At 37.5% G+C, this 278,426-nt stretch overlaps 36 protein-coding genes, 2 long non-coding RNA genes and 2 other non-coding genes across 51 annotated transcripts in view; 18 read left to right on the top strand and 22 right to left on the bottom strand.

Moving 5' to 3' along the window:
• Positions 1 to 1,177: 1,177 nt before the first annotated feature.
• Positions 1,178 to 6,139, bottom strand: LOC131770893 (N-acetylated-alpha-linked acidic dipeptidase 2-like). The gene is made up of 5 exons (XM_059086612.2): positions 5,904 to 6,139; positions 5,163 to 5,373; positions 4,012 to 4,209; positions 2,865 to 3,159; positions 1,178 to 2,451 (listed from the first exon to the last, which is right to left on the bottom strand). The coding sequence occupies exons 1-5, from the start codon at positions 6,137 to 6,139 to the stop codon at positions 1,178 to 1,180; spliced, it is 2,214 nt and encodes a 737-aa protein (XP_058942595.2).
• Positions 6,140 to 7,448: 1,309 nt separating this feature from the next.
• Positions 7,449 to 15,858, bottom strand: LOC131770897 (uncharacterized). Its single transcript, XM_059086617.2, has 8 exons — positions 14,794 to 15,858; positions 14,059 to 14,278; positions 12,967 to 13,440; positions 12,166 to 12,402; positions 10,926 to 11,066; positions 10,358 to 10,592; positions 9,476 to 9,725; positions 7,449 to 9,029 (listed from the first exon to the last, which is right to left on the bottom strand). Exons 1-8 carry the CDS (start codon positions 15,796 to 15,798, stop codon positions 8,805 to 8,807), a joined length of 2,787 nt encoding a protein of 928 aa, XP_058942600.2. The 5' UTR covers positions 15,799 to 15,858; the 3' UTR covers positions 7,449 to 8,804.
• Positions 15,859 to 15,982: 124 nt separating this feature from the next.
• LOC131770894 (A-kinase-interacting protein 1) lies at positions 15,983 to 22,790 on the top strand. The gene is made up of 5 exons (XM_059086613.2): positions 15,983 to 16,249; positions 18,413 to 18,541; positions 19,641 to 19,721; positions 21,191 to 21,295; positions 22,009 to 22,790. Exons 1-5 carry the CDS (start codon positions 16,238 to 16,240, stop codon positions 22,150 to 22,152), a joined length of 471 nt encoding a protein of 156 aa, XP_058942596.2. The 5' UTR covers positions 15,983 to 16,237; the 3' UTR covers positions 22,153 to 22,790.
• Positions 22,791 to 43,347: 20,557 nt separating this feature from the next.
• On the top strand, positions 43,348 to 52,712 carry LOC131770895 (copine-1). 2 transcript variants are annotated; one of them, XM_059086615.2, is made up of 9 exons: positions 43,348 to 43,667; positions 44,698 to 44,983; positions 46,817 to 47,223; positions 48,347 to 48,493; positions 49,138 to 49,366; positions 50,274 to 50,444; positions 50,982 to 51,242; positions 51,458 to 51,583; positions 52,080 to 52,712. In XM_059086615.2, the coding sequence occupies exons 2-9, from the start codon at positions 44,699 to 44,701 to the stop codon at positions 52,323 to 52,325; spliced, it is 1,872 nt and encodes a 623-aa protein (XP_058942598.2). In that variant the 5' UTR covers positions 43,348 to 43,667; position 44,698; the 3' UTR covers positions 52,326 to 52,712. The 2 variants fall into 2 exon arrangements, with proteins under 2 accessions (XP_058942598.2, XP_066028448.1); XM_066172351.1 differs by lacking the exon at positions 43,348 to 43,667 and adding an exon at positions 44,462 to 44,495.
• A 1,977-nt stretch (positions 52,713 to 54,689) lies between these two features.
• Positions 54,690 to 60,524, bottom strand: LOC131796764 (sodium/hydrogen exchanger 9B2). Its single transcript, XM_059114362.2, has 8 exons — positions 59,962 to 60,524; positions 58,972 to 59,147; positions 58,712 to 58,818; positions 58,155 to 58,307; positions 57,348 to 57,456; positions 56,121 to 56,257; positions 55,918 to 55,998; positions 54,690 to 55,613 (listed from the first exon to the last, which is right to left on the bottom strand). The coding sequence occupies exons 1-8, from the start codon at positions 60,522 to 60,524 to the stop codon at positions 55,428 to 55,430; spliced, it is 1,512 nt and encodes a 503-aa protein (XP_058970345.2). The 3' UTR covers positions 54,690 to 55,427.
• Positions 60,525 to 60,620: 96 nt separating this feature from the next.
• LOC131796668 (CDGSH iron-sulfur domain-containing protein 2 homolog A) lies at positions 60,621 to 62,102 on the top strand. Its single transcript, XM_059114269.2, has 2 exons — positions 60,621 to 60,992; positions 61,720 to 62,102. The coding sequence occupies exons 1-2, from the start codon at positions 60,681 to 60,683 to the stop codon at positions 61,813 to 61,815; spliced, it is 408 nt and encodes a 135-aa protein (XP_058970252.1). The 5' UTR covers positions 60,621 to 60,680; the 3' UTR covers positions 61,816 to 62,102.
• A 1,500-nt stretch (positions 62,103 to 63,602) lies between these two features.
• Positions 63,603 to 65,230, top strand: LOC131796665 (CDGSH iron-sulfur domain-containing protein 2A). Its single transcript, XM_059114267.2, has 2 exons — positions 63,603 to 63,954; positions 64,799 to 65,230. Exons 1-2 carry the CDS (start codon positions 63,616 to 63,618, stop codon positions 64,916 to 64,918), a joined length of 459 nt encoding a protein of 152 aa, XP_058970250.2. The 5' UTR covers positions 63,603 to 63,615; the 3' UTR covers positions 64,919 to 65,230.
• A 919-nt stretch (positions 65,231 to 66,149) lies between these two features.
• LOC131796663 (A disintegrin and metalloproteinase with thrombospondin motifs 2) lies at positions 66,150 to 96,624 on the bottom strand. Of its 4 annotated transcripts, none has more exons than XM_059114264.2 (36): positions 96,433 to 96,624; positions 96,255 to 96,291; positions 92,053 to 92,204; positions 91,371 to 91,565; positions 90,412 to 90,607; positions 87,315 to 87,400; positions 86,417 to 86,624; positions 85,587 to 85,672; positions 84,736 to 84,940; positions 84,182 to 84,330; positions 83,631 to 83,714; positions 82,476 to 82,603; positions 82,030 to 82,049; positions 81,470 to 81,575; positions 81,112 to 81,255; positions 80,736 to 80,868; positions 79,953 to 80,075; positions 79,246 to 79,424; positions 78,577 to 78,640; positions 78,275 to 78,392; positions 77,440 to 77,580; positions 76,545 to 76,711; positions 75,992 to 76,081; positions 74,547 to 74,664; positions 73,762 to 73,907; positions 73,294 to 73,414; positions 72,832 to 72,906; positions 72,236 to 72,399; positions 71,228 to 71,354; positions 70,778 to 70,904; positions 69,944 to 70,145; positions 69,610 to 69,751; positions 69,203 to 69,361; positions 68,578 to 68,834; positions 68,083 to 68,189; positions 66,150 to 67,466 (listed from the first exon to the last, which is right to left on the bottom strand). In XM_059114264.2, exons 1-36 carry the CDS (start codon positions 96,517 to 96,519, stop codon positions 67,445 to 67,447), a joined length of 4,665 nt encoding a protein of 1,554 aa, XP_058970247.2. In that variant the 5' UTR covers positions 96,520 to 96,624; the 3' UTR covers positions 66,150 to 67,444. The 4 variants fall into 4 exon arrangements, with proteins under 4 accessions (XP_058970247.2, XP_058970246.2, XP_058970248.2 ...); XM_059114263.2 differs by having other exon boundaries at positions 68,087 to 68,189; positions 96,433 to 96,623; XM_059114265.2 differs by lacking the exons at positions 86,417 to 86,624; positions 87,315 to 87,400 and having other exon boundaries at positions 68,087 to 68,189; positions 96,433 to 96,623.
• A 1,876-nt stretch (positions 96,625 to 98,500) lies between these two features.
• LOC131796666 (ubiquitin-conjugating enzyme E2-17 kDa) lies at positions 98,501 to 103,500 on the top strand. Its single transcript, XM_059114268.2, has 6 exons — positions 98,501 to 98,635; positions 98,877 to 98,940; positions 99,135 to 99,166; positions 99,290 to 99,367; positions 101,413 to 101,518; positions 102,629 to 103,500. Exons 1-6 carry the CDS (start codon positions 98,612 to 98,614, stop codon positions 102,766 to 102,768), a joined length of 444 nt encoding a protein of 147 aa, XP_058970251.1. The 5' UTR covers positions 98,501 to 98,611; the 3' UTR covers positions 102,769 to 103,500.
• Positions 103,501 to 104,886: 1,386 nt separating this feature from the next.
• On the top strand, positions 104,887 to 110,007 carry LOC131796848 (ubiquitin-conjugating enzyme E2-17 kDa-like). Its single transcript, XM_059114455.2, has 6 exons — positions 104,887 to 105,030; positions 105,258 to 105,321; positions 105,530 to 105,561; positions 105,676 to 105,753; positions 107,793 to 107,898; positions 108,483 to 110,007. Exons 1-6 carry the CDS (start codon positions 105,007 to 105,009, stop codon positions 108,620 to 108,622), a joined length of 444 nt encoding a protein of 147 aa, XP_058970438.1. The 5' UTR covers positions 104,887 to 105,006; the 3' UTR covers positions 108,623 to 110,007.
• A 619-nt stretch (positions 110,008 to 110,626) lies between these two features.
• On the top strand, positions 110,627 to 121,046 carry LOC131796751 (NAD-dependent protein deacetylase sirtuin-1). Its single transcript, XM_059114349.2, has 12 exons — positions 110,627 to 111,118; positions 111,930 to 112,015; positions 112,541 to 112,696; positions 113,249 to 113,401; positions 114,334 to 114,481; positions 115,143 to 115,222; positions 116,134 to 116,194; positions 116,807 to 116,874; positions 117,202 to 117,262; positions 117,686 to 117,948; positions 118,688 to 118,898; positions 119,088 to 121,046. Exons 1-12 carry the CDS (start codon positions 110,803 to 110,805, stop codon positions 119,801 to 119,803), a joined length of 2,319 nt encoding a protein of 772 aa, XP_058970332.2. The 5' UTR covers positions 110,627 to 110,802; the 3' UTR covers positions 119,804 to 121,046.
• A 73-nt stretch (positions 121,047 to 121,119) lies between these two features.
• On the bottom strand, positions 121,120 to 136,361 carry LOC131796697 (uncharacterized). Of its 2 annotated transcripts, XR_010716260.1 has the most exons (9): positions 135,682 to 136,361; positions 134,687 to 134,740; positions 128,595 to 128,987; positions 127,878 to 128,135; positions 126,491 to 126,652; positions 126,168 to 126,239; positions 125,499 to 125,621; positions 123,099 to 124,520; positions 121,120 to 121,369 (listed from the first exon to the last, which is right to left on the bottom strand). XR_010716260.1 is itself a non-coding variant. In XM_066161703.1 (8 exons), exons 1-8 carry the CDS (start codon positions 136,259 to 136,261, stop codon positions 123,496 to 123,498), a joined length of 2,667 nt encoding a protein of 888 aa, XP_066017800.1. In that variant the 5' UTR covers positions 136,262 to 136,361; the 3' UTR covers positions 122,134 to 123,495. The 2 variants fall into 2 exon arrangements, 1 of the variants encoding a protein (XP_066017800.1); XM_066161703.1 differs by lacking the exon at positions 121,120 to 121,369 and having other exon boundaries at positions 122,134 to 124,520.
• A 3,073-nt stretch (positions 136,362 to 139,434) lies between these two features.
• Positions 139,435 to 142,344, bottom strand: LOC131796813 (oligosaccharyltransferase complex subunit OSTC). The gene is made up of 4 exons (XM_059114417.2): positions 142,186 to 142,344; positions 141,600 to 141,673; positions 140,822 to 141,039; positions 139,435 to 139,561 (listed from the first exon to the last, which is right to left on the bottom strand). The coding sequence occupies exons 1-4, from the start codon at positions 142,322 to 142,324 to the stop codon at positions 139,540 to 139,542; spliced, it is 453 nt and encodes a 150-aa protein (XP_058970400.1). The 5' UTR covers positions 142,325 to 142,344; the 3' UTR covers positions 139,435 to 139,539.
• Positions 142,345 to 142,513: 169 nt separating this feature from the next.
• LOC131796669 (cyclin-dependent kinase 1) lies at positions 142,514 to 148,382 on the top strand. Of its 2 annotated transcripts, none has more exons than XM_059114270.2 (7): positions 142,514 to 142,568; positions 143,453 to 143,558; positions 143,931 to 144,208; positions 144,803 to 144,973; positions 146,030 to 146,193; positions 146,651 to 146,792; positions 147,394 to 148,382. In XM_059114270.2, exons 2-7 carry the CDS (start codon positions 143,495 to 143,497, stop codon positions 147,523 to 147,525), a joined length of 951 nt encoding a protein of 316 aa, XP_058970253.1. In that variant the 5' UTR covers positions 142,514 to 142,568; positions 143,453 to 143,494; the 3' UTR covers positions 147,526 to 148,382. The 2 variants fall into 2 exon arrangements, with proteins under 2 accessions (XP_058970253.1, XP_058970254.1); XM_059114271.2 differs by having other exon boundaries at positions 142,516 to 142,568; positions 143,457 to 143,558.
• A 2,935-nt stretch (positions 148,383 to 151,317) lies between these two features.
• Positions 151,318 to 158,822, top strand: LOC131796688 (uncharacterized). Its single transcript, XM_059114298.2, has 7 exons — positions 151,318 to 151,576; positions 154,644 to 154,762; positions 155,099 to 155,168; positions 155,853 to 155,969; positions 156,536 to 156,724; positions 157,290 to 157,403; positions 157,815 to 158,822. The coding sequence occupies exons 1-7, from the start codon at positions 151,412 to 151,414 to the stop codon at positions 157,995 to 157,997; spliced, it is 957 nt and encodes a 318-aa protein (XP_058970281.1). The 5' UTR covers positions 151,318 to 151,411; the 3' UTR covers positions 157,998 to 158,822.
• Positions 158,823 to 158,969: 147 nt separating this feature from the next.
• Positions 158,970 to 163,864, top strand: LOC131796687 (uncharacterized). Of its 2 annotated transcripts, none has more exons than XM_059114297.2 (7): positions 158,970 to 159,714; positions 160,287 to 160,405; positions 160,752 to 160,821; positions 161,068 to 161,181; positions 161,557 to 161,745; positions 162,098 to 162,214; positions 162,894 to 163,864. In XM_059114297.2, the coding sequence occupies exons 1-7, from the start codon at positions 159,487 to 159,489 to the stop codon at positions 163,074 to 163,076; spliced, it is 1,020 nt and encodes a 339-aa protein (XP_058970280.2). In that variant the 5' UTR covers positions 158,970 to 159,486; the 3' UTR covers positions 163,077 to 163,864. The 2 variants fall into 2 exon arrangements, with proteins under 2 accessions (XP_058970280.2, XP_066025121.1); XM_066169024.1 differs by lacking the exon at positions 158,970 to 159,714 and adding an exon at positions 159,737 to 159,790.
• A 3,323-nt stretch (positions 163,865 to 167,187) lies between these two features.
• On the top strand, positions 167,188 to 173,985 carry LOC131796801 (uncharacterized). 2 transcript variants are annotated; one of them, XM_059114405.2, is made up of 8 exons: positions 167,188 to 167,878; positions 168,332 to 168,543; positions 169,654 to 169,787; positions 169,891 to 169,960; positions 170,683 to 170,796; positions 170,954 to 171,142; positions 172,075 to 172,185; positions 172,714 to 173,985. In XM_059114405.2, the coding sequence occupies exons 2-8, from the start codon at positions 168,367 to 168,369 to the stop codon at positions 172,903 to 172,905; spliced, it is 987 nt and encodes a 328-aa protein (XP_058970388.2). In that variant the 5' UTR covers positions 167,188 to 167,878; positions 168,332 to 168,366; the 3' UTR covers positions 172,906 to 173,985. The 2 variants fall into 2 exon arrangements, with proteins under 2 accessions (XP_058970388.2, XP_066027600.1); XM_066171503.1 differs by lacking the exon at positions 167,188 to 167,878 and having other exon boundaries at positions 168,012 to 168,543.
• Positions 173,986 to 175,890: 1,905 nt separating this feature from the next.
• On the top strand, positions 175,891 to 178,256 carry LOC131796698 (beta-2 adrenergic receptor-like). Its single transcript, XM_059114306.2, has one exon. The coding sequence runs from the start codon at positions 176,170 to 176,172 to the stop codon at positions 177,115 to 177,117; it is 948 nt and encodes a 315-aa protein (XP_058970289.1). The 5' UTR covers positions 175,891 to 176,169; the 3' UTR covers positions 177,118 to 178,256.
• Positions 177,583 to 178,437, bottom strand: LOC131796699 (adenosine receptor A2a-like). The gene has a single exon (XM_059114307.2). The coding sequence runs from the start codon at positions 178,435 to 178,437 to the stop codon at positions 177,583 to 177,585; it is 855 nt and encodes a 284-aa protein (XP_058970290.2).
• A 782-nt stretch (positions 178,438 to 179,219) lies between these two features.
• On the bottom strand, positions 179,220 to 180,098 carry LOC131796700 (histamine H2 receptor-like). Its single transcript, XM_059114308.2, has one exon. It carries the CDS (start codon positions 180,096 to 180,098, stop codon positions 179,220 to 179,222), a length of 879 nt encoding a protein of 292 aa, XP_058970291.2.
• Positions 180,099 to 182,002: 1,904 nt separating this feature from the next.
• Trnas-cga (transfer RNA serine (anticodon CGA)) lies at positions 182,003 to 182,084 on the bottom strand. The gene has a single exon. It is a non-coding gene; the product is annotated as a tRNA-Ser (tRNA).
• A 1,857-nt stretch (positions 182,085 to 183,941) lies between these two features.
• On the top strand, positions 183,942 to 184,023 carry Trnas-uga (transfer RNA serine (anticodon UGA)). The gene has a single exon. It is a non-coding gene; the product is annotated as a tRNA-Ser (tRNA).
• Positions 184,024 to 186,634: 2,611 nt separating this feature from the next.
• On the bottom strand, positions 186,635 to 187,517 carry LOC131796701 (adenosine receptor A2a-like). Its single transcript, XM_059114309.2, has one exon. It carries the CDS (start codon positions 187,515 to 187,517, stop codon positions 186,636 to 186,638), a length of 882 nt encoding a protein of 293 aa, XP_058970292.2. The 3' UTR covers position 186,635.
• Positions 187,518 to 188,540: 1,023 nt separating this feature from the next.
• Positions 188,541 to 190,578, bottom strand: LOC131796829 (melanocyte-stimulating hormone receptor-like). The gene has a single exon (XM_059114434.2). It carries the CDS (start codon positions 190,564 to 190,566, stop codon positions 189,688 to 189,690), a length of 879 nt encoding a protein of 292 aa, XP_058970417.2. The 5' UTR covers positions 190,567 to 190,578; the 3' UTR covers positions 188,541 to 189,687.
• Positions 190,579 to 192,246: 1,668 nt separating this feature from the next.
• On the bottom strand, positions 192,247 to 193,372 carry LOC131796864 (melanocortin receptor 4-like). Its single transcript, XM_059114474.2, has one exon. The coding sequence runs from the start codon at positions 193,370 to 193,372 to the stop codon at positions 192,488 to 192,490; it is 885 nt and encodes a 294-aa protein (XP_058970457.2). The 3' UTR covers positions 192,247 to 192,487.
• A 4,947-nt stretch (positions 193,373 to 198,319) lies between these two features.
• On the bottom strand, positions 198,320 to 199,162 carry LOC131796660 (octopamine receptor beta-2R-like). Its single transcript, XM_059114260.2, has one exon. The coding sequence runs from the start codon at positions 199,160 to 199,162 to the stop codon at positions 198,320 to 198,322; it is 843 nt and encodes a 280-aa protein (XP_058970243.1).
• A 3,310-nt stretch (positions 199,163 to 202,472) lies between these two features.
• LOC131796702 (5-hydroxytryptamine receptor 6-like) lies at positions 202,473 to 204,529 on the top strand. The gene is made up of 2 exons (XM_066162043.1): positions 202,473 to 202,561; positions 203,452 to 204,529. Exon 2 carries the CDS (start codon positions 203,476 to 203,478, stop codon positions 204,475 to 204,477), a length of 1,002 nt encoding a protein of 333 aa, XP_066018140.1. The 5' UTR covers positions 202,473 to 202,561; positions 203,452 to 203,475; the 3' UTR covers positions 204,478 to 204,529.
• A 1,361-nt stretch (positions 204,530 to 205,890) lies between these two features.
• LOC131796863 (uncharacterized) lies at positions 205,891 to 207,320 on the top strand. Its single transcript, XM_059114472.2, has 2 exons — positions 205,891 to 206,009; positions 207,002 to 207,320. The coding sequence occupies exons 1-2, from the start codon at positions 205,958 to 205,960 to the stop codon at positions 207,250 to 207,252; spliced, it is 303 nt and encodes a 100-aa protein (XP_058970455.2). The 5' UTR covers positions 205,891 to 205,957; the 3' UTR covers positions 207,253 to 207,320.
• A 4,127-nt stretch (positions 207,321 to 211,447) lies between these two features.
• LOC131796704 (uncharacterized) lies at positions 211,448 to 216,886 on the bottom strand. The gene is made up of 3 exons (XM_059114311.2): positions 216,795 to 216,886; positions 215,562 to 216,491; positions 211,448 to 213,743 (listed from the first exon to the last, which is right to left on the bottom strand). The coding sequence occupies exons 2-3, from the start codon at positions 216,458 to 216,460 to the stop codon at positions 212,594 to 212,596; spliced, it is 2,049 nt and encodes a 682-aa protein (XP_058970294.2). The 5' UTR covers positions 216,461 to 216,491; positions 216,795 to 216,886; the 3' UTR covers positions 211,448 to 212,593.
• A 4,187-nt stretch (positions 216,887 to 221,073) lies between these two features.
• On the bottom strand, positions 221,074 to 222,096 carry LOC131796705 (octopamine receptor beta-2R-like). Its single transcript, XM_059114312.2, has one exon. The coding sequence runs from the start codon at positions 222,094 to 222,096 to the stop codon at positions 221,074 to 221,076; it is 1,023 nt and encodes a 340-aa protein (XP_058970295.2).
• A 3,335-nt stretch (positions 222,097 to 225,431) lies between these two features.
• Positions 225,432 to 226,427, top strand: LOC131796706 (octopamine receptor beta-1R-like). The gene has a single exon (XM_059114313.2). The coding sequence runs from the start codon at positions 225,432 to 225,434 to the stop codon at positions 226,425 to 226,427; it is 996 nt and encodes a 331-aa protein (XP_058970296.2).
• A 755-nt stretch (positions 226,428 to 227,182) lies between these two features.
• Positions 227,183 to 231,433, bottom strand: LOC131796796 (protein Wnt-7b). The gene is made up of 4 exons (XM_059114399.2): positions 231,257 to 231,433; positions 229,887 to 230,110; positions 228,625 to 228,896; positions 227,183 to 228,106 (listed from the first exon to the last, which is right to left on the bottom strand). The coding sequence occupies exons 1-4, from the start codon at positions 231,301 to 231,303 to the stop codon at positions 227,627 to 227,629; spliced, it is 1,023 nt and encodes a 340-aa protein (XP_058970382.1). The 5' UTR covers positions 231,304 to 231,433; the 3' UTR covers positions 227,183 to 227,626.
• A 2,635-nt stretch (positions 231,434 to 234,068) lies between these two features.
• LOC131796852 (octopamine receptor beta-2R-like) lies at positions 234,069 to 236,918 on the bottom strand. The gene is made up of 2 exons (XM_059114459.2): positions 236,872 to 236,918; positions 234,069 to 235,462 (listed from the first exon to the last, which is right to left on the bottom strand). The coding sequence occupies exon 2, from the start codon at positions 235,223 to 235,225 to the stop codon at positions 234,260 to 234,262; it is 966 nt and encodes a 321-aa protein (XP_058970442.2). The 5' UTR covers positions 235,226 to 235,462; positions 236,872 to 236,918; the 3' UTR covers positions 234,069 to 234,259.
• A 1,678-nt stretch (positions 236,919 to 238,596) lies between these two features.
• Positions 238,597 to 239,637, top strand: LOC131796707 (histamine H2 receptor-like). Its single transcript, XM_059114315.2, has one exon. The coding sequence runs from the start codon at positions 238,597 to 238,599 to the stop codon at positions 239,635 to 239,637; it is 1,041 nt and encodes a 346-aa protein (XP_058970298.2).
• A 6,438-nt stretch (positions 239,638 to 246,075) lies between these two features.
• Positions 246,076 to 258,498, bottom strand: LOC131796757 (uncharacterized). Of its 4 annotated transcripts, none has more exons than XR_010716252.1 (6): positions 258,283 to 258,498; positions 255,387 to 255,542; positions 254,561 to 254,625; positions 253,760 to 253,926; positions 253,036 to 253,125; positions 246,076 to 249,552 (listed from the first exon to the last, which is right to left on the bottom strand). It is a non-coding gene; the product is annotated as an uncharacterized lncRNA (long non-coding RNA). The 4 variants fall into 4 exon arrangements; XR_010716250.1 differs by having other exon boundaries at positions 255,235 to 255,542; XR_010716249.1 differs by having other exon boundaries at positions 254,561 to 255,542.
• Positions 258,499 to 260,091: 1,593 nt separating this feature from the next.
• On the bottom strand, positions 260,092 to 262,239 carry LOC131796781 (adenosine receptor A3-like). Its single transcript, XM_059114380.2, has one exon. The coding sequence runs from the start codon at positions 261,669 to 261,671 to the stop codon at positions 260,712 to 260,714; it is 960 nt and encodes a 319-aa protein (XP_058970363.2). The 5' UTR covers positions 261,672 to 262,239; the 3' UTR covers positions 260,092 to 260,711.
• LOC131796708 (adenosine receptor A2b-like) lies at positions 261,809 to 265,789 on the bottom strand. Its single transcript, XM_059114316.2, has 2 exons — positions 264,596 to 265,789; positions 261,809 to 261,944 (listed from the first exon to the last, which is right to left on the bottom strand). Exons 1-2 carry the CDS (start codon positions 265,584 to 265,586, stop codon positions 261,934 to 261,936), a joined length of 1,002 nt encoding a protein of 333 aa, XP_058970299.1. The 5' UTR covers positions 265,587 to 265,789; the 3' UTR covers positions 261,809 to 261,933.
• Positions 265,790 to 269,400: 3,611 nt separating this feature from the next.
• Positions 269,401 to 274,660, bottom strand: LOC131796806 (furin-like protease 2). Its single transcript, XM_059114413.2, has 8 exons — positions 274,524 to 274,660; positions 273,022 to 273,201; positions 272,398 to 272,565; positions 272,154 to 272,294; positions 271,718 to 271,879; positions 270,760 to 270,906; positions 270,351 to 270,509; positions 269,401 to 269,707 (listed from the first exon to the last, which is right to left on the bottom strand). The coding sequence occupies exons 1-8, from the start codon at positions 274,654 to 274,656 to the stop codon at positions 269,679 to 269,681; spliced, it is 1,119 nt and encodes a 372-aa protein (XP_058970396.2). The 5' UTR covers positions 274,657 to 274,660; the 3' UTR covers positions 269,401 to 269,678.
• Positions 274,645 to 278,426, top strand: part of LOC131796807 (uncharacterized) — a 5,496-nt gene continuing 1,714 nt past the window's right edge. The window contains exons 1-2 of the long non-coding RNA XR_009341166.2: positions 274,645 to 274,783; positions 277,125 to 277,175. This is a non-coding gene — a long non-coding RNA (uncharacterized lncRNA). The remainder of the gene's footprint in view (positions 274,784 to 277,124; positions 277,176 to 278,426) is intronic.
• The window catches only part of LOC131796805 (proprotein convertase subtilisin/kexin type 5-like), an 8,106-nt gene continuing 7,124 nt past the window's right edge, over positions 277,445 to 278,426 (bottom strand). The window contains exon 8 of the mRNA XM_059114412.2: positions 277,445 to 278,426. This exon is cut by the window's right edge and continues 503 nt beyond it. The gene's annotated coding sequence lies outside the window, so the exon portion shown is untranslated.

The raw sequence follows: 278,426 nt of genomic DNA on the forward strand, positions 1-278,426 counted from the left end.
ACATTCACTGCAGGCTATAATTTGATTAAATAAAAGTCCTTCGACTTTTAGCTTTCGGCCATCTTAACACTGTTCACAAGAACAAATGTGCAGATAAAAGGTCAAGCTAAATTGATGATTGTTTAAGACGCGATTTCGTTAAACAACGGCTAAACTTTGTTTTAATAACCGGTCCTTAGTGTCTCCTCTGTACAACCTCAACCTTAGTGTCTCCTCTGTACAACTTCGCTTCCCGCAAAGAGCAGGCACGTAGCTCCTAGTGTTGTGGTCTGGCCTTGTTATTTTTTATACATGCAGGCCCCAATTTAAAGTAGCTTTAAAGCTGAACTGAGCCAGTCTGTCAAAATATCGTAAATAAATAAATAGCTGGGAGCTAGCTGGCCGAGCTACACTAGCTGTTGATATGAGTGTCTCAGTTACAAGGATCTTGTGTAGAGTTGACACAAGTAAATAAGGTTCAGGCTTCTTTTCGATCGCTAGAAGCTAACGAATTAGGCGTTTCCTCGGCTCTCTTCTCTTTTAGTATCATTACCGAGGTCATTCATTTCTAGTTCATGGACTATGAATACTTAATTGAGCTCTTCTTTAACAACTTACCCCCACTGAGCATTAATGCATTGGGACTTCAACTTGATTATTTTATCTAACGGTAGAAGAACTGTCCCACTCGAACGGGCAACCATGCTTTCTCCATCATGAAGTTGCCTTCATGGCCAAAATGGAATACTTAACTAGGTACAGGAGAAAAACTAAAAACCAGGAGTAAATCCAAACAAACAAACGTCGGCAAACAAACAAAGCACCTGTAGATTGTGAAACAGCCTGGTTTGCACAGCTTGAGAGTTCATCCCGATTTCGGAATCATAGTGCGACGGAGCCTAACCTCTAGCTTTTTGTCAGGGCCTCCCTTACAGTTCGTTTGTGCTATGAATTTTTTTCTCCCGGGTATTGGTTGCGTAGTAAGAGTAAAGTTTCTTTCCGGGCTTTGATCTTGACTCGATCCTGGACCGCTCTAGTTTGAAGCCTTAATCAACAGGCTAGCACACACATGTTACATTTTGGCCATAGGACTAATAAAGATTGTGTTTTCTCAAGCTGGAAACTGTCATATTCAGGGTATTAAAATATAACGAAGGAAACCAATTTTTCAAATAAAAGTTCAAAAATATCTTCGTCTTTATATGGGTTTCAGAACATTTGCAGCAGAAGTAATGGCATATGTCAGCAAAGATATCTCTTTTTCCACCAATTTCCAATCTCCTGTTTTTTCCGCCTTGATCATGGCATAATGTACACGCGGAAAATACAAGTTATCGTACAGATCATCGATGTTGAGGCCATGTATTACATGTCTGGAAAGTTTCCAGTCGTTTTCTTCTACAGTTTGTATAAAAGCTTTTTCCACTTGCATCATTTGATCGTTCAGGATGCGGTAGTTCTCTGGTTTCTCATTTAACTTGCCTCTTTCAAACTGACGCGAAACTTTTGCAAATCTCCTCACTGCGCGAGAAAAAGAAACCGTGCTGATGTTATGCGCCCTTAGAGTAGCATTCTTTTCCAAGGAAACTGCTTTTGATTTTAAGAATTCTCCGTAACTGGTTGTGTTGAGAGGTAACAGTTCAGAGTCGGAAAGTTTGAGAAGAAATGCCCCTGCAAATTTTGTCACGGCCAGATGAGTTTGAAATTCAGGATCAACAAAAGTTTTCATCCAGTAAAACGTGTCGTGCACGGAGTGATAAACGGGATACGCTCTCCTGATGTTGTATCGTCCTCCAAAGATATAAGACCAATCTGCGCAGGGAATCCCAAGGAAGTGGTAAAACGCTCCATAATCACTACCAAATGACAAATCGTTACACACTGCGCGGCCATTAACATGTTTAGTTAAATCTCTCTCCAACATGACTTCGTACATACTTTTGCAAGTATCTGGAACTGTTGGATCACAAATTTCCTGCGTCAACTGTAATGCCAAATGTTTGAGTAAAGGACTGGCATCGACATTAAGACTGAAATTACCATTAACAGCCTGGTCTATGTTAAGGTAAGCAACAGCGCGATTTTGAAGAATTTGAGTATTTTCCTCGACCCATTCCGTTGATCCAACAGCACCAATTTCTTCTGCATCCCAGCTGCACAGCATTATTGTCCGGCGTGGCCTCCATCCTTTTTTAATCAACTCTCCTAAACCACGTGATAGTTCCATCAACACAGCCGTACCACTAACAGGATCGGCAGCACCAAATACCCAGGCGTCTCGATGATTTCCCAGGAGTACATAACGGTCGGGTTCTTCTGCGCCCCTAATCTGGCCGATCACATTGTAAATGGTTTTGAATTCCAAGCTGCTGTTGACATCCACACGCAAAGTGAGGCTTTTGTCTTTAAATCCAGGTCCGATATAGTAAGTTAACTGCAAACCTCCTTGCCAACTCTTTGGTGCTTTAAGACCTATCAAATTAAATAGAAACTTCCTTTATACCCTGTAGACATATAAAGTTTTGGGAAAGATCACTTTCTTTTTAGGCGTTACCTACTCTTCAAACATTTGAAAAGACAACGGATGTGCGTGGTACTAAATCAAAAGAGAAAATTAGCAAGGCAACACAAAGCATGCAAGACAAAACTTCGTCAATTGATCGAACTAATAAATTTTCTAAAAATTTCCAGATGCAGTTACTCTCCATAAAAACGCACAGACGGACTTTCGATTTAATGAATTATCGTAACAGTTTAGCCAGAAAGGTTTTCTTGCTACACAGGGTAGGAAATTTCAGTTTTTTCTTTCCCTTCTTTGAAAAAACCTGGTAGGGCCTCAGGCCCTTAGTAACACCTTCCTCTTCCTGTGCTTGAAGCGTACTAACCTTTCATGCGACGCAGTATCTCCTGCGCATCCCCGTAGGATAGCACAATGGCAGGGATTGGCGAAGAACCATTGTTATTAAGTACCTCTCGGTAAATACCATCCACAGAGGGAAAACCTGGGGTGAGTGGGTCACCAAGCCCCGTTGCGTTTCTTGCTGCTCCACGCTGGGCCCCAGAGTCAGGAAGCCACCAAGAGTGAGGGAAAGTGTTGTTGCCGGTTCCCTCCGGTGCATACTCTGCAGGATCGTTATAGATGATGGCCGCAGATGCACCATGTGAAGCAGCATTGAGAACCTTTAGAAAATGATTTTAGTCTTTGGATTAATTCAAAGTAAGATCCTTTGTTGTTAAGTGCAAGACTCGATCGAGAGCCTGCAGTGTAACTATATTGATGAAAGGGAAAAAGGGAGGGGGGGAAGGGGTCATTATTTATTGCTGTGGGGGGGGGAGGTTGGAAGATTTTGGTTGTGTCACAATAAATTATCCTCTCATAAGGCTTTGTATAATATGTAACATTCTTCTGACCCCACTAACCCTCCATTGGCAGCTAACTGGGAGTCAATATTTTATAGTCCTCCTTTACATTTTCTTGGCGATAATAACCCTTGGTCTCCAAAGCTTAACTGATACTCAGTCGCTACAGGATGAAAACCGTGCGGCGTTAGGAACACGAACTGGCAGAGTGGTCAGGAAGTAAATTAAGGAGCTGATTGCACTCAGTAGTCAAATTATTTCGAAAACTAAGATTCTTGGGAAAGAGAGCATGTGTTTGTGTAACAGTGGTGCTCCTCTATCAGTGGTTGAATGTAAAAGGTTTTCTATGACGAGATGCGCATCAGCAGAGATTCCAACAACTCTATTACTACATGATAACTGATCTAACCCTGAAGAGGATACATTCTAGTCTAGATATATAGCGTGGGCGAAAGACGTTATGGAAAGTTTCACAGGCTCTCCTGGGACAGTTTCGGAGGATTTTGGTTGTTCCATGATAAAATTAACCCAATACCCCTAAAGCTCTGTAATGTGACTCTGTTCCCCCTTTCATAGGCACCTAACTGGTAGTCAATTTTCTAGACTCTCCACCCCCCCCCCCCCAGACCATTAATGACGAATGGTCTCTTAAGTCAGTTACAAAATACATACCTTGTTTCCTCTATACATCTTGCCAATTCGCATAAGGACAATTCTATTTTTCACGGACACGCCCACGGCTTGCAAATGTAAGAAACTCTCTTTATTGCCATAGTCAGCGTACACAACTTCTCCTTCTACCACCCCGTTAGGGGACTGAGCCAGGAAAATTGGGGTATCTTTACCTTTCTTTTCATCTTCACGTAAAATCTGTTGGTAAAATATTGAGCGTTTGGAATGTTATTAATGGGCGATAGGTGTTGAAAGTAACGATTTTGTTTAAATTAGTCTGTCAAGCGATAACGAAAAGTTAAAGTGGACAAGCGGCCAAAAAACAGTTGCCCTAAAACTGGAGATGAGCCTTTTCCTTTGGCCAATTTCCTTTCATCCACTCAACTTAGTCGTTAAGAATAAGAATGGACGACTCGAGAACTAGTTTCTGGTGACCTGAACTCTTAAGGTATGTTGACATTAGGGGCGGGGGCTCTCGGGTTACCTAGGTTAGACACTTGTTATACGCATCTCATTTCACCTAGGAGGGATTTTCGATCGTCACGCGCGTTTTAATCTAGAGTAAATTTTTGTGAAGATTGGTTTCGAAGTCCACTTTGCTGATAAATTCGCATTAATTCGAAACAAAAGTGGTTTCCTTTCCTCCGTCTAACCTTGTCATTTACTGCCGACTTTCTGAGCCGCCCAACAACTCCACTAATTTTTCCCGTCTTTTCCTGACAGGGCGAAAATGATCGGATCCTAATGTATTTATTCCACAAGAAGAGAGTTATTATTTATTTAAAGGGGAGAAAAAAATAACGGTAGGTCTCTGCACCTTTCTCTCTCTGGTTGCTCCCATCATAAACGAAAAGCTACCAGTTACTATTGACGTTGCATTACTCACGCGTGAAATAATTCTAATTAGTTATTAACACGTTAACCCATAAGAATAACCAGCAACTCATTTCTTCTCACAGTGTTATTCCTGCATCAAATATTAAGATCATGAGAATAAAAGATATGAAAGATATGACAATTTAGAAGAAGCTCGGATTCTTCTTGCCAGTACCGCAGAAAATGTACGAAGAACAGTGTCGAAAATATGCATACTGATGTTATGGCTGATGGGTTAAGGGTGCATGGTACAAATAAAAAGAAGCTTGTCAAACCTTTTCTACGGACTTCGATTTAAAGATTACACGATCATTACGATGAATTTCCACTTTGCTCTCCCAGACTTTTCGTGGGGAATTCATGAGCACATTATACTTTGGCATTTTAACGTCATCAAAGCCATACTTCTGCCATTTCTCAGCTATGTAGCGCGCTAAATCGTTGTTGCGTTTTGAACCAGCAAAATGTGGCTCGCTGGAAAAATACCTGTATACAAAATAGAACAATGTTATGGTCCTGCTTAATTCAAAAGCAGTCCTTTTTCAATTTAGTAAACCGTGTCTTCTCGATTAAAGGCTGGACCACAGTTAAACAGCGGCCTCATGTAGAAACAAGGGCAAAATTTAGTTGTAAACGTCGAGGGCGATTAATCAACGCCTACGGAGTTTGATTGGGTTCCCTACTTTTAATTTCGGTCAAATTACCACTTTCTATTAAATAGTATTGCTGTGACCTACTGCTGCTTTAATTTGATGATTTTATCCATGAAAATGTTTAATGGAGAAATAACAATTCTGGAGAAGACCCAACGACAGTTTGTTGCAGCTGAACGGAATGAAAAATCTTGCTGCCTCGACTAATTACCCGCAGTCATAAGAGGATGTGTACTAAACAAAATAAGCTTAACATATGACAGAAAGTTGCGTTACGTTGGTAAACGCCAGGTCCTGGTTAAAACCCGGCTTGGTAGAAACGCTAGCTTCGTGGGGCTAAAAGAGTAATCTTGAGTTACTCACCTTGAATTTTTTTCGAGATTTTCCGCCTTAAATGAACGTAAAAGTTCTTTTTGAACGTCGTAGGCACTCCGCTGCTCATTTGAATTGATTTTTATTTCCGTTTCCAAGGATTTTGATAAAGAAGTTGAGTTTATGAAATATCCACCAAGGAAGGAAAGAAGAATCGCCACTATGACAAAAGAAAGCTTCAGTAACGGGTGTTTGAAGATAGTATTTTGGGATGTATTTCTTCCCATGATCTTCGTCTTTCATCTCTTGTCAACTGAACAGTTGTACAGTAGAACCCGCAAAAATGAAATATTTCCTCGTACTTAGTACAGTAAAACCCGTAATTTTCACACCTTTCTATTTAGATTCAGGAAGCTGAATACAGTGAAACAGCTCCACTGTCTCCGTCATTGTTGTATTAGACAACAGGAATCTTGTTGACATCATTGTATACATTTTTATTCCTTAGCGTATATGTTCTCATGCAAAAGAAGTCGAAGTTATAGATTAAAATACAAACATGAAAGGGATTGTTTGTCAAATTTGACCGAGAGGCAAAGCCTCAAGAGAAGACTTGACACTTAGAGGACAATCCCGGTCCACCATGGACATTATCAGCGGACATACCAGCAAGCCTGAAAGGGGTTTATTTATTTAAGAACCCTTCCATTAATTTTCAGCTCGCGCGTAAACCACTCCGTGTTGGTCTAATGGTGCATGCATATTTACGACCAGCTTTTTCATGTCACCATTACTGGACTTTACAAAACGAGTGCGTTTTTCCTCTGTACTAAATAATGGCGATTAAAAGATGAGACTCTTGCGCTGGCATTCTTTAGCTGGCTTTGTTTCTTTCCGATGGAAATAACCGCTGGACGTAGAAAGGACTTAATGCGTGACAGTGAGTGTCCAATGATTTTACACCTCGTAATGTAAAGTAGCCAATTTATTTGCGCGAAAATGAATGGGTGGGTTATAATGTCCAATATCCCTCAAGAACAAATCCCACGTTGAAGTTTTATTTAATACCAGAAAGTGCAAAGGATCACAAAAATAGCAGAACAATCCGATCACGCCTTGATAGTAGTTACGATGTATAACGTTGACTTCAACTGGTGCCTCTCGGCTTCACTGCCCAAAGTGAATTGCAATCATTAACTGCAGTGAGTGGGTTTTTCTGAGCTGACATGCTGTAGCGGGAGATTGACAAGAGTTCGTGAATTAACTTGAGTATGATGCAGCATCGGTATTGAGGGAGCTTTCCGACACAGGGTTAATATTATTCGAACTCCACGACCGGCAGAAGCGAATAGCAGGTCACAAACTGAAAGCGACACTGCATCGGGAATATCACCATTTGCAAGTACACTTCAGTAAAACTTTTTTCTTTTAAGTAAGATATTATCTATTGTTTTTGAACTGTAAACTACTGCTTGCTTGAGGCCGATGAACTCATCAACTCATCAAAGCATCGCCTTCCTCTTGAAACCTCACTAAAACATTTTTGACCCTGATGAATACCTCCACAAGCGAATAAAGTGACATTTGACATGGCAATCGAGTTCAAAATAACATATATTTCGCCTCACCAGTAATGTTTTCACTAACGGCAGTCAATAAGCGCAAAATATACCATGTGTAACAACGCTGCCCTTGATACTGGGGACGAACCGACATCGATCCGGACATACATCGCAAATTCTCGTTTGAGACGCAATTGGTATTTGTAATTTTAATCTGTTCTCGAATGAACATTTCGTCTCACGATTCCATTTTTCTACTTTTCCTCAGTCGTTGGCGTAAGATATCCGAAGATTTCTTTTTTTGTGTTGAAAACACTATGATCTTCCTTTTAAGACTAATAGCAGCCGTCTCTATTTTAGTTTCTTACTTAAATTACTATTTACTTCTCTAACGCTTCTTTTTTCAGAAATGAACTCTTTTCGTTCAATGTAGGCGCAGTATTGCTTTGCATTTCCTTTCCTTATTCTCTAAGACAATTTCTGTACCGTATGTTAGCAAATTTAGAAACATGTACCTTAAATAGACACGCAGAAACTGTCCTTAGAGTCTTAAAGTGATTGTAGTGACCACAATAAAAAAGGAAAACGTTCTAAAATAGACTTTTTTTTGTTCCCTTCATTGACCGCTTCAGAGAGGTTATCTGCACTGATGCATTCAGCTGTGCAGCGCAATATATCGTTGCAACTTGAAAAAAGGGAAGAAAGATTTTCTTGCCTCAACACTTGAGCTAACACAAGCTTAAGAATGCCAGCTCTTCAATACACGAAATTATAAGATAAATGATTCACTTTTTAGAATTTCTTTTTGATTTAAATGGGTATAAGCGATAACACTATTGATCAATTAACTGTTTAGGTCTAATTCCTTGAAAAAGACCAAAGATCACTGCAATTATCTTGTAGGGACGCAAATGTTTCAATAGCAAATGCTACAAGACAAACATACTTAATTGCCGAGTTAAAGTCCATTGCTTAAGATGGCTTTCCTCATTGTTGGGCGAAAACTGTGCCGCTAAAAGTCTATCTCACTGCCAGTTTGTCAGCGCGTCACTAAAATCTGGTAACTTGTTGACATACGTAATCGATATTTCATGACGGAATAATCAACAAGATCTTCTCGCTAACGGCAAGAACAACTTTTTTCGCCGTTTGTAAATGAAAGTAAGATCTTTTTTGTTTCTATTTGAAGTTGACAGAAGTTCAATCAGATACGCATAGTTGTCTGAGGAATCTGTGCCTAGAATTGTCCTCTGACGTGGTCAATTGTTAGGCTTCGAACAAAGCACTTTCAATAGTTGTGATACCCGAACCGTTCTCCGGTGGTTGACTATCGCTTGATTTCTTCTCGTTGACAACTAACACCCAGTCCTTCTGCAATTTCTCTCTGTGATTAGGGGAGAATGCTGGCTCGGTATCTCTGTTCATTTTGTTGTTTCACGTGAATTCTCATCTCTTTTCTCCGTTCAGCTTCCCCCTTTATCCTTTGTATTCTCGTTTGTCGATCCAGCTCCCGATGTTTCAGCTGGTCTTCTCGGTCTATTCCCATTCTCCTCTCAGTCTCCAATCGATTGTGATGCGCTTCTACTCTCTTCTGTTCTCTGTCCTTCAGTCCACTCTGCACAAAAACGATGGAGACGTATTATTAAAGTGAGTTAATGTTACAAGTTGGCGATCTATTACTCGACCTGTCATGTATGATCTAGAGTTAAAGTGGTCGGTGAGGGGAGGGGGCGGGCAAAGGCGAGAATTTCTTTTGCTCAAACTTCTCCACTCTCGTTCCTCTTAACTGTCGTTCACAAGTTTCATTTTCGCTGTCGTAAAAAATCAAAGATGGCAGCTTAAAATTTTTACAAAGAAAATACTGAGCACTCGTTCGCCAAAATTACGCCTACTCTGTAGGCTATACTAATCGGCCGAATTCGAGGTCCGTAGCTTTTAGTAAGGACCGATAAGGAGACTTAGGTAAGAAATCTTTTCTATCTCTAATATATTTGCAACGAGTTTGAGAAATATATACCTCTACGAATTTTTTCTCACAAATTAATAATTTCCTACACTTACCAGTCTTTGCGACTCTTGCTCTTGCGCTGCTCTTTCGTAACTGTTCTCCATTTCTTCATGTTGGGTTCTGCGTTCTTTCATGGCTTCTATCCTGGAGTGTTTCCATGTCTCGGCTTTTTCTTGTCTCTCTTGCTCCTTTTTGCAAACCTTTTCAGTTGACTGTTTCTTGTGCTCCATTCTCTGGCTTTCTTGGCGTGCTTTTTCTGCAGATTGCTCCGAAATTTGACGAGTTCGTTCGTCGACCTTTTTTCTGCAGTAGAATATGAGAAATTCAATAATTGTTTTATAAACTGAAGACAATTTACCTCTCAGTATCATTCAGTGTTGCTTTACAGCGCTCTGTAATAGGAAACTGCGCGCAACCCACTCAAACAATCAGAAAACAAAACTACGAGCGACCGAAATTGGTGCACTCGCGTTTTACCGTTTGCTCATTCTTACCTAGGGTTTTTCTGAGGGTCATTGTAATATCATCCTTTTTCTGAGTGGCAATTATTTCTAATTTGATTTTAAATTCATGACACAGAATCGAAATCCGCTCATTCCCGTATATTTTAGCACTGAATGCTGTATGCGCCCGGTAGAAGTAATTTACTTTGTTCAAGTGGCATTTGAATCGATGGAAATGCTTTCTTAATTTCGTATTAAGCAATTTGAAAAAATAGACCGCTATAGTTTTTATCATTATCATTATTATACAAATAATATCTTAAACACGACCAAAAATCGTAATTACTAGGATTTAGTCTGTCAAAGTTTGTCATCTGCATTTCTTCAATTTACCCATCATCTAAAGACCTCTACAAAAACCAAACACTTATATCAGTCACTTGAAACAACAAAAAACTTATAGAGGAGTGGCATATAAGTGAAGACTCTAACCTGTGATATTCTTGTCTGGCCATTTCTTTCTGTTGTTTATCCACGGACTCTCTTGCTATTTGTGCGTGGTATCTCTCCTTGGCGTCTCTTTTGGTCTCCAGTCTTCTTCTCTCCTTTCTATTTTTCTCGATGTCTCCATGTCCCAAGCCATCCTCCCAATTAGAAGACCGCTGAACTGAGGAACTATTGTCTTCTGGTCGCCAATTTTCATCGGAGCCGGTGTTGAACTTGTTGTCTTGGAGATAAGAAATAACAAGATAAAGTCAGATCAAAGTGCAGATCGTGAGGCGTGAGAAGACGTGATCAGAATTGAGGACGCTTGTTTTCAAAAATTCGTATATTTAATCTCGTGCTTGGTCTTCCTTTCATACACAAAACTGCGTTTTTATTTAAATGAAAATGGAACTTGAGAAAAGTGTAACCACTGACTATTTGGTTCAGAGTAATCGACCGAAAAGGAAGCTTTCCTCAAACAGTCAAGCAACCTCTGAAGTTATAGCAGGTTCACGTCGTTCACGCATGCCCTACCATTCATCATGGGCCATGTTGTCTTTTCAACCCAAGTTACCTGTTGCCGATGGGAAAGGCACTCCTTTGGATGTCTGGTATTCGTGATGCTTGAGCAGTGGTGGACCGGATCTTACCAGGGCCTTACTGGTGTTTTTCCACTGATGGTGGGGATGCCACTCTCCATCTTGGAATTTTTTATCTGTAAAATAAATAGCAATAACTAATTAATAATCAATTGCAATGACCATAATTAGTTGGTGCGCATGAACGATTTACCATACACTACGTTGCTTCTGCATGCGCGAAGCGATTCCTAGGTTGTAGGTACGCTATATGCTTTTAACGCAAAATGATGTAAACGTAAATGCTCACCAGCAGCAAATAACCACTGTAAAGAAAACAAAGGAGTCATGTGCAAAATTGAACCCGCGAAAATTTGTATTATCGTCTCGAAAGTCGCGAAATTGGATCTAAAAATTTCTCAAACGCTATTGAAAGTTCCGGAACTCGAATTGATCCTGAAGTTTTCGAGAAGCTAGTATCGAGAGATTATCGACTTATATTTGACCGGTACTGTAAGGGATTATATTTCCAATCAGAACTGAGCCGTCGAACTTTTAGTTGCGGAAAATCGAAGAGAACAGTGGATACAAAGTAAAGAATTGACTGAACTAGCCGGGAAGTTTTGATTAATTACTAAATTCTCTGTGTGGCCAGTCAGTTATGACTCGTAGTGAGCCCACATAAGAACGTGGACAAGCCTCTCCTTTCGTAACAAACAATCACCATTGACTAAATGGACGATTCGATTGATGCCTTGAGCTTCTGTATTTCTGACGATGCCGTAGATCTGCGAAAGCTCAGAATAAATAAAAATAGAGAAGCTCAAGGCCTCATTCGAATCGTCCATTTAACGACATGCTACTGAAGGACAACTTCAAACAGTGACAGAATCACCAATGAGTTCCACATACTATGCCTACATATTTTCCAGCGTTAGATTGTTAGTTCGAGATTTTTATAGCGTAGTAGTCAATGAAGGGTAAGCCTGAATCTATCAACGCGCAGAGAAAACGAGACCGAAGCATTGAATGTATTTGGCAAAAATCTACATGAACTCATCGCATGGGCTTCAGACTTGCGGATAATCACACTGTCTACAGGGCGAGTGGTGTAGCCGATAAGATTGACTCATTTGCGATAGCATGCTGGTAGATTTGTAGCATTAGTTATGGGCAACCACCACAATTACATCCTCGTCATGACTTCAACCTGAAAAAGTCACTACTGAACGTTACCTGTGCCGGGAGGGAAGGGGACACCTGCTACAGTCTGGTACTCCTGGTATATAGGACGCTGATTTTTATCATCCCGTACCTCGGGGGGCTTTGCCAGTGCTGTCTCTCGGAATCTTGGGGGTCGAGGAGGTACCCCAGAACTCCACCAACGCCAGCGTTTCTTAGTCTCTGGCTTTCCACCAGCTTTTGCTAGAGGAGTTCCCACAGGTATTACTGGATCTACATATCTTTTAAAATCTGTCGAATCAAAGAGTTGATGATTGGGTTAAAACATATCAAATTATAACGCCAAAAGTCTCACTCCGTTAGAGTTTGGGCTTGTCAAGCAATAATCGGCACGCTTCACGCAGGAGGCTTTTAGTATCAGTAAAGCTGGTAACTTAAGCCATTCCTCGTAGTAGAGCGTATTTGTGCTGTGAGTTCTCTTTGGTTCCATAAAAAGTTTACTTTTGTCCTGCTCGTGATTGGCCCTAACTTCTTTAAAGACTTTCTTTTTTCCCTCTATATCAACTTCCAGAGCGGAAGGGAAAATACGAACGTGAACACTCTGCAGTCTCTAGAGCGCGTGCTTTTATTTAAAAAAAAAAACGATCGATTAGTTGCTGTGACTATTGCTCTAGCTTTTTTCTCGACAACATTCGATTACAGAGCGCTCTATCTGTGTAATTAATCTTTCTTCGCTATTTTCAATTTTGAGGATCAAAATGTTTACCTCTTTTAATAAGACTAGTTTCAGTTGTTGTAACTGATATAAGCCTCGACAACAATGTCTTTCAGTAAACATAACAAATGAACTTTCACCTATATCTTCAGTTCCAACACAAACATCAAATGTTTCCGCATTTTTCAAAGTATCTTCTCTATCGTCATCTTCCACATTAGCTTCTTCTGCATCTGCATCAGACAGATTCCCGTCATCCTTTCCCTCCTCCTCGAACTTCACCCTTTCCAAAAGATGCCTGTTTCTCTCAAGCTGTGATTTTATTTTCTCACTGAGAGCGTCTTTTGAATCATGTTCAGACCAGGTCTGTTTTTGGTGCCGAGGGGGGCTGAATGGCCGCTGCCATGTGGTGTGAACTGGTGGGGGTCTTCCTTGGTACGGTGGGGTTGAGGTGTCAGCAGCAAGTCGTATTTTCCGCCGCTGGGACTCTGGAAGCTGAAGCTCAGTCACGATACGATCAAACACAGCTAGTGGTATTCGTACAGCCACACCTGGGGATAACTGCACTGTTTGGCCATTGTAAAAGGCTACAAGAATGTTACCTCCTTCATAACCTAGACAAGACAAAAAAAGGAGGAAAATGAAAGAGGCAATTAATAGTGGTTTAAGACATGCAAAGAGCTAACAAAAGTCATAAGGATGCTTGCGATTAAGAGCCGTTCTTGTTTTCATAAAGTATGCTCTACACTTGAAAATGATCTGGAAAGGGACACCCTCACTAAGGAGAATCTTAAAGTCTGTCGTGATGTTCTTTGTAAATAATACAAAAATAATTTTGAACTTAACCTAGAGATACCTTTTTAAAAAAGAATTTTACCTGCTCCTTATGACATCTTCTTAGAGAGGCAGGAGTGTGAGAGTACATGGAAAAGGTGGGTTTGACTTCAGCTTGCCAGAGTTATCAGAGCTAAATTTGTTTCTTATTTATATGCAGTAACATTCATGATCATCTATTAAATCGTTATTATCAACAGCTAGATAGAGCAATATGAATGCAAGTAGTAGTTCAAAATCAGAACATCTTTCTTTAAGTTTGATAACCATTCAGTCCTCATTAAATTAGTTCATGCTTTAACCATTAAACTGACTGAAAGTTAGGCCCATTTCCTGTTCAGATTTACAGTCACTGGGAATATGACGAGGCAAAAAGGATGTGATGTTCTTTTTAATACCTTGTGGTTGAAGATCCCTTCGATCCACTCCATCAAGAACAGTACCTGGTCCATATCGTCCATCATCCTGCCATGGAGCTAACACTTTATCTCCAATACACACATGGTGTCGTATGGCATCTTTATAAGCTATCATGTCATACAGAGCTGTCTCCTGAAGGTGTGACTTGCGAAGGGCAGGACACTTCTCAAACTCAACTACAAATGTGTTGTTTTCCCCCTTAATTGAATAGTAAAATTTCGTTTATTTTGTGATTCTATTAGTTATAATTACATGATTATAGATTGAAAAACTTAATCTGGAGTAATCAGTACTTTGATATTATTTTCTGTATGAAATTTTTCGCACCCCTGCATGGAGAGAAACACTCTTAAGAACAACAGCAATCTCATCCTCTCTTACAATGTATAACTCAGATCTGAACACTTGATTTGAATTTATGTTCCGTATCAGGCTTTGTGTATGGTAGATACCATACACAAAGGTTGACTTAATTGTTACCTGGCTCTTATACGTCAACATAGAATTGTCAACTTCACTGCAGAAGCACATAATTTATTATTAATGCTAGAGGGCTGAGGACCTCTTCCTTGGAAACAGAAAAGGAGTAGGGCTTAATGCCTTGATTTGTAACCAATACATCTTTATATCACAACTACAAAGTTGGATGTACTCCCATAACAGAAAATATCTTTATCAGGCTACAATTAAACCTGAAGGTGGCCTTCATTTACCTTTTCTTTGACAGATGCCATGTAGAAAAGACCATCTGAATCTTTCCTCGCCAATACCTTCATTCCCTTCATTACACTGGCAGCTACTGGTACACTAGTGTTACCAATAGATTTATCACTGTCTTTTGACAGCCCTCGTGATGCCAGCACTGCATCAGCATACTGCAGGACTTGTGATGTCCCTCTGTCCTGATCATACTTACTCCAAGAGACATATGGGATAGGGACACTTCCATGAGGTGCCTTGAGGAGAGTGACTGGAGTTCCTGGATCATATATCCTGGGAACAAACCCTGATGCAGGGGGTGCTGAGGTAGGACGGTGTGGGGTAGTGTTGGTACCTAACACTGAAGTGAGGTTGGGGGACAAGAATTCACCATCATAATGCCTCATGAATTCAGTCCTCTGATTGAAGATCGGTGTGACTCTCTGTATCCTACCATAAAGAGTGAGGCTTATGCAGTGAAAGGAACCCTTGGTGATTTTAGCCAGCTCTTCAAGGAATTCCTTTGCCGCTGGATCAGAGTGTGTTCCAGTAAGATATATCGCGTGTATTGGCCGACCTTTGTACAGGCGACGGACGTTTTCTATTATAACTGGAGGACTCTGATCGGGTAGGCCATCAGTGACTAAATAGATAGCATCCATTCCATCATCTTCATAAGCTTCGATCAAAGCTTCCATGGTGTTTGTTGATGTTCCGCATTTCAGTTCGTGGATCCATTCACTAACGACACTCACAGTCCTCGGAGTACATGTCACTAATCTGTCCGCCCATTTGCTCACCTCTTCGTTAAATTCAATGATGTTGAACATGGTATCTCTGTCAGAAATCGCCCGCGCGAACAGAACTTCGAGCAAGTGTTCTTTGACAACGTCGAGACTATGGTACATGGAACCAGATGTGTCGAGAAGAAACACAACATTCTTTTCGTATACATTACCGAATATCGTTGGCCTTCCACGAAGAGGGGCAACTAGTTGGCCATAAGAAGGGCTTACCATTTTGTAAAGGAACGTTTGATCGCAATGTACAGTATCACACTCGAATACACTTATACATTTCAGCGCGTGCCAAGCATGTTATGTTGCCATGCAGTCGCCAAGGGACTAACGCAGATACCGCTGACATTCGCATCAAGACAAATTCCTACCAAGTGGGAGGTGTTGCTTACGATTGAACTACAATGTTGCCTTGAGTCGTGATTCAATCGCTTTTTAGATAAATTAGAAACTACTCATAAAACCAAAAATTCAAACCGAAACACCGAAGTTCACTGGATAGATATGTTTTTGAAGGCTGAGGACTTGATACTGCATGTTGTTGATACTATCCCTACCCCCTAAGGTGCCTAATGGTTCGCGCGTCCTTGGCGCGTTGCACGACTGCATTTGACAACAACGGTTAAAAGCGGAGGCGACGATAGAAGAAGGATTGGACATCATGCCCTTGAAGGTAATACTTAAACTTGATAAATCCTTGCTAAAATAGAATATAGAATACTTATATTTTTAGAATACTTATTTTACACTTATCTCGGTCCAAATTTTGAATGTCACCTCTGTGGACTTTCTTACCTTCAACATCAACGTCGAAGGAATTTTATTGCAGAGGCAACAAACCACAACACACCAGTCGCCTTGAATTTAATTGAACTTCATTAAGATATTCATATCGAGAAGCGTACAAATATGCATCACTCAGTGCTTGAGCCATAAATGTCCACGAGTTCTATGGCCAAATATTTTCCATCGATCCTCGAGAGGAATCTCTGTGTTTATAACTTAGTTTTATCGTAAACACGTTAGGTGTAGGTTAGCTCGCTTAAATTTTCACATTTGTAAGGTTTTGAAGTGGAACGATTTCACTTTAGGACATGTTCACGTGGATGGATAATAGATACGCGTTCTATACGAGTTTAACGCGCATATTTTGTTCCCCTTATCTTAACTTTGAGCTGCACTTATAGGTCCACAACACGTGTGGGACACAGTTACTTGTAATGGTGATAGAACTGATTGGAACCAATTCACAACGATAATAGAACTGTGTGGCGTCCAATTCGGTTTGTAATCATACAAGTGATTAACAAAATTAGACGACTGCTAAGGGAGAGTCCGATTTGTTAATCACGAGTATGATTACAGACCGTATTGGACAACACAAAGTCCTGTTACCAATTAATCAAAACTATGACAAAATCTGAGAAAAAAACTAGACATTGGGTATATGCTTTAATGAAAAAAATAAGCAACAGTTAACTTGGCAAAATGTGAGAAACAGCACACACACATGATGCATTCAGTCCACTTACACAGGCATGACATGTCAACTGTCCCTTAAACTTTTCTATTACACTGTCCAAGTATGATGTGTACACTCTCCTATTAGTGCTCAAATCAGGCTGGTGATAACTAATTGCATTAGAAAATTTTGTCATAGTTTTGATTAAGTCTGTAATCATATGGGTAATGAACAAAATAAATCAACCACTAAACAGAAGTCTGATTTGTTTATCATGATTATGATTACTGACAAAATTGGATGACACAAAATTGTTACCAATAAATCAAAGCTATAGCAATATGTAAGAAACAAACTGGTTACATGTTTTCATAACACTAAGAAACTAGCTACATGATTTCATAACACTAAGAAACTATTAATTCAGTGATATGCTCAAAACAGTCACGTACACAATTAACAGTTAACACGTCATGCCTGTGTAAAAGGAAAGAAGGCATCATTTTTGTGCACAGTTGTCTCATATTTTGCTGAGTTAATTGTTTTTTTTTTATGGAAACATATAATCGATGTCTGGTTTCTTTCTCAAATTTGTCATAGTTTTGATTAATTGGTAACAGGACTTCATGTTGTCCAATTCTGTCTGTAATCATACAATCATACTTGTGATTAACACATTGGATTCCCACTTTGTGGTTGTAAGCATGATACATACACTGACCCAGTAGTGCTTAAATTAGGCTAGTGATAACCAGTCTTGTTCAAAAATTTTGTTATAGAATTGATTAAAAGGTGTATGTTAGGGTTAAATAACACAAATCTGGGATGATTCAGTGAGACAGCCCAGTAAGTTGAACAATTTCATGTCCAGAGAGAGCTTTAACCCTTTAACTCCCAGATCAAATTTGTAAATTCTCCTAAATATCAACCATACGATTCTTATAATGTTAGTTCAGAGAAGTTAGTACTGGATCAACTTATTATCTCCAAATTGATATTTTTCTTTATTCTTATCACTTATCTGGTTAACTTTGTATTGATATTGTAAGGAGAAATTCTGTCTTGGTTAAGGTTTGCCTGATTTTAATTTTGCCGACAATGGCAAACTTGGCTAATGTGATTTGTGTTAAATTCAATACAAATCAGCACATGCATTAATTACATTCTTAAAGTTGCCTTAATTATTACAAAATAAAGTTAAAATGACTAACTAGGGTAATTTTTGCAGATATGTTTGCTAAAATAAGTGACACATTTGTCAGTTGTGGATTTGAAACTTGCTTATCAAGCTGCAAGTTTCAAGTTAAGTTTCAAGGGCTCAAAGCTTATTTGCCTCACCCAGTAACATGGCATTTGCATTAATTTTCCTTGCAGAATGAAGACAGCTGGCTTCACTGTACCATGTGTCGATCAGGGAGGCAAGGTGTATCCACTCTTAATAAAGCTTTGCAAAGAAAGGTGGAGTGGCCAAGTCAAACAAACACCTCATTTCACTCCTCACAGGTAGCCTAAAAAACAAATTTATGTACCATGTTTATTTGAATAAGTCCCCTTGGTGCCTCTTTAAGTTTTAGCCCTCAAGAGTGAATGCTTAATATGTGAGGTGGGTGCTTATTAGGGGCTGGGTGCTTATTCAATTTTCACCATTTTCAGCAAGTGTATGTCAGTAAGTACATGTTGTTACAGTAGTTAGAGTATTTTGCCACAAAACAATGAATAGTAACAAAATGGGAAGATGCACCATAATATAGACAGTGAAATTAGATATTGTAAGCCAGTAAAGAAGTAGTAATCAATACTCATCTTGTGCACTTCAGTTTTTTTGAGAGGGGAGGGTTGGGAGCTTATTCAAGGTGGGCACTTGTTTGAAGTTGGCCACTTTATTGAATGAGTACAATATACAAATATGAAGATACCTTTTTGCTTTTGAATACTAAATCACTCAGATGTATATTTCTATGTTTGCTGATTTTATTTTGGGCTCATACATTCATTCCCACATGCAAAAAGATTCTTTCCCCTTAGGTTATTCCTTGAAAAAAGAGACAATAGTTTAGTTTTTTTTTTAATTTCTCCATAGTTTGACTTTTTCCTTCTTGGTTAGAATCACAGTTTTGAGTGGTACATGATTATGATTTGCAGACAATGCTTGCTATAATGAATTGATCTAGTCAACCTTTTTAAGAGAAAAAATTCTGAAATTATTTCTTTTACATAATGATAGTAAATACTAAGTTGAACTCTCTGACAAATGCTTTGATCAATTCAAAGCTTTATCATCCCCCCTCCATGCAACCACCCCTGGCATCTGAAATTTTGAAGATTTCTCTTTTTAAATTCCTACCCTGTGGGGCCAAAATTTTGTTTCAATGTCCTGCCCAAGTGCTGGATTTGATGGTCAATTTTTCTATAAAAGGGGAGATCAGCAACTGTGACTTTCTGCACATTGACCAGCAATTTATTTGAGTATTCAAGCTTTGAAACTAAGATCTTGTAGACCTTTCATTCTAAGTTATCCACCTGCGGAAGAGAACTCTTGACCTTTGAACACCTTAAGGTATACCTAATGTTATTGCGACTAACCATTTAACTATTATGGTAGGAACCCATGGTGCACACCACAATAGAAGATGCATTTGACACAGTGCTGCAGTACATGAATGTAACAAGCAGACAGTGCAAGGTAAGCCATTGGAAGCTGTGCTTGGTACAAAAATTACCAGTACCTATCCTTCTCTTTGCTATAAAAAGGTAGCCTCAAGGCTTTTGCATTGCACCATATATCACATAGTTCACGCAGAGGTGTTTAGAACATTCTTATACTTAGTCAGGGTTAGACAGCTCTTTCTCTTTCCTCTTTACTTGAATGGAGCCCCATATGTCAATAGCCCTAAAATATGTTGACCAGCTCGCTGTAAGCAGTTTTTTTTTTTCAGAGACTATTGAAAACTTTTCTTATTAAAGCTTGGAAAATAAATCCACCAAATATACACTGTATGCTTCTATTCACGAGTAACTTACATAAAGTTTAACTTCCAATTCAAAATTGGTCGTTACCTCCTTTCAAACAACTGGCCCCATGGTCCTGCCCATGAGCTTGCCATTGGTTGAACATTTTTTTGCAAGACACTTCAATTATTCTCCACCCACTGAAACCTCAAATGTTGGTGAATCTCTTTTTAGTAATATGTATGTAATCCAAACAGTGCATTCTGATAGCCTTCAAACAGGCCCTGGTCTTAATGTTTCAGGGCGTGCGTTTCTCTGCCCGCGAGAAGATTTGGAACAAGTCGGGGAGAGGTTAGCTGGGGTTTGGCACTAACTATCAGTGCCAGATTCCATGCAGACCTCCCTTGCATTACTCAAGGCCTCATATTTCCCTGCAGGTATCGAAGCGCTGATAACGAGATGATACCTGCAGGTAGCCTACGTGTAGCCGTACCCTCCCCTCTTCCGTTTCATCTTAGCGGGGGGAGGGTACGGCTATACTTAAACTAACTTGCAATGGTACGCTTTGTCATACATTATTATCACAGACCTCTCGCCTGCTTGCGTTGCTCAAGGTCTCATACTTTCCCGCGGGTGTAGAAACGCTCGTGTAGAAGCGCTGATAACCAGGGCCTGCTCGCTGGCTATGCATTCTGATTGGCTCTCTCGTTTGCTGCATGTTTTACCGTGCATCATGGATGGAAAGGAAAAAATGTATAACACAGGAGATTATAATCTATTGATAACATTCATACTAATACCGTATTTGGTGATGATTAACAGCACCAAGATAGGCTTATATTTGAATTGGATTGGTCTTAACATTCACTTAAGGTGCTTTTTGACATTAGTGTTTCCAACTTCATTTGAAAATCGCCAAAGTCGAGTAGACTATTTATAAAACGAGGATAAAAAAATTATTTGAATGCTTGATCTCGATTTATTGTAGCATAGGAAATGAAAGGCTTAAGAAATCTCAAGTTTTCCCTTCAAACATGACATACTACAAATACGGAAGCTTGTGACCAAAAAAGATTCATCCAAATGATCTTTACAATATAACGTTAAAGTTAACTCTGCTTTGAAATTGCTCAAACGAGAGAGAAAACGAGTGTGTGGGCTGAGATAAGCCATCATTATATGTATTGTGTTTGTTTTTCCTAGCGGTATTTCCGCTGTAGATCAACGGAAGACTGCAATGCTCAGGATGTAAATCACTGCAACAGATTTCATCAACCAGGTTACAACCTAGTCACACGACCACACCCCGTAAGTAAATACTTTGTAACTCTAACGTTTAAGGGTGTTGTGTTAACTAGTATTCTATTTTAGATTTCCTCAATTTTTTCTAAGATATTTATTATTCTTAAGTTACCAATAAACCCATAAGAAGACTACAACTAGGAATTTTAGTCGCCAAGTTTCGCCCTCGTGAGAATGACAAGCAAAATGTCGAATATAAATGTCCTTGTGCGTTATGTCTATGGAATTTCATTGGCGAAACCAACAGATCATCTGGCACTAGAAGAAAAGTTAATACCAAAGGTTTGAACGTAACAAAATATGCATGGACTCTGAACTTCATATTTACTGGTAACTCAGACAATGCCACAATCACAGACAAACAAATCAATTGCATTAGAAAGACAATGGAGTGACTCCAATTTTTGCTTGCTCCTAAGTCAATGATATTCTCTCTCTTTTTAACAAACGGAAGCTTTAGCACTTTTGGTATATTATTCAGCATTCCTTTCCGGAAGGCAATTTGTTACTCTTAATTTTGTTTTTTTTATTTTACCCTCCCCGTTCAATTTTTCTTCACACTCATTGATCATATATTTTTACCCGTCGAATAAAGTAGAATGACTGTTGAAAGCATACAAGTTCGTGGCATCTTTCAATCAAATAGCATTTTGTCTGTTATGCATTGTGGTAGCGTATATTCGATGTATATACCTTTTCTTAATTCTCTTCACCTCAAGCTCCAACGAATGGAAGACGTCCAGGTAGAAGTAGCACCTGGCAGTTATGCAGTTTCCGCTGGCCGCTACGGTGCACCCAGGCAACACACCCATATCGTCCGTTTGGAACCAGGACAGACGGTTGATCTTGGGTTCTCGTTATAGTCCTATATTGGCTTGAAGATGATGTAGTTTATTCACTTTTTTGACAACATAGTTACAACAGGGCTTAAATTACACTGAGCAGGAAAAGATGGCAAAAGGAACCTACAGTGTAGACAAGAGTCGTCTTCATCATAGTTGGGATCGTAGAAATCGTGTTTTCACATTTACTGCGACAAACTCAGTCATCCTTTTAAAGCTATTTATACAGATGTAATTATGAAAACTAGTATATTGTAATGGATGGAATATCAACGCTCGTCTGCTCAATAGAAATTAGTATTCTACTAAATATGATATATTCAAGAGAAGATCTTAACAAAATTAGTTTACTATTGTAGATTTCGAATTCACAACATTGGAAACCTGATGTGAAGTTACTTTCTGCTGAGATAACATTAACAATAAAGCATACCGTAGCATGGTCAACTTTGGTGAACGTTTGGTTTTCTCTCCATAGACGTAATTCGCAGTGCTACGATTGAACATCAGAGAACTTTCCCATTGTTTGATCTGAGTATATTTAAATATATCCTTAGTATTATTATTTTTTTGTTTATTTGTTTAAGTAGTTTGTTTTATAGTGCAAGTAACTAATGATTGAAAAAAGTTTTTTTACCCAATAAAGACAAATGATTCTACGATTTGTTTACTTGAAAGGGGTCAATTAAGAACCAAGTTTACGTCCCGCGTGCCTCCCACCCCCCCTAATTAAAGATATAGTGTAACAGAGATACCAAATGAGCGGTAACCGGTCGTTTCGCCTACGAGTCGTTTCGCTAACGACCAGTTCGCAAACGTATCAGGGCAGTTTCCTATCATCTGTTAGTGATTCCATCGGCAGAACTTGATATACTTCCAATCGACTAAATAATCGTTGGGGAGTTTTGTCGTTTCGACACAAACTGAAAGTCGATTCGATGCAATTCGATTCAAGACAAACTGAAGTCGATTCGATACATCGTCAAAGTCAATTTAATACCCTTAGAAATTCGATTTAATACGACTCAAGTCATTTCTGTGCATAGAAAAGGATAAGTTTGGAGGTTTTCACTGATTCGTTGGTGCAACAAACCAAAGTATGAAGCGCCGAAAATGAGCGAATCTCACACGCATGCGACTCGCGTAACACAGGATCGGGGAAAAATAATAATAGCCTTTTCTGAATCATGTAACTTCAGTTTGTCATGAAGTGTAGTCGATCATGAACGTGTACTAGCCTTTATTCAATGTACCAGGGTAGGTTGATCTCGAACTCGCTGCGACTTTTACAGTCCATTCTAGGCCGAGTTTTTACTCGTATGTTTACAACATTTCATTTGTCGTTACTTCGAAGAAAAAAACTAAAAGTCAGTGAAATAACCGGAAACGTTATTGAAGTGACCCATGAGATGTTTGCGAACTGACCTAAGACGTTGGCGAACTGAAAGCTAGCGAATCGAATTGTGGGCGAAAAGATTGCAATTCAATGATTGAGTTAAATGTTATATTACAGCTATTCACCTCATCTATTTCCTTTCAAAATTTAATGAAAGTTAACGATGTGTCCTCCGACGATTTTCGGTCGGAAAGCTGATTTAAATTACAAATAAATTTCGAAACATCAGTATTCATATTTGAGACCAGTCGAGCACGTGGAAAGACCTCACGAGCTACAAGAAATGTCAGCGTCTTTTACAGTTTCTCTGGGGCCAGGAAATACTTCTATATTTCGTTCCAATCCAAACACCTTGGATACCGTCTGTTCTTCCAAGGCGGGACAGTGTTTCTTCGAGGTCGCTGACGGTTTGAATTGGACAAAGAAGAAGGACGGATGGATGTCATTTTGTCACGGCTCTTTCAAGGTAAATAACTTACACATGCATTCATTTTGGATGGAAATATCGTGTTCGTGTTTCTCGTTGTTGCTCCCGTGAAATTAATTCTTAGACCTAAGAGTTAAAAGGAAGAGCATGTCATTCACAGTTCAGAGTGAGACAAATCTTCGGTAGTAGCCGCCATGACACTTCTTGATGAACCACGTGACTTTTGGAGCAGGAGCGAGAAATGTGAGGATGTATTGATCGCTTAATGACCCATTTATTTTTAATTCTTTACTTATTATTCGTACAAAGGTTATTTTACTGTAGTATTTTAACGTCAAATTTGTTTAAACACTCCAGTTATTTTATCTACCGCCAGAAAAAAAAGGTTGAGTTGCTTATATTTTTTTTAATTAGAATCCATTATCTGTATCGATGAATCAATGACTCAATTGATTTGTAAACGTCATGACGTGGAATGAGATTGCCCTTACATCCGAGCCAGAGGCTCATTTGTAAAATGCACGACAACACCAGTATGGATATCAGATCATGTGACCTTGATTACGATACCTGACTCTCTCAGTGGCTCTCTCCTCCCGAGAGTGCGACTTTCTACCGGTGACTTGTCAGAAATAACTGATAAAATACTTGCGGATAGCATATTATGAACCAGTATGCCTTGATTACGATACTTGACTCTCTCAGTGGCTCTCTCCTCCCGGGAGTGCGACTTGCTACCGGTGACTTGTCAGAAATAACTGATAAAATACTTGCGGGTAGCATATTATGAACCAGTATCCCATATAGAAATTTTGAACGTGCTTGCATATCATTGTTATAATCTGGTAGTTTTTATGGGCAGCTCTGTGAAGAGTTTTCCCAGAAAAATATCTTCCTCCTGTTGACACCCATTGTCGATATCAGATAAAGGGGATCCGACTAAGTTTTTCTTTCAAACATTCCTTTTACTTTTAGAGAGCACTTACCTTGGGATGGGTGTGCATATATTCTTATGGCATTTCTCTTTATACTCCTTAGGACAGCGTCATGGGATGGAAAAAAAATCTTGCAATCAAGTACTGTAAGGAAGGAAAGAGAAAAGAATGATTTCCAACAAGGTTAGCTATTTCAGTAGTTTTTCGCTGATTTAACTTAGCCAGGCTTCTAACATGTAAGTCTGGCTGTAACCAATTTTGTAATCTGAAGCTAACCAAGGTCAAAAATTATAGAAACTACAAAGAAAGCAGTAAAAATATTTCTTCAGTCAGTGACTTCCTCGATCTCTGTCTGCTATGGTTTACAGCTCTATTTCTTTGATGAAGCAATGAAACCTATCTCTCTTGACAATAGTATCATATAAACACACACAGTCTCACCAAATTACCATGGCAACGATTTAGCCACCCAAATACCCAACTGTTTTTAAGGTTGAGTGTCAAGAGTCAAAGTGAGCCTGGAGATCCTTGTTTATTTATTGTAAAGGAGTATTTACCGAGAAATTTGAAATTTCCTGTAATACCATCGTTCAATTTATCAGGGACGATTGATTGTCAATCGAAAAGATGATGGATCTGACGAGTCTTGTGATCCCAAGAATGATCCTCATCATTCATGCTGAATGAAAAGTATTTATAATGGTAATAGGATCGAGTGGAGTCCGTCTGTAATCATACGAGTGATCAACAAAATTGGACGACCACGAAGCGGGATTCTGATTTGTCAATCAGGAGTATGATTACAGACAGAATTAGACGGCACAAAGTTCTGTTACCAATTAATCATACCTGTTATAATTTACGAAAACAGTAAATACATTTAGGACAAATATGTGCAGTGGAAACAACGTCTAAGTAAAATATTCCTTAACTTTGAAAAATTCTACAATTTTTTAGGAGAAGTGGTTGTTGCTATGGTTATTGTGATCAATTCTGTGATTGGTGGATTTGACTGAAAGAACCAAGTATGATTGGCTGCTTCAACTGTCCGATTACAGGTGTCCGATTACAGCTAACTGTCGAATTACATTTTCCAATAACGACTCTACAGACTAATAAGTGAAAATTAAAGCAGCTAATGTACCAATCACATTTGAGGAAACTGTAATGGTTATGATTAACCCTGAAATAGGTGTGCACATTTTCACAATATAAATTTCACTAACTTCTCTCATCAGCACAGCGTCAGGCGTAGAATGGGGTTATCACTAACTCGAGGAATTCAAGAGAGGAAAGGAGTACATGAAAACCTTTAAGACGGTAAGTTATTACTTTTTGTTTGTTTATAAAAATTAGCTCTTGGCACTTGTGAGTGTGGTCTGCTGATCTGTAATGAACGCTTCAACCTGGATGTGACGAATTTTTGCTATTCAAAATTCAGTTTTCAGAGTTAAAAATGTAGGAATGCTCTAAACAAAGAAATGTTTTGTTTTCTTCAACGTTTTATTTCCGTTGAATCTCTCCTTGATTATGACGATTTTCAGTCGTTTACAGCACTGTTAGGTTGATGAATCAATACTACCACGTTGTTTCTGTTGAACGTAAAACAATGGAGTATGATATTTATGATAATATTTTGTTTTTGTTGGGCAAACGATCGTCATGCGAGGCCTAATTATCAAATGTCTCACCTCTTGATGTTCAAACTGAATTGAATACGTTTCAAAGTCGACGTTGTTTTAAACATTTGTCTAGAATTATTTTTAAATCCTTGAAAAGTTTGATGGTGTTATGATTTCTCTTTCAAAATTAAATCTTGTGCACTTCATCCAGTAAAAACCTTGCGGCCTAATTGTCTAATGTCTTGAAGCTATTATCAAATTCAAGCTCCAAAAAGTGTTATTTCTCAATCTTTTTCTTGAATTCTTCTTCAAACCTCTGATAATTTTAGTAGCTAGGTAAAGTTTTTTTGACAAAATTAGAATATTCTCTCCTTATTCAATAAAACTTTTAGAGCCCAACTGACAAATTTTTTTGCTGTTGAAGCTAAAGACCAAATTTATGTAGCACACCCCCAAAAAAGATGGCTTTTTTCTCGAATAGCTACGAAATTTAATCAGTAACTGATGTTGACCTTGATATACTGAAAAGATCTTGAAGGTTAATGGTTTACTGTCTCAGCCCTTGAGACTAAAACTAACTTCAAAGAGTACTCGCAAAAGATGTCTTATGAGACGTTTTGGTGTGTAGTATTACTAGGTATTTTTACCAGTTGTGCAGTATTTGAGCGTAAAGGGCAAGTCAAAATACAAACAATGAGTAAAAATGCTCAGTGATACTACACACCAAAACGTCTAAAAATTTATTTGTTATCGACTTCTTTATTTCATGCGCGTTTTTAAAAAATTGGGAAAAACGAAGTGTACCGCGCGCAGCCGACCGGTCAAACAGGTTTTTTTTCCTTACACGATGTACGGAATAACCAACTGAACAATATCGCAGGATATTTGTACTCGATTCGTGCGTTCTTTGTAATCTACTGAGGGCAGGTGCATCATAAAAAATATACAGTACTTTTCTATAAAATACTTTTTGAGCTTATCATTAAGCGGTAGAGAATTTTTCTGTATACTTAAATTGAAATTTTGAAGCCCAATTGTTAAATGTCTTGGCTCTAGATGCTAACACCAAATTTAAAGCTTGTGCCTCAAAAATTAAGCATTCTTAAACAATTCAAAGATTTCATTTTATAAATCTAAGAGACGATTTTGATTTTCAGTTGAGAACATTATTGCAACGTAGTTAGTTCTTCTGGCAAACACCAAAATACAACAACGGATGTTTCTATTGATATAGGCGTGGCTGGGTGCCGAGTTCTGTCGCTCTTGTTATTTTCTTTAATAAATCTTATAAGGCCGCATTTTTATATTTGAAATATGAAGAAGAACACGGTTGTTTGTGGCTTGAAGGATTTATACAGAAGAAGCAAGCGATAGGAAAATAGAGTAATAAATTGTGGTTTAAACTCCGTTCCTATAATCGTTGTTTACATTCTGGCATGGTGATCTCAAAGGAATTGCTGGCAAACATTTAGATTTTTTGCTTGTTGTTACTTGAATACAAAATAATGACCCGTTTACTAAAATATAAATAACAATAACTAAACGCAAGTAGAAGGAAGGCAACAATGGATTTTAATTTCTATAATTTACGAGAACATCCATCGCTTATCATGTTAAATTTATCGTTAAATTCAGGTTGCGTTCACGTTATTTTTTAGAGCGACTCGACTCTGCAAGATTTAAAAACTAATTTATACTTATTTTAAACCGCGAAATAGTTTTAACGTTGGGGTTTCTAATACTGAGAAACCCACACTCGATCATTACGACTTCATCATTTCTTTTCATTTTCTTGCAGATTGATTGAAACACGAAGGTAAAAGACAGGATCTATTCAGAGGTTTAAATAGATGCAGCACATTTCTCTGAAGAATACAGTGAGTCAGAACCAAGAGACATTCACTAAAATCGACAACTTAATTGAAGCCAATCGTAAGCAAATGTGATTTCGCGATTTTGTTGGACTATGAATTTTTTTGTCAGTCATGTCGGTCATGGTATGGGCTGTTTAAACATTTTAAATTTTCCCGCCAAAAAACTTAGAAAAAATACGGGCTCTTAATACACATGCGTCGTTATTTAGTCTGTAAATAAAATCTGTTTAACTGTGGCGAATTTCCCGCCAAAAAACTTAGAAAAACACGGCGCCCAAAATACGCATGCGCCAATTTTTTTTTTTAAGTAGTAGTTTGCTAATAAAGTTCATCTTTATTCCCATGTTGTATTGTTATCGTCTGCTCTTGGTAAACATTTCAATAAAAATAAAGAGTACACTTTTATTTCTTTGTTGTCTCTCACTCAATAAGCCACAAAAGTTTCACTTTTAACAAAGAATATATTTCCTTTACATTCTCTTTAATTAAGTAAGTAATTTCGATTAAACCAATTAAAAAGGGGTCAATAAACTTTTTTCGTATATATATTAAGACTTTTGGCGGGAAAATTTGGACCAATTTGCACAGAGTTTCCCCTGGCAACAATTTCGGCAAAAATTCTAACAAATCTTCCTTTTGAATTTTCCGCCAAAAAATAATCAAACAACATCTCGTGCAAAACGAAATTGAAGCGAACGCCAATTTATCTTCTCTTGGAAAAAATCAAAACAGTTTAGAAAATTCCGTTCCGTTTCTGTCTTTTTTCTTTAACTTTGACTCAATGATGTCTTCCCTTGATTTTTTTTAACTGCAATTCTTTGCACGAGATGTGTGGAAGATGTAAACGAAGAAACATCTTGGCAAGCTATAGAGAGCCTAATCAGAAACTCGAAGAATTAAATATTCTGTTTAAAAAAAACAATTTCTTTTAAGCCTATAGCTTGCCATGATGTTTTTTCAGAGAAAAAGATCCATCTCTTTAGCGGACAGTTTTCAAATGCACCACAGGAAACAAGTTGGAAGGCATAGGAAAAATTTATCCAATATTTTAAACTAAATTCGTGAATGAATGTGACAAACAAAATTTTCAAGTTTTAGGACAATCTCTTTGAATTTAATTTTAGCCGTGAAGGCTCAGAACTCTTACAATTAGGGTTCCCAAATTCTTAATCCAAATTCGCGTAGTAATTTGAGAAATAAAATAGTTTCTAGTGCTGGAGCAAACTCTTTGAATTTGATTTAGCCATGGAGGCTTAGACAACTTACAATTAGGCTCCAGGATTCTTAAACCAAATTCGCGAAGTACTTTGATTAAAATAGTTTCTGGCGCTGGAGCAAACTTTTGATTCTATTTTAGCCACAAGAGCCGAGACAAATAACAATTGAGCTCCACGTTTAGTACGATTGCAGCAAATGTTTCTACATTTTTTGTTTGTTTTACTGTGATCGTAAGATGAAACTACAAATGTTTGGTAATGTTTTTTTTCCCTTGTATTCCTGTGTTACACCGAGTCACTGCCCATAGGATCTTACTTTCACTTATAATAAGGAGTAAATGAATTCATAGTTAACTATTTTAAAACCAAATGCCTGGCCTGAAGAGCAAAAAGTGATTCCCTTTTTCGAGTTCAACTTAATTCAAAAGGTTAAGTGGACTACCAAGAAGTTCGTCTTGAAACAACAACTATATATAAACCAGCAAAAAGTCAACCATTGTGATATACGAATTAAAAAGGTACTAACTGTTTCACGCAAGGATACAAAACTTCACCTTGAATTTGGATATAACTACTTTACATTTCAGTGTGATATAATCAACGAGCTTTCTACACAAATATCGATATTTTTGTTAGGATTTCTACGTTCATATGTTTCAAATTTCTTAAATCAGTTTCTTTGTTGTTCTTCATCATTAAAGAAAACAGGACACAACTCACTTGGTTCGGCAAATCGTCGAATTAGACAATTTTGTGTAATTTGCATCTCTGATCGTCAGAGAATGATTCGCACTTTCGTCCGGTAAAAATTAACGTGCTTTGTCAAAATTTCAAAATTTCAAATGGTCTAAAAGCAAATAAAAGTAAAGTTTCTTCAATTCTCTTGTTCGTCTGAGAATACTAAGATGGGACTATTATATTCCGTCATAACATCTAAGGTTGATGAGATTTACGTTTAAGCCCGTTTGTCAATTATATCTACAATTATTTGATAAAATAAAACAATAGGGAAATTTAGTATTATCAACTGAGTTGATAACGGAAATTGGCCACTGGAAAGAGTTTTAAAGCTGACGTTTCGAGTATTAGCCCTTCGTCAGAGCGAAAGAGAAGAATACAAGAGTATACCTTTGGGAGAGTCTCAAACGAAAACCACTAGCTTAATATTGAAATCTACATTTCATAATTAATCCATGCCGGTCTGTATGACTGACAGCATATTTCTATTTAATCAGTTTCTGGAAAAGCTCTTCATCAGGCATTTGAGTTTCAACCGTTACTTCTACATTAAGACCGACCTCAGTTGATTCACAATAAGGTGACTTAAGTTTAAAGATGGCACTGCAATTGTTTTTATCCCTTCATCTGTAAAATAAATTTTTTATACAAAATCAAAATTCGTTTTGATGAAGTTCCAATTAGATCAATTTATTTTTGACCAACGTTTACACTTGGTAGCGTAGCGCAGAACAATCATGCGCGAGGTTGGATCCTAAAAGGTCGCTGTCGAAAGAATTGCTAGTTGTTTAGCAGAATTTGTTATCCGAGTCGACTGTAGAGTTGTTGGAGCAACTTCAGAATACCCCGCAACTGACACGCGCTCTTTAAATCTACAGGTCCGCGGATGAATAAATATTAAACTAAGTGCTACCGTGGTCCGCAGTGTTTTACTGAAGTGCTACCGCGGTCCGCAGTCCCGTAGTGGATGAATAAGTTATGGGGTAAGTGTATAATTTAAGTGCTACCGCGGTCCGCAGTCCCGTAATGAACAAAGCAAAAAGCGGTATATTTCGTGAGGTTTATACATAGATAGTATTTAAATTATATCGACTGCGGGACTGCTACATGTACGCCGACCCGAAGTGAATGAATAAGTATTAAACTAAGTGCTACCAACAAGGTGAACAAAGCAAAAAGCGGTATATTTCGTGAGGTTTATATATAGATAGTATGTAAATTATGTCGACTGCGGGACTGCGGTAGCAGGATTTGAAAGGGCGTGTCAGTTGCGGGGTATTCTGAAGTTTAGCCGAGTTGTTATGCAGCAAGGTAAAAGCCTGTCTGACTTGTTTGGCGTTCGTCCGTTGATCAGTAGCTAAGTTAGTTTTCTTTTTGTTTGATCCGTTGGTATTCCTCTTGGCTTTTAAGTCGTGTGTAAGGTGCTGGTGGTTGTTGTAATCCGTTGAGAGCAGTCTCTTTTCTTAGCAAGTTAAAAAGCTTTTCAAATTCAGTTGCTTTAAATAGTTGTTGGTTGAACATCGAGCAACCGGAACCAGTCATAAATGTGGTTTGTAAGTCGGCGCTTTCAGAAATGCGAGTTTTGAAATAGTTTAGAAACAAGAAAGAAAATTTAAACTCTTTGAAAAATTTTGAATTTTAATCAGTCTTTGTTCGAGGTCTTTTGTTGGAGTGCCATCTTAACAAATATCACCTTATTGCTACGACAGCTGAGGTATATCCGTGATACAAACTGTTAAGCAAACGATATAATGAGTGATTAAAACTTTGAAATTAACAATTTCAGTTGCAACTTTTTTTGGCCAAGTTTTAAACCAATTTCCCGATGTTACTTTGGTTATTTCGATGGAATGAGACAATCTCAGATAAATTGTACCAAATTAACGCTAATAGTTTAAACGAATCAGTCCATCACTCAAGGTCTGCTGAACAAACGTATCACAACAAACTATTCCAAAAATGGTGGCTAATTTAAAACTATTCACTGACCAGGTAACAAGGTTTATCCATTCTAAGACTCTCAGTGAAAGAATGAAGACCTCATATAATAATAAGATATTAACAGCCACCATTTTTGCTACTGTTACTCAATTATTTCAAAATTCTTATCTTCGCAGAATCCACTAACAATGCAGTCATTCCAGTGTATCCTCTTGACCAATGACTCTTCGTCCTCCCATTCTTCTAACAACTTCGCTTCTCCTGAAAATTTAATTTATGAATGTGATCAGCGAACGCGTATTGTCTCAGAACGTCGACACACAATCTTGGCACCTTAAAATTTAAGTTCTACTTAATTTCTTCGCACTAGAGCACAATTATACAAGAATGGGAAAACAAAAACCTTACGAAATGTAGTGTTCAATGAAGCAAAGACCACTGAGTTATTTGAAGAAGAGCTCGAGTTGTCACACTTCCACGTGGCTATTTTCAACTACAAAATGTCCTCCTTGAAATCTTCATTTCAATGATTCAGCGAAAGATAGCTATGAATTTCTCTTAAAATATTTTATAATCATAGGTTCTGTAGTCCTCGAAGCCACAACCCTAATTAAAGCTAAGTTCGAGTTGAAAAGCCGCTTAGACAAGCAACCGACTCGCGTTTCATCGTTTAAGTTTAACAAGTTGAACTCTCTGAAGGAAATTTAAACAATATTTTCTTGAAAAAAAACTCACTTTGTGTTGTTACTGACACCGGATTGCTTTTAGTACTGGCTCTTTTGTAATGGTCCAACGTCGTCTTCTTTCCGGAGTGTAACTTTACTTTCAGTCTTTCGGAAGGCACGTCTTCACTCTTCGACAAACGGCGTGTTTTTCTGAAAATTCTACAATTCCTGATGAATATGGATTAACAGCTGCAGCCAATGATTGACTGATACGTTACTGATTAGTTGCGAAGCTTTGTTTGCACGCTTAGGAGCCAATCGAGAATCAAGGGGAATGAGAAACATTGTTTGAGATGAATTGACATATGAGACAATGTAAAGAATCAGCGTCAACTGCATTGTATAGACTATTTTGTAACCAAGAAAAGATCTCTGAGATTAAAAAATCTTTGAATAAATTCACTAGTAAGCGTTTCTCTCACATTTTTTGAGCAATACTGTTGGCTCCTCACAACAAATTATGTCCGTCGACAAATTTGCGATCTTATTTTAGCACCAGATCCTTAAGATGAAAAAAAAAAAACGCAAAAAAAATGGAATTTTTTATAGACGAAAAGCAAATGAAAAATGTTCCTTTCGTGTATCAGCACAGCCACGTACATTACAAGTCTCAGCTGATTAATCTAACAAATGGAGTTCAACAAACGCCGCGTCTGATGAAAAGTTAACGTAAAGTAAAAGAAATCTATGTATAATAAATGCATCCACTGAGGTAAAAATGCGTGATACCTGCAGTGTAACATTGTCCCGATGCACACTCTTGATATCTGAGCCCGGGCAAACGAGGCCGTCCGCCATAACGACATACGCTAATATTCCTCGTTTCGATCGGTTTTATCAGTCCTTTGTGTGATATTATATGACCGGAAACGCTCGATTGCACTCTTAGTCAGACAAACTTCCCAACCCTCCCCCCCCAACCCGGTATTTCAAAACTCTCTACACCGACAATTTATGCTAATATAATATGCAATTTCGGGATGGTCGAGTGGTAATCGTGGGCGCGCAACGAATGTAACAGAGATCATCAAGGTCGCGGGTTCGAATCACGCTATAGGAGTTATTCTTAATCTGGCTTGGGGGCCGAATAACTTCTCCCCGAGTATGATTTGGAGCTGGCGGACAAGGAGAAACTCTCGAACTGGCTTGGGGGCCGAGTAACTCCTCCCCACGAAATTCGCATTTTGTTTTTGCTTTCTAATTTTCTCCCCTTATTATAATCATTTATCTTATTTTTTCCTTTTTCTATTTTGTTCTAAGCAGTTCTCTTTTTGGGTCTCTGTGGTAATTTTCCCGATACGGTTTCGGTATGTGTAAGTTGCTTTTATTTTTCCAATCCGATGAACAACAGTCTAAAGATATGAGCAATCTAGTAGTGTAACACTCTCATCGACAACAATCAAAACAAGTGCAAGATACTACGGTAATGATCGCATCAACAACAGTCAAAATTTGAGTAAGATACCAATGGATAGAATCAATGGGGTTAACCGTTAGAGGCAAACGGAAAAACAATTAGCCGTTAAGCGTAACAATTGAACATTTCTTCAACCGTTAGTCGTAAAAAGAGGTAATTGAAAAAGTTTTTTCATTTCAAAAAAATGGAAAGAAACGAAACGTTAGCCGTAAAATGGTACAATCAGATCGACTAAAATCAAACTACGCGCGAAATATTAAGATTACAATCTGATCAACTACATTCAAAAGAAACTAACGTAATGGAAAGAAACGAAACGTTAGCCGTAAAATGGTACAATCGGATCGACTACGATCAAACTACGGGCGAAATACTTAGATTACAATCTGATCAACAAAATTCAAACAAAACTAATCCCATCGAAAGAAAAAAACACAAGATGCGCGAGATACTAACGTAACAATACAATTAACAACAATCAAATTAGGGGGAGATAAATAGGTACAAACTTGATAAACTACAGTTTACACAGCGCGGAACACTAATGCTACAATCTTATCAATTACAACCAAAAGACGCTCGAGATACTGACGTAACAATCTCATCAATTACAATTAAAAGATGCTCGAGATACTAACGTAACAATCTGATCAATTACTATCTAAAGACGCACGAGATACTAACGTAACAAACTGATCAGTTGTTATCTAAAGATGAAAGAAATACTAAAAATCTGATCAATTACAAACAAAAGATGCTCTAGACATAATCTGATCAACTACTATCTAACAATGTGCGAGATATTAACGTAAGAATCTGATCAACTACAACCAAAAGATGCGCAAGATACTGACGTACCAATTTCATTGATTTCAATGTAAGGATGCAAGATGTATTAACGTAAGAATCTGATCCATTATAATCTAAAGATGTGCGAGATACTAACCATGCAATACAATCAACAATAATCAAAAGATAAGCATGCTACAAATGTAACAATCGGATCGAACAATCTGATGAACTATCATCTAACGATGTGCGAGATACTAACGTAACAATCTGATCAACTACAACCAAAAGATGCGCAAGATACTAACGTAAGAATCTGATTAACTACAATCAAAAGATGCGCGAGATACTAACGTAACAATCTGATTAACTACAATCAAAAGATGCGCGAGATACTAACGTAACAATCTGATCAACTACAATCAAGAGATGCGCAAGATACTAACGTAACAATCTGATCAACTACAATCAAGAGATGCGCAAGATACTAACGTAACAATCTGATTAACTACAATCAAAAGATGCGCGAGATACTAATGTAAGAATCTGATTAACTACAATCAAAAGATGCGCGAGATACTAACGTAACAATCTGATTAACTACAATCAAAAGATGCGCGAGATACTAACGTAACAATCTGATTAACTACAATCAAAAGATGCGCGAGATACTAACGTAACAATCTGATTAACTACAATCAAAAGATGCGCGAGATACTAACGTAACAATCTGATCAACTACAATCAAAAGATGCGCGAGATACTAACGTAACAATCTGATCAACTACAATCAAAAGATGCGCGAGATACTAACGTAACAATCTGATCAACTACAATCAAAAGATGCGCGAGATACTAACGTAACAATCTGATTAACTACAATCAAAAGATGCGCGAGATACTAACGTAACAATCTGATCAACTACAATCAAAAGATGCGCAAGATACTAACGTAACAATCTGATCAACTACAATCAAAAGATGCGCGAGATACTAACGTAACAATCTGATCAACTACAATCAAAAGATGCGCGAGATACTAACGTAACAATCTGATCAACTACAATCAAAAGATGCGCGAGATACTAACGTAACAATCTGATCAACTACAATCAAGAGATGCGCAAGATACTAACGTAACAATCTGATCAACTACAATCAAGAGATGCGCAAGATACTAACGTAACAATCTGATTAACTACAATCAAAAGATGCGCGAGATACTAACGTAACAATCTGATTAACTACAATCAAAAGATGCGCGAGATACTAACGTAACAATCTGATCAACTACAATCAAGAGATGCGCAAGATACTAACGTAACAATCTGATCAACTACAATCAAGAGATGCGCAAGATACTAACGTAACAATCTGATTAACTACAATCAAAAGATGCGCGAGATACTAACGTAACAATCTGATTAACTACAATCAAAAGATGCGCGAGATACTAACGTAACAATCTGATTAACTACAATCAAAAGATGCGCGAGATACTAACGTAACAATCTGATCAACTACAATCAAAAGATGCGCAAGATACTAACGTAAGAATCTGATCAACTACAATCAAAAGATGCGCGAGATACTAACGTAACAATCTGATTAACTACAATCAAAAGATGCGCGAGATACTAACGTAACAATCTGATTAACTACAATCAAAAGATGTGCGAGATACTAACGTAACAATCTGATTAACTACAATCAAAAGATGTGCGAGATACTAACGTAACAATCTGATTAACTACAATCAAAAGATGCGCGAGATACTAACGTAAGAATCTGATCAACTACAATCAAAAGATGCGCGAGATACTAACGTAACAATCTGATTAACTACAATCAAAAGATGCGCGAGATACTAACGTAACAATCTGATCAACTACAATCAAAAGATGCGCAAGATACTAACGTAAGAATCTGATCAACTACAATCAAAAGATGCGCGAGATACTAACGTAACAATCTGATTAACTACAATCAAAAGATGCGCGAGATACTAACGTAACAATCTGATAAACTACAATCAAAAGATGCGCAAGATACTAACGTAAGAATCTGATCAACTACAATCAAAAGATGCGCGAGATACTAACGTAACAATCTGATTAACTACAATCAAAAGATGCGCGAGATACTAACGTAACAATCTGATTAACTACAATCAAAAGATGCGCGAGATACTAACGTAACAATCTGATTAACTACAATCAAAAGATGCGCGAGATACTAACGTAACAATCTGATTAACTACAATCAAAAGATGCGCGAGATACTAACGTAACAATCTGATTAACTACAATCAAAAGATGCGCGAGATACTAACGTAACAATCTGATCAACTACAATCAAAAGATGCGCGAGATACTAACGTAACAATCTGATCAACTACAATCAAAAGATGCGCGAGATACTAACGTAACAATCTAATCAACTACAATCAAAAGATGTGCGAGATACTAACGTTACAATTTGATCAATTTCAATCAAAAGATGCGTAAGGTACAAACGTAACAATCTGATCCTGAACTACAATCAAAAGATGCGCAAGATACTAACGTAACAATCTGATCAACTACAATCAAAAGATGCGCAAGGTGGATACTAACGTATGTTAAACGATAAAAATACAATTATATTTAATCTGAAATATCGTAAGGGTTTCCTTATATTGGTGTTGGGGAAAGGAATGGAAATATTATATTACTTTAAACCATTCCTGCAAAAAAAATTATAAAAAGGCAGGTTGATTACTTCTTATTCCTTTTTGAAAGTCTTATCTTAAATGTAGAGTTTGGTCACGTTTTCCTCGTTATGATCGTGAAGTTGACATGGAAATAGTTGTTCAGTTTCTACGGTAATTAGAACTCGTGATAGTGTCTTGGGAAAGCTATGTAATTAATAAAGTAAATTTGTTAATCCAGGAAGAGTGAATCTCTCTGGTAAAAGGTCACGATCGACACCTCTCGTTCTTAAAGGTGTAAACATGTGATACCCTTCATGTTTCGCAATTAGATAGTTATTTTGACTAGCAACTTGAGGGCGGTACTTGTGAACACCCCTTCTTCTCCAACTTTGGTAATCATCTGGGCATGATACTATCGTAATAATCTGATCGACTGCAATCGAAAGATGTCCGATATACTAACCTAAATATCTGGCCACAGTAAAATCAAAAGATGCGCAGGATACTAACGTAACAATCTGATCTACAACAATCTAATAGGTGGGATATTCTAGAGTAACAATCTGTTCAATTACAATCAAAAGTTGCGTAAGATACTAACGATTTCACCGATGGCATTGTAACGATGCGCGAGATACTAACGTTAGATTCTAATCAATTATGATCCAAAGATGCGTGAGATACTAACGTAACAGTTTAATCAACTACCCTCACAAGATGTGCGAGATACTCGCAAAAGGATCCGATTAATTACACAGTGATCAGTCTAAAGACGAGCGAGATACTATGGTAACAATCTGATCAATTACAATCATTGGATGCGCGAGATACCAACAAAATAATCTGCTGATCAGCTAAAAGATGCGCAAGGCACTAACCTTGCAACACAATAAAAAACAATCAAAAGATAAACGATGTAACAATCGGATCAACAACAATCAAAGAATGAGTGCGATACAAACGTTACAATCCGATCAACGACAATCAAAGGATACTCGAGATATTAAAGTTACAATTCTATCAACAACGATAAAGGGATGTGCAAGATAGCAACAAAACAATCTGATCAACCAAAATCTAATTGTGTGCGGGATACTAACGTTGCAATTATATCAATTATAATCTATCTATATGCAAGAGATACTTACGTAACAATCAGATCAATTTCAATAAAAAACTGCGAAAGATACTAACATAAAACTCTGATCAATTACAATCAAAAGATGCACGAAATACTAACGTAACAATCTGATCAAGTACAATCTAAAGATGCGTGATATACTTACATAAAGATGTGATCAGTAACTATCTTAATATGCCCAAGATACTAACGTAACAAACTGATCAATTACAATCAAAAGGTGAGGAAGTTATCAACGTAAAAATCTGATCAACTACAAACAAAAGATGTCTGATATACCAACGTAGATACCTGATCGCAGTAAAATCAAGAGATGCACAGGATACTAACGAAATAATCCGATCTACAAGAGTAAAAGGGACATTCTAAACTGACTAACAATTTGTTCAACTACAATCAAAAGTTGCGTAAGATACTAACGTATCATCTGAACAACAACAATCAAAAGATGCTCCAGACACGTAATAATCTGATTAACGATTATCTAACGATGTGCACGATACTAACGTAACAATCTGATCAACTACAACCAAAAATTTCATTAGATATTAACGTTACAATTTCATTGATTGCAATGTGAAGATGCGCGACATACTATCAATTATAATCTAAAGATGCGTGTGATAATAACGCAACAATCTGATCAACTACAATCAAAAGATACGCAATATACTACCGAAAGAATCTGATCCACTACAATCTAAAGATGCGCGAGATACTAACGTAACAATATGATCAACTATAATCCAAAGATGCGCGAGATACAAACGTAACAATCTGATCAACTACAATCAAGAGATGCGCGAGGTACTAACGTAACAAACTGATCAACTTCAATCTAAAGATGCGCAAGATACTAACGCAACAATCTGACCAATAACACAATTAATCAAAACTATAACAAAATTCTCGAACTTGATTGGTTATCACCAGCTCGATTTGAGCACTAATAGGACAGTGTACGAGTCATGCTTGTAATTGGACAGTGTTATAGGACAGTTAAAGGGACAGTTAACACGTCATACCTATGTAAGTGGACAGAACGCGTCATGAGCGCGCGCTGTTGTCTCGCATTTCGCCGAGTTAAATGTTGATGTTTTTATGAAAACGTATACCCGATGTCTAGTTTCTTTCTCAAATTTTATTATAGTTTTGATTAATTAGTAACAGGACTTCGTGTTGTCCAATTCTGTTTGTAATCATACTCTTGATTAACAAATTGACTCCACTCGGTCCTATTACCATTATTAATCATAACCATTACGATTTCCTCAAATGTGATTGGTGGATCAGCTGCTTTATATTTCATTAATCACTCTGTACAGTTGTAATAGAACAGTGTAATTGGACACCTGAAATCGGAAAGTCGAAGCAGCCGATCATACTAAGTCCACTTAGCTAAATCCACCAATCACAGAATTGTTCATAATAACCATAGCAGCAACCACTTAACTCGGAAAAAAATCTAGGAAATTTCCAAATTATTTGCTTTAGACATTGTCCCTACTGGAGATGTTTGTCCTGAATGTATTTTTTCCGGAAATTATAATGGTCATGATTAATTGGTAACAGGACTTCGTGTCGTCTAATTCTATCTGAAATCATACAAGTGACTGACAAATCGGACTCCCGCTTCGCGGTCGTCCGATTTTATCAATCACTCGTATGATTTCAAACCGGACTCCTTGGACTGCACTCGGTCCTATTACCATCATTAAACAAAACTGTAACAGAATTCTCGAATGTGATTGGCTATCACTAGCCCGATTCGAGCACTAATAGGCGGACAGTTTGTGTGTCATGTTCGTAGTTGGACTATGTAATAGGACAGTTGAAGGGAAAGTTAACACGTCATGCCTATGTAAGTGGACAGAACGCGTCATGAGTGCACGCTGTTGTCTCGCATTTCGCCGAGTTAACTGTTGATTTCAAGTTATGAAAATGTACAACCGATGTCTAGTTTCTTTCTCAAATTTTGTCATAGTTTTGATTAATTCGTAACAGTACTTCGTGTCGCCAAATTGGGTCTGTAGTCATACTCGTGATTAACAAATCGGACTCCCGCTTCACGGTCGTCCGATTTTGTTAATCACTCGTACGATTACGCCGAATTGTACCCCACTCGGCCCTATTACCATCATTAATCAAGACTATTACAAAATTCTGGAAAGTGATTGGTAATCACCACCCCGATTTGAGTACTGATAGGATAATGTACGCGTCATGCATGTAATTGGACAGTGTTATAGGACAGTTAAAGGGACGGTTAACACTTCATGACTGTGCAAGTTGACAGAACGCGTCCTGTGCGTGCACCGTTGTCTCAAATTTCCCCGAGTTACCTGTTTTTTTTTTTTTTTCTGAAAACGTATAACCTATGTCTAGTTTTTATCTCAAATTATGTCATAGTTTTTATTAATGGTAACAGGACTTCGTGTCCTCCAATTCTGTTGGTAATCATACTCCTAATTAACAAATAGGACACCTGCTTCGCGGTCGTCTGATTTTGTTAATCACTCGTTTGATTACGAACCGATCAACCACAATCAAAAGATGTGCGAGATACTAAGTTAAACGTAACAATCTGATCAATCATTATCTAAAGATGCGCGAGATACTAATGAAAGAATCCTATCAATCATTATCTAAAGTTGCGCGAGATACCAAGGTAACAATCTGACCAACTAATATCAAAAGATGCGCGAGATATTAATGTAACAATCAACTACAATCTAAAGATTCGCGAGATACTAACGTAACAATCTGATCAACTACAATCAAAAGATGCTCGAGATACTAACTAAGGAATCTGATCAACTATGATCAAAGATACACGAGATACTAACGTAACAATTTGATCAACTGCTATCAAAAGCAACAATATAGAGCATTGCTTCTAAGAGGAAAACTACCGGCCGGAAATTCAAGCAGCCACTTAATATATAAAAACCAGTGCTTCTGCTACTAGTAATTCCAGGAAAAGCATCCACTCCTATGGAATTTGTCCCTAGGACCCTAAATACACACTGGCTGTCCACGTAAATTATGCTGATATATGCCTTGACTGAGCCTCTCTGCTTTTGGTGCCTCACTTGGCCCGGGGAGAAGGGGAGTCCAACTTCCCTTCGAAGGGTGGGAGGGGGGGGGGCCAGAACAAGCAGTCGATGAGTAGTAAACTAGATTACTAACCCACCCTATTCCCCTAAATATTTTCAGGGAACCCCACACTGACTGATAGCTTTGTCCCTGTAAAATCTAGCGATCGTTACCAAGACGAATCCCCTCCATCAAAAACATTTTGCTAGCTGGGGGTGTTCTCCATCGCACGGGTAAACCAGGTACTTGGGTCTATCAGTAGTGTGCTGAGGGCACAAGCGTAGTGGGAGAAATTTTTGTTTATTTTGTGAAACAGAGCCTTTCAAGCAGATAACCTGTGTACAGCCTTTCCCCTACGATTTCCTTTTGGAGGATGGGGGGGCAGCTGTACACAGGCTATCAAGCAGAACGTCGTTAAAATATTTAATATTTACGCGGCAATCAAACGGTGAGGAAAGAAGATTTGTACCTCGGGATGCTGTGTGACGATCAGAATTCAGGATACTCAGAATACAACTATTATGACTCTCAAGTTTACATTTAAGCTGTATCTCTAGGTCTAAAGTACTGCTCAATTTATATATCCATGTGATTGGCACTTGGTAGTAAAAAAATATTTTGCTGTTTTTCACTGCGCCCACGATTGACAAATTGAAAATTTAGCGGCGACAGATTTGCCGAGATTCTTGGTGGATCAAAACAAATTTTGTCAGCCTAGTGCGCCTGGGACCTATGTGTACTGTAAAGTTCTTGTGACCTAAAATAGTTGTTTTTTCCAATATTTAAACAGCTAGAAAACATTCAACAACATTCCACATTCAAATAAAATGTACCGAGGACACTCGACCAGTCCTTTTTTTAATCTCTGGTCTCTGATACAAAAAATTCGCTTCCCTCTTAAACCATCCTGACTCTGACTGACTGATCGACTATGATCGATTCTTACTCTGAGTATCTTTGATCGAGTGACCGCGAACTTTACGGTACACGTTAATTTATTCACTATTTGAAGCATGAATGGTTATGCCGGCCAACTTAACTCAGGGGATTAAATATTTGTTGTCAGAACAATAACGAACAAATGTCCACAAGAATATCACATATGAACAACAACGTACTTAATGCTGCCGATCAAATGATCCTGCATCTTTGACTGCCAAAACCATCACACGGACTTAAAGTGTAGGTCCATGGCAAAGTCAATACACTAACAAACACGTCCACTGATCGAAGTTGGACAACACAGTCATTAAGGAACTGATCGTGATAAACTCGCTGAAACGTTTCAATCAGGAAACCGACATTCAAGGCCTCTGGGACATCAACAAGTACGTCACGTAATGAACTTTGGGACATAATTATGTCCTTAACGACCGCAGTGTTTGTCACGCAACACCAAAGCACAATTGGAAAGAGCGTCATGTGAAGACAGCAGAGCAGAGGTTAGCGGGTTCATTTTGACATTTATCGGCCATGAACTGGAATTGGAAAGAAGATGAGTTCCTTGCTCTAATTTTCTAACAGGGGTAGGTGTTTTTCCTTTAAACACGCCGAGTTTCAGTCATTCGAACTGTTGTCATAAGTTAGAGGGCCATCGAACTTAGCTTGGTTGACGCTAAAATACGACAAAAACGACTGCAATTTCATCATTTCTTGATTTCTCGGGTGCTTTGAAGAAGCCCTCACTGTGGAAAATGCTAAGTTAACATTATATTCTTCGGGATGTTTGGTAATAAGTAGAAGACTAGCAAGCATACCTCACAGTCTTTTGAACCGTTGATAATTCACAAGAGGAGGGAAGACAGAGTGATGTGTCGTGATTTATTTACACAGACTGAAGGGTAATCTCGATTCATGCGAGGTGCTAATGATCAATACCTCGTAGGAAAGTTTCATCGAAATTTGCATTTTGTACGATTGATTTTAGGCCGTGTAACAAACAATGAGAACCAATGAGGTTTAAGTTGCTCGAGTTAAAATTGTTCATTGTTTTCCTTTTTCTTATCAAATAATTACTTTCGCCAAGAGTTTATTATGACGGCGACAAAGTCATGAAGCATGAAAAAAAAAATGGTGAACAAAGACCATTTGCATTGCGGTGAAAGAAAAAGTAAATTTATTTATTTTGCGACTTTAAAATGAACAGAAACTGAAGTCAACGAATTGACATTTTATTGTTTTTCGAGTTGAAGGCCGGAGATTCATTTCAAAGAGAGTTTGACTCAACAAGAGATCAATTAATCAGTTTGGAGTCCGTACTGACATTTAAAAAAATTTGGAGGAAATTGTTGATTCATTTGTTCTGGCTGAATAACGCGGAGGCTAGTCAAATTGCTAGCAGGTACCTCCAACAGGTAAGATATCACATTAACGACTGTTATCTAAAAGCTCTTTGAATATATTTCCAAAATTATGATTCAAAGGCCAACATTGACGATCGATGACTCAGTGTTTAGTGTCTGCTTTTTCAGTTGTTAGATTTTGGATCTAATTTGCAAAAAAGTTAAGCGGTCTTCCTATCAAGACTTATGGTGATAGAAACTCTTTCTTTTACAGAATGGCGGAGAGAAAAGCAATGCCGTCCTTTAGGAACAAAATCGCTTCTGAAGATAATATCCGTAGCAGTTTACAATCCAAACTTGTACAGAATGGCCACGTTACGCTGCAGACGAACGCTTTTCAAAACAAGCGCAAAGTGGAGTTATTTATTGAGTGTACAGACCTCGTACAACTGGACACCTTCTCGAGAACAGACCCCATGTGTGTGCTGTATGCGAAAAGACTCGGGCAATGGATGGAATACGGACGGACAGAATCCATACCAAACATGTCTCATCCAAAGGTATACGGTCCGCAATATGATATTAATTATCGAGTTATCAATTTGCAGCACTTCGTTAGCATGCTCAGGGCGAAGAAGAAAAAAATCTGTTTGACTTTTATTTACCTTTATGCTTCTATTTTGTCTTAAGGGGGCGATAAGTGACTGAATAACATGCTAAGTTAGTGAGAGGTTGAATAAGACATCAAAAAAGAAAAAGAACCTGCCACCAATATATTTATATAAGAAGCGAAAACAAAAAAGCCCCTTGCGCGCATGATAAGAAACAGTTTTTTTTTTCGTCATCATATTCATTTTTAGATGTTTGTTATTTTCATCCCGATCACATCGAATAACGATATGAATTTTCGAGCAAGTTAACCTTCTACAGTTATTATGCGGTCGCAGTGGTTTTCCAAGAAAAATGTGAGATTTATCATCCAGTTAATTAGCGTAGATCGGCTCTCAAGAAAAGATGATTACTGAATATCAAAAGAACTCACCTTTATCCCTCTAGTTAATTAAAAACTCTGCTCCTTTTGATCGCCAAAATGTACTTTTTTAATTTTTAAAAAATAACGCAAAAAGAAAAGCGAACTGTGAGATGTAGTCATGTAGTTTAAATTCTCTTTTATTCATTACTTTTTACGCAGTTAAACGCGTTTATTTGATACCTATCGCTCTCCACTCAGGATTAAACACCGCCAAGAGTAGGAATCCTTTCATTTTGAATGTTAAACTGTCGGCGCTCTTAGATTTTCATCAATGCATGCGATTGGGAGAGGATAATCCTCCCTTTGAAGCCATATTTTGAGGTCTTCATTTCGAAGTTATTAATGTATACTGTATTATGTAAATAGCTCTCAGGTGGAGGTAATTATAAGTTGCTTTGTCCAAACTGTTGGCAGACCATGACTTGCATTTAGGTTCCGAGTTTTTTAGGTTTATTTTACATATCTACGATGTTCTCTCTAAATCTAAGTCATTATTTTAACTGTTAAATAATGGTAAGCTGGGCAAAATATCTTTCGTTCCGTTCTAGAGAAAACCCACCAATAGTTGTTTCCGCTCTGTCATCCATATCGTTCGACATTAGTAAACTCTCCGACAATGTAAAGCCGTATTCAAATAAGCAACATTTCCTTGGAAACTTCACTCTTAAAGGAAAAATTCAAGTCTAATACACTTGCCAAGAAACTGATTTGCTGGAGAAGATTTTTCCGTTTAAGTTTCCTTGTCGACTTATTTTTTCAAGTCATTCAAGCAAGCAAATTTCGTCTGCGACAATTTTTTACTGAACACGGGAGTTTGACAGGCTAAAGCAGTTTTTATCCTCACCACCAAACACAACTTTTAAGGGGAAATCTTGTCAAACAAAATTGACTCGATAATTTGACTATTAAGAAAACTTGCGGATACGAATTCACTCCGTTTTGCCAATACGTATACCCTCTATCATTCCTTTGTCCCCCCCTTTCTTGGATATTGCTCTCTAAAGTTTTAAACGGGTGTACTTCAATCTCAATACCACAATAATCCGGCCGAGATCTGTCCTCTTCCACCGTCAGGAGTGTAAAAACAAAAAAAAACAAAAACAAAAACCAAAAAAAAAATACAAATAACGGACGAGATCAAAGAACGTGAAATTGGACAAACCGAACTAAGTCTTAAAAAACGATGTTCTTTCACCTGAAAACCGTTTGCATGAAGAGATAACAATAAATGACGTTTTATTTATTATATTTCTTTTGTTTCAAGTTTTGTATCTTTATTAATTGATCGCAAGATCTTCGAAGATTGTATTTTTTATCTCATTTGTAGCATGTTTTATTATTATCTCTATTTTTCTTGTAGTTTGTAGAAACATTTATCATTGAGGCCAATTCTACGGTTTATCCAAGGTTAAGGTTTTCAGTGTTCGACTTGGCCAACTTTACATCCAAAGATCTCCGTAAACACGATTTTGTGGGCTCGATTGAAATCGAGCTCGACACATTGTTAGAATCAAGTTGTGGTACGTTGATAAGAACACTGAGAGTGCCAGGAGACGTCAAGTCACGTGGTTATATTCACATTTACGTGGACGATGTGAGAGATGATAAAACAAATGTTAGACTTCATTTTGGCGCCACAAATCTGGAGAAGAAAGGCCTTTTAGGAAAATGTGATTCGTTTTTTGAGGTTAATCGACTTCTTCCAAGGAGTAATCATCATCACCCAGTTTATAGATCTGAAGTGGTTACAAGGACAGCGTGTCCCAAGTAAGTAGATTCATGGTGCATTTTTTTCGTGAATTCATCTCATTCCTTCCTGCGTACTTGCATCGTTGACCCAAAGCTCACTCATTGTCGAAGGAACCCGAAAGCTGATTGGGGGCTGGGTATGAGCGATGAACTTCATTCCAGGAGCAGAGAGTATACTCCTAGTTGCTCTATGCTAAGTTATGAAACCTTCGTCTGCTAAACGAGAATCATTTGTGCTACCCGACCTCGTGTATGGCAATTACAAAGAAAATCCACCATCAAAGATAAGTGGCGTTTCTCTATGGGTGGGAAGTGAGGCCCAGAGCTGTGATCTTCATTCTTCAAGTAAAGACAAAATTATCTTAGAAAACTGATATAAAGGTGGCCACACTAATGGCCTTTTTATGGAAGCCCGGGCTTATTTCGTAGCTCGGAATCGCCGCAAAGAGAGCCAAATATGAACACTTTAAACAAGTGTGGTTGGTCATAATCTGGTGCACATGCAGTTTGTTTACCTAGAGACTGAACCAGGTCGGTCTCTCTGACGATGAAAACCAATGATAATGGCTTGTAAGGTGGTGAAGAAATCTAGCTAAAAACGGAATGGTGAAGTGAAAACATAAAACAAAACAGAAAAAATTAAAAACGAAAACAAAACAAAAGATGTAGCAAGCATGGTTGTGCGAGTAAAAGTACTGACCCAAGTTAGCGTTTGGGCGAGAATTAATCCATATGTCGGCCTGGGTTACGACAAGGGTTACCTGCTAAGGGCTGGGGGGGGGGGGGGGGTCGTGTTAATAGGACCCGGCTTCTCCGCTTTCGCGGTTATTTTAGAAGAGTTAAACAGCAATCTGAAGTGTGAAAAAGGGCGCTGTTATTGGGTTACTAACAACATTCTGCAGCGAGGTTTTTTTTTGTTATAACTTAATCTAAAAAGCATCAATCCTACCGTTGAAATTCATTGTAGATGGACGGGTAACTTGGTAATTAAGAGACAAATTATTGTAGGCGTTTATCACGACATTGTTAATCACTTCGTTGTTGTTTCAAATTTTCTTTTGCGCCCAAGAAACTTTCTTAACGTCTACTCTGGTTTACTCTCTACGTGCACATGATCAGTATTGACCACTATTTTTTTCAGGTGGGCGCCGTTGGATATTAGTTTACAGAAGTTGTGTAATGAAAACATTGATGGACAGCTTGTGCTAACGTGTTGGCATTTCTCTAACACTGGTAACCACACCCTGGTGGGGGAAGCCAAGTTACCATTGAATTTACTTCTTAAGAGGTAGGGTATGAAATAATGTGCGAATGTTAAAAGAAAAACAAAATACAAAAGTAAGTGCTCAATACCTGGCTGGTAAACCCACTCCTTAGCTGAACTAACACTGTCCCCCACCACCAATAGCACTTCTACCCTCTCTCAGCTTCAAAGAAGCTTCACTCGGTCAAGGGTAGAGATACGACAGACTTATGGGTTACTTATGCAATCGTTGACTCTGGTTTGAGATCGTTGACAGTTGCTCTCTCCTCGGGATAGTTTATCTTCGCAGTATTTCATAAACATATGTCAGTTAGTTTCAGTAAACAAACAGTGTTTAGAACAAGTATCCCGTAACAAAAATTGAAGCTTATGTCAAATTAGTGCACAAACTAAGTTTTGCTTCAAAAGGTACCGGTTGTTAAGGTTATGTGGAATTTTTTCAGCGTAAAGGACTTATTAGCAATATGTGGAGATAAAGCTGTATTCAAGAAATGATAACGCAATCGTTTATCCTCTAAGAAAACTATTTCAGTTTGATTTTTGTTGATATTGCTGAGGAGCGTTACAAGAGGAACTACGCGCGTAAAGAACGCGACTCCACGCGCGTCTTCCCCGCAAGGGTTAACATCATTAAAATTGACATTTCCATTATTTGGTTCTCTCCACAGAGCAGTCAAACAAGTGGATATAGTGAATCCAAAGAAGCAGATTAAAAATAAACGCTATTCAAACTCTGGGATTCTTCGTATTCTACACTGCTACGTGGATAAACAATTTAGTCTTATTGATTACGTCAGAGGAAATTGCGTCATCAGAATGGTATGCGCCATTGATTTCACCATTTCCAACGGTCCGCCTTTGACCCAGGATTCCCTGCATACGATGGACGAGGAGAAGGTGAGAAGATGACGCTTGTAAGGGGATTCATAGTAACTCCTAAGTTAAGGATTGTGCATCAAAGGTAGATGCTTTTTTTTGGTGACGAACAGAACGTAAAGTGTTACGAATGGTATTGTTTGTCTTCCTATCAAAATAATGTCACTTTGGGTTTATGCAACATGCATACAGTGTTTATGTCTTTCTTGCCGAGAAAGTGAGAGTTCTCGATATTTACCGAATCTTATCAAACATCTTTTTCCATGATCGAGAGAATAGACATGATTTCCCAAGAAGGAAGTCCTATACTTGAATCTTAAGAACATGCCACGTTGTTGTTGCTATCGTGCGTAATCACTTTTTTTCCTGATAGTGATTGAAATGTGCCCTTTGCCTTCCTATTCCACTTAGCTATTGCTTTAATTACTTATCCCGGATATTTTTTAAATGAGTAATCAGTCCCTGCTGTGGCTCCAAAGATTCCCATAATAAAGCCACTCTGTGCTGTGTAAAAGTACTCTGTGGTACTTTTCCATGGTTTCTTTGCCGCCCATACCTTAGAGAAAAACTTCTCCGGGTTCTCTTACGAGTAAAAAATGGCACACTACCACTGAGTGTCTATCGTTAGCCTGTGTGGCTCTTTTGAATCAGACTTACAGTTTTGTGTGCCCTAAGTGAAAAGTGGCTAGAGCAGGAGAGGAGAGAAACCACTGGCAGTCTTTATAAATCTTTCTTCTGTCCCAAGTCTCACGTGCGTTAGCTGCTCATTATTGCTTTAGTGCGCACAAACCCGCCAGCCACGCAAGCCAGTCTCTTGCCCTCTTTTTCGCTCGTCTCCACTGACTAAGGGTGGGGACCTTTGCCCAAATGAGGATGGATCAATAAATATTTCGTAATGACATAAGATTTCAATCTGTGTTTCATTTAGAATGAGTATTCTCAGACCTTGAAGTCAATAGGGAAGGTTTTATCAAGCTTCGAGAAAGATAAGAAAATTGCAGCGTATGGATTTGGAGCCCAGGCCTGCTCAACAGGAGCACTACCTTATATGTTTGCTCTTGATAGTGAAACAGGAAAACCTGAGCTGGAGAATGTAGAGGTACTAATATGAATTTTTACTGTTCGGTTTCTCATCATACTCGTTACAGCCTCATTCATTCAGTCAGTCAGCTAGTTAATTACTCAGTCATTACGTCCGTCCATCAGTCTTTCAGTTAATTTACTCCTTAATTCGTGTGTGATGTCTAGTCAGTCAGTTACTCTGTCGTTCACTTAGTCAATCTGGCAGTCGGACGGTCAGACCATCAGTCATTCATTCAGTCAGCCATCAGTCAGTCATTGAGTCCGCCAGTCAATCAGTCAGCCAATCAATCAGTGCAGTCAAGGCGGCCAGTCAGTTTACCGGTAACCAGGAAGGTGAGTGAGTCAGTCAATTGGTCACTGACTGATCAGCCAGTCAACAGTCAGTCATTCCCTCGCCCAAAACGTCAGTCAATAAATGTGTCAGTGAGAGAATCATTTAGCTTATCAGCTCAGTCATCCAACCAGTCAGTCAGCCAGATAGGATTTCAGATTGTACCTGTGCCAATATCAACATACACATTAATCACGGAGTTATCTCTCTTCCTTGTGTCAGGCTGTTGTTGACGCCTACTGGAAAAGACTGGAAGACGTCAAGTTGGGCGGACCCACCCATCTTGCGCCCATCATCCAAGGGATAGCGGCATACGCCGAGAAAGAAGTATCCCAGTGTTCTCAGCATTACACAATAGGACTTGTTATTGTTGACGGCATCGTCAATGACGTAGACCATTTGATAGACGTGTTAGTTGATGTGGAACGCTCGCCTCTCTCTATAGTTGTTGTAGGCGTTGGGCCCGCAGACTTTAGATTAATGGTAAGAATTTCTACCAGATTATTCTTTCATCTTGTAAGAGTTTTCTTGGGAAAAATTTTGAATACTGCTTATAGGAGTGTGACTAGCTTCATTCAAAGAGATGAACTGCTAAAGAGAGCAAAAAGAAGGCGTTCAGAATGAGGTCAATGAGAAGTATGGTTGGAAGTTTGTCTTTACTGTTGATGACTCTTCTATATTCTTCCTTTTATCATTAGAATGAACTTTTTTCAAGAAATAGAAGACAGCTAAGATCTAAAGGAGGAAAGACAGCGAGTCGCATAAACACGGACTTTTTGTCTCTAAGAAGACACGCTGCAAATCCAGGAGTCAATGATTCAATGGTAAGACCTCTTTCATTTGAAGGGTTTGCGATGTTTTAGCACAACGCACTATAGCTATATCGAAAAAGTGAGTGTCTAAGGTAAAGAGAGCGACATCAAAAATCAAGTAATGGATTGCTTAGAAAGAGTCTGAAGATAAGAGAGTAATGAAAAGAAATCATTAGCTCTGGTTGGTCTGATGTTTCAAAAGGCTGCTCGAGTTCTTATTTGATCTAACTTAAACGGAAAACAGTTGTCTACAATTAAAGAGGTGCAGTCTTTCGTAAACGTCACTTTGGTTCAAGATGTTAAAGTAAAAAGCAAAGATGAATCGAAACGCCAACTTTGAAGGACATGAAGGTAAAAATTAAGTGCGCATTAAGTGTGCGTAAATTTCGAGTAAGGGGAAGAAAATTATTTGAAAAATCAGTTCCAGTGATTTTATCTCTATTATGATGGGTTTATCAAGAAAAATCATTTTTTGCTTTTGATATCGTCTCTGAATTTCGTTTTTCAGGCGCGAGATGTATTTGCAAACATTTCACAACAAATTGTAACATTTTTCAAGTCCAAAGGGATAGCTCCCAACCTTCCAACGAAAATGAACGTTATGGAACCATTTGACGACTGTAATAATTTATCCGACGCGTCATCAAGACCTTCCTCACCACGCGTGCGTAAGATTTCATCACACATCGCTGCCAGATGTCCGACTTGTGGCTCTGTGATTGACCGCGACCCATTCAACATGCTCTCACTGTAGTAAATTTTGACGATCTTAAAGGCTTTTCAAAGATGCCCCTGAAGAACTGAAGACGTTTAATAAGACACGCTTAAAACCTTGATTTCCTTCACGATCTTTGTTCATGGCGTTGTTAAGTGATCATTTCCTTTTCGTGGTACTCTACTCTGTCAAAAGGCCAGATCCGCTCTATTCAAGGCTCTTTTCATTTTTCAATCATTGTTCTTGCTTTAATTTAATCCAATTAATAGGTTTTCATCTTCTGTTTTTTAGAAATTTCTTGTGCAAAAAAAATTATCTTTTATTTTTAAAGTCGATTTAAAAGCAATAAAATTTAATTTATTTATTAATTTAATTCGCAATAGCCTGATATACTAAATTTTAAATGAATTATCAGTTACTTTCACTGCGGAACGAGATCAGACTTGGGGCGAGTTGTTCAAAGGGAGGATAGCGCTATCCAACGAATAAACAGCCATCCAGCGGATAAGAGTTATTAAAACGTACTAGATAGATGGAGATTTATCAGGTGAATAGCGTTATCCATCCTTCGCACAGCCGGAGCCAGCTGCTTTTGACACCTAAAGGAAAAGTGACGGTAATAGCATCGTCGTCATCATCAAAATAAAAACAATAGCGTGCCGCACTTTACTCACTAAAACTTTAGGTTAAAAAAAACAACAACAACAACAATAACAAAGTTTTATAACGTCTACTGGTAATTCCATACGTACTTGAATATCAATTGACTTCTGGTAAAAAAAGTTCAAAACTTGCTGAAAAACTGTGTTACTACGATTGTTTTAAGATTTCCCATCAGAAATAGAAAACGGCAAATTACACACTCGTGAACATGCTATCAGTTTCTAAAATACTCTGGATTGGACCAATGCCTAACGAGTGTTAGAGATATACTTAATTGTCCTCTCTGTCGGAGTTTAGTGCTGTTGAGCGCTCCGAGCACAGGGAAGTTGTACCCAATAGTCACCTCAAGACACAAGGGTATCCTTTTTTCTTAGTGATTCATGAAATGAATTTCGAATACCAGGACTTCTGGTCGGATAATTCGATTGACTAACGTATAGATAACACCTACTACCTTGCACCGAATTGTAGTTAATCAACAGAGGTGGTACACAGGATGCGTGCTCGCCGAGCCTGCATAATAAACGGTTTCTGTTAGATTACGTATTGTGTTTGAAATAACTACGAAGCCAACACTCAGGTGACGCCGAAATCTGTTTAAGAAATAAGAACGAAAAAGTACACCAAACTCTCTCAAAGAAGAAACCTTTCCAGATATCGCGAGACGATATCATGTGACGTTCTCGCGTGCGATTTCTTCGGCGGTTATGCGTAACTCGCAGTTGCCCAATGTTTACACTTTGTCTTACAGTGTAAACATTACAGTTAAACATGTTCAAGAGGAAGTTATAATCGAGGATGAAGTTTAGGGAGAAATAGCGTCAAGCGTGACTATAAAGGACAAAAAAAAATGATCAATATTCTGTGACATATTTTTGGTAGAGCAAAGGAATATTGCACAGGAATCACATTGAACGGTCAACCACTACCTAGCAGCACTTGGTGTGTCCAAGGGCCTCCACACTGGTATGAGTCAGCCTACCAGTTCGGGTACCAGAGGTTCAATCAAGTATGGCAGTCAGTAATGTCACCGAGGCTGTTACAGTTACAGACTCTAACCATTATAGAGTACAGCTCTTCAGTTCTAATGGAAAATTAATCAAAGAGTATGACTTTGAAAAACATAACGACAAACCCACTTCAGTAACTTTTACAGTGTTCAACAATGACGGTGATTTCTTCTACGATATTGGCTCTAAAAGATCCAGCGATGAGCAAACTAAAAAACTCTACTGATCTTGCTATTGACAAGTACAACAACCTAACAGTTTGCGACAACGGCGAAAAAAAAAAGGTTTTCACTTTGGATGGAGGATTTCTCAATTTGGTAGGGTAAGATAATAATAGACCCCCATCATCAGTTGCTACATCTTGTAATGGTCTTTAATTGTCTCAAAGGACAATGTCGAAGTCTTTACACGTAGGCTACCTGGCTAGGGGGAATGGGAAGACATAAAGAAGTCAAATTTGAGGACTTTCGGGATTCAGTTGTTGCCCAACTGAGAACACTTTACAAATATATCAAACTCCCTTTCCTCCCCCTCTGAGGAGGGAAAGTTTCAATGGGGGTTGCACTGAATCTAGGTCAAGAACCAATCTCGGAAATTACATGGTGCCCTATATTATGTAAAAGAAAACAGTTTTAACGTTTTCTTCCATGACAATCCTCCTGCAATCAATGAGTGCTGTGATAATAAAAGAACTCTGATGTGGAAGGTGATGGTTAAAGAAATCGCACTATTCTTGGAGGTAGAATTAAGAACTTAAAAGCTTCAAGATTTATTATTCATGAGCAGATTTGAATCAAGGGGACTGCAGAGAAAAACAATAAGAATGAACGGCATTCTTGTTCTGAATGCAGACTTCATGTTCAAGTTTTGTGACATCTCTTGTAAACCATGTAGATATCTTTATACAACAATGGAACTTTAAATATATGATGAATAAATACTAAAAATAAAGATTTCATAAGGGTCAGTCACTCTCTCAATTTCTAACCACCATTAAAATAACTGGAGATAAGGTGTTTTTAAGGAAGGGAAGGAGGGTGGGGGGGGGGGGTGTGGGGCAAATAAATGTCATTTCTTGGTCAAAATATTGCACAAATTCCATTTCCAAGTCTTTTTTTGTCCACATCCCAATAACAATTTTTTCTTTTAATAAGAGATTGCCAGTGATACCAATCTGTCCTTCTCAGTCCCAGTCCCATGTATTGCATCAGGCCCTTGGGATAAGCTGTCACAATGATGCCAGACTCTCTTTGATCAAAATTATCAAACAATTGATACAGACCAAGGATTGACATAGTCATAAATACCCAACCTTTCCTTTTTTTTCTTTGAGTAGAAGGACCAGACCACAATGTGGCAAAAAAACAGCCCTTTTCCTCTCTCTCTCTCCCATTGTTTGTTTCTCTCTTCCATTACTAATTGTTTCTTAGCTCTTTTTTTTCTCCGTACTGATCAATGTAAAGCCACATTACACATTAGTATTAATTTCTTCAAACCCTGCACCCTGTCCCTCAAGAATTGGTTCCACTTCTCTTTTGCTCCCAATCTCTTGTGTTTCTACCGCACTGTGTAACAATCGAGGGCCAGAAATGGCAATTCCCACTGCGCCAGTTGGAGCAGTGAGGAGAATGGACAGCACAGCTATGGTTAAGATCTACAGAGCAGTTAAAAAAAGCTGCTAAGGATAAAGTACACTTGACCAGTTTAAATTCTGTTGTAATGAAGATTTACAAAACTAGACCATGCAATTTTGCCCAATCACTTAGTTTTTCTCTTGACCGTGAAAGAGAAAGTATGAGCCATGGATTAACAATTCTGCCAAAGCAGGTAAAAGGGAGAGAAAAAGCCTCATTATATTGATTGGTATGAAGAGGAAAGATGAAGGCTAGGTTATAATACTGACAACTTCAATTAGGTTCGCTATTGTTACCCAGTACTGGAAAATAACCAAAATTTACCTGAATTCCAAGTTCCTCTTGATGCAATCCTGTGAAACCTCGTTCCCTAGCAATATCCAGTGATACTGAGCCAATGGCAGCCTTGAAAGAAGACATGTCAAGGAATTCTGTCACTGGTGCATGTTAAAGAGCTGGTGTTAAATTTGACTCTAGGAAGAACAAATTACTTTTTACAAATTATTCCCTTAAAGTTTACAATGTACCTGCACAGTTGCTTTTGGAGACCAAGCTATAGCAACAAAAATCTTGTCCCTTATGCTGAGATTGTTTCCAGATACAACAAAGAATGTTACAATCAGTCTAACTATCATTGCTATGGTGAGTAAACCAAATGCTTTTCCTGAAACAAACATCAAACAAGAAGACAACTAAGGAAAATTGTTCACAATTCATGATCAAATGTTAGGGATGTGAGACCAAGAGGTTGCAGAGAGACTGCTTATTAAAGCACACCTCCCGTGTAATAAACATTTGAAGAAGACTTTGATTATGTAATCACCTTTGTTTTGATTTAAAGTAGAAATTTTCTGTTTTGTTTTCTTGTCAAGTCTTTGCTTTGATTTAAAGTAAAAGAAGTTCTGCTTTGTTTTCTTGTCAAGTTTATGCCCCTATTTTCTAGATACAGTATACTATTGTTCACAGTTTGAATTAATTACTTGGCTAGCATTCCTGATAAACCAGTTTACAATTGTACACCTGAATTATACCTTTATAATGGTACACCCATTAATTATCAAGGTAGTTGGAGTAAGGAGATCAATGGAGTTAGATCAGACTTTCTTTTTACATAAGATTAAGTTCCAGCTACATAACGTTGCAGTTTCTCTAAGCCCTTAAAGACAGGATCAGACATAAGTTCCAGCCTATTGTATTTAATCTTAGCTAATTTTCTTTTCAATTTCACTTATTTTGTGATTAGCCTCTGCCAATTTTTTAATCTTGTACATTGCAGTTTCCCCTTTTAATTTCATGCATGTGTACGATATTCAGGTGATAGCATTATATCTTGTTGAATCAACTTGTGTTGTTGATTCCTACACTGTGGTTGACACTCCGAGAACTCCAGTGCACAACAACCCATGTCTGCTGCACTGGGTGCATGACACCCCACACTATAAATTCTTACTGAAAAACTGTCATGAGTTACAAACTATTAATCTTACACTCTTTGCATGGCCACATTGTCAGAGTGCCAATTCCAACTAGTGCTAAAAGGTACCACCATAACAATCACTACAGTGTGGAGTTAAATTACCATGATAAAGGGGAACAAAGACCTACAAAATCAAATCTGATATGCTTCTAGAGAATTTCTCTGACTGATTGTGGAAGAAGCAGAGAAAAGAAGTGCAATGTTGGATGGTGGCATCAGACAGTGAGTATTATTAAAATTTGGGCATTATTCACAAAATCATGTTCCCAAGACCTACCAATAAGTGTGCTATCCATGTATTCAATTCTGACTTCTGCACCAATTAAACCAAACAGCAGAGGTTGAAAGAATTCCCAAACTACAGCCATAGCATCAGCAATTGGAGCCTGGAAAAACAGTTTGCTGTTTTAATAAATGCTTTTTACCTTCCAAAACACACAAATTAATCCTTAAAACTTATATACAGACAGGTGAGGCTATCATCATTCAGAGCAAGCAATTAGCACAATTGCCAACCGATAGTTACATACATGTATACTTCTTAGTTCTATATTCAAATGAGTGCAACTGTTTATAATATTATTACACCCTGTACACTGCTTGATTCATTTTAATACCCATTGGCAGATGCAATTTGGTTGAGCCCACAAAATTTTGCACTTAAGACTGAAACTATTTGTACTTTGAGCATGAGAAAGCACCAAACTGTATTAAATAAAATTAAGATTTGTGAGCTAGAGAGAACTGAATTAAACACAATGCTATGTGACAATAAAATAGTCCATTTTACAGTTGTGTGCTTGGTTGCCAAGCCTTTGAACAGGAATGAGGCTAAGGGTGACCTTGTTATGATACAAACCTTGCTGTTTTTCAAATGCAAATTACTTTGTTATCATGCTAACTAGATACTGGTCTCTATCACAACAAGGTCACCTTCAGCCTCACTCCAACTCAAAGGCTTGGCAACTAAGTACACAACTGTAAAATGACCTATTAAGATAACAGACCAGAATGATAGTGTACATGTATGTTGCCATGGTTGATTTCAAATCTAACAAAAGCTTGATGTGTACTGTTCACTAACCTTCTCAATGTCTCCCCAACCATGTGATGCTACTGTAGCTAGAACAAGAACACCGAGGGCTCCTGCTCCTGAAAACTGAGCCATATTACTACCAAACACTGAGAACATGGCACAGCCAAGGAGAATCACAAATCTGTTACGTGATCTGTCTTGCTGACAGTAGAAAAAAAGGGTGCACAGACATGTAAATGACAATAATGCAAATATTTCTTAGGAGCCATTGGTTGGTATAATTAAACACACAACAAGATTGCGTGTGTAACACATAGGTGGGTAAATGGTGACATATAAACTGCAATTCAATCATCATCTTCTTAAAGTTTGAATAAAGCTATAATTTTCTCTTTGTTAATTGAAAAATGACCCATTGCCTGAAAAATGAAGTTACCAAGTATTATAACCATGATGATAGTTTGAGAATATCACGCTGAATCCAGCATCATGAGCACTCGATAAAAAAACACTTCTGGTATATCAACAGTGGGGAGAAAGCTACAGGTGACCAGTAAAAACTGGCTTCATTTCTCTATCATTTTGTTGGTGTGTAAATACTTTACCTCATATTTGTTTGGTAAGAACCAGCACAAAATTCCAACCAAGCTTCCAAATACAGCACCCATTAACAGCTCAATAGGACCTCTGAAGATGTTGAACACTATGTTTCCTAACCACAGTGTAAAACCACACACATCAGCTACAGAAATATTAATTATCAAAACACACACCATTAGAGGTATGTGTCAATAACTTATTAATGAGGACAAATTCAACAAAGATGACACTTTTCCAAATCACATGTAGGAATACTATAACTAACCTTCTGAAAATGCAATTCCAAGAAAAACTCCAAACAAACTTATAGCAATGACATCATCAAATGATGATGCAGCCATAACTAAAGTGGGGATTCCTTGTTCAACACCAAAACCTCTCTGCTGCAAAGTGAGAAGCTGGGGAACTACAACAGCTGGTGTGACAGCACCAAGAACAAACCTGAAAAGGAAAGGAATTCATAATCAGCAAACAATAAACCTACATGAAATACCTTAACATGAGCTTAGTGGCCATCCTTCTGAAGTTTATCTAATTTTCTGTTGAGAGACCAGACCACAAACTAGGTGTGTTGTCATTAAATTGCACCCAAACCATTTCTGCACCAATTGTGTAGTTAACCCTTTAACTTCCAGAGGTGATCAACAAGTAACTTCTCCCTATAATATCTTTACATCATCCAGCAAACAGGTAGTGAGAATACTCACACTTATCAGGTAGAAGTTGTTATCTTGATCAATCACCTAATTCTTGTAACCAAGTAACAAGGGGAGAAAAAGGTAAGATCTTGGGAGTTAAAGGTCTATGTGATGTAACTGTCTGCACAATGCCTGGAAGATGGAAAGGGCTTTTCCTCTGGAGAGAGGTTCTCCAATTATGATACTTTATTTGAAGAGCACAATTCCCTCTGATATCCAATTGGGTTTTACAAAATTGTACAGGAAATTAATTTAATTTAATTATAGAACACTGAGGAAAAATTTAATTTTAAAGCTTGAGGAAATTTTCTGAGGTAAAATCTCTTATTGTAGTAAAATGTTTAACTCTATCAAACAAACTGCTCCTAGAATAATTTTAAACATTGAAATATGTTTCTCATGGTGTACATATTCTAATTGATCATATGCCCCTTTATCCTGGATAGCACCGCACTCATTTCAATCAATGTTTGATATAAAAAAAACCCTGTTAGTCTTAAAAGCGGCATTTGCAGCGGCTCGTCTAGCGCTTGCGGTCGGATATCGCTGACACTTACCCAAGTTGAAACCCCCAAAGCCAAGGCATGTTTAATAACAGTTTACCAACAACAGCCACCGTGATGGCCTCTCCAATACATGGGCAAAAAGCCAAGCGAATTACAGTGAATTTAAGCCGCCGCAAAGCTCCTGGGTCCAGTTCCAAACCTGATCGCGTAAGAATTACAACAAGCGCCATACTGCGCAAAGTTGCTGACCATTTCTTGTCAATATGGCGCGCTACATTGATCCCTGGCACATTACGTAAAATGAATCCAACAACAAGCATTCCTAGTAGCGAAGGCAAGGTGCCTTTAGAGATTTTTCTGGTCATAAAGCCACCTAAAGCGGCAAGCACTATCACGTTGAAAATTCCGAAGATGTTGCCTCCTGGTAGAAGTTCAGCACCAAGAATGGACCATAAAACTGCCCAGCTGAGGATGACAATCACAGCACGAGTCAAAGTTTGTCCAAAAAACCCTGAAGGAGGAATAAAAAGTCCAACAAATTGTAAAACTCTGGCTCTTTTGCTAGTTACAGCAGCTTCTTGGTTTCGAATTTGCAAGTTGTTTTCGTCCGCCATGATGAAAATCTGCTTTTAAACATCGTCAAACATGACGTATTAGACGTTACTTTCAGAAGCTGCTGACTAGCCGCTAACGATGCGAAGAAACAAAGAGTACAAAAGAACAACAAAACAATCACCCGGTACGTCGTTCACGTGATTCTTGAAACCGAAATGGACGCCGTGTCTCGCGGAGTTAAAGTGCAGCTCCCCAATTATTTGAGATCCCTGCCAATCCCTTCCACATTTGGCGGATTTCTAAAGCTTTCTGGCAGTGAATGGGTGCAGCTTGTACCATTGGTGGTGACAACCTCTGTGGCTGTGTACCTCGTAGTTTCAGCTCTGATTCCATCGAAGCCAAAAAAAAAAGAACATGAGTGGGTGAACAAGACAGTAGAGAAGGAGAAGGAAAAAGTTGCTGATACATTTCAAATTGAAGACCTAGGAGACAAAATGGTTTGTTGCCGTTGCTGGAAATCGAAGAAGGTTAGTGCTTCTACCAGAACCAGAGGTAAAAATGGCAGTGAGGTCTGACGCGAAACCTTTTGATCTATAGGGCCCCTCCCTCGGACATGGAAACCGGTGGGGGCGGGGGGTAAATCAGCTTTCAAAATTGTTTGACATACCAAATCAAGGCTTCCAATGCAGCGTTTAGTCAAGGACAGTGTTGATTTCAAAATCACATTTTGAAAATCACAAACAAAATTTACATTACTAATCAGTGAATATTATATGTAATATGTTTTTGCTTGGATGGAATTCTGATTGCGTGGTTTTAAAAAAACTGGGGATGACAAACTTATTTAGTTGTGCTGTACTTATAAGTTACACCAATAATACCCAAATAACAACTGCATTCTTCTGATTGAGGATTTCAGTATTATTTTACTGGAGAGTGTCTTTTATTAGTAATTTTGCTTCCATCACTGGTGTTCAATGAAGGGTAGCATTTATCAGAGGGTGGCATTTAATCAAGTAATGTTGTAAGTTACTTACAAAAAGTGATTTCTCCTTGAGTATATGAATTTTTGAGATCTTTGCCATGTTCTGAGCAGGCATCCTGATTTTTCTCGATTTTTTTCTTACAAAATATATTATCATTTTCATGGTATTTCTCACAGATGTTTTAGGATATTATTATTTTTTCACCATGTTATACTTTTATATCAAAGTCAACAATCAGTTCACTCTGTTTGTCTTCTTATTTTTTCAGTTCCCTTACTGTGATGGTAGCCACAATGAACACAACAAGGAAACTGGGGACAATGTGGGTCCTATTATTGTCAAGAGAGCAAACCCTTCCTCTTGAAAGAGATTCCTCTGTGCCTTGCAAAATGTAATCTTTTGTGCTCAGCCAGCAAGTAGTCTTAAGTAGACAGTCTAAAGTAAATGTAAAATTTTGTAGATATTCCAGTTTTAGTGTGCAGGTTGCATGGATTGATTCCCTTGGCTAGGTGTTGGGTTTTTTCAAAATTTCTCTGTTTTTTCAAAGATCACAGTGAATGTATTTTAGATACAGATATTTTGCATATGACAAACACTTTCCATTGTGAAGCTACTACTTATTTTGTCAACTGAATAAAACTGATGTAGACACTTCTTTGTTTACTTATTGTTCCATCTGGGGGTTGTTTTAAGAAGTAATATGAACATAGATACAAGCTTGTTAGTTAGGCTTTCATTGTTTGTGGGGCAGTGACTATTGTTACTATATGGTATGGATTCTGAATTTATGATTCAATTTGGAATGGGTATCTTGAGGCCAGTGATTAGGGATTTTATGAGTTAACTTTTGTAAAGTTTTAGCCACCATGGTATTAATCCAAACTCCAAATTCATCATAACAAAGGGGGTAAGTTTCTAAAGAAACTTTGGTGCTGCATCAGTGGAAGAGTATAACAGGGTAACTTAGTATTATCAACTGAGTTGATAACATGATTGGCCACTGTAAAGAGTTTCAAAGCTGACCTTTGAGTGTTCGCCCTTTGTCAGAGCGATCGGAGGATTTGTGGGTTGTGTGTGTGTTTATATTCAGAAAGTGGAGCTATGCTATTGGTGGGGATATGGTGATGAGAAAACAAGAATAAATTAGAGAAAGATGTCTTTTTCATCTTGTCACAAGTGTGGGACAAAGAAAAAATTCTGAGTCCTCATGAGGAATTAAACCTCAATAATAAATTAGTTGAATGGAAAGTGCCTATTGATGGCATGGGGATCGATGATGCCAGTTTGATAGATAATTTTTTGTTCTACAGTTTTGTGCCACAAACGGTTGTGCCACGGTTTTCCAAACTGTCCAGATGTGAGGAAAGTTCACAAACTGCCATATGCTGTTTAGAATGTTTAGGGAGATTAAAGTGTCTAGTGACTGGTTTGGATGCGTCCTTGTCATTTCTCTCTACTTGGCGAAGGAGTTCTTGAAATTGGTCACCTAGTTGTCTTCCTGTTCCACCAATGTATAACATTTTGCAATAAGTGCAAGTTATGCAGTAGATGACATTAGTGGAGGTACATGTGATCCTAATGATCTCATGGGTTCCAACATTTTCTCTACATTGTGAATGAAAGGACAAGTTTCACTCTGACAAAGGGCTAATGCTCAAAACGTAATCTTTAAAAATAAAAAATTTTTAGTCTCTCCTTTTCCAAAAGAGGTGTCCAGGTAAACTAGGAGCTAAGAGAAGATGATATTTTTGGTAAAAATATTATTTGGAAGGACATTGGATCAGACTTCATTGAAAATTTTGTCAAGTTTATCCCCACCCAGCTTGTAGAGCATTTTAAGTCTAAGGGAAGACCAGGTGAGCCTCGACAAAGAGTTAAAAAGTGGGCATATAAAGAAACATCAAGCCATCAACTTCTGATAAATATCATGACAAATTTTTTTAAACTGTGTCAAGTTTTAAGTTATCACAGTATAACTTATCATCACTAATTGTTTAGCTTCATTAATCTGCCTTGCAAAAACTGATCTATTGACGCACATTTGTGCAAGTATGTCAGTGCACAAGTGGAAACAGTGGGCAACAGGCATTTTAAACATTCTTAAGGACGCAGAAGAACTAATATATTCAAATTAATAGGTCACGTGATAGAAGCGCGTTCTAAGATGGAAGCCGTTTCGCGTGTAATCAAAGTGCAGCTCCCAAACTATCTTCGATCTCTGCCGGTTCCTTCTACTTTCGGCGGATTTTTAAAGCTCTCGGTAAAGGAATGGCGGCAGCTTGCACCGCTTTTACTCACTCTATCGTTGTTCATTTATCTCGTAATTAAGCGGCTTACTCGGCGGTCAGCATCGAAGCCCACCGGGAAGAAGACCCCAGATCAAGACTGGGTCAACAAAACACAGCAAAAGGACAAGGAGAAAGTTGCTGATACAATTCAGATTGAAGATTTAGCAGAGAAGGCAGCTTATCATGCTTTCTGTCGTTGTTGGAAATCGAAAAAGGTAAAATCAGCCAACAGGCTTTAAACAAAACAAGTTGAGTATGTAAATTAGGCTTCAGAAATTGATTTGACCGTGCAGACTCTTTTGGTATTAATGTGGCATTCGTTAGGGAGATTGCAAGCTTTTTTATATTGATTTGCTGTCATCAACAGCATTTTTCCTTCTGCGGTGGGTTCGGTAACGACACTATATCAAAAAGTTGGAGACAGAGTATTACATAATACCCAGTGTGAATCAACAAAGGGAGGGTGCTATCCACTAGTTAGCGCATTATACTCGCTTCGGACGAATTTTTTTTCTCTCAGTGTGTCATACTCAACGAATCCATGGAGGAGTCTGATGTTTAAGTTACTGAAATGAGAGATTGGAGGCAAACCAATCCCTGAAAAATTGAGCCCCATTTTAAGTTTGTTTCCTACATTTGTGGATCATACAGTATGGTTATCATAGTAAGGGTTATCTGTTGAGGAACTGCTGTCAGTGGAAGGGATTGACATATTGAAAACCTGATAGAAGATCATCTTAATAGCCCTGGAAGACTGCCAATCAGGTTGTCCAAATGTAACTCACTTTATGTGGCAACAGTTATTCTCAAGACTACCCTTACTCAGATGATCTAAACATACAATCATTAGTTACTCTTTTTTCCCATAATGTTCTGTATTTGTGAGCTGGTCACTCAAGAATGGTACACCAGTAGAGATGCTGACTTATAGTTGGTGATGTGCAACCAAGCTATTATTGAGACTATAGAGTATGTAGTGTGCAAGGTCTGTGTCAGAAATTTTGTTTTTCATCTGAGAATGAATCCAACCTAACTCTTACACTTTTTTCTAATCTTAAGTTCCCAAGGTGTGATGGCTCACATACCAAGCACAACAAAGAAACAGGAGACAATGTGGGACCACTTGTGCTGAAGAGAAAGAAGCCTCAACCTGCTGCAGCAACCACACCTTCATCTTAACAGGCTTCTTGAAATTTTGCACCTACAGCTGTACACCCCTGCACATCTATAAACAAACACAAATTTATACTGAGTGTATTTTTGGCACATGTAGATGTTGCACTAAGAACATGATGCACTTTTTGTAGGGGTTGAACCTTTCAGAAACTGTTAAGATCTACAGTTTTCAATAAATATTACAACCAGATATTATGGTTGAAGAAACGAAAATAATTATTTTGGCAAAGGAAAGGTGTGAAATAGATTGTAGGTCAACTTCAACTCCTCACTTTGTGAAAAAGGTGCATAATAAACACCTTCTTATAACATTCAGTTGAGAACTAAATATGATGCACTGGAATGTTGTAGTTAGGCTATTTGTAGTTGCAATTCTTTATTGATGGAGTGAGTTTACATGATTCCAATAGGGTTATTTATTAAGGTCACAAGAATGAAGAAAATGATCACCAATTAAAGAGGATTATGATTGTCAAACAAATTCTCCTTGTCAGCAACATAAGAAATGTGTAGAGGACAGTCTGGAGAATATGCATACTGATGTTAGAGTGTAAAGTGTTACACAAGGAGAATCCTTCTATGATTTTAAGGGGTCTGTTATTTGGTGAGGAAAGTGGATAAGTATCTCTTCCTCTTCAATACCTTGACCACTAAACTCACTTGTGTAAATCAATTTATGGAAAAGTAGAAACTACTTTTAATACTTGCTTCCATAAGCCCTGTTCAACACCTGGACCTTGTAGTATTGATACAGTCCTTATGAACTACTTAAGAGAATAGAGAAAGGTGTTTTTCATCATGTTACAAGCATGGGACAAAGGTACAATTCTGAATCCCCACGAGGAGTCAAACCTCAGACCTTTGGATTCTGCACTCTAATGCTCAACCACTTAGCCACAGAGAGTCTATGGTGAGCAAGGCCTGTTATGAGATTCGTATGTGACAAGTTAGGATCAGTGATGTGGATAGCATCATGTTAGTAAGTAAAATAAGACAGATGGTGAGTTTTGAGCTCAGTAATGAAATAGAGTGGGAATGTAAAGGTCCGAGGTTCAATTCTGCATGGGGACTTGTAATGTTGTCTTTCTCCCATGGCTTGAGACCAGATGAAAAACATCTTTCTCTGTTTCTTTACTGAGCTCAAAACGTACCATCTCTCTTCTACTATTTACTCAAGAGCATGTGGTGTTCCATCTTGATTGAATGCCGCAGTTGATACTTTTTCCTCCACAGGGACATAGCAGGAGGATGAGAGGGGTTGTTATGCGCCTCACTCTCCTTGGTGAGATGTTTTGTTTCAAAACCACACAAACAGAATAATTCAGATGGAGAAAAAGTCAAATTGTAATATATACACAGCTTTACACTTCTAACAAAACGTTACTTTAAGAAAAACATAGTGTGGATATCAACATGACAGTCATTTTGTCACCTTGGAAGTGACATACCGGTAGTTTGAATCCCCTTTGTAAAATCTCAGCTATACCCCTAATTCTTGTCACCTTTTTGCTGGATAGTGTGTGGAAATTGTGAAGAGAAATTCATTGTGAATGACTTTCATGAGTCAAAGTGATCGGCATTGTGTGGTTAGTGCCATTAAATGTGAGGTAGGGTGCAAGAACTGCCACAAGCCTCTCTGAGAGGGAAAAAGAATGGGAAAATGGAAAAAGGAGCAATCAATTTATGTCTACATTCTTTTGGCAACTACATCTATATTTTGCCCATTTTTTTTAATATCACTTTTAAAAACCACAGTCTATACAATGTTGATGTACATAATTTTCCTCCACCTTGAGCTCTAAATGGTATACAAGTTCTACAGTTAGGTAACATGTCCTTTTTCTGTACATTTGATGCTAGGCTTCATGAGTGAGCATTGCTTGCTCCATAAGTGGATGCTCTAAGGGGTGAATTGAAGCCTATCTAGCTGTGGACACTTAACACTATCCTTTGATACAACAACACCCCCTTATAGTGCATCTTAAAAGGGAGGCTAAGGCATTAATAACTTTCATTTTCTGCAGCAATTACAAAAATCTACCTATTTGTACATCTGCATATGAACTGAACCATGCAGTTATTCAAGATAGAAAGATTTTCCAACCAGGACACTTCCATGTCAGTAAACTCAATTTGATAAATTCCCACAAAAATGGTTTGTTAATAGAAAATCGTTTATAGGATATAATTGTATAATTCAGTAATTTCGTTTGAATTTTGCCTTTAGAATGCCTACAATTTGATTTGGACAAATATCCTTAACGGCCTTTCATATAATTGTTTTCAGTTTATACTGTACAGATATTCGTTTTCAACATGTGCAAATCTTGCATTCTACATCTGTAATACGTAATGCATATGTAATAAACACAAAACAGGCAATTGCTCGAATGATGCTGTATCGTGGTGTGAGGAGATCATTTCGATCCGCTCTGTGCATACAGTTCGCAAGTCTTACAGCAAATTGGCCCCCATTTCCTCGAAGAACACCAGTTAAGACGCAGTGCAGTTTTGCAGTATTTGGACCGGTCACCGATACACCGATTTTGAGCTGAAATGGGAAATACGTATAGACAACGTTAAGTAACTGAAGAAAGTTATAACCTCTACTTGCGTTACGTTCTTGAAACTAGTCACGCTAGTGCGAATCACGCAACTGCGTTGATTTGATTAGAGACGTTTTAGAAAGAGTGACCAGTTGAAATTTCATTTATCTATTGACAATCCGAGACTTGACTGCTCCTAGAAGTTAAGTTGACCGGCGAAAAAGAGACTTTGTGTAACTGAAAAAGAGTACTCTTCATATTTTAAAAATAGGGAAAATGAAAATTAAAAAAAGGAAAAAATTTAGGTAGAGAAAGAAATTTGTGAATATTACGTTATGCGTGTGGGGAAGCCGAAATAATGAATGAAGCCAGGCGAGTGAGTGCCCCAGACATAAAACGGTTCAAGCTAATTCTTCAAAAATTACTTAAGGATAATAGGAAAAGTGAATCAACTCAGAGTAAATTTCTTTGTTATGTCGTAAACAATGCATGTCACATCCATCCAAAGCTTATTTAATTAGATGCAATTAATTTATGTAATTAGAGCTTAATCTGAAAGCTATGATGATCTGCGCAAGAGAGCGCAATAGCAACGACTTTGTAACAGATCATTGTACAAACCCACGTGTTTTGGTATTTTTGGAAGGACAGCTACCGCTCGACACTTTAATATCGTCTAGTGCTACGTCACTGGAAAATCCTCTACCTCGAACTGCCTCAAATATAATCTAAGAATAAAAACAAAGAATATGTCAATGCAACGGTATGTCACCTTATCAATGACCAGGTACTACAGTAGACTTGGTGTTTACGCCCAAATCGTGTTAGTGTTTACGCTCTTTCTGGTAGTAAAGAGAATCATGTGTCATTTACTAGCCAGAAGAATAAGAGAGAGATTATAAGAATCCCAACTAAAGGAAATTCCTTTGTGATTGACTAGGCACGATAGTTAGTTTTTTTTTTTCTGCACAGCAGAATTTTAAAGAACTGGTCAGAACTGTTCGTCTTGCTACGGTGGCACCTTAATTTTTGTAAATAAGCGTCTAGAAAGAGCTTACTATTCTCCTCACGAAAACTCTTAAACTCACATGAGCCACACAAGGCATTGCATTTTACCTGATAAGGCAAGTAAGATGAGACGAGAAGTCGCTCATTATGCCATTCATTGAGTTGGTTTTTCGACTTATACCATAATCGCCGTTCTCTTCTGGATTTTGGGTCCCTGTGGATAACCCGGAGCGAGCCCATATTTGCCCCGTACATATGATACCAGAAGTCAATACACACTCTTTTAGCCTTCACCAGTGGACTTGCTAACCTGGCGCGATAATTTCGTTTCTGTGGATCTGATGCCTCTATGTAAACGTAAAAACCTGCAGAAATCAATCAAGTAGTCAGTCAGTCAGTCAGTCAGTCAACTAGCCAGCCTCAGAGCTGCTTAATTATTCATCAGGTAGCCTGTCAGCTGGCATGGTCTGTCTAACTCTGTCTGTCTCAATGTTATTGAGAGCGCGTTGCAGTATCCGAAAGGAGGAAACTGGAAGACGTGAGTTTAGCCTACAGTCGTAGCTGAACTTCTTTCAAAGCTTTTTCCAGACCTCACAACATTACTGGTGTAGTTGCATGATAAAACATATCTCCGAAATCGTTACTAAATTCCTCAGAAAGTTCATTACCAAAAGTCGCTTACAGAATACTAAAGATACATCTAAAATACAGTGCCAAGAGTTGAGGGACTCGCCTTTGGATGTCCCATGAGTGTGATCTACGGAGGGGCCTGTCTTCCTACTTGGTGTACTGCTGTTCCACAGAGTCCAGTCAAATTGATCTAGACTAGATCCACGTACATTCTCCCAACCGCAAAGACCTTGCTCGAAAGTACATGAAATGTTGACAAAATCTGAAAGAAATGAGGGCAAAAAAACATAGCATATTAGTACAGCGTATACGGTTGCTCCTAGCAGTATTTTCCGCTCCTTTGAAGAAGTTAGTCAGTTTTGCCAGCGAGGCACAAATTAGGGAAGAATATTCTTAACTGAAATGGAACGAGTATAGAACAGCCATATGTTGAACTCGAAATATCTAAGTTCAATTTTTAGAGATGCTCTAACTCCTCTAAGATGCGTGACATGCACCCTGAATACTCACCTTCACCTGCACATGGCTCTTTCCTACATCTCCTAATAATGCCTTCTTTTGTTTCCCTTGGACAATTCAAAGACAAGGCCCCCAGTATATCGCGGCACTCTACTGAGCGAGACTGGTAACTGCTCCCACACGTTCGTGAACACTTTGGACCGAAAAAAAAATCAAATCACTTAGTACTAGAATGAACAGTTAGTCTATTCAAGCACCAAAATACGTATCCTCTGGGGCAGTTTTCAATACAGTGTAGCTTTCCGAAAAAGAAGTTGTCACTGACTGAACATCTGAGGCAGCATCTTTCATAATTGTTAACTATGTAACAAACGTAATCACCCACCTCTGACCAGTTTCCCGTAACCCACTTTGCAGGACACGAATCATCGTTACATATTTGTTCGATTTCAGGTTTATCCGCTGTACAAAGTGAGGAGTTAACCAGCATTTTACCCAAGACACCTTTGCATTCTACAGTACGGTTTTGCTTTCCACGATCACATGGCTTTGAACAGTCGCTCCACTCAGAGACCCTCCATTCATACCTGAATCACACAAGTTAATTGTAGAGCTGATTCTCAACTACAGAAGTGATCATACCCATCTAATTTCTCCTTCAAGTATTACAGATGAATCAAACGTGAAGGTAATGAGAATAGGGAATATGATCGGTAATTGAAGAAGCTCTTGATCGTGACCAAGCGACAGTACCAAAGAAAATGTTAAGAGGACAGTATGGAGGATATGCATACTGATGGTCAGGCCTAAAGGGTTCCTGGACTTACAAGACAGCTTGTACATCGCAAAATCTTGGCCAAGATCTTGTAACTAAGTTATTACCAATACATGTCAATATTTAACATCAGTTATTATCATAGACCTTTATAATTTATTCCTGCCTCTTTGATGTTTGCTGACCATAGCAAAATATCATTTCAAGACTTTATGATACCACAACGCGAATCACTTCGGCGGATTTTTATGCGTACGGCTTAAAGGCAGAATAGCCTTTGTTTCACAAGAACTGAAAAATCTTTCCGCAAAAAGTTCACTTCTATCAGTACAGTTTTGATAAATTTGTGTTGCAGTGGTTACAGATATAGGACATGGAAAAACATTAACATTAACCTTAATTAGAAAATGAATCCTGAGGCAAGATAAATAGCTGCTTTCATACCTCTCACATGCTGTTAAATTACAAGGTCTGGTCAAAGGTTCGGGTTTATTGACGGAAAAGCAGTTTTTTTCTGAAACTTCATTGTCGTCTTCTCTTTTGAGGCATCTGTATATGCGTATTTGTATTCCTTAAAAATAGAGGAGATATTGATTTTTGAGTTAGAGCAGAAAAGGTAGGTAATTTGAATTGGCAAGTGCAGCTCGACTAACCGATCGATGCGCGCTTAAGTGTTACACTTTTACCAAACTGAAGAGTCATCATTTTCACAAGCAAGGAAATGCACTAACTCCTGCCTCTATTTAGCAAAAAACAGATTTCGTTGTCAACTCTCAGCTCACGTTTAAAATTCTCTTAAATTCTTTGCATTTGCTAAAATTAACAACCTAAATAGCATTCTCTTTCCTTGAAGTGGAACCCGGAAAATTAATTTATTATTGTTTATTTACAAACCTTCTCCGCAGGTTCTGGAACATTCAGACCATTTGAGATGAGACCAATAGAAATCACTTTCATTGCTGTTTGGTTTGTTAAGCGAATAACGCAGAGTTACAGGCGCTGGTGACTCACTAATCTTTACCTGCAACAACAGAGCATTTCTTTCTGAATGAATTTAATTGAACAGTTGTAGCCGGGGAAAGAACGAGTACTAATTTGAACAACTTAGGAAACTCTCCTGGGTAACTGCACGGTAAATGGATATTTGAATATCATCTTACATACTAAGAATTATCAAGTTCTCGCTACAGTAGGATCCTCTGTAAGGTGGATACCCTTGGGACTAGAGAAAGTGTTCCCTGCACAGATGTGTTCCTTGAGTGTGGATTATAGGTAAAGGAGTTACAGGAACATTATTCTTGCTGGGACAGAAGTTAACATCCCTTGTTAAGAGACGTTCCAAAAGAAAGGTTCCATGTCATCCTGAGGCTTGTGAATTTATTACTTTGATACGTTACATCACAGGTGGAGGGTAAACTATAAGCGTTGTATTTGATTAAGAGTATATGTATAAAGTAACCACACACTTCTTGTTCGTGAGCTATAAGTGGAGGGTCTTAATAGGGTGATGGTTAACCGTTTAAATTTTGGCCATTCTACGGCTGACGGTTCATTTTTTTTCTGTAATCATCGTCATAATTTCATGTAATCACGAAGTTGATGTTTGTTACGTTAAACAAAAGTGACGAGATCTCGTCAAAACCTGGCAAAACTAGGCCAACCCGGCTCATGTAATCAGGCCCACAATATCATTTAAAATCAGACAAATTTTCGGACACCCCTCTTAGAAACTACGTAACTCCATTTTCACTTCTTCCACAGATACTAACTTTATTTTTGTATTCACTAATTGGTGCCTGTGGGATGCGTCTAAATAATAACCAATGTTGACATGGTTGAGCAATTCAAACGTATTTTGTCACGTTCAAATGTTTTGATACCTGTTTGAATTTATAGACTAACCTTCACTTTGATCCTATCCGTGAGAGGCCCCAGCGCATTGAGACTCTCTTTGTTTCCATGTCGTGTATAAATAAACTTCGCGCCAGCAAATTTGTACACTGAGGAGACGGATTTCACCTCGGCCCCATTCAAATACTGTTTCTCTGCACCCATAGCTTCTAGAACTGTTGATCAATCAATCATGCTGTGATAGTTTGTTGCAATTCTTTTCAACGTTTTACACGAAAAATACCCCTCACCATCGTTACGAAATGCAACCAATATAAGCGAAAAAATCATAAGGACGCCCACTACTTTGTACCGAGCTTCCTGACAGAGGTGGGTTTTCATACAAAAGACTCAATCTACATGTTATCCTTCCTTTTACGTGTGTACCTAACGCTTCGAGAATCAACTCTCTTTTAATGAGTCACTTGTATGGACATGCGAAGATTACCTTAAATACAGAAAGTTTTCTTTTACGGTAAAGTGTTGGGTTTATAAGATCGTGGAACTTTTATTTATGACTGCTTTGAAATTGGAGGATTAACCATAAGCCGTTATTTATTTAGAGATAATGTTTGCCTAATATGAACCACAACATGCAAAATACTAACCTAAGAAATTGGGGGATGTGTCCTCCAACATAATGTTGGTTGACCCCACCGGACACTCGAGTAATGTCTGAAGATCTGAGATGTTAAAAACAAAACAGTTTCAATAGAAGACACACGTGATAACTTTTAGAAGACATAACACGCAGAAATAGGTAACAACTGGGTGCGTAAGTTGAAATGAAGGTAACCAAAACCAGCCTTTGTGGATGACCAAAAGTCCTTCTTTTCTGAAGAAACTGCGTTGCTGTGTCCTCGGACTAGTGGCATGCAAGTAAAGCTATCGGTTGATTGATGATCACTAAACCAGAGAATCATAACAAAGCTAACATTTCGAGTGTTACTCTACGTCGCAATTAAATTACTCTTGTCAACCTCTATTGAACAACAGTTCACATCATTACCGCAAGATTTCCTTACTCTTTAAAGAACGAAAGGTCCTCATTCGATTGCAAGATAGAATACCTTCTTTAGGTAACAAAGAGATGGATCCTTCACTTGGTGTGCATAAGTGACCGTCGCCGCCACAAACGCCACAATTGTCCAGAGTTTTATTTGATCCAACGATGCCATCACATCCGACTTTCTGTGGATCGGGAAGAGTTTTATCCGCAATTAGTTCAATTCGCTTATCATTGGGCGACTGTATCTCCCAAAAAGGATAAATAAGAGAATGACGAAGTTATTTACCGTAACCCTTTCAATCCTATGATCTAAATAGTAATTCTCCTCATTTTCTGCCAAACAATTCCTATGATATTATTTCTAATAATTTGGCATTGCATCACCTAACAACCCCCTGATTGATATTTTTTTTCGTTCTCATCGCTTGTCTGCTTGATATTGTTGTGATAATGTAAGGAGAAATTCTGTGTTGATCACTCACGGGAATTAAAGGTTAACAGCGCTTACGCTGATCGAAACGGTACTTACCTGACATTTACTCTGAATACAGACATCAAACGATGTCAGATCGTCGTTACATTTGGTTCCGTTTTCGACGTCCAGTGGTACGATATCAACCCTTTTGCCGTTCTCAGTTGCCTCACAGAACTGTTGACAAGGATTGAGGTCGAGTCCTGTAGAGAAAACAAGACTAATCTTAACTCAAAGTCGAACCTTCTTACAACGGACACCTTAAGAAAAGAAAAAAAAAGTGCTGTCAGAGAAAGGTGATAAAAAATAGATCTTATGTTGTCGTGAGTCTTTTCAGTAATAGATCATAGATGGCTTCAACATGTGGTAAGAGCAAAAAGGTGGCACTTAAGGCGCAGCCGAGTGAGTCACTGATGTTTTTACCACGTACAAACGTCAAGAGTGAGTGAGTCGTCGCACGTTTCGCCTGACTGTCGGTTACTAATTGACTGTTATATTCTGGTAATTCGCAGCTGGAATGCGCCTAAAGGCCTATGTCTTTCTCGAGAGGTAGCCGTCGTAGAGAGGTGTGTATGTATGGACCTTCGGCCGGGACAATAAATGTAGCTATTGTAGTGAGGTGGTATTTGTAGAGATGTGGTCGTTAGCAAATGATGTACTGTGTGGTCGAAACACCCTTAATATCAGTCTATCTACAAATGTCAGACGAATAAAAAGAGAAAAGTTTTACTGAGACTGTTACCATACAACATTTCATAGTCACCCAATTCAGTTAAAAGTGAAACGATTAGATTTACTTCTAATGTTATTTAGAGGGTGGATTTTACTGAAGAGGAACATACTGTTGTTAATTGTTGTGAATCTCATCATTCCCAGGCCACATGGGTTGTTTTCAAGTGAGATGTCATCCAAAGCGAAATCACTGAGGTATCCGTCACCTCTCACTCCTTGGAATACGATCTGCAACAATGAAATGATGGGTAAAATGATGAGGCTTGATGAGCTCGAAAATCTATCATCTTCATGTCTGACAAGCAACTGCCGAGTCTGCGCACCTAACTTCTTCTCAGGAAAAGAGGGCGTTGGATGTGACGAGGCTGAACATGTGTAGAGCGATGCGAAAGAGACTATGCACTAATCAAGAAAGGGAGTAGTTTCTAAAAGATACTGTTTTGCTACTTCAGTGGGGATATTACAAGATAATTTGGGTTTATCAAATGTGTGAATAATGTAAGTTAACCACCGTAAAGAGTTTTTAAAGCTGCCGTTTCGAGCGTTAGCCCTTTGCCAGAGCGAATTGAGGAATTGTGGGTTGTGTGTGTTTTATATGCAGAAAAATGGAGCCACTCTATTGATGGAAACTTGGTAACATAAAAACAAGAACGAATTAGTAGAATGAAAAACGTTTGTAGATACTACAGGGATTAAGAAGACCGGTTTGAAAGATAATTTTTTTTGAGAGATAAGTCGTTTATTGAAATAATATCTGGCAGTCGTGAGGCTGAATTACATGTTTAAAAAAAATAATGGATAATCTATATATATACGGCAAATATAATAATGAAATTTGGACTATCAAGTGGCCCTGACTGCATTGCGCATAATAAATGAGTTCTTAAATCTGTTAGTCTTGATTAATGGCAGCGAGTAAACTCTTTTATGCCTCCGTTCATGATTACATGGTCCACGCTTAGCTAATAATAGGTTCCGAAGTTCTCTCGTTGACATCTGTCGTTTTTTTTCTAGAGCCTTGCGATTGTCCGAATTGCTTAGGTGCTGAGATAAGCCGAAGACTGCCATGCGTTGCTAATATTGATTTGGGAAATTAAAGAGACCGGCTTATGGTTTGGATGCATCTTTGTCACTCCTTTCTACGTCGCTTTCGTTCTTGGGAACGAAAGGCGCAAAAGAATAAGAAAAACATAGCATGGTTGCCTGTGATCAGACGTGAAAAGTTACCTTCAAAGTCAGTTGAAGAAAAGGAAGTTGATATTTAATTAAAAATTGAAGGTATGACCTCATTCCTAATCATAGTCTGCTTTAACCCTTTAAGCCCTAAGAGTGACCAGCATCTAATTTCTCCCTACAATGTCAGCCCTGAATCACACACTAAGGTCATGAGAATAAAGGAAATAATCACCAACGAAAGAAGCTTTTGATCGGTAAACAAATTCTCCATGTCAGCAACTTAGGAAATGTATAAAGAAAATATGGAGAATACACATACTGATGTTTGGATGTTTGAGGGTTAAACCTCTCAGACTGCACAACCTATAGCACTACTTACCCTATATGGCCTCTTGCTGAATATCGTGACGTGCCTCCATACCCAATTGTCTCCTCTATTCCTGTTAACCGCCCAGACAACTTTTTCGCCCTGCAAAATGAAGAAATGCTTGAGTAAAAGTTTATCGTAGAATATCAAGAAAAGAACCGCACAGTATGTCAAAAATTTTGCTTCTTTTGGCACCGGATCTCTTTCTGAAAAGAGTCAGAGAAGAAAAACATGAAAAGAACAGACTGAAAAAAAAAAAGCAGCCACATGTCATGTTTCTAGGCTCGAGACTAAATAAGAAACCTATGAACGGTACACGAGTTTTTTTTTTCTTTCGCTTGACTACCCTAACCTGACATTGGTTCGGATCGGGTTGAGGAACTTTTCTTCCTTGACGACAAGTTGCTGTTACATTATTTACACACACCTTCTGAACTCAAACTGGTCATAAGAGTTCGGAAATAAAAAAAACATTAAGGACTTCAAATTGACGCGATTTAACTGCAAGGATTATTTGATTACATCACCACATGTAAGTCATTTTTGCATTCAGAATTATACTCACTGTATCGCTTTTGATGATAAGTTGAAGCTCTCCCATATGTGCATTGTCACCAAACGAATGATACCAGAACTTTAGACATGCAACCTTAAGTCCTATATACGGACTGATCAAACGGGCCTTGTCTTGAGGGTTAAGTGGCCGAGAGGTCTCCAAAAATACGTAATGGCCTACACACAAAGTACGAAGAAACATATGTTAACAGTCACATAACCCTGTTGATGAGAAAACTGCTCAGTGTTCTTGTTCTTATTTGATTCCGATTTTACTCCAGGCAAATTTACGCCATATTTTAAAAAAATATACCTCAATTAAAAAAAAAAAAATCATATCTATGACATAAAAATCAAGAGCTGTCCAAGTTTGTGATCGTTCCCTTGATTCTCATAAGCCTTTATGTTGGATTCAGTAATGATACCTTAGTGAGAAATAAGATTCTAGTCACCCTGAGGGATTAAAGAGTTAATGAAAACGGAGCTAATATTGGATGCAGAAGAACAACCAACTTCTAGGAGCCAAAATTGTCTTCATTTCAACCAGCTTGCAGAACTTAACACTACACAATAACAATGAAGGGGTAAGTTTCTAAAGAAACTGTACTGCTGCGTCGGTGGGAGAGTATAACACAGTAATTTGGTATTATCAACTGAATTGATAACGTAAATTGGCCACCGTAGAGAGTTTCAAAGCTAACGTTTAGAGCGTTGGCCCTTCGTTATTCCCTCTGAGAGGGGCTAATGCTCGAAACGTCCGCTTTGAAACTCTTTACGGTGGCCAATTTACGTTATCAACTCAGTTGATGATACCAAATTACCTTACTACCAAATAGCAATGAATAGAAAATGGAAAGAAGTAAGGATTACAGTAATAACCAAATGCTGGGTTTTTCCTTCCTCACCATCTCTTCCTTTAGTGTGATCTGCGGAGGGTCCTGTACCAGCGGTCGGGGTGCGACCCTTGTTGTGCTTCCAGTCATAATTATCATGAGCATCATTTGTCCAGCCACACAGACCAGTCTCAAAGTCACAGTCGATGCTCGCTAAGTGATTTTAAGAGAAATGAAAAAGCAGCATTAGCCAGGAAAGATAAGGTTTGATGAATTTACTCTTTAATTCGACAGCGTGAGGCATCAGGGAAATGGAGTCCTTATCATTGAGCAAATTTCTGATAGAAGAATTAAACGCAACCAAAACTATGGTACTCGGTAAGAAGCGCTGAAAATTACAAGAGTATTCATCCTTTTTTCCGTGGCCGTGGCTGTTTAATCATAGAGCAGGTCATACCAAGACTAATACATTTTTCCCGCGATATATATTATCATTCCCTATTAGAATAATCTTGGAAACATTTCGTTCTCCGAGGACCAAGCTCAGCCTTGAAATTTATTTACTCCATCTCCACGCAGGAAGCCTTCAGCATTTTGATCCTAGCGACAGACACAACACTTCTTTACGGAAAAGTCATATCGATCGTTTTTCTTTGATTCACGCTTGTACCACATGTCTTCCACCTTTTTGTTTCCGAAATTGTTTAGAATACGAGTTAAAAACATAAAAAGATACTTCCAAAGGGTCTTGATATCAGCAGGCAAGTCAGGAATTTAAAGATAAAATTTAACTTCTTGAAGAATGAACTCCGCAAGAAAAGAACAAAAACAAGGAAAACAGAAAGCAAGCATGCAGGAAAACTTATGACAACAACAATAACAAAACCTGAACAAAGTGAGATCTAACCTTTAAAGATATCATGTGCTGCCCAGTTGCCGGCAATTTCTGGTAAAATCAAAGGTGCGCGTCTCTTGCACTGTTCATTTCTTGACGCCTCGAACGTTAACAGCTGACCAGGGCAGTCCTGGTGAAAAAGATAAACAAGCCATTATGGTAGAGTTTAAAAGTCCTCAAGTTCGTAGATGTAAGTCACTTGCATACGTTGGCTCTTATTCATGCTGCTATCTTTAGCCGGTAAGCAGTCATTGGTTGGTTATTATAGCATTTACGATGCTATTGATGACGCAACAGACGTTATTAAAACGTACCTCAATGTTACAAAGTTCAAATTTAGCATCTTCCCCCTCACAAGGTCTCCCGAGGTTTTGAGGCCTACAAGCAAAATAAATTAATTTTCTACATCATTATTCTTCTTCTGAGTAAAAGGCTACAATACAATAGTTACATTGTAAATACTAATACAATCAAAAATTAAATTTATGATACAAAGTTATAGAAAAACACACTAAAGGAGTCATACCAAATGGAGATTTAATTTTGAAATTACGAGCATTATTTCAGACCAAATTGCACTTAGTTCAATTACCGCTATTAATTCTGTTCAGAAAACTGGCAGAATTGCATCAGGCCGAACTTACCACGCCCTTCAAGTATGGCCGTTACGTACTTAACCTCCAAAATTGAAAGCTAACGATAAAGGCAAACTCGAAACCCACACTCATAACCACATAATACACCAGCAAAAGCTTATATTCTGTTTAAAGGTTAGAGATATTCAAAATAACAGCCAATCTTGACCGTTGGCTGGTTTTGTTCCAGAGAACAACGACACTCTCTAGAAATTCAGAATGTAGGGTACGTAAAAGACATATCGTGCACATTCACCTTAACTGTGTGAATGAAATCCGTTACATCCTCTCAATCTAACATACGGTGCTAAATATTGACTCGATTCTTTAAACTGTGACAACACTTACACTGGATTATTGCACTTCCTTGTTTGGTAACGGATCCCTACACCGCACGGTTTTGAACATTCACTGAGTCCACTCCATTCACTCCAGCCACCATGAACCGGTTTAACTTTTGGTCGAGGCAGAGGAATGCTGATATCTTCATCATCATCCACCGGGACGCATTCTCCCAATCGACACCACTGGGGAATAGAAACATTCAGTTGTTCTTCAGACAGTCGCTATTTAAATGACATATAGAAACAGAGTCCTGTCTTGGGTTGACTTAGATATGTACCAAATCATCGCCTTCTAATTGAGACAACGTAAGAGCGGTTGAAAGAACGCTGAGTTCGTTGGAAATGCATGTGACATTTATGCTTTAGAATAAAATTTTAACATCAACCGGACCTTTCTTTGGCGTAGAAGAAAACCGTTACAACAGTAAGTATCATGAAGGATTATACGCGCACAACTGGTAGAGTAAAAGCATTACGTCGAGACATGATAAGGTCTTATTTATCGGCAAAACGCAGTCTGACAATTTGATCAATCTTCCGTATAGGTTCTTGTAACTGCTAAAGGGCTTATTAGAGACTGATAAAGCAGGAATTTTTCTTGAATGTGTGTCAAGAGTCCTCCCTATTTCAAGTGCAGCTAATGGCCGGTATAATTTTTGCTGTATATAGTATATATCAGAATCAAGTAGAAAAACTTAATTCATATCTCACTTTATCAACTCCGCATTTTGTTCCTTCCAAGGCCGCTGTACGTCTTGTTTGACAAAAGCGGTTGTTATAAGTTGAAAAGGACAAACGGCTGCACCACAACTCTTTACACGGATCGCGCTTCATCTGCCAAGTTGAAGCGAAAAAAAATCCAAATTACAATTTGCGAAGGAGAGCAACTACAGGACTATAACCGAGCAACATCACCGTAACTTCAGTCGTTTCTGAAATGTAAACTAGCATAAAAAGTGTCAGAGCAATAGTTCTGTGCAAAGACACCCAATTTGCAAGAATAAAGTAGAAGGGAACAAGTATAGAGCAGTTTTCACTGAGTTTACAAAAACCAAAACCAATGTAACCTCAATCAGTCTGAGCGAAGGTCTTGATTAGTCAATTAGAGCACCAAGAAATAACGGGAATACGGCATGAAAGGCAGGAAAACAAGAGATTGTTCAAATCAGGATTGATTTTAGTTTTGAATTTGATTGATCGAGAGGGTGGCCTCAGTTTTCTAGACAATCGTCTGGTGAAGTTGAGCAAAACCAAAGTTATCATGGATTACTTTCGACGCTCAATTGAAAACAGCTGTAAAAAAAAGACGAAGAAGAAAAAACGTGGCAGGGATCGTACATAAAAACAACTCAAATATACGCCTATTTTCAAGATGCACGAACTAAACAACCATCACCTCACATAAGACACTCATTAAGACCCAAGAGAGTTTTATCATGGACCTACGGTTCCTTCGATATCTTCTATCGCACAAAATGAACTAGTTGAACTAACCCCGCTACAGAATCTGGTATTTTTACCAAATTCACGCTGACATTGTTCATCAATAGAGTAAATCTGGCCTGGAAGCTTCTTCAAGTATGGTATTTCATTTCTAAATGGTACGTCATCTATACACCAAAGAGCTCTACGAAAAAAAAAACCACAAAGAAAAAAAAGTGAAAAAAATTTTAAGGTGACTAAGAATGATAAAAACACAATCTAATTTTCTTTATGAGGAGGAGAACTAAGATAAAATAATGTAAAACGCTAACGGGTAATTTGATGCGAGGTAAGATGATAAGGCATAAAATATTTTCATTTTTGGGAATAATCGACAAATCAACCGACCAGTTAATCATAAATGGCATTACATAATCCTGTGACGTACCTGAGTTTCGTAATCAGATCCCGCCGACTACAGGAAGACCAGTAGAAGCGGTCAAACCGGGAACGCACCAGAGGCGCCATGATACTGCCTTTGATGACGTCATTAGAACAGTTGTTCTTCACTCCATCATGTTCCATTCCTAGCCTGTTTATAATAAGAAAGTATCGTGTTTTTGTTTGGTTTATGTAACTAGAAAAGTAGGTTTATGGGATCTGAAACTTCACGTGCAATATATATATATATACGCAAACACCAAGCTCTTTAAACTGTATAACATGCGCAACGCTTAATGCGTAACGAAGATTCAGCGCATGTTGCAAAATGCACAATAATCTATGCGCTATGAGCTACAACTTACGTATGTCCTGTCTCATGAGCGATGATAAATGATGAAGTGAATCCGTCTTCTTCGTTCAGAGTGCAGCTTCGTACTCGATAACACATGCCGTGAACTGGGGCGTAACCTGGAGATCGGCAATTCAATTGGTTTAAAACTCGTACTTATTGTAACGTTTGGATATGGAATGATTTAAACACTGGTAGAGAACAATAATAAATGCTTTGCATGCGTCAGACCCTTTACACTACCGAGCAGCGGCAATGACAGACTTGAAACCGGCACACCTGGAGACTTTATGAACATCTTTCCAGTTTTCCCTCATCGTTTACGATTCTCGTAATAATATTCTCGTCAACATAGCAAAATCAAATGATTAATTTCAATTGACAGGAAAACCTCAGACTGATACAAGCCTTCCGAATAAAAAAAAATAGATCAAAGATGAAAATTGGTTTAATTAGCTCGAATTCAGTTTTCAATGACGAAAGACAATGAAAGGTATACTGATGAATGTACATTCACGTTCGCATCCCTCAACAGACCAGTCGAAAAGAAACTGCTTCGATTAAGTCTAGTACCTGAAGGTCCAAAGTCTTTTCTGTGAAAAGATAAAAGATACAAAACAAAAGCACATTAGTTAAGCGATATACCCGATAAGCAATTAAGAGCTCCTGCTAAAGATACGGTTCGCATCCAATAATAAGATACATATTCGATCAGGTACAAAGCAGTTACGATAATAAGTGACACTTTCCGAAGTGTTCGGAAAGCCTCGACGATCTTGTAAGAATAAATGAAAATATCCGCCAGAAGTCCTCCAAAGAGAGTTGTCCCTTCAATGGTGACACAAATGTGACAGTAACGTATATGTATTTTATTCAAGTGGGATCGGAGTTTGCTTCTTTGTAGGCGGCGCCCCTGACTACCGATGCCCTTAAAGACAGACGCAAGTAAAATTTCGCAGATTACGTTCACTCAGATTACCCAATATGCATATGATATGGTACAAGTGAAAGACTGTTACCTTGTAAGAAACACGGTCTGATCGTAAAAATCTTTGTCGACTTTGTCAAAGCCTTTCCTCGTCTTATGGCCCCAGTAACAAACACTTGATAAGCTTGCCATCGGTTTGCCGGTAATTTTGATTTCTCTCTAAGATACAACAAACAATTGCAATATGTTTTAACTTTACACAGCCCACGCTGCAAACTCGATCAAAACGTCTCAGTAGAGACTTAAACAAACCACGATGGCGACGGCAACGAGAAAGTGGCAAAACAGAATATTTTATAAGCACACAACGGCACGTGCGTTTTAAAATTTTGTACATTTCCTAGCCGTCCTCTGCAGAACAACAACGTGAAATCACCAAAAGTTGCGCGGCTCTGACGGCTAATTATTATGTTTCCATTTAGAACTGAACGTTGCTCACAAATCTTATGCTGAAGATGAGGTCTGACGCCGTTTAAGACGGTAATCGCATCCACTCATTCTAGACATTCTTAGAAGAAAAAGACAGATTAATTTTTTTAATCGACGTTTTCCTAAGCGTTACCGTCCTGATTGCTTAACCCTTTAGCCCCCAAGAGTGATTAGTATCTTGTTTCTCCTTACTTAATCACCCCTGAATCAAACATGAAAGTTATGAGAAGAGATGATTATCAACTAAAGAAGCTCTTGACTGTTACACAAATTCTCCCTGTCAGCCTCTTTGGAAATGTATAGAGAACAGTATGGAGAATATGCATACTGATGTTGGTGGGTAAAGGGTTAAACTACGGTCCCTTCTTTGCACATCGGACGTGCAGAATACGAGCGTATGAAAATCAGCTGGAACCGTTATTTCTAGGGTGAGATTTGAACCTTTGAGCAAAAAACACTCTTGCCCTAATCCTGATGTTCTGTTCATTCTCATGGCAGCTTACTACGTATTTACCATATGAATCGCGTCGTCCATATCCGGATATGCACGAATACTTTCCTTCATTCGCAATACTGAATGATGAAATTATTGAAGGGGCAGCACTGGAAACAATTTACAAACAAACGTGAAAACGTGATTCAACGATTAGAGCGGGAAAGTTAAGCAAAATCAAGCTTTTTTCCGTGCCATCCTGTCCAAGTGAACGTAATTTAAGAAAACTTCACACTCTATAAATTATTAGGAATCGTGTCTTACCGGGTCTCTTTCCAGAAGAACAAGTTTAACGACCACAAAATAGATAGGAGCACCAATTGACTTGTGCTGAAATATTCTGGAGACCTGTGACAAAGGAAACATTGAAAAAGGACAGTTACAGGCTAGTTATATCACTATGGAGATATTCTTTTACATCCACCTCCCTGATGCAAAAAGAGAGTCCCCACAAAAGGACCAGCTTAATTAGCTTCACTTGATCGTGATGGGTGTCTTTGGGTGAGAGCAGTTCTGAAATGGGCTTTTGTCGGCAACTGACGTTCGACATCCTGAGCGGGAGTTATCATCAGTCAAGGTACTCTAGTCAAGTCAAGTCTTGACTCTCTGATAGTGACTTCCTCTAAGTTTGTAGAAATGGTAGTCACTACTGTCGGTAACAGTCCTCCTTTGGTTTAAGGGGATCAGTTTTTAAAGAAACTTCGGTGCTCTATCTGTGGGGTATAGCAACATAATTTTGTCTTATCAACTAAGTTGATAATATAAATTTGCCGCCGTAAAAAGGTAATAGAAAAGATATGAAGGAATTTACTTACTATGTTCATCAAAGTTAAGACATATTTCTCTGCTTTCTCTTTGCCATGAAACTTCACCACAGAACTATCAGCGGCTGCCATTACTTCTATGTATTTTGGTTGGGTTTTGACCATTTCAGGGAACTTCATATCAGGCAGGGAGATTGTACCTGTGAAACCAATGGAGATCGTTTACCAATGAAAACCGCAATTTATTTACTTGACAAAGCAGTAGGGTCAGTAAGCATGTACGTACGCTGAAAATATTTGATATTCTCTTAACATGAGAGCACTAAGTTGTGAGTACAGTCCGTGCTTCTTAGAGCTGGCTTTCTGGTGTAAGTGTATAACGCTTAGATGAAAGTGAGAGGCACTTTCAAAAAATCTCGAAAAAATCTTAATATTTTAGGGAAACGTAATGAAGCAGCTGCTCATCATCATCATCATCAACAGCAGCAGCAGCAGTATCGTTATCATCATCAGCATCAATATCCTCATCATTGTTATTATCATCAACTACAACTTTGGGTCACTTAAAACATAATAAATTTTTTTACGGCAAAAATATCACGAACTTGGCACGGTAATGGCAACATGTATCCGACGATCAATATGCGATTCCCGCGGGATGTACTGTTTTTCTCCGTTCACAAGGAAAGATTTGCCTGTATCCAGGTCCTTGGCAAACCACCGGTGAGAGGTGAAAGTATTCACATGCATTTCCTCTGCAGGAGAAAGATTGCTAAAAAATCTCGTCTCGCCATCCTCGATGTAGTAAATCTTCGAGAGACGGAAAGGAAAGAAAATTAGGCAAGGTCAAGAGACTCTTCCGCGAGGATTACTTATCATGCAGCGGTCACGATCAAACAAAAGGCACAAGTACAGGCAGCCTCCATCGCTACGTACATTACAGAGGAAAATCATATATAAGAAAAATGTCTGAGATCTTGCAGAACTTGCGCATAACATAAGGGAAACCGAAAACAAACAGATTCAAAGAAATGAATGAAGAAACAGTGTAGTGCACCACAGGGCAGAATTTTGCATTCTTTTTGGTTTGGGAGCAAAAAGAAGAACCTCCAATGAATATTCCTGGTTCTTCGATGGTCAACTATGGAAACCTGAATACTGATGGTCAAAATTTTCGAACGAGTTCTTAGCCAATTATTAGAGGATTTAACACTAAACGCTTCAAACGCTGTCTGTTCTCGAGCCTGCTTATTATGCTTCCAGTAAAGCAGAAGCTTGGCTCAAGATTAGATGACAACATAAGACACCCCTCAGTTGTTTATCTACTTTATTCTCATAACTCACTTACCTGTTTCACAATGCGTTATTTTTTCTTAGGAGAACTGACTGAATATAAGGAAAATATACTCCTGTTCCTTTAATTTATAATATCGACAAGACGCAAAGGACGCCTCACCTTCACAAAGCGATTTGATTTGTTGATGAATGTTATGTGGCTGTTTGGCTGAGCGGGACCCAAGGGGTCGGGAAGCTTAAGTCCAGCTAAAAAATAACAAAATGCTTGCGTCATGAGGAAAGAATGACAGGTGTGTAGATTCCATCGATGGACTTGGATGGGTTCACAGCAAGGATTTAAACGTTAATGGAGGATCAAGGGCTAAATACCAGCCCTAAGAGGCTAATCCTCCTATTTTTATAGACTAAAATTCATTTTAGAACAACACCTACATGTGTTCCTCTGTGAAAACAAGGATAATCTGGACGGGCAGAAATGGGCCAATGATTTCTCACGACTTATCTTATATCTCTTAAACAATAAATCTAGCAAAGCGAATAAATCCAACCCCTTTAGATGAACACAACGGTCAAACATTTGAAAATGTACGAACATTGTACCGACTGGGTGGCGTGCTTTCATGCAGTCGAAATCACGCTGTCTCACAAAAGTTGCAAACAACCACACAAGCCAGTAAATCACGGTGTTTGAGAAGTTTCTAACTCTTTTGGTGAGGTTCAAAACAGAACGGTAAATTAACCTGATGCGCTTACTTGAATAAGTTTTGTGTTCAATAAGTCTCGAGTTTTCCTTCTCCCTATTTTCTTTGCTTTTCCAGATTTCTAACTCTTGTTTTGCGATCTTTATATCTTTTCCTTGGAAATTTCGCGCGGGAAATTGGCGAGCAGGCGCGCAAAACTGATACCCTCGAGCTCGTGCATGCCCTACGTTTGACTGCTGTGTTCCACATATGTCGTTGTCGAGACAGATAAACTTGGTGTGTAACTCACGTGGTATAGTGACGTAAACATTGGCTGGTTTTTTAGCATTGGTGCCTGTTGGTGGTGTGTAAGTCTTTTGCCTATTGAGAAAGAGCGCTTTGCCGGTGTCGTAGTCTTTAGCTATCCATTTATGAACCGTATAAGTATCTATTTCCAGTGTTGCTCCTTTTGTTAAGATTCGAAAGTATTTTTCTTTTCCCTCGAAGACATAATACATCTGTCATCAATGAAAATATACCATATTTTAAAAAATGCCCCGTCAACCGTTGTTTATTTGGTCACGGCCGATTGCTTACTTCCTTGATCGATTGACATATAAGTGAACTAAATATGTTAAATTTCTACAAAAACTGTGGTGCTGCGTCGGTGAGAGTTATTACAAGACAATTTGGTTTTTATAAACAGAGTTGATAATGTAAAATGGCCACTTAAAAGAGTTTCTAAAGCTGAAGTTTCGAAAGTTACCCCTTCGTCAGAGCGAAGGATAAGTAAATTAACTGACCATTAAACAATAGTTATTGGAGTGAGCGTTACAAGGGGAACGTCAAATGAAACATTAAGCGAGCCCCCTTATGAAAATGTGAAGAATATAAAGAGGTTACATATACCGAGTAAAATCATGGGTGACGACAATTTACATTTGATATCAGAGGCGTTTACCATTTTCCGGTATAGACCTACCAGACCGGTAAATGCACAAAGGATTAATTATCTTTTGATGGTTTTACCCTTTTTTCTTTTTCATTCTTTTAGATTATAGGAGACGATTTCAGAATTGATCGATCTAGGTGGAAATCTTATTGATAATGGAGTACTCTTCATGAATGGAGTGGTCTCATAAGCCACTTTTAACTAAAGGCAGCCTTCTCAACCATTTTCAAGAATGACGAATGTATATCAAGATCACCTTGATCGCTCGGCCTGAGCGGTTTATTATTTGAAGGTAAGCGCTTAAAGAGCGAGCTGCTTGGGCTTCATTCGGTTCTCCGTCCGCTACAAGGAAAATGTTGTAATATGTGTGGAGGTCATCAATGAAACATCCCTGAATGAATTGCCCTGTTAATTATGCTCCAGTGGAGTTTGACATAATTAGTTTAATCACTAGAAAGTGAAGCTGTAAAGCACTAAACACTTGTTTAATTCAAGTGACGCAATCACCAAAGCAAAATAAAACAAGTGAAAAAAAAATGGAATTTTTGTTGCGCATTCACTGTCTCCACTTCAAATCAGATTATAGAGTCGATTTTTATGGTGGTAAAAAACTCGTTAACCCAGGAAAGAACCTTTCGAACAACTGAAAACAAGGATTAAGAACAGACTCGACCCCCGTTTGAAAGAAAGGTTTAGGTGGGGGGGGGGGGGAGGGGAGAACGGCGGAGAGGGTGAGGGAGGAATGCTGTTATTACTGCACAAACATGCCATAGCAACAATCTTCAGCACACAACAACAGCATATCTGCAATTAATACATGAGGAAAATACGTAACAAAAGAAATGTCCTAAAACTAGACTAGCCAAAGCTATTTTTTTAAAGAGACTAGTTATTTTGTCCAGTCTAGACTGCTAGACAAAAGATACTAGAGTTTAAATTTAAATCGTTAATCACTCGGCCCAAAGTTGATGATGATGATGATGATGATGATTTTAATGCTTTTGATTCGGGGAGGCGGGGTGGGGAATTCATAGGCTTACGGCGAGGCGGCTCAACAAGCCAACCATTGATTAACAAACTGCACTAAACATGTATTTACAACTCAGTAATGAATGGTCTGTTCTTTTTCAAAGGAAAACCATCTACGTGAGGACATTTCACAGGGCATTGTTTTGATTTCATAGCTTCTCCCCAAAAGTTAGCAAATACCACAATAGAAACTGACCTATTTCAAATTCACGGCAACTTCCGAATTTTACAACTTACACGTACAATATGGAACAAGAACTGGCGAAATGGTCAAAGTCAAACTCGCGTAAATACATACATACATATATATATATATATATATATATATATATATTCAATTTGCGTCGGAAACATTCACTCTCCGTTTATCTAATTGAATTGTTTTCAAACTGGTGGCGTCCAGAGTCGAATTTTGCGCATTTGAATACAATAACCCTCGAGCATTTCAGAACACAGAAACAAGTAAATTTCTGTACATGTTTTTAATAGTGAAGATGAAGAACCAAGTAGTGTCTAGCAGGCGCAGGTTAGCATCCCATCGCCGCCTAGTTTTCTTTTCCGAATGCTTCTTTAATTTTCTACCATTACTGCAATTGCAGTTTACCTACAACGATTCTTTCTTTATTTGGACGTCATCGGTGGGTCAAAATAGAATTTATTTGATTTAACTATGAAAAAATTACCCAGACTTCGAAGCTTATTCCTCCTTTAAGAGGATTATAATTCCTATACTAATGGCTCGTTCTATGATGAACATAGCGACGGTAAAGAGAGTGCCGATCATTTCTATTTGAAAGCTTTGTGATAAACGTACCGCATCAACATTTCTGCCTACTTATCGGAAATATCGGAAATAATGCTTGTGTGATATGTTAAGATTTAGATAATTAATGGCTAGTCATCAGTCTGATGAGGAGTTTATCCGGATCTGTCGGCAAGACGGTAACACCCTGTGAATTGACGACAAACTAAAGTTCCTCGACAAATCGAATTGGAAGCGGATTATACTTCACTTGCCGTCTAAAACCCGTGTTTATAATGCAAGCTATGACTGAAAGCAAAAGTTCAACTTTTTGTCGTCGGGTGATTGACTCAAACGAATTATCTCGAATTATCCGCCGACCATAATACGGACAATTTGACTTTGGTTAAATAGCTTTACATATGTAGATCAAATAAAGAAAAAACAATCAACATATGTTGTCCTTTCTAAAAAGTTCTGTTCTATCTTTTCTGGTCTATTAGCGGGCCAGCATACTTTAGACTGCATCGACTTCAGCACACCGGAATATCTGCGCTAGTTTACGGAAATGATTCTGTCATGATTCTGTCATGCGTATCATCCAGCCTGCTTTGCTTTAGGAGAAAGTGTAAATTTTTTAACAACTGGGGCACTCCACAACTCAACGAAGTCGATTATTCAATTAAGAGAATTATCATCTCCTCAATAGTCTCCTTTTGAAATGTGATGAAAAAAAATTTTTTTTCCTTCTTTGAAAAGTCGTAATCTGGGATAATCGCCATTCGTTTGTTTGTTTTTTATCTTTATTTATTTTTATCACTCCCCTTTTTTACGTTGGAATGTTAAATACACGTCGTCTGGGCGCCAAAAACGATTAGCAAGAATAGTTCTGACCAAAACAACAGCTGCTCTTATTTCAAGAAATGGTTACATAAAGATTTTGGGGACGTGGACCACGAAGAAACTGTCGTGTTTAACCTATCGGTCCTAAATGGAGTAACTTTTGATGGATATTTTGCTGCTGAGGCGCTCAGATAACCCAGTATGTGGAATGCGAGTTGTAGAGACGCACTATAGCGCGCCACTCCTCACCTGAGACTTTTTTTTAAATACTCACGCTAACGCCCCTGCACTGACATAACATTTGTCCGATTATCTGATTATCTGCTTCAAAGGCTATATCTGTTTAAGAATCCAGAGAGCAATTTCTAATTTTCTTCCTCAGTACGCGCCGTGATCGGTCTGGAAAACTCACGTTAAATCACACCAATGACGACTTGATCTATACCTCTTTACCGAGCTTCAAACAATTGAATGTTTTTGCTTTGAATTCTCAATGGTTCCTTGAAATATTTTGCTTTGTTGTGATTTCTAGTTCTCAAAAGTATGATTTTCGTTTCACAAAGTTCACTCAAAAAAGCTTCTGCAAAGAACTCTTTGTATAGGTTCGATGCAATAGTTCTATTATTCTTTTATATGCTAGTCAAAAAAATAAGACTAGTGTTTACAGCTTATTTGTCAAGAGGAATTAATTTATTTATTATTCAAAAATATAGAATGGGGCATTTATCTGTCGACAAACCTTTCAGTCCTGTAGGGTAGTCCTCCGTTTGAAACTCGTCAAACTCCAAGTTGTGTGGATCTTCTTCTTCTAAGACAGCTTTTCTATACATCAGATGAGGTCTTCCTGGTCTGGTCCAGCCTCGATGCGTCACCAGGCTTTTGTTAAGCACAGGCTCGATATAAATTGTGTCATTTCCGAGATCTATGATTCCTGCCTGGAAAAGAGAGAGAAATTTTCCTTTTTTTAACTAGAGGGTTATAATCTCGAAAGCTATTTACTGACGATTCATGAAGTGATTCTTATTACAAGAAGTTCTAGTTGATGAAGCTTTTAAAAAGAGTTAAGTCAAACATCCAAAAGCGGTCCCCCTTAGCCACGGCCTTACAGTTCCTAATTCCCAAAGGAAGCTCATACTGTCCCAATCTTACTGTCATGTTAATATTTCTAGAACGAAAACGGCCACTAAAGCGCGTTCCACCCGTCAAAATAACTCCTTAACATCGTCGGCCAGTAAATCAACGGCTGGTAAAAAGCAGAAACAAAGCTTCATTTTTTCACGGCAAAAAGATTGGAAATAACGTTTTTTTTTCTGACCAACAGTTTTTTTATTCTTCTTTATTTCATAATTTGGATTGTGTCACCTTGAGTACTCCAAGCTAACATTTCTTTTTTTTTTTAAATAGTAATGATATGCCCTTTCAGATAAGCAAGGCTTATCACACTCCCTTCCTCCCTAGGATGGCTACCTCATTACTTATACATTACCTACTAATGTTCCATTTTGAAAAAACATCAGAACTTTTTTTCACACACTGTGCTATTTCAAAAGAGAGAAAGCACCTTTCCCTGATAAGCGCCCTCTCTTGAAGTACCCTAAGTAAATAAGCGCTCCGGGTGCTAAATCGAATCATTACAATAAGAGCGAACGAGTTGTAATTATCGGATCAAGCGTAGATCCTTGAGAGTACAATACGTACCAGTCCATCACAATCACTTATAGCCACGCTACTGTAAAATGATTCTGTTTCGCCGACAAGATAGCAGTGAAGGTCTGAGGATTTGGTTCTTTCAATAGTGCCGTCTTCTTTATATCGCTCGGTAGTGAAATCTGATCCGAAAAGCAACGTGTTTATTCGTAGGTTTAATTTAATAGTCTTTCCTTTAAACTGGACCTGCAGAAACAAAACAGAAAAAAGAAAACAAAATCTAAATGATCAATAGATAGACGGGTAGACAAATCAACGAATCCAGGTTGAAAACCAAGCCGTACGCCTTCTCTGGTAAGCCTCTAACACTTTCAAGCATAGGTTCATTCTGAGTGCAAGTATGTAAGTAGTCTTTAACAAACAAAACCCTTACTAACGTCATGTCACAGTTTTTTATTCTTGGGTTTATAGGTATTTAATCCGTTTTAATTTCAGTCCTCTCCATTCATTCCCATCCTCGTTCCTTTTAAGTTTTTTCTTCTCATCATAACATACCTCTACCTTACCAAACTAATATACCACGCCTTCCTTCATGCTCAAGGCAGATTTGCACGTTTATCCCAATATAATAAGTTATGCTTGAAGTTTTGAAAGTTACAACGTGCGAGTCACATGAGTATTCTGACAATTCCTACTTAAGGTGGAGCAACTGTTGGAAAGGGTCTAATGATACCTGATAGATGATGGGCCCAGCTTCTTCTGTCAGGCTCCTCCGGCGACGTCGATGGCTGGAAAGGGTTGTCACATGATCGATCACCTCATCACGGTGATCTAACTCTGTTGGGTAAGTGATGTCAAACTCTCCCAATGTTTTGATCAAGAAATCTATTAAAAATGATTCAGCAGATCAGTCAACGAATTAATCAATGACACACAAGAGCCAACTTATTGAAAAGTCTTTCTCGCGTTTTCTGACAATACGTAAGGCCTTTTCTCTTGTATAAAAGACAGATGGAAAAGCTATCTCTAGATGGAGGGGTCCAATTTCCTGAAGCAATCTGCTAAGCACATCAGAAAGGTTTAGCGATATTGGAGGCATTTGTTCAAGACTTCGCGCGTTAAGATCAACTTTGCGATGTTTAAAACTCCTTCAAATCAATAAAGCCATCGATGGCCATGGCTAGATATGCTTTATAAATTCAACGACTTTGCGGAGATCTTTCAAAAGGCTCAAAGGGGCTCACTTTATCCGTAGGTATAAATCATGAGTACAATCCGGTTTATATGGTTATGATATTGTCCTCAGATCAGTACAAGTTTACATTTTTCGTTCAGGTGGAACTGGTTTTGAGAAGTTTTCGGCGGCTACACAGCAAAGGAGAGTTTGCATCTGATGATAAATAACGATCTCCGCTAAAAAGATTGCTCTTGGAATTTCAGAGACAGTCTTGGCAATGATCAAACCGCTCATTTCATTGAGCTCCTGCAAGTTCGCCAGAACAGTTTGCATGCTCTCGTCCGTCCGTTAACCATTCGTTAGCTTTTACCCGTTTAACGGAAAAACGCTAAAGTAAGTTTTTCTTATGCATGGTCACAAAGGAGTAGACGTGAGGATGATGGGACGGAGAGGCGTGAATGAGCGTCGGCAAAGGATTGTGCAGTATGGGACAAAAGCATGCCAGAAATATTTTTTCAAAAAAGATATTTTGGCTGTGAGTGAAATATTTACTGGCGTTTTGATGACCTCTTTTGTCTAATGCGGAAATTGGAAATCAGAGAAAAACTTGTAATAGCAGGTCATTATGGCACTGTAGCCAGCACTTTAAGGCGTGGTCTTCATGAACCTTCGACTTATGAACTCCAGTTATTTGGCCGTCTAAACTCTAATTATCCATCTTTGAAACAGCAGTTGTTTGTCCATTCCACTTACTTCCGTTTGGTATAGCTTGTTCAGGAAATAATTCATACATATAATCCAATAAATTACTCGGAAATGATGATGCATTTAAAAATGAATCAACTAGGAGGACATTACACATAAACCTGCCTCTCATTGACAAAAGATAGACATAGGCGACAATAATCTTCTGAAACATGTCCGAACATCATGTTTAACCTGTCATTGTAGATAGTGTCAGGTGAAATATATGGATTGTGTACGCTGGTTTAAACATTAGCGCTGGTTTGAACATTATACATTAAGTGTACCGCAAAAAATTTGTCTGATTCGCCCTTTCCTCTGATGAAATGCACCGTGCACTTGTAACGTCAGACTTTTATAAGATTTGCTGCAGCAGTTAAGTCATTCTCATCTTTCAATACCAATAAGCAAATCAGAGGACTGAACGCCAGCTCCGATACTGGTAGAAATGGAGCATGAAAGCATAAAAGTTATGATCTATGGTCTTCATTTTAACCCTCTAATTTATCCATTTATAACATTGAATCTGTTGTATACCCCATACCAAAACAAATTACGCAACTTCGCGAAGATAAGAGCACTACTACATTCTAAGATTGTGCTGCCGCCTCTTCTCACTAGAAACAATGGCACTTCCATATCTTTTGAATATCTTGATGCTCTGGTATGAGTGGTTTGGCATAACATGCTCTAAGGAGGAATTTCGTTAAAGCAAACTTAATGTGCGTAAACGTTTTAATTTAAACACTAACAGCTAACCACAGACTCAAAAGAGTTGTGGTTAGTGGAATTCACGGGGACTGGAAATGACGATATTCTGTAATTGTTTTTTACTTTCGCATTTGGTAAGCTTTTACTTCTGACAAATTCTGGTGTTAATCGTTTTGAAATTTCTGCTTTTGAAAGAAAATAACTGAAAACCGCGCTATGCCCTTAAAAAATTCAAAAAATTAAAAAAAAAAAAAAAAAAAAAAAAAAAAGGGTACGTAGCGGCGACGTCAAGGAACACGTCGATTAATAAATTAGTCCACATGTCTACATATAATTTTAAGAATGACCGGATGCTTTTACCGTCTCTTACAGCACCTTACATGAACTTTAGCTTGACGTATGCGAGCAGCTTTTAGTTCCAAACTGAATGAAACTGCAATGATTGGCCTTCGGAGTTTCAGCTCTCGGACCACGCGAATTTTGGTGATTTGACGTTTTTGTTTGGCAGAGGAAGGCAAAGAGACGTGACAAGTCGTAAAAACGCACGTGTGGAGCTATTGTTTTACTCATTAAATTGACCTCTTTGCTTTACCGTCGCCGTTGTGGTTTGCTTAAGGTACCTAATTATTTGGGGAAACACTCGAGTGTGAGAAAACACGAATTAGAATTGACACGCAACATAACTGATTCGAATAAAACGACCGTTTGTTAATCTACGTTATGAGTTTCAAATTTTTTATGTTGCGGATTCGTCTTCAACCAGTTCATATGCGAGATCATCAACTACACTACTTGTTTGAATCATCGTAAGCCGGCTTTCTGAGGAAGACGTTTAGCATTCTTGTGCATAAGTAGTTGGGACCGCGTCCGTTTTAGTTTTGTCTTATTCAGTTGCAAGACGTAAGGCATTTCTGTTGCCAGTATGCAGGTCGCAATCAGTTTTTTGCAACTTGTATTACTAGAGAGAAAAAGCTTGCGCAATATATTTAATGATTAAATCATATAACGCACATCTTTTTGGGAACTTCCTATTACATGATTTAATCAAATAACGTACACATGTTTGGGAACTTCCTATGACGTGATTCAATCATCAAATAACGCATTGCGTTTTAGGACCTGAATACTACACTGCGCTGATATGAACTTCCATTTCCAAGCAGTAACTTGCGTCATTTCATTGTTTTCAAGAAACCGTAACTACTACCGAAAGGGTTAAATTACAATGTACAATTTAAAGGTCACTTGCAGTGGGTGTTATTCGAAAGAAACTTAAATACACATGGAGTAAAGCCAAGAACCCCCAAATAGGCTTGAATGTTTTTTTTTTAAACCGAGTTCTTTTGACCGAATAAAAAATCGTTTAGTCAAAGAAACACCCTCTAGCGTTGTTCTTCCCTTTACTGGAGTAAACATAGTGCACTGGGATCACTAGCTTTCACGTTTATCCCGTCACTCAATTTGCGTGTTGAAAAATTTTCCGGTATTTAGCTTTCAACGCGTGTTTCAAGAGGACCTCAGTTAATTATATAACCTCTGTCGGTAATGTGCCGCCACGGACAGCCCACAGAGTACTCGATAAATAAAATAAAAAAATCCAAGGAAGCAGGACTATTTAAGCATAGCGCGCGCTACTCAAAGCTAGTATTGCGTGGTGAAGAAACCAAATGGTTCTTTACACTTGGCGACTATCTTCGTTTGCACGTGAAAAAAGACACAAAATAGTCCCCTATGACATTTGGTTGACCTTAAGCTTCAAAACTTTTAGAAAATGAGCGACAGAATGTATTGATTCCTTTGTTTATCATTGCACTGAGGTCGTACTATCTGCCGATAAAACTTAATGTTTAACCACTTAGCGTAAGTGCATGTAGCGTAAGGAAATCCACCAATAAACAGTTCCCCTTTGTGTCTGGTGAGGCAAGGATTGGAAAATTTTTTGCATGTGCGGGATTGTGCTAGAAAGAAAAGAAAAAGGATCTTGTCATGCTAGCCGGCCAGATGTCTAAATGATAACTCTTTCGACCAAAGCCACCCATACAACTCCTTACGTTAGGGTGAGGTTTTCTCAGTGCGTGAGACAAATGACAAAGGTAAATTGGCGGAATCTTCTGCGCACGGGTTGCTGACAAGCTGGGCAGCAAGATCTCTTTATTTTTTGTGTTCCTCGCAAATGCGGGGATATATTTTTAATAGGATATAAGCACTAATCGGATTCAATGTAGACTGCAGTCTTCAGACCAACGTGAATCCGATCACTTGTTGGTAAGAATTTTGTGATTTACTCGCTTTGATCGACTTACCTTGCTTTTCTTCTGCGCTGCGATGACTTTCTTTTACCTGGAAAAACAGGAATAGATCGACATGCTATAAATTTGCCGTATCAAAGTTTGAATAAAGGACAGAAGAATTTATTCCGAATGCACGCATTTTGGTGAACTGAGATATGTCTATTACAAGATGGGATGGATTAATAATTACCGTCTTCGAGTATCTTGCTTCAATCCAAACAGCTAAACAGAGCAGTAACCAAACCACGAACAGGCTGATCACCCTCCCACTTTTCATCGCGACTTAAGCTCCGCACTTCGAACACCACACAACCAGTCTTAACGAAGGGTTTGGCAAATTGTCGCACATTCGTTTTACAACTTAGCCGTCGGTGCGTCAAATCTGTATTTAAATAGTGTCCAAGGCCGATGGATGACGTCACATCCGCCGTTCTCCATCCTCGGGCACGTAATTGGTTAACGTGTCTCGATGAAATGATATGATGGCGGTATGTTTATCTGGCAACCCAACAGCTGGAGAAAATGAATGACATAAGCGAATGAGAGGGTCTGTGCGAAATAATCGCCTCTCAACCCTAGAACTTGAACTGATTGTAACACATGTACAGTTCTTGAACATTATACGGTCACGTTCCACTGAAACAAAACTGTTTGCAAGAAATAGAATATACCTCTCTAGTGTAGGAAGAGTTTTATGGGCGTGTTTTGAAGGTTTACATCGCGGTTTATTTTTCTGAGTGGTTTTATCAATACCCTGACCTTGTGCATAAGACTGAAAGCACTATTACTAAAAAAGGTAAAATCCTTGTCTTCCGCACGGAAGCGTTATCTGGAAAAAAAGCTAAAACTCAATGAGCGTGGTCTCGCGCCAGCCACGCGATGCGCACCATCGGGTATCAGCCAGTTGGCTGACGGCAAAAAAGGCTGAAGTAGAGAGCTCAATGAAAACTTACCAAGAAAGGCAAAGCCAACTTCCTCATCCCGGAGGTCTGATTTATGCTATCTAACACCTGACCACTAACAGCCAAACTCACAAATCGGGCGTGACTCAGAGTCCCGCTTGCACAAGCAACGTGACGCGAGGCGCCTGGAAGCACTATCCTTAGGATGAGTGCAAGAGGTTTCAATTAACATGGTGATTAATTGTCACAACTGGGTACCGTTCTTGATTTTAGAATGAAATCAAGTGTCTAAGCATTCGTTCTTAGTGATGCATATCTTCTCTTTTGTATTTTTAACGCTAACGCATTTTATTGGTATCCATATCACTCCAAGGTCACTCAACGTTTAATTATCACAGACACGTTTCAACCTCGTTGGGTGGTGACAAGAAACACTGAACAGTTACTTCTAGTTACTTCGCGTCATTTCATCGATATTCTGGCTCTTTTACGTTGACGATCGCGGCCCGCACTCTTTGTGCGCTTTGCTTTCCTATTAACTCCCTACTCCCTCCATGTATACCCCAGGCAAGCGAATAAATCAAGTATGGAAAAAAAATATTGACGAAATAATCTCCCTTGTTATAAACTTCCGGTGTGTTTTGCTTCATGCTAAAATGTTGCTGTTGCTGATGATGTTGCTGGTACTCCGGCAATCGCGACTCTTTAATTGTTCCTACTTCACCAGATATTCATTTTTTGACTCTACACTGTTCGAGTTAAAGTTGTGGTACCAAAAAGAGAGACAATAGACCCATCCTCGGCAACATGTAGAAATAGGAACTTCATTTTCATTCATACCAGAAAAAATAAACACTCTTTCATTTCCTTTTTACTTCACCCGTGATCGCTGCTTCAGCTGAGAGCTTGTTATGTTACGGAGTTTGTATGCTACTCTTTCCCCTAGACAAAAGCAAGTGTATATTAGTCGGCGTAGATGACGTTTGTGAGTGCGCTTTGAAGACTTGGAAAGGGAAATAGTGAGAGAAACCACTGGACCATAAGCTTCTCGAGTTCGATCCTCCGCCGCTTTATTTCATGGTCCCACCCCTCCCCCCCATTCCACCCCTCCCCCCTCCCATTCCACCCCTCTCCCCCATTCCCCTTGCAGGTGGAAATATATATCGCGTATTGCCCTCCCGTGCCGTTCTGTAATGAGGAATGATACTTTTAAATTAATAGGCGGGGTGCACCAAAGGTTGAAATCTTCTCTGGTTGCGTCACTCCACAGGAGAATGGAACTACGGAACTAAAGGTCCTGCGCAGGTGAAGATTTGATCATGTGACAGCCACTAACCAATAAACTGTGACATTTTTTCCTTCGCAGCTATCGTCGCCATTTTACAGGAAGTTTCCCGATTCTTCATCGCAGTACACGACGTTTGCCTGTTCCCATTCTATTTTACATCGTAATAGTTATTCGGGGGAATGGCACTAAAGAGGATCAACAAAGTAAGCTCTGGCTTCGTTTATATGACCTATGATGTGATACGAGGGATTACAAATACAGTTAATTTTGATAAAATATGGCAGAATCGATGGCGGTGCAAAAGCGATATGAAAATGTACACACAGCACTTTTGCCTTTTTATGTTCATATGATGGCCATCAGTGCATTTTGTTTACACTCTACGTAACACCCGGACATCGAAATATAAAAGTTATATCGTACCCTTTTTTTCTGTCAATTCAGGAACTGCAAGATCTTGGACGTGATCCACCATCACAGTGCTCTGCTGGGCCGGTTGGAGATGACTGTAAGCGGAATATGTCGCCGTATTTTATCACTTAAAAAGCAAACTTTTTACCACACACCATTCTTAATTATATAATTACCTTACTTAGTATCTCAGTGGTTCAACTTTGTGTTCTATGTCTGAACGCTAGTCCTCAAAGTTCAAATATTATTTTTCTCTTTCATTGAAATCTGTGTCATCGCGTGATCATAAAGTGTTTCATTGGCAAGCGACTATAATGGGTCCGGTAAGGAATTCTAATACCTATGAAGCCTTTGGTGTTTTTGAAATATTTTCACTGATCGATCTTTACAAAATATCGTTGAATTGTAATACTAAGCAGTGTTGTTTGCTGTTTCTTTTCGAACAGCCTGATAGCCCATACCAAGGTGGAGTGTTTTTCCTTACAATACATTTCCCAACAGATTATCCTTTTAAACCTCCAAAGGTAGGTGACTTGGTTATTGTATTATAAAAAAAGTTAATCTGTTTTAAACAGCTCTCAAAGAACCTGAGGAATTGTATTTTTTGTACTGTTCGTGATGAATTCAAGGTTATATTTGTAGAAGGCCACAGTAACGTTGGTAGGCACATTGTACTGGCTTGCTAGCGAATCAAGTTTTGTGTCTTATATATTGATTCATTAATATTCCTCGAGCCGAAGTGTATTTTTTTTAAGAATAGAACGGCTATGATCAGATACGTAAAACTTTAGTATAACGATCTTAGATTGCTCAACATTTCACGCATAAAGTTGCTTACAACATACCGTAAATGAACGACTGTAATTTAGGAGTTCATTCAAGTTTAGCGTTTTGTAAGCGAGCATCATTCAGTTCTTGGGATTTATATTGTTACTGTTGAAGTCAAACTTTTGACCACATTAGAAACTAGGTTATGTTTTCCTTATTAATTTATCCTGCGCTGATCTTAAGTCGGGATATTTTTAAAACCACCCTCTATATGAGTCATATATAGTTTTAAGCTTCTCATGGAATACTGTCAAGATTTTCTTTTCTTGTTATGGTTGTATTCTTTGAAATGACTGTTGAAACAACTTAATTATCCCCCTACAGTATTCATTTATGTAAAGCTTGCCTATGCTAAGCTCTCTATTCAGAAGAGTATTGATTTGCCCTTTTACTCTTTCAAGTCTAGAAACTGATGAGATTAACAAGAATAATTCCAAGTTCCATATAGGAAAGTTAACTAAAACCAAATTTAGCAGTGTTAGAGGAAGCATGCTTCAACCTTAAATTATTGTCCTAACTAAATACCTGACAAAGATTCAACATATCCCTGTTTCTAGGATTTTCTGCTGTTTCCAATTGTTTGATTGTCCAATATATGTTTGAGGGCATTTTCCATTTGTCATGTATGACTTGTCTGTGCAAGTTCTCAATAAGAATGTTGAAAACTTTATATGGAAATTTTAACTGTGGCAATGCACATGGAATTTAAGAATTAAAGTCTTCTGATACTGTCTTACATTGCTAATTCATAAGACCCATTTTCTTGTTGTATGTGAAGAATTATTTCAATAAATTATAGAGCTGGATTAATTTATTTTTTAAACTTTTCTTGCTTAAAATTTGCAATTTCTATGCTGTCTAATTTAGTTGCTGTGGAAAGTTCCTTTACTTAAAAAAGAAATAAATAGTTTTGAAAACATATCAATCAAAAACAAAGAATCACAACATCTGGGCCAGGTTGTTCGGAGCTGGGTTAAGATAACCCAGGGTTAATGGGAAATTGGATTTCAGATCTGAAAGCCTTAAAATTAAATTCAATGCAATTTTTATGCTACAAGTTGATGAATGAATGCTCTAAAAAGACTAGAGAAATTTATCTTAAGAGGGCTTTGAACAAAGGAATTAAGAACCCATATAAAAATTTAACCTTGTGCTAGTGCCAATTTGCCTTTGAACAATGGATTTTGAATTGCAGAAGTCAGTTATAAGTGTAAATTGCTTTACATCAGTTAATATTTAGTATTTGTGCAGTCTTGTAACTTTGATTTGTCACATGGTTTTATGTTTTATATGTTATGCATAATCAACTTTTTGACAATTCAAATGGACTTGTCTGCTGTTCCCATGGAAGTTGGAAAGATGTCTATATATGTATGGAATAGATGGTTGTATTTTCTCTGCAATTTAAATTAGTTTAAGTCTCCTTTTTGTTTCAGTTTCATAAATTATCCTTTCAATTTGAATGAGTAGTCGAACAGACAATGATAAAAGGAAAGAAAAATGTGAAAAAAGGATATGGGGTAGTTTTGACTAGATGGGTTTTCAGTACTAAGAAGAGAAATGCACAGTGTGGATAACAGCAGGCTCAGGATAAAACAATTTATGTGGATAAGTTTGCTCAAAGTATACTTCAAATATCATTGAATGCTGGGTAATTTATCTCATAGTGAGTGTTATCCTCCTTTTAAATGAGCAGGGCCTGTTGTATTAATACTGTGATTAATTGATTTTTATTTTGCAGGTATCATTTACTACAAAAATATATCATCCTAACATAAACAGTAATGGCAGTATTTGTCTTGATATCTTACGATCCCAGTGGAGTCCAGCACTTACCATTTCTAAAGGTGAGATCATTTTCCTCAGTTACTCATTGACTTTAACACGTGCACTGTATTCTGATGAAACAGGTATGAGGAGGTAAAGAACAGGAAATGGCAACATTTTGAGTAGTTAATAAGGGGGACTACAATTATACTTCAGGGCCTGGTTGTTCAAAAATTTGATTAGAGTTAACCCAGGGTTAAATTTTTATCCAGGTTTTTTTAATGCTTTTTTAAAGCCTTTTCAGTTAATTTTCTCTATTATTTTTAGGGTATCCAATCATCCAATTGTAAACAAATGGAATGGTACTCAATTTTCTCTTAATGCTTTTAATCCTAAATTAGATTTCACAATAACCCTGGGTTATCTTAACCCTGGTTTGAATGACCTGGCCCAGGTGTTGAAAAAAATCAGTTGTGATGGATAAGTTTAAAAAAAAAAAAAAAAATGGATAAATAAGAGGCTGCTTGTACCCTGAGACTTGCAGTTCTATCTTATTTTTGTCCTGTATGTGTTAACAACATGCTACTTAAAAAGTGTGGAAATATTTTACCTTTGGTGTACACTTTTGGACAATTTAATTCAGTCGTTGTCAATTTAACAAATAACTTCCATCTTGCTATGCATCTCTTCAGTTATAGATCACAAATGATGCTGAAATGATCACAGATGATGTTAAAATATGTAAATAACTAAAAAAAGGACATGCAAGTCTCATCTGAGTGTGTCACTGATGCTCTTACCACATTTTGAGGTCTTCTGTGATCTGTTACTGTACACACCCATGGTAACATGGGATTTATTTGTTTTATGTAGTAGAAAAAGAAAAAATACTGTTAATGTTATGTCATCTACACGTAAGTGTCTGTCCTCCAAAAGATCATCATTGAAAAGCAATCAAACTGCTTGTACGATTTTGCCTATCGTATAAACTCAATTTTATGTTACAATTGAATTATTTTCCATGATTTATTATGAAATACATGTATACTCTGTGGAGTATATTTCACTCTAAGTCAGGTCATGTATTAAGCCTTTAAGTATGCTGTATTTTTCCAGGTTTTAATCACCGCACAGTCATTTGGTCAGTGAAATGTCAACTGATATGCTTAATTACTTCTTTTTCTTTTTAGTACTTCTGTCAATTTGTTCTTTGCTTACTGATCCAAATCCTGATGATCCCTTGGTGCCAGAAATAGCACGTATCTATAAAACAAACAAACCAAAATATAATGAAACAGCAAAAGAATGGACAAGGAAGTTTGCCCAATGATGACTTCATTGAGACACTGCTGTTGCATTGTCTGTGGCAAAGTCGTATTGTTGTGATGTGCAATATATGTTATGTCCTACAGTACTTTCTTTAGAATTGTTGAATGATTTACTAGCTATTTGTCTTTGTCGTGTAAGGTATATACTGTCAGTCATATGATGAAATAAATGTAGAGAATGCCATAAACAGGAGTTTGCAAGTATATATGTATATTTCTAAATCAAGTTAATGTTTTGTGTAGCAGATTCAGATTTTAATAAATTACATTGTTCTGAATAAGTGCAGCAACTGTTTTTGTACGTTTTGTGTGTGTGTTACTTGTTTCATTGTATATACAAATTGTTGTGAGCACTTTCTGCCCAACTTTAAGCAGGTACGTTAACCACAGTTGACTCTATATTTGTGCTTTGTTTTCCCAAGAGTTGGAATTATAAGTATTCTCTGTACACCTGTATTGGTGAGGTCAAATTACTTCTTGGTATATTATTGTTTTGTATTACTACTGAAACTCCAGTTTCCACCTGGTCTTAGTTGGCAGTGACATTGTTTAGGTGTTAGTAATTTAATTGCAAACCGCCTCCAGGAAAAACCTTCAACACTTATCCTATGGTCGTAGTTTAAGTTACAGCTAATGATTTTAATTAGGGCTTCTGCAACACCTTCAAACTTTGACATTTGTTGTCTCTTTGTTCCTTTTGGAAGTGGTAAATAAACAGACAATTTAGTGATTGACTTTTGAATGTGATTTGCTTTAGTTTCTTACATCCTCTTCAGTTCTCCAAAATGTTAATAGTATTAAACAAAGGAAACAAATATCTTAACCAATATATGTTAATAGATACATTATTTTTAAAAAGGGAGACTAGCTTAAATTAACCTCAATGCAATTAATTTCATTAGTCTTTGAAATTTTTCGTTTTCTTTAAGAACCAAGTTTAAACTAACCCTTACGGTCCCAAAAGTGATTTAAAGTAATTTCTCTTTCTATCCATCTCATTACAGTGTTTTCATATGCCAAAAAAAAAGGGAAAAAACCAAGGGGAATAGGGAAAGTTATCATTTAAATCCCAAATTTGAATTACTAATGAAATGAATAGTTGGTGGGAGAGGATTAAAATATGTTACAATCAGATTTGAATTTTGGGTTAGAATAGCCTTTTACAGAGATGTACTTTCATTTGAGCTAAAGATGTGAGTGTAATTTGAAACGAAATACAAATCAAGCTCTACTATGGTTTGAAATATTTTAAGGTCATTTTGTATTACACAGTATAAATATAGCTATTCTTTCTCACTGCTTGCTTCTTCCTATGATCTACTATTGATCAGGAAACAGAGGTCAAGAAAAAGTGGGGGGGGGGGGTGGGGAATATTTTCATGTTGTAATTGTTATTCCTCTTTCTGGGGAAGACTAGGTTTAGGCCTTGCCAAAGAAGAGAGAGGGTGGTAATTTCAACAGGGAATACTGCTCTTAAACTGAGGGTGGAGTAGGAAAAAGAAGTAAAATGCCTCACGTATGCAATCCTTCCCTCTACTTTGGTCCTAACATCAGAAACATTTGAGCCAGAGCAAGTCGCGCGTGAATGCGTCAATATTTACCTTCTTCTTAAACACCCTTTCCAACGCATATCCATAGGTGACCCCATGCAAACTAATGCTACCCGGATGTCTAATGGCTGATAAGTCATCCATTCTGCTGTTTTCCCCTTCTCCATAGCAGCAGATTAAGCCCACAAGTGGACATCAAATCTCCTCCTTTCATACATCTCCTAAACCTAGTCTCGCGATTGTCTCATCACACCCCAAACGCTCAGCCTTTAGTCGGACTTCCTAATTGAAATACAGGTGAGCTGAGTGACTCATTAGTGGCAGTTAATACCGCCAGCTATTCTAACCTGAGAATCTATGGAAAAACGTCCTAAAAGCTACTCAGATCATTTACAATGCACATTAGAATTTGAGTGTTTCCTACACAATACTGCAAAGTAGTCATCAGTTGGGGACCTGGCGGTGGACAGAAAATCTCGTGCTCCTCTCGAGAAACAACACCCATTAGGGAACTGGAACTAGGCCGGTTCTTCTCTGTGAACGTGACTGTCTTTCGGCCAATGGGTGAAGAGGAAAACAGCTCACACGTTTCTTGTTGGCCTCCATTAACAGGAAGTTTGCGATCTCTAACGCATTAGTAAAATTTATATTTTCCTCGAGACTTCAACAGAATAATAGGGTTTATAGAAAATGGCGTTAAAAAGGATAAACAAAGTAAGTGTTGATGTTTTTGTATCGGCGTTTTCTGGCGAATGAAGAGTTGAAAGTAAATGTTAACTCCCATGGCTACGGTGTACCCTTTCGGTCGTGCATGAAAATTGTATGGGCGATCCACATTGGTTGTTTAGAGTGTTTTGAAAAGTTTTGATTAAGCGGTGTCCGGCCCATCTAGTTGTTTGGATGAGTTGGAATTTTTGTTGAGTTTCATCGTTATTTCTCAGGAATTGCAGGATTTAGGACGTGACCCGCCAGCACAATGTTCCGCAGGACCAGTCGGAGATGATTGTAAGTGAAATATGTTTCACATGACAAGATTTGGTATGTTTCGCGGACTTCGTAGAAATTTCTGGCTCACAGACTATTTGATTCTCTAAAGCTAGCATTTCAAAGATTATGCGTGTTGTTAAGCTCACTGTATTTCAATTGCGTCAATCTGTAAATGTTAACATTGTTTTCTCCTCGTATATTTTTGACTTGGTATGTACGAATGAAGTATTTCACTGGCAGGCGACAATAATGGGACCGGTAAGGAAATTTTATATATTTGAATCTTTGCTGTCATATAAGTAGATTCGATGGAAAACATTCCTAAAGGCCTTTGTTAAGTTGTAGCTCTATTTGTTGTTTCTATGTGAACAGCCTGATAGTCCATACCAAGGTGGAGTGTTCTTCCTTACCATACATTTTCCAACAGATTATCCCTTCAAACCACCAAAGGTAGGTAAAATTGAAGTATTTAATATAAACTCCTCAGCTTATTTGTTTATAACATATCTTTTGATTGAAACTAATCAAATATATCGGAAAGAGAAGTGGAGTTTGTTTTGTCGTGCTGAAGGAACACTTACGTAGTAAGCTTTTCGATCGATTTGCAGTGAAAGTGCCCTTTTCCACCTCTCTTCCGGTGAATTTCATTGTTAGGTATTTTGTGGTTGTTTGAGTTAGCTCCTTTAGTATTTTAAAATGCTTTAGCTTGACGGTCAGAATTTGTCTCAGCTTTGATGTAGTCGGGTAATGGACTTCAATTCTAGTACTGTCATGACATGCGAGTCGATCGCATGCAAGTTTCACTCAGACAAGCTTTTCCTTGAAATTAACCCTAATTTATTTTTAAAAAATGGCGCCTTGTGTGCAGATTGTTTCTTTACATCAGTGAATTCGATCGATCGTTTTGCAAAAGCAGACAGCTATTCTGTAAATTTCCAAATCTCTACATCAGTAGTCTGTCTTAGGTCCATACCTCATTTAATCAAAACTACAACAAGATTCTTGAACGTGATTGGTTATCACCAGCCCCATTTGAGCACTAATAGGACAGTGAAGGCATCATGCTTGTAACTGGACAGTTAAAGGGACAGTTAATATGTCATGCCTGTCAGAGTGGACCAAATGCTTCATGTGTGCACACTGTTTTCTTGCATTTTGCAGAGTTAACTGTTGTTGTTGTTATTTTTTATGAAAATGTACAATCAATATCTAGCTTCTTTCTCAAATTTTGTCATAGCTTTGATTAATAGGCAACAGTACTTTGTGTCATCCAATTCTGTCTGCAATTACGCTCATGATTAACAAATTGGACACCACTTTGCGATCATCTGATTTTGTTTATCACTCCTATGATTACAGACCAAATTGGACTTGACTCAGTACTATTACCATTATTAATTGACATGACTGTACAACACCATGATTTTAATATTGCATTAGGGACTGAATAAACTATGGGTATGGGTATGGCCCAGTAGGTTATGATTTGAGGATCTGCAATGAAACTTGAATAAACAGTAGAGGGGCCACCTTGTATTAAGCAGACAACAACCCAAATTTTTTCCCAAATTTTTGGTCTCAGTAAAATAAACCTCAGTTCAGTATATACCTCTAACAGGTGGCTGCAGAGGCCAGGGGTATGTGGTGTTCTTTTTTTTTTGTTAGGAAGACATTACTTGATGAAAGATTTTTTATTATTATTTCTATTGAATTTAGTAAAAGATAAAGCTGGGTACCTTTTAAATGGTTATTCTCATAATTACATTATTTCTGTCTTCATGAAACAATCAGATACATTACTGACTTTCCACAATTTTTTTTTCTTCTTTTTTTTTTTGTTTTTTTTTTTTGGGGGGGGGGGGGGTTTACAGCTACTGTTACAGTATAATTTGCTTGACCTGTATTAAGTTGACATACGGTATTTAGGTGAGTCTAGCAAGTGTCCCTTGGTTGCTAGCTAAATTCAGGTCCCTCCATGCTTCTTTTAACCTCCTTTTGACCTTTCAGTCACTGATCAGTTTTTATTACTGAGTTCCCTCCTTTTAACTTACATTCAGAAGTTTTGTCATACTCAGGGGACAAGAGAGACTGGTTTAAGATCAAAATTGCATGACATAAAGTTCATTGACCACTTACATGTAATTATATCCATTTTGAAATCAATCAATATGATCACCTAATTTCATTTGTCAAACATTTTATTGAAATGAAAGAAAATGAAAAATTTTTAATTAATTTAACAGCTGAAGTCTGAAGTCTGATTGGTTGTTTTAGTGTGGAGCTCTATGTTAAAATTGCTTGGCAGAGGAAAAGGTGCAGTTGAGAGCAAAACTTAGTGTAACTTGTGTTTAGATTGTTCTGTTGATGATCAATTTGATGGTTAGGATAACAAGTGATTTCAAAATGGATGTACTTTGTAGAGTAATGAGAGGTACTCAGTTGTGAAGTCTTAGTAAACTGTTTTCTTGTGTATCTTTCATTGTTTTCAGGTATCATTTACAACAAAAATATATCACCCTAACATAAACAGCAATGGTAATATTTGTCTTGATATATTACGATCGCAGTGGAGTCCAGCACTAACAATTTCTAAGGGTAAGAGTGCTGAAAGGCCTATTGAAAAAACATTAGCCTGAGTTATGCAGAATTGTGATAGTCTTGTTGGATAGTGTGACAATATTTATTTTTTTCTCTCAGACATGCAAATTTTTCTCAAAGTTGCCTTTTGGCAACCTTGAACCAAAGTAACAGGTAGATTATTGGTCAGTCATGGAAATAAACTCTTTTCACTAAAATGTATGATTGGTTAAACTGTTGACTACACAATGAAACTTTGTCTTTGAAATAACTAAAATGGTCCTTTAACTGTCACCCTCAAATTGGGGACACACATGTCAAATCAAGCCTTAATTCTCAGACAACTAATGATGTCAACTGAATTAGAGGTTGTAGATTTAAGTCATGGGTGTATGCTTCTCTTGTGTAGAAGGAAGGCTAAAAGTGCTGACTGGCCGCAGCTTGGTATTTGTCACATGATCACAGGTTGCCAAATTCAGGACCTTAAATTTGTAGTTATTTTAGTGACCAAACTGATTGATGCTTGATGAATTAATGCTCTGAGAGAGAAATGCATCATTTTCCAAAGTTATTTGACCTATGATATTTCTTTTTTGTTGCAGTTCTTTTGTCAATATGTTCACTGCTTACAGATCCAAATCCAGATGATCCATTAGTGCCAGATATAGCACGTCTATACAAATCAGACAAGGGTAAATATGAAACTGAAGCTAAGGAGTGGACTCGGAAGTACGCCATGTGAAGTTTGGTGGATTCTTGTTTCTGTCTCTCCTTCTGTATTGTGCTAGTAGTAAAGTCTTGCTTTTGTCTTAAAACTGTCTATCCTTATCTCTACAGATGTTCCTCATTAATCTGTAAGTTATTGTTAGTACTTTGTATGTACTATACCATTTGTACAGTTATCTGACGTCATGGGTAATGTCGCTATTTCATCAAAACTTGAATGGGGCATCCTCAAATAATTTATGGTAGCATCAACCTGTGATTACCGTAAAGCTTTAACCAAAAAAAAAATTAAAAAGGTATTAATTACAGCAGCGAAGTCTTTTAGAATGCATTAGGTAGACATTTATACAGAGGCAGTACCAGAGTTTGAATTGTGTGCATCAAGTAAATATTGTAGGAGATGTTTAAAAGATATGCAATTGTGAATTGTAAACTCATGTTTACTATGTCTTGGTCAGTTGCAGGAGAATTTTTTTCTAATACATGCGCGGTTGTTTTTGGTTGTATTTTTTCAAAATTTTAAGCTTGGTTGCCAGTGTTATTAATGGCTTTCAGAGGCTATTTATGACTCAGTCTTCAAAGCTTGTTGCCATATGCACAAATAATGAATTAGCACCCATTTGATTGTTTACTGGACCTTGCACAAAGCCTCACCTACTGAATTTCTGCAAAGTGGTTTGGCCATCATGCTGGATCATGTAACTGCCAACTTAGGTTATGTGGCAAGAGCAAGAACAAAATACTCTCAGTGGTGATGAGGGTTTGAGACTAGCCCCATTTTGTTTTGATAGCAGCCTTCCTTCCCCCTCCACCCTCATCCTGTGGAAGTATAAAAAATTTTGTCTCAAGACAGGACAACTTTACTTGTGATCCTTCCTCACACAATTACCTTGGTTGGTGGCTCCTTGATCACACTTTTTAATCCAGTGATTTGGTGGAGAAAGTAAAGATCTTTTGTACTGGAGTCAGTCAAAGTGTGCATTATCTGTTTGCCTTCGTGTTAATTTTTTTGAAAACAGCCTCAAATGTCAATATGCTGCTCTGAATATTGATTTTCGAAATTACATCTTTTATTGGAAGTGAATTTTTTTTGTGACTTAAGTCTTTTCCATTTGTACATAATTTACACTTTCAGAATTTTCATGTAAACTGTATTCAACACCTGAATTCTCCTCAGAAAATGGACTTACAAGCCACTTGGTACCTAGTATAATATAACAAGTTGTGAATACACATTTTTGTGATTACCAGTACTAAGGAGAAATTAGGTGCTTTTCTGTTGTACTGAAAATATCATCACCCACTTTTTTTACTATTGAAGTTTTGTACTGTAAATCCTCTTTGTATCAGTATAAATTGGCAGAATTGTAGTGTATAACTGTTAATAAATATTATGATGTATCTCCTGTTATGTTTATTTTAATAATAAAGCTCTCTGCAGTTGCAATACCTACATGTAATGTTATGCAATTACTGGACTGTATTTTTGTCACCTACACATATCAATGAATTGTCGGTAGCTAGCAGATGATATAGCAATACCTTTTTGGTCTGCAATGAACCTTAGTGAACCACATATCAGAAATCCTATCCCTTTCAATGTGATGATATTATTCCATTTTTCTTACATTATATCTGTTTTGGGATCACAACTTGCAAGCAGTCCATCCATGGTGGTTTGCTCTCAGCCTTTCAGTTTTTTCTTGTACTTATTTCTTTGTTGTTTATGTTGTTTTTGTTTTAATTTTCATTTTTGTGCAAGTTAACCCCACCATATTGGATCCATGAACACTGTGTAAATTGTGGCTTTCTTTTTTCTCACTTTGTGCATATTGATTTAGGAGAAAAAGGAAAGTTTGTGGAGAGGCTAATTCCCAGCATTTTTTTCATGAACAGAGTAGTGAATAGTACACAGGTTATGTTTTCAGTAGGTTAGGCTTAAAGGGAAGGACCCTTTCTAAAGTGACCTTCTGATCTTTTGATTTTCAGTCATCTTATCTACCGATTCTACCCCTTAGCTAATGGTGTTGCTCAAAGCCGTCATTGTTGACCTTTGTTGACTGTATAGATTACTTCAGGTGAATCATGTGATTTCCCGCTTCTTTTCTTGTTGGGACGTAAAGCACTGGGTCGAGTAGTCAAAAATATTGAAAGCATGAGTGGTATGCAAGAGCCTGAAACTAGCTAGAATCCAAGATGGCGGATCGAGACGAAATGGACGAATACACCAACACAAAGCGGGTTCGTTTGTCATCTGACGCTTCTCTCGCTCAAAATATTAGCTATAGTGATGATAAAGATAAATTTGAACCAGAAAAAGATTTCAGATTGCAGTTCACGGCAACTGGAGAAGGTGATAATTCGAAAAAGCCGTCGTCTGAGTCTACGTCACGTGAACAACATGTCGGCCACGGAGGACAAGAAAGACGTCAAATTGACGACTTTCCGACTTGTTTCAGCGTAGAAGAAGGCTTAGATGATATTGATGAACATCATTATCAGCCTGTTGCCGGTAATTATAATTTATTTGCTCTTGAATACCCGCAAATTATTACATCAACACGGTTTTTGTATCCGCCATTTTGTTTTTGTTCGTCGGTTTCAAATGGTCGCTTTGAAATTTCACTTCTCAAATCAAAACTTGCTTTTCCTCGAAAAAGCATGCTACTCTGGGCGCTATTGGGAAACCGAAACCCTTGATTGTGGTAGTTAATAAATTTTCTTCACCCTCTGTCCCCTCCATAATGAATACAGCAAATTTGCACAAATTTGTAAGGTCTTTAGAAAGGATTCGCACTTATAGTTATATTGATCTTTGACAAAGAGTTGTGTCTGATCACAAACAAGAACAAAGAATTTCATTGTTATCAATTTCATGGTGAAGCCTGGTTACCAACTCAATATACATACCTAAGCTTCTTAACCTATTTTTGTATTTATTAACTTGTTTAAAAAGTACTATTCTTAAAAACACATCTTAGTTACATTTTAGTGTCAACAGATCCTACTGTATTTAATTAGGCAGGTCCACATCAGCCTTTCACTGACTTTTATTGACCTGTGTTGACAAAAAATGTTTTGTGTATGTATTGAAATCACTTTTGTGACTTGGAATGGTGTTAGAACTTATCCATGACAATCCATGACATTTAATTTCCCATTTCAATGAAAACAGATAACAAAATTATACTTACGGCAATATACCTCGCTTGTGTAACAGATTCGAGACTGACTTTGAGACTTGAGGTTTCTACCTGTGGGTGTATTAAGATTCAAATTTGGTCTTTCCTAACGATTATCATTCCTGGTATTTGCTATATTAGGTCCCATGGGATGGATTGAACAGCAGATGAGTCATGATGTTAATCCAGAGGATATTCTTACCTACATGATACCCCATGCTCAATTGGTAAAACTATTTTGCTTATACTTAACAACTTTTTGGCATGAATTTCCCATGGGATGTGTATGTTTCATTAACTGCTCAAAAATTAAAAAAAAAAAACCCCACTTAAACTTGCACCAACATTCCTATCCTTCTTCTTACAGTTATAAGTCTTTTCAGCTTGTATCTTCAGTGAAAATTAAGATAGTAATTTAAAAAAAACTTTTTTGAGACCTTGTTATGAATTTATTGGCATTTCAGTGGTTTTTATACAGGTATGTGGTGAATCAACATAGATAGTAGAGATGGAAAATGAATACCACTGTGCTGGTGGTAAGAGGCAAGATGATGAGATTTGGTCTTGTGGTTTTCTCTCAGCTATTTTGCAGGTTTTTTTTATAACAGACTATTTGAGGTGACTGGTCAGATACAGCTCTATATACTTGTAGCACAAAATTGGTCTAAAAAATTGAATTGAATATGAAATGTCCTTCATTGTCTCTGGTTGAGTGGTCTTTATTGTTTTCAATGATATTTTCTTCATTTAAGCCTCCCAACCTCGATAAAACAACTTTATGGAAGATTATCATTGACATTCTTACTGAGCCTTCTCCAAGACAAAAGCTTGACCATTTTAATACTCTTGATGATGTTGTGGAACTTCTCAAAGGATCAAAGAACATAGTTGTTTTAACTGGAGCTGGGGTATGTAGCTTTTCTCTCTAGTAAGAGTACATTACTCTTACTAGTATTATATATTTGTTTCAATTCTTATACCTATGTGCAACAACGATATTCAGTCAATAATTGTATATAGTTAGAGGTGAAATATGATGAAAAATAACTGACCAGTTGAGCTCTCATGCATGCCAACTTGGAAGCTGTTTGCAGAATAGCCATATAGTGCTTCTTTATGATGAAATATGCAAATTTACCCTCTCAAGAGAATCACAAGGTTAAACCATTTACTGTATCTGTATGTTTATTTTTGTGCCACAAAACCCACGGATATTGTTTGCAAAATAACTTAAACTGGTTAAGGTGACTTCACACTCTCACTGATTCATTCCCTTTTGTACTAACACTTCAAAAATCAATCATTGAATCCTCATTGGTTGCATAGTTTGAAGTTCATTTGTTTTTACTTTGGTTTGGGATTTAATTGACGTAGAATCCAGTAACTTTTTGCGCAAATTATCAGATTTACTGTCTGCATTGTTTATGATAAACTAGATATGTTGTATGATTACATTGCAGGTATCAGTGTCCTGTGGTATTCCAGACTTTCGCTCTCGAGATGGTATCTATGCTAAATTAAGTGTTGAATACCCTGACCTTCCAGACCCTCAGGCAATGTTTGACATTTCATACTTCTGTCAGAATCCACGACCATTTTACAAGTTTGCAAAAGTAAGTTGCTCGTTGTAAATGTACTTTGTAATGAACAGTATAAGAACAGTCCATTAATTCATTAAATTAGATGAGAGTTTGTCCCAGTTTCTGTAATCTAATGACTCATACAGGTAGGCATGGATGGATGTAATCAGGAGTCTGTCATCTTCCCTTTACACAGTGTACAAATGTACTATATACCATTTAATCCAAACACTTATAATACAGTGTAACAGTTCCAACAGTAAATCCATCTTTGCTTGTTATGAATCAAGGCAAATGAAAGTTTCTGTTTGGAAAGTTGGCTCATTGTTTAGGACCTGATTGGACGAGAAAATTGTCAATTTCACTAGGCCTAGCTATTTTCAATATTGTGACAGCAAACATTTAATGAGGATGACAGTTTCTTGCTCCACCTTATTTCTTTTGTTTATTTAACTTACTTCTTGTAGTGAGAATCGCTCACAATTCCCTTCTTACCCCTTTAACTCCCAGGAGTGATTAACATGTAACTTCTCCATATGGTATCTATACATAATCCTGCAAATGGGTAAAGAGAATACTCAAACTTATCAGGTAGTAGTTGTTATCAGACCTGGGAATTAAAGGGTTAAGAATGAATTAAAAGATACAAAACTTGTGCTCTCTGTTTCAAACAAAGACGGCATTGTCTTAAACATCATGATCCTCCACCTTTTAAGAAACAGGAACTGCTTTCATTGCAGGATGATATACTTATCATTTCCCACTTGTGTTTTATAACAACCACCACCCACTTTTCTGAAATTAGATTGCAAGTTATTTGGGGAATACATGATGGACTTTCATTTAAGTTCAAATTTTGAATAATACATAATTTGTGGAGGAGTGTGTGTTATTGCAAACCACCACAAATGCTATATATTTTTTTTGTTTGCTTGTTAACTTTTGATGCATTATTTTTACCCTAGGAAATATATCCAGGAAAATTTAAACCTTCCCGTAGTCACAGATTTATCAGGCAGCTAGAATTGAATGGCCAACTTTTGAAGAATTATACCCAGAATATCGACACTCTGGAACAGATTGCTGGCATATCAAGAGTCATACAATGTCATGGTTAGCTATGTGATTGTGATTGGGTGAAACATTTGGAGATTAGATGAGAAAAAATCAAAAGTAACATATGTCCCAATTTTCTAGTCCCTAAGTAACCCTTTTAACATCAAATTTACTCACAGGCTAGATTTTTCTTCCAATTTGAAGTCTTTTTAACTTGAGGTTTTCTAGAAATTGTCAAGTATTTTTGAAAGAAGCAAATGCTGGACAGGGCCTATTTCTACACGACAACATATAATTTGTAGTGTGTAAATGGTTAATTTACTGTGTAGAACAAGAAGATGCAAATAGATCTGCACATGCAACTAAATAACATGGCTGTCCAAGCTTTTCCTTTGCATAAAGTGATTAGGGGTGGAATGACATTCTTTCAAAAAACAATGCCTCAGTAATTTGTGGGGTCTCACTGACAATTTGCTCACACCCTGTACACTCATTGTTGACAAAATATGAATTAAGTGAATTTTTTTGTCCACTACAACAACTCAGTTACTTTTCTGTGGCCTAAAGATGTTGTGCCTTTCTGCTGTCCAGCAGGCATATCATAACTATCTGTAAGCTCTACCACTTGTATACACACAGGCAGAGAACTGAAATTTTCTGTTATTAATACTTCAGTGATTTTTGGAACATAATATGATAAATTACACTGTAACCACAGGGTCATTTTCTACTGCATCATGTACAAACTGCAAGTACCAGGTTTCTTGTGAGGCCATAAGAGATGATATTTTTAACCAGGTTTGTTTATTTTTATTGTTTTGTTGAAAGAAATTCTCATAGTAATTTTGTTGTAAATGGACAGCATTTTCTAATACATGACACACAATTCAAAAGGAGAAAAATAATTTTTTTACATGGCTTTTTCTGAAACTTGGTTTGCCCCAACTGAAGCCTATTTGAAGGCATTTTTTGTACAGTGTTAGACTATGGGCAGTCCTTCCTTTTCAGCTATGTCCGAAACTGATTTTAACATTCTACAGGGAGCTCTTGTTGTGATGCCAATGTGTCCCTGAAGCTCTATAGGCGAGGGACTCAAAACTGACTCATGGAGCTCCCATGGTGCATTGATGACATCTAAGAGCTCCTCTCAATTTTTTTTCCTCTGATTTTTCTTTTGACTCAGCAACGGACTTGGCCAAAATGGAGGGACTGCTTGTAGTCCAGTACAATGTACTGGATGATTCAAACCCTGCTTGTGCTTTGCTAATAATTATGAATTAATAGGTGACGCTCTCTCAGAAAGCTTTTCTCAACCTGCTCAGTTACTTGGATGTAACAGAAGGCAGCTTGTAGTTCTTCCAATGTGGACTCCTACATGTATCACTCCAAACTGCAAGAATGTACTAAAAAAGCAGCAGTCTGAATTTGAAATTCAACAGAGACTAATGTTGCACAAACTCAGCTCAAATGAAACCAGTCCATATTTGTCTGTTTTGCACTCATCATTTGATGGACTGGATCTAAAAATGTTAGGACCTTTTGCTTAAATTTTTTGATAGGATTGATTTTCTTTGTTTTGTTGTAACCCTTGATTCCCGGCTTTGAAAGATGGTATAATGTCGTTGGTTATACCACTTGTTTTTGATGTTTTTTTGTCACCTCTAGGCATATTCATGATGATAGAGTTTTAATGTCAGTGATTTTTTCAGGTCATTCCTCTCTGCCCAAAGTGCCCTCAAGATGGAAGCTGTTTTGCTATCATGAAACCTGGTATCCTTTGAACATTTCAGCAAAACTGTATTTGACAGAGACATTGTAGCATGATTTGCACATTAATAGGAAGTTGCATATACATTTTTATATCAACAAAGTGTGTTAAAAATCTGAATAGTACTTCACTTTTAAAATTCATATGAAACTACTTCTGGAATGGACCAAAGAAGAACATTTTCCTCATTCTTAATATCCAGGATATTGATGACATCTTACTGATCTTACAAAGAGTTGTTTGTTAGATCAGTAACAAGCAATGCATTTATGTTCCGAGTATTGTTCAATGCTTTGCTTTCAGTAAACCTGAATTGAGCTATCTGGGGCAATTTAGATCTTGCCTCCAAAAGATCCTAATATTTATTAGGATGTAACTTTTAAGGGCTTAGAGTAAGGTTGAATTTTACCCCTTCAGTGTTGTGAACCTTGCTGTGGAACATTTGCATGCTCTTCACGAGAATTACACGAATCTGATTAATTCATACACTGCAGGTGCCACGGTGAATGTTTGTTTCGGAAGTGATTAGGCTAAAAGTAATAGTGAATGAGTTAACTTTTGCTCATGAGTATAGTTTTCAGAAAGTTACAGGTCTCTTGACTTGAGTATTTTAGATATAATATTCTTTGGCGAGAGTCTTCCCTCTGAGTTCTATCACAGCTTGGATGAGGATTCAGAAAAGGTATTTATATGTAAAATGATGGGTTAGTGTTTTTTGTGCAGAATATCACCTCATTTGTTTGTGGTAATATTGAGTGAACTACCTTCTGTGATCAGAAGGTGGAGTTAATTGTGCTCTGTCTATTATAGCGATCCCCCGATAAACATCTCATATACATGAACAATAGCCTTCACTTGGCTCGAAAATATGCTTGCATATTTTTTCGTGGACATTATGTGTTGCAAGAAGCAAACTGTTTTCCGGAAGAGAAACTCGTGGAAAACTATGAAACCTGGCCTAAGTGAGCAGAGTTGAAGTTTCTTGTGTCACTGTTCTGTTCTGTTGTAGGCTGATCTTCTGATAGTCATTGGATCGTCCTTAAAAGTTCGACCAGTTGCCCTGATTCCAAGTAAGTTTTTGTACAATTTATCTGGTCTTGTATATTTATTGTTGACTCAATCGGAAGCCGGTGTAAGCGTAAAGCGGAAATTAATTGAGGGTTAATTGTCTTTTTCCTTCTTATTAACCGCTCACTTTTCCTCCCTTTAAACCGCTCCCAGTTAAGTATTTGATAAACCATAATGTGTCTTGTAACGGCTCTTAGTTGTTGATGCTGACGATTTGTTTTTCATGTGCAAAGCAGTATTGCTTCCCATTGATTTCATAGCTATCGAGAGCAGGATCGCATCAACTGTATATTTTAGTGCACAGTAGTGGCATTTGTGCTATGAGATGAAACCTTGGATTAAAACGATAGAAATTTTAATGATGTATAAATTGCTATCACTTAGTGAATGGTAGTTTTGTTTACCTTTGGCGCTGCTCACTATAGGTCACGTGCCACCTGAGGTTCCACAGGTGCTTATCAACAGAGAGCCGCTTAAACATCTGACATTTGATGTCGAGTTACTGGGCGACTGTGACGTCATCATCTCCGAGCTTTGTCAGCGGCTGGGTGGGACTTGGAGCGGTTTGTCAGATGATTTGGAAATTCCTTGTGTGAAAAGATTGCGATCTTTGCCAGCGAAGCTGACTTCAGATGAGGAACGTATCGAAGAGAAGGGTCACTCGTTGGGAGAGAAAGAAACTTCTGAGGTAAGTAGAATGGATAGGTGTTAGGGCGTTTTTGTTTGCGTGCTAAAGAATAATAAACAACAGCAAAAACAGAATCAAAGTAACCAGGAAGACCAATTACAACAAGTATTATTCCAAGGAGGCAACAAGAACTCAGATTAAACAACTGTCTCATTTGCGAGAAATTGGGAGTGGCTAAGCTGCGATCGGTTTTAGTTTTCTTGAACAATAACTGAAGAAAATGAAGCAAGCCCAGTACAATCCCGGAGTGCCTTTGCTCTACAAAGACCGGCTGATCACGTGACAATTTATCGGTAAAATTGCTGCTAAAATTTGATGAAGTACAAAAATAGAAAGACTGTGGTGATTCATACCAGTCGATACCGGCCTAATCATCGAGTTTACGGGAAAAAAAGAAGTCACGTGATCAACCCTTTTAAAAATTGCTCGAACAAGATTGCTACAAACTGTATTGTTTGTTCTTATCAGCAGAAGCGGTTTCGTTTAATGGTTGCCTTTTCTTTTCTTCAACCAACTCATTCAGTTTTGATTTGGTGCTACTAGTACAATTCAAATTCGCGGAAATACCCCTTAGGCAATGTTCCTCTCCCTTAACCCCCCCCTCCCCCATTTCTGTTTCTAACCTTACTTTAAATCAGTTTTCCCTGATGATGGTTTCAAGTTAAAACTAAAGCATTGATTGATTACCAGACCATTGGCCGTCTTTTTTAGACGAAATGTTGATTTTTATACACTGCAGAATGTACCAAACAATGAAGACATATTGCCCGATGAAGCGCAAGTGCGAGATGCTGTAAGTACACCCAATCAACTCGACGGTCACGTGACTGTTGGTGAGAGTAGTGGCTGTAGTGACACTGGTAACGAGTTAAACCGAGAGCACCCGAGAGCTTCAGCTAGTGGAGAAGAAAATAAACATCCTACAAACAACGACACAAAATGTGAAGAAGGTATATTTTATATGCTCTTTATAGTTTTGTAGTCTTCTAGGGAAGATCCATGAAACTTAACACATAGCAGCAGTGAAAAGAACCGGATCGACTGTCCTCTGACCTAATATAGATTAACTGGGAGTAGTAGAAACTCCCTCATATTGAGTTTTTTAATTTTTGTTTATTTTCATAACTCATCATTTCCAGATTTTCCCCGGTTCATATTTAAACCGCCCAGCTGTTATATTTTCTACGGTGCCGAATTGATGGACTCGCCATTCCCCTCTCCCTCCCCCTCCCCCTCAAGAAACATGACGAGCTTCTTAGATAGTACAAGTGAGGAAAGTGACAGCGACAGTGTGGGAGAAATCGATGATAACGAAGCTGGTGGCGATCAGTTGGATGGAGTGATCGAGGATGTGATAGGAGTTAAAAAAAGTATTGACAATGGCCACCAGACAACAGCAAACAATGGCATGTCACCGATTAATCACAGCGTTGAAAGCGAAAATAACAGCGATGACGGTTTTGGAGAAGGCGATGTAGAGAAGGCACTGGAGACCAGCAACGGTGACGTGACCAAACAAACCTTGTCTTTAATCCTAGGTGGCTTGAGTAGCTACACATGCGCAAGCGAAGAGAATAGTCGATTGTCAGCTGGATCTGATGATCCGGCGTCTGCGGGCTCAGGTAATTCTTGCTGCTTGTCGAAAGCGACGGAGACGCTGTTGACCGACCGCCCCTTCAGTGTGGTTACCATGGGAACAACGCTGACCAAAAGAGAGTGCCTCGAGATTGAACACCAACATCGGTTTAAGAAGACAAAAACAGGAGACTCTGAAGACAGCCAGAGGGGCGATGATTCAGTGCAGCCAGAAGCAGAAGTCAATGCTACTAATGATGACCATGTGTCGCATTCGTGAGCTAAATCGCTATTTATTCCACACAGAGTCTGAGTACTATTTTGTTGAAATACGCATCGTAATTATTTTATATATAAAGCGCATATTTCTTTTTGACCAATAGTTTGTAAGTGAAATCTTTACCACACGGAAGTGTATGGCTCAGTTCTAGCTGTTATCATTCACACGGAAAATTATTCTGAGTAACTCCCCATTCTAGCGCATACAGAGAGAGGTAGTGTTCAACGCCGTTACCCGTCGCTTTAAAGTCTCAACGTAACTGATAATAGACGAAGATTTAGGTCGTGAGCAGTAACTCACTGACCACGCTTACTTCGTTTAACCTTGCAATTTTCTTGTCAATTACTCACGAGTTCATGTTAAAGTTCGGCAACTTACTCGATAACCTTTTAATAAAGCCCCCACTAGAGACTCGCGACGTTTGTCTCAGTGGCGTACCCCAATACTGACCTCAGTCTCTCGCGGGCGCGACTTTCTGCGCGTGCGTGTCACTTAAATCAAAAGCCTATTACGTATGCTACCTCTTGCTTGCTTTCAGCCAATTGTGCTGTTCTATAATTCACGTTTGGTTAAGGGCAGTGACGATGAGAGCTGACTGCATTCGCGGCCATCTTTTTCAGTAATATCTCATCTGATGTGTTTGCGCCAGTACTGAGTGCAACCGTTTTTCTAACTTTGTTCTTCCCCTGGGAAACCTTTGGGATTTTCCCACATCTCCGAACCATAACGATTTCCCTGGGTGATGCTTTTAGTAGGAATCACTGCTGCGTAATGAAGTAATTTCCACTCCGCACAGTGGTAGTAGTATGCTCATGTGTAAATGGAAACAAATTTACAATATACAGCATTGTGCAATATTTATCTCTTACCCATTAGCTTGGGAATTATTAGATGAGCTTGAAGCTCGTTGTACGGAACATTAAATTGCGAGAGCCTTAAAAACTGTAAATCAGGTGAAGCTGGGATGGGGTTTGAAAATAAACTGTTCGGAACGGGAATTAATGAGATTGTCTCGATGATCAGTGGACATTTTTACGGTTAAAAGTGTGGAAGAGGAGTTGACGTCATGACAGCAAGAGTTGCAGCGGGACCCTAGCCTGGGTACCCTGTGGGTTAGCCGGAAAAAAATTTTCAATTATCGATGAGGATCTAGATTAATTAAAAGTAAGATTTCAGTCTGGTCCTTTCCATATGAAAAACCTTTGAGCTCAATTATCGAGATGTTGATAACAAAAGCCAAAAAACCATCGCAACTATTTCCTCATAACCTAAATCGGTACCGCTAAATAAAAAAAAACATTTTGTTTCGCCTTTGATCTTTATTTTTACAGCAGTTATGACCTTTACATATAGTAGTGAAGAAATACAATGACAATGACAAGTCGTGTTATTTTCTCAAATTAAAAACTAAGACTTAAAGCTACAGTAGATTATGCCATCCCATTCTGCTATGAGCGTTCGTTGAGCTTTGTTCGGTTTGCTTCGTTCAACTATTTAATCTTTAAAATTACTTCAGGTGACATCTGCGTTGTGTTTTTTTATTTTATAGATATACATTTTACCCAACTATTTTTGTGTGGGATTTCCCACACTTAGTCAAGGCCCGCGAAATTTATTTCTTTATTTCTTTATTTATTTGTCCACGAGAGAGAAGTGCTTGTCACGTGGTTTCTATTTGCGTTCAGTGAGCCGTGAAGACTGGATTCCAGTCAGCGTTTTTTCATAGTGTATTGTACGGCGGCCATTTCTCTTCTCAGTCATTGGGTTTTGGAGAACTTACTCGGAATTTCATATTTGTTTCTTGGGGATTTTCGTTTCCAAGGTAAGGATAAGTCATTTCATATTTTCACGGGTTCTTTGCGTGCTTTAACTTTTCAATTTTGTTGTGGGAGCTTCACGATTAAGCTCTCACGAAAGGCGATTACGTTTGTACACCTGGTTTGTGTTCTTTCTTTCATAATCTGAGGCGTTTGTTTCGTTATTTCTTCAGGTGTCTATAACAGAAGATTTTTTCACGTAAACCAACACGCTGAAACGCGGCTTGTGTTCAGTGCAGGTTGCACAGGAGCTTTTACGTTTTCACAAGCCAACATTTATCGGCTTGGATCTTCGGTGCGGGTTGTGTCAGATTGAAAGGAGTCATTGTACTCTCACAAGCCAACATTTGTCGGCTTGAATGTATTTGTGCGGGTTGCGCTTCAAAGAGTCTCAGGGTGTCTCAAAGTGTCTCACGAGTGTCTCAAAATGTCTCACGAGTGTCTCAAAGTGTCACAAACTGAAAGAAACTATTGTTTGCCTTGAACTGTCAAGAGTGTTATCTATTTTAATAAACTGAGTTTCTAGTTAGTTGGATTGTTGTTGTTGCTCGCTCAAGCACACAAGTAAATATGGGGATCTCCATTGACCAATTCCGTTCAAGGATTGGATCTCATGAAGATTTACATCCTGATTTAAGTGAAAACTATGACCTCTCTGATAATCTCAACATTCCATCAACATCGCTGAATAATGAACCACTGATATTGAATGAATTACCTGATTTCGATTTCGTCAAATGGTCCAGACACCCGATAAAGAGCAAAAAGAATTTTTTATCACATTTTACATCAGATTAAAACCTCAGAAACCCCTTTCTACTGCTTCCTCAGTGGAGGGGCTGGTGTTGGCAAATCGCATTTAACAAAAGATTTGTATCAGGCAGTGCTTAAGTATTATAACACTAGGGCTGGTGATGATTTTCATCAGATCGAAGTTATACTATTAGCTCCAACTGGTAAAGCTTAATGGTAACACTCTTCATAGAAGAGTCCACGCTAATTTGCATATCGCAGAGCGCCCACAAGAACTCGTTTCTACGCTATCGTGTATCCACGAGTTAAACAGTAGTAGCAGAAATTTTTTCAATTGTTTTTCAATGACTGTTACGAAAATATTTACTGCTCCAAGTATTTCCAGTATTGCCGTATAAACAAATAAATAGCCTAAGCCACCAAGAGGTAATTTAATTGTTGAAGACGATTACCAAACGTTCAAAAACACGCCAAAAAGCTTCCAGGGAGGGAGGGAAAGGCATATTGCTTGATAAAAGTATAAGTTAATACCCCAGATCTCTCCTGTGAATCTGTATTTGTTCAAATAATTCCCGCACAAAAATTACTATTCAGGCTGTTGATTCCAGGCCTAATATCACCCCTGTAGTACAGTTGACTCACGGTAAGCGACAGGTTTGCTTCCACTCAAAAACCCCTTGCAAACACTTTGTCAATGAAATCCCACACAAGTACGCATTGCGGACCTATTTTTTAGTCTACTGTTCAAATTAACGTTTTCTGTCTTTTCAAACCGATAAACAATGAGATTCGCAAGTAAATTTAACAATTCAACAACGAATAAAAGGCAGAAATAACGAAATATCAGAGAAGGAGTTTTTAAAAGTTTTGCTCAAAGTTTAAAGAACTTTCAGATGTCCTCATCCTTAAATCGTCACCGTTTCTTCAAAGTAAACACTGTTGCGACAATTTAAACATCCCATGCCTGTAATAAGAGTCGTCCACAAGTGGTTAAGTTACATGAGGAACCTCTTCAGTGTGGAAGTTTTTTAGTTTCCTTTCCATTGATAACGAGAGAAGGGTTATTGCCCTTTTTTCCGGACGAGGATAAGCTGACGAGGTGTACAGTAACTAGCTCACTAGCTACTGAAAAACATGAATACAGTCATCATCAACGACATACAAGTTGCCGGTATTAGATGCAGCTATTGAAATTCCTTTCTGTTCGACCTCTATTTTGTAAAGAAAGTTGCCTTCCACTGTGAACACCTTAAGCGTCTTATTATGATCCTCACTCACAATCAGGTTGTCAAACTTGTCAATGGCAAGACCACCTGGCTTCGTCAACCATCCCTCAGCGGATCTATAACCACCAATATCATACAGAAACACTCCGTCTTTGTTGAACGTTTTGACGCAAGCAACCAGCAAGTCACAGGACACAAAGAACATGTCCTGATGATAAACAGAAAACCGCGGGAAGTGTGGATCGCTGAAGGACTTTAATAATTTTGTACCATCAGGGGAGAGGACGTCTACTGAACTTTTACCCCGGTCACAAACGATTATGCTTCCATCGTGCGAAACAGACACCGCCACCGGCTGTGTCAGGTACCCTTGGCCGATTTCTTTAATTGACTCTCCTCTTTCGTCAATCAAGTACAATTTTTTTTTGTGGTTGGAAAGCAGAATTGCAACGAAACTGCCATTTATGGTGAAGTCCATGGAAAATATGATGTCCTCCAACCAAAAATGCCTTACCAATGAATGATCAGCACCAAGTATTAGCATTAATTTATGCCATTTGACTGCGATCTCGTTAGTCTCCTTGTTAACCGCAAGAGCAGGGGAAAACGACCCGTCATCCACTGTTATATCAAACGCACGTTTGTATTGATGTGGAGACACCTCTACACTCCAGGGACTGCCAGTCAGCGGCTGACCATTCACTGTAATTGTTACGCTGTGCGGACCTACAATATCTGGTGTGAAGCTCACAGTGTAGTTACCATTCCGATTGTCTTCAATCTTCTTTTTTACAAAGTTTCCTGACAAAGCCTGAATTTTTACACCAACTTGATTATCTGCCTCATAAAAAAGATTTCCTTTCGCATCCTTCGTCGAAAACAAGATTTTTATTTCTCTTCCAGCCTCTACTTTGAACGCATCTGTTAACAGGAGAAAAGAAAAGAACTCACTATTCCGTTTTTGTTTTTTTTACGTGCTTGTATGTCTTAAACGATAACCTGCATGGTGTAAGCTGATTGGTCAGTTTAGCCGAGCGACGAGAAAAGGTGATGTCAACAATCAACTTGCTGAACATTATCGACCTATGAACCACGCTATTGACTGGGACTCTGCGCAGCACTAATAATTTTCAACGACTGAATCTGGAAAGCTGGTTTACAGACTCCCCTAAACAGGTGTCAATTACTATCGGCTCCATACAAACGACTTATGTACGATATTAATATCTAAAACGAACCGAACAGCACGACCTAACTATACCGACGGATCGAAACTGACCAATCGCGACTGACTTACGATAAGTCGTGATTGAGACTTACAGCCAATAACATCACGGCTAAAGTGACGTTATTAGCTGAGTTTACACGAACCAGACCTAAAACTCAGAATTAAAATTATACGTAGTAACGACCAAACCTGAACAATTTCATCACGAGTTTGTCTATAGTGTGAAAACGGCAAAACGAATGGGATACGCACCAAAACTTCTCAAATTGTTTACCAGTCCAGAAAAGTGAGGTCGAAAATTTGAGCATTGTGCTTTTGAGCGTCACCCCAGAACTGAAATGGCATTGCGCTCATAATTTTTCATTATGCTCCTTTAATAATTATTAATTTAATTGTAGAGCTTTTGAGAGACTTCAACCTCGTCTCTCGATTCTCAAACAATGCTGTAGATTGTTTTTAAAAACTAGGTTCAAAGCTAAAATACGAGCAAATGAAATAGTTGTTGACTAATAAATCTTTCATACGATTAGAATACAAACGAACACTTTCCTCATTGCCCTCATTAAAAGTTCAACAATAGAATAAGGTCTACAAAGAAATACAGCCCACCCCAGATATTGCACGCAGATTCGAACAACCAGAGTTCACAAAAGATTGATTACAATAATTACCGTGCGTTTCCTCGGCCTGAAAAGAATATGTCGGCGGTCCAAGGTCGTTCTTTTGTACGGTGAACCTCGGTAGCTTCCTGGACAATTCTCCTTCGTTACTCAGCCTCCATGTGTGAAAGGGGTCTGAAATATGAACAGGTCCTTCATCAGAGTAGTGTACATGGGAAAACAATTTGCAACATTTCAGCATAACTTTAGGAATGTACAAAAATCAAGGTCAGACAAACAGCTCGTTCTTCGTCAGCGTTCCAATTTAACATTTCCGTCAAGTATCTCAAGTGCTATCAGGAATTCTCCGCCGAACTGCTATTCCGCAAAATCGTTGTTTCCCGTTATTGTCATCTTTAACAGCTAAGGCACTCTTACATCATGGAAATATCCACCCTCGAGAGCATATTAAACGGTCAAGTCGAGAGTGTTCAAACAAGTCCTATTTTTTATCTCTTAATTGAGATCAATAACTTATACACTATTTGAGGCTCCGGTCTCTGGAATGCGGCGGTTAAATGTCTACGCACGTGCAAACGTTTTAATTACTAGGTAGTGCGCTTTCAGGTTGCCAGAACCAAGTTATCGGCTCATAAAAGTTACAAAAAAACCTTAAACTTTACTTTTTCTGAACCTTTCTTTGAGCATTTTTCTTTTCTACGTGTATCTTTCATTACTCACTCAGAATCCCTCCAGCGGTTGGCCATCCTATTGAAGTTGGAGGGGGAGACATCCCAACAGCGACAGGTGTTACTGATCGGTTAAAGAAAAAATGGCAATGAGAGGTGGTTATTTCGGCAAATTATAAAGGTAGCATTCAAGCTTCAGCTCTATGCAAAAATTTCAGGTGGTGTGCATGTGTTTCTGTTTTAGTGCCTTCGTGAACAAATCAATTAGACGAGAAGCATTCGGGGAAACTCCACTGGGAGCCGAGGATTAACCGATAAAAGGTTTGAAAAATAGATGAGCATTACAAAGCAAAAGAGATAAAAGCGATGATTTACTTTGATCTTCACCCAAAATTTCTCCAAATTCCTTTTCTGAACCGTAACTGCTGTCCTTCGAAAACGATCCGCGTCTCGATGGGAGATAACTTAAATATGTATCGATATTCTCCCTTCTGGACCAGTCCAAATAAGGAGGAGGTGGTGTATCTCCGCGAATTTCTGTTAAAAAAGATATGTTCAAGTTGATATTAAAACTATTAGGATTAAATTAAAGAACTGCAAGTATTCCAGAAGTTCCTGCATTACATGTGGCTATGTTGTAGTGCAAACACTCCTAAAAGATATAGGATCCTTTTAGTGTTTAAGGCGTAGTTTCCGTCACAAAATAGAAATAATGTAGCACACCTTCAAATAATGTGATAAAAATGATGATTCCTTTTGAGAAATTAGCAGAAAGACTTAGCAGAAGAAAAAGCACTTGGATAATAAATAACTTATTAGACGTTTTGGTATGTAGTATCGCTGAGTATTTTTACTCCTTGTTTGTCTTTCGACTCGCCCCAAGGGCGCTTCCCTCGTATATAAGTAGATAGAAGGTTGGGAAAGAGTAAAATAGGGACATTATCATGAGAATCATGATGCGATAACTTTACTTTACTTTTTTTTTAGAGGGCACGGTAACGAATCCTGCAAGCTGACTGGTTCTTTACCCGGTCAGTATTTTCCTATCTCTGCCCACGGGCCGCGGTAACGCTTTCGTGAATCGCTAAGTACATCCCAAATTTTGTTGCCATTTTATTATTCTATTTTCGGTGGGCATCCACAACTTTTTATGTGGGCCTCCATCGATCCAAATGCATTCTAATACTCAGAATCGGTGTTTTCATTATTGCCCTGCCTTGTGGTCGTAACGTTCTCCAACTGAAATAAGCATGTGCACCATCTGAGGGCAGATAATATAAATTAAAGCCACAGCTATGCCATCAAACATTTTCATTCAAAATCATGTTGGAAGAACATGTTTTACTGTTCAGCCACCTTTTCCAACATTAAATCTTAATGTATTTCGATGTTTGATCCAGATCAAACATTTTCATCGAACATTTTGCATCACGAGTAAATATTTGATCAATTGGCCACCCGAAGTTTTGTGGAACACACACGATATTGAACGCAAATGTTTGATTGTTTAACGGGGCTTAAGATTGCCGTGCATGATTTTTTTACTATATGTTTGATCTTAAATGTTTCGCGGAAAAGACTCTAAATAAATGACTTGCTTAGGTTTTCTTTATTTGCTAAGCTTTGTCAGGCTGATTCTAAGAAAGATATGATATTAATTAGTCTCCTGTTGTAGGCAGGAAGTAAGTATGGAAAAATTTTAAGCAACACGACAAATGAATAATTATCTATATCATAGAAAATGAATTGTGCTATTTCATACCATCGTCTGCCTGATCGGCGACATGTGCAAGCTGATGAATTTCTAGATCTCTTTCTTCCTGTTCTCTGTATACCTTCGAAATCCTGTCGATTTCACTTTCCAGTGTTTCAATTTTCTCTTGCTGAAATTTAATTTCTGCTGTTTTTAATGAAGACAGTACAGCTGCCGCCTCATTTTCTTTAGGTTTTATATAGACGACAGAATCTGAGTTCCTTCTATTTATTTCCCTCTGACGACCATACTCCTCGTCTTTAAAGACTGGAAATCAAAATGAAAAGCAAACAAACAGACAAACACAAAATAAGCCATCAGAAACTCAGTCTTGAATTTTTGTCACCAGATTTTACTTGCTCCAATCATGGTCGACGTATTGCAACAAAATCATAATAACTTAACATCTTTTTGACAACCCTCCAATTTTTGCAAATTTTTGGATGGAGGAAAGACTTCGCACGTCTGTTATGTGTAGTTTCCATGGTGTCCGAGTTGCTTTTGATCATTGTTGTTCATGCAGTGTAATTGACGTTATTGAAGTAGACTCTCTTGTCTTTTTATGAGAGTGGAACTAAGCCATAACCGCCCATTGCTTAAGGAGGATAGTCCTCGGTTGTATCTGGCCTTTTGGCGTTTTAAGAAAAACCTTCGTATCTTCGTTAAACACTGCAAGTCACTGCATGAAAGACCAACGAAGTACAATCACGATATTGAAATATTTACCTTGCACCTCAGAGTCCATCATAAAATCCAAACAGGCGTCTTGATATTCCTGTTCATCAATGTGTACTGTCACAATCATATCTTCACCATCTGCTAGTTGTTTTATTTCTTCTGTCACCAGAAAGTCTTGTAGCCTTGCCTGTAGTGTGTTGTCCTGGTATTGTTCCCATAGCAACTGGAGGGCTGCTCTATCTTCTGCCTGGACTGTAAAGCATAAGGACCCATTCCCTATCGCCCTCAAGCTGTTGGCTGCCGGAAGGATTGCTTCGTTAAAGAGATTTGCAAATTGTTGGATATCGTTGTCGCCTCTGGAATATTTATACAGGACAACACCAGCACCAACTGCCACTACCACACCACCGACGGTCTTAAAATTACAGTGAACATTTACAGCTGTTCGAGGGATAACAAACAAAGTTGATAAATAGTTGAAATTCTCTGCAAACCGAATCAGAGATGGGTCATGGTTTTTCGATAATCATAAAGTTATTTTTTACATTATCCTGCATTTGGAGGGTGGTTGAAAGTCCAAGGCAGCAGGCTTAGGAGGTGCTGCAAAAACCTGAGGGCTAAGTTTTCGCTTGAAGGCGGGAATCGCGGGCTGGAAGGAGCTTGTCTCATTCATTGAGGTTGAAAGCCTGCATTGCAGGATTGGTAACCAGGCCTGAACCCTGTCGCATCTCAGCCACTGGGCTAACACTCCATGGCTGGAGGGTGGCCGAGTGTCAAAAGCATGCCTTTGGGGGAGAGGGCTCAATCGACATTGCAAAAACCTGGTAGCTAGGTTATCACTTGACAGCGGTCATCACTTTTTGATAAGAAAAGAAAAGGTATATATATATTTGATATATATTTTCAAATTGCAGCGTTTTTGAAAACGGGTATATATATATTTATCCGTATGAAAATCATCAATATATATCGCGCTCTACTTCTACGTATCGAGCACGAGCACTGTTCAACAGAAAAATCCAAACAGACTTCCTACATATATATCTATTATATACATACCGAGATTTACGCGCCAAAAAGCATCGAGATAAAAATAGTCTCTTCGCGCTAGAGAAGCCAGCTGATTGCACTGTAAAATGAAAAGAGCCAAATTGACCCCAAAAGCCAAATTGGCCCCAATTTCTCGAGGGCCAGTTTGGCCCATCAAGGTTCGTTTTGGACTATTTGAGCCAAAACGGGCGGGACAGGTACCATTTCGACCCCTCCAAAATCTGAATTGGCCCCTATGAATTCTACTTTGGAACTTTTTCTCAATTTGGCCCTTCCAAGAGCCAAGTAGGATTGACCAATTTGGCCCCAACGAGGTGCAATTTTTGAAAAAAAAAAGAAAATATAAAAATAATTTTCTTTTTTCGACCATATTTCGTTCCCTATACTATTCCTTATAAAGTGTTCAAATTTTCAACGGTTCCTCTCGTAACTGAACACCGAGTCACATAACGAATTAATCGTTGGCTTTTTCTCGAGACGTGAGCGTGAGCTGCCTGTGATGGCATTAGTCGAACCTAGACCACGTGCGTCGGAAACAATAATGAATTATAGCAGCGAATTCGTCACTGAAGAGGCTGTTTCTTGGCTACAGTCGCATGGAATGAGACTTAAGAAAGGAAAGGTAGGCAAAAGAAATTTCTTAACAACGTATTTTATTGCAACTTTATATTCACAAACTTGACCGCTCATTGATCTTTGTTCGTATCTTATCTTGCAGAAAAAGACGGTTGCGACGGCCAAGATCTCCTTGTCATCGCCCAAGATGCAGACGTACCAAGGCACTACATCCCTATTATAAAAGAGCGTCTAAAGCTCAAGAAATTGATTGCAATGAACGCTGAACCTAGAGATGACACGAGTTCTTCGTCGGTACGATAATTAATTTTCCCACCACTCTCTCACTCTGAATTCTTAATCTTTTTCTTGAAAAGATGAACTGATATTTTTATGTCTATGTCTTTGTTTGCATCCACTTAAGCTGATTTTTTGGCTCTCACTCTTTCAGCGTGCAGAATCAAGTCCTTCGAGTAAGATGGTTCAAACGTCGATTGATGATTCAGATAACATCAGCGATTATGAAAATTTAGAGGTGACATTGGCACCGAAAGAAAAGGGTAAATCGCCCAAGGATCTCTGTTTTACGGACGAGGCGACAGAACTGAGCACTGTCTAATAAGTTCTTGTATATTAAACTTAGCAGGATGGTGAAGAGTACATTATCGATTACTTTCTTTCGATTATATCCTAAAGGAAAACACACAAGGTGCCAGTTGGTCAGTTAAAGATGACAAATCTCGGGGATTGCACCTACAAAAATGGCGAGATTTGCTTTATTTTTATTGAAATATATTAGATATGTATTTACTTGCACCATGCATAAAACAAAGTAAACCCAATTTTTAAATCTGGTAAATTAAAAAATTAGTGAATTGAAAGGATGTTATCATACAGTTTAATTTTTTTGAAAACAAATATTTACCTACAGGTTCCTCCTGAATGGCTTTCAAAATTCCAACTACCATCGAGGGTAAGAAACTTTTCTTTGTTTTGTTTTCTAAGTCTACAAGCAATCCTTATTTATTCATGAATACTGAACTAAAACTGAAGTGCATAGAGGTATGATTTCTTTTCTTGATAAGTACATATACAGTTTGGTGAAAATACATCATTGATGATCACCATTATTGTGTTTTTACTTCTTATGCACAGTTTGCTTACAAATATTTTGCAACTTTGTAGTTGCAAAAATTTACTGTTCTCCAACAACAAATTAATTTGCTCATTTGTTTGTTTTTTGTACAGTTCTCTGCCTCAGTAGAGTTGGATACCCAGAAGGGATATCTCATCAGCAGCCTAAAGTACTCTGAGCAACAGTGGATTGCAAAAAAAAAAATTATTGCAGAGTATCCTTGTATGGTTAGCAGGATACTAGACTAAGTTGACTTGGAAACTGAATGGATTGGTATGGTCTAAAAATCTATTGCTTCACCTCTTCTGCTTGCAGTGAAGAGAGACAATTTTGTGGTGCTGAATCTCTTGCCTTAAACTAAAAAGTTGCAAAATAATCACTCTCGCCTTTTAAGTTCATGACCTTTGTTCTTGTGTGTTTGTCATCACATGCATTTAATGAAGTTGTGACCATTTTGGAGGTACAAGTCCAAAAAACTGCTACTTTGGTACTAAGATGAACAGCTAAAATTTCTGAGCCCATTTGCCAATGAAGTCCAGATACAAAGGTTCAAGTACTTTGGGGTTGTATTAATTTTGCCTTTTTGTTTAGTTTTTTTGATTTTGCAATTTTTTAAAATATTCCTGTTGTCAAACCATTAGATAAATATTGGACATAGAATAGCTGATTTTTTTCAGATATTTTGAGAGTCATACATTAGTTTTTCAAGTCTTGAATGGGAGACAAATTACACACATTGAGCTAAACTTCCACTTCCATTTCTGGTGTTTTAGCTTATAGTTTTAGAAAAACTATATATATATATATATATATATATATATATATATATATATAAATGTGGGGGTAGAGTCTACCTTGGCATAAAGTGCTCAATACTGTGGTAGCAGAGCTAAGTATACATAAGTTAAAGAATTAAAGAGGACACATCAATTCTCTGTGACTCTGAATTTCACACCTAAGCGGTTGTCAGACAGAACTTTTGTCTGACAAGCACTTAGGCACAAAACTCAGTCACAGAGAATTGATGCGTCCTCTTTAATTCTTTAACTTAAGTGTGTATATATATATTCTTTTTTTTTTTCTGGCTACAGGCACTTTTTGCACTTTGGCTTGATTTTAATGTGGTTGTAAAACTTGTTTTTATTGCATAGAGTAGCTGATGTTGATTCAGCAATCAGAGATTATGTCCAGCACAAATTTTAATTGTTGGAGATCTTCAATACATCAATCACCTGAATATAGTAACAGAGGGAAGTGTAATTTGTCACTTCTCACAAGAAAAGATTCTTGATGCTCTCATTGGGTTACTTGGCTCATTTATATTTTCTTACAATCGGTCAAAGGCAATTTTGACTTTTTTTAGAGCAAGCATTGCTTGAAATTGGGCACAGGCAGACTCTTGTCACTGTTTCCTCTATTTTCAATGACTTGGCAAATGCCTGCGGTAGTACTTGCTGATAGTTTATATTTTGATAATATCTAAAGTAGCAATATGAGTGCATGTATTCTCACATCCACTGGAAGAATACTCTTTGCTGCTCTAAGGCTCTTTGTTTTTCATATGCACAAATCAAACAAGATCTATATTCTTGTGCAGGAACTGGACCATTTGTTGCCTCTGTCTTATTTTGATAATTTTCTGTACTTTAAATCAGTCTTAATTATAAGCTGCTTTACATTACCACATTTGCTAAGTCATTGAAAAGGGAAGCTTTACTCACAAGTGTCTCTTGGGTGTAATTTCTTGCAATGCTTGCACTGTTAAGAAGTATACTGATTTAGGGAAGAGATCTATTTTAGAAAATGGTTGAATTAATGTTAAATATGTATGTATGTTATATTCTTTCACGTGATGTTTCAAAGTTTGTCTGTTTTATACCACAATTAAGATTCTTAATAACTGTAAAATCAGGTAGCATAAAAGGTTTTTACATAAACAATATCTAGAACCTAATAAATGAGTGTTTGAAAGATAAAGTATGTGGTGTATTTTCATTATTTGAATGTAAGGGGGAAAATCAGCATGGAGAGGAAAGAGCCCTCTACTTCTGAAGTGGCCCACATTGGAGCTGAATTGGCTCTTTTTAAAGGGGCCATTTGTGAGAGGGCTGAAATTTCGGGGGCTGTTTTGGCCCCTATAAATTTGAAAGTGGCCCCTGTATTTTTCAAATTCACCCTTCACATGGTCCAATTTGGCCCCTACAACGGGGTCAATTCAGCCCCGAAATTGGTGCCAAAAACAGCCCCATTTCAATGGGGCCGAATTGACCCTAAGTGAGTGCCAAACTGGACTCACTCGTTTTGGCCCCATTTTTGGGGCCAAATCAACTCTTTTAATTTTACAGTGTGGTCAACGATATTTTTCACTAGTGAAAAACGATGTATCGACGCTCTGATTGGCTATATCATTATTTTCACCAGTGAATAAAACCGTGTTGCTTGCTCTCCACTCCTCTTGACTGACAAATAGCACATTTCTAATAGCTTAGGCGCGTTTTTCTTTAGAAAGATGGCTTCAAATCACACTAACCGTTTTCAGAACCTGGATTCATCAGTAGAAGAGTTCATAGACGGACAACAAAATGAAAACACCAAGAAAAAGACCAAACACGATGTTGCTCTGTTCCACGAATTTCTTGTTTTGAAAGGCGAGACGAGACAAATTGATGAATTGACTCCTCAAGAGCTGAACAAGTTTCTTAGCGAGTTTCTTATAATGGATCACAAAAAAGAAGACAACGAGGAATACAAACCTAATTCCTTAAGGGCATTCTTCGCTATCTTTGAGTGCCATTTGAAGAAAAAAAACTATAGACTTTGCCTTATGAAAGACATCCAGTTCGAGCAAACTCGGAAAACGCTTCAGTCAAAGCAAAGTGACCTAAAATGGAAAGGCATGGGTAACAAGCCAAATGCATCTTTTGAATTTTGAACTAGCGTAGAACTATTTCGACATATTTTCAGGATGTCTTATTTTATTCTAACTAGTTCTGCTCGATAATTTAAATGTAAAGTATTTTACAAGGAAACCATTTCGGGGCAACTCTCGAACTGTGAGGTGGCTTGATCATGACTGCGCATTGTTTTCCTTTGAAAGAAAATGAAGATATGTTCATCCTTGAGTTCTGTTCGTCTATGAATCTCAGTATATATATATTAAATAAGTTATTTCACGGTTAGATCGCTTGTGTACGACTTTTATTCACTCGTTGTGAATAAAAATCGTACGTATATATATATATATATATATATATATATATATATATATATATATATATGTTAATGTTTCTCTCTGCGTGAGAGGTGCGCAGGTTCATTTCCTAAACATCAACTAGCTGTGGAGCACAAAACGTGATACATTGTGGGGTCACAGTCTTTATTTTTTTTAATCACCACTTACCTCCCATTAGTCTTCCAACCACTCTGGGTACAGCATAAACAGCTGCAGCACGAGCTGAAATTTAAATTGTGATTCTGTCATTCATAGATAGGGTAAGCCATAAAATTGAGCAAGGTTCAGCGGGGTCTAATAAATTTGGTAAGCCTCAGGAAATTAATATGGACTTAAAAAAATGCGGTCATCAAAATCAATAGAGGAGGTAAGGGCTTCCCTGGAAACATTGCTTAGTTCTACAGGAAACTGGTCGCTCATGCCTCAAGACTACAAAAGATTGTGATCAAAAGAAAGCTTACATCCATACAACAAGTGAACGACATAAGGCTACAGTCTTGTTTTTCAACAGAGACCTAGCAGAATGGCCCGGACAATATCGAACAACAGACCTGATTCGATTTTGATGATCGAGGAACTGCTATATATATATATATATATATTATACATTAATTGCACTGACATGTCCTTACTTTGACGGCCATATTTATATGCTTAACTCATAGAGACATAACCACGTTACAGCGAAGACCAATGAGCGGGCTCATTCTGACCCTATCTTGCCGGGGTAAAACACGACCGTGCATCCCTCAATAAACTTTCTATTTTAGATTGCCACGGCTCAATGCCTGAACCATTATTTATAATTCTAGACCATTATTTTGATTCGAGTTACACATGAGTATAATTTTTTTTATATTTTCAAAAATTCGATTCAGAAACCCGAAAGTGACGGATTCATTGAAAAGGACAATGAAAACTTCTGATCAAACGGTTTTTAAGGGGATTCACGGTTCTTAAAGGGTTTGGAATAACAAGTACATGCATCCCTGGGCTAATTATAAGCTTCTATTAATTTTTGCCTAAAGTCAAACGAACCTAAGTTCGTTGCTCGCGTCTCAAGTTACCAAAATGTATTTGTGCATGGGATTCATTCGAACTCAGTGTTATTCACATGCAATTCACACATGCCAGCCCTAAAGAAAGCAAAGAGGGACTCTCACCTTGACTTCTTTCCTCAGCTTCCATTCTTTGTCTGTCTCTGATGTCCTCGTCCTTCCGTTTCTTCTCAAATTCATCAACTTCCCATAAGAGTTCATCTTCTCCCGTTTCCTTTAAAATCTTTTTCAAAATTCCAAGGCAGGCAGGTCCTAAAAGGTTCTTGCTTTCAAGTTTCTCGAACAGGACGCGAATACTCTCTATTTCGCCCTCTCTATCCTCCGCCAGATGAGGAGTGCAAAAGTTGATCAGTCGTTCTAGATCATTTAACTCGTCGAGTTTATGAATTACCTTCTCTAACATACAATGATAATTTTTCCTTTTGGTCTCGAAACTTTCTATTTCGTCGACCAGGGCCCATTTCTTAACTCTTCTCAAGAGTTCTTTCAGGTGCTCGAGATGATCGATTCCTAAGTTACTCTGAATCTCTAATTCTTTGAGTAAGGCAGCAACATTTCCAATATTATTTTCACTTCCCTCGGCTATTAGATCTCCACATAGCGACAAGAGTGTTTCGCCTTCAGTCTGCCAGTCGATCCCTTGGCTAACTTTGCAGTGCAAGGTACGGTATTCGATTTTAGACATGGAAAGTAGTAGTTAAGAACACCTTGGAGGTGGAGATGGCATCTTATCGATCACAGAATTGGGGAACAGAATTGCTTGATAAGGGAGTTACTACATCACGGGCGACGAGCGGGGCAGGAAGAAATGACCGAAATACAAGTGGTCAGCGGGAAAACAAATTTAATAATTGATATAGAGACATATCAGTTGTAGTTGCAGAAAGCAATAGTGTTGTAAAGCCGAACTGTGAACAGTATACTTCGCTCAATAAAATGTGAAACAATCTATATTAAACAATGCAGGTATCGGGAAAGGCATCGGTTGCATTCGGAAAGGCACTAAGAAAAATTATATTTACGTTTTGTAACTTGCAAAAAACAATCGTGTTGTAAAGCCAAAATGTTACCAGGTTATACTTTGGTAATTCAAAAGTTAAGCAATTTTCCAAACGCTTTGACTGGAACAATATTTTTACTGCTATATTAATCAACAGAGGCATCGGGAAAGGCATCGGTGACACCGGGAAAGGCATCAAGAAGAATATTACGAATATTTACGATATGTAACTTGTTGTATGACGAAAAACAGTATCTTGACTTGTTTAAGGCATTAATCGCAGTCGGTTTGCTTTTCACTTGAATTTTGCAATCTCGACTTTCGATTCCGGAAAAATGAAAAGCTAAGCAACTCTAAAAAAATTTCGTTCTAGATTTTTATATTTTTAGAGTCATTAATAAGTTTGTATCCACAGCCTTTAGATAAGAAATTTTAAATTTCCATCTGCTGTAGTTCTTTTAGTGTTTATTATATATATTCAATCGCCTCGTTTCACGTGAAAAAGGCATGTAGGAAAACACTGAGCTTCGAGAAACAGCCAAGTTAAGGCTAATGTATTTACCATGCTTAAATATTTATAATCAGGGCCACTCGTTTAGGAGACCTTTTTTCAAAAGACCCAGGCGTTAAAATAATTCTGTTTTCCGTTCGAAGTGTTTTTTTTCTTTTTATTTAACAAATGAACTCGGGATGAAAACTTAACTTTCGAAGCGAACGGCAGATGAAATGTTGTGTTGGTGCCTCTGCCTCCCACGTCTCTGCGAAAGGTACATCCAGACAACCTGCATGGAAAAACTGACCACAGCTATCGCACCACATTTTAAAAAAAAATCTTTAAAACTAAACTGGTTAGCAGCACTCTGCGAACGGTAGTTGTAAAATTTCTTTATTCTCCGACGCGTTTCGTTTAACTGTCGTAGACTTCTTTGGGGAGTTTTACAGTTTAACACTAAATAACTGTATTTATAAGCCATAGTTAGTGGCTATACGGGAGCCAATGACCATATAGGCTTGGCCGGACCTACGAATAGGAACTGGTGAAGTTGCGGAAAATTTGAAAATTTTTTGGGGCAAGGTGGGAGAATTCATTTGGGGACCACGGTTTTGGTTTTCTTCTTTCGTCACGCAGCAAGTTACAAAACGTAAATATAATTCTTCTTGGTGTCTTTCCAGATGCCACTGATACCTTTTCCGATACCTCCATTGTTTATTACAGCAGTAAAAGATATATGTGCCATCAACACTTTTGAAAAATTGCTTAACATTTTATTTAGCGAAGTATACTGTTGACATTTCGGCTTTAGAAGACTATTGTTTTCCGCAACTATAACTGATATGTCTCTATATGAACTATTAAATTTGTTTGCCCGCTGACCACTCGTATTTCGGTCATTTCTTCCTGCCCCGCTCGTCGCCCGTGATGTAGTAACTCCCGCTTGTAACTTAGCATTTTAGAGTCTGTGAAATCACGTGAGCTATATTTATTCCGGTTTTCGACCAATCATCTCCTTGGTTACAAGTAATAATTCCTTGTGATCAGAATGCATGCAAAAGCACGCGAACTTTTGCGCCAGTTATCCTAATTTAGGCAACGTAAGCCATCGATATATTTCCTTTTTCTAATTCAAAGTCACCTGAGGTTTTTGGAAAGTTTTAACCATTAGAGGAATTTAGCAGCTTGCTCAGTGATAACGAATTGAGTGACTTGTGAACAACCACCTAACTCACCTAAATGGTGAAGAAACATTTAGCCAGTACAACAAATACATTCGAAGAAAGATGCGAATAAAAACCCCAGAGAAAGCTAGAATGAATTGCTTCTGTGGGTGTTTGCAGCTCGAGTGGCAAGCGCAAAGAGGAGAAGGGAAAGAAGGCTCGAGCGGAAAGCGCTAAGGGAGGGTCAGCTCTTGAGGGGTCGGATCACATCCAGCGTAGTTGGAGAGTCGAAGCTGTCCTGCTTAGCACCAATAACACTGCACTGCTTTTAAATTTAGTACTGTTTGTAATATGATAATCCTCTGGAGACGCTCTCCTGCACTGGCAGCTAAAGAAAACTTGTTCCAGCTAACAGACACTAAAAGAGAATTACCATGGTGAAATAATGATAAAATGAAGATCTGTGATCAACCCTTTTTGATTCTATATGCGAACTTTGAATACTGGTAACCCTCCCAAAACACGTGGAATGAAAACCTCTGATTAACTTGTCATACCTATTTTGTAATCGAAATTTTTGCTTGCAATTAAAATATGAACCAAAAGGCTTGCTCAATTTTTAATTATTTTCATTTAAGTTGAAGTCAATCTCGGATATTAAAGCATACAGATGGAAAAAGTTGAACTAGATTATGTATAAGTAGTTTCAAATAGCATGCTCTATTATTTTGAGGTCTAAATACCGAGGGCAGAATGATAACTATGCAAACATTGAATTGAAATTAAATCGAAAAGGTAAATTCTCAACAGGAAGCCTTACACAGCCCACTAAATTCGAAATCTAAGAAGTAAGACTAAGACAGTATCCCGTCCCAAGGGGAGAGGCAGCATCCCCGTTCACTGCAGTGGGAAGGGACCTTCTGTAGGTGATGGAAGTGAGAGTTACTTGGCTTGTAAGACTTTAATCCTAAATTCACCACTACGATTCAACAAAAGGGAATCCACCACCTCATTGATGAAATTAGAAATAAGGATAAGCTTCTTTCTTACACATCTTAGAATAAACAGACATGTTATCTGACATGGCCTCTAAGGTAGCTCAAAATGGTGTTGATGCCTTCAAACAACAATTTGCTGATGGACTGATGAAACTCCCAGTTTAATAAGACTATAATACAAAACTGGATGACTGCAAACAAAACTTGTTTATAAAATGGTTTTATTTAACAAGAGAATATAGGCTAAGCTTAATGCAAAACAATTTTATTGTTGTCCAGTAGGGATGGTGTGATTCTTGAGATCTTCTTTTAGTAAACTTGCATGTAACCCCTAGAGTAATAAATAGAAGGTTAGTATTAAAAACTGTTCAGAAATATTTTTAGTGCAAAGTATAATTTGATTTCTGTCACTGGATGTTTTTAACTTCATGAATGATAAATGAAGCCATAGGAAATAACTACTGTGTACTGGTGAATGCACCTTTGATCAACTACTACATAGGAATTATTAATTAATTAACAACCACATAGGAATTAATTAAAGTGTACTTGTGGATGCACCTTTAACCCTTTAGGTCCCATGAGTGACCAAGACAGAATTTCTCCTTACAATATCAATACAATATCAAGCAGACAAGTGATGAGAATAAAGAAAAAGATTAGTCAGGAGATTACAAGTTGATCCAATACCAAATTCTCCAAACTAACATCACAAGAATTGTATTGATGTCAGACTACCCTATCCACAACCCCCAAAAAGCAAAGAAGGGACACAAGAACCTTTTAACTTATGAAAAGGCATAAAGTTAGCTTTGTGTAGCTTCCTTAAACTATGTGTGTCTGAGTCAATTTTCCATGACAAGATTTTAATTAAAGCATTGACATGCTTCCTCTAAGGAGGCATACCCACTTAATAACCTACTCAATCCCAGAGGTGATAAGGATATACATGTAAAATTCCTTTACAATATAAATGCACTTCAGATTTAACTTCATTTGTTAAACCTGCAATTTATCTAGAAGCATAGGTTAAACTGTTTTTTTTTTTAAAAAGAAACCTTAGATGCCTGAGTTTAATCACAATTCTGTACTTCAATCATTTTTATTACATCTCTCAGATGCCATGTATGCTGGGATTGTTAATTTCCTGGGTTTAACTGTGACCACCACCAAGAATTTTCAGCTATTTTACTGTTCCCACATCTTTCATTTTTTACTGCAGGTTTTTTACTTTTGTGGGAAAAAGGAAATGCTAAATCATTAATTTTCCTTACTGCTCAACTTGCTGAACCTGAACAAAAAATTTCAAATTGACCCCATTTGCTCTTGATGTGAGTTATTCAATTACAGCTGTCCCTCATCACTAAAAAATTGTTTTCCAAACTTGTCATGCAAAGCAGAGATATCTTGTTGACTTTGTCTTTCGTAATTTTAAGCAATCAATCCTCTATGTGGCAGTGAGGAGGGGGGGGGGGGGGGGTACAAACAGTCTGGACCCTGGACCATGAACATAGGGTTAGTAAGGAGTATGCATTCACCAGTAAATCTAGTAAATCTAGCAGTAAGTAAAAAAAAAAAAAGTGATACTCACGGCAGTTTCATTCTCATGAAAACTCTGCATGTAAAGAATGACACTAGGACACAGACAAAGCCCAGGAACAGCAAGAGAAATCTGTTAAGTTTAGACATGCCAACAGCATTTGATTTATCCAGGATAATGAAGCCTAATCCACCCATTGAAAACAAAAAACTTGATGCCAGGCCTTCCATGATGTACTGACCGTTTACACGGTAAGGCATGAAAGCAACCTGGGAAGGAAAAGGAATACAAGAAATTGCTTTAATGACCATGAGTGTTTATGATAAGCTCATTTACCATTAAAAACAGAAAAAAGCAAACAAAAAAATTCTAATTTTTTTTACAAGTTATTTGGTTTCTGAGAAGCAGAAAAATGTTTTGCAGGCTTCAGAAAATGACCACAGTGGTCAAGCACCTGTGCATGTGTGAATGTAGCAATGACTAGGTGGCCTGCTTTCAGGGTGTCAGAACAAAGTAGTTTCACAAAAGTTACAAATAACTGCACAAGCCAGTTAGTCAGGGTGCTTCAGAAATGTATACCTTTTTGGGAAAAGCTCAAAACAGAATGGTTAATCAACAGGATACCCATATTTGGGTAAGCTTTGTGTCCAAAAGTGTTCCTTTTCCCTAATTTTCTTTCCTTTAACATATTTTTATGAACGATTCATTTTTCATTGCTTATTTGTCAAGACTGAGAGATTTTGTGCAGAAAATTGGTTCTCAGGAGCCTAAAATTAATCCTTTCTCACATGTCCTATGTTTGACTTCAGTGTTCTGGGCATGTACTAACCGGTTTACTGTGACCAAACTCATCTGTTGTGCTTCCCACACTGGGTGGTTCCACAATCACATCATAGATGATACCTGGGAGACAACATCAAAGATCCATGAGAAGTTTTAAGGCACTTTACAATCAAATGTTAACAAATCTAGTCAAAAATTTTTTTCATCCAGGATCATGTATGCAAGGAAACAGGAATCAATAACACATTTTGTCAATTAAATATGTCTTGTTATACTCGCCATGTGGCAATGCACGTGATTTTAAAGTGAATGATCATTCTCGATGCCTGTCTCAGGGCACTGTTTGATCATTAGTTCCGAAATACATTTTATGTCACGTTTTTGAGTGCCACGTATCCCTTAATTGGGACCGATCTACTTTAGTAAACAAACCCACATGTTATTTTCTTTAGCTTGCTATCAGCATGCAGTTTGCAAGAAAGCTTAAAGTTAGAGGAGAATTCTGACTTTAGAATCTAAAATCATGATCGACTCTTATCTTTAATAATTTTTTTTTTGCATTGCTGGTTGGCTTGATTTTGGATCCTTTCGAGATCGAGGCATGTAACAAGAAACTAATTCGGACAATTTACCTCCAGTGACCAAGAAATACGACAAGAGAACAAAGGCGAAGACCACCATAGCCGATGGTGGTTTTACCCATCCTGGCTTCTTCAACTTGAGGTTAGGGACTTCTAAAATGTGAAAGGGTATCCCATACAAAGCCTCCATTTTGAAAAGAAAGAAGAGAAGAGAGAGGGGTATGAAAACAAATTTGATTGGTCCAACGCTTTAAGTTATCATCCAATTATAGCTGGTGTTTTATTATGGTCTGCCTTGAAGCTGTCCGTGGTGACCTGAGAAAGAATTTAAATTCTGGGATCTCATTGGTCAATAATATTCAAACGCCGCTATTTTCAAATACAAATCTGCGGAAGCACGCACTTGGCCTTCATCTTGGGAACGCTTCGTAAAGGTTTGTCAACATCTCTTTTATAGTTGAATATCTAACTATCTTCTTTTTGCCACGATTTATCATTCATACCTTTTACGTAACTAAGGCTTGCAGTCGGTGGTCGTTATAGTTTTCATTTCAAATCAGGAGAACCTCCTTCGCCAATGATAAATGGCATTTAATTTTTTTCCGTTAACCATCGCCTTTTGTGGACTTTCGTTTCAGCCAGCCGAATTCCAACCGTAAACTCCGATTTCTCGATGTATAGGTTCACTCGTTAGAATTGAAGACCCTATAAGCTATGCATGCAAGCTCGATAAGTATTATCCCTTCTGACAAAGTTATTCGCAACTACAGTTTAGGAATACAACTTTAGCACACTTTGAAATGTAGATTTCAGATTTTTTAAAGTAACATTTATTGACTGTTGCATCGATTTTGCAGGAAAAAAAAAATTTTGCTTTTTAACGGTATGTCTTTTGGAAAAATAGTATCCGCTCCGGCGATGGGGAGCTACACTGTAATTTGTCGCGCGCACGTTTTATGGCTGAAGTTCGAATATGCTGTAGATCACGCTGATACATACCCTGCGTATGCTTGCGATCTACCACAGGGATGGCCGTTCAACAAGATTGCAAACACGCTGTAGCCGAAATCGATATTTACCGCACAATTTATTGCAGAGGCTGGCGAAAAGCGTTATACTTTCGGTCGAATTAAACCACTCTACGTGAAGTTACCCTTACTGATGTGCACGACAAAAAAAACAATTATTTGTGAAGTTGTTAGATGTTAGTTCACCCTAGATTTGACCTCTTTTTAGATTTTAAGTGATTGAAAAAAATTGATGCATGTGTAATTCCGTTTTAAGTATGTTTTTACTGATTTGTTATCTTGTTTTGTAGGTAGGTTTCTCTGAATTCAGGGAATCGAAAACACAATTGAGAATGGGATCCAAAACTGACGAAATGAAGATGTCAGAATTTACCAAGATAGAAAAGATTGGGGAAGGTAATGAAACAGCTGTTTGATGAAAGAAGTTTAAACGGGAGTTACAAAATGATGCTTAAAGAAAACTTTTTTGCTTATCTAGCTTTATTGTGGCTAAGATGTGACTTTTAAACTTATTGAGGGGTTTTGATATGCTTTTCTGTAGCCTGATCTGGAGAAGCATCAAGTTAGCCAAATAATACGCTCAGGGCTTGAATTCTTGTCCTGATTCCATGTGTTGCAATTACAACATTGTAATCACTGATCTACATGTAGACGTGACCCACCTCAAAGGAGAGCACTCTTTTTGATAGCAACATATGAGATTTAAGTTTTTTTATATCGCAGTTGTCATTTTGAAATTTACCTTGCATGCAAACTCTCTCATTATAGGCACATATGGTGTTGTGTACAAAGGCCGCAATAACAGGAATAACAAGCTGGTTGCATTGAAGAAAATTAGACTTGAGCTAGCTGATGAAGGAATTCCAAGCACAGCAGTGCGTGAAATTTCATTGTTAAAGGAACTGAATGGACACCCCAATGTTGTCAATCTAGAAAATGTTCTACATGAAGATTCTAAACTATATTTGGTGTTTGAATTTCTACTGTGTGATCTTAAGAAGCACCTGGACTCAACAAAAGGATCGCTAGACCATATGTTAATCAAGGTATGCTTATGATAGTTTTCAGTACCAAATATGCATGTGTCATTCAGCTGAAACTGACAATTGTTGTTTCACTAATAGAGGCAATGGGCCTTCAGTGCATTCTTAGATGGCCTTTATATGAGAACAAGTGCATAAGAGTTCCCAAAATAAAGTTAACAACATCAGTAGGGACTGCTTTATTTATTGGTAATATTTACTCATGCTGGCCAGTTCAGTCACAAGCTGGTTTGAATGGCGCTAGTGCTAGATGATGGTAGCATTCAAGTCAACATTGCTGAAGTCAAATTAATTTCAAGTTTTTGTCTGTAAAGATGATGGTCAAATTAAAACTTGCAATAGCAGAAAATGAAAAATTCAAAATTTAATTGGGTGCAATGATGAAACCAATGAAAATAATTTTCTAAGATGGAATGTATGATAAGAGAGAACAAATGAGTGATCTAATGTGCAACTTGTGTTATTTTTCTAATATTGTGAAATGTTGGACTGGTGAGGTGACTTGATTTACAGGAGTGTACCGGTACATTGAAGAATAAAGACATTTGATGTGACATGTGTAAAATAAATTAATATCTGACGTTGATTTTCCTACAGAGCTACCTTTACCAAATCACAAATGCCCTCTACTTTTGCCACAGTCGCCGAATCTTGCATCGTGATCTGAAACCCCAGAACCTTTTGATTGATGAGCATGGGCTCATCAAGTTAGCTGATTTTGGCCTTGGGAGGGGGTTTGGAATCCCTGTAAGAGCTTACACTCATGAGGTAGGAATAGTCAACTTTGTATGTAATCTTGCAGTTGTTGTCTTTGGAGCACAGACTTCATGTACATGTACTAGTAAGAGAAAAACAACACAATTTCAAACCCTTTAGAAAATCATCATAAAAATGGGGTTTTCTGAACCCATAGAACTCCAGCAGCCAGTTATTTACACAAGGTCTATCCCAAATCATGGTTTTACGTTAACCCTTCAACTCCCAGATCAAATTTTTTATTCACCTTACTGTCAACTACACAATTTATATGATGTTAGTTCAGAGAATTTAGTATTGGATTAACTAATTATCCCCAAATTGATATTTTTCTTTATTCTTATCACTTATCTGGTTGATATTGTGTTGATATTGTAAGGAGAAATTCTGTCTTGGTCACTTGTGGGAGTTAAAGGGTTAACAGTTGACCTCAGTGATTCTCCTCTAAAACAATTGTCCTTCCACTGTTAGCTTTCAGCCCTCTTGATGCTGTTTGCCTAGAAGGTGGTTTTATCAAATAACAGCTATACTTTGATAAAATAACCTGTTCAATAAGTTTTTGTTTAGAATGATTTTGTAATAATGTTTATGTTAAATTTAACTGTTGGTAAGTTTTTAGTACATAAGTAGATAAATAGGAAAAACAACAGTGCAAAAAGGACTCATTGACTTCAAAACCTTCTGCTAGTTTTTTAATAACTATGAGATAATTCACCTTTTCCCTGGGCAGAATATGTTGAAATTTTACTTGATGGATATAAATCATATTTCTTCTTATCACAGACAATGATATGAGGCATTTGTGATCTAAAGTTCAACTGTAGCATTTATGTCTTCTCTATGCTTACCTTACAAACCATTGCTGACCATGCATCTCTGTTTATTTTGAACCCTGTCTTGGCCAACTTTTTTACCAAAATGTATATTAAAATATAGGCTGGTCTCAAAGTGGTATTCATTTGAATTTATGTTTTCAAGATTTTTTGTGATTTGCTTTGCATGTGGAACATAGTTATTTATGAATTTTTTTTCTTTTGAAAAATTTGCTTAAAATATTTTTTATGTTAGGTGGTAACTCTGTGGTATCGTGCACCTGAGGTTCTCTTGGGAGGCCAGCGGTATGCATGTCCAATTGACATCTGGAGTGTAGGATGTATATTTGCAGAGATGGTTACAAAGAAACCATTGTTTCATGGTGATTCAGAAATTGATCAACTTTTCCGTATTTTCAGGTTTGTATGCAGTTCCCTGAAATCCATTATTTTAAATTCCCCAGCCTCTATCTGCATGATACTCTGCTACAAAATTGGCTCCTTCACTCAAAGGCTTCACAGAATCAGAATCGCTCAAAAACACTGAGAAAAGTTTCAACTGTTGATAAGACAGGCTTTCATCATGCTTATTTCATAGTTACTGTATGGTTATATGGTTATACCACCTGTATTTTTATGTATCATATACTATAAGTACACATATTTTCTGAGGCTAAAAACAACAGCTGCATTGCAAACACTTTGCCACCAGAAGAGATTTGACCTAAATGTGCTAGTCTTTGGTTTGCGTGTCATTCTAAATGGTCTCTTACATTACTATGCTAAAGCATCTTCAGATGGCCAACATGAGTGTAGCTGTTCCTAAATTGTTCTGAGCCCTGTGATTCTTACAGACTGTGTCACTTGTTTCTCAAAGAATCCTAGGTACACCAACAGAGCAGAACTGGCCTGGAGTATTACAACTTCCTGATTACAAACCAAACTTTCCTAAATGGAGTGGAGAAGGACTAAGGAAAGTAGTACCACAGTTGGATAATAATGGGCTTGATCTTTTAGAGGTACATCTTCCTTATTACTTTGGCTTACCACATTCATCATTGTTTCAGCTCTTGCATTCTTTAAATCCTATTCAGTAATTGCATGCTCTGGTGGTCAATTTTTTTTTTTTTGCCACGGGAAAGTATGACAATAGATTAAACATCTCTTATGATTATTCACCCTCCAGGTCTGGTATATTCCACCATAGTATTATTAGTGAAAGATTTTTTGTTGAATCAACGAGGAAAAGTTAGTTGAAGACAGAAACTTACTTGCTCAAAAGTAATCAGAAATTTACTCAAAAAACTAGTAAAATTCTGCCTGTTTAGGGAACAAAGTAGTAAACTTTCAGTGTAAGCTCATTTTTGTTGCTAAAAAATATATGCTAATGGAATGTGCAATACAGCTTATTATAATGAGGCTTTGAGGTATCGATTGTGTCTTCAATAGCTTTTTTCACTAATTGGTTGGATTGCTGCCTGTGGCTACATTATAGCCCTACAAGTCTTATTTATGAAATCTCAAAAGACAAAAGGCCTTAAAACCCCATTAGACCACTGATAACACAGTCTTAAAGTTTACTTTTAAAGCCAGAGTGTTTATTTTCCTTTTTTGATTTAGAAAATGCTCAAATATGATCCTGCTAAAAGAATATCAGCCAAAGCAGCTTTGGATCATCCTTACTTCAATGACTTGGACTTGTCAACACTTCCTGCCACCAAAGAAATGACAATGAATGGAATGATGTTTTAGAACAGAGCTCTACACTTTCTATAAATCACACTCTTAGTATTCTTTTTTGCCTAGTGTAAAGAACTCAAAATTTTCTCAGCGAATTAATCAGCCTTTTTGTTATCTGTAGACATAAGTGCTAAAACTGATTAGAAAATGACACATGTTACATTTCATGTATTTTTAAAAGGGAATTGTTTCACTTTATTACTGATTAGTGTTAATTTAATGGCTCTAAGAGCCTGTGCTTCACAATCTCATTACATGACAAAGTAACTTTCTAAATACAATCAGTCCTGGAGAGGTACTTAGTTCAATGTACATAATTATTAAATCAACTTCTTTTGTTTTCCATTCCTTGAACTTGAACCACATTTCTCAATGATCATGTTAAATCTTTTCTAATAGCCTTGAAATGTGTTTTGTTTTAAAACACTCAATAACAGCTGCTTTATAAATATTTTTGTTGCTATAATTTGTATATACTGTATTAACTTTGCAAATTTTACATTTAATTAGAAGGATTAAAGACAAAATATCCATATTAAGTTTAAGTAAGAGGCAAATTAGAGGAACTCTATCAGATCTCTGAGTGCAACAATGCAATAACTCCCTCAGATAAACACCATGAGGATGAGGGTAACTTGCAGCTTGATACATTTTCCTATTCAGAGTTACAGAAATTTTTCTTTTAGTTGTCTAGTGTAAATAGTTGCCATTTGCCTAATATCTTTAAAAATATCAAGAATGTTACCTTCAATTTTTACTTACCTCTCCTGTGCTAGCTTTGATGTACTGTTTTTGTATTGCAGTTCACTATTACTGAAAGTGTACTTACTGATACTTTTTTCCAACACTATCAGATTATAATAAAAAAATTTATAAAACGAAACTCTGTGACAATTATTGAAATAAATTATGTTATTGGAGGTCAGCTAGCTCAGATCTCTAGTAAAACACTGAGTTATGAGATCGAAAATGTAGGGACTCTCACCTAACAATTTCAATATCACGTAGCTAACACGTGTCACAAACATGCCGTGAAGATATTGGATTAGCTAGAGCTAGCAACTCATCATCTCCCAAGGAGTCACCAAAAGTGTACGATGATTCTCCGGTTTTTGTTTAAGTTATTATCATTTTTGCTGTTGTCTCCGGAGCCCGATTGGTGCCATGCAAAATTTATGTACGATTTTTTTTCCTCAATTTTTTTCTCTACTCTTTTCGCGACTTCTTTCGCGACTTTTTCAAACACTGATCATAAATTGCATCCTTATTCCCGCGTAGTGAGAAGGAATGGAAAGACTTAGAGATGGCGAGTTTGATTCTTGGTTTTAGTTTTATCACTATTATATTTGTCACTGGAAATGTTTTAATGAGCATTTATTATTTTTCATGGAAATACGCAATATAGATATTAATTAATATTATTATTATTATTATTATTATTATTATTATAAATGTGTCATAGTGTCGGGTAGTTTTACCTTCATACTTGCCTATCTTACAACAAGGCAATATATCACTGAGAGTTATTTTCATTTGGGAATGCATTACAAAGAAATCTTGCTTCTTATTTTAACCCACGGGTTTTACTTTAGTATGCGCCAATTGAAGAGAATTTTAAAGTCTCGTGGTCTTGGGCGACGGAAAAATCGTAGTAGTCTCCGAGAGGTTGGTGGATGCATAAAGATGGAATTGTGTAAATGATCCAAAGACTCACGGGTCTACGGCCTTTGTGTTGACAAAGATACTCTCAGGAACCTCCTAAAAATTCTTGATCCTGACGGTGTAGACATAAATTTCCTTTGTGGAGTCATCTTGCGAATACAATAACATTGCCATGAAGGAAAAATATTTTGTTGTCAATAATATGTTCGTTATTAATTATAGTTTGAACGAGAAAGGGAATCTGAAAAGCAGTGTCATTAAAGTGGGAGTGTCCTACTAGGGCCAAACATTATACATACAGTTTTTTTAACTGGAACAACTAGAAGAACATGTAAAGAGCAGTTTTAAGCAATGTTCATTTCCCAGAATTCACTGTCGATGATGCTGTTCATTTCTTGTCTCAAGTCTGCAAAGTTTTAGTATGTTGAGGGCAACTCTAAAGATACCGATGGTGCCCACGCATGAGCAGTGGGACGCCTCTCAAAGCCATCTAGACTAGTGAAAGTAACCTTAATTTTGTCCAAACATATGGTGTCAGTCTCTCAATATCTAGTTCTCTCAGGTAATTTTTAAAGTAGAATATGACATTTTCTCCAGGCAAAATTTTGCGGTTGTGGGATAACTTCAAGGAGATCGATCACCTCATCAGTTTTGTTTGTTGGAATGGCTCTAGTTAATAAATTTATAAGTTTTCCGTGGAGTTAAGGGTGGCTGTCTTCAATTTACGTTATGGCTCATGTCATGTCAATAATGTATTGACAAGCTTGTATTCGCTCTTTGTGAGCGATTTCTAAAATTGTATCCCTGCTCAGGCTTTGGAGCTCGCTTATATTCGAATCTATATAAGAAATCAAGCCACTCGTCATTGTGTTCATCCAAAGAACCGTTAATTCAAAAGCATGCACAACCAAAGCCCTTTTATCCCTAGACAAATAGGCTAAGAAAGAATCGAGTAGCACTTGCTGTGTCACCTCGCTTTCCCCAAAAAGTGTAGCAATCAGGAATGCCCTATTTAACTTTACAATTCAAGGAGTCTAGCAATGGCTTCTCTCTCTGGAGTTTGAAAGTCATGTCGTTTATCTTCTCCAACTGTGCAGGAATTCTCAAATGCTGTCTAGAACGCTGACAGTGCGTCCCTGAAAACTCCATTTTCATCTGCTCCGACTTCTTCTTGGCCATGTGCATGTGCACTTTTAGTTGAGCTGCCATAAATGATGGATCCTTAAACACTTCAATCATATCAGACACAACCTGCACCCTCCGAATTCTGACGAGTCTATGCAATAAGAAAGCATGAAATGAATAATTACTAATTAGTTAAAAAGGTGAAGGAGCATACGAGCCAAGGAGGCCCATGCGGCAGGAGCTTAACCTGATTTCTGTAGTATGAAGCACCTAGGAGCACTTTAGATGGGACGTTAGTACACATAAGTAAAACGTGACTGTTATTGACTGATTACAATGCGTGTCTTCAGGAATAGGCAGAGCAGAAAAAATTATTTTACATAATTATCTTCTCTCATTTGTTTTCTTGATTTCAAGTTGGATTATTTTCAAATGCAAACCCAAAATACTGTCGTAGATGATACTAATATCATCTAAATTTCTTTAAGAATACAAATCTAAGAACATCATGCGGTTCCCCTATTAGCTGGAACATTGCTCCCTCATTACCGTCCTCACCTTACTTCCACAATGCATTGCTTGTTATCTAACCGCTTACGATGTTGAAAAGAATCCATTTATGTATTTTTATTGAGAATTTGACCGTATTGTTTTATTCCTAAGAGCGGTCGTAAATGCTCCCATACAAACTCTTATAATTTCGCCATGACTTAATCATCTCCCAACTGAAGCTTGGGCCGATTGTGCTTAAGTCGGTCATGTTTCCCCTTCGTGCAGGAATGAGCCTGTGACGAGTAAGACCAGCGATTGAAAAAGTCGAGAAAAAAGTTAGGGAAAAAGTCGCGAAAAAAGCAAGAAATTCGAGCGCGAGGAAAAAAAATCGAGCGCGAGGAAAAAAAATCGAGCGCGAGGAAAAAAAATCGAGCGCGAATTTTGATCAATGTAAGTCGTCTTACTAAATCTTTATAGGACGTTTCGTGAATCTTACACACCCGAATGAACGTGAGACTTCCAATATTAATATCAGCAGCTCATCATCATCTTCTAAAGGATTACTAGCGATGACTTTCCATTTTCACATTTTAAATTATTAACAGGGATTCAAGCAGCCATGGAGTCAACCATACCAATCATCGACTTAAGCGCCATGTGTTTGGGGAAAACAGCTGAATCGTCCACCGCATTAGAAATCAGACAGCTCGCAGATGAAATATACAGGGCTTTCTGTACGGTTGGATTCGTTTATATTAAAAACCACGGTATTCCACGGGAAAAGGTAAGGATCTCATTCTTAGGTTTAGTTCTTTTGAACAGAAATTAAATTATTTGGAAAGATTCACCTCTCCTCAAGGAAGAATTAATAAGTTCTGATTCTTCGTCTTCAGAGAAGAATTACAATTCTGAAGGAGAAATCTGGGCTCAATTGTGTGGTGTAAAATGCATAAGTAATGTCACAAATTGTATCGTCAATCAAATGGATTTGTGGTTCTTTAGGGTCTTGGGATTTTTTGGGTCTCAGGGTCTCTTAGAGTCTGTTGGTCTTTAGGTCCCTAGTTCTCTAGGTCTTTAGCTCTCTAGGTCTGTAGGTCTCTAGGTTTATGGGTCCCTGGGTCTTTGGGTCTCTAGTAGGGTCTTTAGGTCTCTGGAATCTCTGGGTCTCTATTTCTCTATGGGTCTATGGGTCTTCTAGCGGCTTCCTAGTCTCTCTGTCTCTGTCTTTCTTCCAGGCCTGGTTTACGAACACTAATGTTTTAATCCCTGGAAAAAACTTAAACATAGTGAAACTCTTTATCGGCTCTCCAAGCTGTTCAATCAAGTCATTCATTATGTTAGTCATCAAATTTATTAATGCAGAAAAGGTTTGTAAAAACACCTAAAGTTACTTTGATCATTGCAGTAATGGAAAGTTGTGTCATTTGCTCTTTAGAAAAAAGAATATGAAATTTAACATAAAATCCAGGTGCAAAACATGGCTTTATTATCCAACTTTAATTTTAAGTATTCCCAGTGTAGGGTCAATGTAAAAGGAGGCTAATGAACCAAAATGATTGTAATCAATGCAAACTTATATTGAGAATTAGTTTAGTTAAATGCTTTTTTACCAGCTGCAAAGAAAAAAAAACTGAACTGATGTAATCAAGGCCAGTACAAAGCATGTACTACTCTCAACGAACTCTCTAATTTTATTTTTTTTTTTTTAGGATAAGAACAAGCATCTAAATATCCTCCTTAAAACTTCCATATTTTATTTTTGACAATAAAAGATGTCATTATTAGATTGGTTTTGTAGGAGCTTTAAAATTTTATCTCAAAGGTTACAATTGGAAATGTAAATGTGATGGAATGTGTCACGAGGTTATTTTAACCATTAATTCAGTACTTTTTTTTGTAAATGAAATATCTACAAGATTTGAGGGCAGCACCTACATTAAAAAGACAAAAGTGACATGGATGGCAAAATCACCAGAAAGACAATTTAACAGGTTGTGCACTTATAATATATTGCTGAATTTGAGTTGGTTAGTCATTGCTAGAGGAAAGGTAATTTTTTTACTAAAACAAATATGGTGTTTTCAACCGGGTTTTCCATGGCTAATGTAAAATTCAACATGCAAAGGGAAAAATGTACAATCAAGACAAGTACATTAAATTTTTTGAGATCCATACCCAAACTTGGTTTGTCTTAACATAAAAATGCACAGTCTAAAATTACCAACTACTCAAGGAGAAATATGCAGGACCAGCCAGTGGTTGTGGTCATGGATGGGTGGTGTTTGAGAGAGAAAAGTAAGGTGTTTCTCAAACTCTTTTTTGGTGATACAATGTGGCATGAAGAATTTTTTTCTTGTTTCCTAGATTTATGTAAAATTCAAGAAATTAATGAATTACAGAGGAATAACTGTATTTCAAATAAATGAACAAATTAAAGCTTTCATGTGGCCCCATAATATGCTCAAAGACTTGTTTGTAGACATTATCTGTTCCAAGCAGACGGTTTCCCAGAAAACAACAATGATGGCAAAATCACCAGAGAGAAATTCAACAGGTTATGCACTTACAATATTGTTGATTTTGAGTTGGTTGTTCATGGCAAGAGGAAAAGTAATGTTTTTACCACAACAAATATGGCTTTTTCAACAGGGTTTTCCATGGCTAATGTAAAATTCAACATGCAAAGAAAAATATACAATCAATACCAGTACATTTTAATTTATATAAGATCCATACCCAAACTTGGTTTGTCTTAACATAAAATTGCACAGTCTAAAATGACCAACTACCTAAAGGAGACAGAAGCAGATAAAAAAACATGAACAGTTCTGCCTTCAGATAACAATAGTCCAAATAGGACTGACTACCCAAGAGATTTAGAAGAGGCGTTAACCTTTTTCAGAGGGTACTTAAAATTAAAGTTGGATATTTTGTAGGGGTGTTTCATGCCCTGATTTTCTGTTTTTGTATTCAATTTCCAAAGAGCAAATGACACAAGATTGCATTACTATTGTGATCAAAGTAATGTCAGGTGGTTATACAAATGATAAAAATAAATGCATAATAAAATAAATTTTAAGATGAACAAAATGAATGACATGAATGAACAGAGAGAGAGAGAAAAGTATTTTGCAATGTTAACATTTCTGGAGGGGATTGCATCACCATTGTAATTATGTAATCCAAGAAACTCAAAGACATGTATTTTGCATTCTTGTTTGGAAGAATACATTTTTTTCCCAAGAAAACACATTCTTTGGTTAAGATCCAGTGAATAAGGTATTCCTCTGAGATGAAACAATATTCTCCTCGTAAGATAATAATACCTTTCATGATAATACTTATGTTATATTTTAAGCAAGCTTACGAGAACAATTACATTTCTTCCTGTAGACCCAATATTTGTTTTCAAGCGAAGAATGTCAATTTTGAGTCTTCTCAAATAAGTTTTGTCTTTCACCCAAGAATGATTATTGGTTTTTTTATTGCTCCTTAGCTTGCTTTTTTGAACATTCACATTCAAAAGGATTCTTGCTGTAAAAATCTTGTTTGTGCTCTTCTGAATACTGATTATTCTACTGAGCAGAATCTCATGCTTTTAATAGGTTTTGTTGAATTATTGAAAGGATTGTTTTTCTGGCTTTACACTGAGAAGGATCCCATTTTATGTGGTTTTATTTTTTAACAAATCATCAACACAACATAGAATGAATTTAAATATTCATGATGTATAGATAAAATTATCAATGAGGAATGATATCAACATTCATGATCTTATTACACAGAGTAGCGCACATGTTTTTTGAGAAACTATTTTTCCATTATATAGGCTCAGTTGGTATTTTTTGCAGATTGACAAAGTTTTCAAGTTATGTGATGAGTTTTTCCAACTGGATCCTACTGTGAAGCAGAAATATGCGAGACCGGCCAGTGGTAGTGGTCATGGATGGGTGGCATTTGAGAGAGAAAAGTAAGGTGTTTCTCAAATTTTTTTTTTGGTTTGATACAATGTGGCATGAAAAATGTCTTCTCTCATTTTCAAGATTTATGCAAAATTCAAGAGATCAATGAATTACTGAGTATTAACTGTATTTCGATAAATGAACATAAATTAAAGCTTTCATGTGGCACCAAAATATGCTCAAGTATTTGTCTGCAGACATAATCTGTTCCGACAAGCAGACAGTTTCCCAGATGGAAGCTCTACTAGGAAAACTGAGTTTTACCCTTCAAGGTGTGAGCTGAAATATGTTTTCAAGTTTACTCAATGAATGCAAGTACATTTCTGCCTTTTGTCTGTTATCAGAGTTAGTCCAGACAGACCTGCTGATCACAAGGAAGCCTTTAACATAACAGAGCCTCAAACTCATCAGCGTGTAAGGCCATCTCTTTTTTTAAGTAGATAGAAATTTGTATGTATAGATACAGATAATCAAGTGATTTTAAATATAATTTGAAATATCTGAGCACGAAAGCATTTTTTAACAACTGAAAACTTTCTCAAGCCTGTCCAAGTGAAAGCAAATTGTAATCTTATATATTCCAAATTGCACAAGAAATATTTAATTACTTAAACAGATATTGTTCTAATTTCAACTCAGTGCCTTCAATCAGTTTTGTACTGAGCATCTGCCAGATGTAGTTGGTTATTCATCAAGTTATCATTCATGTTCAAATAGTTACAAATGAAGACATTAGCTAAGGGAAAAGATGAATGATGTGTTATCCTTTAACCCTTTAAATACCTTGATTGACCAAGACAGAATTTCTCCGTACAATATCAAGACAATCTTGAGGCAGACAAGGGATGAGAAAAAAGAAAAATATCAATAAGGGGATTATTAGTTGATCCAATACCAAATTCTCCAAACTAACATCACAACAACTGTATGGTAGACAGTAAGGAGAATTACTAATGAGATCTTGGTAGTTAAAGGGTTAAGATTTCACCATATATACCAGATGCCACTTCATATCATAACTCAGTGTATTATAATTGCTCTTTGACTATTCACTCTGATAACCTTACAAATCTTTGCATTCTTTGACCTATATTATAGGCATGGCCAGATGATGAAGTACCAAATTTCCAAAATGAGATTGCCTCCTTCTTTGATATCTGTGTTGACCTGTCTTTGAAAATCCTTCACATCATGGCACTTGGGCTGCAACTTGAGGTGCTACAGACTGTAATACTGTGAAAATGTGCTGAAATGTCTTAATTGAAACAGGGTATCAGGCCTACAACTAAGACTGTGGATTTTTAAGGGACACAATCTTAATTTCTGAAAATGGAAGAGCAACCAGGGTTAAAATTAATGAATTGGTGAAAAGTCATTTGAGATATAAACTCTTGGATAACCAACATTTGTGATCATTACTATTTTTTCATATTTGAAGGAAAATGTAACTCATTGTACATTCATCTCAACAGCAAAAAAAATAAATTTTTTCATCAGTTAACCTTGGTTTTGAATATGGCCTCCTTTTAATAACCCTGTAAATCCCAGAAGTGAATAACATTTAATTTCTTCCCATAATATCCATAAATTGTCTAGTGAACAGGGAATGAGAATACTCAAACTTATCAGATCAAAGTGGTTATCTTGATTTAACACCAAATTCTCCCAACAAATTTACATGGAAATGTGAAGCTACTAGAGCGGAGAATTGATAATTAGATCTTGGGAGTTAAAGGGTCAGGTACATCAGAGAAAATTCTGCAATCTTTTTTTTTTCATAGGATCCAGATGTTTTTACAAACACTCACAAGATAATGGCCAGTTCTAAGAACTGCACCACCTTACGACTGTTACACTACCCATGCCTTCCTGAAGACAAGATAATTAAACCAGGACAAATCCGTTGTGGAGAACACACTGATTATGGATCAATCACTCTCCTCTTTCAAGATAACATGCCGGGACTTGAGGTATCATAACTATTACTTCTTATACCTTGAAGGGTCCTTTCATTAAAGCTAATCAGCTCTTTGCCAAAATGATTCTCCCTTGTTGCAGTATATCTCTTGCAAAGACTACAAGTGCTTACCATTTATAATGTTAATAGGACTGAGTGGAGTCCAATTTGGTCTGTAATCATACTAGTGACAAACAAAATCGGACAACTCCACTCAGCCCCGTGATCAATTAATCAAAACTATGGCAAAATTTAAGAAAGAAACTAAACATCGATTATACAATTTCATAAAAAAAGCAACAGATACTCGGAAAAATGCACGACAACAGCAAGCGCACATGACGCAAAACGTCCACTTCTACAGGCAAGACATGCACACTGTCCTATTAGTGATTAAATCGGGCTGGTGATAACCAATAACGTTAGAGAATTTTGTTATAGCTTTGATTAACCCAGGGAACCCCTGGTTGGATCAAAAGTCAATCATAAAATGTTTACACATAAAATTTTCAAACCCTGTGTGGCTCATGGAAATATCAAGTACCCTGATTTTAAATTAATTTAACTCCTTTTGGCAGGTCTTACCTCTTGGATGTTCAGAGTATGTACCTGCCCCTCCCCTCCCAGGAGCAATAGTGGTCAATGTAGCAGACCTCATGCAGAGGTGGACTGGTGACCGGCTGAAGTCAACGGTAAGGAGATACCTGCTGATACAGAAACCTGTTGATATTACCATCATTGTGGCCGCATAAAAGGGGTGGGATTGTGTAAAAAATACTAATTTTTCTAAAGAGAATGGTTTTACCTAGACTAGCAATACTTCTGCCTTCAGTAGAATGGAGAAAATTATTTAAACTTTTTGAAGCAGATTTATTACACGATTAATTGTGATTTTAGGGATAAATTCCTATTCCTCATGTGGCTAATCGTATTCAAGAGGTGACGTTATGAAGGAAATAACGATGGGGGTATCCAGAAGGTGGCTATTGGTCATAACATCTGCCCACACCCCTAAAGAAGGTGGTAGAGGAACACTTCAAAGTTAAAATAAGTTTCTTCCTACTCTTCCATGTCTCCTTTTCCTTGTGGTTTCTCTTTTTCAGCGCCATCGAGTTTCCATTCCATCAGAAGAGTGTCACCGGCGCGTTCCGAGACGTTCTTTAGCCTTTTTTGTCCACCCCGACGACGACACGGTGATTGAATGTCTTGATGGATCTCAGAAGTATCCTCCAATAACGGCCTATGATTACCTATGGCAACGGCTCAAAGCGACTTACGAATACTGAAACAGTTCACAAGATTTTGGATACTAGGAGGTGATTGAAACCAGTAACTGATTGTGTTCGTCATTTCAGCTTCGATTTGTAGAAGACTGAAGCATACCGGCAATAGAGAAAGGAGTGGCGTAATAAATGTTGACATCAAGTTTATAGTCATTTGGAGAAAGCAGTTTAGCTCTTTATCAGAATTAAGCATTTTATACAGTATCGCTCTTCTCACCGTGAATCTGTGACGATACTGAAATCGCTGGTTTTTGTGGCTGGCCTAATGGTTTGCTGGCTGAATTCGAGATCGAAAGTTTCGGGCTCGAGTCAGGATCATCTTGCTTCTCTTCCTCAGGGGTGTACGGGTTTCTTTTACCGAAGACGCGTTGCTCCAGATACGATTGTAAGAAGAAGATGAATATGTGTCAAAGAAGAAGATGAATATGTGTCAAAGGCACGAACAGTGATGATTTAAATAGGATTGGTTCGATCGGTTCATAACATAAAAATAAGGTAGAGCACCTAGTGCTAGCACACACAGGTTAAGCCTTGGTCAGTGAGGTTCAGTATTTCATGAAACAGCGCAACATCTCGACACTTGTCCCTCATTTTTCCTAGCGAAACCGAATGATGAACTCGGGTACTCTCGAAGCATAATTTACATTCAGTGTAGTAGGTGATGTGTGTGCTGCACATATTGTCAGACTGAAGTGCTTTTTAATGCTTGTCAAATTTTTTCTATTGTATTCCGTCCTCCAATTACTAGAAGTGTCCTCTGATGAGTGTCTAAGAACCAAAAGGAAACGCTCAATCAGTGCCGTGACAAATTAAATTGTTACACTGAAATACTCGTGATTACTATATATAGCTACATGCAAACTACTTTAAGTGCGGGAGATGCGAGTGACCAATTCATGATTGATTTTAATTTTTTCCCTCAAATTGGCCAAGGAGCAATAATAGACCCACACTGTACGTAGATGGGTAAGTTGAAGATATACATTGATATGTTTTGGCACAACTTACCAAAAACCCAGGTTTCTGACCCTTTTTGCAACCGCTCCAGATAAAGCTGAATGTTACCGCTTCCGAGAGAAGCTGCGAAATATTTTAAGTTTAGATTGACGCCTCCGTGATTATTAAGATAGAAAATTATAGTGAAGGTTTCAGTTAAGAATAAGACCCCGTGTACCCAAGATCGTTGGAATAGAAGACAATTTTTTAGACCGTAATTCTTGATATAGCTAGTAATCAAGACCCGGGAACATTGGTAAGCAATAACTTTTTTTTGATTTTTGCTCTGATTCAAAGAGAAACTTATCGCCAGTTTTTACCTTTCTTTTTGGTTCTTTTTGGAGCCACGTGCTCGTTTCCGAAATGAGGTTGGTTGATTATTTTTGAAAATGACTTCCTTCTAAATTCCTAACTTTAACTATGAAGTTATTATGTAACTGGATGAAAAGTAGAGTATGACGATTATTAGAGAGCCAAACATGGAATCAAATCAGCAATGTATAGACGGGTTGAAAAGAGATTGGGCACGAAAGCCTGGAACATTTCGCTCAAGATGGCCACCGACGAAATCCCTGTTGTGGACTTCAGTGCTTTGAGTCTAGAAAACAAAGATCCTTTCAGCAAAATAAGTAAAGACATTGAAGAGCTTGCTGATCAAGCTTATCAAGCGTTTAGTACAATTGGATTTGTTTATCTAAAAAACCATGGTATTCCCCAAGAAGTGGTAAGCGAATTCAGCTTTCTACGAGGGTGCAAAATAGATGTCGTCACGAATCAAACTTAACCACACGAAAAAAAATGTACGTCTTTACGATACTTTACGATGTGGACAAATTGCGCCAAGGGGAAATACGTTATATCACCCATCAGTGCATATGAGATTGAGGTTGATTATTTTTTAAAACGACTTCCTTCTAAATTCCTAACTTTAACTATGAAGTTATTACGTAGCTAAATGAAAAGTAGACCATAACGTCTATTAGACAACCGAACAAGGAAAACTCGGTTGAAAAGAGATTGGGCACGAAAGCCTGGAACATTTCGCTTAAATATAACGTGGCTTACCGATGAAATCCCAGTCGTGGACTTCAGTGCTTTGAGTCTAGAAAACAAAGATCCTTCAGTAAAGACATTGAAGACCTTGCTGATCAAGTTTATCAAGGGGGGGGCATCTTTCCAGCATGTACTCGTAAGAAGTTAGCTATTAGTGCCCAGGCACAACAATGCCATGAGTGAGAGGTGGTGATAGGTCTGTTGATACTTTTCCGTCATTTTTCTGATTGTTTTACCTTGCAGATTGACTCCGTTTTCAAGACGTTTGACAGGTTTTTTGAATTAAACCAAGATGTAAAGGAAAAGTACACTAAGGATAAAGGAACATCTTCAAATGGTTGGGATGCTCTTGAGAGAGAAAGGTTTGTGATCCCTTGCTAGGAGAGACCTACCATGTCAACATGTTCCTCAAGTTTACCCATCTTTAGTCTTAGTTTCTATTTATTTCCAAGTTCTAATGCGGACATGGATGTGCTCACTCTTTTTCTGTGTTTTTGAAGGGAAGGGAAGCCAAGGTCTCTCTCGGCTTCCCTTTGCTACAATGCCTTTGTCTACCTATTTTAGTACAGCCAGTACCAACAAGTGTCTTAAAGAGGATGACTTCCTTTGCTCTGAACATCCATACTGACCATGTATTATTCGCAAGTTAACAGTCCAGTGCAGATTATAAAATCATGATTGAAGTCTCTTTGTCTAATTTATACACAGCACTAATCCAGAGAGACCTGGAGATCTCAAAGAATCATTTGATGTGGGTGCAGTCTATGATGAAAACTTTGTGAGTGGCACTGTTACTTTCCTTTCAAAACAAGCATGTAGAATAAGTTTGTTGTCATTCTATCCATTGGAAAATGTTGCAAACTTAACTCTCACACACAGTGTGATCACCTAAAGTTATTTTTCACAAAAACACACTTATGATTTTAATGACAGCCAACAAATTCAGTATGCACACAAATGATCATTAATTTCACATATGGAGTAGCTTCACTTGGCTTATTTTAAATCAACTTTATCATGGCAGAACTGGCCCGACAAAGATGTCCCAATTTTCCAGAGAACTATTACTCCTATGTATGAGTCCCTTATGGCTCTTAGTAAAAGAGTGCTGTCTCTAATGGCTATAGGCCTAAAAATGGTAAGTTGCCATAAGTTTGATTTCCATCTTACTATTATTTTGAAGGTAACTTTCGATGATAAGTAAGATTTGATCTTTTGTAGTCACATTATTATAATTGCATGTTATCTATTATAATCTTAAGATTTTGTACAGCCACTTCACAAACATAGAAGTCCAAAGATTGACCATGGACTGATGCAAAGTATATCCTGTTTTGTTCATTTGATAAAATTAATTGAGTACCATATCATGTGCTAAATATTTGTTATCTGTAGTTTTGAATGCACTCCCTGCTCAGCTACTCTTTGACTCTTTACCCCATGGTTCAATTTAAAGTAATGGTTTTGATTGAAAATTTAAGGTAACATTTTCACCACATATTTTCATAACAAGGAGCCCAACAAATTTGCCTATGCATTTGAGAATATGGGTACATCCTCTGGTGGCACTCAGCTCAGATACAACTACTACCCAATGATAGCAGACATCAGGAAAGTGAAGCCAGGCCAGATACGCTGTGGGGAACATACTGATTATGGTGGCATTACATTGCTGATTCAGGATGATGTGGGTGGACTTGAGGTTAGAATAAAGTTTTTCTTTTATCCAAGGGTACACTTGTACTTGGGAGATGAAAGCAAAATAATTCCCAGTGCACAATTAAGACTTCATTTGTCAAAAAAGCAAATCTTTGAACGTGAACTTAAAAGGTGAAAGTTAAAAGTTCAAAAAGAATCCAGGTGCTTTATAGTGTTAAGGGAGAAATAGTTAAAACAGAACAAATGAATTATTTGCATTGTTCAATTAAAATAATGATTCTTGCATTGTCTCTAGTGGTTTTGAGTCACATTGGCCAAGAAAAAATCATGTCCAATGATTTTTTTTAATAGTTTTGATTAATATCATACTAAATTGTACTTATTGCTAAATGCAGGTTTCAAACATTAAATATGATGGGCGATTTGTTCCTGCTACACCCATGAAAGGAACAGTACTAGTAAATATTGGTGATTTGATGCAAAGATGGACAAGTGACACACTTAAATCTACGGTATGAATCTAGCAGACAATAGATAATCATGACAACTTCTCTGTGTGTTAAAATGTGTACTAGAACATTTCTTAGAGGTCAGCATTTTACAAATATTACATTTGTTAGGGCTTTCTATTGTAACTGTACCTTGTATGCCCTGTTTTGTGTGCATACATGTGTGTGTGTGTTTTATTATTATCGATTTTGCACCTTTTTTTTTGTCTTCATTCTTTTCCTGATACATTTTCTTTGGAGTGCGTAGTATTCACCAGTAAATTTTTGTCAGGCTCATGCTCAAAATTTGTTGCCACAAATAAATCAATTGATCAGTCAAGCAGTCCAGGTTCAAAACACTTTACTTTCAGTGTGCCTTTCTTTGTACAGGAGTATAAATGGGTACTGGCAAATTTTCAGGGTAGCTTGATAAAATACTGGGGGGTAACCTAGCAATAGATTAGCATCCCAGCCAGTGTTGGGAGGAGAGGGGTAGTGACACTCCTTGACACTTCATGGTATGGAAAGCAAGGTAAGCTTTAACTGGGTGGGCCACTTTGCTTGAGTACAAACGTTTCCTTACCTCATTTTTACTCCACCCACAGTTATCTTACAAGGACCTTGATAATGCAGCGTGATCTTTGCATAATGGTTTGGATATAGTGCATAATCAGAACATTTATCGAATTGAATCTTCTTTCAGGTTCACCGAGTACTGATACCTGAAGTAGAAATCAAGCGGCGTGTTCCTCGTCGGTCATTGGTGTTTTTTGTTGATCCAGATCCGTCTTCACTAATAAGTTGTTTAGATGGCTCAAGCAAATATCCACCGATTACAGCTGGAGAATGGATCAAGGGAAAACTCTCTGCCACTTATAGTTATTGACAGTGAGGCAAGTGAACCTAAACTTCACAAACATGCCAATGCAATTGGAATTTTAACTACTGGATTACGTTTATCTTTATCTCAGTGAAGAATACATTTTTAATGCTAACATATTGATAGGGTTTTTTTCCATTAATTTACGAGAAAAATCTGGGTCTCTTTTTTTTGATAATTCTCGTGGTGCTCAATGATTGGTTTAGAGAGAACTTATGTCACCTTGACCAATGAATTTAACCATGGTTGCTCGCGTTTTCTCGCACTTAAGACAATTTGGTTGTTTTTTTACGTTTCATTTTTATTGGCTCCTTCTGATGTCTTTTTTTTGGTTTTTTTTCTGGTTGGCCGATGTAGTTATCTTGGTTTAACGTTCTATCAAAATTCTTTGCTGTGTGTTTGTTTAGTAACAGATCACAGATGATGTCAAAATGTGGTGAGAACAAAAAAGCGGCACTTGGGGCGCAGCCGAGTGTGTCACTGATGTTCTTACCACATTGTGACATCTTGTGCGGTCTGTACTGTACATACCCACGGCAACATGGAATCTATTTGTTTTGAATGATAACAAAGCAACCATTTGTTGCAGTGTTATAGATCGTAGGCGAAAATTACAGATCAAAATGCGTGAATAATTATTCTTATTACTTCAAGAGAAGTTAGAAATGATCAATATAACTTTGCAATACTTTATTTATTTTATTGGATATAAAAGTTATACACCCATCATGACGAAACGATGACAATGATAGTCAATAATAATGACGTCATTATGTGGTATAAATAAAACTTAGTGGAACTTGAGAAGTAGATTGCATCTCTATGGTTAACTCTGAACACATTTTGACACCTTTTCCATGATCTAGTATACTCAATATCCTTTTTTTTTTTACAAAGAGAGAGAAATTCAAAAGGAGAAGGGAAGAAGCGTTGGCTTGTATAGTGCACACAGTCAGTCAAGCGCTACATTGTTTATCAGCCACACACCCATAGATACCAATATTCCATTTTCTGTGCACCCGTTCAATTTGTGATCAAAGATAACTTTAAACTGTGGTCGCACACAAAGGTAGACGCATTCATGGCCGAAAAGGAAAAAAAAAAGCGACAACTAGGAATACATAAACATCCGCTCTTCCGTGGTCTGTAGTTTAAGAAACATAACGAGAGTTCTAGGGTCAAATTGCTCATGCTAAACTTTATTCTTACATGAAACCCATTCTGCCTGATGCAAAGATGACTCGAGAATCTCTTGAGAATAAAACTGAGTCGCGCACTTGAGACGTTAGCCTTGGAAGGCCAATGCATTTCCGCTCAGGAGAGAATCGGAAACCGGAAATCACGTTTGAATTGTATAGTTTCCCATAAGATACAATGTACAAATGGCAAACTAATATACATCTTGGTAAACATAATGGGAATAACTTTAATTGAAGAATATGGTACAACAACAAGTACCACAACAACAGCAGCAATAACAAATCTCCTCTACCTAGAGGGCTACAGCCTTTGCCTCGCTTTCTAAGCCATACTGAACAACTTCTGTGGTACTTCCTGTGATGCGTTCCTCTTAACACGATGTGGCGATATTCTCGTGAAACAACAAGGTAATCGTAAAGCTGAATGAAATTAATCTAGGTAAATTACGAAGATCGCTCGACCATCCAAGGGCTGAAATCCTTACAATAGTTGCTTAGTATCTGAAGTCGCTCTGGTTTTGTTCTAGGTCCTAGACATCTGTAAGAAGTTCTCGGTTTTCTCCACTACTTGATGGAAGGACGTGTCACATCAGCAAAGCATGAACATTAAGTCGGCTCTAATTCCGCCCGTCGATTTTGAATTAGATTTTAAAATCTCCCTGAGATCTTTTGCTTCGAGTTTCTGGGTGTCATTTAATGACGAAATTTCCATATTGTTGTATTAAAGAACCATTTTGAAGGGAGAAATCGCATTGAAAAGTGCATTAGAACGTGAAATGTCAGCATATCAGCTGTTTGAAAGAACCGCCGGTGTCACAGCGGATTTGGACCCCCCGCGGATTTGGACCCCCGGTCCAAATCCGCAAGCGGATATGGACCCCCCCGGTCCAAATCCGCTAGCGGATATGGACCTCCCTTCGCAGATTTGGACACCCCTACAAAACGTTTCTTTTAAGCATCGTTTGTATCATACTTGGTCACTAATTCTATTTGGAAGCTTTTTGCCGATATTCTTTTCCATCACAGAACAACATTCCTCAGTAAAGGTAAAGAAAAACAGCCATTTCGTTCCAATTCTGCCGCATGTATTATAGCGAGTCGTCCAGTATAGGCAATAATTAAATGCAAACAAACTACTGCATTCGAACTCTTGAAATTGTTCCAGTAAATCTTTGCTTCTTCTGATACGAATCAACATTAATACGAAACGTCATAACATTAGTGCAAACTGTTGCATCCCGTCACAAAAATAACTCAGTCTGATTTTCTAATTAAATAACATTAAACAGTTTCTGAACAAGAACGAAGTAACAACTCCTACTAAAAGTCGTTCGTAAAGCCTATGGTAAGTAAAAATGTTTCTATTCTGAGCAATTGGAACTCTCAGCTTATTTTCAAAGGCAAATCAACATTAATGTCTACGTCCTAACTAAATTGGTGACTATTACATCGAACTCAATCTTATTTTCTAATTTCAACGAATATTAACTGTTGAGAAATAACACCTTAACAATTACGAAGACGTTTAGAGTCTAGCGGTTTGCAGACAATGCAGAGCCGCTTGCCCTCCAGGGCAGTCTTATATTCCTCGCAGCTCATGTGCAACCATTCCTCGCACAACTCGCACTGTACCATGTCGTCCAAACACTCGGGCATTGAACAATAACAAAATAAATTAAAGTCAAAAGTTTGTCTATTATTGAATCTAACGGTGTTCGAATTTCGCAGAAAGGGTCATTTCCAGCTGCCAATTGCATGTTTTGAATCAAAAACATACTTTAATACGCACTGGAAGTATTAATACGCACTGGAAGTATTTCTACTAGAACGTCAAGGATGATGTTTCACTCAGTTTGCTGCTGGGGGTCCAAATCCGCGGAGGGGGGCCCAAATCCGCTGTGACACCGGGTCAACCCCAGCCTCGCTATCGTGTGTGCGCGGTTACTAATCCAATATGGCGCCGGGAACTGTAAAAAGGTCCATTGTTCCATTTCGGCATCCTTTGTAATTTATTTCCAAAGAGACAGTTATTGTGGGGAATATTTTTAACAGCTGCTGCTGAAGTGTTATTTTGAGGCGTAATGTGCTCGATAAAATATGACTGATAAAACGTGGTTAGAATGAAACTGAGTAGCTTTTGAGAAATTAGTTTGCTGGAAAAGAGGATTCTGGCTTGAAGAGAAACGACAAACGGAAATCACGTAGGTGTCGGCGGAACAATGAGACTTATGTGAGTGTGTCTGAGTGATATTCTCAACTAATTTTGACGTCTTCTGTGATCAGCAGCTGAAGACGCAGCTGTTTGGAATCAAAAGTTAAACTATTCTTACAAAACATACTTTTGGGTTACCTTACTCTTCCCTAAAGAATCTGGCAAACATCATTTTTAAAACGGCACGCCATGAACGGATGTTGTTGAAAAGAGGAAGACGATCATTAAATGACGCACGCCTTTTGTGTATGCCGACGATGATCTCAAGATCAGTCATACATCAATAATCAAGCCACTGTTTGAATATAGCACCACAAACATACTGTTTGTGATCACAGATAACTTTAAACTGTGGTCGCACACAAAGGTGAACGCGTTCATGGCCGAAAAAGAAGAAAAAAAAGCGACAACTAGGAATACATAAACATCCGCTCTTCCGTGATCTGTAGCTGAAGAAACATAACGAGAATTCAAGGGTCAAATTGTTCAGGCTGAACTCTCTTCTGCCGATGCAAAGATGACTCGAGAATCTCTTAAGAATAAAACTGAGTCGCGCTCTTGAGACGTTAGCCACTGGAAAGCCAATGCATTTCCGCTCAGATGAGAATCGGAAACCGGAAATCACGTATGTGTTCGCAGGCCATTGAAACTCAAGCGAGTGTGTCAAGCTGACACGCTTGATCCATTTTGAGATCTTTTGTAATCTATTTCCAAAGAGACATTTATTGAGGGGAAAATTTTTTAATAGCTCCTGCTGAAGTTTTATTTTGAGGCGTAGTGTGCTCGATAAAATATGACTGATAAATATGGTTAGAATGAAACTGAGTAGCTTTTGAGAAACCAGTTTGCTGGCAAAGAGGATTCTGGCTTGAAGAGAAACGACAAACGGAAATCACGTAGGTGTCGGCGGGCCAATGAGAATTGAGTGACTGTGTGTCTGAGTGATGTTCTCAACTCATTTTGACGTCTTTTGTGATCAGCAGCTGAAGACACAGCTGTTTGGAATAAAAAAATCAAACTCTTCCCACGGAACATACTTTTGGGTTACCTTACTCTTCTCAAAAGAATCAGGCAAACATCATTTTTAAAACGGCACGCCATGAACGGATGTTGTTGAAAAGAGGAAGACGATCATTAAATAACGCACGCCTTTTGTCTATGCAGACGATGATCTTAAGATCAGTCACACATCAATAGTAAACTCACTGCTTAAATGTAGCATCTTAAAGGATGTGATCAGTTCGGTTGCAGCTCTTAGAACAGGCCATGAACCAAAGAGGCTTTGTGATTGAAGTTTGACTGACAGAAGATTTTTTCAAAACTCTCGGATTAGGCGTGTATTCTATACACGCATTAGCACAAGACTTACCTTTATTTCCGAAAGTTGCATAGAGGAGGTAAGTTTTATAGTCTTTTTTAGTTTTGATAAACGAAAATTGTAGGTGATGCATGGATCTTGCTCGCTGAATGGGATTCAGGATTCCCACTGATACCACTGCGGATGGATATTCTAGTTGTAAATCTATTCTAGTTGTTGATACCATTTGAACGCTGTAAGATTCCTCGTGTTACTAAAAGTACGTGTATTCGGTATTTGGCCTGTTGTGTTTACCTATTTGTCAGTTTTCATAAGCATTTCTCAACGACATTTGGCTAATCTTTGGAAGCAAATTTTGTGGAAATCTAGATACCCTTATGCCTTTCCCTAGCAACGATTGTTTTCCTTTCGTTTTTTTGAGCAACCTCGTTGTTAGGGTCCTCTCTCTCCCCCCCTTGACTGGTCATACCCGAAAGTAACCCGAACTACCCGAAAGAGTTACCCGAAAGACTAACCCTTAGTCATTGAACAGCTCGTCCCAGGGCTACTCTAAAACGTTTGATCAAAATGGCGGCTGCGACTTGTGCGATCCCGATTGTTGACTTCAGTGCTATGAGCCTTCAAAACACGGATCTTCCAGACAATAACAGTCAAGCTATTAAAACTCTTGCTGATCAACTATATCGAGCTTTTAGTACGATTGGATTTGTGTATCTTAAAAATCATGGAATTCCACAAGAAGAGGTAAGTTTGTTGCTTAATAATCGCAAGTGATATTCTTTTATTAGAATAAAGAAGAAAAACAAACCAAAAAAAAAAATAATAATGTTGGGTGCAGGTTTCGACGTGCTGCCCCTTAACTATGCGTAAATGTATGATGTAACAGAACTCATATATGAAAGATGAAATTTAAATTCAAAGTTTGTCCACTTAGCAAAATTTCCACACAGCCCCATACTTCGTTATTCATACAGCTCTTGGATAAAGAAAAGAATGGTAAATACAATGGATTGGCTTCGGAACTTCGGCCTGCTTTAAAATAATATGGGGGTTAACTATACGGAAATCTTTCCGTTCACTCTTTATCGCTCCTAAAACTTGCAGAAGAGACTTTTAATCCGCTGTAAACTTATGTGGTCGTGCTTACAAGCCAAAGTCTCATTAGCATTAAATTTCAGTGTCAGTTTTATTTTTCAGTTGTTTTGTTTGAAGTTGTTCAATAGTTATTTGTTTTGTAAGGCCAAGGGAGGTAATTAATTTTCTGATCAAGTCAATGTCAGGGTTCAATGAAAATCACACATCAACGTTCTGCAAATTGCCTGAGTATATTCCATGTGTATACTCCTATTAACACTATCTCCCAAACATTGCATGAAATTATAAACCAACTTTCCCAGGTTATCCAGGAGTCTCCTGGATAACCTGGTAACCTAACATGGTATCCTGGATAACCTGATAACCTAACACTGTTGTACAAATTGATTGTACAACAGTGTCTCTTGGTCTCCCAAACAATTTGCTAAATATTCCTGGAAATGTAAAATCGTGAGTGAAACAGGGTATTTATTCTATAAAAGAGGTTGAATCAAGCACATTATCTCCATAAAAGTATATTTGTTGTTGTTTGTTGTAGTCATATTCAAGTTGAGTCTTTTATGATTTCTGAAGAAATGCATTTAGTGAATTTCAGCTTTTAGGGGAGGAAGAGGTCACTTTGTCCAAAATCAAATATTTCTAGATTTTAAATCTCAGAGGCTGATGTACCTTTAATCATACAGTTGTCTGCTCTGGGATTAGAATTGCAGTACCTTACATAATGAAAACACTTTTCTTTTTTCCTTTGCCATTCTACAGTTGGATGCTGTGTTTGAAACATATGACAAGTTTTTTAATCTAAGTCCTGAAGTGAAAGCTAAGTATAGGAAGAAAAAAATCACTTCCCAAAATGTATCATCTCAAAATGGTTGGGATGCTGTAGAAGCTGAAAGGTATGTGATACCATTGAAATGTATTTAATTGTATATTTAACTCTTTACGATGCTTGATTTTATATAGTATATACTGTATTTATACTGTATTATTGTTTTATAGAACAAACTTAGACAGACCTGGAGATTTGAAGGAATCTTTTGATCTTGAGTCATTTGATGATGGAACTTTTGTAAGTCTTTCTTTTTTGTAACAAATTTTAAGGGTGAAGAATATGGTTCAGTATGTTACAGTCCTTGTGATCATTATAGCTTTGTGTTTCCTGCTGCAGAATCACATTCAGTGGTTTGACTTGCACTGATATGTATGTTGGATGGTATGAAGCAAGTATGAGTGCTACTCAGCCCTTGACAGTTATTATGTCTACACTGTTAGGGCTTATCTCATCTTCTATGATATTAAGGGATAGGGGAGGGGGATTGATGGAGGGTCAAGACCTGGGTGGGTCACATATGTTGTGTTTTGGACCAGAAAATATCTTCATCCTCCTGGAAATATAAATTGGTTCCAGGGAACTTTCAGGGAAATATGATGAAATACTAGGGGGTTAAACATGTGATGGCCTAGAATGGTGTCCAGGTGGCGTAGTAGTAAGGCACATCATGCTATGGAAATGGGGATAAGCTCTGGACAGAATCATTCACCCACCTGGATCAGATGCCAGTCCATCCCAAGGTAACCTTCAGCATTTTGTCAAGATTAAGAAGTGTGAGCTAAGAAGGCATCAAGCAAAGATATTTGAAAAAGTCAGAGAAAACATGACAAGCTCTCACTTGGCTTGGAGGAATTAACAAATTATGCTCTGCAGGCTGTTTCAATTCTTGCATTATGTTATCAAGTAAATTATTTCATTTGGCACTTGGTATTGAATGTAAATTCTCTTTGTCCTTATAGAACTGGCCCAGTGCAGAAGTACCACAATTTAAGAGCACTGTGCACTCTTTTTACAAGTCTATGAGTGATCTTGCATTAAGGATTCTCACTGCAATGGCCATTGGTCTTCAACTGGTATGTTATTTTAGTACAAATTTGTACAGGAATTACAAAGTTTGGCCCAGTTTCCATCATGTGGCTTACTTGTCAAGTTGATGGAGTTACCAAAGATGTAGCCCTGTCATCTTTCATGAGTTAAAAATTAAGCTTCTTTTGCCATTCTTTCTTCCAGGAATCCAATACATTTACCAAATTCTTTAATAAGATGGGAACCACTGAGGGTGCAGTTCAAATGAGGTATAATGCTTATCCAAAGATATCAGATCTAAGTAACGTCAAACCTGGCCAGATCAGATGTGGAGAGCATACTGACTATGGTGCTATTTCAGTACTGTTTCAAGATGACATAGGTGGCTTAGAGGTACAAGAATGCTTGATTTTACAGCATCAAATGTGATTATAGAGTTTTTCATTATACGTTTTCATGTACATTACACCACAATTTACTAAAACCAAACTCATTACCATTGCCAAAGTATTAGTCACACTTCTACCCAAATTTCCCATAATAATAATGTGATAACTAACTTTAAAGGTATATTTTCAGGGCTTCTCTTTTGCCCTACTCGATCATCAGCCTGACAACTGGAAAAGTCACACGATCAAATATCTAAACAGTCTTGTAGTCATTTCCTTTCTTTGCAGATGTTGTGTTCATTTTCACTGCATGATGATGGATTGCAATTTTTTAAAATTCACATCCATATTTGTACATGTTATGTTTATTTGTTCATCTATACCCCTGGGGGGTGGCAGAGGAGGAACGACTTTGTTTGAGAGAGGGGAGCTCATTAGAGAGGGGCTCACTTGAGGAGGAGTATTAAGAACCTTGGAAACTTTTGGGCAAATGATGATACTCATGTGTTTTATTTTAACCTCGCACTTATTAATTTTCTTCTTTTTTAACATTTTTTTACTTTAATGGAAAGGTTATACTTGATCTTTATAGAAACCTTTCACTTTTTCCTAATAAAGGGAAAAAAAAGCAAACAAACCGAAAACAAAAATCATCTACTTGAGTCAAAATTGAGTTAATAATGTCCTCACTCTGAGACCATGGAATGTACTGCAACATTCGCACATGACTGCAAAAAATATTTTACTAGTTGAGAGTCAATGCATTTTGAAGCCAAGCCGTTCAAAACTTTGACAGCTTAAATCAGGGCCAATAACGTAGCCATTATGATCAAAAATGTGAGAGGGGCTTACCTGAGAGGTTGTTTATGATTTGTGTTTAAATTGGCTGGGCTTTACCGGTGGGAATAAATGTTCTTCTGAATAATGTCGCAATAGGTACAAAATGTCGATGGCCAGTTTATACCAGCCACACCCATGAAAGGCACAGTAGTGGTGAATATTGCAGACCTGATGCAGAGATGGACAGCTGATAAACTTAAGTCCACGGTATTAAATGTTCCTTTATTGGCTAGTTTGGGAACGAATCTTTTTAGATATTTTCTAATTGGGGGTCGACGAGAACAAAATGTACTCGTGCAGTGAGAAATATTTTCGGCTATAACAGCATGTAGTATGTTGATGTGAAGTACGCAGTTTTTTGCTACATATAACGTTAATTTTGAGGCACAAGGTCACATTTTTATGGCATCTCTCCACACTTGTCCAGGTTGTATACAGTAGCTTGCTTGTGTGACAACCACTTGAGATGACGAAAAAGTAAATAGAGGTTTTTCCTTTTTCCTGCACAGCACTAATAGCGAACATTTATTTTCCTACTATTAACTTAATTTTTATTGTGGTGTTCCTCCAAATTAATTTACACCGATTGTTATCTTTTTTTTAGATGATAAGTTCTCTCATTTTCATTGAATGTTCGTTTCTTTCAGCTTAGATTCAAGCAATTTCAGCTTAAATTTTCAGCTACATTCAAATATGAAAACTTCTTGTTTTTGTCAACCAATTTCTCTCTTCCAGGTCCATCGTGTGTTGATTCCAGAAGCTGAACAAAAACACTCTGTTCCTCGCCGTTCATTAGTATTATTTGTCGACCCAGACCATGATACACTTATTGAGTGCGTGGATGGCTCAAATAAATATCCACCAATTACATCAGGAGAATGGAAGAAGCGAAGACTTCTGGAAACCTACACTGATTTAAAAAAATGATCAACTCGACTGCATCGGACTCAGGATCTTTGCATTGATATTTAATAGAATACATGAATTTTCTTCTCCATTTTCCTCTCCCGTTAATTTCGTCCCATCGTCACGTCTTAAAGGTACTTAAGCTTCGGTTCATCCTCTCTCCTCCACTTACACATTTTAGTCATATCCTTCTTACTTACACTGTGTTCATTTGGTGAAAAATGGCGAGCGTGTCGGTTAAGCGAGCTGACGTTTCGAGAGGTAGTCCTTCGTCATCGCTCTGACGATGGGCTAAAGCTCGAAACGTTGGCTTTAGAAACTCGTTACGGTGACCAATTTACATTATTAACTCAGTTGATAAAACCAGATTATCTTGTTATACCCCTCTACTGACGTTACACCACTGTTTCTTTAGAAAGTCACGCCCTTTATTTGCTTGAGTAATAGTTTTAGTCACTTAAAGTCATTTAAGGTAACTTGCAGATTGCTTCAGTTTCAAAATGAGCTCTGATGGAAATAATTCAAATACTATTGATTGAATTTTTATAAGATAAGTTTGTGCTTGAGATCATTTTCGTTTTTTCCCTGAGTTAATGTATTTCCTTGAATGAATGGAAATCCTAGGCACTGATTAAAATAATGAATAAACCTGTGATAGTGGTGAAGGGAGGGGCTTGTAATCATTCCGTTCGGCGAACTGTAACTCTCCTTGGGTTGAATCTTGACGGTTTTCCTTGTCTCTTCGCCCTTGAAGAAACTCGGAGGGAGAGGAGCGGCGCTTATTTGAGAGAGGATAATTTGGTACAGATTATTCCGTGGAGAACGCGCACGAACGGATTGTTATGCGCGAGTTGCGATGCATTGGAAAAAAAAGAACGAGTGAGTATTTTGATGCATCGCGACGACTGTAAAAAATCGTTCAAGCACTTTCCATGCTATGATGTTTTTAATCTATACGAACTGAGATTTTTTCACATTTCAATTCAGTGATTGGAAGGGAACGACTGTGAAAATACATCGTTCGTCCAATCAGAGTCACGAACGACTAGTGTAAATCCCAATATATATGAAATAAAGATTCTTTCGACACTTTTTACAGCACGCATGTTTGTAAGAGGAAATACTTTGTTTTTCATTTGAATTGAATCTGCTCAGCACATTTGAGTGTGTATGTGGATTTGGTTAATAGTTAAGTAATAGAACGTAAAAGACTGTTGTAAACAATAAAGTGAAGTGGTGGCGTAAAGTACTAAATAAGGCTGTTGATAAATATTCCTTGCACTGTAATTTGTTTAATTAAATGGTATGGAGTACATTATATGCATCCATAAAAAAGACGTTGACTATTAGTTATTGACGTTGACCATTAGACTCTTCGATAACGGAAGCCCCCCTCCCCGATCTTTTTGTTTCTGTTTTAACTCTTTTATTCCGTTTTGTTTCATCCACTTTTGAGGTTGGTTGTAAAAGAAATGGATTGGGGAACTGATCTGAAACTGCGTTTGCCTTCTCTAGGTGTTTGGCGGTTTCTATTTCATTTCCATTATTTTGAACGGAGTGTCAACGATAGTGGCGATAGTTAATATCCTTCTTCATTAATCAAATAATAAAGATGAAGGGTTACTGATATCTAAGCACGTTTAAGGAACGTAACATTGAAAAAGCTCTTGATCACAGGAAAACCGTGTTGCCGCAATAGACGTAACACACAGGTCGTGCTCGATAGTTCCAATCCCTGTAAACGCAAGATATAACTCTATGTGGATTTAGAGGCATATAATTCATGTTATCTTTGAAAATGTGTGTTACACCACCCGTGTAAGCCGTAAGCGTAATGACAAGGGGGGAGGAGAGGGCTGGGCTCTCGTGAGAGACGGGTGCTTGGTGAGAATACATCAAGGTGTGAAGCAAAACAATCGTATAATCATCAACCGCCCAAGCGAATTTTGAATAGCTTACGTTTCAAGTATTAACCTTTCCAAGAGCTAGCTCTCATCGGTCTCTTAACCCTCAGCTTTTGAAAATTCGCTGCTTTGGTTAACCAGCCTTTATCTATTTATATGTGATCACCAACCGATTGGTTAACTTGCCCTTCAACGCAACACAATAATTTGTTCAGAAACTAAAAGCCTTGGCGAAGGATAAAGTTTATTACGAAATTTTTGCATAAACATTGCAATATTGAAATTGATAAGATCAGGATAAATCAATATCCCATTATTTGAAAAAAGATCTAAAACTGATAATAATCAAATAAACGATTAAACAATTTGCTTTATTTTGTGTTGAAAAGGCAATTTACCTCAGCTTGAACAGCGAAGAAAACGGCACCTCGCGGGTTTACGCTTCCGTTCAAAGTTCTAACATTTTTGTGTGAGAGACAATCTTGCTATAGGCCAAGATCTTTATGAAGTGGAGTACCGTCTGTCCCTGGATGATCGTTTGAGGATCTTTGTGGCGTATGAATTGTGTCCTTTTTCAACTGAATCGTGCAGATATCTCGACCTTTCAGTGAGAGTTTTTTCCCTTTTTGAATCGTTCACTCGAACCACAGTTTACAAGAATCTCGCCAGCACATATTCAATGCATTAACATCCAAGAAAGAGCATTTCCCAGCTGTTTATAATAAACTCGATATTTCACTACCCGTTGTCGTTGTTGATATTAATAGTGCGAGTGGCTTAGATTTTTAGATAGAGATAGTTTTTTTAAATAGCGTGTATACCGTATATTTTAACTTGAATTTGTCGAACAGCTCCATGTAAGCTTCTTAGCTGCTGATATTCTTTGGAAAATGTGACAGAAGCGTTTTAGATGTGGTTAACCTCACTTAGCAAAATGAAAAATGATTTGTCGTTCAAATTTAGAACAATGTCAAGGGTACTTTCCAGAGGGTCCCCAGCTGAGAGGGTATTCGTGACAAAGGAAAGGAGCGTTTTAAAAATCACGCTTTTGGGAGAGAAAAATGACTCGTCTCAGTCCAAAATAGGGAGATTTACTCGGAAATGGCCTTGCTTAGCTACGTTATGGCATTTGGAAGCGTAAGATTATTTTTTTTCTCGTGGTTTAAATTTAGACTCTTATCTTTCTATTAATGCCATGGTGGTCAGAGCAGCCAATCTTCCCTTATGGTTTATTAATATGTTATGACCTTCAACTCTTCTATAAACGAAACGACGTGAAAGTGAAGTGAAATTAATGTTTGCTTATTCATTCGTAACAACCTGATCTATTAAAACGTAATGGAATGGAAGAAGTGTTCTCGAAGATATCGAACGAATCACTATGCAAGGGAGAGAAACTTTTGTCGTTGTCCTTCAGTGGATCATTACTGCGACCGCAATCGTCGGCAATGGCCTTGTTATATATCTGATCACATTCAGGCAAAGGCTTCACTCCAAAGCAAATTGGTTCGTCTTATCTTTAGCGGCAGCTGATCTATTTGTTGGGGCTTCGTTCCTTCCTTATTACAGAGCTTGTAAAGCGGAAGAATTCTGCTACCAGAGACATATTCACTGGCTGTGTGTTGATGTTTTCCTCTGTGCTTCCGTAACAAACCTTTGTTTATTGACTGTAGATCGATACATCGCGATCGTCAAGCCACTGAAGTATCTGACCACTATGACTCAAAGAAGAGTTATGTTCGGCATATTGGCCGCCTGGTGTTTTCCAGCTGCCACGGCGCTTCTGCCTTTATCGTGGACGTACTTGGCCAATTCAATGGCACAAAGGACAACCTGTTGGAAAGTTTTCATCATCGGCACATTATTCGTATATGGAATTATTCCTTGCCTTCTTCTTCCCCTGGCCATTGTGCGAATCTTGCTGATAGCTCGAAGGTGTCGCATAGAACGATGCGTAGTCATAGCCCAGTTAGATTTCAATTATTCTGAGGCAAGAGGCAGAAGACAATCCTTCCCGGACCAAGATATTTCTTCCACAAAGCTCATCGTTGCTATTGTCATTTTGTTCTTAATTTGTTACCTGTTTGGTGTCTGCGTCCGGATCGCGGCCGTTTTTGGTGAACACCTACCACCTGAATCCGTCTATGTAATTTCCTCCATTCTAATTTTAACCAATTCCGCAGCGAATCCTGTGGCGTATGGATTATTAAAGAAAGATTTCAGGAGAGAACTGCTTAGAACGTACCGATTAGACAGCTCGCCCAGTGATCTTGCTTTAAGTGTAAGGATAAATTCAGACTTTACCGGCAGTCAAGGCATAACAACTTGAAAATGAAATTATGAAAAGAATCTTAGCTTCATACCACTTGTTCCAAAATAGTGCGTATTATTACATTATTTAAGTAACTAATTACATAACTTAAATAAGCAAATAATTTTGGTGAATTCCATTTTTTAAAGGTATAAGCCTGCTTTTATTTAAATCAACTGAACTGAAAAAGGAACGACATCACGAACAGTAACCACTGTTGATCTCAGTAGAAATCCATGTTGAATTATTTGTGTAATATTTCGCAGAACTTTCCCGAGTTGTGCAAAGTTATTATCCTTTTTAACCATCAATGAATATGTCTTTCGGTGATATGTGAGGAAGAAAACAAAACGAAACAAACTGGTTCAAACTTTCTCTGTTTTAATGCCGGCTTCCGCTGTGTCTTAACTACCGAGCGGCGAAATTGAGTTTTCGGAATTGTCGATGAAGAAATGAGTCCTTAGCCTCGTATAGTCATGTCTCTTACGGCCTTTCTTTTCGAAATTTAAACATTTTCTTAAATTCTTTGTTAATGTCTCTTTTGATAAAAGCGTACGGGAAAGGGTTAACCGCGGAATTAGCGATCAACAATAGCTTTCTAACGTGATGAAATTCATCAGTTAGTCCACAGACATCAAAGTAGAAACATGCGGATCCCACTACGTCCATCGTGTAGAACAAGATGAAGAGCCCCACCACTATAATAATTATTGTGGCGGAAAATTGTCCTTTGTTCTGCCTGAGATTAATCTGATTAAAACGCAATTGCGCATGCATTATTGCAGTCTGTCGGTAAAGACGTCTTGATATGACCAGAATTTTCCCCGTCGCACTTAAGAGAAAGACGCAAGGCAATATCTCAAAGAGAACACTGTATATGACTTGGAATAAAAGGTGAATGTGCTCAGTTGCGCCGACAAAGTGCATGTATAAGTTTGGTGGTAGATATAGAAGAGGGGGTACTCCCCAAGCGCAACCAGTGAGCAGGAGAACTCGTCTTTTGTTCATAATACGAACGTATTTGAATGGAGTTACGATGACGATATATCTGTCGGTAGCCATTGCACAGAGATTTGCAATGGCGATGGTAGCGAATTGCCACGCAATTATGCCACGGAGAACGTTGTCGCAGGCGAAAGTTGTTTCACAAAAAAACGCCACGGGAAAAAAACAAACGGCAAAAGACAAATCGGCCGCAGCAAGCGACAGAATAAACCAGTTTGTTGTCGTGTGAAGTTGTTTTGTGATGATTATGAGATAAATAACCAGACCGTTTCCTATGATTGCTGTGATGGTTAAAAGCCATGCAATAGTTACGTAACTTGGAATCATATCCATGACTTAGAAGGAAAACAATAAGAAAAGGAAAACATAGATCATTGATATCAGTTGTAAGTGTACGTTTTCTACAGCTCAATGGCGATGAAAAAAGCAGGAGTCCACCAGAATATCATTATCTTGACTGGTTTATCAAATAGTAGATTTTTAAGGCGTTGCAATTAAGATGTTTGTCGATGGTAAATGTAAATAACGATTTTATCATCAATGGCTGAGGTGTCCAGCAAAGTCGTTTGTTCTTTTTATTTCGTGCTGCTGCCTGCTATAAGATATTCCTATGTCTATGTCATGTTAGAACCAGTTCAGATCTATATTTTTAATCCTCTATCGATGAAAACATTTGTCCTGTTGCCCCTCATAAAGACTTCATCTTTTATTGACAAACCTGAATATTAAAATACGTCTTTTTTATTGCTTTTTATGAATTATAAACACAACTGTTGTAAAGAAGAGGTAATTAAGGAGAAACACACCAAGTAGTTAGTATTTTAACAGGTTGCGTTGGCTTCAACGAAACATTTTAAATTCATTTTATTGGTGTTAGTAGTTTAATTCTGTTAAATTTTCATGTCTATAATTGCTGGAATTTATGGGGGCCTCAGCCCAATTATCATAACTGTGAACAAGTTAGTTTTGGTTGATATCTTATTAGATGCATACAGCAAACAGCCATTGTTCTTTTACGACAGGAAACTTTAAAAAGGGAAAAAAAAAACCCACACCTTTCAAGAAAGTCGTTAATATTAGTGGCCGGTTCTATTGACAAACGAATCGTCAGAACTTCATCGTGTTTTGTCAGCTATTTGTTTTCGACATAAAATCCCCTCGCACTCTTTTTTTATGTCTTTTTTCAAAAATTCATAAGCAAAAGGGTTAACTAACGAGTTCACAATCAACAAGATCCCTAAAAGATCCCGGATCTCAGTCGGTGGGTCGCAGATATGAAGATCAATACAAAAAGACAAAAGAATATTTGTGGCATAGCAAACGACAAAGACAGTTACTACAGCGCATATTATTTGAACAGTTGACATCTCTCTCCGCGTTCTTGACAGTTTGAAGTGACAATCAGGTTCCCCCCTCCATTTGTTGTAGCGTAATTGAGCGACTTGAATGGCGGCTTGTTGACGGTGCTTTTTTCTAATCAATAGCATTCGAATAGTAGTAGTAATTAAAACAACAGTGGGTACTACTTCCATGACTGCTATTCGGGTTATTTCAAACGTTCTTTGTAAATCCTTTGATTCTGTCCTCTCTACCAAATAATGAATTGGAGCAAGGGATAACGAAAGAAGCCAGGCTGAAATGATAGCGGCCAAAACACGTCGAGTAGTCACCATAACAACGTATCGTAATGGCAGTGCAATGGAGATATACCGATCGATGGTCAGAACAACCAAATTTGTTACAGAAGCATACATGAAGACGGACGCCACCATAATGCGGTATCCACGATGGCAATGGAAGAACACATTGCAGAAAAACGAAGCCGGAAAGTAGCTCAAGACAAAAAGGAAATCGGCCAAGGCCACCGAGAGAATAATCCAGTTGGGAAGAGTGAACAATCGGCGTCTGGTTATGATTAAGCATATTGTGAAACCATTGCCAACGAGGGACATAACACTAAGAATCCAACCAGTAATCCAGTACCATGCTGCCATCGAGATATATTGGACACTACGTAGCTTTTGCAGTAAAATTCAAATTCCGAAAAGAACCACCAAAGTGTAAGCTTTACAGCTTTCTTTGAAAAAAATGTTGTTTACGCGGGTTGCGAAATAAATAAACTTATCGTCTACATAATAGCTTTTACAGGTTTCTAATTAAATTAATTTTGGGTTTGTTTTATAAGAATGATGTTTACGCTAAGATAAACTGACGCGACTAAATATTTTGAGAAGGTAATAAACAAATCAATAAGATGCAGTGGGCACTTTAATTTTTTGCGAGAAAAATTAACCAAGGATGGCTAAGGAAATGTCGCGAATGACCTACAACAGATGTTTTGAATGATGGATAATGGGTAACAAAGCTTAAGGTTGCGTTTTCTAGTTTAGGAATTAAGGTAACGATTCCTGAATCACTTTATTTAAGGTTATTGGCTTATTTTCAGTTGTAAATGATATTAAGGCGTGTATTTGAACACATGCTGATGCTTTGTAGTGAATTATTGAATTAAAAAAATGCATTCGATTATCCAGCTCACTATGCATCCTAAGTATTATGATAATTTGTGGGGTAAAAATCACTGGTGGTAAATTGTACTTCAACGCATTTAGCATGAAATACTCGCTAGCAGCTTGATTTACCAAGACATTTGAAATTTTTTGCTCTTATAATATATATAGTTATTTTACCTTCCAGTGAGGACCCTTTGTCACCGAGAGGGAAAATCCCATTTCGATTTTAGAATTCTAGAAAAAGGCGAAACATTTGTAGATTCTAAAGCATAAGACATTCTTAATTGTCTCGGGACTGCTTCATGGGGTGAAGCCAATAAATGTTTTAAATTTACTGGTTGGTCGAGGCTGAAAAATTGCTTTCAAAGCCAGAATCACATTCATTGATGCTAACGTACAATTCTCAAATCTGATAGGCTAATCAGTGACCCGATTTCATTTGCTGGACTGATCTTAGAGTAAACGTAGCACGAGGGTATTAATCAATAAGTACTGTATTTGGATAATAACTTACAAGATGGCTTTATTTATAATGTAAAGTTAAGCTGCTATAGTCATTAATCATCAAAAGTCATAAAATCATAGGTGCCCGAGTGAGGATCAAGCTTGGACATGTCTCTGTTTCTTTCACCTCAGCACTTCATCATCATCATCATCATCGTTATCACTATTTAGTCATCTTGCATGAACATTAAGTCTGCACAAAGACCTAACAAGGAGACCTCCAGAGGCCCACAATTCCAATCGAATGGGCCGCCTCTGGTGAAGAAACTTTCGCTTAACCAACCTTTATATTTTCCCTTTTTTATTATTCTCTTCGTAAATATTGACCTTTAGACTATTTATCGTTCACAAGTATTTGAAATATCGAATTCTAGATAGTTGCTTTTTATGTTGATGATTTTATCAGTGAACTCTTCCTTTGCTTTAACTAAGCAAGTTATTCGGAGTTTATATACATTTTTATACATAAAGCACGATTTGTTTTCGTTCTATATCCATCTTTAATTAGTTATGTAAGGTAGTTGATAAAATTATTCTTACATGCTCACCAGTTCTTCTTATAATTATGCAAAGTCTACGTTCTACTTAAAAAAATATAATCACAAACGAAGATGCAAAATTAGCTAGTGTCTTGACGAGATTGCAAGTGCTGATTTATAAAATGAGGAGGAATAATCTGAAGCGACTAAAGAGTTGCATTTTGTCTTGACAGGCCAGCAGTAACAAAAATCAATTTTACTGAAATAGCTTCAGATTGAGTATAAAACGAGGTAATGGGGGAGGTGAATTGGAAGCAACCCGAAAAGTATTTGCTCTGTGGCACGAAAGCAGTAATCTTCGTTTTCTTTGTTACCAATTAAGGCAAAACGGTACGTAGTGCACGCTGCGAGCAGGATTCGAACCTGCGCGGGGAGACCCCATTGGATTTCGAGTCCAACGCCTTAACCACTCGGCCATCGCAGCTGTGATTAAATGTGTGGGTCGAATGAGCTTTTAAGAAATCTTAGCAACGTTTTTCAATGTTGGAAACATAAATATTCAAACAGTTCATAGATTCAAAGATAAGTCCATATAACAAGAAAAGCCTTCGAAAAGAAAATGCTTAAAGAGTACTAACGCACTTTAAATGTACCATTTGAGAATATATATTTTATCCACATGTTGGAAAAGCTCCCCATGATACTGAAATTCACTCTTAATTCGTTAAATTCAGTTGCTCTGTTGACGACCAACACAAGAGAGAGTGATCAGCATTCGCTGAGTTTCTTCGTACCACACTCACACTGCCGTGTCACAAAGGACTTGATAGAGAGGTCATTTATCACCGTTTACTCAGCACCACGACTTAAGGACAAAGCTTATTTGAAGCACTATAAAAGAAGATTGCATGAGATTTTTCATTTACTACCTCACTTTTTATTCATTTGTTTTAATACATGTCTTGAGTGGCGTTCTTACGAAACCGTACGTAGCAACCGTAACTAATCAGACAAGAATTTGTGCCAAAACAGAAAATATGATAGTATGTCGTACTTATATTATCAGATGCAATATCAGAGATGTTCACGTTAAAATGAGGTGATGAATCTCATCAAATCTTTAAAACTAATGTTCCTAGAATTTCATGGAAAGGTCTACAAGGTCTTACCAGGGCATAATACTCTAGAATCTTAACCACATGTATACGGAACAGATTAGCCATAATTCATGGCCTCCAAAGTAAAATGTTTGAGTGGGGATTTCTAGGGCTAAATGAGAGCGAGTGCAGTGGGGTGGGGTTGGTCTCGTCAAGTTTCTCAAGTAGATTCTCACATGGGTACATCCTTGTAAAGTGGTGTGATTTGATTGATGTAAGCGGAAAAGGCGCCAAAGCGCGCACCATTTGTAGCACTGATACAAAATGTTTCAAATTATACATATGTAACATCCTTGTCCAAGGTGAATGTAAAGCCCTCGTAACTTTTAGTTTATGAAGTGTCGCGATGGTTAAGGCGTTGGATATGAAAGCCATTTGGGATTTCCCCGCGCATGTTCGAATCCTGCTCGCAGCGTGAGACTTTTTAATTGGTTGAAAAATAGATGGATAAATACGTTTACCTTTGTTGGAGTTTTGCATATGAAATACTTATTAATTGAACCATATATTACCAAACTGTTGTTCAAAGTTTAAAGTTAAAATTTTTCTTATTGTTCTCATTAGTTTATGAAGCAAACACGTTTTGACCAAAAGAAATGTTTTTCTCCAATCCCTCTCAGTGATGATTTCATTTTAAGAGAGTGACATAAAGCGTAGCTGCAGGACGACTAATTGAAAAAAGAACCAGTTATTTGAATATTGAAACTTACTAGAGATTTTAACTTTGAGCTGGCAAAAGTGAACCGAACAAGTTTCAGATAAAATTCTTGCAACTATCGTACTAGGGTTTACTGAATCTTATCGCTCAGTTTCTCTGCTCTAAGCCGATTTGCTTTAAATTAGTTCTACCAAGACTTACCAATGGTGGCATACTTCATAACATGGTAACGGTTGTTAGACAAGGAAGATTCTCTCTAATTTACATAAACGAACACTCAAATTTCAATAGGAAAAAGAACTGATTGTAGGCTTTCTGAACCTAAATTTGAACATTTCATGCAACTATTAGGTTTTGGAAGGCTACAGAAGCAACATTGTTTTGTTGAAATGCATGTATTTCTTTGCATTTCAATTTCCTATGCTCGAGAAGGTGAAAAAAATAAACTCTGTAATTACGAGCCATTTTGGTATTATTCATAAAGCGTAAGTATCTATACTTTTCCTGGCAATAGGGGTACTAAGGAGCTGCGATGGCCGAGTGGTTAAGGCGTTGGACTTGAAATCCAATGGGGTATCCCCGCGCAGGTTCGAATCCTGCTCGCAGCGGCAGATACTTTTGGCAAATTTTTGTAAATAAGGGGGAAGCTTAACCCATGATCCTGAGAAGAATTTCGTCTAAAAGATTCAGAGAAGGGAATAACACGTATCTTTTCTCTCCATTCTTTTTAACCCGGCAGACTGGAAGCGATAAAAAAATCAAACGGCCGATGGTCTCAGGTTCAGGAGGCGGTAGTGGATGAGAGGCAGAAAGGGAGGGGGATAGCTGGTGTCTAGTGGGCTATTTGCTAATGAGTGGAAGAACGAAATGTGACGGTCATTTCTCAACGTAAAGATCATTTGGAATTCATCTTCGCTCGTAAAGGTATCTTATAATGACTGGTGCACTGGTTTCATCGGTTTAGTTAATTCGCCGGGAATCACCCGCTAGCTACTTAATTGGGGATTAGTAATGTCATGTCAACGAGTGAAATCAGGAACTTACGAGCTAACGTTGCCAAGCAGGACCCCGTTTCTCAAAAGTCTCGGACAAATTTTATCAAGAAACCAGGACCTTTGACAAATTAAACGGGCCCATAAAAGCCTTTTTTCAAGTGAAGCCTTAATGATAGTACAAAAGCTATTTAAGCCTTATACTGAATTGAGAAAGTGAGACCACCATTGCGTTAAACGTTATGGCCGATTTTACCTGACCCAAAGTACGATATGGTGCTCATTTTGAGTGCAGTCGCTTTTCACCAAATCCTCTACTCTTCAATTTTTAATTCAAACTTGGTCGTCATTATGTTTGTTTACTTAGTTAGGCTTGAATCATACTTGAAAATAAAGATTTTATATTTCACGTGGTTAAATAAAAAAAAAAGGCTCAAAATCATTATTCGGCTCAAAGAAACCTTTTGTTTGTTGCACCTATTTCCATTTGCCGCAGTCGCTAAAATTTGCAGTGAGATTTCAGCAATGTACAAAAATGTAACACAATTGTACATCTTCATTCGGTTTTGATTTACAACCTTTGTTGTTTGGACTGCGATTAACATATCTAAATCTGCATGCAAAGCACGCTTTGAAGCATAGCCATGCGCTAGATCTATCACATCGAGGACCAGCCAGAGATATTTGCACTTTTTGCCGGGCTGAACAACTTATTGTGGTTTCTTCTTCTTTTTTTATTTTAATTTGAAGGCAGTCAAGGATTAATTGTGCATATTGACATGAGGGCTTAAAAGGAACTGGGAGAATCAGGGAAAAACATTCACTTTTGAGTTGAAGATGCTTCCACGCCGGCTGGTGAGTTTAAGAATCAAAAACCCAAAAACGTGTAGCTTAATTATGTTAGTTTTGCCCTAGATTCTAAGATAGGTATTTCACTCATGTAACCTCAAAATGTGTAGATATGATTGCGAGTTAGGGTTACTTAAATTGTTCAACTGTTGCCTTTTCGACAGTTGTTGTTGTCACATAATCATTAGTGTCTGTCTTGACATGTTGGTAAACGTTTGCTCAGTCAAAGTCAGCAAAATTTCAATCGCTCTGACGAAGGGCTTACGCTCGAAACGTCAGCTTTTTTACACTTTACGGTGGCCAATTTACGTTTTCAACTCAGTTGTTAACACTAAATTCTCCCACCGACGCAGCACCACAGTTTCTTTAGAAACTTACCTCCTTTATTCAAAGTCAGCAAAGTTGTGTAGGAAACTTTGGGAATGCTTACACCACGTTCGCACCCAGTGATTTAATATGTGATCCCACTACCGTAACCGTGTAAAAGGATCAAACCATACCTTTTCGCATCCCCTTTTGAGAAAGGGAGTAACACATCAGAATGACGCAAGAAAACGCGTGACTCAGCTAAAATGAAATAAAAACGAAGGGTAGACGGAAAGCAAGGGCGTGTTATTTTCATAATGTGAAGTCGTGCTTGTGATAGCATATCCTTCTTTACAATGGAAAACAGGCCGAGACCAGGATCCTCCCGTGGGAAAAGTACTTGGACTCCAAATATCCGATTGTAAAAATGTTCATAATCATACATACATAATCATAACGTCATGATATTAGCCTACCAAGAGAAATCTTCCATTTTGCTGATATCGAAAAGATTGAGGCAACGTGACTTGTAATCACATCAGGATTCTCGCGCCATTCCCCAATTTGAAAGTGTTAAAGTTGTTCCAATGTAAGACTATGACTCCAAACAATTCAGAACTCATCAAAAATGCAGAACATCAAATTTTACGCTGCCGATAAGTGTTATTTCAGTCCATTTATAATCGAATCAAATCGCTCCTTCAGAATGTTTTCCTAACAACTTCACGTGGGTCAAGTATGATAAAAACGGTTTATTTGAAATGATCTTTTAATGAGGCTTACTTTTCATATTGTTTGCTCAAGGAGCTTTGAGAAAAAAAATAAACATGATTAAGGGGAAAGGAGAACCTAAACGCAGTAAAATTAACTATAAATCAACTTCTCTCAGTCCTTGAGTAATGTGGGAAGATAATCCAAATATCCGATAACATGCAAACGAATTTGCCCCTAAATCTTATTAATTTGATTCTAATTGTACAAGTACATACATATTTCCTGCTAAACGACGTTTGTTGACAACGATTGAAACACAAGGGAATGAAATGCTAATTTCGCCTACCGCTTTCAAATGTTCATGCCTTTGTTGAAAGACTTGTGGATCGCCTGACTGCTGAAGTTGATCTCCATTTGCAGAATGTTTTCTTGAGCTCTCTTTTTATGTCACGTTTATACAAGGCATAGGCGATCGGGTTTGCTGCCGAGTTTGTTACGACCAGAAAAAACACAGCTCTGCGCAGATCCTTTGTTAACTCGCAGAACTTGGTAAAATGACATAAAGAGCTGTACACTTCAAGCGCGTAGCATGCAATAAAAATAGCCACAACTGTTGCAATTACACGCGCCGATGAAACCCCCTTTTGATCTTTATGATTCGGCTGGTTATGTTGCAATTGATTATTCATCTTCGCAAGTTGTCGACAGTGTCTCTTTGCAGTTATTATTATTTTTGAGGTTACAGTCAGAAGTAAAACACATGGAATGAACTCGAACATGGAGGTCCACACGACGACAGTGATGTTGACGTTTATAGTACAACCACAGAGACTGGTGCAGAGCGCAGGGACAAAATACGAAAACAACGGCACACACCACGAGAAGGCGACCAGATATCGAGCCCGCCTCGTTGTCATCAATGACATGTAGGTTAGAGGCCGTACAATGGCCAAGTAGCGGTCGATAGTCATCGCGCATAGATTAATATTCGAAGAGTAAATCATCAGCACGGCAATATCATCGGCGATTTGATTTCTGCAGTTTGATGCATTTAAACTGCATATGAATTGCACTGGAAAACAACAAGCACCTACACCGAAATCCGCAAAGGCTAGAGACAGTACGAAGTGGTTTGGGACGTTTCTGAGTCTGGGCCTCGCGCAAATCAGATAAATCACCGCTCCATTTCCAAAAATAGCAAATACTGAAGGAATCCAGCCAAGAATCCAGTACCAATTCATTTCTGAATGTACACAAATGGTGTTGCTTTAAGATTATAATCGATATGAAACGAAGATCAGGCGCTGGTGCAAGGAAGTTGACATAATCACATAATTTGCTGAAAGACCCCCTATCATGCAATTCTGAATGTGTCATCACTTGGCACTTCCCATATGAAAGAATAATTCATTCATATCAAATCAATTTGTCGCCAGAGGAAAATTTTCATAAACCGATGAAACAGAAGAAGGAACAATGCGATAGCTCAAACAATAAGTCTTTATACGGTCTTATCCACATATGACCGTATAAAGTAAAAGCGCTCTTCTCTATCAGAAGATTATCCCTCAAGCCTAAATTGTGTGCTTACAGAGATCTACAAATATTGGTTCATAATTTAAATCCGGCTGCTCATAAAACGATGCACGGCAGCCACATTAGAAGTTACTATGAATATCTTCACTAAAAATATCGTTGACCTAGTTTTAATCTCATCCGCACTCAGGTCTAAGTGTTTGTAAAGTGGCTGGTAACTAATCATTCAGCCTAACAAAGACTTTTGGAAGGAGGAAAGAAAGTAACTTTTTAATCTTTTTTAGGTATTGCATTATCGGGTCGACTATTTTCATTACAAAAAGGGAAAGGTTATGAGGAAATTTTGTGACAGACTTAAATTTGATACGTGATCGGTTCAGCTTAAATTTAAAACACCAGTGGTTTCCCTAATCAGGATTTTGTGGGGATTAACCGCCCATATGTTATGTATAACCAATTGTTAAAAAGAGAGGTTATATTTTTATTTCTTAAGTGAGGACTTCGACCAAGTAAACACGTCAGTTGCCAGATGAATTTCATTAACAGCTTAACCAAGTTATCTTGGGTTACCTTATGATTAATTTCATTACGGGTTAGGGTTTTGGGTGACTAAAACGCGACCGAGTCAGTAACCCTTCCCGGGGCTTGTAACCTTACCAAAGGAGTGTCTCTTGCTTTTGTGTAACATGTAATAACTCTTAACAGTGGATGCTCATTTCTCGATTTATTTCAGTCTATCAAATGTGAAAGTTTTTCCGTGAGTGTTTGAGATATCTTTATTCTACAAATTAATTACTTATGTTCGTTTTCGTTCATGAGTTCCAAGCATATTTCCGACAATTTCCATCTCTGATATTTACGCATGCTGCCTTTGTTAATTAAATTGGCTTTGCTTGATTAGCTTTCTTGCTTAAGGCTACAACATTCTTGCATTAGGCCTATGAAACCCTAGCAGAACGAAGATTTGTTAAAAATTCTTAGCAAGAGAACTAGCGTAAAGATTCTCAAGACATTTTATATGATAAAACGCTACTAGCAAATAAACGAAAATCTCCTTCGATAATTTTTCTGTCTTTTCCTTCATTGTTTTCACTTATCATCATCTAATCCAGAGTCAGGCCAGCTGAAAAAACGAAAGAGTTAAATTTCACTCCCTATATCCCATTAGTAATTCTCCTTTCTTTCTGTCATACAATTCCAATGATGTTATCTCAGAGGATTTGGTTTTGGATCAACCAATCATCCCCTTACTGACATTTTTCTTTTTTCTGGTCACTTTTCTGCTCGTTAATGTATAAATATGGTCACTCGGGCGAGTAAAAGGGCCAAAGCTACCCGACTTAGTCGAACCGTTCTGAGACAGAGCTGTCGAACTCTACCAGTAAGTTAATATATACAAAATAGAGTTCAATGCAGCTGCTAATCGATTATTTTTCTCAGTTTTCTATTTTCTACTCTCACCTGTCCATTTCATATCTTAGAACGTCGTCAGCCCTAGAATCTAATGTCACTTTATTCAAAGCCATTAGTAATATGGTCTTTTCGGCATTTATATGATTGGTCTGCTTCAAAGTAAATAATGAACCATAACGTATGCAGGCAACTGAACTTTTTCTTTCCAGATAAAGAGATAAGGGTTGTTTAAAACAACACAAAAGTTTCTGTGGACCACGCTAAGGCTTGATTTAGGACGCAAAAAAGTTTTGCTCCGTTCACGAAGAAATAATTAACATCCGGCTTTGTTTCTGTGCTCGCTAACTGATCAAAGAAATTGAAGATATCGAAACCAGCTGCTGTTTCAGTCAGATCAAGGCATGTTCTTCTTCCCTCTCTGTTTCCTTCATGTGATTAGCAAAGACATCGTCCAAGTCCTGCCTAGTGTTTCCAGAACATCAAGATTTTTAAAGCATCTCTAAATTCTCTTTTTCTAACAGCATATATCCATGGATTGATAGCTGCATTGGAGTAGGCGAAAAACAGCGCCCATGTTCCCCAGGATTCGAGTGTTTTCTTCGTTTGGCACGGAGCATTCTTCCCTGAAACAACCTCATGGATGGAAAAAGCCAGAGCAGGCAAGGTTGTCATGTAGAATACGCCAATAACAACTGCAGTCGTTAAAGACGCCTTTCTGTTGTGCGTTTGGTTTGTTGATCCCGAACCGGCTTGCAGCTGTTCATTGGCTCTCGGGTGACGATATGTTTCCTTAAATATACAGACATAGCAGTACGAAATAACAATTCCCGGCATAAAGAACACTGCAAAAACGGCCACAAACCAGTAGGTATCCTCATGAATGGCGAAACAAAGGCAAGCGGTGATGCCTGACAGAACCCACACCGACGCTACCGCGTACTGAAAACGTCGAACGGTTACTATTTCGTTATAGCGTAAAGGCAAGATAACACCAACATATCTTTCTAAGCTGAGAGTGCACAAATTATACGTCGAAATCCCGACGAAAAAAAAGTAAAAGCAGCGCACAGCAAAACTTAATGGGTCCTCCTCGTCGGCGACTTTTAGAAGAGACCGTGCTATCCAAAGTGGAAGGGCGACAATTCCGACAAGGAAATCACCAACTGCTAGAGAAGCAATGAAATAATATGTGACAAAATGGAGTGATCTTTTCTTGAAGATTGCAAGGATTGTTAATGCGTTTGTTGTAGAAGCGATAAAGGAGATAAAAAGACCCAGAAAAGTCGTCAATACAATGTTCCATCCCTCTGTTGGTAAGGCCTGGCACGCTTGGTCGGCCATTCCTTTCTTCTGTTGACGACGATGGCCAAAGTATGCCGTTAATTTTATTCTGCCACGTTTGACATCCAACGCAAAACTTCACTAAAGATTAAAGATATTGAGTTCCAGCTGTCAATAACGGGCCATGTGGCTATACATACCCATGAAAACGAGTCTGATTCAAAGGACTTGTTTTGGACTCATAGATAGATATATGTTATCAATAGCTTTTGCAGCGTGAATTATCATTTAAAGGATGTCAACGCTAAATTTATTTTATTCCCTGTAATGAACATCTTAAAATAAGATTTTTCCCGTTTTCTGAAAGTTCCACATTATAATCTATATTTTAAGTATTAAACACAGTTCGAACTAATTACTGAACGGCAGGTAAGGAAATTTCAAAACATTTAAATACGATGCATCAAAAAATAGTCAAAACGGTGCTTAGTTTATAAAAGCTCACATATCTTAAAAGAGAAGCTAGAGAAATGCTGGTGCTATTCTAACCAATCTTATGTTCACTTTCAAAGTAACGTTATGGGCCCACCAGACATTATCATTATTTGTCAAAAACGTTCATTTTGTTTTTAGTTAGACTTCAATCAGTTTAGTGTAAAGGATTAATCGTTAATGAAGGAAATTTTCATCACTGGCAGAAATGCAACTGTGCCAGCGAAAAGTCAAAAGTTCATTTTGAAGAAAAAGTATTGCAAGGAGCAGAATCTATTAAAACAATGGAAGGCAAATTTTCCAAAATCACAAGCAGTTGACTTAAGATGCAGAAAACGATACCGATATCGATGGATATGATTTCAGCTAACTTCTCAAGGGAAGAATTGGAACTCTTGAAGAAATTCTCTATGTTACTGCATACCACTTGGCCTATGAAACTGAAGGTCTGTTTTGCTATGGAAACGAGCTCTAGCAATTTTTAAAGACCGTATGACTATCAGCATGGATCCAATATTTTTTTGTGTTTGCTTACCAAACAATCAACAAAGTTTACTAAGGCTTTTATCCTCAGTCAGCCTGCGCCATGAAGCTGATTTCACAAAAGAAAACACGTACCATTTCTGCAGGCCAAGAACGTCGGAACAATGCTATAGGCCTTTTATAACAGTAGTTTTATATTTTCTCTAAAAACGTGGGGCACATTTGACTTAAAAGAAATTGCAGTCAATTAAATATCGATCAACGACCCTTGGAAAAGCCCTTTTCCTTTTTAAAGGACCCAATTTTCAAACTGTAGGCGAGATCGTTTGGACAAAGCAAGGAGATTAAATTGAATATTTTCAAACTGTAGGCGAGATCGTTTGGACAAAGGAAGGAGATTAAATTGAATATTTATGTCACCGCAGCTGTTTAAGATATTTTTTCTCTTTCAGCTTAAATGCAAATTTTACTTCTGAGATCTTCTGACTCAGCCAGTTTCAATGAAGTCTTCACAGCTTTCTTTTTTATTTCAAAGCCATTACATATTTCAGTGCTTTATTAAATGTAATGGGTGAAGCTTTAAGAACTCCAGAATGCCTAAGTTTTACTGATAAGCCAAGATCCGACAATTTAAGCTATTTATTTTTTTTCGGATTGAATTGTTTGTGTTATTTGCATATCAACATTTGCTGTTCAAGGAGGAATAACTAATTCTCGATGAAAACAAAAACAATTGACACCGAAAAATATACATCAGTACTTTTTTTGAAATCTACGTGAGTTGATTATTCCAACAAAAAATTAAAACAAAATTCTGCTTCCGTGCGAAGTTTCCATTTTCGTGGAACATAGCCTCACTGTATTTCAATTTTTCTTAATCTTCACGGGGCTGTTTTTGTGGTCTTCCACGAAATTGAAAATTCCAAAACTTTTTTATTTGCTTTCCATCTTCATGATGAAAAAATAACTTACACAAACTGACCAGCCCATAATAACTTATGCATGCCTAACACACGTAGTTCCAAATCTTCAACACCTTTAAAGCACCTTTAAATTCACTTTTCCGGGCAGCATAAACCCACGGATTAATGGCTGCATTCGAGAAGGCAGAAAAGAGCGCCCAAGTTCCCCAAGACTCGAATGATTTTTTCTGTTCACAAGACATTTGCTTTTGTGAGACCAGCTCAGCTATGGAAAAGGCCAAAGCTGGTAAGGCTGTCAAATAAAACACACTGATAACTATCGCAATGGTCAAGGACGCCTTTCTGTTGTGGATTTGATTCACTGGTGAAGGGAACCCGCTCTGCTGAGCAATAGCTCTTGACTGTCGGGACGCTTCTTTGAAAATGCAAACGTAACAGTAAGAAATGGTTATTCCCGGGAAAAAAAATAATGTAGATATGGCCACCAACCAGTAAGAATCTTCATCAATAACCAAACGAAGGCAGGCGATACTGCTTGAAAGAACCCATACGGTCGTTACTGCATACTGAAGTCGTCTTCTGGTTGCAATGACGTTGTACCGCAAAGGCAAAACAACTCCGACGTATCTCTCTAAGCTGACTGTACACAAGTTATATGTTGATGTACCAACAGACAGAACATAAACGCAGTCTACAGCTACACTAAGGGGGTGTTCCTCGTCGGCGATTGATAACAAAGATCTTGTAATCCAAAGCGGAAGAGCAACGATTCCGACAAATAAATCACCAACTGCTAAGGAAGCTAGGCAGTAATATGTGATAGTATGAAGTGATGGCTTCTTATAGATTGCTGTGAGTATTAATACGTTTGTTGTAGACGCGATAATGGAGATCAACAGACCGAGAGTCGTGGTTAACACAATGTTCCACTTTGATGTAGGGAGCGTTAGACTTAATTCGTCGGCCATGCTGTACTACTAGGCAAACAGATGTTTGCTTGTTAATTATGTGTGTAAATAATTTGACTGCAGATGGATTAAAAACATCGAAGGGTGGCTCTCTCGCGATCAGCAATTGCGTGTTACTGATTGTGAAAACTTTTTGCCCTGACCAAGGTAGCTTTTATAAAGGCGGCAGCTGCTTAGTTCCTAAAGAAACTACCATGCTGCGTCAGCTGGTACGTAAGATATTTATATTTATAAAGATATTTATTTATATTTATATATAAAGATAATTATATATTTATGCAGCCTTAAAAATTATCCACGGCAGTTTATCTATCTTCATGATGAATTTGATAACCTTCACTATAAATAAAGGGGTAAGTTTCGAGCATTAGCTGCTGAAGGGCTAACGCTCGAAACGTCAGCTTTTTTACCCTTTACGGTGGCTAATTACGTTTTCAAACCTGTTGTTAACACTAAATTACCTGCTATACTCTCCCACCGACGCAGCACCACTGCGTCGGTGGGAGAGTATAGTTTATTTATAACGTAGATCATCAAATTCATAATGATGAAGATAGATCAAATGCCGTGGAGAATTTTTAAGACTGAACTTTTCATCACAAAAGGTTGCCTGTCACATTTTAATTTCTTGACGAGTTAAATGATTTCAATAGATTGGGGCTGTTAGAACAATCGTTCTGCGATATATGCCGATACATTGTTCCAACTAAAATATTATTCAAATATCGTCGTTAAATGGCGATTAACGCGATAGTGGACGCCTATCGTTTACATTACTTTTATAGCAGTACTGTATGCGTCTGGATAAACCTGAATTCAAAGAAGGTTCACGATGACTGTTAGTGAGAATTTTAGTACTAAGCAACTGATTTTGGGTAAAAAAGATTACCCGTTAAATGGATAAAACGGTGAAGCCAATAGCAACAGTGGAAATGCCTTGGGGTTCTCACCGTTCATTGAACCAAATTAACATTTGAAAGGAGTGTCATTATGCAGTGTTGAACCAGACGACTTACATTTTGCAATGCATAAAGTTTTTCTTAAACCATGTAATTATGAACTGCCGCGTACACCTAAAATCTCCAATGTCGTGACAAACGTTTACGCAACTACAAAGGTGATCGCAGTAGAATATGCCATAACTTATTTGCTATTAACTTTACAATTTCAAAATAAAGTTAAGGTTCCTGTTGATCTTCAGGGGTGTCTTTCGGAAACTACTTAGTGCAAGCGTCGCTTTTGACGAAATCGTTAAGGTTAAGAAAAAGCAGAAAATAAAAAAGTATTAACATAGCTAGTAAATTTGTCTAATCAAATTCAATTGCGCGAGCGTGCTTCATATTCCTATTGTGCACACTCATGACGTCAGCAAACAAATCCCTCGCAAAAAAAAAATTTCCATCGGGTTGAAAATGTTATAAAACAATTGGTTCATACATCAGCTGAGCGTTCATCGACATATGAAGCACTTGGGAAGTTTGGAGAGCATTCAAGAAGCTAGAGTTGCTCGAGGCGTAGCCGAGAGCAACTCTTACGCATCTTTCGTGCTCTCCAAACTTCCCGCGTGCTTCATATCTCGATGAACGCACGCTGACGTGTGAACCAATTGTTAAATTTTTAATGATTTGGTCCAATGGTAAGTGCGCGCAAGCAATTAAACACAAAACTAACGATGATTGACAAATTGAATTACCTGCCTTTGCGTTCGCATGCACAAGAAAATACATTTCACAGTGCCGATCAAAAAACGATCGATGGACTACAAAAGCGCGTGGGGCTCTTGCCAGCTTTGGACTCGTAGGTTCCCTGTAAATTTATAAACAGAGTTATGTTACATTTCGATGACCAAGTAAAAAAAAAAAAACAAAAAAAAAAACCAATCATTTAGCGAGCGACAGCAACCCTAAAGTGTTAGTGGCATTTATTCAAACGAAGACAGAAAAGCTCAATTAAGTCAGTTCATTTATGTTAGTTTCTTGATTTTAAATCTGCGAAACCTATCCTCTCGTTGTTAGATCTGCAAGGAAGTCGATTCACTTAACAACAGATTTATAAGTGCGATTGCTATGGACACTTTTGTCGTAGAATTACATTATATCTTGTTGGATGTATCGATAACTGATAGTAATGGTTCCCTTAGAATTAGGGTTTTCAAGAAGACTTCAACATTTTTGCAATAAAACGAGTTTCAGTTCGTTTCTTTTACTTTTTGCAGCCCAGTAATCCGATAATTTTTGGGGGGAATTTGGAAAAAAAGGAATACGCGTCATTTTTTTATCAAGGAAAAATGCACGACCCCTCAGGACAAGTAGTCTTTAAAAAGAGTACGATTGCTAAGTAATTCTAGATTGCATGGAAAATATCATTTCGTTACTTGTTTATAACTTAAAAGCAAGCATTTTGCGCAAATAACATGAAAAAAAAATTATTTAAACCTGCAAATGGCATCTTAAAACAAGACAAGACGAGACAATTTTTTAGTCAAACGTAAAATTTCCTAAATGATGTTTTTTTTCCAGAAATTTCTAAGCCATAAAAATCTCAAAGCTCCGCTGAACATGTTGATGTAAAGTTTGTAATTAATGAATCAAGTTTTTAGGAGTTTGTTTATATAGCTTTTGGTGAAGATTTGAATACAAAATCCGAATTAATTTGGATTTCAGCTATCGTGACGAATGACTGATTGAGCCTGTCAGGTCTGAATTTTATTAGTTGACGTGCTTAGTTAGTCTGCTGACTTCTCCTTGGATCGCATTCAGTTAAAAATTGATCGTTTGATTAGTTGTTGTTCATTTGCCACTTTCTTGTGACAGTGTTTGGGCTATTATTATGATAACAAATGTTTAATTTTCCGAGGTTGCTTTGGCTACATTCACATTTCTGCCTACCAATAGTGTGTATAAAAGCATGAGCTTTTGAGTTAGTAATTAGTGAGAATCAAAGAGAGAGAGGGAGTCAGTCAACCGAGTGAATAACTGAAGAGAGTCGATCAGAGTTACTCAGAGTAAGAGTAAATCAGAGTCAATCAGCCAATCAGAGTGAGGATGGTTAAAGGGAAAAGAAAAAAGGAAAGTGAATTTTCTGCATCAGAGAACAGAGAGTAAAGACGGCTAAAAAAAACACAGGTTGAGAACCCTTGGTGCCTTTCGATTGCGGTGGTGCGCTCTGTCGCTAGTTTCTCCTGGAATTCAGGAGAAACTGAATTTGTACTGAATTCAGTCTTTTCTACCCTCTATTAACTTTCGTATGTATTTTGGTCAGTTAATAACTACATTGCTTACAACCAATCAGAATAAAGAGGTTTTCATTTAGATAAGTAATAATTAATAACAAAACTAAAAAGCATTGACATTACAGAGAAAGGAAAATAGCAATTAAAAATACAGCAGGATTTTCTTTAAAAATTGCTTTACATTTAGTTTACCAATAGAAGGATAAGCTTATCTTCTGACAGAAACCTTGCTTTCCACTTTATTAAACTTTTTTTTAGATTAATCTCTCTCATTATCTGTGCTATTTCTATCTGCCTTCCAACATTCTCCGCATTTTGAATACGAAATTTAAGCGGTAATTCTTCCCAAAAATTAAGCTGGTCATCTTTGTATTATGCTCTACCGCCAGCCATTAAACTGCTAGATAGCCAGTATAAAAACAAACTATTGAGATCTTGAAGATAAACAGTGGGTTTTCAATTGTTTCCTTTTTTCATTTACGTCGTAGACGTACAGGGTTGTAAAATGCTTATTATTCAAGAACTAAGCTCAATTAAAACAGCTAGACCGGAGCTCAGTTAAATATATAGCGGCAATAAATTGTAAAGATGGATCCCGAAGTTGACAAAAGTTGCCTTGAGGTGATATAAAGATGGCATCTCAACACACTTTTTCTGTAATGGCTTCATTTTGGGCCATAACTAACGGAACACAATTACGTGCGGGTTGTTGACACAAGCCGTATTTTACAACATTATGCTAAAAAAAAATTGATTGATTCTGTCCAATGTTTTAAATATGAATGAAAAACCCATTAAGAGTGAGGAATACTAATTTAAGCTACATACATTTGCGCTATGTAATCATGTAAATTCTCTTTTTATTCTGTCAGGCAGGTGTTACTGTAACACAATTGTTTGCTTGTGGAGTTTATGAAGCTGTGCTGTACATCAATTTGGCTTATTCTGGTTCTAAACTGGCCTTTATTAACTCTATTTACATGCAAAGACATTTTGGCTCAAAAAAAAGAAGTTATTTACATACCAGAAATGTCTGGAAGAGCTTCAGGTTAAAAATTTTCATCTCAATAATAATAATAATAATAAATAATAGGGTATTATCGTTTGTCTCGCGATGTGGGTACTTGTGGGTACTCGTGGGTACTTGTGGTGTGAATCGGGACGTTTCGACTGCATACTGCTACTACTAGTCTACGTCAGGTAATTAGGCTCCTGGTTTCGGGTCTTCTTATAAAGCAGGATTCTCCGCTGTGGTTGGTTGGTTTTTTCCACAGTTGTGATTAGCGAGTTTCGATCCTCGATGTTAGTGAGTTGTTCCCTCGACGGTCCGCTGTCTTACGTCTTCGTTTTTCGAAGGTGGGCATCCACGCTTCAGGAATTTCTATATCACTGTTCTTGTTGATGTCACTAGGGTGAAGTCTTATGTGAATAGCCTCTCTGGCCCTTCCACGATCAATAAACTTAACCTTACTTCAAAGCGGTTGGTATCCTGTGTTGTGGGCGTGCTCTGAAACGGCGGAGGTCTGGGTACGGGCTAGTCGGTTGTGTCGGTCGTGCTCCTTTATTCTGTATTGCATTGGTCTTCCAGTCTCACCGATTTAAACTTTGCCGCATTTGCAGCGAATCCTGTTAACTAAACCGTCTTGTTTAGCCGGATCAATAGCGTCTTTCGCTCTTACTAGCTCTGATCTTAGTGTAGTTTCCGACTTGAATTTTCATCTCCCTTTTCGTAATTTACAGAGATAGATTTGAAAAAGTTCCTTTTTCATGTCTCTTTTAAAAAGCGCATAGACGAAAGGGTTGGCACCAGAATTTATGATCAGAAGCAATGCTAAGGTATACTGAACAAGATTTTGGGGTTGTGATTCTTTACAAGATCGAAAACAGGCACACAGTGAAGATAAAGACTGACATATGTAACAGATTAAAAAAATTCCCACCACCACAGTGATCAAGCGAGCAGAAGATGCCTCTGGCTTGCTTCTCCTGATTGGCTCCTTCCGATGGTTGAACCTTAACTGTTTCAACAGCACTGACGTGCGCCTCGAATGGTTTTTCGCTATTTTGATCATTTTCCTTGTTGCAATCACTAACAAAAAGCAGGGTGTTATCTGAAAAATTACCATACTTAGAAGACGAGAAATATTTTCGTTGGACAGTAAAAACGTAGGAATAAGGTCCAGTACCAAGGGCGCCATCCAGGCAGTGATAAGAAGAAGGACAATCTTTGTTTTTGTTATAATGAGCGGGTACTTCAGTGGCCTCACTATGGCGAAGTAACGGTCCATTGTGAAGGCGATCATGTTGGAAACAGACGCTTCTCCAAAATATGACACAAAATGAAGAATGACAATCTGATGGCTGCAGTGGGTTATGCTGCAAGAGAAGTGAGGCGGTATAAAGACAGAAACTAAAGCGAGATCTGCTACAGCGAGTGACAACACGAACCAGTTTGATTTTGTGCGTAGGTGCTTTCGCGTCAAGATAAGATAAATAACTTGAGCGTTACCGAAAATTGCTATGAACGTTAGAAGGAAGGCGATAATCCAGAACCACATGCTGAAAAAAATTTAACAACCAATAGATGTGCGTCCACAATTCCTTCTTTCCAAGACGAGCCACTTAACCGTTGTATACTGAGACAAGAACAATAAACCAGTGAAACAAACTGTGTCAGGTGCTGCTTTTCAAGCCCGTCTTTTCCAATATACTGACCTTCGAGTTAATTCATGCAAATTGTGGCATTTAATAGTTTTTCTGTGGCCAATTCTTTATCATGCCTGACACTTAGTGACCATTTAGGCAGTTTTCTTTAATAGCCAGTGGCTATCAAATCAGATTATTCAATCGCAATATTCACCATTTATCCTTAGGCTTATTTTGTTCAGTTTAACTTGTGTCACCGGGGTGAATTTATTGGAGATCGGAGATGCACTTTCAGTTATCATAATACATGGTTGATTGTGTAGCACCACGAACACTTTTGAAAATGAGCAGGTATCGATAAAACTGCACCGAAATTAGTTTTGACAGTCTATTGACAACAAGAAAATTATTTGCATTATTTTTAGCTATGAGACCATTTTATCGTTAAAATACTATTTTGTAAATGTTTATCAGTCAGTAACTTTCTCATGATGGTGATTATGTAAAATAAACAGGGAACCCTCCTGAAATTGTGGGCTTGGCTTTTACGAGAATGTGATGGACAACTCATCCTGGAGAAATTATGACGCACGTTACTAACTTGCTCTTTCAGGCTGGTTATAATTGTGAAAGACTCGCGTAGCTATATCTTTCCTTGCAAAATCTTTAAAGGGCTTCATAATCCTTTGACATTTGTGCTTTAGTTTAAAACAAATAAAAGTGTTCTGAAGTGATAAATGAAGTAAAGGCAACTTTACGAAGAAGACGCTTCTATAAGGTTGAATAAACGTTTTGAAAAGGATTGTGCTATCGGAGCAAGTTACTCTCAATTAACATTGATCCACTAAACTCAACCTCGTTCTTCAATCTTGTTAATCAAGAAATAAATTATATTCTTTTAAGTACTAAAAATAATTAAGAAGAAGGATTTTGATCAGATTCCATGGCGCTTTTTCCGTTCATAACTCCTTGTTCAATTGTGAAACTCCAATGAGATTTGATCTTTTTAGATATTTCCCTTCCGTAATGGGAGAATTTGAGGTCCCCTGCTGTTTCTCCGTTTCTTTGATTCTTCCGAATGTGAATAGGAAACCACGAGACCACTTGCCGAAAAGAAATTTTCCCATTTACCTCCAAAGTTTGGTAAACTCATACACTTCTCTCCTGACTACACTACATCCAGAACAAGTGCTAATCTTCTCATTATTTAAGGGAAATAAATGAGAAAGAAATTTAGAAGTTTTATTTAGAAGATTTCGGAATGTTTAAAATAATCCAAAGCTATACAAATGAACTAAAAGCATGTTAGCAACTGAGTGGTAACGGCTCTAAAACCTACCTCGAAAATAAAAAATAGGAAATAGGAAAAAAGGAATTTTCTCTGGAAACGTATTTGCGTAACCAGTACTTCTATTGTAGTATGATTACTTCTTTGAGTCAGTTCTGCATTTCTTAAACCAGGATGCTCTATAATAAACGTAAAAACCACCATAATTACAATTTGCTGTAGTTCGTAATAATATCGTAATAATTTTTCAGTGGCCTTTTTCACTAAGCTAAGGAAAAAAAAAATCATCAATCTGCTCTCCAGCTGCTGACGGGTCAACTCTTTTTCTATTTAATGGTAAATAATTAATTATTTTACATTTTCATTTTTTATGTGAACCACAGTATTTACAATAAACTATTTTGCAGGAGTACTGGGATAATTAATAGCTCTTGTAACAAACTACTACTATTACTACCACTACGACTACTACTTCTATAGTTATTGTCTTCAGATATGACTCCCGGTTTCTGTAATCTAACGGAATCACCGAATCTTTTCTGTATTTTCTCCAATAGCGTCGAACAAACGTAAGGGTTCTCATAAAACTCAGTATCGCTGGCTCACAGCCACCATAAATTACTACGAAATCAAGGGAGACTCTCTGGAAGGCACTTTCAACATGGCGGATAGTTCATCAGCACGCCCCAAATGCCGCCAAGACGTGTTGAATTTAGTACATGGCCGGCGTGCAGTTAGATTACTACTACCTCAGTAAACAGAAATCTTCAACCGTGGATGGACAGCTTCTTTCCCCTCCCACGTTGCCGACGATGACCTGGGACCCAGGTGTGCGGATTTTGGAAGTGGATTGTGTGCTTGACCGGAGGGTAATAAGGTAATGTTAGACTTGCGCACTTAGCGTTTTTTGTTTGAGCCTCTGCTTTCTTGATTTGCATAAAGGTACCAGCAAGTGGAGTAAATATTAATTGAGTCGTCTCATTATTATCCTAAAATTCCCAAATGGTCGATTTCAGGGCCTTAAATGTCTTAGGATGTCGGTAAGATGTAGTGACTTAATCCTTTACTAACTCGTTTAGGATCCCAGACGTCAGTGATCCGCGCACGATAATAACAATGGCGTCTTTCAGAAGCATAATCCATTAGCTATCTTAGCACATCAGTTGGTGAAAATGATATTGACTCATGGATATTCGGGAAGATAATATGATGGGAATAAGAAAGAATTATTAGACCATCACCTAGCTTACCCTCCTCTTATCCCAATTCAGATAGTAAATCAACAGCTGAGGTTAGCTGCAGTTTATTGTTATGTTGATATTTTTATCAACTGAGGTGACTTTATCGACTTGCTAATGTGAGAAAGCAATAAAATGAGAGAATCTACGCAAATATAGCGAATTTACTTTGTTTGATTCGGCTTTTCCTCTCCAAGAGTCTCAAAATATTCTCTGAATTCCACACGCCGAGAGGATATAAAGTATCACCATTGAATTCAATCAAATGAATAAAGGAGACTCCTTTAACGCTTAAATTAAGAAGTATTTGGAAGATACAAACACATTCACAATAGCGTCGGGTTTGTTGAAGCTACAGCTGTTTCAATAGTGGTAGAAGTGCACTCGAAATAGAGTCTTGCAATTTGTTTTAAGGTGTTACCTCTTATGGAACCGCATTTTAAAAAAAGTTATGACCCAATTTAATTTTATTCGTTTTACAAAATTCAGCTTGATTAAACTTCCCCAAATGTATTTAAGGAAATCGATTGAGTACTCATTCGAGAGCATAGTGTTAAAGTTGGAATGCAAGCCTAAGTAAAGCTCATTATATTTCAAATGAAGCACACATCAGAGTAAACACAGCATGGCAAGCTGTCAAACTGGGTGCATGCGTGTGACACTGCTTCAGTCTTGAATATTTACTCAATACAATTACTCTGGCGCTCAGAGATTTTGGAAAGATCCCGAATATATTTTAGATATATAAAAACCTACCATCAAATTCATTTAATTCCTGAGTTAAGGTAAGCAACTTGGTGGTCATAATTTTCATATTTCACTTCCTCGTCACATGAAGTAAGATTAATTTTTAACCTATTTACATTATCAGTGATTTCAATGTTTCCATGGGCAGGTTCTTTTTGAATATTCATCTCATGTATTGCTGTCTTAAAAGACTGAAAGCTACCATATCTCAACAACCATGAGAATGTTACACCAATTTACTTAGTGTCAGCCGAGGACATTACAAATGGTCACATATGATAATCGACAAAAGTATACGGGCTCTGTATTGAACCGCGATCGCGGCTGTAACGAATATACTGAAAAAACGCCGCTTTTAACTGAATTCAAATCTAATTTCTTTGGTTAAACTAAATTGAAATGAAATCACGTATTTGTAGGTGATAGGAAAACCGCAATCCAAGCTTTAAAAATAGTTGCAACCCGTTAGAAAATGACGATTGGTATCCTTGGATTTTCCAGGCTATCTAAGAGACGATAATTTGAGAGCAGTCCTAAGCCTAGCCTTTCGAACTTCTTTGACCAAATGAAGCTGTCAAAAATGAGGTGTATGTTATGGGCTCTATTCCTATTATAAACTTTTTGTAATAGGAATTGAGCTTATCGCATAAAATTAAGTTAAACAATGATTCTCCGATGACGAGTTGAATATTCATATAAATTTCAATGCGCAGTGCCAAAAATTTTTTTTTTGAAATCATTACTCAGTTTATTGGCGCAGCCACTAAAAGATTTTTTGAAAAGAAGTCCATGTACCCTGCTTATTTACTAGTTCTTTATGGAACGAAATCCTTTTTGTAGAAAGGGCAATGCTATTAGATTTAACGAAAAGAGTAGGTGACCTTTTTCTATTATTTATTATTATTATTGTTATTATTTATTATTTCAGTTATCTCAACCTGGAGTGGACGAAATGAGTACTAGTTATTTGCTAAGCGAAGTATCTCTGCCCGATGTGGTCTATTGGCCCTTAAAGTCCGTCATAGCATTGGTAGCTGTTCTTGGCAATGGAGTGGTTATGTGGTTGATCTGTACGAGAAGGCGTTTGCACTGTACAGCAAACTGGTTTGTTCTATCATTAGCTTCAGCGGACTTTTGTACCGGCTTGATTGTTACACCATCAGAGCTTTTTTGCCTTTGGAAAGCACAAATGTGTATCTGGCCACTTAAAGTGCGCGCGTCGTTTTATAACTATCCAATCAACGTATCGATATACTGCCTCTGCGTGCTGACATTTGACCGTTATTTCTACGTGCTTAGGCCCTTACAATATACCAGATGCATGACCTCGAAACTAATCGTAGGTCTTATTTCCACGTCATGGATTTTTCCAGGAATTTTAACCTTTGGCTCTCTTCTCTGGCTTGAAGCTCCAAATCACATTCAAGAAGAAGCTGATAAAGTTCATATCTTAACACTAATATTTCTTGTCTCCTTTCTTCCGTCTATCTTTCTGGTTTATTCGTACATTCGGATACTTTTTGCAGCTATGAAACAGCGACGACTATCGGCCGAGCACATCACTCAGTTGAGATTTAATGAAGGGAATGCAGCCGAAAGTCGGCGAAATCAATCACGTAGACGGCGCGAACGTTCCTCGACAGTCAAAGTGCTCGGTGCTGTCATAGCCTTTTTTGTACTTTGTTGGATCCCCTCTGTGTGTCGTGCAGTGTGTGGAACTTTTCATTTGTGTAATGTATCTGAAGCCCTGGTCAAGTCCTCGCGGCTTCTTATTTTATTGAATTCGGGAATAAACTTCGTTGTTTATGCGTTTCTGAAAAAGGATATCCGGGAAGAACTGTACTACGCGTGCAAAAGGCCAGCGAGAAGATCGAAGGAAAATATCTTGCTAGTAGAGCGATCGTCTAGAGCCAGCAGTGAGTCGAATCGTAACTCGATAAGAGTGGTGCGATGAACTAAGAATCTACAAAAAAAGACTTTGGTCCGAAAGGAAACTTTATTGGCTCGTGTTTTTATACTGAGAATCATTTTTCGTATAATTTTATGGCTTTTTGAGTGCTTATGAACTATTGTACTCAGAAAATGAGGTTATGATATTGTCAAAGGTGCGGCCGAGTTATACTCTTTGATTAACTCTCTTTAACCATCTATGTGCTTGTATTTTGATTCTTAATGCCTCTATTTATTTCGATACTTCCTTCAAGCCGCCAGCATTGTCCCTCTCAATCTTGGAAGAGAGAGAAAACATCAAGCTAGGGGCTGTTAAATTAACTTTCTGCGCACGTGGGGTGATTCCTTGTGTGAAGGCACTGTCCTGTTACAAGCGCACATACTGTAGGACCCATTAGTCTTGATATTTCAAACCAGAAAGGTTAGGCTTGTGCACCTTTGACGATACATCAGACTCGTCAATCACACTGAATTTTTCTAGGATGCATGAAAAATGTTCAAGCAATCAATTTGCAGGGAATCTCAGGGCTGGTTTTCTTCCATTTCTAACCTTCCATCTTCCGGAACTGTTTTGTATGCCGATGAACTTAAGGAGCTGAAAGCACACTGATCGATTAACAACGATTATGCTACGTCAACGATACTGCCCTCCCATAAGGATGATGCATTGAAGTTTCTTTGCGCAAATGTTCAGCAATATATAATTCAGTATTCAATAAGTCGAGACAAGTATGATTTGTAAGATAATGATGATTTAGATGATTCGTTCTTAACACTTGATACACTTTAGATAGTCGGAAATAAAAAAGAGAAATTTATAAGAAAATTTTGCTAAGAGCAATACCATTAGAATTCATTTTTCATTCCCTCAAAAAGGAAAAAGTTAAGGCAAATACTTATCTTATTTAACACGTAAATAAGTGGTATAATTCCTCTTCCCTGATATATTCAATGGGCCTGTTTGTTCAACCTTCGGTGTGCAGTATTTTAAATATATTTAATCTGCATTGAGTCACGACAAAAAGTTTTGTAGTTCATCGAAATGTAACAAAATATCGATATAGCCCAAGACAGATATGAAAATGGACTTAGGCAGAATGCTGAAATTCTCATTCTTTCGAGAAGTTAATTGTGATTTAATTTTGATATATTGTTCCAAACGTCATGGTTTATCTCTTTTTCTTGTTGATTCAGCTGCTAGGTTAAACTTGGGCTCTGTTGCATGATCATTTACTAATTAAATCTAGGGTTACTTCACGCCAAAAAAACAACACGAAACGAGCACATGATTTGATATTGATACGCTTTGTTTGCACTGGCTATTTATTTTCATAAGAACCCTGCCAATTAAAAAATGACTCCAAATTTGTAGTTCTAATTGAAAAAAATAAAAAATTTAATCAGTACGAATAGTACACTCACCTTAATTAAAACACCCTCACTCTCAACTGAGAAACGAAGAATAGTGAAGACAGTTTCAGACCATGAAGGTGCCCTTATCCGTAACTTGTTTGGTGTTGCTTTTGCTTCCATGTGGTAAGTGTTTCGTACAAGGGACTTAAAATGGCTAATGAATGGTCGCAATATTAATATGAAATAATAGAAAAAATGGCCTTTATTTGAAGAACAGGAGCTTCAATGGTTGCCCCCGATTTTTGGGCAAAAAATTGTTATCTTTTAACGAAAAAATTTAGAAATTCATGATTTCTATGATACATTGGTTGCCATAATTGATTAATTCTATACTGGACCAAAAGATTTCTGATGTAAAATCCAAACGTTTGATGAGACAATAATTTCTGTAGAATCAATACAATCAGGGATGCGCCTTTTTGGATACGAAACGAAGGAACAGACCAATTGGTCACATTCACATGGTTAGATATGTTCCGTTGGATTATAATTGCACATTAGAGTCAAGCATCGTTATAATGGGTTCTAAAATCATTTTACACCATCATCTGGAACTTGAAACACTAATGACATAAATAGTAGTGCAAAACCACTGAATACTTAATTAAAATGGTTTAGAGATCAATGATTTCAACTGCTGCAAGTATCCAATTTTTCAAGAATACCGCAATAAATCATGTTGTACCAGTTGTTCTCTGGTCATGCCGTGATGATTCAACTACTTCCTTTATGGTTTTGCAGCCAACTATTGTTGGCTGTGTCCTGTTTCTGATGTGAGTCATAATGGATTGGTTCCTTCTAATTTTCACGTCTGTTCTGATTGGCTGTTGTGAAAAGCGCTGTCTCGGTTTTGCCTTCCTCAATCGAGTGAACCTCTGCCTCCCTCAATCGAATGAGCTTCTGGACATGTATCAACTGAGGATGATTTAACTCCTTTGATTTCTATCCCATTGATATACCGTTAGTATTACACTGCTAAATAATCATCATATCACCAACTGTATAAGGGCTTTTTAATTAGACATTAGCGTCACATTGTTCTAGGCAAGTATCTAGAGAAAACAGAGAAGTATTATTTTGATGTATGAATCATTTTATTATTTTGTTATACGAAGGGGAAGGTTTGTCGTGCTATGAGTGCTTGGAATCTTCCTCGTGGGACCAGTGCACGAACCATCAGGAACCTCGTTACTGTGAACCCGGATGGAAATGCGTAATCATGAAAGAGAAGGCTAAGGGGAAGAACGAGTACTATTACCGAAGAACGTGCAGTGAAGAGTCAGTGTGTAAAGAGTTCTGTAAAGACAAACAGGATTGCGTTTACTCTTGTTGTGGCAGCGATAACTGCAATAAAGGGGAGATCTAAGGAAATGGCTCTTGGATAACTCAACAACGTAAATGAGTTTTGCATATGATATCAATAAAACAAGCATTTATCTGTACAAGGTTTTAAATTTTCGTTGCAGCGAATGCTCGGTAATTGATTGAATCAGCACAATAAGGGAAAAAATCCTGAAAGGGGTTTAACGGTTTCGAATATTTGATGGATCCTTCACTTTTCCGTCGATTCTTTTGTGTTTCTCTTCAGACCAACCAGTTGTAATCTGAGGAATCACCGCATGTTAAATTTGACGGGCTGGCGAGTAAAGGGGATGTTGTGTGTGTACATGTAATTAGCAGGAGACATACTCACAATTCGCTAAAATTTCCGTTCAGGAAAAGCAAAACTGAATTACAATTTTCGCACTCAGAATACTTGAAAAACAGATGTATTCCCGTAACTCAGGGCTATAACCCGTAATAATTGACTTGAAAAGGTTTTCCTAGCCTGCCACAGGTTATACCTTGGGAGTTTTATGCTTTTCGCAAACGAAACATACGTTATTGAAGGAAGATTTTAAACTGATCAGCTTGGGTCTCGAATAATATTGACTGAGGACCAAGCAAAACAACACACGCAAAAAAAAACACTGTAAAATTTAGTTGAAAACGCTTAAAATTGAAAACTCCAGCTCAAAGACAAAGAATGAGCATCATGTCAGATAAATTATTGCTTTACTTTCCTTTTATTTAAGGCGTAATAAAACAACTTCGACGCCGCTTAGCTGAGGGGAGGCTCATAAAGACTCATCATGAAAAGGCAGGAACTTTGAAAAGCAATACAAATATGTGGAATGATACATACTCCTATACAAATGCGTGGGGAAAAAATGCTCTCTTGCTCTATCATTAGAGAAAAAACGCCTTTTTTCAGGTAAAAACATACCGCGAATTAGACTGAATTTGGCTAAATAATTGAAATGCGCATTCGAATTTACTTGAAATTAAGAACTGAAATAAAATGATTGATCTGGCAAACAAAACAAAAAAAAGAGAAAATTGAATCAAAATATTGAAATATAAAACATCGAACTTAACATCTGTCAGAGGAAACCGCGAAAGAAAAAAACACGTCTGTCCAGTTTAGTTTTTACGAAGTACGATATACAGTTATCGGCCGTTTGAGAAAGTTGATGAGAAAAGAGAAATATTAATACTGCGAATGACTACTTTTGCATTCGGTAAACAGTCGCACCAAAAGCAAACACGTAAGGTAAATAAACCAAATGATGATATGAGATTTCTTCCTCTTTCTATTTACAATAGAGATCTATAAATGCGCTCTATATTTGTCCGGATTATTTTTCTTTCAAAAGAATTTTATTTTAAGAATTTCGCAATAGCGGAGGTTACGTTTTTACTGATAATAATCTCGATTTTTCCTCGGGACTAACAATTGTATTGAATTGAATTAACAACTGAATAAGAAATTATAACTCTAATTTATATACAACAAAATTTTAACAGAAGATGGATATGTGAAGCAAAATAATTTGATAGTGTCAATATTGAAAATGTAAAATAAAAAAGAATTTTCGAATGCTGTGCGACTTTGATGCATAGCAAAAGTCGGAAAACTGCTTAGAAATATAAAGATTATGAGTGAAATTGAAAAAAAAAAAAAAACAACTATCGAACAGGAGGAAATGCATAAGATTTCAATTTGACATTGTATTGAATGTAAATAAATTTTGATTTCAAGCACCAGCATAGTTTCTTCATCAAAGTGGAAAAAGCAACGTGGAAATCAAAATGATTGCCTCGAAAGCCGTTTTTTGTTAAGAACCTGTGCTGTTGTTGGGTTAGGATGTGACAGAGAAGATCAAACAGAAAAGAAAATACAGGCCTAAATAGTTATTTATTTTGCATAGATGAGTGATTTGTATTCAAAGACGGCCTGCTTTATAAAAAATAAAGATAGATAAGGATTTAAGACATAGAAGAGTGCTTGATTTTCAACGTTGAAAAGTAATATCTTCTGTCATCGTGAACGGTACAATAAAACAATGTTTTTGATTGAATTGCATATGACTTTGACATTTCCATATCAAAAACCGGGCGCCTTCCAGGGTCAACATTTATTTGCGGTTTTTACCTTCGATTCCTGTTTGATAAGCAAACACCGCAAATAAGAAGGAGATTAACTTCATAGTGGATCGTGCCATAAAAAAATAATAGCTTGACCAGATTTCATAGTAAAAAGTTTACCGGAGGAGATTCAAAGTAGATGCACATACTCCTTTATGAAGTGTCGCATTTAACTGTTCAACTGATCGACTGCCTCAAACCTTTCTGTGTTTCTTTATTTCACGTCAAGGTAAAAAAAAAAAAAGAAATTCAGAATCTCCAATTAGTAACTTTCCATAAATACAATATGTTTTCTTTATGTGCTATCTTATTAACCTCTGTAAAGATCAATCTTTTAATCAAAGATGCTACGAATACTACACTCAATAGAGTAACGTTTATACTCGAGGAAAGCCGAGCTAAAAGGAGGTAATAAGAACAATTTTACTAACGAAAAAATGGTGAAATCTGTATTTTCTTCTTCATCCTCTCTTCTGTACTGGAAATTATTATTTACTGAGATTGGTAGAAAAACACCACGTAAGATTATATATGAAACTTTCTTACTCTTTTCCAAAGGTAGGTTTTCAAGTGACAGCCAACATCAAGGAAATGACCTTAAACTTTATAGAAAATCGAATGAGCAACGCAGCCGAAAGATCCAAAGTCGGCAAAAGTAGTGAAGTACCCACGTGGTTTTGGATCTTGCAATGTGTAATTTTAGCTCGTAACAATGTATGGCAATGGTCTTTTTGTTTTTATTATCTTAACTTTAGGAAATCTTCACACCGCTTGCAACTGGTTCGTCCTATCCTTGTCTATGGTAGACTTGTGCGTTGGTCAACTGCTTCCATCTTGTTCTTTCATCTGCCAGAAGGAAGGAATTTCTTGTAATGCTGTTGTATTTTTTTACGGCATTTAACTCCATATTAGCCATTTATGTCGCCAATACCTGCTTGATGACTTTCGACAGATACTTAGCGCTCGTGCGTGCCCTGAAATACCAAATGTTCATGACCGCAAAGCGATAATAAATGCCTGGGTGTTTCCCGCAACACTTGCCTTTCTACCGTTCACTTGGCGTAACCACATCTCTGACGAAGACAAAAACCAAGCGAAGAAGACCTGTACCGCAGCTATGTTGATACTTTTCGAATTTCTACCACCTGAAATTTCATTATTAATGTACCTAAAAATACCTTTCACGACCCGAGCACTCAGGAGAAAAACAGCGATATAGCTCAACTGAGTTTCAACCAAGCTTCTAGTGCCAATCTCATACCAAGTTCAAGAAGACGACTTCAGGAGAGATCTGTACGAGTTGTTGGTATGTGGTTATCCTGTTTGTGATGTGCTGGAAGTTTGATATCTATAAGTCAATATGCAGGTATTATCTGGAGTGGTCCGTCGAAAAACATGTCTTAGACCGAATTTCCTTGCATTTCATCTGCACAAACTCTGGTGTCAACTGATGAAAAGAGACATTCGAACTGAGATACGAAGACTTACGCGGTGTTCTAACCAATAAACTCGCTATTATGGTTCGTGTCTTGCGTTTTCGTCTTTGTTTTCATCATTTTCAAGTGACTATGTTTTTTAAGAATCAAAGTAATGTTCCCCTCTCTATTTTACCGTGGCACTATGTTTCCATAATCCCCTAAAGACTTTTCACTGCCTAAGCAGCTTTAAGATGAGTACTTTCAGAGAAATCTGTTCGTTTAACAAGGTTTGGTAGAATTGGTGTACTTGAAGAACATATTTAAGGTGATTCCACAGAAAAAAAAAAGGTATTAACTATTTTTTAAAAATTTCCATAAATGATCCTTACCAAATCGCATTTAAAAGATAGGTCATCGTGCTAGTTTAAGAGATATGATGGGCCAGTCTTATCCCATTTATGACAGTACTGGTTATAACCACGTGCGTTTTTTCATTGGTTCCTCGTACGTTTTCGATAGCTGGAAGCTTGGGTTTCTAAAGTGAAACTTTAAAGCTAATGCGAAAGAATAGAAGTGGGAAAATTTTCTCAATAAATTTTTAAAATCGAATCGTCAGTACGACAAATGGAACTCGGCTAAAGTGCATAAAAGAATTCACACGTGTGGGCGGCATAACTTAAAATATATTTCAAATAGAATAAAACACAAAATGCACACCACACAATAAACGTCTTTGAGACATTGTGATGGCACTAATTCCAGTTTTGTATAGAAAACAGCAATAAAATATTTTTTCAATACAATAGATAAATCATACGATGTATCTTAAGGAACCAAGGTACATATTCTCGAAAGTTTACTGCCCTCAGAAGGAAGAGTGAAAGTCAGGCACTTTAGGTTTCAAGTTCATCCGTCCATAACATGATATGCACGCGCACTGAGATAGATATTAAGATGCCATGACAATTAATGGTCATTCTTATTTAGAATACGCCCCAGGAAGCTATGTCAATACTAATTCAACAGAAAAGTACAATTTGAGCAAGCTCGTTGTCAAAATCTGCAAAGTGCTTGTAAGGAAAATATTGTGAAATAACAAACACTTCACAAATCAAAACGTTTACAAATAAATTTGAAAAAAAAATTTTAGCTTTCCTTGAAAAAAAGCTTGGATTCACTTTTGCTCGACCATCGATTTTGAACAGCTTCCTAATCAAAAACCCTCTGGAAACTTGCCTTGATAGGTGATATATTTATACTTCAAAGGAAAGTTTGCAAGAGAAAAACCTCAAAAGTTTCTTCAAAAATGTTGACTAAAAGTAATGATAATGGTTTTTTTTATCTCTCCTTACCAGACATTCCGCAAAATCTTTGTTCCTAATATTTCGAATTAAATATAATTGCAAACTTATAGTCTAATTTTCCTTATTTTTGTGTTTGTCTCAAATTGTCAGATATTAACGCAATTCTACCAAGTTTCAGCACTATTGACACGCATGAATCACTTTTATAATGGAACACCACGTGAAAAGCATAAATACTATGAAGCGTCTTTTGCCATTTCAGGTTATTCTTCATGAAATGCTATTTCTACTGTTTCAAACCCTCGTCCGCTTGTTGCTATTCGAAATTGAGCACTTTTTGTCTCTCTGTTCTTTGATTTTCCGGTTCCAATGCTTCGTAGATACAGACTTTATATGAAAAGAAGCACACCACAGAAATCAAGAGAGCACAGAGAAGAATACCCTTGGTAAACTATAGGATCTATTTGGGTAACACCCCGACTGTATGGTCCACATAACTGTATTACTGCTTGGTTGATTAGTAATACAACGACTGTCCAGCAAATCGGGTTTCCGTCCTCAGTTCGTGCACTTGCAAATTGTTCCCTTTAATGAAGGCAAACGTGAGATTGAGCTCCCTTCTGATATCTTGTTTAAGAATAGCATATACCATTGGATCAGCTGCGGTATTGCCCACCAAAAAAATCCTTGAAGCGTACACCATTGTGAGCGGTACATGGCACAAGGAGAAGCTGTTGCAAAGGCCTCTGTAGATAGTGAAAGACCAGCATAACACGAAGAAGAAAATTACTGCGCCGAGAACCAGAACGGAATAAGACTTTCGATTGCTTTGTCTAACATTTCGCTGCGGAATTGCCGAGTTGCTAGTGATTTGCTCCACTTGAACTCGATGACGTTTTGAATGCTTTAGGGTAATGCGTGATATTTTAGCGAAGGCAAGTAAAAGCCCAGCACAAGGTAAAACGGCGAACGCAAATATTTGTATAACTCTGAAAATCCTTTCGGCGTCTTTGGCTTCGGTAGTTGAGATCAGTGTAATGCAAAGCGATGGCATAAGGTAAAGAAATATGGGCAGCGTCCATCCTATACAAATGGTTAATGTCACTCGTTTAGGAGACATTAAGACGGGATAGCGCAAAGGAAATACCACTCGACAAAATCTATCTCCTGCCATCGCGCAAACATTCACTACCGAGGCACAAAGAAAGTAATTGCAGAAGTTCCAGAATACGAGAGAGCACTGTACTCCAAAGCGATCACAAATGAAAGCTCCCGGTATTGTCGTGATGGATATTAACAAATCAGAACAAGAGAGGGACAGAATGAAGCTATTGGAGGTTGTTTGCAGCCTTCTACGAGTTGTAATCAAGAATATGACTATAGAATTACCAAGGATGGCAACCACTCCAGTAGAACCCAAGATAATCCAAAACCAAACTTCATCTTTCTTTAAGCCTTTAGCAGGTGAAGTCTGCGTTGCATTAACAGATTCGTTCCTTGTATCCATAAAACTCCAAATTTGTGACCACTTCAGTTTAATTCTTACAACCGAAAAAAGTTGGATCGGTTTTTCGTCGCCAGACGTTTTAAGATCAAGAGAAGCCTCTGCGTGCTGGTATCTAACAAGCCCGTGATAACCTGTACACTTATGATGCACAGTACGCGAACTTTAATGCCTAACGACTCCTGGCTGTGTATTTTTATATCAACACCACCACGCAAAAGTTATACATTAAGATCTTTTAGATAGCGCTTCAATCTTTTCATTGGTTCGGCAGACAGTCTTTAGCATTAATTGTTGACGCATGTAATTTTTATCTCCAAACTTTAGATTGCCTCGGAAGTAAGAGCAGCTGTTTCCCTCGCAACATTTTCTGAAGAACATGCAAATAAGGTAATTTTAGTTTTGAAGTTTACTTTTGTATACGTTTTTGCCGCTTTGAACTCAGATTGCTCAATAACAAATATAAGTTATTAAAGGAAAAAGCATCCACGTTAATAAATCAAAAACAGCTAAATTTCCCATTTCTTTTGTCTAATGTTCACTTGATGCTCATTTCCAGTTATTAACTACTAAAGCTGACAAGCTTTATCGTGCTAAAATGTTCCTAATAAGAGTCTGACAGCACCGTAAATGATGAAAAACAGTAAAGTGGATTAATCGAGTTCAAAGAAAAAACCACAGAAGAAAGCAATAATTTCGTCTTTCAGCCGATGTTTGCAAAGCGGGGTCTGTGACAGTGCTCGATATGCATACATATGCTAACGGAAATAGTAGGATAAGCTAAGCCAGTCACGGAGCAAAAACGTGTCATTCGCCTGGTGTTTAAAATCAAGACGTCAAACGCATTGACACAGAAACAATTTTTTTTTTCTTATTCTCTTTTTTTTTGCTTTTGGCTAGGCAAATTGCTTTGAGGCATACTCACAAACTTAAGTCTTCTTGTTGCAAGCAGCAAGATTGTGAGATGCGCACATATTCTTTTTGAATATCTTAATATGATTCCTTTCATTTGAAAGAGGAGCCCACGAAACTTTCCGGTTACCTTGAATGAATTCTTTTCACCCTCAATGATGAAAGGAGACAGCCTGTCACTTGGGAGATAACTTCGCTAAACAAATTACGTTGAATAGACTGAATGGAGCGAATTTTTTTTTTGCTTGGCAAGAAGACAAATATAATTTTTTTTCGTTTTTCGTTTTTGTTTTTTGTTTGTTGTTGTTGTTGTTGTTTTTTTTTATTATCGGTACAAAGACTACTCTCTATGACAAGAAAAGGGCGTTTAAGCTGCTGAACGTGATCAATCGGAAACAATTTTTTAGGAAAAAATACAGACGGATTTGGTATGTCAATCTTTCTTTGAGCCCTTGACATTTTACTCGTTATAGCTTTTACATTAAAATCGGTAATAAACCTCTATGAATGTTTTTTGCTGTTTCATGTTTTGCTAATTACCTCATTTATAATGGGAGAGATTTTATAATGCACTCACGTGTGGAATCAATTTTTTTTCTCCTTTAATATTGCTTGTCTTAAAGTCAATGATCAAAAAGGTTTTTCAATTTACAGAAATGTTTCAACCTTCATGCTGAAATAACTGGGTTTAATGAGCTAGAATGAACTAGGAGTGAACTAAGGTGACAATGGAAGAACTAGTAGATAGATAGCTAATAAAGCCCCGTCACGTACGAACAAAACCGATATGCACATACTGCTTTACAATCATCAAATTAATAATGAACCTGTATAAGTTTGTTGGATCAAGCTCCGCCCAATTTCTTTTGGGCGTAAGTAGGTGCAATCAACCGCCGCCTCCAAATGATTTTACGATAATTAAAACATTTCGTGCAAGAGGCTAGATAACTTCTTTTTCGCACGCTGGCGCATGATGAAAACACTTGGTTTCTTTGGTAAAAGTGTTCTTTGCTTTTCCTTTTGTATAGTAACTGTTCCTACTGAAACCTTTGATCAAAATCTGATCAACTGCTTTATCTCATCTCGAATGTCACTCTTCAGCAAGGCGTATACAAAGAAATTCACAACAGAATTGAAAAAGAGAAATAACCTCGATGTTTGGACAAAAAGTAGCGAAATTGTACAGAAGTTGTAATAACTGCAAAATGCCCTGTAAGCCGACAACACCCAACATATCTCAAACATGATTATTACAGCGAAAAACGCGTTGACAGTTGATCTTTCAATCTTCCTTTTCCGCTGGGTTCTAATGTCCAAATTAAAGCGAATGGCTATTTCTAAAGCCTTTATTCGGCGACTTTGGTTTCTAACAATGAAATATAGACGAGTAAAAGTCAAAAGCATGACAATGCAAGGGAGAATTTCAAATAAAACCAGGACTATCCCTAAGTATATTTGATTGGCCCGCTCTGCTCCATCAAACGTGCTGTTGGATGCATCTTGCGCAGCTGGCGAACTCCATTTGAGATCCTTCCAACATAGAGGCATCAGCGTTATCATCATGGGCAGAACCCACGCCAGGGCGATCAGTCGCAGTGCCATTGAAGTTGTCATTACAGACGCATACCGAAGAGGTCTTGTGATAGCAACGTAACGATCAAAAGTCATGACGCAGAGGTTCCCGACTGAAGCATAAAAAAGTAAGTTGTAGAACATAACGAGCACTCCGAAATTGGCATCAATCCAGAACGTGTAGGCGATGTATGATGGCGCCACAATCAGTCCTACAGAGAGATCAGCGATCGATAACGACAGCACGAACCAATTTGGCGTCACATGAAGTCTTGCGCGTGTAACGATCAAAAATATGACCAGGGAATTTCCACATATTATTACAAAGGCCATTACAGAGACTAGGATCCAGTACCAAAAGGCTCCCTTTCCCTCAATAGTGTTGGTTGCTGACATGGATGCAATTTTTTTTGATAGTCTTTATCTCCTACGAAACAAAACGAAATGAATAGATACTATTAATTTCATCGTAAATATTTCTGGTTTGTACGAATACGAAAAAGAAGGAGTGTAGGAATATTCTTCATTCACCTCTGCATACATGAGGGAAGAATCTGATACACATAAAATTTGAAAAAAAAACTTGAAATAATAAATTGGAACCGATCAGGTATTTCAAGAGCATTGTGTACAGTACGCTGAGTTGAAAGCAATCCTTCCCATGCCTGTTATGTATGGGATATATTCAGAAATTTTCAAATTAAGTAAATGAACCACTATTTAAAATTACCATATGGTAAAAATTTTGCTGAAAATTGTTCAAGTGTTCCATTGGCCTTCACTATCGATCAGACACCTCGCAGGACTTTAGATGAATTTTCATCACCAACGTTTATCTTCATTGTTTGAAGGGAAAAAAAGCATGGAATTGATAATCGCATCTATTCAGCCAGCGGCTTAATTAATACAAGGTTACTCGAAATCATTTTGTATGCATATACGAGTTCTCATCTTGGACTTTCGTGATCGTGGCTTAGAAGCTTATGTTCAGTTTGTTTTGTGTTTTTTTGTTTAAATTTTAATAATTCAGTTTCGATTACATATGGCGATATACAACCTACATCGAACCACTGACCTATAACTCAGTTAACTCAGTAAAAACCATTACCATTCCTTAATGTCAGCGATCTTCAGTCAGTGAAGACATCTTTTTTGTTGTTTTTTGTTTCATTTATATCAAACACACCACAAGCCAGAATGCTAGGGAGATTAACTATTTATCTTAGTTAAGCATGCCAGGTGAAAGTCAAACTCTATTCAAAATATTTAAACCACCTTGCGAAGTTGTCAATACATACTCAGTTCTGACTCACCTTGTCAATATCAGTTTTGTGATGCCGAGGCCGAGGCCGAGGCTGAAAATAGAAGCAGGATATGTCAAACATCAGTTGCTTCCACTCAGTCCGTTGATAGGAAGTTGTTTCAGTCACTTTACCTAAACAGAGAGGATTTGTTGTTAACACCTAAAATGAATTTTTTATATGAAATAACACATCAAAATTCAAATTGACATATCATATTCAAATTCAATTCAAGCAAATTTTTGGAAGGTGTCGATGTGATCCTTTAAACACAGCACTGTAAAATTGTGTCTAAAAGTGTTCCTCAGTTTTACCGAAATTAGGCATTTCTGAATTAATTTTCTTGAGTGCTTTTAAGTCCCCGAGCCAAACACGAAAGATTAAAAATTGATCGAGTAAATAAATCGCAATATGAGGATGAGGAGATAAGAAAGCTGTCATTAACTTGCAACTTCTTAAGTTCTTCTGCAGACGTTTGGCAAGTAACGAGTCACTAATTGTTTGTGAGTAGATAGCTTTACACTTTATCTCAGGCTTATATAAACTGTTGGCTGCAGCTCGCATTAAACCGCATCCCACTCAGTGAATTTAATCAATTTAAACTCCGCTTTGGTATAAAAGGACGAAAATTGCCTTATAAAATTGAAAATATTATATTCACAGCAATAACGTTGCCGAAAATCAAAAAGCGAAAAGCCTTGTGGAGCTTAATAAGGCAAATCCAATACTTCCCAGGAAAACTCTGCAGCTTAAGGTGATTCCTAAATACTGCACTGCACATCCTGAACTGCGCAAAAAAATCACGTAATCAGGCGAATAAGCGCGCGCATTCAGAGACCACGGTATCGTTTTTTAATGGACTAGGTTAAGAGGTACGATGATCTTAAGTTCTTGAACGAGCGCGGTGACCTACATTTTTTGTGTGCATAATTTTGGTGTACTTATTATTCCCCTCTAATTTAGAGAAATTTAAACCAATCATCGAAGGGAGAAAAATAGCTAAAAGCGTGGACGAACTTAATACTCGTGGATGCAAATGATAGAGTGGTTTAGCAAGAGGACGGGAACGTCATTTCAGAACGGCGCGCGCAGCAAAAATGCCGATAGAAACTGGGTCGAGAAAGCCGTCGCGTTGTGTTGAAAAGTGATTTAGCAGTCGTTGCAACGAGAATCATCGCCTCGGCTTTTTAAAGATCACCATCACCTTTGAATTTTCGGTTTTATAGACCACTCTAAGGACAACGAAATTATCTTCTTTGAGAGTTATGTAACGAGCGCAAACAGAGGATAGTTATAGATACGGCAAGTAAGTTGTTAACTATGAATCCACATGGGCGATTAAACTTTTAAACTAGTACATTTCAGTTTAGTCTCGAGTCTGCTGATTCATCTATTAAATTTTGAAGCCCACTAAATAGTTTTTTTCTATGATTTGTGTCGCTGTCATTTCGTTTCGTGCTACTAGATTTCAGCACTACTCGTTTTTCTTCATAATTTTGTAAAGGATAATTTGGAAATTGTCGTCGTTTTTCCCCTTGTTTACTGAATATTCTTCTCAATTATGACAATACATCTCTTTTGAGCACCACCTTCTTCGAGTTGAATAGCATTTTGAACGGAATTATCAGGAATTATGGCGAAACCATGTAGAAATCAAGCGACCCAAAGATGGAGTTGTTTACGACGAGTTCCTATGTGAAAGAATGAAATTAACTTAAACTAGTCATCAACGAAACGGTTAGACTTAGGAGTAAGACTTCGTTCCAGTTTTATTATTTTTTTTTGGTTTTTGTTTGATTTAATTTTTTAAACGAATGAAGTCGTTCAAGACTGAATTAAATTAATAGATTTAGAAAGCCGTGCTGAGATCAAGTTGATTGTCATTTTATTTCGAAGCGAGAGCATTACTTTCTTGTCTTAGTTTTCATCGGCGCTGATCAAAAATTTCAAACATAAAAAAGTGCACACCTGAGCTATTCTCAATTTTTTTTCATCTCTGACTTCAATTCGCAGAAAAGCCCATCATATCTCATTATTGGTACGGAGACCTATCTTTTTTATTGTAGTTTTCGAAAAATACATTATCAGGGAACATTTACGGCAAGTTTAAAGTTTAATTCAAAATAGAGCTTGTTTGCATTTTTTAATTGTATCCAGACCTGTTTAGTCGTTCTCTTACGAAGTAAGGTGAAGCGTATCTCTACGACCTTTAATCATTGGTTTCTACCAATATCTTACTCCCTGTATTAGAGGCGCAAATATCAAAGGCAGAACTTCCTAGATCTGATTATTGTGACCTCCGACCGCAAACGAAATTAAAGCAACGAGCAATTTACAGAACTCGAACATAAGCGATCGCTTTGCTAAAGAATTCTACGCTTGTAAAATAAAAAATTTGAATTCGTAGTTCTATAAATTAATACTTATAATTTAATACCACCGTACAAAAACACGTCTCACCGTTTAATTCAACGTCTCTACCTCTAGTAAATAGTTTTAGTAGCACTAAGTCGAGTTGTTGTTGAATTGCTGTGCTGCAATTTCCCAATGAACCTAACTCAAGCTTGATTGTGTAATCAAGTCGTTGAAACCGAGCGGATCAATAACATGTTGATGATAACTACTTTTGTGTTTTTGGCTTTTTTCCCATAGAAACTCGTGTATTGTATCGCTCGACAGCTCTATCTTCGACTGTACGATAAATGATAAAGACGGCTATTAAAACGCTCGACGTGATCTCAACGTGGTCGAACGGCGGGAATGACACGGCGTGGCGTGGTCAGAAATAAATTAATAAATAAATGAAATAAGCTATTTCTAATGATAAAAATGTTGTCGATACTCGTTACAAATAACCGTTCAATGAGTACATTACAAAAACAAGAGAATATTTTACCATTCTTAAGACTTTTCGATATTTAGAACTGCTCTTAGCAATCGGTTTAAAAAGTGAGATCTGCAAGACCTTTCAACTGTTTGATGGTTAGTATAGAAGTACTTTTTTGGTGGTTGACGGTAAGAATTTATCCATTTTGACGGTTAAATTTCAGGCTGTTGGCGAATGATGGTTAAACCCCATTGAGTCACCCGGATGTTGCTAGAGGAGGTTACGTAATAACCAGTTTTTTTCTAACCTCTGTCAGGAGCGTGGATGAGTACCTTGACAGTCAAGCAAATGAAAATTCGATTTTATCCAATTACTGTGAATGCAGCCATTCTCCCAAACAGTAAATACTATCGAAGGTTTTTAAACAGAACTATCGTCTACACTGACATTGAGGTCCTCGAGTGTACAAATATTTGGGAGAGCTTCTCAGGAAGCGGCGCCTGCGATTGTTGAGCAGATACTAAAGTTTTTCTTCAATTTTGTTTCTGTTTTTCACCTTGTGTTTTATTCTTTAAAATTACTTGTCTTTGAATATTGTGTCCAGAAAGCATTTCGTCACTAGTAAGCTGTGTCTGATAAAACCATCTCCTTGCATCCTCATTTCAGCTTGCTGATCCATTCTAACGAAATATAAATCATTGAAGCTGCAGTTTGTATAATTCATTAGATCACGAAACAAAATGACACAACTCATAGTACAATCTATTGTACTCATGGCTAAAATTCAATGTGACTCATGAGTCAAACGTCAACTTTTTTTTTGTTGTCACCATTTTTTATATTATTTATGATACTAATTTGTTCTTTAGTCGCTTTGTTATTCAAGGAGTCTCTTTGTTAAAGATGTATGAGCTCTTCAAGGTAGCCATTTTCCTTTTCAATTCTTCCCTTAGATCACTCTTAAACGCGATGAACACGATGGGATTCATCGCAGGATTCAACAACATTAACAGCCAAGAGATATCAAGCAAATCTGGCGATAGATTGCACAAGTCGAAATAACTGCACAATGATGCATACAAGGACAAAGTCCAACACCCAAGAAAGATCGTTATGACTGCAACGGTTACTTTAACGGAAGATCTCGGCAGCCTTCGTCTCGGAAATCTTCGGCGAAATTCTTCTTTGCTTCTCATTTCCAGCCGTGAAAGGTGCTTACTATTAGATGAGGATCTTTCTTCTGACTCCGTATACACCCTCGAGTGCCATTTTCTGTATTTAAACACAGCCTTTCTTGGAGGCTTTCTTGAGAATGTTTCCTTGTTATTAAAGTTTACTTGACGCAGTTGAACTGTAGCTCTTTTTGACTGTAGCTGTGCTACTCGGATTATCTTCACATTCGCAACAGTTAGCAAAATGCATGGAACAGCCACCATGAAAATCGTTTCTGTGATAGTAAAAATGCGATACCAGGCTTTTCTTGTTTCAGGCTCAGCGTAGAGCCAGCAAAAATGAAGGGAGAAATTGAACAGGGGTAAAAACCACGAGATCGCAATAATCGTCCTAGTGCAACAGTAAGTCATTAAATATGGATACCTGAGTGGGTAGGCGATGGCGATAAAGCGATCGGCTGTCATGGCGCACAGGTTATAAATAGACTCGTATAGAAAAAGTTCCTCAAATGCACCTTTAAGATAAATGTCACATGTGCCAAACCTCTTACACGCAATATTCGCGGGCGCTATGCTCAAGCCAACCATTAGGTCGCTCACAGCCAAGGAGAGAATAAACCAGTTAGTTAATGTGTGTAGTCTAGATCGCCTTATAATCAACCAGGCAACGACTCCATTCCCTGTTACAGCTACGAGGCTGACAGCCAGACTGCTGTATGTGTACCACGACATGACAGCCTTCAGAACTTGAAGGTTATTCCTCACTCGAAAAAAGCAAGTTTGTCAACGTGTTGAGGACGGAATTTTTTTGTTCAGCCGTTATGCTACCTTGTGCTTGAGTCAATCATATGATACGCCCTTAGGCCACGAGTCTATATCCTTTCTTTTAAAAATCACAAATTTAAATATTCATTGGCTTCAGAGATTTTAAACTAATACATAAATTTTAATCTGTCAAACACCTGCAAAAACAAAAAAAAATTATTTTTATCCTCATTCCCGAGAAATAAAGAAAATGTAAAGCACGTCTGATCCTGCTCAGCAGCAAGTTTCCTCACCTTCGATAGCAATTTACAGGAGGAATTTCAGCAAGAAAATTCGATAAACCGGAGGGTCATAGTTCCTCAGCCAAAAGAACTGTTCTCACTTAAAAGCTTAGCTTTTATGTTATTGTAAACAAAATTTACGTTTGTTTGTTCAAGCTTGACAGAAGCGTTATTAATGTTTTTTCTTTGTCTTATTCGCACTTCAGCTCAGATGTGACACATTTTTGCCTTATTTCTTTTTGCATTGAAATAGATTGACTTGTTAAGCCTCCACCCGCAAAGTGGCTCATTTATGGGCGATTTATTGAATAAAGTGTTTTAAAAAGATGAATTAACCTCCGACCGATACAATTACAAGATATTACGATCTAACCTCACATCTATTTTAGTTTAATTAAACATGAACCTCTGTTAGTTGTATGGTGAGCGCTTAATGGAGAAATCTTGTTGACTGTCAGTAATTCGAGTTCACTTGTTTATTTAAATACATCGCACTAGTGCACAAACTGGGCGCCAAAAAAGCTAACAGAATTGGTTCTGAATGACTCTGAATTTATTTAACCTCCGATGCTTCTGACACCTTACTGGGTAAAATTTGCCATTGTGATGAAAACAAAAGAATAAAATTTATTCTCAAGCCGCCTAAAAAAAAGTTTTAAATCACGCGGTTGCCATCTCAGCAGATCTTTTAATAACATGTTTTCCTATCTACGATAAAACTGGGTTTAAAAACTGGCATTTTAGCTTTATCACTCAGTCCTTCAGACCTACACGGAGTAGAGAGAAAGAAGTAAATAGCTGACCGTGACGAGCTGTCAGAAATAGCTCAATTTTTATCATCATTACTACCACTACCATTATCAGTAGTTTTATCGTCATCATTATCGTAACTGTTATTTTCATCACGTGTAAAATTATCATTATAATTATTAATATTGACATCATTATTCTTTTATATCTTTTAGTCTTTTGTAGCTTGCAAGATTGAAACCATTTTGGACGGTAACATAAACACATTCTCAAGCTTTGCGAATTTAACTATTTGTCTCTTTTAGGAATACTATATCGATATCACTTTTATCATTTTTTTTTGCATTGAAGTTCTGTATGTACCTGTAGCTTTCACTTGAGTTCTCGCTTGTTTTCTGAAAAGAGTTCTTATCAATATTTTTGTCATAAATCTACAATGCAAATCACTTGTAGCCTTGAACACACAGCTTTATTGACAGCAGAGAAATAAAAACAGCAGTTTTACACAAATTCCAGTTATTTAGTTTGTCTAAAGCGTTGTATGTGATCTCATGATATTTAATTTTTTTTTCTAAAATAAGAAGATAGAAAGGAATCTCTCTTTCTTGAAAGTACAACCGCCACTTGAATCTACACGCGTGTGATACTTTTTTTTACTGAAAAAGATTGTTCGTCACAGATGACTGTCTTTTGAACTCGTTCTTTTATGTAGTGTTTACTGACTAATATATTTTCTTGGTCTACAAAAACGAAAATAATAATAATAATAATAAAAACAGCATACTGAAAAGTTTTCTATATACAGCAATCTTTGCCATCAAAAAAGGCGAAGAATGAAATTACATAACTACATTCAAACAGAGACAAAAGAAAAGGAAACTGAAATTTGACCTGCCGTTATCATTGACGACAAAAACGTTTTGCACTCTCAAACATATTTGCCGAACATAGGAGATGTAATCAAAGAATTCAAAAGGTTAAAAGATAATACAAGCAAGGCAAGTGCAGCTGAAATTCATTTTCACCTGATCAAAAACGTTTTACAGTCTGTATCAGAGAGTGAAAAACGTGTTCCAAACGTTTAAAGGTGCATACCTTCCATGGCAACGAGCAAGATTCGTCACATATGCAGCATTCAGTCTGATTCAAGGTGAAAACAGCTGCCACGCCCAATTATCGCATATTTTCAGGACTGAATTCAAGTTAGAAATGATCGCTTTAGTTTGTGATAAAATTACGATGAGGTGATTTGAACCAAAGGCGAATATTTACGTTAACTATCTTTGTTTGGTGCAAAGCATGGAGTAATGGAACATGTTCATACATTATTTTGTTTGTTTATTTTATGGCTCATTTGCGTAAAATTAAAAAAGTGTTAACTAGTGTTAAAGCATTGCCTTGGGTGCATCTTTGTTCAGTACAGTTGTAATTAGTTCGTCTCATTTGGTATACTTTTTTTTTTCAAGAGTTTCCCTTGACGACTACAAGCACAATAAGCGGTCCCCTTTCAATCTTTAATCCCAAACACATTTCCGTCCACATAGATAAATCAGTGATATACTGCAAATATTGTTCCTCGACTCACGTTTTACCTCTTATCTTATCTATATTTCTGATTGCTGCTACTGCAACGGTACAAAAACAAAAAGCAAAAGAAAATGAATAACATGTTAGAGTGGATGATTTTGAAGCTAAAATAGGGAAACGAGGTATACAACATTAGTTTACGAGTGACATGAACATTTGTCAATGTTCTGTTATCCTGATGGTTTCTATAATATGGAATATCAACAGCTGCGCTGTTATCAGTTTTTCAGTTAAAAAGGCTTCATTCAAATTTAAACCAAAGCCGCCACACCTGAGACAAAATGGTACAAATTTCCATGTCAATACTTCACCAAGGCTCTATTCACCTTAATTGTAATTTAAAGGGTTGGAGAGGGCTATTTTTCATACGGCTGTCAGGTAATGTTAATAAATATATATTTCCTGAACACCATCAGTGTCAATTAGGAAATATACGTAAAATATTTAATTTATAAGTGATCTTTTTATTGGTGATAACGGTGTCTCAGTTCAAATATCAAGTTGATGTAGGATACCAAGTTGTTTTCTTTGAATTGAAAAGCCTGACTCTCGGGTAAATTAATTCAGTTTCATTTGCGTGTTAAGTAGACATGGTAGCTTTCCTCATTACTTATTACGCTGGGTCAATTAATATCTGAAGCGGTGAGTAAACACAAGGAGGAAACCTAACTTTTTTCTTCTACAATGGAGGAAAACTTGACTTTACCCAAAGTGGATTTAGATAACAACACTTCAAGTTCACTGCCAGTTTACTACATTATCCTCGCATCGCTTATCGGGTTCGTTGCAGTGTTTGGGAATGGGGTAGTGATCTATCTCATTTCTACAAGAAGACGACTTCATGTGGAAACCAATTACTTTGTGGTGTCCCTTGCTTTTGCAGACATGTTGGTAGGCTTGTTTCTTCCCACTTTCATCATCGCCTGTGACTTCTGGTCGGACTGTGATAAAACAACTTATTTCATGTTTTTTAACCTGTTCACCTTAATATCCATAGCGAATTTATTTGCCATGACAGTGGATAGGTATATATCGATTTTATATCCTCTGCGTTATCAGTCATATGCCACATCAAGGCGACTTTTTGGCACAATCTTGGTTTCGTGGATTATTCCAGCATATCTCTCCTTCTCTCCGCTTTTCTGGACACTTGCAAGTTCGGAAACAGTTAAAAATACGGGAAAAAAAGTTCATGCTTTAATTGTTATCACTGCATTCGAGGTGATACCCACCGTTGTCATGCCAGCCATGTATATCCAAATTTTCGTAACTGCAAGGCGACACGCGCGGCAGGTTGCAACACACCAAACTCAGCTCGACTTCAACAGTCAAGTCAACAACAGAGATAACATGCAACAGGCGACAGCAGATGCGGGCAAGAGAGCCTCTCATACCTCACAACAAAGCAAAGGTAAAAGGAAGACTGCAGATTTATCGAGTGTTATAGTATTGGGAGCTGTCATAGGCCTTTTTGTTGTTTGCTGGTCTTTTGACACAGTGATTTCGCTCTGCAGTAAGTTAGAACTGTGCGTTATCAGTGATGGTCTTTTCAGAGTATCTGATTTGATGATTTTTGTAAATTCTGCCATAAATCCACTCGTCTACGCGTTTTTGAAGAAGGACATAAAACGGGAATTTAGTTTTATTTGTTGTTGTACCGTGGCAATGAATGAGAAGTAATTTATTTTCATGAGTTGTTATGTAAACCAGCATCAAGCTTGTTACCTCGGGTTGGTTATGATAAGTAGCTATATTACTTTCGATGTTAGAGATCTTTGAACTGCACAGTTTTAAATACAAACAAAGGGATAAATATAAGTATAAATAAGAAATTACGCGTTTCCGCTCAAGCAATCCAAAATGTAACCTCCTGTGAAACATATAAATAATTTTATTTATGTCAATATATTAAATTTTCAACGTTTGCAAGGTAATTAAACCAGTAATAAAATTAATTGAACTCGCTCTTTGAACCATTTCGTCATTTTTCTGAGTATGGTCATGAAGACCCGATCGTCAAATCTTTTTTAAACCAAGCCACATTGCTTACAGCATCTATGATAGTTAATAACTATTATCCGAAGTGGGGGTGGCTAATGGTGTTCATTTTCCATGGATATCCATCGCTGGCCACCGGCACTGAGGTGAGCAGTTCTTTTAGCTTATAATAAAACAGTCACATAATATAGCGCAAAAAGATAATTCTAACTCACTTATTTCTGCAACAATTATAACCAAATCCCGCACGAGCCGCTCGGAAGTGAGAAGCAAACTATTAAAGATATTTGGGTTTAGTGGGCGCTTATCCATTGTTTTAGGATATGCATGCTAATATTAATTCTTCATTTAATGAGAAATAAGTACTGATACAGACTGACGTTCCAAAAGTTTTCTTGAGACTTGATGTAATGTCATTGATCCGTATGATGAGTTTCCTAACTCTTGTAATTTTTTTGGGGGGGGGGGGGAAAAAGTCAGTTATAAGCAAGCAAATGAATAATAAAAAAGCGAAGCGACAACCGAATTCAATATTTTGTTGTTTGGTAACAAATGTAATCATGGCTTTTATTCTTACTGTGTCTCATATTAATTTCTTCCACGAAAATACCATTTTTCCTGTTCCGTATCAACAATCTCGTTTTCAGTTGGTACCTTCACCATTAAGAAAATTTAAAGCTAAGAGACTAAGATAGGCGTGGGTATCATGGGTGTAGGTGCTCATTTGCATTTTCTACTAAGCATTTATTGATACAATTGAACAAAACGGAACAAAATCGTTATTGTACAACTAACCATCTTGCGGCTACAATACTTCATCTATCATCTTTGTCTTACTTTTTGAGCTGATTTCAACCTTAGATTAGATTAGAGGCGACCCATTACATGCACTTATTTTCCATAATCACATCTGTGCATACTTTACAACTGCATGGCTTATCAACACTCGTTTTACAGTCACAAAATCTCTTCTGAAGTTTTGCCTCCCGTTTGTAGCCCCGACCACAGCACATCAAGGTGCAGTCACCTTCTTTAAGAGAGTTCAATTGGCAGCGGCGGCCACGCGTGCCTGGAATGCCGTATTCATTCTGCCGATAGCAGTAGGTGGGAGAGTAACGGATGTAAACCAGAGATGATTTCCTTGGTCTCTTTCCATTTGGTCTGTCGCGGTACCGCTCAATGGTTCGCAGAAAGGGTGAATTGTTCTTTCCTCGTTTGTGCGCAGTAACCCTTGTGGCCAAGTGATACTTTCCCTTAATGATTCGGCTGATTTTGTGGAGTGGTGGTAAAGTTAGATGGCAAGACTTAACTCTCCCAGTTTTTCCCACTGTGCATTTTGCCACTCGATTCTCTTGTAGAACCTGAAAAATGTTTCACAGGTAATTAGAATCATGCTTTGGTATAATACACCATTAAATTGAATCTTGATCTTGCTGCCGCACAAGTGCGAATCATTTGGGGCTGACAGTGCCAAGTGACCCCTACAATTGCTCAATTAAACGAAAGGGGTAGATAAGCTCTTACGCCCCCTACATCCCCACCCTGATATGAAATAGTAGAAATATACAATTACATCCTACAAGAGACTGTAAACTGTTATATTCTCTCGCATCCTACTATGTTTTTTATATCTGGAGTAAAACCCCATCGTTGAAAACTCGTGTTTCTCTCCTGGGAGTGTCAATTTCCTATAAAAGAAGGTGCAAGACCGATTTTCTGAAAACTCACGCCGAAAATTAAAGACAGTACGGTTTGTGACAGATGGGGACCCTACTATCTAACCATAAAATTATCTTTAAACTATTTCATAAAATGCAAGGATGGAAAAGCTCACAAATGAAGTAAAAGGATAACAACTTGAATATCCTACTGTATTCACCTGAAGTCCAACTCTGATATTGTGCTTCATGACAAGTGTATCAATAGCGCTTTTATTTCTCCTGTCATTCAGCATAAAACGTTCAGATGAGTAAGTTCCAAAGTGAGCATTTGCACTACAACCTTTCCGTTTCCAGGTCTGCCCGTACCTGGGACGTCTGATTCCCTCGCAGCGGCATTCCGTGACGTTTTTCGCTGTGCAGGCCTTTGTTACACTGTAGGCTATTGACGCTGATAGCAATGCAGATGTAAACGCCGCCTCTCTTGTCCCAGCTGGAAAGTGAGATAATTAAATGTTATAAGAAAAAATTCCACCTTATTCAGGAATAAGAAGGAAACCTGGAGTACTAAGAACGTAAAAATATCACATACCCAGACGTTAATAGGCACGTTTACCCTCATGTTTTGTATTAGTGCGTATGCGTCTAGATGAAAATAGTTTTGTGTTTTTGATGTTAGCATAACAAATTAAAAGCGGACACGTAAAGACACGTAATGAAAAATACTGAAGATGAGGACACCAAAGACGAATTTCTTCATAAACAACGTGAACTAAGGAACACTCAAGAGCAGGAACAGATAGGACACAAAGATAGACACTCACTGCAGAAGCTGAGCGAGATGACTAAAAGAGGCCTATCGGCGCATGCAATTACAGATCAGAGTCAGAACGAAAACTGACAGAAATAGGGCCAAAAAAAATGCAATTACAAAGGTCGCCGAAGTAAACCAACAGCTTCTTTTTATGAATCACTCCGGATCGGGCTAAAATAATATTTAAATGGTAACTTTTAAACTGGTCGGGGTACCGTTGTGTTAATTTCGATATACGCCAAAAACTTTCAATTAGCTTCAAGCGGGGACGATTTTGATTTCGTGCCCACAACTCAGGAGAGCAGGAAGTACTCGCTGTTCGACGTTATTTTGTCAGCATGGAGCCTTGCCAATGGAACAAAAGTTAACTTGAAATAAAACATGACTCTTTGATAGCACTTTCCGCACATTCTGTACGTCCTCAACAGAGGAATAACAAGCAGTGTGGAAACTGGGGTGATTAAAACTGCCCTTTGTGTGCAATTTTGATGTTTAATCACATTTCTGTGGCCATTAAGACTCCATTTGATCCTTAACCTTTTTACATCTGTCAGTTTGGACTTTCCCTACAACCATAAAGAAACGTAAATACGCCAATGATAACAGATGTTGGAGTTAAGAAAAACAAAGTCATGTTGATTTAAAACAAAGCATGGCTGACGTACTCACCTGGTGCTCGTTCCAAAAGACTTTTGTTTACAAGCGCACTACAATTCCACCTACTCCACTGAAATTCTCGCTCGCATTCTGATAATCCTCTCTCGATCCCTTTCTTTATTGCAGTCTCGAGTCCAAGCACTCTGAAGCAAAGCTTTCTTTGACTCACGGACAGTCCTGGTGCTTTGTGACACCACGAATCAGAGCGGCGTGCCTTTTTAGCACTGCTCGTGTCACTGCGAAAAAAATTGATAGCACTTCCCACTCACTTGGAGAGCATTAACTTAATTAGCAATTTAACGTCTGTTTTGATTTTCGTGAGGAATTGGCTTTGGACTGTACTGATCGGGTATAACTATAGCTAGGCGTATCTTTATCAAGCGCCATAATTTCAACGCTACTCGTGAGTAACATATACGTTTCCTTTGAATTTTGATTGATATGCATCAACGGGAAAACCCAGAATTTCACCTTCGGGGAGAAAAAAGAATCTAAAGACATGGTTTCCACTGATAGCTCATTGAATTCTCCTCAACTCAGCACGACCGGGGCCGTCAGTGTCAACGCTGTTTTGAATGTCAATTGCAAGTTGATCTTGTCCATGGAACACACATAATTTTTTGCCTGTTCTGGTTAGCAATGTGATGGATCTTAGTTCAGATCTCAGGTATTTTTTTGAAGTAGATGCGAGTGGACTGTTGATTATCTCAGTCAGTCCTAATTTACCCACAGATATTAAAAATACGTCGATGTTAAACAAATTATCACTACCCAAATATCTATTTCTCTTATTTTGAAACAGACCGAGGCAAGGGGGAACTTCGCTTCAACATTATTCTCGCTCTCTATTGAAAAACGATCATGTTAACACGACGTACATGTTTTATTGTCGGACAAAGATCTCGCTTTGCTCGAATGAAATTCCAATGGCTCTTCATCGAGACAAAGTAGGAGACGCTGAAGATGACTCGAACACAATCTATAAAGATTTAAAGTTAAATCAATGATCACGGCGTATTGACTTGTGTGTCTCTTTTTAAATCTTTGCAGAGCCTGTATTCCTTATATACCTGTATACCATGTTCTGAGGTATTAACCTCGACTTACATAGAAGAGCATAATTGCTTTTCAAAAGATACGTGGATATACGTCTTGGCTTGAATTTCGAAACTAAGTTGAATAGAATCAATTAGTCTGTGTAAACTTGATAGTGATCTTTCCTTGATTTTACAAAATCTTGCGAGAGGCTCATCAACCTCTTCGCATCGAGATCAAAACCAAGATCCCTAATTTTCATGAGCAAAAGAACCCTTTTTCATGTCCACGCTGAGATTTTTTTTTTCATTACTTAGTGACATGTATTTCTCACGCGAGTAACTTACCCAAAACAGTACAACAGGAACACTATGAACCCTACATAAAGCTTCATGACTGCAGTCTCCCAACTAGCAGTGGTTTAATGCTTACATGGACCTTTACTTTGCTGCTGAGGAATGTCCCTTCCGTGGTACCCTGCTGCAAGAATAATATTTCCAACCTATCTTGGGCAACAAGAGCTTTTTACACAGCTCGACACGCGAAAGGTATTAATTTCATCTCCTGTTGACAGAATTCGCTGGAGTCTTTGTTTTTGTACGTTATGACACGACATGAAAAACAACTCACGACCCTGGACGCTGTTTGAATTTGTTTTGGTGCGCGTGTTCTATTTCATAGGATTTCAAAGTTCATTCCACTTTGGTTTTTTGTGTAAATGATCACTTGCTTATGTAGACAGAGTTCAAATGCATCACGTTTTCACATATAAATGTTCGAACAATGTCCTCGAACAATATGCTGGACTTATTTAGTGGTTATAACTAGCTATCTACATTCAGAATCTCAATGTTTTTAATCAGTGCGATCGTTCAAATCAAACTAGGACTAAAGGTATGGCGATAATTACGACAAGGCACTGTGGGGATTTAGATTTGAGATTTAGAAGCTCTTTTTTGCTCCCAAAGGGCAGACCATCAAATTTCGATTTCGGCTACAAGAATAAAATGAAATGAATTTTCGGTGTTAAAAAGTTTATCACTTACAGAGGGGGGCATTGGGGTCTATTAGAAACCGCAAAACCGTAGAAAAAAATTAACAAAACCGAAAAACTGAAAAAAATTCGATCAAAACCGAAAACCGCATGCAAAACTGTCGAAACCGATACATTTTCGCATCCCAGCTATTAAAACCCTGAATCGATCCGATACAGTGGTGACAAGTGGAGCATTCAGAGTAAACTACACTAATTTCATTACAGGATTAATGAATGCCATGGACTTGGCATTCGTATCTTCTAGTATGTGCTTAAATTAACCTTAACAGCTGTTCTCTCAAGGACCTCGAGCATGGTCTCTGCGGACTCAGCAGCTGGTAATGGGGCCAAGCTAAATTAAGGAAATTCGCACAAAAGTCCTGAATAGGATTGCAATTTTGCAGTCGCAAATAGTTATAGCTCTGGAAAGTTTCATCGAAAATCCCTAATCTAACATTTCCATTTGCGAACTAAGACCTGAAAAATTGGAGATTCTATTGGAATGTTGAATCAATCAGTCACATGTGGCGTTGATAAAGAAACTCTGGCAGTGTTCCGTGCTTAGCCGTACCCGACGTGTAGCCGTACCCGACATGTAGCTGCGCCTTCCCCTCCCCCCCCCCCACCATGGGGGAAGGGGGAGGGTGCTGTTACACGTAAGGCTACTTAGGGATTCTTGCGATATTTCAATTGGTTTGACACGCATTCCTCTCGATAACATTTAGCGGCTATTCGAGATCAGCGGAGGCGCGTAATTGCTGCTTAGATCGAAGAGAAACCGGAACCCAAATAGGTCAAATAGGAAAAACCAAAAACCGCATCGGGAAAACCCGTTAGTATTTTTCGCGAAAACCGAAAACCAAGTGCTAAAAAACGGAAAATCCGCAAACCGCAATGAACACCAAAACCGAAGTTTTTTGGCGCAAAAACCGAAAAACCGAAAAACCGAACTAAAAAATAGCCAAAACCACAGAACCGAAAATCCCAATGCCCCCTCTTTAAATACCAGTGAATTCGAAAACTTATCATGCCATCATAATAAACAATGATTGACAGATATGAAAAATTCTTGGTTTTTTGCTTTCGTGCAATCCCTTCCTATCTATCATGTTGAGGGATTTAGTATTTACCAAGAAATGAAAACCACGTTGAATTGAAGACGGCTAAGTTTTCCCTTTATTTTCGAAGTAAACATCACCCTCCTCCTCTTTGAATCTTCACGATATGACTGCGTTATTACGGTATTCTTGCCATTGGAGTATATATATATATTACAAACTCCAATGGTTCGAGTTATCGGGAGTTGAGAACAAAGGATCAGAAGTTAGGAAAAACGCTTTTTATTGCCTCATCTATTTATACAGAATACATTTAGCCAAATTTAATTAATTAGAGGTTTAGTAAAAATGAAACACTAAATTATTGCAAAAATCCCAACGTAACGGGACTGCAGTATACTGTTTGTTCAGATGTGTCACGTCACGACAGACGTGGTGCTTGGTGGTTCGAGTTATCGAGGGTAAAAATAAGTAGAGAATGAGCTGAAGGGACACGAAAATTAGTTCGAGTCAGCGGAAGGTTCGAGTAATCGAGGGTTCGAGTTACCGAGGGTAAAATAGCAGCAATCGTATGACTCAAAGCCAGGGGAAATCGATTTTGGTTCGAGTTAGCGCGAGGTTCGAGTTGTCGATACATCGATAGCTGGACTGTCCTGCCTTCAAATATAAAGCAGAACACTTGAGTGGGGAATTCCATGTTAAGTATACACTTCCTGTATGCAATGGTGCGAAAACTTTGAACTGGATGAAAGAAAGACGGCTTGCAGTAATATGTAATTAAAAAACGGGAAACGACTGAAACTGAAATTACCACTGGTTAATTGCGTAGCTGTCGTATCCAAAATCTAAACTAACTAGGTTCACAAGGATTTTTTTAATTTTGAAAAGGTTATCATTAGCAGATTTCTAGGAACCAGACCCGTCATTTTAGCCATTTACCGACTCACATCGAAACACATAAATTACAATCTCAGTAGTAATGGTCACCGATAAGAATGGATCAATTTGCTTTGCAGAAAAAACTGTCAAACCAACAGAACCCACAAAAACTTAGTAACGTATTGAATCTAAGACTACAGATTAACAGTTTCGACGCATTCGACACTAAATAAATAAGAAAATCTATTTTCTCCCGCACGATTTGATATGATTTATTCAGTATATTTTCCATCTGCACGCAATACTAACATTATAAAATAAGATGAATACGATTGTCATTTCGAAACAGACGAAGGTTCCGCTCAACTAATCTGAAACTACCGAGAGGTGTGATTAAAAATATTCAGACCCACTCCTTCGACCTTTGCTGCAATGTTGAGCTCACTGTCGCATCTAAGCAATTTTCGCAGCTCTGTGCGGAAATCTTTTTTAAGCAGCGCGTAGACCAAACAGTTGATAGCACAGTTTAGATGAATCAAGAGAATAGATGCAAGGCGTAATTGAGGAGAGGGCGAGCAAAGTTTGAAATTTAAACAGAAAGAGATATATATGCTGAGACTATAACAAACCACAAACAAGCATAAAACTGCGCCAAGAATCTTAGCTGATAGCCTTTCTCGCTTGTATTTGTACTCGACACGGAAGGTTTGGTTGAACGATAAATGCGCTGCTTGAGAGGCAGCGCTCCTAGAGTGCCTAAAAACTATCATCAAAATTCTCACAAAGATTATCACGAGTAGAAGACATGAAAACAAACCAAAGAATAAATCCACGAAAACCCGATAATATGACTCTATCTCTTTTCTTGGGGTATTATCATAAAACCACAGAAGGCGAATAAATGACACTAAACCTGATGTACTCCATGGTAGGGATATGATGACTGTTATTTTACGTGTTGTCATTTCCGTCAGATATGACAGAGGATACACGATGGCGTGATGTCTGTCGTACATCATTGCCCACAAGTTTAATGTCGATGCAAACAACAGGAAGTTGTAGAAGGCTAACTGAAGACGCCAGTCGCATGGAAACAGGTACGAGCATACTAGGCCAGTCGGCGTTAATAAAAGCCCCACACAAAAGTCTGATACAGCAAGAGATAACACAAACCAGTTACAAATAATCTGCAAGCGCTTTTTTGTCGCTATCAGGCAAATAACAACTCCGTTTCCCAAAATGGCGAAAGCAGAGATTATCAGCCGTGCAGACCAATACCAGGCTATTTTAGGCTCCAGTGAATAATGTCTTTCGGATGATTGTATCCCGGATGTGTTATTCATCTGTTTTTAGCACATTTTATAGCAGTGAAATTACATGTTAGCAGGGAGTCGATCCAACGTGGAGACAATTATCGGGACGATGGTACTGGCTACCTCACGTTGCCATGTCTGTTCTCTCTATCTTCAGTTGTTAAGGGTGGTCTAGATCTTTAACAATAAAAACAGGCTACGTTCAAATGAGCGGCGATACCTGAATCTTGAGTGGAATTCTTGTAACCGATACTATCAGACTTCAGTCTGTAAGAAAACAAGTGAAGTGATTCACAACGCTCTCCTATTTTGCCTCCTTACGCACCAAATATCGTCAGTCGCAATTTCCTATCGTTAACTTCAAGACTCTCCGAAATTATTATTCTACATGCTTTCCTTGATTACCGAAAGACCGGCATTATTACGATCGAGGGCTCCTTCCGAGCAGTACTATGCGCAGATGATGTGTCTAGATCTAGCCCCGATTCTTTTGAGTCTCCTGGCAAATGCAAGAACTGATGCGTTTGGATTAATCAGGTTGGAAACGCAAAGTTATTGTTGTCAAGTTTTCCATCGACTTAAAAGATTACAACTTATTGCAGCAACAGAGACGTCAACAACTACGGGTGCGTGTCTGTCTCAGTTATTAAAATGATATATTAGCATTTAATTACACGTGATGTATATTTAACTGGGTCAAAATGTTTACTCTCCAGAGAATTTAAGTTGGATTATAAAAACAAAACGTGACAAATATCACATTCAAAAACTGAATAAAGGCACTTGTGTCAAGTTTATCGAAATTGCGACGAAAAGGCTTCCCTTACTTGTCTCATCTTACCATTCGTGCGTCGGCGTCTTCTGATCTACTTTCACCCATTTTTCGACAACAATAATAACAAACGTTTACTTGTACAAATTTTTCTAAAGTTCTGATACCTTCAAGAGCAAAAATCAGACAGTCAGCAGCTGAGAACACTTAGTGTTTTCAAATAAGTCAGCGAACCATGTCTGTTTGTCGATTCGTTATTCATAAGCATAACATTACAGGTATTTATTAATCTATAAGAAACAAAATGTCGACAGAATATGGAGAATAATGAAATTACCAAGATTTCGGTCTCACAAAACACACACACTCCAAAATAGCAGCGCCAGTGAAAAAGAAACCAATAACACATACAAAAAGAGAAAAAAAAACAAAACAAAAAAATAGCAAATGCAAACGAGAATAAAGAAAAAAAAGATGCTCTCTAAGCTGGCTAATTCATTTGCTCCCCGCCCGATTTTTTTGGCTGACGAAAGAAGGAAAATCGCTTATCTAGCTCAGAAGTAGTCATAATTGTTGCTGTTATTTCCCTTTTTTTAAGAAAGATAAAAATTTCATTTACTACACCTATACCCGCAGGAGCAGAACTTTCATAAGGCTACTTTGATAAATGCGTTTTCATGATTCTTTAAGAATATTACCGCAGGGCTGATATATCGAAGAAAAACAATTAGCGATATTTACTGGTGAAAATGCATGGTAACCTATCAAGTGCAGGAATATTTTTGCCATTTCGCTGTTGTTAATAAAAAGAGACAGTTTTGCATTTTAATTTTAAGTCGATTTAATTTTTGAAACGGTTTTTTCCATTCGGTCAGTTGTTTGCCAAAAATAAAAAATGACATACCATCTTTCTTTATCCACTACCGCACTCAAAATTTTCCATGTTTCCATGCCCACTTTCTCTCAAGAATTATTAAAAATTGCTGATCTTAGCAGAATGCAAGAAGCGTGTCACATGTGAACTTCATGATGGCCTAACCCACAACACAGCCGTCTGTTATTTGGTCAGTGGTGGAGTATCGAAGGCGGAACGCCAAGCTTAGAATCTGCGTTCGATTTTTGATGAAAATTTAGATTTTTTTGCCCCACGCTGGTGACATTGCCAATAACGTTTCGCTCAGTTAATCTAATATCAAGTTCAGAAAATTATCCGTCCTTTTCATTTTATTTACCAACTCATTCTGTGTTATAATTCAATGTTTCTTTTGTTAATATTTTTCGTTATTTTCAGTTTTATTTATTTCCATTTTTATAAGCACTCTTTTTTTTATACTTCCGTGCAGTGTTTATTAGTGAACGTAAAACCAGTTTCAGCATAATCTGAACGATCTAGCGCATTGGACCATCGTTGTTTCATAATCAAAAAACTGTACTGAAGTTAAATAAATTCAATAGCGAAATTAACGGAAAAACTTCGTGTTGAAGCTTTGAAATCGGTCTCACTCAAAATTAAATAATATTCATAACTTGGAATGTCGTTGAATACATTACATGTTCTGCAGCTGTGTAAATAAAGGAAAAAAAAAATAGAATTATTTTAAGTCACAGGACCACACATAGGAAGCACAAGTGATTTCCTTACCGACCATTTCCGTGTCGACCATTTGTTGAACAGTCAAAGAAAAAAGTCTGCAGCCAAATTTCCCAATGCTCCAATTTTAGGTGAGTACAGGTATAGATATATATGTGGTCTATAAAAGCTCTAGTGCTCTTTGCTTTCTATACGATCTCAATTGAAAAAAGTGTACACAAACGGTCTCATTATTTTCTAAACCAACAATTCGACTAAGAGATTACGTTTTTATCGAAAACAGAAATAATAACAAAACGGGAGGGAAGAGGGGAGTCTACCTGCGTAAACGAAACTAAATTTTTGCAGTTCCTGATATCTAAAATTGTTTTTCCAGCACTTAAACTGGAAATTCCCTTTTGTATTTGAGGCTTTTATTCAATCAACGTAAATATTCCGTTGAAGATTTAGTAATGTATCGTACCCTAGACTTTCGCTTACTCCTGCGATGTGGTTCTTTCCTTTGTGAGGCAAACATCATATAATCTAAGCGACCTAATAATGAACAGAAAATTACAAATGACTCATAAAGACTTTTAAAGAACAAAAGCTTATTTAGAAAAGACAATGAACTTCGCATCAGCTGAGCTAAAGTAACATGAATGTTAGTCCAAGTAGTAAAACAGTAGAAGGCAGCTGTCACTGAAGAGAAGAAAGAAAATGGAAACTAAACGCTGAAGTTTACTTTACGGATTGGTAGAAGGTTATAATGAAAGGTGTTATGCCAACATCCTCTATTTGAACGGCTTGGATAGCTTTCCTTCCATTGGGTGGTTGATCAACTCTAGAATTTTCGTTGTCAGTTATTGTCAAATCGCTCTGAGAATCATTTGCTGTTCTGAGCTGGTTCCTCACGATATCTTATGAGCTTTCTGGACAATCGGCCTTTTAACCCAGTAGGATTTGTTTGTAAAATGTTTCTGCTTCAGTCCATAACAATTATCCTTTTGGTTTAATAGCCGATGTAGATGAATAGCCCGAGCTGATAACCCTTAAGAGATGGTATCGTTGAATACCATACGTGACAAGGAGGCGTACTGGTACTGGATCTTGATTGTCATCATCGGAATCACAACAGTGTGTGGGAACATGTTGGTTATATACATCATTGCGACGAGGAGAACACTGCACGTCGCAACCAATTGGTTCATACTTTCTCTCTCTTTCTCCGATTTGCTGGTTGGACTCTTAGTAATACCAACTTACATCATCCACACGTTCTTTGTACAACTAAATCTGCATGCTCTTTTAACATTTTATAATCTTATCTTATACGTTTCCGTTGGGAATTTGTGTGCAATGACAGGAGATAGATATCTTGCCATAACAAGACCGTTGACATACGCGTCAGAAATGACTCCTTCGAAGGTCTCGATATTTATACTTATTGCATGGATAGCACCCACTAGTTTGTCACTTTTATCATTGTCATGGAATACTTCGACCGAAACCAAAGACACCATAAACAGAATGTACAGCGGCTTGATTGTAGTCTGTTTCGAGGTAATCCCGTGTTTTATGATGATTTTGGTCCATATCCATCTGTATCTGATAACTCGATATCACAGTCGAAGAATCGCTGCGCAGGGCAATGTCATGGACCGCCACCGCAGCATCAATTATGTCACACGAAGGAGACAAAGGAATCGGGAGAGATCCAATCTCAAGGTTTTTGCAGCAGTGGTCCTGTTGTTTGTCTTTTGTTGGGTTTTGTCAGCGTATCGTGGATTTTGTGAAGTTTTCAGCCTATGTTCTGTAGGCAACGAAATTGTTCAAATCTCCAGAATTCTCATATTTTCAAATTCCGCTGTTAATGTCGTCGTGTACTCACTTTTAAAAAGGGATATAAGGACGGAGCTAAAGCGCTTCCTTAAGTGCCGTGTAAGGCAGGAATCACTTCAATTTGGCCTGGTTACTTTACGAGAGTCGATGAGACCCAGCCGCCTGCTTGAAATTGGCGTTTATACATCAATGCGCGCGCATCAGGGGCCGGAACCTTCTTTAAATCAAGAGCCTCTCTGTCGTAAAGTAGTCGACTGACTTTATGAAATAATTTTATTGCTTACGAATGTTGTTAAATGCAGATGATTGTAGTAAAATCGGTAGTGACATTCACTTCATGAAAACGAACAGCCAACACAAAGGAACGCACGCAAGTCGCTAACGTAACAATCAAGCACAAAGGAAAGCGCGTGAGTCATACGATTATCAACACAAAGGAAAGCGCACAAGTCACCAAAGAAACAGTCAAGCACAAAGGAAAGTAGGCTAGTCACCAAAGAAACAATCAAACATAAAGGAAATCGTGCTGTCTGTAATCCTATCAAACAAACACAAAGAAAAGCGCTTAGGTCACAAACGTGACAATAAAACCCAAACAGCGCACGAGTCACGAACGCAACAATCAAACACAAAGCAAAGCACACAACGTGCGAGAGTCACTGACGTATCAACCAAACACAAAGGAAAGCATGCTATTCAAAAACGTAACAATCAAACACAAAACAAAGTGCGAAAGTCACTAAAGCATCAACCAAGCACATAGCAAGGGGAGCGAGTCATTAACTCAACAATCACATAAAACAAAGTGCTCGAATCACTAACGCCATAATCAAACAAAAAGTAAAGCGCGCAGTCAAAACGTAATAATCAAACAGAAAGTAAAGCGCGCCAGTCAATAACATAAAAATTAATCGCAAAGTAATTCGCGCCAGTCATTAACGTCACAATCAAACGCAAAGTAAAGCGCGCCAGTTACTAACGTCACAATCAAACACAAAGCAATGCGAAAGAGCCATTAACTAAACTATCAAACGCAAGTCGTTAACTCAACTATCAAACACGGTTTACGGTCAATTCGCCACCACAACAAACTCGCCACCATTGAAAGCCACCGGTGGCGATTTGACTTTCATTTCCGCATTTCAAACTGTATCAGATTCCTTCAAGGGAAGAAGAGCTCCATAAAATGTGCCCCGATCTCGATGTTTGGCTTCGTAGCTCAGTTAATATTAACTCCCATTTTAGTACCTGAGAGGCACTATATAAATAGGGAAGAATCTAGTATTCATCGAGTGCAGATAGGTCCTCGACGAAAAGTGACCAATTCAGTAAAAGCACTTACCGTCTGCGATGAAGAATAATTATGTCATAATTGGGAAATTTGCAAAGTATAGGACAAGTGTAATGGTTAAAATTTGTCAATTTGATGCCTTGGCCGTTTTACTGCTATCTATTAACTCCGAGCCATCGAGACTCTAAAAAAAATTAAAATAGGTAATAGTCAATTGTCAACCATTGCAAAGTGGATTCTCCTTCGTCCTATGGAAGCGCATATGTTTCTAGGGTTGGTCTTTGCAGTCAATAGGACACCTAGAACATTAGTTTCAAATTCGGATCTACTTAAAGACAAGTTCCGCGCAGCTCAGAGGGCACAGCATCTGACCGCACCATGTTGCGGTCTGTCATTAGAGTTCAAATCCTGACGCGGAGAATATTTTCAGTTTGGTTTTCGTTATTTTCTTGTTTTTGTCTTGCTCTTGTTCATCGTATTTTCTCCTTGCTAAAAAAAGTCTTTTATGTCTTTATGGGTTTTAAAATACGTATATTAAGTATCATCGAACTGATTGCTTACTTTGCTCAAGAAGTACATTCCTACACGAATTTCTTAGTAAATAAAACGAGACAAGTTCTTCTTAAAAGAATAGCAAATCTAAATGGACGACGACGCCACCGACGCAGCATCACAGTTTCTTGAGAAAATTACTCTCTTTATTCATTGCAAAGATGATTCTTTTCGTCCTATCGGATAGTGCATATGTTTCTAGACTTGATCTTTTTAGTGCATAGGACTCTTAATACATGAGTTTAAAATTGAGCCTAAGATGTCGACAAGTTCGCAGCTCAGTGGGTAGAGCATCTGATCGCACTATGTTGCAGTCCGTGGTCAGGGAAAAGAGAGGTGATGCATTCTTTCTTCTTACTAACTGAGACAATTGCAAACCATTGCAGAAGAGATTATTTTCCTTCTATGGAATAGCGCCTATGTTTCTAGGCTTGATCTTTGTAGTGCGTAGAACAGCTAAAACATAAGTTTAGAATTGAGTCTAAGATGTTGACAAGTTCTCCGCAGCTCAGTGGGTAGAGCATCTGACTACACCATGTTGCGGTCCGTGGTCAGGGATCAAATCCTGGCGTGGGGAATCTTGTCATTTTATTTCATTTCATTTATGTCATTTTTGTTCTTTTTTGGTTTTCTCATGATATTTTTATCCTTGCTGATAATAGGTCTTTGATGTCCTCATTTACTGATACACATATCATTTATCATCGATTAGATTGTACGCTTTTGCTCAAGAAGTCAAGTAGAAGTAATGCATTAGTACACAAATTTGTTAGAAAATAAAAGATGAAAGGTACTTCTTAAAAGGAACAGCAAATCGAAGTGGACAAATTTTCTTCCTACTTATTGAGACAATTGCAAACCATTGCAGAAGAGATTCTTTTTCTTCTATGGAATAGCGCCTGTGTTTCTAGGCTTGATATTTGCAGCACATAGGACACCTGAAACATAAGTTTAGAATTGATTCTTTGGCGTTGACAAGTTCCCCGCAGCTCAGTGGGTAGAGCATCTGACCGCACCATGTTGCGGTCCGTGGTCAGGGATCAAATCCTGGCGCGGGGAATCTTGTCATTTTATTTCTTTTTCGGGTTTTCTCATCCTTTTTTTTAATAGCTTATAATAGGTCTTTGATGTCCTCAGTTACTGATACATATATCATTTATCATCGATTAGATTGTATACTTTTCTTCAAGAAGTAAAATAGGGATAGTGCACTATTACATAAATTTCTTAGAAAATAAAAGAAGACAGGTGCTTCTTAAAAAAAACATGAGCAACAGCAAGTCGAAGTGGACAAAATTACTTCTTACAAATTGAGACGATTGCAAAATATTGCAAAGGAGAGTCTTTTCCTTTTAAGGAATAGCGCTTATTTTTCTCGGCTTGATATTTGCAATACGTAGAACACCTAAAACATAAGTTTGATATTGAGCCTTAGACGTTGACAAGTTCCCCGCAGCTCAGTGGGTAGAGCATCTGACCGCACCATGTTGCGGTCCGTGGTCCGGGATCAAATCCTGGAGCGGGGAATCTTGTCATTTTTGTTTCTTTTTTTGGTTAGGCTTGTTCTTTTGCAGTGCAAAGGAAACTTGAAACATGAGTTTAAGACTGAGCCTATGATATTGACAAGTGTGTCACTTATCAACGTCAAATTCTGGCGCAGAGAATTTTGTTTTTTTGTTTCTTTTTTGGTTTTTTTTATCATATTTTTTCCTTGCTGATAATAGGTCTTTGATGTCCTGATATACTGATACACATATCATTTATCATCGAATAGATTGTATGCTTTTGCTCAAGAAGCAAAATAGAAGTAATGCACTTGTATACAAAAAATAGATACTTCTTAAAAGGAACAGCAAATAGAAGTACGAAGTTTTTCTTACTGATCGAGTCAATTACAAACCATTGAAGAAGAGATTCTTTTTCTTCTATAGAATAGCGCCAATGTGTTAAGGCTTGATCTTTGCAGTGCGTAGAACACCTAATACATGAGTTTAAAATTGAGGCTCAGTAGGTAGAGCATCTGACCGCACCATGTTGCGGTCCGTGGTCAGGGATCAAATCCTGGCGCGGGGAATCTTGTCATTTTGTTTCTTTTTTGGTTTTCTCATCACATTTTTGTCCTTGCCGATGATAGGTCTTTAATCTCCTTATATACTGATACACATATCACTTATCATCCAGCAGATTGCATGCTTTTGCTCAAGCGGTGAAATTTGCATGCTGCATAGAACAAAAATTTCTTATTCATATAAGAGGGTCTCAATGGGGTCATGGCTTTTGCAGTTAACGGTTTCAATTTTGGCCAATTTACGGCTGACGTTCAATAATTTCCCTTTATGGTGACCAGAAGGTTTTTTATGGTTACCTTTTCTTTACGACTAACGGTTAAAATATTTCACTTTTTACTTTGGCCGTTTTAAGGCTATTGTCTAACCACGTAACATTGTGACTCTCCAATAAAATATAACAGGTTATCATTCAGAGAAAAAGAAAATCTAAGTTTATAGAAAGAGTTGTACTTGCTTATTGAGTCAATTGCAAACCATGGCAAAGGATTCTCTTTTCCCTCTTAGGAATAGCGCCTGTGTTTCTAGGCCTGATCTTTGCAGCGCAAAGGACACCTGAAACATAAGTTTACAATTCAGCATTAGTGTTGACAAGTTCCCCGCAGCTCAGTGGGTAGAGCATTTGACCGCACCATGTTGCGGTCCGTGGTCAGGGTTCAAATCCTGGCGCGGGGAATCTTGTCATTTTGTTTCTTTTTTGGTTTTCTCATCATATTTTTGTCTTTTCTGATAGTAGGTCTTTGATGTCCTCATTTACTGATACACATATGATTTATCATCAAACAGATTGCATGATTTTGCCCAAGATGTGAAATTGACGTGATGCATAGAAAAAAATTCCTTACTAATATAGGAGGGTCTTAATGGGGTCATGGCTTTTGCAGCTAACGGTTTCAATTTTGGCCCATTTACGGCTGACTTTCAATAATTTACCTTCATGGTGACCAGAAGGTTTTTTACGGTTACCTTTTCTTTACGACTAACGGTTAGAATATGTCACTTTTTACGCCTAACGGCTCAATTTTTTGCCGCTGTTAGGCTCCAAGTGAACCACGTGCCATTGCGACTCTCCAATAAAATATAACAGGTAATCATTGAGAGGAAAAGAAAATCTGAGTTTATGGAAAGAGTCCTACTTGCATATTCAGTCAATTGCAAACCATGGCAAAGGATTCTCTTTTCCTTCTTAGGAATAGCGCCTGTATTTCTAGGCTTGATCTTTGCAGTGCAAAGGACACCTGAAACATAAGTTTACAATTCAGCATTAGATGTGACAAGTTCCCCGCAGCTCAGTGGGTAGAGCATCTGACCGCACCATGTTGCGGTCCGTGGTCAGGGATCAAATCCTGGCGCGGGGAATCTTGTCATTTTTGTTTCCTTTTAGGTTTCTCATTACATTTTTCTCCTTTTGAAAAAGGGAAAGATTTCCGCAAAATCTCATACTCTTTTAAGACAAAGCATTAGCGCCATAGTTAAACCATTATTTTCGCCATAGTTTCTTTTAATACCCTAGATAACTTTATACAGTGCAATTAATGATGCTTTTTTTCCATCTTCTCATATGCAAATTAATCTCACATTAAGCCTCTCGTTCTTTTGCACCAGATCAGTGACGCATCAGTCAATCATTGGCTGCACGTGCTTATCCATATTCATCAGGAGTTGAAGAATTTTCAGCAAACCACGCCGTCTGTGGAAGAGTGTAGACGTACTTTCCGAAGTACTGAAAATAAAGTTCCACACTGGAAAGAAGACTTTGGGCCATTACAGAAGAGTAACAGAAGCACTCAGTAGTTACTGACAATACAAAGTGAGTATTTATTCGTGAAAATATTGTTCCGAATTCCTTCAGAGAGCTTAATTTGTCGTATCTAGTTAAAACGACTAAACAGAAGTCGGTTGCTTTGTCTGAGCGGCTCTCCAATTTAAAGTCTGATTGAATTAGGTTGTTGGCTTCGAGAAAAGCAGAAACTATGATTGTAAAATTTGTCCAGAGAAATTCATGGCTATCTTTTAGTGAATCAATGAAATAGATTTCAAGGAGGGCATTTTGAAGTTGAAGATGGCCACGTGAATAGGTGACAACTGCTCTTTAAATAACTCGGTGGCTTTCGCTTCGTTCAACATTATATTTCTTAAAAGTTTTGGCCTTTTTCCCTTTAGATGTGCTCTATGTGCGAAAAAATTATGGAACTTAAGATTTTAAGGTCCCAAGATTGAGCGTCTTCGTTCTGAGACAGTTAGCATTCCCTGATCATAATCATAATTTATATTTTCAGGAGAAGCAAAGTTGTCGAAACGATGGACGGACAGAGATTCTTGTGAAAAGGATACACTGGAATTACTGAATTATTAGTGGATACCGGAAAGATAAGAATTTTGTAATTATTGAGTAACAGTAGCAAAAATGGTGGCTCTTTATATGTCCTACTTTTCTAAAAAGTCTCTATTCTTTCATTGCGAGTCTTGGAATGCAGGAGTAAAGCTGGTTACCGGTAAGTGAAAGTTTTCAAAGCCACAATTTTTGGAATAGCTTGTTATGGTGCGGATTGTCACGCAAACTTTGAACGGAACTTGGAACTGCAAGCTATAATTGGGTGGAATTTATCTCAGATGATTCCATTCCATCGAATTAACTTAAATAGCAATTAGGAATTGATTTAAAACCTGGCCACAGAAAGCATTAACTGAAATCGTAAATTTCCAAGTTTTAATCCCTCATGACATTGCGTAACACTTCGAATCACAGTTATATACTAGTTGATGTCGCAATAAGGTGGTACTTGTTGAGGGGGCACTCTAACAAAAGAAGACCCTGGAGAAAAACCAAATCAGCTTCAAAGTTCTTGAATATTTAAATTCATCTTACCTGTTTTAAAATCTCATTTCGGAAGAGACAAAACAAACAAACCACACCCTTGACTGGTACGTTGCTTGATATTCAACCAATATTACACTATTTTCACCGACTGACTTTGAAAAGCTGGTTAACAAACTAAGAAGAGAGACTGCCATCGACAGGAGACAACCAATTACCAGCAACTTACAAACGACTTAAAAGCCAAACAAGAACGCTCTAAACTTGTCAGCTGATCAACTGACGAACGCCAATTTCGTCTGACATCCATTTAAATTATTGCAAAACAGACTAATCAGTAGTTTTCGACTTCTAAACAAAAAAGCACTTGACTCGATGACTATTTCCGTTCACGCCAATCAACATTTCTTTTCGGGTGCAAAATCGTGCAAACGATTTCCTCAAAAAATGCCACCATGAATAAACGTTTACCAAAAACATATTGATCTAATAGAAAATTTTATTCTCGGTATGGCTTTTTCTTTTAAAATAAGTATTTGTTTGTTATACATAAAGAAAAATTCTTGTACAGTGCCATCTTAACATGTTCACTACTTTGTGTAATCAACTGAAGTTTGTCTTAATGGAGAAGTAACATTTAAAACTCAAATGCCTGTTCAAGAGCTTTATTAAGAAACTGACTAAATTGATTGAATATTCTGTTATATAGACCAGCATACATGTAAATTGATAACGAAATATAGGTCAATATTTCGCATAAAATCCATTCGATTGAAATGCTGTAGAGCTTTTCCTAGAGTCAGAAAAAATCGAAATTTATCTCTATTTTTACCAGTATCAATTGACGAAGAAATGTTGGTTTTCATACTTCGATTAGAGCCTTTTTTTCTAGACACAGATTAAAAAACAAATTTGCAGCTATGGGGACCAGTAAAAATTGACGAAGAATGTAGGTTTTTAAATGGAAATAATAATAATTCGATTGAAATGCAGTAAAGCTTTTTCTAGAATCGGATGGTCAAATCGAAATTTACCGTTACATAGATCAACATAGGTAGAGGCAGAAATGTAGGTTTCAATATCTCGAGTTAATGTCAATCGAAAGAAATACCTCAGAACCTTTTTTTATAAACAAGTAAAACTGGAATTTACTGTAGTGCAGACCAGTGTAAACTGACGAAGAAATATAGAGGTTTTCATATTTCGATAGATTTGATTTACCGTTTGGTAGACCAAGAAATTTATCGGTTTCCATTTTCGAGTAGATTTTATTCGGTAGAAATGCTGCAGAGTTTTTTCGAGAAACAGATCTAATAGAAATTTACCATTATTTAGACCAGTACAAATTGACAAAGAAATGTATGTTTTCATATTTTGAGAATTCATTCATTCGATGAAAAGAACGAAGGAAAATTATTTTCCAAAGAGTTGAAAAACAGTTTTACAGTTCGGACGAAAATCAACGCGAACATAGGAACCTATGTTTTGAAAAATAAACAATGAAGACAACTATTGAAAAACATTAGGAAGACCAAGAAATTGAATAAACCTTGCTATTACTTTGCTCTCAACCGTTTGAAATTTCAGTCAGCTAAGTTTATTTTTACCGGACAAACGTGCAAATCAGAAAGGCAAATTACACGATTACCGGTTTAATTCAATGATTTGCCGAACCAAGAGAGTTGTGTTGTGTTTTCTCTAATGATGAAGAATAACATGAAACTGTAGAACATATGAATGTAGACATTCTAATAAATAAATTGACATTTTTGTACAAAGCTAGTTGATTATATCACACCGAAGTGCGAAACAAAAATGCAAAGTAGTTATGTCCAAATTCACGTTTCAGTTTTGTGTCCTTGTGATAAAAAAACTAGTACCTTTTTAATTCATATATCGTGATGGTCGACTTTTTGCTCTTCCGACCAGGCATTTGGTTTTAAAATAGTTAATTAACTAAATCATTTACTCCTTATTTTAAGTGGGAGAAAGATCTTATGGGCCGTCGCTCAGTGTAACGCAGGAATACAGGAAAAAAATAACATTGCCAAACATTGTAGTTTCATCTTACAATCAAGTTTACTATTGCAATAAGACAGAAACTGAAAAGGTGGAAAAATTTGCTGTAATCGTACCAAAAATGAAGCTTAATTGTCATTTGTCTCGCTCTTGTGACTAAAATAAAATTAAGACTTTAAGGCGAATTTAGTTTAAGAAACTTGGAGCCCAATTGTGAGTTGTCTGAGCCTTGACGGCTGAAATCAAATTCAAAGAGTTTGCTACAAAACTTGAAACTATTTTGATTTTTCGCATTGCTTCGCAAGTTTAGTTTAAAATCTTGGATAAATGTATCTCATCCTTTTCCAACCTGTGTCCTGTGTTACATTCGTCGGCTTTAGAGATGGATATTTTTCTCCGAAAAAGTTTTATGGCAAGCTTTAGGCTTAAAAAAAAATTGGTTGGTATGAACTGGCATATAAATTTGATTGGAATATCCAGTTCTGATTGGGCTCTCTATAGCTTGCCAAGATGCTTTTTCGTTTACAACTTCCATACATCATCTCGTGCAAAGAATCGTAGATCAAAAAGGCAAGGGAAGACATCGTTGAGTCAGAATTTCTTTTGAAAGAAATGAAATTTTTTGAACTGTGTTGATTTGTTTTTTACAAGTAGAAAAATTGGCGTTTACCTCTATTTTTTTTTTGGACGAGATGCTGTTAATTATTTTTTTGGCGGGAAATTTTAAAGGAAGTCTTGTTAAAATTTTTGCCGAAAATGATGACAGGGGAAATTCTGTGCAAATTGGCCCAAATTTTCCCGCCAAAAGTCTTAGTATATATGTACAAAAAAATTTTTCTTGACACCTTTTCATCATTTAATTGAAAATTAACTTGTAATTAGAGAGAATTTAAAACAAATAAAAGCTTTGCTGAATATGAATGTTTCGTAGCTTAGCTTATTGAGTGAAAAGGAAGACAAAGTGGAAATAAAGATGAAGTTTATTAACTTAACTATATTCGCTTGTGTACAACTTCGATCAACAAAAAAAAAAAAAAATGGCGCATGCGTATTTTTAGGCGCCGATTTTTCTAAGTCTTTTGGCGGGAAAATAAGCCACATCTGAACAGATGTTAGTTACAGACTAAATAAAAAATTGGCGCATGCGTAGTTAAAGGTACCCGTATTTTTTCTAAGTTTTTTGGCGGGAAAATTAAAAATTTTTAAGCAGTCCATGCCATGGATATTAGGCCGACAAATAAAATTTCGAAGTCCAACAAAATCGCGTCACACCATTTGCTCACGTTTGGCTTCAAGTCGTCGACTTTGGTGAATGTCTCTTAGTTGACTCGCTGCATCTTGGAAGAAATGGGCTACATTTGTTTTCTACCTCTGGATAAATATTGTCTTACAGCCTTTTCTTGTTTTCTATTCGTGCATCTGTCGACCTGCAAGTAAACAAAATAAATCGATAAATTAAAAAATGAAACTATAATTAAATTTTTCCAAGCCGTGATGATTTAGTGTGGGTCGCTCATAGACACATCAACGTTTAAACCATTAGCAATGTACAATAATTATAAATCAACGTTTAAAACCTCCGGTGTTGAAGCGCTCCGTAAAGGAAAGACAAAGTGAACGCGACTCGAATTTACCGATATATTCAATATTTCAGCCGATAAATGTTCTCATCTATTGTTGAAATTAAATTAGGTTTCATACTTGCGTTCAGACATTGAGTTCTTCATGTTTGAGTAAACAGGACAAATATATAAACAGTTCACAATCTCTTAGTAAACAGGTTAAACTTCTTACATTCCAGTAATAACTCTCTAACTGTTTGCTAGCTATTCCTCTGAGATCATCATGCCGGAATGTAAATACTAAATATGCGATTTGATTTTCAATTACAATTTATAATTATATTTCTTAGCGCTTGTTTCGTCCGTTCAAAAACTATTTCAAGCTACGAAAAACTGTGCTCTTCCTTACATTTACGATTAAGAAAAGAAAACGGTCGCAGAATCCAAAAATTATCGCAAGCTTGCTGTACCTGAAAATTGTGAGTAATATTTCAATGACAGTAAGACTGACTTCTCTTTTTTGTCAAACTGTTACTTGGCAACGCGATGTAACAATGTGATCGAGGTGGCAGGATACAGATCACGCTTTTAGTTCACAGTGAATAGGCGATACTACAGAACCGGATTGTAATAAGCAATTTTGCCTTAGGAAGGGTGCGGCCTTGATTCGACGATTAAAGAAAGTTAAATAAAATAAAATAAAATTAGATTAAAATTAAAAAAAAAATTAAACATGTACGGCGCAACTAGGTAAACTTCGCTATCCTTAGAAAGTTAACGAGACGGTGGAATTTTAAACAAGTGTATGTGTCACATAATATTTACAAAATGATTTGCCGTAATTGATGTCTGACTTTTAACAAATATAGTTTTGAAATAAGCACAAAAGGCTCCCTAGGGTTTTTAATCGCACAAAATCTGGAGGCAAACAAAGCGCGCGCTTTAAAAATGCCAAGAAGCAAAACCAGCAAAAAAAACATGGCGGCTCGATACGATCGCACAATTGTTTTGTAAAAAGGTGTATAAAACAATCTGGTTTTTTTTTTTTCATAATGAACCCTAAAGTTTCACAACGATTCCCATAACATCCATAGGCCTAAAAAGAAAGGTCGACTAAATAGAAAACCGAGGGAAAGATTACGAAAAGGAGACAGGTTCGAAACTTTACGCATGTTCAGGTATCGATCTTTATGACGTAACGTTTTGGAGTTCTCTCATAGCGTTTCCTTCGGTAGATTTTCCTGAGATTTGATGGAGAGTTTTACACATTTGTGCCTTTCCTATTGCAAATTAATGAAAACGAATTCATGGGGGAAATTCTGCGGAGGGGGGGGAGGGGCAGCAAACAAATATTTGCAAAAAGCGAAGATACTGCCTTTGTAACCCCGCCTATTTTTTTTGGACTCTGGACAAATTTCATATTTGTGAACTGTGTAAGATTTCAAGGATGAAAATTGGAAAAAAAATAAAATCAAAGCCAAAATTACCACTAGTGAACACCTTCCTCTGTAGCGTTTTAGCATAATAACGAAAACCTTCATATTAGTATTAACTAAAGATAACAATAGCCTGCCTTTTTTTTCTCCTTGAAAACACATCGCTGGCACGCGCGCCATATTCGGACTAAAACTCCTTGGAGCCACCTTCATCGAGTAACTACCCGATACTTCTAAATACTACTTCAATTCAATCATACTTCTCTATTCAATCAGGCTTTTAGGTTGTCGCACAAGATAGTAGACTGAAATACATCAAATAATTTCATTTAACTAAGACTGAAGATGAACCTCTGAGCCCCAACGTGCACTGAATCAGTTTTGGAGAGGCAACTGTTTTTATTTGGTTTTTGGCCACAATAACAAACTACTGTAGGCTGCATCTATGTTCGAATTCCTTACTAAATACTAAATGGTTTTAGAGAATAAAAAGAATATTCGCGTAAAGGTGACAGATTCGATAGTCTACGCATGCTTAGATATCGATCTTGACAAAGTTCTATTCCATTACGTAATGTTTTGCGACAAAGATCTTTCGAGTAAGAGTTATCGCGTTTCCCTAAGAATTGCTGGACTGCTATACAAATTTTTCCCTTCCGAGTGCCTGTTTACGAAAAAGTTCACAAGACAGCTTTTGAAATAGAGGGAGAAGACACAAAATTGCAAATAGCGAGGAAACTGCCTTTGGAACCGCTATTTTTTTCGGCTTTTAAATTATCGGAAGGAAAGTTTTCATAAATTGTGAAAAATTTTAAAAATTGTGAGAGATTTCACCGAAGTGAATCGTAGAAAATCAAAGGCAAAGCCAAATTATCGCTGGCGAGCGGCCCCCTTCGTAGAGCCATAGCTTGATAACGTAAATCATTTTGATAATATTTACAACAGCAAACGATAGTTCGAACCTTGCTCGTTGCCTTTTCATAGCTTTTAGTAACCTTGAAATGCGAAAACATAAAAATATTTTAGAAAAATATTGCGCTGACGCGCGCCAACATTGAACAAAAACCCTATGGAGTCTCCTTAAATTGGTTTTGGCCTCAATAACTGAGATTTTAGAAGTTAACTTTCGAGAATTTCTTTAAATTCTGTAAATCTCATAAGCTAATGATTAAATGTAATAAAATTAAATGTAATAAATATTTGCGAACAAAGCATCTTTTTCTTGAGCATGCTATTTTCTTTAGTTTTAGCTACAAAGGCTTAAAACCTGACGTCTGAACTTGAAAGGCTAGACACTTGAAAATTGAACTTCAAAGGTTTTATTGGATGAGGTAAATGGTTGTAATTTTGTCCAAAAACCATCAAACTTATCGGGGGTTTAAAATAGAACACGAAAAAAATTGAAATATAGCAGTTATTACAGAATAAGAAAGTTAGACTCAAGGTTTTTACGGAAATAAAGTACCCAATATCTAATTTTGAAAAGAAATCGTGGGAGCATCAAACATTTTAGAGACCTTATATCAATCCTTAACAAACGTTTAAGAAGCAACGACTTTGAAATATGCTGAATTTGGTTTTAACTGTAAGAGCTTTACAATTACTGAGATTTTAGACTTTTAGACTCTAGTATTTTATCATCAACAAAAACAACAAGGGAGTATTGACTACTTTACCTAATGACTGAAAATCACCTCGATCAAAGAGAAACTCACCGGAAATAAAACATGCATTAAAGAAAACTAACTCATTTCTTTGTTTGTAGTTTTCCTCAATTTTTTTACTCTGGGTATATTTTATTTGCAGACATTTCGATAAACCCAGGATGAAACGTGAATTACAGACCAGCAGACCAGACTTGAATGCGCTGATAGCTCATTCGTCAAAACAATCAAACGAGCAAGTAACTCACGTTTTAGTAAGTTGCCTTGTCTTCCTTTCCTCCCTTGAATTCAATTCGATTTAGCCTTGATTTGGTGACAGCCTCATTCCGTGCCTAACGCTGATGAGAGAAGTTTGTGTTTTAGAAACCTGCATACCTATTTTAAGGTAATAACTTTTTTTAATGTTAATGATGAGGATCAATGTCGAGACCATTAAAGCCATCAGATTTGCGATTGACAATTTTCATGTCCCTAATTGAACAAAGTCAACATGAAATTTCATTTCCATCTCTTGGTAAATGCTCTGTGGCATAAAACAAGGATCGCTAAGCTAAATTTGACTCCTGGCACCCAACTTAAAAAATAACAAGGGTTAGCACAACCAAGATCCAGAGTCAAATATTATAGACAGCTCGACTCTCTTTTCTTTGACGGGTTTTGGAAGCAGGGGTAATTTCAGGTGCGTTAGAACAAATCTAACGTTAAATATACTGATGTGAAGGAAACTGTATACAGCATAAATATAAGTGAAGAGTTAAAAAAAAATGTAAGATATTGAGCGATCAAACAATTAAACGACAGGTCCTCTCAAGAACTGTCATGGCGGCTACTTCTGAAGATTTGACTTAAACTGAACTGAACATGCTCTTCCTTTTTACATTTAACCCTTAGATATTAATTTTACCAGTGCAACAAAAGGAAACACGAACGCTATATTTCTATCCAAAAAGTACTGGTACAAAAGTTATTCACCTTGAGAAAAGTTGTGACAAAAGGACATTCATCCATCCTTCTTCGTCGTCGAATTCAAACCACTCGCTTCAGCAGACTCGAAGAAACACTCTCATCGACGCCTTGGCAGAATGGACGATATGCAAGATATTTGGGTTGAAATGACGCATTTCCCGGCCACAGAGAAGCTAAAAGAGACACTGACATTTCTTTAACTTCGTAAGAGTCTTTCCACGTGCAAGAATAATCTCAAATATGAATATTGATGTTTCAAAATTATTTGTGATTCAAATCAGTTTTCCGACGGATAGCCATCGGAGGGCCCTTCGTTAACTTTCGTTAAATTTTAAAAAGACACAGGATAACTAGCAATAGGATGATTTTCATCTCGATTCAGCTGAGTTCAACAAAGAGGAATTGAAGGAATACTTCATCGAACTCTGTTGAACTTGAACTTACCAAAAAAAATCAATCATTTACAACCTGATTACTTGAACTATCTGTAATGTCTATCTGTCTTTCGTTTCTCTTGGTGTTTCGATTAAAAGGTATTATACAGTATTTCAATCTTCAATATGTCGAAGAAATACTTAAAAGATAAAGGAAAACTGAGCTGTATTTTGCAACTTGAGAAAATAAAACTTCACAAAATCTGCATGGGATTTGGATAAAAACGGACTAATGACGTAAAAATATGGCTCGATACGAGCCTGAAGTGAGTTAGCCCCCCTAAACACCCCCCACCCCCCACCCTCAATGCGCCCATATCCGTATTCAAGTCTCCTTAGTACAAATCAAATCATTTATTTCGAAGCTACGTACCTATTGTGGCCACAAAACGCCGCGAAAATGTTCCAGTCTTTTTCTTCCATTCTTGATCAAACGATCTTATATAAAGAACAAATGAATAAATGGGGAAGCGGATTTAGTATTGAAGATGATAAGCGTTCTAATATAAGGGGGTAAGTTTCTAAAGAAACTGGTGCTGCGTCGGTGGAAGAGTATAACAAGGTAATTTGGTTTATCAACTGAGTTGATATTACGTAAATTGGCCACCGTAAAGAGTTTGAAAATTGACCTTTCGAACGTCAACCCTTCGTTAGAGTGAAAAAGGGCTAACGCTTGAAACGTTAGCTTGAGAAAACCCAATTAACTTGTTATACTAACCCTTTCACTCCCACAAGTGACCAAGACAGAATTTCTCCTTACAATATCAATACAATATCAAGCAGGCAGGTGATGAGAATAAAGAAAAATATCAATTATGGGATTTTTAGTTGATCCAATACTAAATTCTCTGAACTAACGCCATAAGAGCTGTATGGCAGACAATAAGGAGAATTACTAATGAGATCTTGGGGGTGAAAGGGTTAACAACATTCAGTCGGAGTTGATCGTCCGAAGGAAAGTCTTCATCGACACTCTTTTCCCATAGGAATAAACTGAGCTGCATTGCCTTGCCAGATAAAAAGAAGAATTTAAATACGCAAGCAGACCTCCAAGACGACGGACGCAGTTCCTTACAACAACATCAATATTTGCCAAGTCTCGTGGAAGAGAATCGTAATATTTCTTCCATTTTTCTATTTTGAAAACTCTTCTCGTCTTTCAATAACTCTCGGTTACACATCTCAAACCGTCTACTGACTTCGATCAAACTTTTTCATTTTTTGAGGGATGTCCTCCACGAGGGGCTCGCCACAATCCGGTCTCTGCATGAAGAGGAGGTCCAGTGATGACTGATCAACCGTGACTTTTGGTAAGATCTCCGTAAAACCACATACTTGCTTATGCTCTCTGTTCTCTGAAAAGAGAAAACAGAATGGGAATAACAATAGATTGCCTTTCGATATACGACTTTGTTCTTAGAATATAAGTAAAAAACTTCATGCTGATGGACGGGTGAACCACAAATTTTGCATTTGTCAAGTATTCATATCTCCAGTTTATTTTTTGTTGCTCCTGTCATATTCATAACAATTGGCTGCCACATGCTTGGTCTCTTTCTAAAGATAGCAAACTTTTTGCTTTGGTTTGGAAAGATCAAATGGATATGGAAATCCTCAAGGACAAGTAACAGTTTGACTCTAGACTAGTGTTTTGAACAATCTTGTAAAAATCTTTACAAAAGTTTTAAGTTTGTCTAAGAGTTTGGTAAGAATCATATTTTTAAGATCAGTAAAAATTTAAAATGTTCTTGACAAGATTTCATCAAGTTTATCCCCAGTACATTCCTGAGTAACTTGGAATGCATATTCTGTTCTTTACACAACAGAGCATGATGCATATGGCTTAAAACCTGGCACATGTAATATCAAAAATCCTACCTCCAAAAGGGGGTCATAAGGTCAAGTAAGCTTCTATAGTGCACAAATTTAAGACCTGATAACACAATACTAACACAGTTGCTTGCTAAAGGTAATTTTTCCACTAGAATAATGGTATTAACAGATTAAATTTGGACAGACATTTCACATTACATTTGATGATTGAGTATGAAATACACTGAACAGCTAGTTTAAAATATTTACTAATCGTAATCATAAGGAGTGTCTTAAAAGGTGATGAAACCTTTCCCATCCTTGCCTTGAACATAAAGATACCTACTGATAATGTTACCACATTTTACAAGCAGGAGACTTTTGCTTTCATGATCCTGGAGAAAATGTTGTCCAATTAAGTTGGGATAAACAATTTCCTTCAGGACTACATCCTGTGGTGGAAGAAAGTCTTGGCAAAAATTCAATCTAGTCAAGCCATACTCCATGACCAATGCATAGGCATCATTCTGGTAGGTGATGTAGCAAATCACTCAACCGAAAAAAGCATTAAGGATTCGGGTTGATAAAACTGAAAGGAAAACTTACCTTTCACAGCATATAGAACACTGACAAAATCACACAACTGTATTTTCAGGTGGTTGAGTGTTTATTAGAGTCATGAAATAACTATGTGTGAAATCACTTGTGTTTTGAATAAATTAGTTAAGAGCCTAGTGATAACAGTGTGCCTTAAGAGTCAGCTAGTGAATATAGCTACCATACCATTCAGTTTTTCAATTAAAATACAAAAAAAGAAAAAACATCAAATGACAACAACAATCAGTAAAGAACATCATTATGAAATCATACATGTGAACTGCAGATAAAGAAGTGAATAATTAAAAGCAATCTCCACAGTAATGAATACTACTCAAGCAGTAGTGAAAACAAGATCTGAAAAAAATTCAGGCCTGTGTGCAATTACTGCTTGCTTATGTATCAACCAAAAAATGTGAATAAAATGCACCAAAAATTGCATGCGATTGCAAATTTTAAAAATTGTGTGCATCAAAAAATCGCACTTGCATGTGTATGCTTGAAACATCTGCCTCTCTAGTATGTATGAGATAGTCTTTTTGTTTTCTATTTTTGGCAGTTTATCATTTTAACCCTTTAATCCCTGAGAGTTATCAGCATCTAATTTTTCATTTTAATATCACCTATGAATCAAACATCAAAATCATGAGCATAAAGGAAACGACAATTAACTGAAGAACCTCTCGATTTTTACACAAATTCTCCTTGTAAGCACAGTAGGAAATGTAGAGAGAACAGTAAGGAGAATATTCATACTGATGTTAGGGTGTAAAGGCTACAATGTAATAGCACTAAAATACTACACAACTACCAACAACAAGCAAACTTGTTTGTTTCAATCACTATTTTAACTGACCTTCCCAATATGCTGTTACCAATGTGACTTAGTAATCAAAATATATAAATGATTTACCATTTTCCAGTGGAATTTTTTAATAAAAATAGCTATTTCTCACTTTGTACAACAAAACATTCATCACAATGGGATGGGAATTTGTTCAAAATATATTTATCCTCAGTGTGTTTATAACTTGGTAGAATTAGCTAAATCGCCCATTTGTAACCAGTTGTCACCTTCTGGATGCAAATTAAACCCAAGCACGAATGCTTATTTTATAGCTTTTATCATCGGTGAACATGCTGTTCTTGAAAGCTGGTTCATTCATATCCACATTTATATAAACACTAATTAGTTTTACTTGCTTATTTTTATGGTGCTGTGTTACAGTAAGGTTACCTGTTGCTACTACGTTTTGTTCTGACTCGTATGCAAATTTTTCATTGGAAACCGGATTTGCTTCTTGTTTCAATTTTTTGTCAAATCATTGATTGATGTTTACCAAATTGCTCGAAAAAAGGAGTCTGTTTTTAAAGATCTTGACATTATTCAGTTGACATGGATAGAAATGGATAACTAGCTAAAATGGGTTCTTTTTAAGGTATTTCATGTACGTAGTTTTATATAACTACGAATTTTTACTTTTTGTAAAAGAATTGACACGGGATCGAGCAAAGCTTCCTTGGAAATATTTGAATTCCCGCATTGACTAAGGCTTTGATTAGCTTGATAAGGCACTTAATTATAATCGAATAATTTAAACAGTGTGCTGTACAGTAAAATGAACTGTGAGGTAATATGTAATTTGAGGTTCACTTAACCTATCATTAGCTGTTTACTACATGTACCTGTGCCATTCAGGATGTGAGTTCGCATGAACTCTTTCAAGTCCTTGTCTGGTTGTACATTCCTGTGACCATTCCTTCATACATATATGACCAGACCGAAGAAAAACATAATTTCCAACTAAAGAGAAGCTTAAGGAGCGTTCTCTTTCAAGTTTTGAAGTCATAATAAAAGTGAGTAATTTTCCAGCACTCTTCTCCAAACATGCCGCCATGTTGGATTTCCCTTGTTTGTACCCAGTCTATTATCCCCGCACGGTTTACAGAGCCTGAGGGAGCCGTTGAAAAGCGGGCACAAGTGTTGGAAATCGGATGGAAACGTGTGAGAACGGACGTTAAAGTCCGAAGTCGATCAGAACCGACTGAATCGCCCAAAAATGAACGCAAGTGTCCGAAATCTAACACGGGAACCGTCAAAAAGCCGACTCAGGTGTCTGAAACAAGCGGACAAAGCCTTTGTATCAAAAAGACCTGCGTGGGCCACCATTTCTATTTCTTAGAGATAGAAACGTAAAAACGCCTTGTTGTTTTTCTTCCATTTTCCTATGAAAAATAAAAAAAAGGAATACTAAAATTCAAATTCGTTTTTTTTAGAACTAGAGAACAAAAGGTATGGACAGCAGCAGATTTGTAACGAATTTAAGAAAATAAAAGACACTTTTAAAAACATGTTTCGATAGTTTTTTTAGTTTGTAGCAAGAGAGTTTGTAGTTACTCCTTGCGCGCGAGTAATAACTTGCCTCCAACAAAAACCTCATCAGTAAAACAAGTGTCTTAGGAAACTCGATAAGCGATCACGATCTCATTGTTGCATCACTGAATCTCAAGAAACCTCGCCCAAAGCCTACGTATATATCCCCTAGAAGCTTCAAAAACTTTAAAAAAGATGCATTTTTGGCTGACATATCAAGTGCCCCTTGGTCTATATTCGACATATTCGAAGATAACGAGGGCAAACTCGACACCTTTAATTCATTATTTCATCAAATCCTTGATCAACGTGGACCCGTCAAAATTATTAGACAAAGAGCGAGACCAAATTCGTTTATTAATTACAACATTCGCAGCTTGATGAGGACAAGAGATTGCTGACAACGACTAGCTAGACAAACAAACGACCCGGCTATTGGGTCAGGCTATCGGAATTTTAGGCGTGAAGTCAAACGGGAAGTTCGACTCGCGCAAAGGGAATGTCTTCCGAGGAATGTCTTCGAAATTATTGGACTTTCTGAAATTATCCTTACTAGGAAATGACATTAACCCGGCTCAATCAGTCAAAGACGTTAGCGTAATTTTTGACCCCACGCTATCTTTTGATAGTCATATTTCTACTGTAGTATCGTCTTGCATGTCGAAATTATCTCAAATAAGCCGTATTAGATTCGTTTTCGATGAACAACTGCTTGAAACCATAATAAACGCGCTTGTTTTCAGTAAACTATATTACTGTTCATCAGTGTGGTCATCAGCCTCAGTCTGTGATATTCGTAAATTGCATTACGTTCAAAACTTAGCCGCGCGAATTAGATCTGCAACGTAAAGAAGTATGACTATATCTCTCCTGTATTAAGAAACTTACGTTGGCTCCCTGTAAAAACACAACTGTATCGCCGAGATGCTGCTTTAACATTTAAATGCATGACGGGTCAAGCCCCGGAATACTTTACATCTATTTATATAACAAGAGGCAGCGCGTATCTGGACGTATAACCAGAAACTTTCAACGACTAATCACTCCTCTTTTAAAACTGCAACAAGACAGAAAACGTTTATTACAAAAGTGTATCTATCTGGAACAAGTTAGATCCAAGCCTTAAATTATGTAAGAGTCCCGCTTCCTTTAGGAGAGCTCTAAAAAATGACCTTTTGAATGAATTTTTAAACTGACCATAATTTATTTAAAGATATATAATTCGTATTATATGCATGTATTTATATAATTCGTATTATATGCATGTATTTTAATTTTGTAATCCAATTTGTTCACTGAAAAGCCCCAGATGGGGATGTGTTCAATAAATGTATGTAAATGTTATAACAATAACGTTTAGCAAAGTGGCGAACCTTTTTTTTTTTGTCACAACAAAGGGTCAGTGTAAGGTAATTTGAATAAAAGGTGGGCGTAGTTTCTGAGCCGGTCTCTGTTTTAGACACTACGCCCATCTTTTATTTCAAATGACCTTACGGTGGCCCTTTTTCTGTTGCCAACATTTGTCTGTTGTAATATCTTAGCTTATTCAATTGGCAATATTTTTGGCGGTGAAATTCTTGCTAAAACATCCAGATCAAGTCCGTAAACATGTAAACTGTTTTTTTTAGCACGGGCCTTTTTCGTTAGTGAGTTTGTATTATTTACCTTTGTACCGAATGACCGCTTTGATGTGTTTTGAGTTTGGTTTTATACTATATACATAAACTTACAGTCTTTCTTTCTAAACCAAGGTAACTCGGCATTCAGTTAGATGAACAGGATTATCACATCTCATCGGTCTCCAAAACCTTTGTAATTCTTTGCGTATGTCCTTCTTCACGAGGGCATACACAACAAAATTCACCGCAGAATTAAGGTGCACTAACAACAAAGCTATAGTATCAACAAGACTACTAAGGTGGCACACATCAAAATTGGAGCAAAATGAAACACAGATATTAAGACTGTAACAAATTACAAACAATAAAATCACTAGTCCTAGAACTTCTGCTGATGCATTTCTTCTGGCCTTTTTAAGGCGTTGTGGAACACTTGAGGAGTGATTAAAAATTACTTGATCTATTTGTGTAGTTGATTGTCTGAGTTTTTCTCGGCAGATGTAAAAGATACGCCCATAAACAGTCACTAACATCACGCACGAGAAAACACCGAATAAAAGATCAATTACCATGCGATAGTACCTATCGATCGTTTTGTCGACTCTACCATAGAGCCAAAACAAACGGACAAATGCGGCAAGAAAGGAGGTGAACCAAGACATAGCTATCATCGCTGAAGCTCGCTTGAATGTCATTAGTGACATGTAACGCAATGGATGTACAATTCCAACATATCTGTCGATAGCCATCGCCCACAAGTTTAGTGTGGAGGTGTAAAGCAGGAAGTTGTACACTCCAATTTGTAATCGCCAGTCGCACTGAAATCCAAACGTACAAAGGATTCCAGTGGACGTTGTTATCAAGCCAATGCAAAAGTCCGCAATTGCCAAGGATAGCACAAACCAGTTGTTCGTGACGCGTAGGCGCCGTTTTGAAACGATCAAGAAGATGACGATGCCATTACCCACAATTGCTAGAAAAGCGATGATAACCTTGATGGTCCAATACCAAATTTCTTGAGGCTCAATCAGAGCATGTCCTAAATTATTTGAGTCGTTGCTTGAATGCGAAATGTTTTCCATGATTAAAGAATTTTGACGCCCACGCTCTTTATCTCAAAGATGGTGTCTAATCATATCGTTTCAGTCAAAGCTGTCTGAGAATTCGTCTATTTGCTTTCAGCATCATTCAAGTCGCTTCACAGGTTTCTCTCTTCGTTGTTTTTGCCACCATTCAGTTCATTAGTTTCGACGATTGGTAGCTTCAATGTACTCCCTATTCCTCTCGTTGTCGAGTCTCACGGTTGCAATATAGTAATTTGGTCGAACTGATTAAACCACCAAGTTACGTATAATCTATAAACGATGTAAACAAAACCCTTTTCAGGAGAGATGCTATCACGTAACTTACTTATCATATCATATCATGTTTGCGTGAGGTCTTCTTAAAAAAATGTTAGAAGTCATTTATTTTTTTTAGGTGTCAGGAAATCACTCCCTATTCGTTTCCTATAAGGAAAAAACTAGTATTATACTATTCTGCGTTCGATAGTTTTAAAAGCATAAAGTCTACCGTAGTGATTTCGAAGTAATAAAGATCAGGTATTGGCTTCTAGAGAGTCCTGATGGGTTATAGTCAAATTTGAATATAGGCAACTTTTATTCATGACATCATCCTCCCTCAGTTTCCTCTTCCGGAACTGATTTGACTAAAATTCCATTTAAGAAATTATTCGTTAGCTATGTCAATGCTCAGAAGGCTTCACAACCGCTTATTCATTTATTATGACAACGAGATATTGTGTTCTCGATGAAAGTCCAATACTTTAAAGTGCGAGAACAACGAGGTATTGAGACCAGCGTTGTTTTGACGAAAGCATAACAGAGTTATGGAGGCACTCAATCAGGGTCAAGGTAAGATCGACAAAGGACTAAAGTAATGTAACCTCGAAAAAATTCAAGGAAAATATGCTTGTTACCAGTTGATGATACACTCTCAGATTCAATGACTTTGAAGAGAACTGCAAGAACGAAACTTTTAAAAACTAACAATAACACGGGAAAAACTGCACGTCGGAAACGTTTCAAATATTTGGGTCTGGATAATGATGGATTCCGCGAGTAACAAGTACACTATACAGGACAAGCCTTAGGATAATATAGAAATGATGTTTAGGTAAGTTGAAGTGTGTGAGACGGTAGTTTGGTTTCCGGACGAGGTAAATTGTTCCCCATTCATTGAAAATAATTTACGGACTAAAAGGAATAGAGAGGTAAAGTTACTCTCTTAACTTTTCAGTCTTTCCTATATTCATCGATGGCAGTATAGAGATATACATGCTATATGGCTGCGATTTTACAAAACTGCCAATGACATCATAAGCAGCCCAAGCTCGCACAATAAGCCTCCGCAGCTCAAGGTTTTGTTTTTTGGTGCCCAGTGAGTTTTTCAGGCTGATTCAGGGCCGTTTAGCTCGGTTTTGGTTCATCTGCGTTGCCTTATATGTAATAAGGATCTTGAAGGGCAACCCGTGGTAATTCAAAAGCTACCTTTTGTTACAAAGCTCGAGTATTTTGAAGTTTTTACGGCGTGACGAAGATCTCGGCGGTCTGTCAGTGCTCAACAAGGTCCGTATTGATCGTAAACCACAAACGAATACCGAAAATAATGATTTAATCGAGTAATCCTTATTTACCTGGACACAAATTCCTTGTTGACCAGCTAAAGAAGTATGGAATATAGAAGTTTACAATTGACTTTGAAAGCCTCTTCATGGATGTGTTACTTCAACAAAGCATGGGGGTAGGTCAGTGTTAAATTCGGAAACAGAAGAGAGCGCTAACTTGCATTTCGCGTAAACAAAAAAGAGGGGAAGGTCAGTGTACAATTAGAAACAGAAAAGAGAAACTGCTGACTGGACTGAACGAAAACTCCTTTTACACATAACAAACGAAATGGAAAAGGAGGAGTCAAATTTTCGTGCGATTTAAGCAAAAAGATTAAAAAATGAACCGCAGAATGAGCTAGAATGAAAAGAGGCTATCGATCCGAAACTTAGCATCAAATAACCTTTAGTAATCAGCTTAACTTGCTAATTTTTTTAGGCGAATTTGCATTTCAATTCATTATGTCCCACCTTTATAGCATGGAAAATAATCCTAACATAACTCGCAGCGGAAATGACTCTTTTTCCTGATCGAAGAAAGCAAATTAGAAGCTAATGATTAAGTGTTACGGTTTCAGATTATCCTGTTCATCACTCTGTCGTTCACATCCCGAAGTTTTTAGTCCTTAAAGGTCGTTGTTTAACCTGTCAGTCTTAAGATTAACTCGGGTGACATAATATATATCCGATAGAAGTTTGCAATGATGTGACATCATGAAAAGAAATATCAATTTACTCAAGGCACTAACGAAGGTCAACTAGAAATGAAGAACAAGATCAGAGTTGTGTAAATACGAGCTCCATTTTTCATCGTTTTTTTTTCTTTTTTCATATACGCCTCTTTAAAAAAATTATACGCGGATCACGATCAAATATACTTGTACAAGTCCTTTTCCAATTCTGAGTCAGAGCAAAGGAAGAAGGGCTTTCAATGGAAACGTCAGCTTTGAAACTCTTTATGGAGGCAAATTTACATTATCAACTCAGTTGATAAAATCAAATTATGTTTTTATTCTACCCCATCGACGTAGCACCACAGTTTCTTAAGAAACTTTTCCCCTTAATTACTGAAGAAATGTAAAATGGTTTCCGTGTTTACATCAGGCCATGTAAACACGGAAATCATTTTACATTTCTTTTATAAAATAACTAATGAAAGAGGAACGAAAACCGTGTTTACATACGCCCATGTAAAATGGTTTTATGGCCAATCAGAGCGCGCGTACTATTTGAATTATTTTATAAATTAGTATGCTAAACATCTTCCATCCTAAATTGATATAACACTTACTGTTACGAAAAAAGAGTGACGATATAATAAGTTAAAAGGTTACAACGTACCACTCGTATTTCCAGCTTGATTAAGAGAAAATTCTCTTGACTGAGACTGAAGATCTCTTGGGCTTCCACATCGACACAAGCGCTTCAATTCTCTGCGAATATCACTTTTCATGAACGCATACACCACTATATTAACGCACGAGTTACAGTGTACCAATAACAAAGAAATTAAACCGACAAAAGTGCTTACTGAGCGAAGTTGAAAATTTGAACAAAAAGAAATATAGATGTTTAAACTGTAGCACATAACAAATAAGAAAATCACTGATCCAAGAACCGCAATTGAAGTTGAATTTCTTCGAGGCCGTCGACGACGTTTTGATGAGATATTCTGTATGTCGCGATCTTCACTCTGACCGTGATTGAAGTTAATGTCTTTCATTTGTGAGGCTGTTTGTCTCGAGAGTTTGCGAGAAATGAACAATATACGGATGTAAATGAATAACAGTACGACACACGAGAAAACGCCGAAGAAAAGATCAAGAGCAACTCGATAGTATTTGTCGATCTTTTTCAGAGCAGGGGAATCACTAAACAACCAAATTAGACGTGCAAACGGCGCAATAAGTGAGATTGCCCACGCCATGCTTATCATTGCAAAAACTCTTTTGCCTGTCATGAGTGATGTGTAACGCAAAGAATGTACAATCCCAACATATCTATCTATTGCCATTGCCCACAAATTTAACGTAGAGGCAAGGAGAAGAAAGTTGTAAAATGAGAACTGAAAACGCCAATCGCAACGATAGTAAAGCGTGCAAACAAGTTCACTCGGCGTTGTAAACAAACCGACCCAAAAATCGGCAACTGCCAGGGAGAGCACGAACCAGTTATTGCTTACACGTAGGCGTCGTTTGGATACAACGAAGTAGATGACAAGTCCATTCCCAGTGATACTTAACAATGCAATGATTCCCCTCAAAACCCAATACCAAACGTATGGTTGAATAGGATTAAATCCGCGCGTATGGTTTGCTGTTGTATTCGGCATGTCACTTTCTCTTCTATCTATCACAAGGGTTGTCTTTGTAGTTTAAAGATATTACCAGTTTTTCTAAAAGAAACACACCTGTCAGCTGTGTGGCTTTTGGACGATTATCTAGAAGCTGTTTATGGGCGGTACAAACAGGTTTCGTCTTTCCTTGCTGTAACTACGTAATCTTGCGAAATAAATTTTCTTTCTTTTACTGTTGTCAGTACTCTATAATTTTAAAAACGTAACAATCAACTCGCTGTGCGCCAACTTGTGTTTAATTTGTTGTTTTAGGAAGTGTGGCGACCCAAGTAAGCGGGCAATCCTTTTTAAAGACGAAAAGTTCTGAAACAAAGTCAGCGGTTTCAGTGTCACTCTAAATTAATGGTCAACTTGTGATTTTCTGACAAAGGTGATGAATAAGTCGATTCGTAATTTAAAAAAAATAACTGGCCATTGACTCAGTGATCCGCTGGTAAACAGTTGACAATTTAAAATGAAAAGCCAAAGATTCACTAGGAACAAACAGTTGTGTCAGAAAAAAATATTAAATTTGCTTTTCTATTTCCTCCTTAACAGCCTTTTACGTCTGATTGGTCAAAGGATCAAGGATTAAATTACGTCGAGTAGAAAAACCAAGAACAAATCATTGACTTAAATGTCTTTATGTCAGTCAGGCAGATAAAAGCTGCGTTTATTCCTTATCTAACCTATTGTCCATGAGTCTCATTCGTATTTATTCAGATGAAGTTGGACCAACTCTTGATATTTTGAAAGAGAATAGGTAGGAAAACTTTCAAGTGTTCTCCGTAGCACCATTTATGTAACTCACAGGAAATAAATCTTAATAATGTTATAGATCCTTGTTTCTAATGCACGTATTCTGTAGATTGTCTTATTTCCAATGTTCTAAAATTGTGTTATTTGAATTATTAGAATTTGCACATGAATACAATTCAAATCTCGTTGTTTTCCCTTTGAGTTTAATTCATACTTTACCTAATTTCAAACTGAAATATAACCATAATTAGGTTTTGCTCTTTACACAATCCCAGCACAAAAGAAAAGATTTCCCGGTCTAGATCAAAGATATCACTCATTTGAGAAAGCATGCGCCGTTTTAGAGAAGAATAGCCATCCTCCCATCGATCGACCGGATAACTACAAACATAATAATACCGTTTAGAGTGGCTTTCCTTCTTCAGATTCTGTTCAGCTGTGGGGTTCGGCTTAGCTTCCCACGAATATAGTACTTGTGTCTTATAAGATAGACAAGATAGTTGATCATTTTCCTCATGGCAAACGTGCCTTTCTCGAATGAGTGAAAAGTAAACGATTTATGCACAGCTCATATACCACCATAGTGTAAATCTAAAAATGTAGAAATATACGGGACCATCAGTTTTTCATGGCATGGTTTATTTAGCCACAGACGGACAAATATTAAAATTCATTTTAGTCCATGATTGCGTAATGAGAGTGCCTATGGGTTTTGGGTATGCTAGAAACCAGAAAATTTCCTTTAGGTTGGTTAATAAACTAAAAAGTGGGTCTAAATAACGAATACTCCTTTTCCAACTTAGGAAATTGTGTTTCTTGGTTCTGCTTTGAAAGTCACTTTTGGTTAATTAAAAAACAGAGCGACCGTTTGATGATTGCCGCGTTGGAAATCTCCCTTTGCCTTTGTTTTCATTTCTGATGTTGATAATGTTTCGCTTTTGTTCGCTAATTTATTTTTCAGTCGTCCAGCTGGCATATTATCACAAAAGACAAACTTTCACTCGTTCATTTACGTGTATAAATTTGAAAAATAATTTTCTGCCGATGCAAAGACCCCCAGTATGACGTGCACAGTTTTTATCATGATCAAGCCAGATAGACTGATAGTCAACAAACGATTTTTCAAATAACATTTTGACGTTCTATTTTTTGAATAATCTTTCTATTTACGTTTTGATAAGGTCAATGAGTTTTAATCAGCAGCTTTGTTTCTTAAACTTGATTGTCCTGTTTTAGTCATGCGCATTCCGTTTCACTGATCGGTTTCAGCGACGCATTTAAACTTGTTTCACACCGGGATGGACTAGCCTTCTCAGTACACCAACTCACCTGAACTTCGTTTTGAATTTTTGTTTCAGTTCCAGCGTCTTACCAACTCAATCGAAAAACTTGAACGCTGTTTGTAATCTACAACCGTTTGGTTTAGTCTGATAACTTATGGCGGCTCTTAACTGAGTTAACTGCATGCACAGAGTTTCCAAAAATAAAAGAAAAACTCTGAGAGCTACGGGTTTGACTGGAAAGCGTCGAGTCAGTACGTAAGAATTGCTTGCCTAAAAATAAGACTTCCTTCCATCGCTCTATTTACAGTCCCATTTGAACTGGGCCAGCCTGGTTAGATACTGCCGATAAGGCAATAAAAAAGATAAATAATTCATCTGAAGTTAGGACAATAATGAATTCAATCTGGTGCGACTCAACATGGATTCATCGATGCTTGTCGTGTTCAAACCCATGGATATAGCAGTGTTTATTAACCAACAAAATACTTCCAAACAGTCAGGGAATCTCAAACTCTTCGCTTGCTTACCAAAATTTTCGTTTGGTAAGTATTAATGCTTTTTGTTTCCAGTTTGATATGATGGCCATCTTTGGCTGAGTACTTGGCCTTTTGTGCGGAATACCGCTTTTTGAATGGTTTGCGGGCCTTATTGTCTCGATATTCTTAAAAACGCGCTATGTCCAAGCCTGTAAAGTCAAGCATCAAGCATAACGATATTCATCATCATGATCTTCAGCTAAGATATTAATGCAATTGGTTGTGCGGGAACTTTCACTTTAAGAAAGTGCAAAACAAAATAGCAATTTCCATAAAATTGTTTAATGTGCAAAAAGGCGGGTCAGTGTCAAGTGCGAAGATTCTTGTCTTCCTATTTGAGAAAATTTACGTGCGTGTTTCAATTTCCTTGGCGCGTGCATTAAGTAAGTTTGAAAAAAAGTACCTCTTCTTTACATGACCAGCAAGTTAGAAACGCGAGAGACGTTGTGGTCAGCCGCCTTCTGAAAGAATTAGAGAGCGCTGTTCTTTTTCAAAGTCATATATTGTTGTTCGAGAGGGAGGAAATGGAGCAGTGCTGAATTTCTTGTTTTCAAGCTTGATATTTATATCGTTGGTGCACACTTTAGGGTTGGTAACGCAACCGGAAACTGTCCGCTTCTGCACTGAGAAAACACACAAATCTTGTGTAATAAGGGCGGGGAGTCAAGAAGTTCTGAAACTTACGGATTTCATTCTTGCATCGAGTCTTATGTGCAGACTACTGTGATAAAACCATATCTGAACGTTGGATGAACCGTTAAATAAATTGTACAAACTGGTGGTGGGTTTGAACAGAAGCTCTTTCCTTTTTTCGCCTTTTTTCCTGAGCGGCGGTATGTCTTTCCAAAAACTATGATGTCAGAAAAACGTGATGATCGTTATCATATGTAACCAGAGCAAGGCAGATCTGTGGTGTTGGTCAAAAGAAGTTGGACCATAAGAGAACTACAGCATTCCCTCCCGTGATTTAGATCTTTAACCTTGTCCACAATGATATAAGCACATTTTTTTTCTATCAATGGGGAATCAAAATTAGTCGCTTAATGGGGAAATTTCGACTGACAGGTAGTGAAGTTTTAAATGAATTGTCACCATGTGCATTGCACTGAGTTGGGGTGTGTTCAGTTGTGTTATGATGGTCCATTCCGATCCTTATTATACAATGCACACAACTCGACATAATGGTGAGGATCAAAATGAGCCGATGCGAACTAAGAAAAGAGCCACATCTCGTTCAAGTAGTTACTCTTAATTATTTGATTCATCGTGTGACAAAGATAAGCAGTACAGCAGTTAACACATGACGATTAACATTTGATGTAATAGTGTCTTTTCAACGTGAGGCAAACTGGGTGAAAAGTTTGTTTAAGAGTTACTTAAAAACAGTAAGAAAACCAAACAGCCAACTATCGCAGAACGTTTTTTACATTTATGAAATCTTCAAATAAAGAGACGGAGGTTGTTCCACAATTCCTATGCATGTGATAACTGAAACTGTTTAATCCTTCAGCTTATAAGCGTCCAGAAAGATCGTCATTTGCTGAAATTAAACAAATCTTATTAGTAAAATTAAGTGCTAAAAGTATAAGGTTTGAAGTACAGCGAAGTCAAACCAACATGACTACAAAAATAGCGCAGATGAGGGTAGTGGGGGGGAAGTGGGTTCCCAAGGGCTTCCGGGGTAAATGTTACCCCCGCCCCCCTTCTTTTGAAACCTTACATATTAATTGTTCAAGCGATAAATCAAAGAACCTGTCAAGAATAAAAATGCCAGTAACACGCTAATGTAAAAAATACTATTGGAATATATAACAGACACCTTTAAATGTTCACAAAGGGGCGGTAAAATTTGGTTTTCGTGTCAGGGTGTCAGTTAAACGACGTTTGAGTAAGCAAACCACATATTGACTGTTCATTGGGCAAACTAAAGTGGCCTTTAAAACGGTGTCATCTATTCCACCACGTGATCTCTAGAATAGATGCACTGAAGCAAATTTTGTTCTTCCAAACCAATACACGTTCCTCAAGGGAAACCCCCCTTTAAATTTGATCGGAAACTGTAGAGCGATAATATGTATCCAGAAACATACGGAAGATACTGCGCTTCTGCTTAAGAAAAAAAAAAAGGTAGGAAGTTTTTGGTACAACTTTATTGAAAAAAATGAAAAAGGATTTAGGTTTACCCCTCACACATGATTTCCCATCATCTTCCAGAGGAATGTATCCTCGAGGACATTGCCAAACGCAATACAGTCTGCCACCTCGCACAACACTGAAAAGGCCCTCCTTACACTGCTTACATTCTCGGCGACTAAGGCATTTCTGACAGTTATACGGGCACCCTTAAAACATAAACAAAAATCCAAAAAATTAGTATCAAGCTTTGACGTTATGTAGTTAAGGAAAGAGAAAGATATGTTTGTACGGTTAGAATATTTAACGTACGGTGTGAAAAAACCTGTCTAACAGGTAACAAGAAATAGCCTTCAAAGCAGCTACACATCCCATTCCTTTTTGTTTCCCATTTGTCATTATCTTGCTTATATTTTCCTGCCAAACTTTGTTGTTGTTATTATTGTTGTTAATGCTTACGTCCACAAAGCTTTGGTTTCCCCTCTCTCATAATCTCAAAATATCCTGTAGGACATTTTTGTCGACAATGAAAGTCTCTCCTGATACGAACTCGATACCAACCATCCTGGCAGTGCGAACAAGTTTCGTCCAAGCAACCACGTGTGTCTAAGTATCCGAGTAGAAACATAAATTTCAAAAGGCGCGAAGAGGTCGAATATTTTTCATTAAGGTGCTGGTACCTTTGTAAAACACCTATTACATCATTTATTTCGTTATTCATTTTTGGCTGTGGAGGGGGGAAGTCTTATTAAATGCGTCTTTGATGTCAACAAACTAATTTCAGAGAGACCAGCCAAGCTATCTTATTTTGCTGCTCTATCTCCTACTTCAAAGGGAAAACTCAGTTCTAGTCCCGAGTTGGTAACAATTAGTAACCCTCTGATAAGACAGAAGAAAGTGACCTGCAATGGCGCTGTTTTTAATTTTTTTATGTGTATGGCCAAGTCTATATATGCAAAATCAACTTCAAGCTTATAGAAATGCATATTTATCGTATTATATTATATATATATTATTTCATTTCATATTATATTTCGTTATAGTTTTAGTAGTGCTGTTCACCGTTTTTTTACCCTTTTACGTATCGGCAGGAGATGACAGGTTTGAGGAGTGTGGACACGGTGCACGTAGAATCCTAATTCAAAACATAAATATCTCTTAAGATGATTTAATATCACTCTGGTTTTGAGGAATCTGTGGAGGATCAGGAAAAAGCCGATATCGTTTAGCGAATTTTTACACGGAGGCATTTCCTCCTGTTATACATCGTTATGTGGACAGATGACATTATTCACGAGCGACAGGAACTCATCTCCTGTGAGAGATCATTTAAAGAATTTATAGGTAAAATTGAGAAGTAAGGATTAAGCCTTAAGATAAAGCGGTCCATCTCGGTAATAACCTATTCCTCGCTTACCTTTGTTGCACACATTACCAGACTCCAAACTATAAGCAGCAAGAAATCCAGCTGGACAACTAAGTAAGCACTTGGAAAACACATCCTTGATAAGGTAAAAGTCACTTTCACAAACATCACAATTGTAAGAATCTTGACAACTTTTGCAATTCGCCCTGCACACTAGACCGGACAGAGAGAGAGAGAGATTATTTTTCATAATATACTTTTCTATCCGTTAACCTATTAAATTACGGCGTGCGACTTGCAAAAGCAATTTTCCTCTCCATGCATATAGCCCATAACATCCTCCTCGTGTGGGGGGTAGGGGGTATGGGGGGTGGGGGGAATAATCCTTTGCAGAAGAAACCCCAAATTAATTTATAGCTAACCGCCTTTCCTAAGAACAAGACGTAACTAAGAAATCAGGGTTAAATCAACGCATAATGTTTCTTACTTTCACAGTAAGGCTGACCGCTGTACATGTCTTCTTTTCTGAAGAACCCTGATGGACAGTTGGACAGACACTTTGTTCCTTGTTTGTACTGTAGAACCCAACCATCTTTACAACGAGAACAAAAGAAGTCTTCGCACATTTCTGTAAGTTAAGATTAAAAATATCGCTGATAGAACTATTGCTTAATACTAGTGTAGAAGATATACCTTTAACGAATTTCAAGACGAACAACTGTATTGCTTACCTGGCCTGCATTTGGTCCCGTGTTTCACGAAACCCGCGGGACAAGAAGCCACGCATTGAACCTTGGCACCAGTCCCTTGCTGCATAAGTAGATACCCGTCTTCACATCTGTCGCAGATATCATCGAACTGCTCCTCACACTGGGAACAATGCGGTATCCTACTGCATCCTATTTATAACCAAGAGACAGAAAATTGGGTCATTCGTACAAGTAAACGATTTGGAAGAAGATGCATCGTCCTTTAATATTCTATGATCTAAAATTCATGAATCCAATTATTATAGTTTTAGGGTCGGTTATTGGGATGAAGATTAACTTGGGCCGCGGTTTTAGACAAAGGAACCACGAGAATTCTCGCTTAATAAGTTTCTTTTTCAAATGCTCTCTATTGGCCGTCTTGACAATGGCCATAAATATAGATTTCAGACAAAACATTTGGCTAAATTGAAGACGGTCTATACGGAGTTCGCAAACCAAAAGATGATGTGTGTTTCAATAACCACCCTTGAGATTTGTGTCTTACAGCTTGATACTTGCAATGTTATAAAAGAGGATTATCTTGACATTTTTTTCAGAGAAGGGTTTTCCTGAGAGTGTCATTTGATGAAATCATGACGTTTCTACCTTCAGTAGTTCTACAGATGACACCGTTGTCCTCAGTCTGTATCGCAGTGAAGTCGTCTGGACAGCTTTCTACACAGCTTGCACCCCAATAACTTTCAAGCAAAGTAAAGCCATCCTGGCATCTATGGCATGTTCTATGGTCGAGACACGAGGCACAATTTGGAACGTTTACACTGCAAACTGAAATACGATAAGAATAACATTGTGTAATTACGCCTGGCGATTCCAATCTAAAATTTAAGTTCTAAGTAAAAAAAGGAAACAGGACTAGATTTCGTCTCTGCAAATTTAGACATTGAACCTTTTTGTGATGATAAACTTCAAACTTCTTCGCTATTTGCTGCGTAGAAGCAAACAGCCACTCCCAAAGTTACATGGCTTCCCTTGGTACGATCTTTTAATGCTTACTTTGGGTGTATGTTTTACTTATCTCATTTAATTCATTTTTATTTTTTTTCACTATGGCAGATGGAAGCAAAGATTCAAGAGGAGTAAGTGAAAGACTACTTAAGAAGGCAGAAAGGGATAAATATGCCTATGTTCATTCGTCTATCAATGATTTCAAAATCCTAAAAACATGATATAGGTTTTATGCTCGAGTCACCAATTTATTTGAAATGTCATTACTTTTCGAAACAGTTTGGTACTAACAGTTCATTTTGATCATATAGACTCCTTTAAACCGCTATTTTAAGTAAGCCAATAAATGGTTTAAACAACTGACTCGTATGAGACATTGGAACCGTCTCGTGTAGGTCATTTACCTCTTCACCAAGATTATTTGGCAAATAATTGTTTTAAAAATGATCTCAATTTTACAGATTTTTCTAGAGCGATGGGTGTGTTTACTGGAGATATATCAATAACCGAAAGACCCGTGATTGCCGCTGAGGTCAAGTGAAATGACACAGACAAGGATAATGAGTAGAATCAAAACTGTGGTGATGAGAAGTGAATTTCCTCTGTGTGTTGTGGTTCTCTACCAACTAAGTGTTCAAAAAGCCTTGAGACGGTTTGATAGGGAAAATTACATACTGCAGAGGGTTAAAATTATTACTTTTTAACGGTAGGAGATCTTTCTCCAACGGTTTCCGGGAGAATTCGGTTTAATTTCAGGTGAAAACTATTTGATGCACACATGGTTCTCTAGCCTTGACCCAAAAGAAGAATGACCTCCTGTGGTTTTTCAATATCTTCCAAAGAAACGGGAAAGGGCTTGTCAGCCGTCCGTCGGTGACAAATACCTCCATGAACCACTTGCCAACATCAAGGGGAAAAAAAGGAAAAAAAAACCGAACCTGAAGAAAACATAAATCTAACATATTTACAGCGAGAACTGCAAGAAGCAAGTCAAATATTACTTTTTAAGTGACTTTAAGAGAAAATTGAATCCTACAGAAGGAAATCATCTTGTCAACGAATTAGCCTCAAAGATATGGAAGGAACCTTCTAGATGATTTTTATTGACGACACTTAATACTTGAGAGGTTTATATCTCTTACCTTGATTGTTCAAGAGCAAAGAAGGCAGGTGTGTTTCTCTGGACTCACTTTTCATGTTTTCCATAGCTGCTACTGGTCTTTTTGCAAAGAAACTGGCCCAGAGGAGACATATAAGAAGAGCCCTTCCTTCCATGTTGGCGGTGTTGGTTCTTTGCCCTCTTTGTCTTTAAAAGATATGATTTTTTGAACTGCGTAACCTCCCTGCCTCTGCACTGAAGATGATATTGTCAAACGGACAGCGGGCACATCTCTTAAGTAAGGTGGGTTAGCAGCTATCTATTACGTGCTTATCACATCCTCTTGTCAAGCATAATAACATTAGTGTCAATGCGGTTAATTAAAACTGGCGCCGAGAAGCGCATCCTTCTTCCTTTTTCAAAATTGTGTTTATAAAATTTTACTTTTGAAGTATACTCATCGAGAAAACTTTTTTGTGGTACAAAGCAATATGCAATCATAATTAACACTTTCTTGAGACCATTTTTAATTTCATGTGTTTTGATGAAATCCTGAGCATTAGAAATCTGGTGGTGTCATATTTTTTTCTAGATAATTCATTCTTGACGTCAAACAAAATTATGGTTGATAACCCAAGAAAATTATTGACAGATATCACAATTCTGATTTTACGATGGTGTAGATAAATAAAACCATCGGTGATTACTGGTAACTAAGGTTAATAAGACTTTCTTAACTGCGCTGAAAATCGAGATTTATTGAGTCAGGCATGCTACACAAACACGGTTCAAACAGCTTGACTTAGCTACTTACGTTTCGCATAAAGCTTAACTTAAATAAAGAGTATTGATTCAGCGCTAGAAAGTACTAGCCTTTGTTTAATTTGACAGTTCCTCCCGGCCGATTGTAGTCAGCATCCAAAACCTTTTAGTCTGTGACACGATTCTCGAAAGAGCCAATTATAAACTGTCAAGTAAACGAGATCTGGCTGGATATAAAAGACTAACCCTTTGTTCAGCTCCTTCCTCGATCACATTGACTCGTCTTTGTCTTCGATGATTGTACGGCAAAAAAATTGCCTTATAGATCGGTTTACTGAAAAATATACTCCCAAAAATCATATGTTTACAATTACATTTATCTTTTAAATCTGAGAAATTGCTTTTTGTTCTATACTGTTACTACATAATTCACTCAAATTTTTCTTTTCTTGGTCAGTTCTATTTTTTCTCAGTTGTTTGTTCTTAGTGTGTAAACCTTCCATTATAGATTGTTCGGGTTTGTTTTGTTTTGCTGTTGTTGATGGTATTGTTTTGTTCCTTCAGACAGTGGGAAGTATATTTTCATTTCTATAAAGCTTTCAGAACCCACTGTTTAAAATTTTATCGGCTGGCAATATAAGCGGCTTTTTTATAAATCATAACGAAGAAACAATTGACTGGTTTAATACAAATCGGAACTTGAATATGGTGGTTTTGCATTTAAGATGAGGTTTTTGAGGTTACACACGTAAGTCAGACAAGACTGACGCAAAAGCAAACGCAGTTTTTAACACTATTTAATATAATGCTTTTATGAATTTTTTTTTTCTGAGCAATCCCTTGAAATTTGCATATTGGAAAATCGTATTTTCCCCGTCTGATATCAATAATTATCCAACTGAGTGCTCTTCTGGCGTTGTAACATTGTTCCAGCCGATGCACTGATCTCTCCAGCCGATTATTAAAAAAAAGGAAAAAAAAAACACCCGACAAAACAAAAAAAAAAAAACAACAATTATAACTAGAAAGATTTGTCTGCTAGAAAGATTTGTCTGCAGCAAGACATGTGAAACGCACGATAAAGTGATTTTAAAATTCGAAGTGTTTTTAAGGGACATTTGCACCATAACTGCGTTATGACATGATTTTATTCAACTTGATCCCTTCATTTGTTGCACTCAGTAGGAAATATGCCATTAGGAGTAGCTTTTGAGTGAACGCACTCATCATATATTTCTGCTAAATCTCAATTTAATTGGCCTTTTTCGCTTTATAAAAACACTCGCTTTTGAGATGAGAGCACATGAAAAACCAATCCTGCAAAAATACTTTTTATTTGATGGAGAGTGATAAATTATTTCCACGCTGAAGGCTTTGTACTCGCCCTCTTTTTAAGAAAGAGGCTTTGGAAATGTAAGGATGACTTGAACCAATTGACTGGTCTTGTGAGTCGCATCATCATCCCAGTACCTTCAAAACCTTGGATCATCGAGAGCCCTAGAACGTCAACCCAAAAAAGCCCTTAAAATTTTTCAAAACACGAATCTGGCTTTTACAGTTTGTGTACAGCTCCCTGGCCCCCTTCATTGCAAATTTTTTCTGAGGGATGAAGGCGGCTGTACACAGGCTTGGCTTTATTAGTTTCAGCTTGTCTTCAAAGGATGCACTGATCTCTCCTGAATATTAAAAAATTTTTCGTCACCTGCACATGCAGTAAGTTACGTCACACAGTCTGGTGTTTCTTTGGTTCCTTTAATTGTTTGCTAACTTTTTCTCATCACTTAGTAGTGGAACATTGATATAACTTACCGATTATCTTTTACTATTTGCGTTTATTTGTTGCCTCTGGTTATTATTCATGTATTTGATTTTCTGCTTCTAGTTTAATTTCATTCTTTTACCATGGTTAGCATTCGGCAGGAGAATTATCAAGGTAAGAGCATTAACCCCTCACAGGGTCCGCTTAAAATCACAGATAAACAATTCAATTTTTATGTGGAACTGTTACCGTTAAGTTTCACAGTTCGAGAAACGGGTAAAGGAGTAGAATCCACCCGCTATCATAGAGGTGCAAGTCTATTTACGGTTATTTTAGAACAAATTAAATCATTTCTGCATGAAATTGCAGTCTTTTGGTTCATTTTTAAACGAACCATTTCGTGCATCGTGGCCAGCCAAACTTTACAAACGTACGGTTAATTGATACACGACCTTCTCAAAAAAACAACAACAAAACAAAAAACAACCTCTCAGAAAACGTTGTATTTTCCACTTTTCAAAGTGACTCATTGATAAACTAACTATGGAGATCAGCGCGTAATAAAAGACAATCAATACAGGTTATGATGATAAAGATAATCAACCCATATTCATCACCAGAGGCAGATCCACAGGGATAGAACCTCTCCCTCACCTCCCTCCCCCTATGAGACCTGTGTGTTTATTTTATTACTTGTCTGACACCAAAATTCTTTTCACGACACGATCGCTTATTATTATAAGTGGGACGGATTTTATTTCTTTTCCTACCGAGGAGAAGAGATATGGGTTATGGTGGGTCGAGAGGTCATTTTGGATTCCCTATCAAAAATTCCAATATCCGCCCCTAATCACCGAGTGTTTAGGCATTAAAGAAGGTTTAAACTCCTGAGTAGCTCCTCGCTTTTATTACCACCTGTCACTATGTTGTCGGTATACAACTGATCCACTAATAGTTACGTTACTGCATCCTAATCATACAAAATCCTGAGAGGAGCTATTCTTGCTCAACACATTGCACTTGTTTGAGAAGGACTCTCCCCTCAATCGTCGAAGTTTTCTGTATTGTGATGCAGTGATGATTGCATGTACATAAGTTATTAGAAAAAAAGGCAAAACTTTTGACCCCATAAGATACTTTTTCAGAAGAAACAGCTAACCTTACCACCAGTGACATTCAAGGAATTAAACGTTTAAGGAAGACTGAGGCATATCATATTATACAGTTTTTAAAGAACCAAGCTTCATTAGACTTTTCTATTTCATTGTTGTTTTGGTCCTCGTTGGTATTGTTTATGATATCGGTTTGATACTTCAAGTTTACGAAGATACTCAAATTAATGTTTGCATGTCTGTTCAACGCGTTCAATTATTTTATAAAAGACCTGTTTCCTTACCTTACAAGGACGAGTCAATTAGAATTTCT

This window comes from Pocillopora verrucosa, chromosome 1 (genome assembly GCF_036669915.1).
Source record: "Pocillopora verrucosa isolate sample1 chromosome 1, ASM3666991v2, whole genome shotgun sequence".
Lineage (NCBI taxonomy): Eukaryota > Metazoa > Cnidaria > Anthozoa > Scleractinia > Pocilloporidae > Pocillopora > Pocillopora verrucosa.

What these genes read in the sequence shown, in the direction of transcription:
- LOC131770893 (XM_059086612.2), bottom strand. Translation starts at nt 6,139, where the DNA reads ATGGGAAGAAATACATCCCAAAATACTATCTTCAAACACCCGTTACTG. An exon ending in AATCTCGAAAAAAATTCAAG is followed by an intron (nt 5,374 to 5,903) that starts GTGAGTAACTCA and finishes TTTTGTATACAG; the next exon opens with GTATTTTTCCAGCGAGCCAC. An exon ending in GATACTGCGTCGCATGAAAG is followed by an intron (nt 2,452 to 2,864) that starts GTTAGTACGCTT and finishes TTAATTTGATAG; the next exon opens with GTCTTAAAGCACCAAAGAGT.
- LOC131770897 (XM_059086617.2), bottom strand. Translation starts at nt 15,798, where the DNA reads ATGGTAAGCCCTTCTTATGGCCAACTAGTTGCCCCTCTTCGTGGAAGG. An exon ending in GCCTTTCCCATCGGCAACAG is followed by an intron (nt 10,593 to 10,925) that starts GTAACTTGGGTT and finishes CTTATCTCCAAG; the next exon opens with ACAACAAGTTCAACACCGGC. An exon ending in AGCAAGAGTCGCAAAGACTG is followed by an intron (nt 9,030 to 9,475) that starts GTAAGTGTAGGA and finishes GTTTTTGTGCAG; the next exon opens with AGTGGACTGAAGGACAGAGA.
- LOC131770894 (XM_059086613.2), top strand. An exon ending in TAACAAGCAGACAGTGCAAG is followed by an intron (nt 19,722 to 21,190) that starts GTAAGCCATTGG and finishes TGTTTTTCCTAG; the next exon opens with CGGTATTTCCGCTGTAGATC. An exon ending in TAGTCACACGACCACACCCC is followed by an intron (nt 21,296 to 22,008) that starts GTAAGTAAATAC and finishes CTTCACCTCAAG; the next exon opens with CTCCAACGAATGGAAGACGT.
- LOC131770895 (XM_059086615.2), top strand. Translation starts at nt 44,699, where the DNA reads ATGGCGGAGAGAAAAGCAATGCCGTCCTTTAGGAACAAAATCGCTTCT. An exon ending in CCGCAGACTTTAGATTAATG is followed by an intron (nt 51,243 to 51,457) that starts GTAAGAATTTCT and finishes TTTTATCATTAG; the next exon opens with AATGAACTTTTTTCAAGAAA. An exon ending in CAGGAGTCAATGATTCAATG is followed by an intron (nt 51,584 to 52,079) that starts GTAAGACCTCTT and finishes TTCGTTTTTCAG; the next exon opens with GCGCGAGATGTATTTGCAAA.
- LOC131796764 (XM_059114362.2), bottom strand. Translation starts at nt 60,524, where the DNA reads ATGGCGGACGAAAACAACTTGCAAATTCGAAACCAAGAAGCTGCTGTA. An exon ending in TCTTACCAAACAAATATGAG is followed by an intron (nt 58,308 to 58,711) that starts GTAAAGTATTTA and finishes TTCTACTGTCAG; the next exon opens with CAAGACAGATCACGTAACAG. An exon ending in CTCCAAAAGCAACTGTGCAG is followed by an intron (nt 55,999 to 56,120) that starts GTACATTGTAAA and finishes TCTTCTTTCAAG; the next exon opens with GCTGCCATTGGCTCAGTATC.
- LOC131796668 (XM_059114269.2), top strand. Translation starts at nt 60,681, where the DNA reads ATGGACGCCGTGTCTCGCGGAGTTAAAGTGCAGCTCCCCAATTATTTG. An exon ending in GTTGCTGGAAATCGAAGAAG is followed by an intron (nt 60,993 to 61,719) that starts GTTAGTGCTTCT and finishes TTATTTTTTCAG; the next exon opens with TTCCCTTACTGTGATGGTAG.
- LOC131796665 (XM_059114267.2), top strand. Translation starts at nt 63,616, where the DNA reads ATGGAAGCCGTTTCGCGTGTAATCAAAGTGCAGCTCCCAAACTATCTT. An exon ending in GTTGTTGGAAATCGAAAAAG is followed by an intron (nt 63,955 to 64,798) that starts GTAAAATCAGCC and finishes TCTAATCTTAAG; the next exon opens with TTCCCAAGGTGTGATGGCTC.
- LOC131796663 (XM_059114263.2), bottom strand. Translation starts at nt 96,519, where the DNA reads ATGAAAAGTGGGAGGGTGATCAGCCTGTTCGTGGTTTGGTTACTGCTC. An exon ending in CTGGGCCCATCATCTATCAG is followed by an intron (nt 91,566 to 92,052) that starts GTATCATTAGAC and finishes TTGTTTCTGCAG; the next exon opens with GTCCAGTTTAAAGGAAAGAC. An exon ending in TTATCATCAAAAGCGATACA is followed by an intron (nt 76,082 to 76,544) that starts GTGAGTATAATT and finishes TTCATTTTGCAG; the next exon opens with GGCGAAAAAGTTGTCTGGGC.
- LOC131796666 (XM_059114268.2), top strand. Translation starts at nt 98,612, where the DNA reads ATGGCACTAAAGAGGATCAACAAA. An exon ending in AAGCGACTATAATGGGTCCG is followed by an intron (nt 99,167 to 99,289) that starts GTAAGGAATTCT and finishes CTTTTCGAACAG; the next exon opens with CCTGATAGCCCATACCAAGG. An exon ending in ATCCTTTTAAACCTCCAAAG is followed by an intron (nt 99,368 to 101,412) that starts GTAGGTGACTTG and finishes TTTATTTTGCAG; the next exon opens with GTATCATTTACTACAAAAAT.
- LOC131796848 (XM_059114455.2), top strand. Translation starts at nt 105,007, where the DNA reads ATGGCGTTAAAAAGGATAAACAAA. An exon ending in CGTTAAAAAGGATAAACAAA is followed by an intron (nt 105,031 to 105,257) that starts GTAAGTGTTGAT and finishes GTTATTTCTCAG; the next exon opens with GAATTGCAGGATTTAGGACG. An exon ending in AGGACCAGTCGGAGATGATT is followed by an intron (nt 105,322 to 105,529) that starts GTAAGTGAAATA and finishes GTACGAATGAAG; the next exon opens with TATTTCACTGGCAGGCGACA.
- LOC131796751 (XM_059114349.2), top strand. Translation starts at nt 110,803, where the DNA reads ATGGCGGATCGAGACGAAATGGACGAATACACCAACACAAAGCGGGTT. An exon ending in CATTTTACAAGTTTGCAAAA is followed by an intron (nt 113,402 to 114,333) that starts GTAAGTTGCTCG and finishes TTTTTACCCTAG; the next exon opens with GAAATATATCCAGGAAAATT. An exon ending in GAGAGAAAGAAACTTCTGAG is followed by an intron (nt 117,949 to 118,687) that starts GTAAGTAGAATG and finishes TATACACTGCAG; the next exon opens with AATGTACCAAACAATGAAGA.
- LOC131796697 (XM_066161703.1), bottom strand. Translation starts at nt 136,261, where the DNA reads ATGTCTAAAATCGAATACCGTACCTTGCACTGCAAAGTTAGCCAAGGG. An exon ending in CGCCGATCAGGCAGACGATG is followed by an intron (nt 126,653 to 127,877) that starts GTATGAAATAGC and finishes CTTTTTTAACAG; the next exon opens with AAATTCGCGGAGATACACCA. An exon ending in TCAGGCCGAGGAAACGCACG is followed by an intron (nt 124,521 to 125,498) that starts GTAATTATTGTA and finishes TCCTGTTAACAG; the next exon opens with ATGCGTTCAAAGTAGAGGCT.
- LOC131796813 (XM_059114417.2), bottom strand. Translation starts at nt 142,324, where the DNA reads ATGGAGGCTTTGTATGGGATACCCTTTCACATTTTAGAAGTCCCTAAC. An exon ending in GTATTTCTTGGTCACTGGAG is followed by an intron (nt 141,674 to 142,185) that starts GTAAATTGTCCG and finishes GTTGTCTCCCAG; the next exon opens with GTATCATCTATGATGTGATT. An exon ending in TTCATGAGAATGAAACTGCC is followed by an intron (nt 139,562 to 140,821) that starts GTGAGTATCACT and finishes TTATTACTCTAG; the next exon opens with GGGTTACATGCAAGTTTACT.
- LOC131796669 (XM_059114270.2), top strand. Translation starts at nt 143,495, where the DNA reads ATGGGATCCAAAACTGACGAAATGAAGATGTCAGAATTTACCAAGATA. An exon ending in TAGACCATATGTTAATCAAG is followed by an intron (nt 144,209 to 144,802) that starts GTATGCTTATGA and finishes ATTTTCCTACAG; the next exon opens with AGCTACCTTTACCAAATCAC. An exon ending in TAAGAGCTTACACTCATGAG is followed by an intron (nt 144,974 to 146,029) that starts GTAGGAATAGTC and finishes TTTTTATGTTAG; the next exon opens with GTGGTAACTCTGTGGTATCG.
- LOC131796688 (XM_059114298.2), top strand. Translation starts at nt 151,412, where the DNA reads ATGGAGTCAACCATACCAATCATCGACTTAAGCGCCATGTGTTTGGGG. An exon ending in GTGGCATTTGAGAGAGAAAA is followed by an intron (nt 154,763 to 155,098) that starts GTAAGGTGTTTC and finishes GTCTGTTATCAG; the next exon opens with AGTTAGTCCAGACAGACCTG. An exon ending in ATAACATGCCGGGACTTGAG is followed by an intron (nt 156,725 to 157,289) that starts GTATCATAACTA and finishes TCCTTTTGGCAG; the next exon opens with GTCTTACCTCTTGGATGTTC.
- LOC131796687 (XM_059114297.2), top strand. Translation starts at nt 159,487, where the DNA reads ATGTATAGACGGGTTGAAAAGAGATTGGGCACGAAAGCCTGGAACATT. An exon ending in ATGGTATTCCCCAAGAAGTG is followed by an intron (nt 159,715 to 160,286) that starts GTAAGCGAATTC and finishes TTTACCTTGCAG; the next exon opens with ATTGACTCCGTTTTCAAGAC. An exon ending in GTGACACACTTAAATCTACG is followed by an intron (nt 162,215 to 162,893) that starts GTATGAATCTAG and finishes ATCTTCTTTCAG; the next exon opens with GTTCACCGAGTACTGATACC.
- LOC131796801 (XM_059114405.2), top strand. Translation starts at nt 168,367, where the DNA reads ATGGCGGCTGCGACTTGTGCGATCCCGATTGTTGACTTCAGTGCTATG. An exon ending in GATGCTGTAGAAGCTGAAAG is followed by an intron (nt 169,788 to 169,890) that starts GTATGTGATACC and finishes ATTGTTTTATAG; the next exon opens with AACAAACTTAGACAGACCTG. An exon ending in TGGCCATTGGTCTTCAACTG is followed by an intron (nt 170,797 to 170,953) that starts GTATGTTATTTT and finishes TCTTTCTTCCAG; the next exon opens with GAATCCAATACATTTACCAA.
- LOC131796698 (XM_059114306.2), top strand. Translation starts at nt 176,170, where the DNA reads ATGCAAGGGAGAGAAACTTTTGTCGTTGTCCTTCAGTGGATCATTACT.
- LOC131796699 (XM_059114307.2), bottom strand. Translation starts at nt 178,437, where the DNA reads ATGGATATGATTCCAAGTTACGTAACTATTGCATGGCTTTTAACCATC.
- LOC131796700 (XM_059114308.2), bottom strand. Translation starts at nt 180,098, where the DNA reads ATGGCAGCATGGTACTGGATTACTGGTTGGATTCTTAGTGTTATGTCC.
- LOC131796701 (XM_059114309.2), bottom strand. Translation starts at nt 187,517, where the DNA reads ATGAATTGGTACTGGATTCTTGGCTGGATTCCTTCAGTATTTGCTATT.
- LOC131796829 (XM_059114434.2), bottom strand. Translation starts at nt 190,566, where the DNA reads ATGGCCGACCAAGCGTGCCAGGCCTTACCAACAGAGGGATGGAACATT.
- LOC131796864 (XM_059114474.2), bottom strand. Translation starts at nt 193,372, where the DNA reads ATGGCCGACGAATTAAGTCTAACGCTCCCTACATCAAAGTGGAACATT.
- LOC131796660 (XM_059114260.2), bottom strand. Translation starts at nt 199,162, where the DNA reads ATGTGGTTCTGGATTATCGCCTTCCTTCTAACGTTCATAGCAATTTTC.
- LOC131796702 (XM_066162043.1), top strand. Translation starts at nt 203,476, where the DNA reads ATGAGTACTAGTTATTTGCTAAGCGAAGTATCTCTGCCCGATGTGGTC.
- LOC131796863 (XM_059114472.2), top strand. Translation starts at nt 205,958, where the DNA reads ATGAAGGTGCCCTTATCCGTAACTTGTTTGGTGTTGCTTTTGCTTCCA. An exon ending in GTTGCTTTTGCTTCCATGTG is followed by an intron (nt 206,010 to 207,001) that starts GTAAGTGTTTCG and finishes TGTTATACGAAG; the next exon opens with GGGAAGGTTTGTCGTGCTAT.
- LOC131796704 (XM_059114311.2), bottom strand. Translation starts at nt 216,460, where the DNA reads ATGTCAGCAACCAACACTATTGAGGGAAAGGGAGCCTTTTGGTACTGG. An exon ending in ATTCGAGATGAGATAAAGCA is followed by an intron (nt 213,744 to 215,561) that starts GTTGATCAGATT and finishes TAGGCATTAAAG; the next exon opens with TTCGCGTACTGTGCATCATA.
- LOC131796705 (XM_059114312.2), bottom strand. Translation starts at nt 222,096, where the DNA reads ATGTCGTGGTACACATACAGCAGTCTGGCTGTCAGCCTCGTAGCTGTA.
- LOC131796706 (XM_059114313.2), top strand. Translation starts at nt 225,432, where the DNA reads ATGGAGGAAAACTTGACTTTACCCAAAGTGGATTTAGATAACAACACT.
- LOC131796796 (XM_059114399.2), bottom strand. Translation starts at nt 231,303, where the DNA reads ATGAAGCTTTATGTAGGGTTCATAGTGTTCCTGTTGTACTGTTTTGG. An exon ending in TTCCTGTTGTACTGTTTTGG is followed by an intron (nt 230,111 to 231,256) that starts GTAAGTTACTCG and finishes TTTTTTTCGCAG; the next exon opens with TGACACGAGCAGTGCTAAAA. An exon ending in TCTTTTGGAACGAGCACCAG is followed by an intron (nt 228,897 to 229,886) that starts GTGAGTACGTCA and finishes CTCACTTTCCAG; the next exon opens with CTGGGACAAGAGAGGCGGCG.
- LOC131796852 (XM_059114459.2), bottom strand. Translation starts at nt 235,225, where the DNA reads ATGAATAACACATCCGGGATACAATCATCCGAAAGACATTATTCACTG.
- LOC131796707 (XM_059114315.2), top strand. Translation starts at nt 238,597, where the DNA reads ATGGTATCGTTGAATACCATACGTGACAAGGAGGCGTACTGGTACTGG.
- LOC131796781 (XM_059114380.2), bottom strand. Translation starts at nt 261,671, where the DNA reads ATGGAAAACATTTCGCATTCAAGCAACGACTCAAATAATTTAGGACAT.
- LOC131796708 (XM_059114316.2), bottom strand. Translation starts at nt 265,586, where the DNA reads ATGCCGAATACAACAGCAAACCATACGCGCGGATTTAATCCTATTCAA.
- LOC131796806 (XM_059114413.2), bottom strand. Translation starts at nt 274,656, where the DNA reads ATGGAAGGAAGGGCTCTTCTTATATGTCTCCTCTGGGCCAGTTTCTTT. An exon ending in TTTGCTCTTGAACAATCAAG is followed by an intron (nt 273,202 to 274,523) that starts GTAAGAGATATA and finishes ATCGTATTTCAG; the next exon opens with TTTGCAGTGTAAACGTTCCA. An exon ending in TGGGAAATCATGTGTGAGGG is followed by an intron (nt 269,708 to 270,350) that starts GTAAACCTAAAT and finishes GTTTAATTTCAG; the next exon opens with CAAATGACGATCTTTCTGGA.